The sequence below is a fragment of the Phocoena phocoena genome, chromosome 16 (assembly GCF_963924675.1).
Source record: "Phocoena phocoena chromosome 16, mPhoPho1.1, whole genome shotgun sequence".
Classification (NCBI taxonomy): Eukaryota; Metazoa; Chordata; class Mammalia; order Artiodactyla; family Phocoenidae; genus Phocoena; species Phocoena phocoena.
The window spans coordinates 31,031,396-31,272,042 of NC_089234.1; the positions used below are offsets into that span (position 1 = coordinate 31,031,396).

Consider the following 240,647-nt stretch of genomic DNA (forward strand, 5'->3'; position numbering starts at 1 on the left):
AGTACAGAAGAGGAAATGGGACTATGGTAGTTATGACATAAATGCAACTGGAATCCTGAAGAAGGGATGCTCAACTTCCTGAGGGCATCATGCAAGTTTTCACTAAAGAGGTCATCCATTTAGCCCTGTAAAACGAGTAACAACGTTTGTCCATTCATTTCCTTTCTAGGCAAAGGGAAATCAATCTTAAAAAGAGTGGATATATGTTTATGTATAACTGATTCACTTTGCTGTAAGCAGAAACTAACACAACATTGTAAATCAACTATACTCCAATAAGAAAAAAAAAAGAGCAAAGGCACAGAGGTATAAAAGAACCTGGTATATTTGGGAAATATAGGGCTATATAACCTGAGGTAGAAGAGATCAGTGGGAGGTGAAGCTGAGGAGATAAATTGGGATCCGATTCTGCAGCTGCATGTTAACAGGAGTATACTTTAGGATTTTTTTTTCCTGATTACACATGTAGCACATACGTGCAAATATTTGTATGCATGTGTAATGTTAATGGTTTGAGTCATAATCTTTCAGATTGTTTTCTATGGGTAGACTAATATCATTCAAAATGGAATCATACTGTATATTTTCAAGTGTTTTCACTTAAAATTATCTCTCGGCTATCATTCCATGCCAGTACATACAAGTCTATTTCATTTCTTCTTCTTTTTTAAATTTATTTAATTTTTTGGCTGCGTTGGGTCTTCATTGCTGCGTGCCGGCTTTCTGTAGTTGCGGTGAGCAGGGGCTACTCTTCATTGCGGTGGCTTCTCGTTGCAAAGCACAGGCTCTAGGCGTGCGGGCTTCAGCAGTTGTGGCACAAGGGCTCAGTAGTTGTGGGTCACAGGCACTAGAGCACAGGCTCAGTAGTTGTGGCGCACGGGCTTAGTTACTCTGCGGCATGTGGGATCTTCTCGAACCAGGGCTCGAACCCGTGTCCCCTGCATTGGCAGGCAGATCCTTAACCACTGCACCACCAGGGGCTTCCAGGGAAGCCCCTCTATTTCATTTCTTAAAATGACTGTATGGATGGTAGTCCATGAGTAGTAAGAAAGACTGATTCTGGAACCAGATGCTTGGATCCAGTCCTTCAGCAACCACTTAAATCCCCCATCCCCCCGGGCTTCAGCGATCATTGCTGTAAAATGAACATAACTCACAGTGCCTGTTGCATAAGGATTGAGTCAATACATGTGAAGTACTCAGAATAGTGCCTGGCAGATGAAAATCTTAGCTGTGATTCCTTGATTTATGTAAACAATATTCAAGGAGTGTTTTAAGCAGGAGAGTGATATAATCAGGTTTCTTTTTAGAACACTCACTGGCACCTGTTGGGGAGGATAAACAGGGAGGGAAGATTGGTGATAGGGATCCTGGTAGGAGGCTGCTGTAATACATAGTGAGTGAGGTGTAGAAGATTGGCTATTACTGGCAGAGGAGAGGAAAAATAAATTCTTGATTCATTTCTAAGATAACAAACGCTAGAACTTGTTGCCTGCTGATGGCTGAGAGATGGAGACAATCCGACTCCAGTTCCAGAGTTTTGGCTTAGAGGACTGTGTAGATGGTGGTGCCATATTCATGTATATATTTAACAAATATCTTCTGAGTTTCCACTATGGGCCTGACACAGTTCTAGTATATGTCAGTGAACAGGATCTCTGCTTAGGAGAAAAGCTTAGATTCTAAGAGGTGTTTACATCTGTGCACTGGAGACCCAACAAACAATAAATAAATAAACGAACAAGAATTTCAACAAGATTAAAATAAATATTCAGTAAATATTCACTGACTTTAAGACACTCATCCAACCCGATACCAGTTTAACAATCTCCCTTAATGACGATTACGGAGCTGGTGATTCATTCCCGGCGGGAGCCGAGCTCCTTGTGAGGGCTACTTGACCCGACCCCACCGAGAGGCGGTAGGTCAGACCATTACTCGACTTCCCAGCCGAGGAAAATGAGGCCAGGAAGAGTAAAGTGTTTTGACCTAGGTTGCACAAGTTGAACGGAGGCGGCTTAGGCCCTGCGACGCGGGCCAGGCACGCGCGAGGGGCGCGAGGCCAGGGCCACTGTGCGCACCACCTCTCCCGCGACCCAGGGGCGGCCGGCGGGAGGGCCGGGCCGTCGCACGGTCCTCCGGGGCTGCGGGGGTCGCCCCTCTCGGGCGGGGCGGCCGGCGGCGGTTGCGGCCCCGCATCGCGAGGCACTTCCGGCGTGTGCCGGGGTGGCCGGATGACGTGGCTGAGTCAGAGGAAGAGGCAAGGAGGCGCCGGGGGGCGGGGAAGGCTCCGGAGCGGGCGGTGACGGCGGCGGCGCGGAGGAGCCAAAGGCTGGGCCTGGGCCCCCGTGCGTCTGTCCGTGCCCCGTGGATGCGAATCGGCCGCGGCGGAGGCGGCGGCAGCGGCGGCGGAGGAGGAGTCGGTGGGCCAGCGCCGGGCCGGTGGGAGCGCGGAGGATGAGGCCGCTGCCGGGCGCTCCCGGCGTGGCGGCGGCCGCTGCGCTGTTGCTGCTGCTGCTGCTGCCCCGGGCCCGAGCGGACGAGCACGAGCACACGGTGAGAATTGCTCCCGGCTGGCGCGGCCGCTACCGCCCTCTCCCCCGGCCCACCGCCTCGGCGGGCCCGGCGCGGCCTGGAGGGCCCAGCGGCCCGCCGAGCCCCGCGGCCGCCCGAGGGCGCCTTCCGGTTGGGCCTGGCGGAGCAGGAACCCCGGGAGCGGGGAGGAGCCCTTTCCGTGCGCTCCCGGGACAGGACTCCGCTCCTTAAGTGCCTGGGCCTCCTTCCCCAACCCGGATCTAAATGGTGCCGCACCCCTGGGTCCAGGGGCCCTGGGAGACGGGAAAGAAGCGGGGTCTGAGGGTCGGGGCTCACTTGGCCGCGGGAGTGGGGGCCGCAGGCAGCCAGGCTTGGAGCTGGTGCCCCCCAGGAAAGGGAGCAGCGCCCGGGCTGCTGGGGACTACGACACGGCGGAAGATGTATGCACCACGTATTACCCGTCTTACAGTAACCAGGAAATACCCACCACTTTATGGTGCTCACCGGCCTTTTTCTTCCCCCTCCTGCCCAAACCGGATCATAATCCTGGCGTGGGGACCGCCTTGATAAACTTGGGGTGAAGAGCTCTTTACACGTGTACAGGCACTCAGCCACACGCACCCGCCCTGCGAGGCCTTCCTTGTAACTTTCTCTTCACCCTCTTCTGGCCCCTAGATGAGGCTCCCATTCCGGTGGTCTCTAACTAGGCGGCTTCTGACTGTGAGGGGTCTTGAGTTTCCCAGTCCTCTTGTCTGGCTGGGAACACTCCCTTTTGCATTTGGCCTAAAATTGATTGGCTGTTTATTTAATTGGCATTTTCCACATCAAAGCTTGGATGTTACCGACTCCTCTAGTGACTTTCACTTAGGGATGCAAGTCGGTGGCTTTCTGAAAGGTAGATCTGAGCAGGACAGTAAAGTCATGTAAATTAGAGGGTGCTTGTGAGTAGTTGTGTTTTTAGACCTTAACTAATTAATGATACGATTTTGCATGAGAGGTTGTGTGATACTAAATCTGCAAGTCTCCTGTCATTCCTGACAAGTGAGAAAATGAAGCAACCAGACTTCTTTTCTCTAGTCGGTAGGTTAGCTAACAACAGTTCTAAACTTTTGGCGTTTGTACCTTCAGTCACAGCCAGAAACTTCTTAGCTGTATATTTTTTAAGGGACACAATCCTGAGCTGGTGACATGTTTTTGTGCTGTATTTGTGACTTTTCACCTTAAGATAATTTTGTTCACTGGTTAAACAGTTAAAAACACTTTCTTATTGTTTTTTCCATCAAGTAACTTGTCTCACAGTGTAAGAAGTGTTCATTTCCAATGGGCATTCTTTTAGCCAGTGGTTACTAATATTTTTCCAATTTTTTGAACACTTAAGGAAAGTTGCTGTGTAAAACTCAGAATTGTCTCAAGTATAGTTCCACCATACAGGCATATAAGGTTAAGAGTAGTATTTTACTTTTTTATCTCGTGTTTTATATAAACTGCTGTAATAGGGAAAAGTACGTATTAGTTAAAATTTCACAAATTGGAGGTGAATAAAAAGGTCTTAGATTAATTTACAGATTTAAAATGTAAACGCCAATTTCATTGAAATTTTATTGCCAGGAACATTAAAAAATATTTTTAACATCTTTATGGAGTGTAATTGCTTTACAATGGTGTGTTAGTTTCTGCTTTAACATTTAAATTTTTGAAGCCAGAAATTGAATATGAAATATTGGATAAAAGGTTTTTGAGAGAATATGACACGTATGAGAGAATTGTTGGACAAAAAAATTTAGAATCCATTTTATTTCAGTCATGTTTACATTGAACTGCTCTCACTTGGTTACCTATTATTTTAAAAATTATAGGAAGAATAGCATTAAGATATAACTAAAAAATTTGTCATGCATATATTTTTTGGCTGTTAGCCAAAATATTTTATTTCTTCCAAGTTTCTTGAAACTATTTCTTGAAAACTAGGCATTCACCTCAAGCAGATAATAATACTGAAAAGGCTATGGTCAAGTGAATTTTTTTTCCACCAAGAAGGCAGAAGTAGCTAATGAAGACAGAATGATACTGAAGGAGGAGAAAAATTGTCAAGGGAAAGGTTGCTGAGTAAGTGTTTAATAAATACTTGTAGAATTGGATTATTAATTAAAGAACAATCTTTAGAAGTTAAAGTTTGCCCTTTAGATTAACTTTTTATGAAGACAGTTTCCAGATAGAAATAATAGCTAATAGGGCTTTTGTAGCAATATGTGGTAGGCACCGTTCTAAGTACTTTATATGTATTAACTCATATTTTAAACATACATTGATAATCTTGTGAGTGGTCTTATGTCCTTTGAATGGATGAGGAAATGGATGCCAGAGAAGTTAAGTAACTTGCCTGGGACCACACAACCAGTACAGGTAGAGGTAGGATTTGAACTCAGGCAAACTGAATTATAGTCTTCTACGCTCTCATAGGATATGCTCTACGGCCTTTTATCCTAAAAATAGGATAGTAATACACTTGGCATTAAATTGAATAATTCTCTGTATTGATAGTATTTTTAAGTGCTTAAATGTTTGGGTAAGTTTAGCTCCATAGTGGGTTGTTACTGAAGGTGTGTTTGGGTTAGCATTAAAGAGGGACAGGGCTGCAGTGGGCATGTGACCCTTGCAGTCGCTTAATGTGTGTAAGACATAAAGACTGCTTGGTTAAATGCTCTGCTGTCACCATTTGAAATTCTTAATTTTCTGCATTTTCATTGTGTGCTGGGCCCCACAAATTCTATAGCTGGTCCTAAGAAGGAACAGCTGACTACTTCATGCAGTTCCAGAAAGCCCTTGATTTCTCTTACTTTACCTACTGAATTAGGATTCAGCTGACCATTTGACTCATACGGCATTTTTTATGTGCTTATTTATCCAACGCTCTTAATATTCTCAGAAGAATAATGAGAAGGGAATGTGCTGCTGACTTCTAGAGTATATACACATGTAGAATATATAAAAATGGGTTCCTTTCAGTTTTTAAAAGTTGAATCATATATGAATTACAGAACATACTGGTTTTGGTTTTTTAAAATTAATTAATTAATTTTTGGCTGCGTTGGGTCTTCGTTGCTGCGCACGGGCTTTCTCTGGTTGCGGTGAGCGGGGGCTACTGTTGGTTGTGGTGCGTGGGCTTCTCACTGCGGTGGCTTCTCGTTGCAGAACACAGGCTCTAGGTGCATGGGCTTCAGTAGTTGTGGCACACAGGCTCAGTAGTTGTGGTTCGCAGGCTCAGTAGTTGTGGCACACGGGCTTAGTTTCTCCTCAGTTGTGGGATCTTCCCGGACCAGGGCTTGAACCCGTGTCCCCTGCATTGGCAGGCGGATTCTTAACCACTGTGCCACCAGGGAAGTCCCAAATTTACTGTTTTAAATAAAAAAGAACACTTTCATGAAAGACAAGCTCTTAATAGGTGATTGAAGGATCATAAAAAGAACACTTTAGAGTGAGTGAAAGATGTACAGGGTATGGCTTATGCTTATTTGGTTTTCTGACAGTTGGAGCACTTGGAAACATCTAGAGTTAGATTATCATGTCTCTTAAGATTCCAGAGGACTCCATTAAAAGGATTGCAAATTGAGAATCATAGAATTTTAGAACTGGAAAGACTCGAGACCATTGAATTCAACACACTCATTTTCCTAATGGCCTGAAGAGGCCCAGTGGCTGGCCCAGGGCCACAGAAAGAGTCTGAGCTACCTGATTTCTAGTCGTTTTTTCTACCTGTCTTGAACATATAATTTCCATAGTAATACTATGTAAAAATGTCAGCACCAAAAAAACAGTAAGCAGTGGCACAGGAATCTTAAAAGCATTTTATGGTTTACACTGGAGCCTTGAATTTTTTTTGGCTCTGTTTCCTCAAGGTCACAAAATCAAAATTTTTTTTTCTGCGTCTGTTACATACCAGGCTCTGTGCTTGGCACAGCAACTGGTATTTAATCAGTGCTTGTTGAGTGACTTGAGTCATTAGGAATACCAGGAATAAGAATATGCAGTGTTGGAAGCATGATAACCCTACCGCTTAAAGCAGTGAACAAGTGCAGACGATTGTTCATTTAAGATGCATAGTCTTGGGGATGCCTGTTGTGATTTACCTAGGTTAAAACCCCATTTCTTTGTGGCCCGTTGTATCTCTGGTAGGTAATGTTGAAAGGACCCGATCTGTGCCTAGGATAGCCTACTCTGAACCTTTGCCATAAGCACTATTACACTACTGGCTAAAAAAAAGATGTTTTGTTTGCTTTACTTAGGCAATGAAGCCTTTAGTCTTTGTCTCTGTCAGGAGTATGGCACTAGTAAAACATATGTGAAGATTTATAAAGGGGATAAGCTGTTAGCTACAAGTGAATTTGTGAGTGCTTTTTTTTTTTTTTTTTAATTTATTTTATGTATTTTTACTTTTTTGGTTGCACTGGGTCTTCGTTGCAGCGCACGGGCTTTCTCTAGTTGCAGCAAGCGGGGGCTACTCTTTGTTGCGGTGCGCGGGCTTCTCATTGAGGTGGCTTCTGTTGCGGAGCACGGGCTCTAGGCACGCGGGCTCAGTAGTTGTGGCTCACAGGCTTAATTGCTCTGCGGCATGTGGGATCTTCCCAGACCAGGGCTCGAACCCGTGTCCCCTGCATTGGCAGGCGGATTCTTAACCACTGCGCCACCAGGGAAGCCCTGTGAGTGCTTTAATATGGATCTAGTTTTAGGAAGTGTCATAATTCATTGTCCTATTTTCAGCTGTACTCTATGGTAGACTAAAAGTTTATTTAGGTACAAAGCTATTTTGAGAGGGAGAGAGCAGTTATCTCAAGAGACTATCCAAAAATACACTGATAATTTATATGTATTAGAATTCTCATGTATGTGTTTTAAATAATTAAAAGACATTGAAATTATGATTTCTGAAATATTTTTCTGAACTGGAGTTTGCTTTCTCAGGTATGTATTTTAAAGTAAGCATATATCTTTCCCCTCATCCCATAAAAATGATGGCATTTGGGTGCTTAGTCTGAGCCCTCAGTCCTTTGCCTGTCTACATAAATTCTGATTTCTTTATTGGGATTTTACACGAGAAATTCAGTAACATTATCTCCTGAAGTGTTTCTTCTGAGAAAAAGTAATTCACGATCTCTATCAAGGAGGGAAACTTCCGTACCTACACTTACCCAGCACATAAACAGTATTTAAATGAGAGATCCAACATTGGTGACTTCTTGAGAATGAAGGTCATTCCTTTTGAGATCAGAGGACAAGGAGCTTCTTAGGAAGGTTTTTTTCCTTAGTGCAGATTAAAGGCTCAAATAGAAAAGTTGTTCAGCATTCAGCACTTCCTTAGGTGCTTTGTACAGCTGTATTTTTCCCATACTCCTTCATTTAGTTTTTGCTCTTCAGTTAATGAAGCTGACTAGGGATTAGCAAAAAATGTAGTCCTAAGCTTGTAAATGTGATACTAATTAGTTAGAATGATCTTGGACAAATTATTTAACATCTCTATTTAGTTTGTTTGAATTTGTAAAATGGGGGAAATAATAGGACTTGTCTTACAGAGCTTTGAGAGATTAAATGTTTATATAAAGACCTTAGAACTATGCCCAGCGCATGGTATGTGCTTGTTAAGTTTTGGCTAATAATGATACTATCCCAAAAGACGGTAAACACGTGCATGTTAGTGATTGGTCAGTTAAAGTTTGACCTGAGGATTGGAGAAAGGAGGATTTGGGCAGTTCTGAAGGATAAGTAGAAATTGGCCAGGTGGGTAGGAGGAGGGCATTATAGACTTGGGGGAATGACGTAAGAAACAAGGTGGAGCAGGAAAGGAAAGGAAGACAGTGTTATAAGCCATTTTGGCTGGAGTGGCCAGCTTAGAAGTTGAGTGTAACAGTGAAACTTCTGAGAACTGGAAACGAATGGAACAGTAAAGTGAGGAATGCAGGTAGTCTGAATTGGCCTCCTGTCCTTTGGCTGCTTCCCAGGGAGGCCTCATGGAAGGAGCCACCCCCATGCTCAGGGATCTCCTGATCCACTGCTGTGCCTGTTTGATTTGTTTTCTCCCCTTCTTCTGGTTACACTCTGCAGGTAAGTTATAAAATTCCATCTTTCTCCGTGTCATTGGCAACTCAGAGTCTTTCCGAGGAAAGTATCTAAAAAGAGCTTGCTAGGACGTTGTGGAATGTTTTGAAAGCAAATTAGACTAGCCTTTCAGCCAAGGGTGGAGGGAAGAGCCTTACCTGTTGCTGTCTTCCCACTGAGTTGGGGGAGCCCAGGGACTTTCCTTGGCAGCTTAGGGAAAGGAAAGGCTTTTGTCCTTAAAAAGTTTCTTCCATTTGGTATTTTCTAATTTCACGATATTTTAAGACACGTTTTCTCTCTTGAAAAAGAACTCTTCCCTTGATATTGTCTTGGGAACACTTATTCTCAGGGATAAATAAGAACTATAATGAAAAGTAAACATTTTTTTTTTTTTTTTTGCGGTACGCGGGCCTCTCACTGTTGTGGCCTCTCCTTTGGCGGAGCACAGGTTCTGGACGCGCAGGCTCAGCAGCCATAGCTCACGGGCCCAGCCGCTCCGTGGCATGTGGGATCTTCCCGGACCGGGGCACGAACCCGTGTCCCCTGTATCGGCAGGTGGACTCTCAACCACTGCACCACCAGGGAAGCCCCAAAAGTAAACATTTTAAGTTCATGAAATCTGATTGTGGTCTGCATAAGGAGCAATAGAAAAGAAAAGAAAAACAGTTTTAGCCTTAATATTCACCCTAATCTGTGTGTATTTGTGTATATATATGTTTGTGTCTATGTTACATATATATATATATATTTTTTTTTTTTCTTTCTAATCCCTATTTCAGTCCTCTTCCCAGAAGGAATCCTAGGCTAAAGAATGGTACATACACACACACACACACACACACACACACACAAAAGAATGGTACACATTTTGTTATAGTATAGTTTGCATCATGTTGTCAGATTTTTACTACCCCATCAAGGTTTCATGAATGTTTAAAATGAGTGACTTCAGAGCGTGTAGTTTTACACATACTGTGACCCTTAAATTATTTTAGTCCTGTGTTTCAGTATGTATTAAATAAATGAATGCTCTGTTTTAACAAGTATTTATGTTCAAGTTTTTGTCTGTTTTTAAAGGAATATGAGTATTAGGATTTATAGAGAAAGTGTTTTTGTGTTTATTTTCACGAGTTACATTTATAAAAATTCTGCAGAATAGGTCCTTTCTTTCAGTGTGGTAATCCTAAATGGATGCATTTGGTTACCTCACCTTCCTTATTTCTCTCAAAGGATACTATCTCAGTCAGTGCACATACTTCAAACTTCTTTCACTAAGTTGCTAATAAACTTTCATTTCAGCATTTCTTCAGTGTTTTTTCATCATATTCAGTACTTTTTGTGTACGTGATACTATGCCAAGAGCTTTCTACTCAGTGAACAGGTTTCAATTCTAATACCAGCCCTGTTCAGTGGATAGTGATTGGTTTAGAGAACCGTTTTGAGAATTCTTACGTTATATCCCTATCTATATCTATATATCTATACCTATACCTATGTCTGTGCAGAAAGGAGTACCTTGATTGATTAGTGCAGTGTAACCTTGAACATTGGATGGGAGAGTGGTGGCATATGTATATTTGTCAACCCCCTAAAGTGACAAGAGTAGTTATGAATGGGTATCTATGTATAACATTCAGACCTTTGATTGGTTCCTTCATACATGAAGGTTATCTACGGTTGTTTTTCTGAATTCACTTGAAACAGCTTATGATTTTCTGTATTGTTATTCATCCTGACCCTTCTCTGCCAAAGCAGAATTAATCATTTTTATTGTTGCTACAATAGCCCTTTTTACCTTAATTGTAATACTTATTTCTTCATTGTTAATCATTTACTTGTCTGGCTCCACTATGGATTGTGAACTACTTAAAGGAAAGGACAGTATGTTATTTATCTTTATAACCTTAACACCTAATGCTGTGCATGGTACATGTCTCATGTATTCAAAAAGTCAGGTAGTTTTTTATTTCCTTGATGAGGTACCTGGATAATGTCTTATGAACAATGAGATGTTTATTAGGTTTGAAGGTGAGGTGATTAGATCTAAGTCCTACTATGGTGGTGGTATGAATCAAAAGAGGCAGATGCTTTGGATAAGAGTAGACAAGTCAGTGTTTTTTGGAATGCAGGGGGGCTTGGTGTTTGAGTCGCCATGACTGAGAGGATTGTACCATTAGAAAAACAAAGTTTGGGGGGTTAGGTTTGGGTGGGATGAGTTTGGTTTTGGTGATGCTGGATTTTGATGGAAAATGTTTATTCATTTTATATGGAAGACTGGAGGTAATGTTTGGTAGTTGGGCTTGTTGGATAGGTTCCTCTGTTACGTGCTCGACAGCACCCTATGTTATTATAATTGCTTGTTCAGTGTCCATCTTTCCCTTTAGGCTCTAAGCTCCAGTGTGTCAGGGAATGTGTCTTGTTCAAAGCTGTATCCTCAACAAACACAATTATTGGCGCATGGTAGGCACTCAGTAAATAATTGTTCAATGATTTAATTTCTGCACTGTTAGTTGACTTAAGCTGCAACTGTTAGTTGTCTTTAATTTGTATTGCTAATTAGGAATACTAGTTTTAAAATTACTCAGGTAACTGCTTTTCATAGAATCATTGGAATTTTAGACTTGAAGAGATCTTAGAAATCTTTGGCACTTGCCCCCCGCCGTTGGACCCTGGAAAGGTGACATCACCTACCCAAAGTCATCAGACCACACTGCAGGTTTAGCTACATATAGTATTCACTGATGGGTAAAGCCATAATATTTATTCAAGGAAATTTGCATGCAGTACCTGTCTTTCAGGCTGATGAAGGGAAAGATAGAATGATGACTTGAATGGGCTGTGGAGATTTCATAGTATGGCTTTTTCTTCCGCTTGTTTAGTCATTTCTCTCCTCTCTAGTACTTTGATCAATGGCTGTGGGGAAAAAAGGAGATGAAATTTTATTTGTGCTTGCTGACAGCATTAGGTTTTTGGAGTTTCTAGTGATTAACATGAGGTTCTGGATAAGCTATTGATTTTGTTTCCTCCTTCCTTGTCCACGTTAGCATGGTGAATCATGTTGGTTTTAGGTTCATCGTTATTTGATAGTGTAAATATTAATTATAAACATGTTCTTATAGGTTATTGGGTTTTGTTTAAACAGTATCTTCTGTAAAACAAAGTTTGGAAAACGTGAATCTGCTTGAGACTACAATCAGAGGATATAGTTTTAAAATTCACCGAATTGCTTTTTTTTTTTTTTTTTTTTTTTTTTTTGCGGTATGCAGGCCTCACTGTTGTGGCCTCTCCCGTTGCGGAGCACAGGCTCCGGACGCGCAGGCTCAGCGGCCATGGCTCACGGGCCCAGCCGCTCCGCGGCATGTGGGATCTTCCCGGACCGGGGCACGAACCCGTGTCCCCTGCATCGGCAGGCGGACTCTCAACCACTGCGCCACCAGGGAAGCCCCGAATTTCATTTTTAATATGTAGACATTGACCATCCTTTTGAAACAAGCTTCCAGCATTTTATTTTAGAGCTTCCCAAACTGAGATAGTACATTCCTGTTTAGAACAAATAACAAATATTCCCTTAATTTGAATTAGATTTTTAAAAAACATATTCTTACTTGCTTTGTTTTTGGTTTCAGTATCAAGATAAAGAGGAAGTTGTCTTATGGATGAATACTGTTGGGCCCTACCATAATCGCCAAGAGACATACAAGTACTTTTCACTTCCATTCTGTGTGGGGTCAAAAAAAAGCATCAGTCACTACCATGAAACTCTGGGAGAAGCACTTCAAGGAGTTGAATTGGAATTTAGTGGTCTGGATATTAAATTCAAAGGTACGTAAACCTTAATAGTCCTTATGATAAAAGTTAGATCGTAGACCGGGGTTTCTCAACTTTGGCACTGTTGACATTGGGGCCAGATAATTTTTTTTTTTTGTGGGGGCTGTCCTGTACAGGGTGGGACATTTAGCGGAGTCCCTGGCCCACACCCACTAGATGCCAGTAGCACTCTCCAGTTGTGACAACTGAAAAGTCTGTAAACATTGCTACTTGCCCTTGGTTGAGAACCACTACTCTAGACCCTAAAATTTGTTTTAATCTCTAAGTTAAGTGTATTACATGTAGAAAAGTATATTAGTAACTAACAAAGATTTAATTTGAATATTTATAAAATAATAAAATAAATGATTGTTCATAAAATTACATTTCCTTAACATATTTATTTCTGAAAAGTGTTTTCTAGTAAATCCTTTAAGGATTGGACATAATGTGGTCAGGGAAAGCCTTCATAGATTCCTAATGAGGTAATTTCCAGAGGATTGGGGATGTAATGGGCTATATGGATACTTAAAAATTATGTGTAAAGCCTCAAATTCAAACTTGTACCATTGGCTCAATGTATTTATCAGTGTCGTATTAATTTATCTTCAGTACCTGTTAGATTGTGTGGTTTAAAATTTTAAGTCAAGGACTTGTTAAAATTGGAAAAATATCCTCCTTATCTATTTATTATGCAGGTATCTTCTTTGTTATCAGTTCCTATGAGTGTGTTTAGATTTTTTATTTTTCTCTGTGAAGTTTGTCAGAGTGTGTATTTCCTGCATGGACATTTTTAACCTGGTAAGCAGAAGCTTGAGTAATTGAATTTTTGGAAGATCTTTGATTAGGTGTCCTGATTATTTTTTTTTTTTTTTTTTTTTTTGCGGTACTCGGGCCTCTGTTGTGGCCTTTCCCGTTGCGGAGCACAGGCTCTGGACGCGCAGGCTCAGCGGCCATGGCTCACGGCCCAGCCGCTCCGTGGCATGTGGGATCTTCCCGGACCGGGGCACAAACCTGTGTCCCCTGCATCGGCAGGCGGACTCTCAACCACTGTGCCACCAGGGAAGCCCCAGGTGTCTTGATTTTTGAATAGAGCATGGATCTTATAATCAGAAGCTTTGAATTTCAATTCTATTTCTTTTACTCTATTGATTTTAGTAAAGTTTAGCAAAGTTTAGTAAAGTTTAGTAAAGTTACTCCAATTTTGACTTCATTGTCTACATGTATAAAATGAATAGTAACTGACCTCTGATATTTTTAGGCTTTTGGGAGGAGAATGTGAAATGAGATATTTTAAAGATAATATTTTGAAGATAATGTTTAATTTTGATTTGTTAAATTCTATTCTTGTTTTTAGGATTTTTTTTCTTACTGTTGTTGAAAATATGTATACATATTTACATTTTTTCCCATGTATTACTTCTTGGGGCTTAATTATAAAATTAAGTTGTAAATTTAAACCACAGTGGCATGGCTTATAACTTTATGAATTATTGTAAACATGCCCTGAGGCTTGTTTTAATTTAATGAGGTAGTTTAAATATTTAATTACAGGTAAGGAGAAAAGTTAGACTAGAGTATGTGATCTTTGGGAACCTCAATACTACATTTATTCACATACTCTCTCCTTTTCCATATTTGGTACACATTTCTAGTTTATTAAAAAGGAACCAGAGAGAAAACAGGCAAAAACCCCAAGTCCTACTTTGCTGCTATGGACAGATTTCATCACTTGTTGCAATCCTCACTCTTATTTACTAAAGAAGAGTACTCATTCAGCTGTCTTAACCATTTTTTTATTAGTTTCTTGAGGCTGAGATGGAAAGATTATTTAGATAGAGGGGTATGGTTTTCATGGGCTATAAAAGTGGGATTTATTTTCCTTTCAGACTAAACACCTTTAGATGAAAAGAATCAGAACTGGCCAGATGTTACTCCCTAAGAGTCGGCGGTTCCTTGGAGTCTTGTCAACTCTACACTCCATCATGGATATGCTGCTAAAGAAGCTGCCACGTTAAGTGGTCCAGATGCAATAGTAAATGCTGATTAGATTTCTCTTTCTGTTGTAGACCCTTGATTACCCGGTTTAAAGATAAAGTTGATCGTGGTTTGAAAAGTGTTTTGTGAGGTTTCCTGGTTGTTCTTTATAGTATCATAAAATTTTAAAGGTGGGATGCACCTTAGCGATTGTGTCATCTGATTTCCTGTTAGGGAGGCCGAAAGATGAATTGCCCAAGGCGTACCACAGCGTACTAATGCTGTGTGGAAACTTGAACCCTCTGTCCGTGTGTAAACTGTAGAAATATTTATATTGTTAATCTTTCATCCCTTAAGTATTTGATTTTTAAAGGTTCTTCTGAAGGCATATTCAAGTAAGAAAATAAAATTTTGGAAATATTGTGAAACTAGGAAAAACTATACATATACATACGCACTTAAATATGTGCATACACACAACTTTTTTTTTTTTAACCTAGTAGATTCTGTCAGGCTAAATGGATTAGTGTGGTTTTGTAAAATGAAAGTCATTAAATAGACTATTTTAGGGAGCTAGCAATAGTTTTGAGTCTAATGTAGGATGCCTCAAAAGTTCCCTTTTGAGGTTTTATGCACAACTTTGTTTTTTTCTTCCTAAAAGTTTTTATACTATCGCTAGACAAAATGCTGCATTGAGAACATTTAGACAAAATTAAATGAAAAGGGCAGACTTAAATTGGATATCTTTCAACCAGACCTGAAATCATTACCCTATAATTTTCAAGGGTACCTCCTAGAATATTGCCATTGTGGAGTGGAAAGAACATGTGTTTTAGAGTCAGAGAGACTTGATGCATCTCAGCTCTGCCTCTGCCTACCTATGTAGTCCTGGACAAAGTATTCAGTCTCTTTGATCTCATTGTCCTCATCTATGAAATGAGGGAAATAATATCCACTTGGTAGAATTGTCATGTTTAAATGAGATAGTGCATGTACATCATTTATCAAAGTTCCTGATAGTTTACATTCAAGAAATGGTTATTGTTATGAATACTAATAGCACATGGTATGTGTCTGTGCTTCCAACTTGATTTTGTATTAGCAATTATGAAATGTTAAATTAGTTTATTGAGTGTAGGATTTGATTTATCCTCAAGCTGCTGCACTAGCCTGCTGGGTAATTTAGTTACTTCCACTGGGGCAGGGACAGTTGCATTCTTGTTCACTGTTGCATCCTTAGCTATTAAGACATGGTGAGCTCTTAATAAATTGTCTAGCACCTAGTTTGTGCCTACTTGTTCTTTATTATAATTGGTTCATTATGATCATTAGGTGATCTGGAATAGTAATTCCTAAGCAGGGGAGGTCACCACCCAGACCCTTCCCTCTCATTTGAGAATTCTTGCAGTATAATGAAGGATATTAATTGTTGAAAAGTTGACTTCTAGAGGATTCCTTCCTCCCATTTATTTTATTGATCTTCCCTTGAATTTTCTCTTCCTTGAGTATTCCAACTTAACAGAGGGGTGAAATTATCTTGTTAGTATTTCTTCTACTTCTCTAGAGTGAAATGGTAAGTTGAGAGTACTACAGTTATGTAGATATGCCAAGGGCTGCTTAGAGCCTTATGTATTTCTAGTTCAGTGATTCTCAGTCTAGTCTGTTTTCATCCTCGAAATAAGCTTATGGAGGTGTATTATACCTATTTTTCAGATGAGGAAGTTGGGGCCCAGAGGCTAAGTAACCTTGTCTAAGGATTCACAGATGGAAAGTGGCGGAGTGAGGATTTGAACCCAGGCAGTCTAGCGTTAAGAGTTTGAGCTTTTAACTACTATGCGGTATTTCCCTCCAGATATCTGGCTGGGTAGTTAAGCCTGATTGCCAAAGGGTGGGGAAAGGGCTTGGGAGGTGGTAGTTCTTTTCATTCAGCCCGAATGAAGATTTTTGCTTAAGGTGAACCCCACCCTGTTTCCAGTCCCTGGATTCTACTATTCCTGCTCTTCCTGATTCTGGAGCCTCTCCGCTGAAGTTCTCTAGGGGAAAGTGCCTCTGGTCTGCAGCAGAGAAGTTGAGGAGATTATTCATCTAGCTGTGTGATGGGTGCAGGAGGGGACCTAGGCATCCAACCCCTCCATAAACATATTTTTATACAGTTCCCCTGTGTGTTCAGCCCTACATCTATCTCTCCTCTACCTTTCAACGTCTGTGGTGCCTCCAAGTTCTGAGTGTCTCCTGTGTTTTGTGACAACAATCCTGTTGTCCCTTCTGTTACGGTTTCCTCTGTCTTATTAGTCATTCACCGTCTTCCATTTCCCCAACATTGATTAAAATCTTTTCTCACTGTCTTCTCCTCTTTTTGTCCTTGTGCGCCTACATCCTTTTTATGCCTTTATTGACATTTTAATGGAGTTTCAGGAGGTAAAAGACACTTGTGGTTAATCTGCCTTGTTTAATCGGAAGTCTGGGAACTTGATGCAATATTTTGTCCTATTGGTTTCAACTGAAGTGTTTTAGCTGGACCAAATAATTTGAATCTTGTATTGAATCTTGACTCTAGATATTTTGAATTCTTGGTATTAGCAATTTTTTAAACTGTGCTAACTGCAAATTTGGTAAGCATGCTCTTTTTATAAGTTCTTATTTAAACCATTGCTAACATTGTTCTTTTCAGATTGACATGTCTTTTTTTTGTTTTCTTTTCAGATTGACATCTGTCTTTTGTTATGTGTATATATTTTTTCTGATTTTAACAGTGATATAGGATCAATGTGCAAAATTTAGAAACTACAGAGAAGTGTAAAGAATATAAAAATCACCTGGATATAAATACCAGTAACAGTTTCTTCTTTCTTTCTGACTATCTTTACATTCATCCACATTATTTAAAATGTTTAAATATTGGGTTCATGTTCCATATATGATTTTTAAAAATATATTTAATGAACACTTGTATAGTGTTTATTATGTACCAGATACCATTCTAAGCACTTGCTAGCTCGTTTAATAAGTTATGTATAGATTAGTTTTTACTCTTCTTTTTTTTCCACAACATCTTATCAGCTTGTCCTCATATTGTTAATTACTCTGTTTAAAATATATTTATATAGTATTCTATAAATTGATATTGTAATTTCTCCCCATTTCCCAATGACAAGATATTCATTGTTTTCTTCTTTCTTCCTTTTCTTCCTTGCTTTTGCTTTTTTTTTCTGTTAGAAATAAGAATGCATTTAGCTATACTAGCACATAAGTATTTTAATGCATCTATGAATGTTTCATTAGGTTAAATTGTTAGAAGTAGAATTACTGAATCAAAGGGTATAATCATTTTTGAGGCAGTTCTTGATACGTGTTGCCAAATAGCCATCTAGAAAAAAAATTATGCAGTTTATACTGCCAGCCAGTTTGGTCAGTTAATCAGTATTGGTTTATGTAGATGGTTGATTAATTAATGGTGAATATGCCAGTTTTTCCAGTCCTGTAAAAAGTTCATTCAGCAGTTTTGAGAGCTTACTGTATTCCAGAGCCCTATGGAAGACTCTGGGTATACAGAGTTGAACCAGAAGCTCTAGTGTCAGGGGTCTGTGGACCTCTGGAATTGTACACTTAATTTTGAGTGAGTGTACATTTTGGGAGGGCAAGGGAGATATCACTTCCATTGGATTCTCAAAGGGGTGTGTGACTCAAGAAAACTTAACACTGTGAATGTATTGGCACTTTTCGTCCTTAAAACAACTCTGGGAAGGAGATAGCATAGATGTTATCTGTTTTACAGTTGAGGGACCTGAGGTTCTCAGAGGTTAAGTGACTTGCTTTTATTCACAGAGCTAGTAAGTAGTGGAACCCAGACTAAAACCCAAGTTTCTGCCCATTTCTCTATAGTTTGTCTATGGTGACTTCATGAGAAACTTTGCTAAGTGCTGCTGAATTTGAGGTAGAGTATTTCTGATTTTCCATTTCAGTAATGCTGTTAAAAGAGAAACTAAACAAAGTAAGGCATGATATGTTCTTAGAGAACTCATAAATAATTGTCACATTCTTTTTTCAATGCTTTCACTGTCTATTCAGTTGTTAGTCTGGAGTGTTGTTGAGAATTGATGACAGACTTATTGGCATGTTGTTTCCAGAATCTACCCTTGCTTTCTGTTTGAAAAATCAGTATTGACATTTGCCACTTTATAACTTTGGTTTTCTTCTTTTTTCCCTCATAAAAAGTATTTGCATTGGTAAGATATTAATTGCATCCCCTTCAGGATTCATAGGTGTGTATTTCCTGTGAGAAGGGTATGCCCTATTGTAATTTTAAAGTAGTGATTTGTGGTAATAGATTTTCAGATTGTTTTCCAGTCATGTAGAATGCTGAGTGGTGATTTGGTATACTCAGGCACTTAAATTCGTTATCTTCAAAGCGGCTCCCTCCTGAGAGAAGTGCTTTTTCAGTTGAGCAACCAGGCTCTTTAATTATTTGTGATGTTTGTATTTGCTTACATGCCTGCAAGAGGAATTTCATTAAAATATGACCAACCCAGGCCCTTATTATAGCCTTCCATAATGATGTTTTCTCTTTTACCACAACATTTCTTTTCTAGGTTTTGTATTAGTGAAAGATATTCTTCAAGACTTCTTTGTCAATCTTTCTGAGATACTCAGCTCAAAAATTTCATTTGTTTATATTGGCATTTTGTCCTTACACACAGACACACACACCATTCACACACAGTTGCATGTATATGTGCATACTCTGATGTACTTAGTGACTTCCTTTGCCAAATAAATGGAAAATTATGCTCTTAAAATTTGTTAAAATATTTTATTTGTTTAATGCCTGCTCTGTGCAGCGTACTGAAACAGGCATAGCTGGGGCCAAAAAGGTTATGATCAGTTATAGACATAGCTCTCAAGACCTAATGGTCTTTTTGAGGAGCTAAGATACTGGTGTGAGGTTGTGCACGGTGTAGGCCTAGGTGCCATAGGAGATATGGAGAGAAAGCCGTGGGACTTCAGTGAAGGGGGCAGGCTGTGTGGTGAGAGGAGTGAGGGTTGGGGAATCAGGGATTACTCTGGGGGACAGGGTAAGGCATGGGAAAGATTTTAGGATGGACATGTGAGGTGGGATTTACTGTACAAACAACAAATCCGGCGGCCAAGGGAGCACAAGGTGTGTGGGAACTGCAGGTGGCTGAGTCTGGTTAGAGTATAGGGAGACAGGATGGTGGAGAGTGGGGAAAGAGAGAGTTGAACTAAAGTTCACACTGTAAGGAATCTTTATATACGGGTAAATGTCATATTGCATATCTCAGAACTTCATACAGGAAACTGCTGTATTATTAATGACAGTTATCAGTGAATGTCTGATTGTGACAGCAAGGAATTTGGTGGCTTCGCAGAGGTAGCTGTGGGTCCTCCCACGCCACTGTGGCCATTCGTTGCTGCTCAACCTGGACCTTCCTTTGGTTCTTGCTCTCTCCTGTGTAGCTATAATTTCCTGTTGCCAGTTCTCCTAGCTCCTGCTGTAGGCATCCTTTGTAGTAATCTCTCTCTTAACTCTCCCTGCCTTCTCCTCTGCTCAGCCTCAGTTTTTGCCATTATGAAAACCCTAAATTTCTTGCTGCCTAAAAATGGCCTGGGTAGAAAGAAAATATGTGTGGAAGCCATTGTTGTTGGATACAAAGCAGTTTTCTTCTCCCACTGGGATAGAGAATTTCCCTGTCCCTCTTTCATGGGACTTCAGTGTTTCCTGCCATCTTTGGTTTTGTAGTTTTGGGGTGTCCACTCTGGGCTGAGCAATAATAAGCTATTCTCTCTTGAGAACCGGGGAAACATGGTGGTGGTATCTGGAGTTATACGTCAGATTGTTATTTCTCGTAGAAACAACATTATAGATGGCTATTAATTATAGTTTGGCTGCAGTTTATATTTAAGTTGTTTTAATGAACATTTGGGAAATTAACATTGTTTCTTGGAGGAAGTTGTATTTCATGTTCTAAATAACCAGTATTATAGTACAGGAGGACTTACGCATCTGTGCTTTTTGTTGTTGTTAAGATTGATTTCTCTTTTTTTTTTCCTAGTTGCTTAAGTAACATACAAAAGCAGTTCAGTCCTTTTGATGGACATCTAGAGTGCTTTTCAGATTTTGCTTTGTTTTATTTAGAAACTAATGATCCTAAGCACATTTTTGAAAGGTTTATAAGTTAGAGACCATCTGAATATTATTTTCAGATAGGAGTATTTTTAAAAGCAGTCAAGAGTGGAAATGACTCATCTCCAGGGAACTTTTGGGTAATTTATAAACAGTGATGCCTGCTAGATAGAGGTTTGCCTTTTAATCTTCCGAATTATGAAGAGTCACTGGGATTCCTCATAGAATCTGTGGCCTCAAGTGACTTGCACTTCCAAGAATGTTCAAATGAATATTTATCTCAGAGATCTCATAGCTAGAAATTGTTAGCTCTATTTAAGATCATATTCTTGAGTTTTTGTATAAAGTGAAAACTTTCCTATGTGTTTTAAGCTTTTTCATTTCTGTTTTTAAATCAGTTTATTCATTTTAAAGTTACTTTGTAAATGTTCTGTATAATTTTCTTTATATAAGAGATTCTTTCTTCACTTAGTAAGATAATCTTTGAAAGTAAAGATGATTAAAATTCTTTTATTGTGAGCAATCTTAAACATACACAAAAAAGGAAAGAATTGTATACTGAATCCATATATATATATATATCACCGAGATTCAACTATTATGAGTAGAAATTTTAACTTCAAGAAATGTTGGCTTTTTTGTGTGTTATTCTTCCTGTAACTATTTTGCAGATGAGTGTACTGATTTGCAATTTTTATTTTATGCAGATGATGTGATGCCAGCCACTTACTGTGAAATTGACTTAGATAAAGAAAAGAGAGATGCATTTGTGTATGCTATCAAAAATCACTACTGGTACCAGATGTACATAGATGACTTACCAATATGGGGTAAGTATTGTATGTTATTTTTAAAGTTTGGGGAATATTTGCATAATAAGCAAGATTTATATAATGACTATTCAGGTGATTGTACACTGAATCAATAAATGTGTTTTCACTGTTTTCTACAGAATGATTTTAACATCAATTTTATGGTTTCCTGTTACTTGAAGGGTTTTTGACATTGTCAAACTTTACATGAAAATCCCTGAAAATATAACTTTTACACAGTGTAACTTTTCATATTCAAGAGGTCAAAAGGTGCTTTGAACAATCCGAAATATTCCCCCTCCCTCCATTTTTCTCACATCTTATTTTGACTTATTTTATCAAATAACAATCAAAGGGACTGAATAGGATTTTAAAGTTATATTCTGGCTTTCTCTCATGTGGGACTGTGGTAGTATGGTTTTTAGATATAGTCTCCTGAATGACTTGTTTTGCTAGTTCCTATGTTATTTTCCAAAAGTCTATTATGTTTAAAATTTTAAAAACTTTTTTATGTTTTATTTTTTATGTTTTATGTCCTTGTTCATCTGTGTTAATGGAGAGGAACAATGCAGTAGTTAATACCAACTTATTCATAATCCAAACATTGTTTGTGCTGGGCTTGATTAAATTACTTAATATGCAAAGCAAAGCCAGCTATCACAGCCAGCATGTTTGACCACATTTTTCTCTTAATGGCTTGTTGTTGTTGTTTTTGTTTTTTGGTCTTTGGACACTTGTTCTTATATATAAATAATATATAATTAATATTCTAATTTTTAAAGTTATTAGCAGACTACTGTATTCATGAACAGCAAACTGAAAGACTGAACATATCAGCCCAGAGTTTAATATGGTACTAAGATGGAATTGATAAGAAAGTTAATATCAAGATATAATTGTATGCATCGTCATTACTGTGTTACATGTTAATTAGGTATAAATAGTGAGCGTTTCATGTAAATGACTGTAATTAGTATAACAGACATTTCTGTGATTGGCTCTGAGGGTAGTAGGAAGATATGCTGAATATTCGCTGAAGACTTCTGAGCCTGTAGTTTTAGGAGAACCCACATTAATCTGGGTTTTCTCTTTTTTTGGTGAGAGAGCAGGTCTTTTGCATTGCTTACGGGTTTCATGTCTAGAACCTTAGGTTTTTTCCGTCATTTCTGTGGGCCTCCATAAGCAACATGGCAGCTGTGCTTTCCTGTCTTAACATAAATCTTTTTTAGCTCTGGGTTTCTGCCATGTTTAGGACAGATACTTTTGGATGTCCTAGAATGTCTGAACCATGGGAAAACCTGTCAGAAAAAAATCTTTATCTGGCTTTTCTTGGGATAAAGGTTTCAGAGTCTTTTAAATGTCTTTTAGAGAGAATAGTTTCCTATTTGGTATAATTATGTCTCCACCCTCAGAGTTTTCAGAGTAGATAGGTAAATAAACTTTGGTGAAATTAAAATTAGAAGGATTTTATTATCCCTCTACAACCTCAAACAAAGTGAAACTGTATTCCTTAAACTTGTACGAATTAGAACAACTTTGGTTAATAAGCAAATAATTCTTAATAAGAAATGATCATTTTTTTCCCACTAATGCTTTTCATGAGTTGCACTGACCGTAGAGGGAAGGCCCAAGGAGTAACTTTTAGAGCCTAAGGCGCTAATGAATATATAGGCTTGGGTAGGGAACATTGGATAAATAGCTGACAGTATGAGGGCACAAGAGATAGATCCTCAGGTACTACCTACTCCCTTGTTTAAGTCTTCTCCCAAATTGTGATCAAAATGATCATTTTAACTTTTGCCTCATTACCATTTATTTTCAACCCTCCTTTCATTTTGTTGACTTCCCAGGGATAAGTCCAATGCTTGAGGGATAAAGGGGAGGCGTTCTAAGTTTTGGTACCCACTATACACATATGTGCAGCTTATTAGGAATGGGTTGATCATAGGTTATTAGAGAAAGTCCTGGACTAGACCTCTGGAGGCCTTGGTTTTAATTTTAGTTTGACCACGAAACTGAGAACCTTGCCAGATAGTGATACAGTGCTCCCTGAAATTTTGAGATACTAAGGAATATAAACTACACAGTCATGATTATTACAATGAAGGGGATACTAATGACAGAGCATGAACTTTGAGGATCAAATTAGTGATAGGTTATGCTGAGCTGTGCATCACTTTTTTTACCATGGTGTGAAAATAGTTTTGTGTTTGCCAAGTAGTTAACAAAGAGAAGTCCGGCCGGTACCTTTTCATTGTTCTAACCATGAGGAATAATGGTAGTATTGCTTTTTTATAAAAATGTTTTTTAATGAGCTTTTAGCTTCTAATGTATTTTAAATACTAAGTGATATTACATACCTTGTGTGAAGTGTTATTTCTTTTGAAGGTATTGTTGGTGAAGCAGATGAAAATGGGGAAGATTACTATCTTTGGACCTATAAAAAACTTGAAATAGGTTTTAATGGAAATCGAATTGTTGATGTTAATCTAACTAGTGAAGGAAAAGTGAAACTGGTTCCCAATACTAAAATCCAGATGTCATATTCGGTAAGTATTAAAATAATTGTATACAGGAAGCAGTGTTTGTTACTTAATATCAACAATTAAATATGTTTTACAACTTTAGTAATTGAAATTGTAGCTTGAAATGGGATGCAACAGAATATTATTAATGTGTGTAAGTAAGCCTCCTAAAAGCAGGGAGGTTTACTTCTGGTCTGTAGTATTAGATACCTGTTATGCATTGGCAGGACCTACCATTTGCTTCAGCAAACTTTACCATTATAACTGGGCAGTTAGCTAACCCAGCCATGTGTTTTCATGGTTACTTTTTAGATTACATTACTCCTTGTTTCTCTTTCCTTTTTACTGTTGAAGATTAAGAGATGATGCCATGTTGAAAATTTCTGGATGAGTATAGTTTACCATATTTTGCTTTATCAGGTAGAATAAGATACTCCTGCAGAGTAAGAGCTTGTCAGAGCCCCTTGCAACTGTCAAGTTAATTCTGTTCTGTTAGGATTAAAAGTAGTGGAAAGAAGAGAAATCCGACGTAGGTAGCCTCTCTTTTCAGTAGTTTTTTTCCAGGTAACTGGAATGAATCCATTGCTGGTAGACAGTTTTGAAAGTTTTTCAAGCTTTGGGCATATGTACCTAGGGCAAATAATATTTGCATAACCGTACTTATAAAGAAACATCATTGTAATAAAACTAATGCAATCTAAAGTCAAAGATGTACAGATTCTTATTTTATTTGGTCTATTTAATTGAGTTGTTATCACATTTATGAGGTCAGAGAATGTAAGTCAGCAACAGTTAATAGTCCTTGAAAACTGAAATGATCCCTCTAAGTCATAAGTTTTGTTAATACACAGAGAGGAAGGTTGGCTGGTTTTTTTAATCATGTATTTCAACTTCTCAAATTGGTAGTAACTTTCTACTATTTCTCTAGTATCTTATTCTAAGTGTGTAAATCTTTTCAAATTTTGCTCAGTTTTTTTTATCAGATTATTGTTTACTGGCTTTGATTTTCAAATGAAGAAAATTTTTTTCAGGTAAAATGGAAAAAGTCAGATGTAAAATTTGAAGATCGATTTGACAAATACCTTGATCCATCCTTTTTTCAACACAGGGTAGGTAAATTGTGTATTTTAAGACGTTCAGTATGTGCTTCAATCAGTTAAACAATGAGCATCTGCCACGTATAGGGCACTGTGCTAGGGTTGTGGATCTCAAAGATTTAACGAAGGCTGATTTCAGATGTGAGCTCAGAGTCATAAGAGTGATAGAGAGTTTTAGAGGAGCAGTCAAAAGCTCCGTTCATCATGCCTGGGTTAAACCAATGAAGAGATACACAAGGAAGAATACAGCATATGGGAAGCCGAGATACCACTTTTATTGCTAATGAGGCTAATACTGGAGAATGTGGCTGTAACTCTGGTCAAGTGGGCTTCTTAATATTGAAACTCAGAATTGGAGAAACTTACTACACTCAGACAGTGCTGGACTGTTTCAAGTTTTCCTACCCGGGCGCCTGTGTGTGTAAAAATTACAGTGTGGAGAAACAGAGCAGAATGTATGCATCCTCTAGGGAGGAATGAATACAAGAGTGGAGTGATACCAGGAGTTTCTGCCAGGGGAAATCCTTCCACATACAAAGAAACACCAAGAATGGAAAGATGCCTCCCACCCCCCCCCACCTGCAGGTATACACTGGATCTCAGATCCTTAGTCTAGTGGCATTGCTGCTGGTTTTGTACAGATAGCTTTGGTTATTTTTAGCAAAAAACAGATTTTATTTTGGTGGTTCAACTCCTTCAAGGGTGGACCTGAAAAAACTACAAGGTATAAGGGGATATATCCATTCTTCTGACTTTCTTCCTGACTTGCCTCTTCTATCTTTTGGACTGAAATCCTGAAGTTTATTAGTCACCAATTTTTGAGATGGCTTATAAGTTTTTTTTGTCTCAGAGTTATATCATTGCAGCCAGTTCCCACCTTTAGACTCCACCAGAACCTGTTACTACTTCTAATCTTCCATGGGGTCCTAGGAGAAAAAAATGAAGCTGTTTGAGGTTTAGCCCCTACTGAAAGATTTAGTGCGCTACTCCTGGAGCTATGATTCCCTCCCCCACCCTCCCAGGGCTTTTCCTCAGATTCAGCGCTCAGGCAGTCCTGAACATGGTAGTCCATTTAAAGGTATAGGCACAAATAACTTCAACTTTAAGTAGCATTTGAGAATATGAGGGCTTCCAACTGACATTCCCTACCAGAACACCTAGGTCTACTTGCTTCTAGTCTCATGGGGTAGTGACAACTTGATGGAAAGGCTGCCTTTTGGCATTTTCACTAGTAGGACTGTATACTATATATATATATATATATATATATATATATATATATATATATATATATAATTTTTTTTTCTACCATATATATTTTTAAACCAAATATTAATCGAGCACTGGCTGTGTGTCAGGCAGTGTACTCAGTAAGTAGAATACATTAGAGAATGAATGTCAAAGATCCATGCCCTCTTGGAGCTTACATACTAGTGGGGGAGACATGCAGTAAACATAATAACTAAAATGTATAGTATGTTGAAAAATGTGTACATGGAAAAATAAAAAAGAGCAGTTGGGTAAGAGTGCTGTGGATAGAGCAAGTTGTAGTTTTGAGTATGGAGGACAGCGTAAGCCTCTGAGATGGACTTTTGAGCAGAAGCTTGAAGGAGTTGAAGGAAATAAGGAATGTGGCCATCTGGAGAAAGAGTATTCCAGGCAGAAGGACCACCATGGAAAGGCCTGTTAGGTGGGAACATGCTTGGTGTGCTAGAGGAATAGCAAGGAGGCCCATATGGCTGGAGCAGAGCAAGGGGACGAGAAGTAGGAGATGAAGTCAGAGAGGCAGCAGGAGCCAGATCATCCATGGCTGCTTTAAGGACTTGGAGTGCAAAGGGGGCAGGATAGTGTTTTCAGCAGGGTAATGGCAGATCTGACCTCTTTTTAAAAAGGGTCTTTCAGGTTGTGATGTTGAAAATGGGTGGTGTGGGAAACGGGGAGTAGCAGGGTTACCACTGGAGAGGCTGTCGCATTAATGCAGATAAGAAGTAAATGTGGCTCAGACCAAGGCATAGCAGTGGAGGTGGCGAGAAGATGCCAGATTGTGAACGTATTTTGAAGGTAGAGCCAGCAAGATTTCCTGATGGATAGAAAGATAAAGAAAGTTTGAGAAAGACTCCACATTTTGGCCTGAGCATCTATCAGAGTGGAACTGCTGTCAGTGGGGTGGAAAAGCTGTATTTGGAGAGTTGGAGGGGAAGATCAGAGTTCAGTTTGGGACATGGTGGTTTTGAAGTGTCTGTAAGATATCCAGAGATAATGACCAGCTAGTTGGATATATCAATCTGGAGTTCAAAAGAGAGGCCTACAAATTTTGTAGCCATTGGCATATAAATAGTATTTAAAGCTGCGAGACTGAGTGCAATACCAAGGAAGAGTATGTACGGATAGAAGAGGACTAAGGACTGAGCCCTGGGAGCAGTAGTATAAGTTCAGGGAGAAAAGGAGAAACCAGCTAAGGGCCCTGAGGAGATATTGGTAAGGTATGGGGCGAAAAAAAGATTGTATGGTATCTTGGAAGCCAAGAGAGGAAAGTCTGTCACAGAGGATAGAAAGATTAGTTCTGAATTGCTGCTGATGGGTCAGGTAAGATGGGTACTGAAAGTACCTGTTGATTCATCTGGGGTCATCACTGAACTTGACGAAGAGCAGGTTTGGTGTAGTGGTGGGGCAAAATCTCAACAGAGCTGATCTAAGAGAGAATGGGAGGAGAGGAATTGGAGGCAGCAAGTTTGCTACTAAAGGGAGTGCAGAAATGGTGTAGTAGCCGGTAGGAAAGATGGAATCAGGAACGGGGTGGGGGTTTGTTTTTGGTTTTTTTTTTTTTTTTGAAATGTAAGAAAAATATGTTTGTTATGTTGATGGGGTTCAGTAGAGAGTACAAAACTGATGATTCAGGGGATTGGGGAGAATAACTGAAGCATTTTCCTTGAGTAGGCAGGAGTAGATGGGATCTACTGTGTAAGAGTTGGGATTGTTTCTAATACAGTGGCTACAAACATAGACTTAGGAGCCCCAGCTGGATACAGACTCTGTCTCTGCCATTTACTGTAACTGTGGTCAGATGACTCAGTTGTTTAGCTTCTTTTCAGTAGTGAAGCAGGGGTTATACTTCCTTGCAGAGTTGTGAAATTCCATTTGACAGTGCATATAAAGCACCTGGTTCAGTGTTTCCAGAGCAGGTGCTCAGGATGAGGCAGTCCTGGTGGTATAGTTAGTTAATCTCCAGTGTTTTAACATTTATGACAAACCTGGGGTGCTGCTTTCGGATTAGCAACACTAGGGGTGCTGGAGTCAGCAGTTCGTAGGGTTAGTAACCCCTCTGTGACATCTCATTTCTTTATTGTTTTAAAGAAATATTTCCCTTGGTTAATAACTTCAGAATCATGCAACATTTTATAATTTGGGGGATAAAGGAATATTATAAAATGTCAGGTTAGTACATTAGTACTAACTAATTAGTAGTACATTATAATCGGTATTAGTTTAATGTTTGTATATTAGATTAGAAGATAGAGAGCTTTGCTAGAAAGTTTTGCATTTTGGGGAGTATCTTTCTTATTACTAAGTAGTAACTATATAAACCTTTTTCTCTTCAAAAATTTGATAAATTGACTGAAAAGAGAGAGGAGTTTTATATATATGTGTGTGTATATATATATATATATATGTAAATTTTTTTCTCGTCCTTTTCTGGGTCATTAATTTCCCAGATTAGAAACAAAATCAAACCTTTGGAAAAGCCTATTATTATAGACTGCATTTATAAATCTTAAGTGATACTTTTGTGATAAACTTAAATTTATACAACCCTTTTTGGTAAATATTTCAAAATATAATGCATTCATTATTTCCTTTATAATTTCAATAGGTATTTAATAAATAAATTGTTGAATGAAGGAAGAAATGACCTTATGAAGAGGCAGAGGCAGTTGACTGCCCCTTGTTTTTCAGGGGAAGCCATAGTTTATCAGCTGCCTGAAGCCTCAGGGTGGATAACAGCCAGTACTGCTTTTCACTCTAGTGCACATGCTCAGCATGTTAGCCCAAGTTAAAATCTAATTAAAATCCTAATTGTACAGAACAGTATCTCCTTCATGTTAAATATTCTATGTATCTGTAGAAGTTTAGAGCAGGAGAATATCTGTGAATAATTAAAATATGTGTATGAGAGGTTTTATGGAGGAGAGGGGTTTTGAGTTGGGTTTTAAATTGTAGATAGAATTTACAAAGCTAGATAGAAGTGGGTCCCATGTGAGAAGAAATTCTGAGAAGGATACAGAGGTGGAAGTGAATAAGCTGTACTTTTGGGTCATTGAGGAGCGGTAGGCCTGATTGGAATATAAGATACAGTGGAAAGAAAGGTTGGCTAGTTAAGCTGAGGTGGCCATCTTACAAGGGGTACAGAATATTAAGGAAGATAGTTTAGGTTTGTTATGTGAGAAAATAGGGAATGTCACTGTAAGTTTTAGAAAAGAGAAGTGATACATGAACATGATGTTTCAAAAAGATTTGCTGGATAAGCTTTTGTCAGATAAATTGAAAGGAAGGAGAAAGACCAAACATAAAGGTTGTCAACTAGGAGACCATTAGAGCTATCAGGTATGAGGTGATGGCATGGAAATAGAGAGGAAGGGAAAAATAAATGAAATTGAGAGAGAAGAGAAATTTTGGAACTATCCATAAGGAAATTTTGGGAATTAAAATATAAAGGAATTGTTGGACAGTGCCACAGACAGTTGAAGTCAGCTGTGCTGAATCTGGACATAATTTTGTGACAAATGTGTGGGTAAAATCAAAGTCAAGAGCCTTGGGGGCATTGAGAAACTATGGGGTACCTCAGAATTCTCTGTACCATGGATAGCTGCTTTGGAGAGGAGTGCATAATGGTGGCGGCAGGGTGGAGAGGATGAACTGGAAGCAAGTGAAGCAGGTCATTCAGGAAGGTGGCCTAAGTTCATGGTGGGCAGCTATGATGGTTTAGTCTTATAATTTTTTTTTTTGCGGTACGCGGGCCTCTCACTGTTGTGGCCTCTCTCGTTGCGGAGCACGGGCTCTGGACGCACAGGCTCAGCGGCCATGGCTCGCGGGCCCAGCCACTCCGCGGCATGCGGGATCTTCCCAGACCGGGGCATGAACCCGTGTCCCCTGTATCGGCAGGCGGACTCTCAACCCACTGCGCCACCAGGGAAGCCCTAGTCTTATAATTTTAAAGACGTTTTCAGGTAGTTGCTTAGTTAGAGGGAAGGGAACTAATATTTATTATTTACTGCTCTGTGCCAGACACGGTGCCATACAGTTTATATATGTATTAAACCGTACAAATCACTTATGATATAGTATTATTTCCTTCATTTTTGATGTAGGAAAACTGGGGTCAGGGCCTGTGTTAAAATTCAGACCTGTTTGACTCCAAAACCCATGCTCTTTCTCTCTAATGCTGAATAGCATATTCTGTGCGGCCAAATTGTATTTTATTTGTACAATAAATTTGATTGAGATAATCCGTGTAAACAGCATCATACTTTTAATGCATCTAATAAAGCTTACTGGAAAGAAAGCCAATCCCTTTGATGACTCTTTCCCAGTATATCTTAGTTTTGGATTTTCATGTAAAAGTTTTTAGAAGACTTTTGTGGGGTTTTTTTGCATTAACATCCCATTGTCCTCATGAAACCCATGAATTTTGTAACTGGTATTTCAAGTAAGATTTTATTTTCTGTTATTTTAGATTCACTGGTTTTCAATATTCAACTCCTTCATGATGGTTATCTTCTTGGTGGGCTTAGTTTCAATGATTTTAATGAGAACTTTAAGAAAAGATTATGCCCGGTACAGTAAAGAAGAAGAAATGGACGACATGGTAAGCAAACATTTTACACTGTATTTATAAAATAATTTAGCTTAGTGTTATTGAATATTGGAAGCAAGTCCATAATCCTGAGGTCAGATGAGCTTTAGAATTCAGAATTTTCAGGTTTTAGAAAGGTAGAAAGCTCCCTGAGGGGTCTCTAATTGAATATTTTAATGTTTTTACATGCCCTGATTACATGTCCTATAATCAAATATATTAATGTGTTTTCAGCAAAACATATGACTGTTCACCCTAAGTGGGATAAATAAACAGTATAAATAACCTCTTGTTAGTTCGCTCCAAGATTTGCCACCATATAAGGATATGTCAAACTTGTGAGGCAGACTTTTTATTTTTCAGAGCTTTTGATTTCAGAATTGCAGCTAGGAGGTCGTAGACTTGTATTGGTATCTTTCTAATGCTGTTAAGTATTGCATAAAATTAAGGGAGTAGGTGGAAGGATTGATTTACATTTAGTTTAATAGGTTCAAAGGGGAGGGTTGTTTCTAAATTATTTTTGCTAAATTGTTGAACAGTGTCATAAATGAGCAAAAGTGGTGTTTTTTTGTTTTTAATTTTTTTGGCTGCACTGTGTGGCTTGCAGGATCTTAGTTCTTGACCAGGGATTGAACCCGTGCCCTCAGCAGTGAAAGCTTGGAGTCCTAACCACTGGACTGCCAGGGAATGTTAATGGCTATTCTTTTTTTTTCTAATTGAAGTGTGGTTAATTTACAATGTTGTGTTGGTTTCAAGTGTACAGCAGAGTGATTCAGTTGTTAATGGCTAGTCTGTGTAGATATGCTCCATCATTAAATAAGTTTGGAAAACAGTTAAACAAATTAAAATTTTAATATGCTCATGTGTATTGTGAAGTATCAGAGGGTAGATGAAATATTTGGTGCCTCTCAAACATAGCTGACCAGGACCCCCCCACCCCCAACCAAGGCCAAAAAAACCACAAAGATTATCTTGAGGGACTGATATTTCTTAAGAAACAGTGTTTTGGATATTTGCTTACTTGGGTTGAAAAGGCAAAATTGAATCCTTTTTAAAAAATGCTATAGACAGTTAAATGATATTTAACTATTTGATATATTCCCTGTGTATTTTCTTAGGCTCCAGGCTATATGGGAGATTTCTGCATTGCTAGGGCATCTGGTACTGTTTTTTTTTTTTTTTTTTTTTTTGCGGTATGCGGGCCTCTCACTGCTGTGGCCTCTCCTGCCGCGGAGCACAGGCTCTGGACGCGCAGGCCCAGTGGCAATGGCCCATGGGCTCAGCCGCTCCGCGGCACGCGGGATCCTCCCGGACCAGGGCACGAACCTGCGCCCCCCGCGTTGGCCAGCGGACTCCCAACCACTGTGCCACCAGGGAAGCCCTCTAGTACTGGTTTTAATCTTCTTCAGTTTTGCTCTCCACCTGGCCCCCACTCATATGTGAGCCTTAGTCATGACGTAAAGGTCAAGAGTAGTGTCTGAAAGTAACATTCAGAGAGCCATTGGGCTTTTCTCCCAGTTTGACCATTTCTTTTTGCACCTAGACTTCTTTTTCCATTCTTTGAGATTCTCTGAGTACAACCAGGATCCATCTTCCTGAGCCTCAGTAATATTACAGCACTTTAACATTATAAGTTATTAAGGCAGAAATTATTTTAAATTTGAACAAATGTCTTTTCTTGATATTTTGAAACCCTTTTAATACCTTTAAGTTTGTAGTGAGGGAACTTACGACTGTAATTGTAAATTTTTACCTATTTTATGTATTTTAATTTCATTCTGAATTATTTTCTTTTCTCTCAACATATATATGTATATAGGATAGAGACCTAGGAGATGAGTATGGATGGAAGCAGGTGCATGGAGATGTATTTAGACCATCAAGTCACCCGCTGATATTTTCCTCTCTCATTGGTTCTGGATGTCAGATATTTGCTGTGTCTCTCATTGTTATTATTGTTGCAATGATAGAAGATTTGTATACAGAGTAAGTTCATGTGCTTAACTTTATTACTTTTTTGTTGTTCTTGAATAGTTTTAATAATTGGAACCTTTAAGTCAATCATAATTAAATACTTGCTGATTTCAATTATCTTAGAATTTAAATAGCCTAAATATCATTATTGCAAATAAATAATGAGCAGTATTCTTTAGCTGTAAGTATATTTTTCTGTTATATCCTAAAATTATTAACCTTACTGAACATTTTGGTTGGTTATAAAGGTTATATTCCATTAGAGGTATGAGCAGAATTAGTTACAAATCAGAGTTGTTTGACAAAGTGAATAGGCACTTTTTTGAAATCTAAAGATCCAGTTAGATCTTTATAAGAAACGCACAAGGATTACACATTTACTGAGTTAGTACTTCACATCTGCCTCCAAAACTTGTAGACTCTACAGACAGAAGAAGGCATTGTAAATAACAGTAAAAAGAGTGGTGGAAAAGGCACATGAGTTTAGAAAAATAATCGAATGACTTCTTATCCTATCTTTACATGGTTTTCTGGTACATTTTTTCTTTGAAAACAGAACCAGTTGCAAGAAATTCTTTTTTTTGATAAATTCATTTATTTTTGGATGCGTTGGGTCTTTGTTGCTGCATGCGGCTTTCTCTAGTTGCAGCGAGTGGGGGCTACCCTTCATTGCGGTGCGTGGGCTTCTCACTGCAGTGGCTTCTCTTGTTGCAGAGCATGGACTCTAGGCACGTGGGCTTCAGTAGTTGTGGCAGACGGGCTCAGTAGTTGTGGCTCGCGGGCTCTAGAGTACAGGCTCAGTAGTTGTGGTGCATGGGCTGAATTGCTCCATGACATGTGAGATCTTCCCAGACCAGGGCTCGAACCCGTGCCCCCTGCATTGGCAGGTGGATTCTTAACCACTGCACCACCAGAGAAGTCCTGCAAGAAATTCTTGATGTGAGGCCTTTGGATCATAAGAAAAGGTTGTACATTCACCAAGATCTCAAGTCCCTATTTAGTAGCACTATAACCTTGTGCTCAGGGAACCATGACCTCAGCAAAGCAAACATGCTCTGAGCCTGGGGTATAGACGCCACCCCATTAAGTCCTCAGTCAGAATGACACTTGTCCCCAGTTACATCTCGTACCTCTGTTTCAGTTCATGATGCCTTCTTGCTTAAATATGCTTGGCATTTGGTGGACAAGCAGTAAATTGTTTTGCTGAAAGCATAGCTCTTTAGTTGTATATTAAATATTTAACTATATTAACTTGCTGTTTTTTCCACTGGACAGTAAGCTCCTTGAGAGCAAGGACTGGGTCTTATCTTTGCATTCTGAGAGTACCTCAAGAACTTCGTATATGCAGGGTACTCAATCAGTGCTTGTTGAACTGCAGTGGATGTGTATTAATCAACAAAGTTATTTCTTTGTAGTTTCTGTCATATTTCTTTAATATAACCTTTGTAATTTATTTACCGCATGAACCTTAAAATAATTGGCCAAAACCTAAACTTCAGTGTTCTGGTAGGTAGTTCTTATTTTAGGATATAATATATTTCAAATGAAATCCCAAATTCAAGAAAAGCATTTCAAATCTTTCAAGAAGTCATGCTTTACATTAAATACTGGATTAACTGCATCACTACGGAATTGACACTGACTGTATACTCACAGTCTTTTTTTTTCTTGAATTTTATTTATTTTTTATACAGCACTTTCTTATTAGTTACCCATTTTATACATGTTAGTGTGTATGTATTAATCCCAGTCTCCCAATTCAGCCCACCACCATCACCACCCCCCGCCACTTTCCCCCCTTGGTGTCCAGAAGTTTGTTCTCTACATCTGTGTCTCTATTTCTGCCCTGCAAACTGGTTCATCTGTGCCATTTTTCTAGGTTCCACATATATGTGTTAATATACGATATTTGTTGTTCTCTTTCTGACTTACTTCACTCTGTATGACAGTCTCTAGATCCATCCATGTCTCTACGAATGACCCCATTTTGTTCCTTTTTGTGGCTGAGTAATATTCCATTGTATATATGTACCACATCTTCTTTATCCATTCGTCTGTCAGTGGGCATTTAGGTTGCTTCCATGACCTGGCTATTGTAAATAGTGCTGCAATGAACATTGGGCACAAAAATTCGTTTTGAATTACGGTTTTCTCTGGGTATATGCCCAGTAGTGGGATTGCTGGGTCATATGGTATTTCTATTTTTAGTTTTTTAAGGAGCCACCATACTGTTCTCAATAGTGGCTGTATCAATTTACATTCCCACCAACAGTGCAATAGGGTTCCCTTTTCTCTACACCCCCTCCAGCATTTGTTGTTTGTAGATTTTCTGATGATGCCCATTCTAACTGGTGTGAGGTGATACCTCATTGTAGTTTTGATTTGCATTTCTCTAATGATTAGTGATGTTGAGCAGCTTTTCATGTGCTTCTTGGCCATCTGTATGTCTTCTTTGGAGTAGTCACAGTCTTATAAGTTAGTAGTGGGTAACCTCTCCTAGAATCCAAGTTTTTGCTTTGTTCCTTCTGAAACGTTAGGGTTACAGCGTTGGCAATTCATTTTTTAATTCCAAAGCTGTTCTGCTTATAGACCTTCAGCTTTTAGAAATAAGAAACCGCATCTAATAGATGGTATTAGTAGGCAAGTCATGCATTGTTATTTTAGCCTGTCATTATTATTGATAGTTGTTCTACGTAGAGCTTATTTGAAGTGAACATACTTAATCATTTACATGGTAAGTACTACAGCTGTGAGTATTATTATGATATCAGTATTATTATGATATTATATCAGTATTATTATGATATCAAAATGACTAACATTATTGAGGTTCCGTGTTAGGAGCTTTATGCTCATTAGCTCATTCAATCCTCACGTCAGCCCCGTAAAGGGACTATTTTTATCTGCATCCCACAGATGAGAAGAGTAAAGCTCAGGGACGTTAAGTAATTTGAGTAAGATCACATAGCTATTAGTAAAGGGTGTTAGTAAGCTGGGATTTGAACCTAGGCACTCTTACTCTAGAATGTGTCTCTTAATTTTCTGGACTGTAGAAATGAAGATAGAGATAGTAAAAATACAAAGCGGTGAGAAAATGAAAAACTTGCACATAAAATTTGTAAGACTCACTCCAGAGTAGGAATCTAAAGGATTCTAGAGGATAAAAAGCAGATAATGTAACATGTGAAAATTACTTTGCTCAATGATGGTCATAGCAATCAGGGAAGAAAAAAATATTTAGATAGGTAGAGGATCAACATCAATGCAGGGATGCAGGTTAGTGTGATATTAGCCCTTGAGAAGGCATATGGTGTTTGAGAAGGTATGGGTAAGTCTGGTAGAATGCAGCTGCTGTGCTGAAACTTGCTTTGCAGTGGTGAGATGGCAAGTGTAGGTGAAGCAGCTACTTAGATATCACCCTCTTCCCCTGACCCCCAGTCCTGGAGAGATGAACAAGGAGGACAGTTCCCCACTTCAGCAGATTTTTTCAGTGTAGATGAAAATGGTCTATTTTGGGTGTAAAATACCCACAAAATATTTATGAACAAAGAGGTGCAAGGGTATGTCTGATTTTTAAAACTGTAACTTATATACTCACACTTCCATTTAGTGGAAATGTCTCTGGGGACTACAAACTTAACCTGCTGGTAGTCATTGTGGACTCTCAGTCACATGAGCAGCGTTTTTGAACTCTCTGTCAGTGGTCACACATCCAGTTATAAACAGAATGGATCAATTTGTTAATGATAGTCTGGAAGAAATAAGTTAGTACCTGCAGTGTTTAATTGGATACTTGAAAAAACAAATCTGGTTTTAATTAATTAATTATTTATTTAATTTTTAACATCTTTATTGGAGTATAATTGCTTTACAATGGTGTGTTAGTTTCTGCTTTATAACATAGTGATTCAGCTATACATATACATATGTTCCCATATCTCCTCCCTCTTGCATCTCCTTTCCACCTTCCCTATCCCACCCTTCTAGGTGGTCACAAAGCTCCGAGCTTATCTCCCTGTGCTATGTGGCTGCTTCCCACTATCTATTTTACATTTGGTAGTATATATAAGTCCATGCCACTCTCTCACTTCATCCCAGCTTACCCTTCCCCCTCCGTGTGTCCTCAAGTCCACTCTCTACGTCTGCATCTTTATTCCTGTCCTGCCCCTAGTTTCTTCAGAACCATTTTTTTTTAAGAGTCCATATATATGTGTTAGCATACGGTATTTATTTTTCTTCTTCTATTTACTTCACTCTGTATGACAGTCTCTGGGTCCATCCACCTCACTACAAATAACTCAATTTTGTTTCCTTTCATGGCTGAGTAATATTCCATTGTATATATGTGCCACATCTTCTTTATCCATTCATCTGTCGGTGGACACTTAAGTTGCTTCCATGTCCTGGCTATTGTAAATAGAGCTGCAATGAACATTGTGGTACATGACTCTTTCTGAATTATGGTTTTCTCAGGGTATATGCCCAGTAGTGGGATTGCTGGGTCATATGGTAGTTCTGTTTTTAGTCTTTTAAGGAACCTCCATACTGTTCTCCATAGTGGCTGTATAAATTTACATTCCCACCAACAGTACAGGAGGGTTCCCTTTTCTCCACACCCTCTACAGCATTTATTGTTTGCTGATTTTTTGATGATGGCCATTGTGACTGGTGTAAGGTGATACCTCATTATAGTTTTGATTTACATTTTTCTAATGGTTAGTGATGTTGAGCATTCTTTCATGTGTTTGTTGGCAATCTGTATATTTTCTCTGGAGAAATGTCTGCTTAGGTCTTCTGCCCATTTTTGGATTGGGTGGTTTGTTTTTTTGATACTGAGCTGCTTGTAAATTTTGGAGATTAATCCTTTGTCAGTTGCTTCATTTGCAAATATTTTCTCCATTCTGAGGGTTGTCTTTTCGTCTTGTTTATGATTTCCTTTGCTATGCAAAAGCTTTTAAGTTTCATTAGGTCTCATTTGTTTATTTTTGTTTTTATTTCCATTTCTCTAGGAAGTGGGTCAAAAAGGATCTTGCTGTGATTTATGTCATAGAGTGTTCTGCCGATGTTTTCCTCTAAGAGTTTTATACTCTCTGGCCTTACGTTTAGGTCTTTAATCCATTTTGAGTTTATTTTTGTGTATGGTGTTAGGGAGTGTTCTAATTTCATTCTTTTACATGTAGCTGTCCAGTTTTCCCAGCACCACTTATTGAAGAGGCTGTCTTTTCTCCATTGTATATTCATGTCTCCTTTATCAAAAATAAGGTGACCTTATGGGTGTGAGTTTATCTCTGGGCTTTCTATCCTGTTCCATTGATCTATATTTCTGTTTTGGGTCAGTACCATACTGTCTTGATGACTGTAGCTTTGTAGTATAGTCTGAAGTCCGGGAGCCTGATTCCTCCAGCTCCGTTTTTCTTTGGCTATTCGGGGTTTTTTGTGTTTCCATACAAATTGTGAACTTTTTTGTTCTAGTTCTCTGAAAAATGCCATTGGTAGTTTGATAGAGATTGCATTGAATCTGTAGATTGCTTTGGGTAATATAGTCATTTTCACAATGTTGATTCTTCCAATCCAAGAACATGGTATATCTCTCCATCTATTTGTATCATCTTTAATTTCTTTCACCAGTGTCTAATAGTTTTCTGCATACAGCTCTTTTGTCTCCTTAGGTAGGTTTATTCCTAGGTATTTTATTCTTTTTGTTGCAATGGCAAATGGGAGTGTTTCCTTAATTTCTCTTTGAGAGTTTTCATCCTTATTGTGTAGGAGTGCAGGAGATTTCTGTGTGTTAATTTTGTATCCTGCTTCTTTACCAAATTCATTGATTAGCTCTAGTAGTTTTCTGGTAGCATCTTTAGGATTCTCTATGTATAGTATCATGTCATCTGCAAACGGTGACAACCTTACTTCTTCTTTTCTGATTTGGATTCCTTTTATTTCTTTTTCTTCTCTGATTGCTGTGGCTAAAACTTCCAAAACTATGTTGAATAACAGTGGTGAGAGTGGACAGCCTTGTCTTGTTCCTGATCTTAGAGGAAATGGTTTCAGTTTTTCATCATTGAGAATGATGTTGGCTGTGGGCAAATCTGGTTTTTAAACTGATTGATTTTGAGAGACCCACAGTCTTCTAAACATGGGAATGACAGACTTTTATATTATGCGACACTTGTATTTAGCTATATATTGGTGTAATTAAACATTGCAGTGTTTTAACTTATGTATCTTCTTTAAGAAGTGGAACATAATTGTTTGAATGGAAGAGTGGTACATGTTTCAAGGCTGTATGATTCCTTTGTAAGTGGACAATGGAATGGAATAATAATTATTATCCAGAAGGTGGTTAATTTTTGAAAGTTGTGTATCCTTCCAGTGCACACATTAGTGTGATACTCTTGTAAATTCTATTTAAAATAGTATTCTTTATCTCAGACTGACAAGGTTATATTTTCTGTCTATAGTCTTTTACCTTCCTAGTTGTGGTGAGTTTCAGAAATGATCTTTATTTTTAGTGAGTTAAGTACATTTCTTTATTATGGTAAATGATACTGTCATTTTATCATTTTAATATTTCTGTTTGCAATTAGGCATTTAAAATATTTTGTCCAGTTTTATTTAATAGGAGAGTTGGTCTGAATTGCTTAGATATTATTGGAAGAGGAGGTTAGAAATTGTTGATCTGAGTTAATGTTGATTTGTGGACCTATGGATTTTAAAAAACGTTTTTAACAGTGTAAAGGAAACTAAATAGGAAAAGTCTCAGTATTATACCATTTAAAGTAATAGCAATAATATAGGTTATAGTACTTCCATTTTATTTCTATCAGCAGGCAAGAATCTCCAGCAGTTAAATTATAAAGAGGAATATTCTAATGATTTTTCTTAACAGATGAATATCCTTTTCCATATGATGTGATTGGTTCACAGGGTTGCAAAACAGTTTTAGTGCCAGCTTCTAATATGTTTGCCAAAGAAATGTGAAATATTTGTTTAGAATATTATGAAATTTAACTCCAAATTTAAAAAGAATGAGGATCAGTCTGTTATTATTTAAATGCAATTTTAACTAGAAATTCTTTCACTAGGCGACCTTTTGAGGTCCTTTGTAGTCCAGAAGGATACTTTTGTGTTCCTGCTAAATTTATTTTTGAAATTAAACTAATGTTAATGTGATAGACTATATGATATTTTCTTTAAATCGTTGGTTTTAGTTTATCATATGTGTTGTTTTGCCTTTTTAGGAGGGGGTCAATGCTCAGTACAGCCATATTTGTCTATGCTGCTACATCTCCAGTGAATGGTTATTTTGGAGGAAGTCTGTATGCTAGACAAGGAGGTAATTTATGAGTTACTGCTTTGTATTTTTAATTATAGATGTTAATATTACACTGTGAGGTATATGGAATTTAAAATGTGCAGTACAGCCATTGTAAAGTCCTTTGTTATCCCATTTCACATGATCTCCACCATACCTATTATATGCTCTAATTTGCTTTTATGGAATGCTTGCATTTTATTTCCTAAAATTATGAGTAATGAATAGATTTCTCCATTGTCCACTGTGAATTAGCCCTGAGGAACATGTAGGAGAGAGTGTATTTAAGTTATTGATACTATTTTGCTTTCAGGTGCCTAGTTCCCTAGTAGTGCTCCATGGGATGTTTCCACATAGAATATATAGCTTCATAGCCGAATGTAAAGGCATGTTTCATGGTTTATGGATAAATGTCTGGACAGTGAAGGAGCATAGGAAGGAAATCTGTTTACTTCTGTTGACTCTTAAATACTTATCAAAGGACATGCACAAAGATTTTCTGTCACAGTCTTTTGCTAAGAGAGCTTCATCTTGAATACCCCCTTGCTTCTTTACTATTGTGACCTGGAATTGACGGGGTATACATGGATGATATGAGGACACTGCTCCTTGCTGTTTCTTTCTGTGATGGCATTCAGGGTTTTTAAGTTCCTTTTTTTCCCCTGTAATTGTTTGGAGTCAGAAACGTGCTAAAAGTAGTAGATTAGCATATTTTAGTTTATGAATGACGGGTTGTTGAAAGACATTAAAATTATATTCCTAAGGATAGAGATTTCTTAATGTGATTTTCCCAGCCCATCCTAAGCAGTGTCGTCATTAGGGAATCCTGCCTTCTTTTAGTAGATTAGACATATTGTCTATAGGAGCTCAGAGCATTTAAAATTCCCTCAGGATATCCTGGTTTACCATGGTTTTTTTAAAAAATTGGTCCTACCAGACTTAATGTGGTGTATACCTTCAGCAGATATAGTTCTCTGGATTGCCTGAGGGAGTATCATTGCAGATTCCTGACTATTTTAGTTAGCTGTTCAGTTTCTCTGTTCTACGTCTAGATATGGGAAGTGAGTCTTAGCACACAGGTCTACCATCCTGAGGAAATAAGGATGCCTAAGGTAACTCCTACTTTGAATTTAACCTGAAAACTAGTTAGGCTAAGAATTGTACAGTTTATGACCTCCAAAAAAGTCTCCACAGCAGAAACAGATTACTCAAAACAGGAAATTTATTCATCCTTGGACATAAATTTGCTTTTAGTCCAATTGCAAATTAAGAACACCCAATCAAACTTTACTATACTTATTCTTGAAAGTTGACAGAGTTCAGACCTAAGCCTAGGAGTATCAGATCTTACCAGGAATAATCTAAAGGTTATTTTCTGATTGACAGTGCCCTGAGGAGGTCTGATCATGTCCTGATATTTTGTCTGAGCGATCCCTAAAACCAGGTGAATATAGAGGTCAGCCCAGAGAATCAAGGATTCTTCAGGTTATCTCAGGATCTGGACTACAGTGGAGCTCAAAGACTTCATACTGTCCTCAGTGCACTGGATAGTGCTCCAGACCCAATTTAAAGACCAGAGTCTCCAAGGGTGTTGGGGAACAGTAGGAAGCACAATGCAGATGTCTGGGCCACTGATTGTACCCAGTGGAACGTACGTGGGATTCTTTTTGACTGTTGGAGGGAAAGGGAGAAAGAGAGAGTTGAATATAGCTGAATATAGAATTTATTAACCCGTGTCTGAATCTGAGAAGATAATGGAAAGTGCAGGAAAAGAGAATGCTAGGAAAGAGTTGGAATTTAATAAGAGAAATAATCATTTTAATTAGTTCTTACCCTTTTTGCTTTGTTCAAATGCTGAGTATTAGTTTAGAAAGGAGGGGTTCTTGAAACGTACCTGAGAAAGAAATTAAATAGAGGCAAAAGTTCAGAATCAAGGAGTTTTTCTGCAAGAATGTCAAGATCTGGGGTAGTAATTCTATGAGACAGATGTTTGAAAAGAACTTTATATAGAAGAAAATAAAAGTTAGGGTATTGCTAGTTTTTCCTGTAGCACTTTCTGTTTGGGTCCTGTTGCTTATGGTTGTGGGGCTGAGCTTTAATAGTGATCCCATGTTAAATCTTTACATTACGTTCCTGAGCAGCATGAAGATGTGTCCCGGAGGTGTGCTTGCTCATGCGCTCTGCTGGGCTAGAAAGCTAGCTCCTGTTGTGCTTCTGGTCATTATGAACTTGATTAAAAAATTTTTGATTACATAGTTTAAAAATTCTTTCCTTGGGTTATTTAAATAATAGATTCTCAGTAAATAGAATTTTGGCAATACAAAGAGGTTCAAAGAAATAGTAAAACTTATAAATATTTAGTTCTGATTGCTGAGAGGAAGCTCATGCAACACATTCTATTGATTTTTCCTTTTGAAACATAGAAATGAATTTAAATATATGTTTATAATCATAGAGCTAAGAGTAAATTTAGGGAACGTTCACCCAGGGATTTTTAAACTTTTGTTTGTTTAAAGCAGTGTAACCCTCTTTTCAAATGAGAGCATATATGAAACTACAATGTGTGAAACTGTTGAAAATAAACTTGTTCTGTTGAAGCAGGGCTGGAGGACCTGGGCCCTTCCTTTACTGGTGACTTCATGGGCACCTCTTAGAAGCTCCAGAACTCCAAGTAACACCTAGGTGTTCAAAAACACCTTTATAGGCCAACTTGTAGCCCAGAAAGATTGAGTGGTTTACCAACGTTCACAGCGGTTCAGTGGCAGAATCAGGACAAAACACCAGAATATTTTACCATAGTTCATTGCTCTTTTCCAGTACACCCACATCAAAAGCGTGTTTCCACTAGACATACTTGAATAGTTGGACTGGTCTTTATTAGCTGTTGTTTTGAAACAGCTATTAGGATGTCAAATTTAAGTTCTTTACATTAGAATTTTAGATAATTTGGTACTAAATAACCACCTTTTAAACATTAATATATGTCTGTCTGTCTACCTAGCTCTCTGATTATTATAGTTTCCCTTTTCTTTCAGGAAGGAGATGGATAAAGCAGATGTTCATTGGTGCATTCCTCATCCCAGCTATGGTGTGTGGCACTGCCTTCTTCATCAATTTTATAGCCATTTATTACCATGCTTCGAGAGCCATTCCTTTTGGAACAATGGTGAGTTGCTTGCATCTTACCTTTAAACTGAAAGAGTGTAAGCATTCTCTAATGTGAGGCCTGCTGTCTCTCCAGAGAACCTCTTAACTAGGAGTTCTGCTATTTGCAGCCAGTCCCTACCCAGTCCTGGAAAGTTAGGTAAAGAACATTTTTTCTTGATTCTGTCAACCAATAAAGTGAAAGAACAGCTAGGGATAAACTGGTGAGTATATTTTAGAAGAATGATGACACACAAGCAACATGGGTGTTTTAATGTGGTAGGTGAGTGCAGTGGTAGGAAGTGAAGACTCTCCATAACATTTTTTTTTTTTTTGGTAGTAGTGTACTATTTTTAGAACCTTATGAAAGCATCTGTATTAATATTGATAATATATGTGCTATAGATATTAAAATCCTATCTCATATCTTACCTGTTATCACAGAGTTTGAAATGTTTTAGATTATTTAAATATATTAAAGCTAAAGCACAGAAATACTGGCGCTTTACACAGTTAACTCACAGTCTTCAGATTCTTCCTGTTGTCTTTTTACTAGAAACAACTTTAGGCCTGGAGTAGACTTTAGTCTTAATGTACACTTTGCAAACTTGCGCACATATGTACATATATGTATGCGAGTTGGAAGGTGGTTACTGCTTTTCAGAGAGGCAATTAACTTGGTTAAGGTCATACAGATAGTTAATGGCAGAACTGTAACTGGAACCCATATCTCCATCTGAATTTTAATCGTTTTGGCTTCCTTTCTATCGTATGAGAGTTATTGAATGGTTTCACAGAAATTCCAGATGATTGGTTGTTTTACAGTCCAGGTTTTTCAAAGACACCTTGCATATATATTTTTACTAAGTCTTTAATATTTTTTATTTAGGGATATTTTGCAGATTGCTTCAAAATTGAAAGCTTTTGTTTGTTTTTTGTTTTTGCAAGGCAAAGTAACTGATAAAGGTTAGGAAAGGGTAGAGTAATTAATTACATTCATTAATTAACTGGAAAAGAATTTGCTTCATAGTAGTTCCAGGCCATCAGGAAGTATATAGAGAGATTCAAGTTACTTCTTAAAGATGATCTACTGAATTAATTACTTTCATAATGTTTTAAAAATTAAAATTCTGGTTCTGTTATAATTTTTATCATAAAGTTTTGAATTTGATGTGGTGAAAATTATATGCTTTGTTTCACTAAAATTATAAATTTTACCACTGTGTAAATGGGGTTTTAAATGTTAATATTCACTGTAACTTGCCTTTAGATAATTTAATAATTACTAATTATTCAAATACAATATCATACTCTCTGCTGAGCCAGAGATGGTTTGTAAAATTGATCTTTGGCGTATAAAAGACTGGCTGTTGGTGCTTATCAGCCTCCTACAATGTCATGGTCTTAATTTGCATTCTAATTTATAATGAGGGAGTGCTGAGTGAAGGGCATTCCGCTGCCCTCAAGGTTTAATCAAGTGTGTGGTCTAACATTTTTTGCCTCTTTTTAAGAGTATCATAACTTGTTTAGAACATGAAATTTAGGAATTGTTGTGAATGTTTGACCTAGTTGTCCATTAAGTGTTTTAACTACTTAAACTTATATTTTAAGTTATTTGACTTGTTGACATTATGAAGGAAATGGTTATATATTCTCACAAACTCCATGGTTCTCAACCGTGGGTACACATTAGAGTCACTGGGGAGTTTAAAAAATTCAATGCCCAGGGCTTCATCCTATGCCAATTTATCTGTCCTGCTTTAAACCCAGTCTCTACTATTTACCTGATTCTGGTTCCCAGCATCTGAGGATGGATCTGTCAGCTGAAAAGCTCCCAGACCACATGTGTCTGAGAAGCTGGTTCTCCTACTAAAATAGCCTAGTTTGAAAATCAGAGTCTTCAGATACTCTTATATGCTCTTCCTGAGGCCTTAGCTCATTCTGTCCCCCACTCCTTTGATCTCTTGGACATTGAGCCTTTTCTCTGGTGATCTTAGCTCTGGTTCTGTTTTCTCGGAGATTCCACAATTGAAGGCTTAATCCAGCTGTAGTCATAGTGACTTCAGCCTCTGTCTTGCCCTACAGAGGCACCAGAACAATGGGGATTTTGCCCACTTGGGATCTGGAGTCTTGTCAGAATACTGCTTTTGTCCCCAGGACTAGCCCAAGATAAGATTGAAAATGGATGAAATTTGTCTCTGGACCCCAAATTCTCTGCTCATGTGTACCTGATTATACATAAAAAGCCATTAAATCCATGCCAGATTAAACTTGTTGAATAATAGTCAATCTTAGCAGGTTAATAAAGGTAAAAGAAACATAAGTAGAGGGTGGTGGTAGTAATCTCACCTAATGTCTAGTGTGCCACGCTTAAGGCATGGTTCCTAGAGAGTATTACAAAACAATGTAAGAGGGCATTTAAATGAAATTTGGGGTCGAAGACTGTTCAGAGATGAACATACCTGTTTCTGAAGTTGGTGTGTTCTGGCAGAGGTACTATACAGAGAGTCAGAGAGAGTGTACTTCAAATTAAATTGTATCTGGTAAGGTAAAACCTTTTTCCTTTGGAATTTGTTCAGAAATGATTTAGGTGTTATACCCAGAGTTTTTGGTCCTATGAGAGTTTCTTGGGAATGAGGAAGGGTTTGCCAGGATATTCTGAAAAAAACATTTTAGGCATCAAGTCTTTTGTGGGTTGTAAACCTCAGATTCTTAATTTAATGTTATTGGAGGCTTTCAAAGGACAAAGAACCAAGTTGCAGAGTTTTAAACTCAGAGGCAAGGGAGCATAGAAACTAATAAACTTTCTAATCTAAATATTATTCAGTTCCGAACGCACTGATAAATCCTTGACTTATCATACTTTATGGTTTTGTCTCTTAATGGGTAGAATAGTTGATGGAGAAGTAACAGGGGTCATGAGCCATGTAATATGTGTCATCTTGAGGTTTGTTTTAGCTTGGGAGGGGAATCATCAGAAATAGGCCCGAGGTTTTAGGAAATCAGATTTCACAAATATTTAGAGAAATGCTCTCTCATGACCCAAGTCTTGGGCCATAACTGGGCAAATGGCTTGAGAATTTGAGGTTTTCAAAAATGAAATTCATGGGGACTTCCCTGGTGGTCCAGTGGTTAAGACTGCGCTTCCACTGCATGGGGCGCAGGTTCAACCCCTGATCAGGGAACTACGATCCTGCATGCCGTGTGGCGTAACGCCCCCCCTACAAAAAAAAAGAAATTCATGATATATAATCAGAAATTAACACAATGAGGAAAAAATGGAGACAAAGAGTAATGGATACATGCTATTTTGTGATCTCTCAAAGGTTGTGAGAAGAGTACAGTATTCCTAAGTATGAAAGAATACTAAGGTCTATAAAAATAGTGTTAGAAAACCTCCGTTTCCTAACCTGAACTCTTGACAAGTGCTAAGGCTAACAAAAGGATTTTGTAAAAATATTTTGATAGCAAGACCAAAGGCTCATTACATGGGATCAGTGATGTAACAGAGTAAAAGAAGAATCGCTCTATCTCATTCTTTCTCTTTTTATTTTTCATCAAATAAAATAACCTTCAAACAAGAAAAGACAAGAGGAAATAATCCCTGATAAGAGGGAAGTGAAGCCTTAGATAAGGGGATTGATTGTACAGGAGTACCCAGCTGCCTTAGTAAGTTTAGTTGCTCATATAACTGATCTTTTAGAGATACTGAGAGATCATGATGATAAGTAATGCTTGAATAACTGTGTAAGACAGAGGCAAATTGTTTTTCTAGAAGGAAAATGAAGAAAGTGGATTCTCCCTTACAAAACACAGTGAACTTGATGTTGATGAGGCACAAGATTTTAGAATGTGTTATTAACATTTACTTTTTAAAATGAACATTAGGAGCTGTTATGGATTCATTAAAACAAAAATGCCAGAACAACTTCAGTTCCTCTCTTTGGTAGGTTTTAGCAAGACTAGAAGAACAAAGAGTATAAATAAAGTATTATATCTTGTTGGACAAGATGGAGAAATGTGGGTAGAATAGTACAGTCAGGTAAACATGTAAATAATTATAGAATTAAAGTATTGGTATGATATTACCCATAATATGTCACATACTACCTTTTAGTAGAACATGACAGATATTCTTGACTTTGACCTATTCAAATCATTGTTGATGACATATAAAGGCACAGTGATCTGATGATTAAATTGAACAAGGACATGAGATGGGTGTGGGGCAGGGACTAGTAATATGGAATGATGAAGACAGCATCTAAAATGATCTCAACTGACTGAAGTGATGTGCCATATCTAACAAGATGAGTTATAGTAAGGACGGGTACATTTGCAAATGTAAAGTACATTGTACTTTACAAAACACTTTCACACCCCTTGTCTCACCTGGTTTTCAGAAGAACTCAAAGAGATAGAGATAGTGGTATGCATTATCCCGCTTTTACCAAGCAAAAAACTAGGATTCAGTTTTTCAGTTAAAGTCACATTTTCTTTGTTGTGGTACTGGTGGTGGTGATGATCTGTTTTAGTTTTTTTTTCTTTTTTTCCTTTCTGCCCCGAATTCAGATTTATGCCGAGAGCAGTGAATGAAGAATGTTTTATGCCTTTTTTTGGTCTGTATGTTTTTACAGCTGTATTGAGGTATAATTAACATATGATAAATTGTATCTATTTAAAGTGTGGCAAGCTTTGATATATGTATATATTTGGGAAACAGTCACCACAATTTTAAAAAGTCCAGAAATTTTGTTATATACCTTTGTAATTTATCCCTTTTTCCTCCTCCTTCCTTCCCTCTTTCTTTTTTTAATCTATATATCTATTTATTTATTTATTTATTTTTGGCTGTGTTGGGTCTTCGTTGCTGCGTGTGGGCTTTCTCTGATTGCTGCAAGCAGGGGCTGCTCTTTGTTGCGGTGCGCAGGCTTCTCATTGCGGTGGCTTCTCTTTGTTGCGGAGCACGGGCTCTAGGCGCGTGGACTTTGGTAGTTGTGGCACGTGGGCTCAGTAGTTGTGGCGTGCAGGCTCAGTAGTTGTGGTGCACGGGTGTAGTTGCTCTGTGGCATGTGGGATCTTCCCGGACCAGGGCTTGAACCCGTGTCCCTTGCATTGGCAGGCGGATTCTTAACCACTGTGCCACCAGGGAAGTCCCTCTCTTTCTTTCTTTCCTTTTTCTTTTTTTTACTTTAAAAATTTTCTTTTTCCCTTCCCTTTTTCATTCTCAGGTAACCACCGGTCTGCTCTCTGTCATCTTAGATTAGTTTGCATTACCTAGAATTTCATATAAGTAGACTCACACAGTGTATGATCTTTTTTTGGTCTTTTTTCACTCAGAAAATTATTTTAAAAATCTCTTGATGTTGTTGCATATATTAATAATTTTGTTCCTTTGTATTGCTCAGTAGTATTTTATTGTAAGGGAAGTACCACAGTTTGTTTATCCACTTACCCAGTAATGAACTTTTGAATTGTTTTCAGTTTTTGGCTATTACATACAAATCAAGCTGCTGTGAGTATTCATATGTAAATCTTTGTGTGGACATATTTTTTGATTCTCTTGGATAAATAACTACAGTGGAATGACTGAGTCATATTATAGCTTAACTTTTCAAGAAACTATCAAACTTTCCCAAAGTGGTTTTGCCATTTTACATTCCCACTAGCATTGTATTTATAAGAGTTCCAGTTGCTTCACATTATCTCCAGTACTTGATATGGTCAGTCTTTTTAATTTTAGCCATTATAGTGGAAGTGTAGTGTTGTCTCATTGTGGTTTAAATTTGCATTTCCCTAATGACTAATGTTGAAGATATTTTTGTGTACTTATTTGCCATCCATATATATTCTTTAATGAATGTTTAAATCTTTTGCTTATTTTTTATAGCTTGTCTTGTTGAATGGTAAGAGTTCTTTATATATTGTAGATACTAGTCCTTTGTCTTATATGTAGCTTGCAAGTATATTCTCCCATTTTGTGGCCTGTCTTTTCATTCTCTCAAGAGTATCTTTTTTTTTTTTTTGATGGTTTTGCCCCACATCTGCTTGATATTAATTGGGCAAGTTGGAGACATGCTTTTTTTTTTTTAATTAATTAATTTATTTTTGGCTGCGTTGGGTCTTTGTTGCTGCACGCAGGCTTTCTCTAGTTGTGGCGAGCAGGAGCTAGTCTTCATTGTGGTGTGCAGGCTTCTCATTGCGGTGGCTTCTCTTTGTTGTGGAGCACGGGCTCTAGGTGCGTGGGCTTCAGTAGTTGTGGCACGCAGGCTCAGTAGCTGTGGCTGTTGGGCTCTAGAGCTCAGGCTCAGTAGTTGTGGCGCACAGGCTTAGTTGCTCCATGGCATGTGGGATCTTCCCAGACCAGGGCTCGAACCTGTGTCCCCTGCATTGGTAGGCGGATTCTCAACCACTGCGCCACCAGGGAAATCCAAGGGTATCTTTTGAAGAGCAAAAGTTATTAATTTTGAAGTCCAATTTATTGATTTTTTTCCTTTTATGATTTGTGCTTTTCTGTCCTTTTTAAGAAATCTTTTGCCAAATCAAAGATCAGTAAGTTTTCCTCATATGTTTTCTTCTAGAAATTTTATAGTTTTCGCTCTGAAATATAGGTCTATGATCCATTTGTAGTTAATTTTATATATTGTACGAGTTAAGGGTCAAGGGTTTTGTTTTGTTTTGTTTTGCTTATGGCTCTTCATTTGTTCTAGCACCATTTGTTGAAAAGATTACTCTTTCTCCACTGATTTCCCTTAGCACTTTTATTGATAATCAATTGACCACGTATCTATGTGGATCTATTTCTGAACTTTTTTTTCTGTTGCATTGATTAATTTGTTTTTTTGGGTTTTTTTGATGCCAGTATCACACTGTCTTGATTATTGTAGCTTTACAGTAAGTCTTGAAATCAGTTCTTTTTCAGAGTTGTTTTGGATTTTTTAGGTTCTTTGCATTTGCATGTTAAGTTTAGAATCGGCTTGTCAATTTCTACAAAAAACCCTGAGGTTTTGATTAGGATTGCATTAAAGCTATGGATCAATTTGGGAAGAATTCACATCTTAACATTATATTAAGTCTTTTGATTAATGAACACAGTATATCTCTTGACTTATTTAGGTATCTTTACTTTTTCTTTGTAATGTTTTATAGATTTTAATATTTAGGTTTTGTACAGCTTTTATTGAAATTACCCCTAAGTATTTCATATTTTTTATGCTATTTGTAAATGGTATTTTTTAAATTAAAAATTCTGATGCTTGTTGCTAGTGTATAGAAAAACAGTTGATTTTTGCATGTTGGCTTTGCATCCTGCACCTTTGCTAAACTCACTTATTAGTTCTAATTTCTTTTTTGTAGATTCCTGAAGATTTTTTTTACATAGATTATCATGTTGTCTGAGAATAAAGACAATTTTATTTCTACCTTTCTAATCTGTATGCCTTGTATTTCTTTTTTTTGCCTATTGCACTGGCTAGAACCTCCAGTACAATGTTGAATAGAAGAGGTGAGACCAGACTTCTTCTCTTGTTCCCAATCTTAGGGGGAAAGTATTCAGTCTTGTGCCATCAAGAAATATTGCCTGTAGTTTTTTCATAGATGTCCTTAATCAAGTTGATGAAGTTCCCCTCTATTCCTAGTTTGCTGAGTTTGTTTTATTGTGAAGGGAGGTTGGCTCTTGCAATGATTTTTTCTGCACCTTTTGAGATGATCTATGATTTTCCTCTTTTTAGTCTGATAATATGGTGAACTGCATTGATTGATTATTGAATCTTAAACCAATCTTGCATTCCTTTGACAAACCTCAGTTTGTAATATAGCTGGATTCCATTTGCTAAAATTTGTTGCTTTTTGTTTTGAACCTATATTTATGAGAAATACTGATCTGCAACTTTCCTATAATGTCTTTTTTTATGGTTTTGGTATCAGGATAATGCTAGCATTATAGAATAAGTTTTTAACTTCAACTTGAAGTTGCCCAAGAAACAGAATGGGGAGTTATTAATTAGCATGTTGAAAATAGCTATAAAATAGATAGGCTTCTTATAAGCATTTGTGTTTACGTTGGCAATGTCCTGATTGTTAGGTTGATTATTGTCGACATGCTTAAATTGAAGCTAAATAATTTTTATATAGAAGCAAAGGCATAAAATGTATAAGGTAGAAAAGGAGTCATAAAAATTGCCTACTCTGAGCAAGTGTCAAGGAAATGCGTAAACGTAATGACTGACAAGATGATATATTTTCTGAGAATCACCTTACCCATGAGCAGTTACTGTCTATCATCCTCAGTAAAATTTATATCCTTTAGTATTCCATAATAGCCCATCTCAGGCTGCCTTTTCCCTTTCCATTCCACTCACACCACAGATTTCCTTAGAAGGCCAGTCTGGAAATAAAGATAGAATAATAGTCACATTCTTAGTCTGTGACTGAGGTTGAGAATAGTTGACCAGTTGGTACATCTTTGGCGTGTTAAGCAGTGATAGGCAGTACTTGTTTCTATCTTGTTCTCATTGTAGCTAGGGGAGGCCCTCAACCTGGAGTGAGTCCTTCCTTCCCCCGTCCCTGTTTTCACTTTTCATTGGTCCATGAACAGAGGCTAGGAAGCTCTAGGGGTGGGCCCTGTATTAGTTTGAGTTCCAGGGTTTTCACCAGTGTATTAGACTAATGGTTTTTTAACTCTTAGTTGTTAAATTGCATTTTAAACGAAAGCTTAATGCAGAAGCCCAATAAAGAAAACAGATACAAGCTTGATTCTGTTAGTATAAATTTTGCAAATTCAGTTTTTTTAGCATTCTAAATTTAATGAGAGCAATAAAGTTGCGATGAATGCAGATTTAATACCAAGGGGTACAGGTAACATTCTTCTTCAGTAACCAGTTTGTTTGGTTGAATATCAGTATTGAGAAAAATCCTGACTTCTCGGATAATTTCGTTCCATGTGACTTTTTTTTTTTTTTTTTAATAGCTTGCCTTGCAGTCTCAGTATTTTTCAAGTAAAGTCATCTAGAACTTGGACATAAAGGAGTAGGAAATTGGTTTCACAGTTCAGTCACTAACAGTTTCTAACAAACTGCTCACATTTTTTATCATGTATTAAAAAGTCAGGAAAAGGGGAAAACATTAAATGCTAAACAGTTGATATTGTCTTGATGAGACCGTTTATAGGTTCCTTTGTTGACTGCTGTTATGCTTTGATTAAGCACACAAGGCAAGATATGCCCTCATTTCACCTGCCACTTAATTGCTTGTGACATGCATGTGCTGTAGTGCATTTGCTTGTAAAGCTTTTAGTGAGCAAGTATGTGCAGGCCTGAATTGGGTCGGGGTGGAGGATGGGGAGGGAGAACAAAAGACCAGTGTAGCATTACAAGCCTTCCTAATCAATGACACGTTTACTGTGAGTCCAAATATATACACAGAGATAGCAGGAGAAACTTTATTCTGAGGTTTGCATGAAAATGAGTTGATTGTGGTATCTCCAGCTATTAATATTTGGTATAGAACTAATTTGAGTGTGTATATTTTTATTACACTTAAAAATATTATTTAAAAAAAACTATTTTCAAAAGGATATTCAAATCAAATGCTTGTGGAATTCCTGAAACTCTTCAGCAGGACCTGAGGTTCTGTGGAACAGTTTGAAGACCACTCTGCTAGACCATTGTCATTCCACATAGGAATGTTTTCTCCAGCTTCTCTTCAATCCTTATCTGAAATTAGAATTCTGGTAAATTAAGGGGAAAATACATAGGTCTCTATCACAGTGTGTTAATATTTATGAGTTTTATATGCTTAATGAGAGCAAAATAATAATTTAAAAAGCAATCAACAATGAATAACAAAAATTGAGACAGAATTCACCCCCCAAATATGAGGTATGTATAATTCACAATATATCGTAGTATTTAAAATATCTTTAAAATGTCTGCTTATTTTTATGTTTCACATATTCTTGTTATTTATATGGGCAAAAATTCATATTCTTTAATTATTTATTTATTTATTATTATTATTTTTTTGTGGTACACGGGCCTCTCACTGTTGTGGCCTCTCGCGTTGCGGAGCACAGGCTCTGGACGCACAGGCTCAGCGGCCATGGCTCATGGGCCCAGCCGCTCTGCAGCACACGGGATCCTCCCAGACCGGGGCACGAACCCGTGTCCCCTGCATTGGCAGGCAGACTGTCAACCACTGCGCCACCAGGGAAGCCCAGAAATTCATATTATTAACAGGTCTAAACTGAGACACCAATGATTTGCCTTCCTAAGTCTGAGCTTTAAAATGGAATTTCAGAACTCTCTTAACTCTCATACATTTATACAAGTTTTACCTGAAAGGAAGATGATAATACTCCTTGGCTTGTTTAACACACACAAGCACACATAAGGATATAATGAAGATGCAGAGTTTTCACAATGTTGCTTCAAAATAGATTCTTTCCTTCTCATGTGATCACTGTGAATTTTCTACCCCACACCTCTTCATTTCTCTCAGTCAGTTTCTTCACAGTTTTCATTCAGCTTTTCTCTCACTTTTAATTTTTTTTCCCATCAAGGTACATTTTATTGAGTTTTTTAAAAATTTAATTTAACTTTTTTTATATACAGCATGTTCTTATTAGTCATCAATTTTAAACTCATCAGTTATATACATGTCAATCCCAATCGCCCAGTTCAGCACACCACCATCTCCACCCTCCCTGTGGCTTTCCTCCCTTGGTGTCCATACATTTGTTCTCTACACCTGTGTCTCAACTTCTGCCCTGGAAACCGGTTCATCTATACCATTTTTCTAGGTTCCACATACATGTGTTAATATACGATATTTGTTTTTCTCTTTCTGACTTACTTTGCTCTGTATGACAGTCTCTAGATCCATCCACATCTCCACAAATGACTCAATTTCGTTCCTTTTTAGGGCTGAGTAATATTCCATTGTATATATGTACCACAACAATTTTTTAATTAATTTATTTTATATTTATTTTTGGCCGCATTGGGTCTTTGTTGCTGTGTACGGGCTTTCTCTAGTTGTGGTGAGAGGAGGCTACTCTTTGTTGCAGTGCATGGGCTTCTCATTGTGGTGGCTTCTCTTGTTGTGGAGCACTGGCTCTAGGCACACGGGCTTCAGTAGTTGCAGCACATGGGCTCAGTAGTTGTGGCTCCTGGGCTGTAGAGCGCAGGCTCAGTAGTTGTGGCTCACGGGGTTAGTTGCTCCGCGGCATGTGGGATCTTCCCAGACCAGGGCTCGAACCCGTGTCCCCTGCATTGGCAGGCGGATTCTTAACCACTGCGCCACCAGGGAAGTCCCTGTACCACAACTTCTTTATCCATTTGTCTGTCGATGAGCATTTAGGTTGCTTCCATGACCTGGCTATTGTAAATAGTGCTGCAATGAACATTGGGGTGCATGTGTCTTTTTTGAATTATGGTTTTCTCTGGGTATATGCCCAGTAGTGGGATTGCTGGATCATATGGTAATTCTGTTTCTAGTTTTTTAAGGAACCTTCATACTGTTCTCCATAGTGGCTGTGTCAATTTACATTCCCACCAACAGTGCAAGAGGGTTCCCTTTTCTCCACACCCTCTCCAGCATTTGTGGTTTGTAGATTTTCTGATGATGCCCATTCTAACTGGTGTGAGGTGATACCTCACTGTAGTTTTGATTTGCATTTCTGTAATAATTAGTGATGTTGAGCAGCTTTTCATGTGCTTCTTGGCCATCTGTATGTCTTCTTTGTAGAAATGTCTGTTAAGGTCTTCTGCCCATGTTTGGATTAGGTTGTTTATTTCTTTAATATTGAGCTGCATCTCACTTTTACTTTTGATTTATTAGAACCCCAAAATGTATAATTGAAAGAGATCTTAGAGGTGATTCAGTCCTATTCCAGTTTTAGAAGTTCAGAGTGAAATAATCCTAACCAGATGCTGGCTGGAAAAGAGCTTGAGTGTGTCTCCTTGAGTGTACAGATAAAGAAAAAAAAAAAAATCACAAAAATAAATTTATTTATTTATTAACTAACCACTTTGGTTCTAGAATCTCTGTGTGGTCTTCCTTGTAACTTTAGACTTTGAATTACTAATTGGCAGAAAAATACTCATTATTTTAGTAATACACATATGTACATAAATAGTGATATTCTTCTATTTTTAAGATCCTAAGGCATTGTAGAATAGAAATGAGCAGACAGATTGAGACAGGCAGATCTGAATTGAAATCTTAGTTCGGCCACCTACTAATTGTGTGATCATGGGAAGTTACTTAGCCTCTCTTAAATCTCATTTTCTTCATCTGTAAAGTAGAAAAATAACATGTATAAAGGTCCTTGTGCATATTAGGAGCTCAATGAAGTGTAGGCAAGTAAATAAGTTGGTTATAATGATAAAAGATAAAGGATATGTTAAAAGCATGACAGCTGAAAGTGAAAAGAGAGGAATAAAGGACTGTAGTAGGGACAGTATGGAAGAATAGGAAAAATTGGGAACTACAGTAGGTAGGAAACAGTTCAACTTGTATTTAGTTTTATTCTAAAGCACATTCTTTTCCTATTGCCATTAGTATATATTCTGCACAATTTTAACCCATATTGAACTTAAACATTTTCTCTTGTGATCAAATTGTATTTAAATTTTTAAGTGTCGTTTTTACTTGTTTTTATTAGTGTTATTGTTCTCTGAGTAATCACACATATTTTAATTTAATTTACAGGTGGCCGTTTGTTGCATCTGTTTTTTTGTTATCCTTCCTCTAAATCTTGTTGGTACAATACTTGGCCGAAATCTGTCAGGTCAACCGAACTTTCCGTGTCGTGTCAATGCAGTGCCTCGTCCCATACCAGAGAAAAAATGGTAAAGAGAATGCTAAATTTTATGTGATTGCTTCTCACAATATATAAATTCCTAAGGCTATTATGTATACATAATTTTTAGAATTGGCATGTATTTATAAGTTTAAACTTAAGAATTTGTCTTTTTACTTTTTCCTTCAATTTATATTGCTAGAGGTAGTAATAAATGATATGCTTATTTCACTTTTTTGAATATTGGTGCCATTTACAGAGAAATCAAATGCTTTGGTAAGTACACTAGTGCTAGGGTGGGACCTAAAGCGGCAGCCGTTGTATAACTGCAGTCTATAAACCAGATTTGACCTGCTGCCTGTTTTTATAAATAAAATTTTGTTGGAATATAGCCATGCCTGTTGACATATTGTCTGTCACTGCTTTTACAGGGTGGCATCAAAGTTGAGTAGTTATGACAGAGACCATATCACCTGCAAAACCTGAAATACTTACTATCTGAACCTTTACAGAAAAAGATTGCCAACCCCTGGCTTCTAATTTCACTTTCCTTTCCAGATATTTTATTATTTGAAACAACATTGACTTATAGCCATAGATTTTGTATCAATTGAGAGAGGAATTAGTAGTGAGACCAATTATAACTTATTGACCTATGTTCTTTACCTTCACTTCTGGGATAGTATAGAATCTCTCAAATACATTTTTCACATTTTATGCACAAAATGTATTTTTGAGGATCTCCCATAATTCAAGATTTAATCCTGACAGAGGATGACAGGTATTTCTGTTTAACAGCTAGAGCGATTCTTCTATTGCAATAGTGTAAGCATAGTTTATAGTTCATTTGACCGTTCAGCTTTGAAATAGTGATTCTTGATGGATTTTTAACTTGAGGTGGTTTGTATTTTTTCAACTTTTGGACATAAAATGAGATGTTACTAATATGTTTATATTTCTAATTTTCATAATTCAAATTTGAACAAAATGTGAACTCATTATATGTTTTGCTTTTTAAGATTAGTAAATTGAGGACTTCCCCAGCAGTCCAGTGGTTAAGACTCCACCCTTCCACTGCAAGGGGTGCGGGTCCGATCCCTAGTGAGGGAACTAAGATCCCATGTGCCGCATGGCGCAGCCAAAAATAAATAAATAAAAAATAAAATAAAATAAAATTAGTAAATTGAACGTTTTAGTGCTGATTTATGCTATTCTGCATTCTTTATTTTCCTAATTCTTACTTGCAGACATAAATAGAACAGTCTTACTGTACATTTGTTTTATTCCCCATCTCATAAGAATAGCTATATGGTAGACTCTACATATTCATAATAAGGGATATATATTGAAAAGCCTCCATTCCTAGATATTTTGCTATATTGTAAGTATAACTTATGTTTAAATAATTATATAGTCTTTTGTAGACTTGGAGGTATGTAGACATTTGCAGAAGTGGAGGCTGAATAAAATAGCCCCGTAGTATAAAGGAGAATGATCTGTTCTAGTCCTAGGAATTGTCCATGTTCTTTTTCTCTAGGATTGGTGCTTATGAGAACTTCTGTAGTCTGTTTTTTAAAGTCAGTTTTATCTTCAAATCAAGATTAGACTGTTAAGGCTCATTGATAGCCTAACGTTTGTTCCTTTACCCATTACTGGGGAGGATAAGGTTAAAGGAAAAGCATAGAAATCACAAAAGTTCCTCTGGGTCACTAGGGCTGGTGAAGGAGAGGAAGGAGCAACACGCGACCTTGCTAATAACCATGGGTCACATTTAGGTGTAGGAAGGCTCGCGTGTCTCTTCATTTTCTTTATATAGTTGTATGGGAACCAAAATCTGAATACTAGATCTGGCGGGCATGTCATTTTTAACCTCTGTGGATCTTGGCTTTCTATAAAAGGAGGAAAGAAGACTAGACTTAAAAATTTTTTTTTTCGGCTCTCAAACTCATTTTCTTCTCAGTTTTGTAGTCTGTTCATTTCAGGAATAGTAGTTTACTATCTTTTATGTGCCACATACTGTTCTGGACACTGGGAATACCTAGATGAATAGCTTCTGCATGCCAGGGTTTATAATCTAGTGAGGTATTTAATTAGACAGTACAGTATAGTGTGGTAAGTGCTGCCATGGAGTTACGTTCAAGAGACAGTGGAAGAACCCACCTCTTCTTGGGAGACCCGAGAAAGGCTTTATGGGGCGAACACTTGAGTCAGTGCTCGCAGGAGAGAACCGTGAGACAAGGGAAGGCATTGCAGGTGGAGAATTACCGATTGCAATCAGTAAGTGTTGAGTGAATGAATGAGGTTTGAATTTTATTTTTTATTCATTCTTTAACTCCTTTTATAACTCAGAACCCATAATACCTTAATTGTGTGATTCATAGGAGAACAAGTTACTGAGCCAAGGAAAGCATGAGCAAAGAGATTGGCAAGGCCACAATTTGGGAAACATTATTTCAGATGCAGGGGGTGGTCTCAAGACTTTTCTTTCCCTATGGCTTTCTGTAAGGTAAATGACGAAAATTTTTAGAAGTTACTGAAAAGTATAGAACAAGAGCAAATACTCATAGTTTTTCTTGAGTTCTGCCAGTCGCAAGTATTTGTGTTCCACAAGTTCTTATCTCGGCCTTTAATGCCCAAAAGAATTTTGACTATAACCTATGGCTAATTTGAAGTCCCCTCTCAGTATTGTGCCTCTTTGAATTTTTGGTTTTCTGTTTACTGGTTTGTTTCTATCCTTTAGATTATTTTTAAGTACCAAGCATCTGATTTCTATTATCAGGGTTTATATAATATAATGTGGAAATCATACTAGAAGTTTACTGTTAATTTTAATATTTTCCAGGTTCATGGAGCCTGCCGTTATTGTTTGCCTGGGAGGAATTTTACCTTTTGGCTCAATCTTTATTGAAATGTAAGTTTTTGCAATGTATTTATGTTTTGGGGGATTTCATTATAATAAGAAAATTTAGGAGTTAGGATAGGTGTAGAATCATCAGATGGGCAGGCATCTAACAGAGTTAGTTTGTTAAGTCCATGCTTCTAGAAAGGGGTCTATGTAGTCTGTCAAAAGGTGGTTTTTGGGCTTCCCTGGTGGCGCAGTGGTTGAGAGTCCGCCTGCCGATGCAGGGGACACAGGTTTGTGCCCTGGTCCGGGAAGATCCCACATGCCGCAGAGCGGCTGGGCCTGTGAGCCATGGCCGCTGAGCCTGCGTGTCTGGAGCCTGTGCTCCGCGACGGGAGAGGCCGCAACAGGGAGAGGCCCGCGTACCGCAAAAAAAAAAAAAAAAAAGTGGTTTTCTGCTTTGTTCTCAAATATTCAGGTGAAGCTTATACTGTTTTTGTATTGTGTTCTAGACCTTTCTCACCAAACAGGAGATCTTAGAAATCAAAGCATGCATGCTAGAGAATGCATACATGTCAGGCCAGCCTTTGATCAGCTACATGATATAAGAAATTACTGATTTTTATTTTTAAAATATTTCTAAGGGGCCAGGGAACTAGGTAAACCATTACCTACCAGTTAGTCAAGATCCTGACATCTTTGGATACACATTCATTCCTAGTCTTCTTCCATCAAGGCCCATAGGAGTGCTGGGAATTATGTATGTGTTTTGGGGGGGGAGATATGCCATCTTGTGCCCAGTTACCATGCTTCATATCTGCATCCTTGGTTCCCCACTGCAAAATATAAGCATTTCTTTTCTCAGCCTGTGTTCCAATGTTCCTTGATGGGAGTGCTCTGGCATCTTAGAAGAGACAGTTCTTTGTATGGGACTTTTTCAAGAACTGCAGTCATACACCTCTGGATCCTGCCCATGAAATGCCAGTCATTGTGACTACTCAAAATTTCCTTACACGTTTCCGGACGCCCCAGTGCTGATTCTCTCCTGTACAGTGGATGCCTCCTTAAGAGGTGTGATTGAATCTGACAGTTGGTTAATTGAAAAAGTTGGCTCATGTAAGGGAATTATTAAAAAAAGATACATACATAACATTTTATTTTAACTTAAAACAACTAAAGGTACATCTTTCACTGATTTTTTAAAAAAATATAGAGCCAAGGTCTTGCCTTTGTACCTAGTCGACGTTTCCATCATTTTTACCTTTGAAATTCATAATGCATCTTCTGTATTTTCCAAACTTTTTAAAGTGGAGCAGGAATGTAAAGACCTGTCTGAAGTATCCTAAGTGCAGAATCCTTCTAGATTTGTACATTTGTCCCCCAGTCTTTTATAGTTGTCTCACCCACGCCCAGTTTTATCACTTGTTTTTTAGTGGCTCACCTTATTGAATTTTTCCAAAGTATTCAACATAATTTTCATAGAAATCATAATTCTTTTAGCTATTGTGTTTATTTCTTTATGTGACATTTAAATTGTGTAATTACACAAATAAGGACAACTGACATAGATTTGGGCCACTCCTGGGGGTCACCTGCCAGCTGTGGGTATTAGTCGGCACCTTAGAGGGATTGGAGAGCATGTCACTCTAGCTCATGGTTTAATAAAAACCAGTTCGAGAAATTCTTTTGTACTTTCTGACTTGTGTCCTCACCCTGATTTGACTTGCCACTATTTTTTCCTTCCTACCCTGTCCATACTACCTTGTGGATCACATCTCTTCCTGTTTTCTCGGGTACTCTGTTCCGTTTGGTAGCCACTCTGCTGTATCTTTAACTTCTCTGCTTTGACCACCCTCACACTTGTTCTCCTCTTGGTAGCCACAGTGGTCTTTTTAAGGTATCAGTCTGATCATGTCACTTATTTGCTAAAGACTTCTCATTTTCATTGAGGTAAGGTCCAAACCCCATCACATAGTCAATAAAGACCTTCATAATATAGAATCTGGCCCTGTTCTCTTCTCCAGCCTCATCTCTTATCTCTCACAGTTCATTTGAAGTTCTAGCCATACTGAATTACTTTGAGTCTTTCTAAATACAGTGAATTCCTTTGTGAGCCTTTGCCTTTGCCTTTGCTGTTCCAATGCATGGAATATTCTTCTAGCTCCCCACCCACCATGCCTTATCTGATTCTTCTCACCACCCTTCCCTACCCCCAGAGCCCCACCCAGCCAAGCCAGTAAGTTGCCCCTGTTAGGTGCATTGGAGAAGCACTTGGGTGTCATGATAGCCCCTTTACTAGTTCCCACTGAACTAATCTCCTTCAGAGTAAAGACTTGGTCTTCAATTCTGTTCTCACTGCTTCTCTGATATGTATAGGGCCTCTGTAAATATCTGTTGAAAGAATTGGTGATGAATAAGGTAACTAACAAGCAGAAGGGAACAAGAAAGAGAAAAGAGGCTAAAAAACCCTTTTTGGGGCTTCCCTGGTGGCGCAGTGGTTGAGAGTCCGCCTGCCGATGCAGGGGACACGGGCTCGTGCCCCGGTCCGGGAAGATCGCACATGCCGCGGAGGAGCTGGGCCCGTGAGCTGTGGCCGCTGGGCCTGCGCGTCCAGAGCCTGTGCTCCGCAGCGGGAGAGGCCACAGCAGTGAGAGGCCCGCGGCCTGCAAAAAAAAAAACAAAAAACACGCTTTTTGTTTAACTATGGCTTGTGTAATGGAATTAGAGTAGAGGGTCTTTTTTTGGTATAAAATCTTAATGCCCTTTCTTTTGTGGTACTGTGAAAATGGCATGAAGCTTCCAAAGGCTTTCTTTTCCTAATTATTTTTATTTTCCTAATTTTATACATTATTGCTATATCAAACCTTTTTTAAATTTAATAGGGTGTTTTGTAAAATATAAAATACATTGTTTATAAAGTGTTGTATCTAGAAAAAAATGAAAGAACAAGGAAATTGACTTTATTTAAAAAATAAGAATTTTTAGCTATTTTCATTTCCACAGTATACTCCTTAAGCTTCTAATTTATTTAGTTTGCTTAGAGATGGATACCCTACCCTACTAATGAGTCTGTTCTTGAAAGATTATCTAAGAAAATATTTTTGAGAGAATTTTAAATGACTTAATGAAAAGGGGGTAAGGGAAACTGTTGGAAGTTACTTGAAAGAAAAATATTGAGATTTAAGTGAGAAAAAAGTGAGAACTAAGATGCAAGTGAGATTTAGCAAGAGCAGTGTGAGCTACATGAATAAAGACTAGAAAACTGTGTCTTCGTTGTGTTGTATTTAGGTATTTCATCTTCACATCTTTCTGGGCGTATAAGATCTATTATGTCTATGGCTTCATGATGCTGGTGCTGGTCATCCTGTGCATTGTGACCGTCTGTGTGACCATCGTGTGCACATACTTTCTACTAAATGCAGAGGATTATAGGTGGTGAGTACTTATTTCTGGGAAGAACCTCTGGGGACCATAATATTTTAAAATAAGATTCCATTTGAAGTGTATCAAGTGGAGTAAAAGATCTGTATAGAAATTTTCCTCCTTAAGGTAGTATAGGGATTTTTTTTTCAATTATAAAAATGTTGATGATTTTAGAGGAAAAATATCAGTCAAAAAAAATTTTGTTGGTATTAATGAGGGTCATTAGTTTAAACACTAGGAGACAGGTCTGAAAAAGGAAATGGTTTATTTAGGGTCATTTATAATAGTAAATTTGACAAAATTTAGGATCTCTCCTTCCAATTCTTAGGCTTTCTCCTCGTTGATATATTTAAATGCCATTGTACATTTGTACATGCATTTGTTTTTAAATATACAGAATCTTAAAGGATATTTTTATAAAAGTCTGCTTTAAAATCTTTCAGTGCCATCCATTCAAAAGGGTTACTTTTTTCCTCAGGCAATGGACAAGTTTTCTCTCTGCTGCATCAACTGCAATTTATGTTTACATGTATTCCTTTTACTACTATTTTTTCAAAACAAAGTAAGTGGAGACATTTTTTCATTTTGTGTTTTAGAAGCTAAGTTTGTCATTTAAATACTAGAATTTAGGCCTTATGTCTAAAGTAAAAATGGATATACTATATATAATTTTTTGGTTTTATTTCAGGATGTATGGCTTATTTCAGACATCATTTTACTTTGGATATATGGCGGTATTTAGCACAGCCTTAGGGATAATGTGTGGTAAGTTCTGAACTTCCTGGAACATCATGAGTAAATCTTTGAGTGTTTCTGAATCAGAAAAATGCAGTAATTGGAAATTAAGAAACTACTTTCTGTCGTTTGATCAGGAATACCAAAATAAACTCAAGTATCTGATTTCAGTTCTTTTGACTATTCCTCAAAATCTAATTTATTACCTCATTGATTTCTTTTTTACTTTCCTGTTTTTAGTAATTCTGTATAGCACTATTTTTATTTTCCATACCACAATTAGTTTCTTATTCATGTTGAGAATTGTTGTTTTTGTTTGTTTGTTTAGTTTAGATTCTTTGGAAAAGATTATTATGTAAACAGGTTAAGGTTTGGCTGAATGGTTTTTGTTTGGAAGTTTCTGTTCCACCGTTAGTGGAGGTAGCAGTGTCCAGGAGGCAGCACAGTTGACTGGTTACCAGTACACGCTTGGGTGTCTGTAGACTGGACTTAAGTTCTGGCTGTGCCATCGGTGGTTCTATACCTTGATCCAGTTCCCTAAGCTCTCCAAGCCTCTGTAAGATGAGGATAATACCACTGTTTCATAGGTCTATCACAATCTTCCCTTAGATGGAAGAGGTGATAGTTATCACCAATAATAGAGTCTCTAGTATGTGTGAAATAACTAGAAAACAAAGAAAGAACTTTTGGAAGCAGCATGAAAAATGGAAAAACATGGACTGAAAAGCCAGAGAGACCTGGATTAAATCTCCATGCTGCCACTCACTGTTTTTTGTGGCCATGGGAAGCCGTATCAACCTTTCTAAATCTCATTTTCTAATCTATATAACGGGCATAGCTTTCAGAGTAGTTATTTGTGATAGTGTCATGTGTGTAAAGCACCAAGTGTAATGCAGGTCTGTTATTAGGTGTTAAGAGATAGCCAGTTACATGGGAGACATGGTGGAGAATTTCTGGGAAGAGCTAGACTTTGGGGGACCAATTAGTCCTGGTTGTGAATCGTATTGCCCCTACTTAATAGCCCTGTTACTGTGGCCAAATTATTTAACCTTTCTTTCTCAACATTCTCATTTGCAAAACAGTAGTAATACCTACCTTGCAGGGTTGTGATGAGGAGTCAGTGATTGACTGTGGGTAAACATCAGGTGGATGGCAGATGCTCAGTGAGTGCCGGCTGCTGCTGTTACGGGGTTGAGGAGGGCCAAGCGTCTTGGGCTGTCCTTCTCTTCTGGGGTTGTGTCTTTGTTTCTGTAGATTCTTTGGGTTTCTACACCATGTGTTTTCACCTCAGAGCAATTTCATGACACTGAGTCCTGGCAGAGGTATCTTAAGGGAAAATGTACAAGCAGCTCACTTTTTTTCTGGTTCAGGTTTTTACCCAATAAATGAAGCTAATTCCCTAGTTACCTCATAGGAATGATGTAAGGCTTAATGAATAATCACTCTGGAGACGTTTCCAGATAGTGTATAATTCAGAACTACCCCACACACACACTTTTTTTTTTTTTTTTTGGTAATTCTGCCTTTAGCTATAGGATGGGCAATAGAATAAGGAAAACAGAATTATCTTGTTAAAACCTGGGTCCTGGTATGACATTTGTGGACCTCTTTAGGGTACCAAGGTTGCTTTCTTCTTTCATCAGAGGAATCTGTTCTGCAGAATGGTAGTTGCCAGAGATGAAGGTGGTCAAAAGGTCCAAACTTCCAATTATAAGATGAATAACTTCTGGGGATGTAATGTACAGTAAGGTGATTACATTTAAGAATATTGTGTTTTACATTTGTAAGCTGTTAAGAGAGTGGTCTTAAAAGTTCTTATCACAAGAAAAAAACCTTTGAAACTATGTAAGGTAATGGATGTTAACTAAATTTATTGAGTGATCATTTTGCAATACATACATATATCAAATCATTATGATGTCCACCTTAAACTAATATAATATTACATGATAATTAAAAAAAAGAATCTATACTCAGCCATAAAAAAGAGTGAAATAATGCCTTTTGCAGCAACATGGATGGACCTAGAGATTATCATACAAGGTGAAGTAAGTCAGACAGAGAAAGAAAAATATCATATAATATCACTTACATGTGGAATCTAAAAAATGATACAAATGAACTTATTTACAAAACAGAAACAGACTCACAGATTTAGAAAACAAACTTACGGTTACCAAAGGGGAAAGAGATGGAGGGGAGGGATAAATTAGGAGGTTGGGATTAACATATACACACTACTAGATATAAAATAATCAACAAGGACCCACTGTATATAGCACAGGGAACTCTACTCAATACTCTGTAATAACCTTTATGGGAAAAGAACCTGCAAAAGAATAGATATATGTATAACTAAATCACTTTGCTGTACTACTGAAACTAGCACAACATTGTAAATCAACTATACTCCAATATAAAATAAAAGTTAAAAAAAAAAGAATCTGTTCGTATATACCATGTATGTGACCGCTGTGTACACACATATACAAATGACACTGACTGTAAAGTAGTAAAACTAATTTCACCAGCTATAAGGGAAGACAGTTCTCTATATTATAGTTACACATTTTATTTATAGCCGCTGTGATAACCTTTCCTTGTGATAATTAGTTAACCAAATTTGAGAGAAAGTTGAATAGGAACTGAAAGCTAAGTCTGGATTTGTGTTATATGGGAACATCTTGTGTATCCCTTGGCAATCAAAAGTTTCGTTTAGTATTATTGGCCATCCTTCCTTCAGAATATTGTTCCCCGAACTCCTCGCTATTTAATGAGATCTTTCATTTTTCTTAAATTTTCTAATTTAATTTTATTTTTTTATACAGCAGGTTCTTATTAGTCATCAATTTTATACACATCAGTGTATACATGTCAATATCAATAGCCCAATTCAGCACACTACCATCCCCACCCACCCCGCGCCTTTCCCCCCTTGGTGTCCATACGTTTTTTCTCTACATCTGTGTCTCAACTTTTGCCCTACAAACTGGTTCATCTGTCCCATTTTTCTAGATTCCACCTATGTGCATTAATATATGATATAAGTTTTTCTCTTTCTGACTTACTTCACTCTGTATGACAGTCTCTAGATCCATCCACATCTCCACAAATGACTCAGTTTGGTTCCTTTTTATGGCTGAGTAATACTCCATTGTATATATGTACCACAACCTCTTTATCTATGCGTCTGTCGATGGGCATTTAGGTTGCTTCCATGACCTGGCTATTGTAAATAGTGCTGCAATGAACATTGAGGTGCATGTGACTTTTTGAATTATGGTTTTCTCTGGGTGTATGCCCAGTAGTGGGATTGCTGGATCATATGGTAATTCTATTTTTAGTTTTTTAAGGAACCTCCATACTGTTCTCCATAGTGGCTGTATCAATTTATATTCCCACCACCATTGCAAGAGGGTTCCCTTTTCTCCACACCCTCTCCAGCATTTGTTATTTGTAGATTTTCTGATGAAGCCCATTCTGAGCAGTGTGAGGTGATACCTCATTGTAGTTTTGATTTACATTTCTGTAATAATTAGTGATGTTGAGCAGCTTTTCATGTGCTTCTTGGCCATCTGTATGCCTTCTTTGGAGAAATGTCTATTTCGGTCTTCTGCCCATTTTTGGATTGGGTTGTTGGTTTCCTTAATATTGAGCTAATTGAGCTGTCTATATATATTTTGGAGATTAATCCTTTGTCCGTTGACTCGTTTGCAAATATTTTCTCCCATTCTGAGAGTTCTCTTTTCGTCTTGTTTATGGTTTCCTTTGCTGTACAAAAGCTTTTAAATTTCTTTAGGTCCCATTTGTTTAGTTTTTGTTTTTATTTCCATTACTCTAGGAGGTGAATCAAAAAAGATCTTGCTCTGATTTATGTCAAAGAGTGTTCTTCCTATGTTTTCCTCTAAGAGTTTTATAATGTCCGGTCTTACATTTAGGTCTCGAATCCATTTTGAGTTTATTTTTGTGTATGGTGTTAGGGAGTGTTCTAATTTCATTCTTTTACATGTAGCTGTCCAGTTTTCCCAGCACCACTTATTGAAGAGACTGTCTTTTCTCCATTTATATCCTTGCCTCCTTTATCATAGATTAGTTTACCAGAGGTGCGTGGGTTTATCTCTGGGCTTTCTCCCTTGTTCCATTGATCTGTGTTTCTGTTTTTGTGCCAGTACCATATTGTCTTGATTGCTGTAGCTTTGTAGTATAGTCTGAAGCAGGGAGTCTGATTCCTCCAGCTCTGTTTTTTTCCCCTCAAGACTGCTTTGGCTATTCAGGGTCTTTTGTGTCTCCATACAAATTTCAAGAATTTTTGTTCTAGTTCCGTAAAAAATACCATTGATAATTTGATAGGGATTGCATTGAATCTGTAGATTGCTTTAGGTAGTATAGTCATTTTCACAGTATTGTTTCTTCCAATCCAAGAACATGGTAAGTATGTCTCTCCATCTGTTGGTATCATCTTTAATTTCTTTCATCAGTGTCTTCTAGTTTTCTGCATACAGGTCTTTTGTCTCCCTATGTAGGTTTATTCCTAGGTATTTTATTCTTTTTGTTGCAATGGTAAATGGGAGTGTTTCCTTAATTTCTATTTCACATTTTTCATCACTAGTGTATAGGAATGCAAGAGATTTCTGTGCATTAATTTTGTATCCTGCAACTTTACCAGATTCATTGATTAGCTCTAGTAGTTTTCTGGTAGCATTTTTAGGATTCTCTATGTATAGTATCATGTCATCTGCAGACAGTGACAGTTTTACTTCTTCTTTTCCAATTTGTATTCCTTTTATTTCTTTTTCTTCTCTGATTGCCATGGCTAGGACTTCCAAAACTGTGTTGAATAATAGTGGTGAGAGTGGACTTCCTTGTCTTGTTCCTGATCTTAGAGGAAATGGTTTCAGTTTTTCACCATTGAGAATGATGTTTGCTGTGGGTTTGTTGTATATGGCCTTTATTATGTTGCGGTAGGTTGCCTCTCTGCCCACTTTCTGGAGAGTTTTTATCATAAATGGGTGTTGAATTTTGTCAAAAGCTTTTTCTGCATCTATTGAGATGATCATATGGTTTTTATTCTTCAATTTGTTAATATGGTGTATTACATTGACTGATTTGCATATATTGAAGAATCCTTGCATCCCTGGGATAAATCCCACTTGATCATTGGTGTATAATCCTTTTAATTTGTGGCTGGATTCTGTTTGCTAGTATTTTGTTGAGGATTTTTCCATCTATATTCATCAGTGATATTGGTCTGTAATTTTCTTTTTTTGTAGTATCTTTGTCTGGTTTTGGTATCAGGGTGATGGTGGCCTCATTAGAATGAGTTTGGGAGTGTTCCTTCCTCTACAATTTTTTGGAAGAGTTCGAGAAGGATGGGTGTTAGCTGTTCTCTAAATGTTTGATAGAATTCACCTGTGAAGCCATCTGGTCCTGGACTTTTGTTTGTTGGAAGATTTTTAATCACAGTCTCAATTTCATTACTTGTGATTGGTCTGTTCATATTTTCTATTTCTTCCTGGTTCAGTCTTGGAAGGTTATACCCCTCTAAGAATTTGTCCATTTCTTCCAGGTTGTCCATTTTATTGGCATAGAGTTTGTTGTAGTAGTCTCTTAGGATGCTTTGTATTTCTGCAGTGTCGTAACTTCTTTTTTATTTCTAATTTTACTGATTTGAGTCCTCTCCCTCTTTTTCTTGATGAGTCTGGCTAATGGTTTATCAATTTTGTTTATCTTCTCAAAGAACCAGCCTTCAGTTTTATTGATCTTTGCTATTGTTTTCTTTTTTTCTATTTCATTTATTTCTGCTCTGATCTTTATGATTTCTTTCGTTCTGCTAACTTTGGGTTTTGTTTGTTCTTCTTTCTCTGGTTCCTTTAGGTGTAAGGTTAGATTGTTTATTTGAGATTTTTCTTGTTTCTTGAGGTAGGCTTGTATAGCTATCAACTTCCCTCTTAGAACTGCTTTTGCTGCATCCCATAGGTTTTGGATCATCGTGTTTTCATTGTCATTTGTCTCTAGGTATTTTTTGATTTCCTCTTTGATTTCTTCAGTGATCTCTTGGTTATTTAGTAACGTATTGTTTAGCCTCCATGTGTTTGTGTTTTTCACGTTTTTTTCCCTGTAATTCATTTCTAATCTCATAGAGTTGTGGTCAGAAAAGATGCTTGATATGATTTCAATTTTCTTAAATTTACTGAGGCTTGATTTGTGATCCAAGATGTGATCTGTCCTGGAGAGTGTTCTGTGCGCACTTGAGAAGAAAGTGTAATCTGCTGTTTTTGGATGGAATGTCCTATAAATATCAATTAAATCTATCTGGTCTGTTGTGTCATTTAAAGCTTCTGTTTCCTTATTTATTTTCACTTTGGATGATCTGCCATTGGTGTAAGTGAGGTGTTAAAGTCCCCCAGTATTATTGTGTTAATGTTGATTTCCTCTTTTAGAGCTGTTAGCAGTTGCCGTGTGTATTGAGGTGCTCCTATGTTGGGTGCATATATATTTATAATTGTTATATCTTCTTCTTGGATTGATCCCTTGATCATTATGTAGTGTCCTTCCTTGTCTCTTGTAACACTCTTTATTTTAAAGTCTATTTTATCTCATAAGAATATTGCTACTCCAGCCTTTTTTCATTTCCTTTTGCATGGAATATCTTTTTCCATCCCCTCACTTTCAGTCTGTATGTGTCCCTAGGTCTGAAGTGGGTCTCTTGTAGACAGCATATATATGGGTCTTGTTTATTGGTTTTTTTGTGTGGTACACGGGCCTCTTACTGTTGTGGCCTCTTCTGCTGTGGAGCGCAGGCTCCGGACGCGCAGGCTCATCAGCCATGGCTCACGGGCCCAGCCGCTCCGTGGCATGTGGGATCTTCCCGAACCGGGGCACGAACCCGCGTTCCCTGCATCAGCAGGGAGACTCTCAACCACTGCGCCACCAGGGAAGCCCTGGGTCTTGTTTTTGTATCCATTCAGCAAGCCTGTGTCTTTTGGTTGGAGCATTTAACCCATTCACGTTTAAGGTAATTATCAATATGTATGTTCCTGTGACCATTTTCTTAATTGTTTTGGGTTTGTTTTTTGTAGTTCCTTTTCTTCTCTTGTGTTTCCCACTTAGAGAAGTTCCTTTAGCATTTGTTATAGAGCTGGTTTGGTGGTACTGAATTCTCTTAGCTTTTGCTTGTCTGTAAAACTTTTGATTTCTCCAGCAAATCTGAATGAGATCCTGCCTGGTAGAGTCATCTTGGTTGTAGGTTCTTCCCTTTCATCACTTTAAGTATATCATGCCACTCCCTTCTGGCTTGTAGAGTTTCTGCTGAGAAATCAGCTGTTAACCTTATGGGAGTTCCCTTGTATGTTATTTGTCATTTTTCCCTTGTTGCTTTCAGGAATTTTTCTTTGTCTTTAATTTTTGTCAGTTTGATTACTATGTGTCTTGGCATGTTTCTCCTTGGGTTTATCCTGTATGGGACTCTGCACTTCCTGGACTTGAGTGGCTATTTTCTTTGCCATGTTAGGGAATTTTCAACTATAGTCTCTTCATATATTTTCTCTGGTCCTTTGTCTCTCTCTTCTCCTTCTGGGACCCCTATAATGCGAATGTTGTGTTTAATGTTGTCCCAGAGGTCTCTTAGGCTGTCTTCATTTCTTTTCATCCTTTTTTCTTTATTCTGTTCCACGGCAGTGAATCCCACAATTCTGTGTTCCAGGTCACTTACCCATTCTTCTGCCTCAGTTATTCTGCTCTTGATTCCTTCTAGTGTAGTTTTCGTTTCAGTTATTGTATTGTTCATCTCTGTTTGTTTGTTCTTTAATTCTTCTAGGTCTTTGTTAACATTTCTTGCATCTTCTCGATCTTTGCCTCCATTCTTTTTCCGAGGTCCTAGATCATCTTCACTATCATTATTCTGAATTCTTTTTCTGGAAGGTTGCCTGTCTCTACTTCATTTAGTTGTTTTTCTGGGGTTTTATCTTGTTCCTTCATCTGGTACATAGGCCTCTGCCTTTTCATCTTGTCTGTCTTTCTGTGAATGTGGTTTTTGTTCCACAGGCTGCAGGATTGTAGTTCTTCTTGCTTCTGCTGTCTGCCTTCTGGTGGATGAGGGTATCTTAGAGGTTTGTGTAAGTTTCCTGTTGGGAGGGACTGGTGGTGGGTAGAGCTGACTGTTGCTCTGGTGGGCAGAGCTCAGTAAAACTTTAATCTGCTTGACTGTTGATGGGTGGGGCTGGGTTCCCTCCCTGTTGGTTGTTTGGCCTGAGGCAGCCCAGCACTGGAGCCTACCTGGGCTCTTTGGTGGGGCTAATGACAGACTCTGGGAGGGCTCACGCCAAGGAGCACTTCCCAGAACTTCTGCTGCCAGTGTCCTTTTCCCCACGGTGAGCCACAGCCACCCCCTGCCTCTGCAGGAGACCCTCCAACACTAGCAAGTAGGTCTTGTTCAGTCTCCCCTGGGGTCACTGCTCCTACCCCTGGGTCCCAGTGCACACAGTACTTTGTGTGTGCCCTCCAAGAGTGGAGTCTCTGTTTCCCCCAGTCCTGTTGGAAGTCCTGCTGTCAAATCCCACTAGGCTTCGCAGTCTGATTCTCTAGGAATTCCTCCTCCCGTTGCCGGACCCCCAGGTTGGGAAGCCTGACGTGGGGCTCAGAACCTTCACTCCAGTGGGTGGACTTCTGTGGTATAAGTGTCCTCCAGTCTGTGAGTCACCCACGCAGCAGTTATGGGATTTGATTTTACTGTGATTGTGCCCCTCGTACTGTCTCATTGTGGCTTCTCCTTTGTCTTTGGATGTGGGGTATCTTTTTTGGTGAGTTCCAGTGTCTTCCTGTTGATGATTGTCCAGCAGCTAGTTGTGATTCTGGTGTTCTCACAAGAGGGAGTGAGAGCATGTCCTTCTACTCTGCCATCTTGGTTCCTCCTCTGAAATCTTTCTTGATTATCACCAGCAATCAATGAGCTGTGGAGTCATGGGATTATGCAGAAGGTTACTTTTTTCTTGAATCTTTCTATAATATGATATAAGGAAGACCTGGAGAGGTCTTGACATTTACAAAGAAAATGGAATTAAGTTAGCTAAAGTTTTTGAACGCATTTCCTGTTGAAATTTCATCTTACTGCCTAACAGTCTTGACACATTTACAGTTCCCTGCTGTTCTGGCAATGTCCCAACATTTATTCTTTAAAGGGTTTGTATGCCTTCAGTGTTAATTGGTGTTTTGGGGGGAAGGGGAAACATTTCACAGTGGAAATGATTAAAATGTCGTAATACAAAAGTTATACATACGCATCAGGTTATGTTGCTAAAAATGCTTTTTCAGTCAGTAATTGAAAGAATAATATTATATTTTTTTAATGTAGGAAAAATAAATAATTATAAGGTGGGAAATAATTAGATATTGTTGTAGACTTTATATTTTGAGCATAGCATTTTAGTTTTAAGGAAATTAAGTTTTAAAGTGTATTATTCCCAAGACATTTACTTTTCTAGAGTGCATATTCAATATCTTCCTTTTATAAAGCCATATTTTTATAAGCTTATTCTTGAGATACTCATAAGATTAGGAAAAATGATACTCTAGGTTGACACTGTTTTGCTTTTAAGCGTACCTCTGCTCAAAATGGAACAAGGTTTTGTAAGTCTGGAAAACTGGATTTGGTTATTGGACTAGTGTTGTATTATGCCAGTTAAATTTTTGATTCTACTTAAAATTTTATAGATATTTTTATAAGAATTCAGGTTTATTTTTATAAAATTGAATGGTATTTTCTCTTACCTTGTAAGGACTTGTATATAATTATTTCAAAGTGAATTATCACTATTTTCAAGTGTAGTATAATTATTTCATATTAAAAAATAAATGTCTATTCATTGCAAAAATAGGTTTGCTTTGTTTGGGTGGGTTTTTAAAAATATTTTCAATATTTAATAATGGGGAATTTTCAAATATATACAAAAAGAGGAACAGTAATATATATGTAGTGAGTCGCCATGTACCAACACATCAGTAATTATCAACTGGTAGCCAATCTTGTCTTATTTATAGTCCCACCTTACCACGCTTTTTTTCTGACATGAATCTTGGACCTCATGTTATTTCAGCTGTAAATATTTCAGTGTGTGTGTGTGTATGTGTGTGTGTATAAAATGTGCAATGTTTATATACTACAATTATTATATAACTATAATATGGAAGAATGCAGTTATATAATATATAAAATTATTTCAGTATATATTCAATATATAAGTATAATTTATTAATATGCTCAAATATTCACTTAGTGTTCAAATTTGCCCCACATCCTCATTTCTCTTTTAATACAGTTTGTTTGCATCAAGATCCAGTTTGCTCTCTTTTCCCTTGCAATTATTTAAGAAACTTGGGTTTGGGTTGGTTTGTTTTAATTCCTGTAGAGTTTTTCACACTCGGGATTTTGCTGATTATATCCCTAAGGTGTTATTTAATGCTTCTCTATGTACTTCTTCCCCCCCATATTTTCTGTAAAGTGGTAGTTACAGCTATAGACTTAGTCATACTCAAGAATATTAATACTTGTCCAAGCATACTTAGCAGGTGGTTTGTGAACTTTCATAAGGAGGCCCTTAATGTCTGGTTGTCTCTGTGAGGTTAGCAGCCATTGATAATTATTGCCTAGCTCAAATAAGTCGTTAGTGGTTATAATATTCTCGTTCTGTTGTTCCTTTTATATTTATCAGCTAGGATACTTCTCTAAGGAGAAACTTCCTTTTATCAGCCATTTGGTTCCTTTGAGGTGCAGTTTACATACGTAAAGGCAGAAGAGACTTATTTTTTCCTTGCATACACCAGTTGGGCAAATAAAAGTCAGTTCAAAGGTGGACAATTAGGTGTATGTGTATGTATTGTTAACTCACGGAAGATATACTTTTAGACTTTGAATAATGGGCTTAGATGGTAAATTCCTAAATCCAGTGGAGAATCTTCTCTATGATATGAATGACCAACTGTCTTGTCTTAAAGATCCCTTACTACTTGCTCTAAAGAACTATACAGTTCATTCATTCATTCAACCAATATTTATTGAGTATCTTATCATGTGCCAAGTACTTTTTTAGGCCCAGGAGACAGAAACTTAATTAACAAAACAGACAAAAACACCCGTGTTCTCTGGTGTTTTGGGTCCCATTTGAAGCTAATTATTCAAAAACTTGTGATCTACTTACCTGTCTCTCTTATGCATGCCCTCAAATGCCTGCCTTTCTACCAATCACATAGCCTCTACAATTTAAACATAAAAAAAGAAGCCTCAGGGCTTCCCTGGTGGCGCAGTGGTTGAGAGTCCGCCTGCCGATTCAGGGGACACAGGTTCGTGCCCCGATCCGGGAAGATCCCACATGCCGCAGAGCGGCTGGGCCTGTGAGCCATGGCCACTGGGCCTGCGTTTCCGGAGCCTGTGCTCCGCAACAGGAGAGGCCACAACAGTGAGAGGCCCGCGTACTGCAAGAAAAAAAAAAAGAAGCCTCCTCTCTAGAGCTTCAAATGGCACTTGGTCGTGGTTCTCAGTCCTTCCCTGAGAGAATCCCCAGTCACTTCTTACTGAATTATCCGTAAGGTATCATATGGTTTGGGGAACATGTTAATATTGTTTTAATGACCTAGAATAATCTATGCTTAAATTTAAAAAAAACATGTTTTTTTCATTTAACAAATTTTTGTCATTCTGAAATTATTCTTTATAAGAGATTATTTGAATTCATATAGTTCATAATTTCATGTATTAATTGATATTTAATTATAAAAACATTACATCAGGTCAAACTTGGTGTATTACAGTAACAGGTGATTTGCAGAACAAATGATACTATTTTAATAAGTTCAGAGAGAATACTAACAAAAGATGTTATCTTGGAAAAATAATACCTTTACAGAGCAGAGAGCATTTAGTGTTTGTAAATGATGGATACTGCTGTGTATGTATTTGTTTCAAAACATCTTATTTTATCTTTACAGGAGCAATTGGTTACATGGGAACAAGTGCCTTTGTCCGAAAAATCTATACTAATGTGAAAATTGACTAAAGACCCAAGAAAACCTGGAACTTCGGATCAATTTCTCTTTCACAGGGGTGGAACTTGCACAGCAAAAAAAGCGCAAGAAGAGATTTGGGCTTTAACACTGGGTACTTTGTGGGTCTCTCTTTCGTGGATGGCTTAAAGTAACATCTATTTCCATTGATCCTAGGTTCTTAACTGACTGCTTTCTCCAACTGTTCACAGCAAATGCTTGGATTTTATGCAGTAGGCATTACTACAGTACATGGCTAATCTTCCCAAAAACTAGCTCATTAAAGATGAAATAGACCAGCTCTCTTCAGTGAAGAGGACAAATAGTTTATTTAAAGCATTTGTTCCAATAAAATAAATAGAGGGAAACTTGGATGCTAGAATTATATGAATAGAAATCTTCCTGGCACTAGTGTTTCTATGTTATTGAAAAATGATGTTCCAGAAAGATTAATTTTTTCTCTTATTTTTACTGCCATCGTCAACTTATTGTGGGACATTTTTATATATTGAACCTGGGTTCTTTTTTGACCTGCCTTTTTTTTTTTTCCAATTCAACTGCATCCTTTTTTTTTTTTTTACAGAGAGAATTTAAAAATATTAAATCCTGCGTGTAATATATCTGCTGTCATCTTAGTTGGACCAACTTCCCATTTATTTATCCTAAAACTATCCAATTACATCTTAATTCCATCCAAAGAAGATACAGTCTGAAGATAGAGGTGTACTCTCTACAATGCGATTTACTGTACAGTTAGAAAGCAAAGTATTAAATGGAGGAGATATTTGTTTTTATTAAACATTTTGTGATTTAGATAAACTACATTTTAACTGAATGTCTAAAGTGATTATCTGCCCCCTCCCCCCAAGTTAGTCTTACATCTTTTGGGGGTTTGAATGAAGGTTTTACATAAGAAATTATTAAAAACAAGGGGGGTGGGTAATAAATGTATATAACATTAAATAATGTAACGTAGGTGTAGATTCCCAAATGCATTTGGATGTACAGATTGACTACGGAGTACTTTTTTCTGATATGATTGGTGTAGAAATGTGTGAATTTGGGTGGCTTTTTACATCTTGCCTACCACTGCATGAAACATTGGGGTTTCTTCAAAATGTGTGTGTTCATACTTCTTTTGGGAGGGGGGATTGTTTGTTTTTTTCCTGAGACTCCTACAGGAGCTAAATTTGTAATTTAGAAACATTTAATTTTGTTAATCCTGTCTGGGGCACTTAAGTAACATCTAAAGCGTTACTGCTTTAGAATGTTAAAATAAAACTTCCTGACCAAATTGTTTTGTGAAAATACATGTGTTTGCAATTTGAAGATGTCTTTTTCAAAAGGCAATTACTGAATGCAAATTTTTTACTATACTATAAACCGTGCTTTTCTAATACAGGGGACAATTACTTTAAAATCCCCAAACTTGCGTACATCTAGATTATCCAGTACAGTCACAAAGTGAATGAGAAGCCCTTTGAATGAAATTGTGGCACAAAATCTGTTCAGGTTGGTGTACCATGTAAAGTGGGGTTGGGTAAAAGTGGTTAGCTTACTAGGGGATGAGCAAATAAAGGTTATAGTTTTCTAAGAGAAGTAATTTTAATTTTGAATACATCTTTCTGGAACGATCCATAATGTGAAGTTTTCCTAGAACCATTGAGTTTCTAGTTTAATAGTTTGCTATGCAAATGACCACCTAAAACAATACTGTATATTGGTATTTTTAGAAAGACTCAAAACAGCTGTAATTTAAACCTTAATGTGAAACTCATGCCATTCAGAGTTACGTAAGGTGTTTTCATTACAAAATATGTTTCTATAAATTAAGAGACTGCATCCTATAATGTAGCATGTAAGGACTATAAAGGGTGAAAAATTTGATTTCTTACTACTTAAGTATGGCTGACATGAACAAACAGAAATTTGATCAAAAGCTGTAGGTAAATCCTCTTCTTCAAACCAAAATATTAAGTGTAATCTACTGGTTCCTCCATTTTCTCTTTCTTCTCACACCTTCCTTTAAGATCTTAAAAGGAACTAAAAGTCAGTACTTAATGGTTTATATTATGTAAATTTTAAACTACATGTAAAGTACTTATAAGAACATAGAGTCTGATAGATTGTAAATTGGGTGGCAAGCTTTTGTCTTAATAAAATGAAATTTGTTTCTCATGAATCTTGCAAGTAAGGTGTAGGGGTTTTAAAGAATGAGTGGTTTAGCTGCTTTCAGGTACACCAATTCTTTTACTAAATTGATCTGTATTTAAAGTCCTTTGGAATCTTCACTGAAAAATAATTTTCTAATTTCCACATACATTAAGAGCTCCATTAAAATGAGTATAAGTCACCTTGAAAAGTCCTTTAAAAAATAGGTTTTGGTTTATGGCTTCCTAGAGGGGCTGGGTGTGTGTGTGTCTCTTGAAGAAGATGTAATCCACAAATAGTTTAGCTCCCTAGCTCTCAGTTGTAGAATGGTAAAATATGTTATTTAAGTTAATTAAAGGGTAGGGCTTTTCCACTCCATAAATGCTAGTTGTCTTTCATTTGTTAACATTTGCTCAACTTATCAGCTGATGCTTTGAACACTCTCAGAAACTGGGGATTTGTATCCGTAAGCACGCTTCTCCTGAAATTTAGGTACATTAGTAAGTGACATTGTTAATACATATATCCTAGTACAAGGGTAGGATAAGGTGGAAGTGTAATGGCTGGAAGGGTAGTACAGCATTCTTTAGTATATCATGTTGGGCTCGTAGATTGTGCTGAGTTTGCCCATAAATTGAGCCCCACGCCCTTAGAATTCATTATATTGTGGTGATTTCTGAACCTAGTGAACGGTATGCTTGAGTGTTTTCCGTTGCGAGTGGATGGCCCTCTTTCTAAAGGCGGCTGCTGCAAATTCCAGTTCTTCCAAAAGCCACTTATTCAGGGTTTATCCACAAATTGTATTCATTTCGATAGAGCTTTTGTTTCCTAAATGTTTATTGATCACCTTATGCCAAACGTCTTGCAAATAAATATTATTTTAAGATATCCTGAATTTTTACAAATGTAAAAAAGAAAAAAATGTATTAATGTCATTTGTTCAGGAAAAGCTATATACCGAAGGGCTTCTGTATATGAATTCTGGGAAAGAAAAGCCTATTTGTAATCTATACACTGCAGTTCCATCTGGGTTTTAAGTTTAGATTTCAGCGTGTCTTAGTGCTTCATTTTGTTGATTTATTGGAACACGTAATAAATAGGAGTAGTGACATATGAGAACACAAGTATTCATTAATGTTTTATATCTTCATAAAAATTGCATACTTATGAAGCTATATTTTAGCAATCGAGATGTTAAGGAGATCAGAGAAGTGAAAATTTATAAAGATTGTTTGGAAGTGTGTATAGAAATAGACTAGATTTAGAGGTAGGGTAGTTCAGAAAGTTGACATAGCTGCAGAAATTTTATAAAGTTTAAATTCACTATGAGGAATAACTCTTGTTCTCTCCTATGAGCATTTTCTAAAAGCCATCTAATTTGACATTCTCTTTGGAACTGTAGGCAGAATTGTGCAAAGACAAAAGTAAAGTTTTAAGTTTCACTTAAAGTTATAAGTTCTTGTTTCGCTGTATTAGGAGATGGAAATAAACTGTTGTGAAGAATGTTTACCTTGAAGTACTGGTGAACGAGTCTTGCTAATAATTGACTGATAAAGCAGCATTCTGTGTGTTAACTGTAATTCATCAGTTTAGGTCATTTGAAAGTTATAAACATTACAAGTAAGAGCTTAGGCAGGGAGGAAATAACATGGCATTCTATTTGAAGGACGACAGAGTATCTTTGGAGAAGCAGTCCCATTTGGGATTTTCAACTGTGTCAAACATGAATCTATAAATCCCCACAGAGTACAGACAATCGGTGACAGAGTTGAAAGGAAACAGTTAATGCTCAATGATTACTTCCATTTTTGTACCCACCCGTGATTTGTGTAGGCCATATTCCAACTGGCTTTTTAGTAATAGAAATCCAGCGCAGTATAATGTATCACATTTGAAGTTCTAATCTCGTCTGTTAATCTAACTGAAGTTGGATTTTTAAAAAGTAATAAAAAGTCAAATGTTCTTCCCTTGGATGCTTTATTTCTTTCCTTTTTGAAACAGGTGAACCAAGCATAAGGGATAACCTATTATTATTGGCACGCATATGAAGAGATTTCTAATAGCTTTCCACAATTAAATAAAGCAGGGGTCAGCAAACTTTCTGTAAAGAGCCCGATAGGAAATATTTGAGGCTTTGAGAGTCGTACAGTCTCCGTAACAACTGCTCTACCATTGCAGCACTACAGCCATGGGAGAAAGTACATCAACTAATGAGCATGGCTGTGTTCCAATAAAACAACAAAAACAGCCGGTGGGCCATAGTGGGCTGACCCCTGAAACAAAGGATTTAAAATTTGAGATTTGGTTTTTTCCCCAGCTTTATATTTTGAAGGAAAAAAAAAGTACAGAAAATGGAAAGAATGGCACAATGAACAAGGTTTGTCTTTTTAAGAAATGATTTTTATTATCATTCCTTTGACTTTCTTTATATACAAACTCTGACTCCTGCATTCAAACGCCACTACCCCTATGCCTGTCATTCTTCTGATTGGTAATGCATTGCATTTGTCTAGTACTTATTACTGTTTCACAACAGTTCCACATATGTTTTCTCACAACATCCTGTGAAGCTGATAGGGTAGACAGCTACATTTTATAGGGATAGAGCAACTAAAGAGTTTCTTATTTTTAGCCCAGAAGTAATCAAAATTAGGGTCCTATTGTCTTGACTGGTGTAACTGTAAAATGGGGATGTCACCTCTCCAGCCTATGGAGGAGATAATATTGGAAATATTGTTACAGAGATCATATCAGAAATGAGTGTTCTATACCAACAGAAGGATTATTTTTATTGTACTACATCAAAATTAGTGGTTAGTTTCTCCAGGTCTATTTGTACTTTTTTTTCTTCTTCGGTTTTAACTAGTTACTTAAATTATTGTCAACCTCCTTGGTTCTTTTCTCCCCTTGATTTTATTACCAGACTCAGTTGACACATATTATACTTGGCAATTCCTGTTAGCCAAATAGTTATATTGGTGCAAATTTGAGTTACTTTTGATCTCTTCAGTGAACACTTTTTTGTCTGATTGGAAAACTAGGAGTATAAAGGAATCTGCTATACAACTACCTTCTGGATTTCAAAGTGAGAACTTTTATTAAATAGCTAATCTACAGTTTAACATTAGAAAAGGGGGAGGGAATAAGCTTGCATTGGGACACATGGAGTCAACGGTGGTAATGTAGTCTACAAACGTTTTTAGTTATTTTCAAAGTGTTGCATGCTTAAAGTGATAGGAGTTTCAAATTTTAAAAATGGAGGACATGGTTGCAGGGAGAACTTGATGTCAGTCATTTAAACTGGCCAATGTTGCAGTTCTTAGTGGCTCAATCTAAGCCACTAAGATTATGGGACTTAACCTTGGAGGTCACTGAAGGGAAGAGAGGGTCTAGAGAGTAAGACGTGGAAGGCACTTTCCAAGTTGGAGTTGGTCAGACAGGTCCGCTGCAGGCTAGAGACCCAGAAGGGTAGGATAGACATAAATAGGTAAATGTCATAGGTGTGGTAGCTGCAGTAATGGTGGCATGAAGATGCAGGCTGTGTGGTTATGAAGTTGTCCCCGGCAAAGACATGGAGGTGTGAAGCAGCAAGGCCCTGTTAGGATGACTGCAAGGTGTTTAATGCAACAGGAGTGGAGAGACAGAGGTGGCAAGAGCCAAGGCTGGAATCCAGGTGGAAGGACGGCCTGGTGGTGGATGGAGGACCTGATGTGCCACCCTCACGGGCTTGGGTAGAGGTTTCAGAGAGCCACAGAAGGTTTTCAACAGCTGCTAAAAATTGTAACAGTATTAAATATTTTTAAAACTCAAAGTACCTCTCAGTGGTCAGTTAATGTAAACTAAGAAATGAACCAGCAAATGAGAGTGCCCGCTTTACCCTGGAGGTTCTGCTCCCTGCCTTGGAGAAGGTGCTGTATAGTAACCTGGACAGGCACAAGGAGGAGAAAGTGGCCTCTGTGGAGTAGGTAAGGAGGATAAAACTTGGTAGATGTGGAGGCATTTGAGAGCTGCTGCAAGAGAGCTGCATCACTCAGGGCATAGGGGTAGAGCTGGAACGAGTTGAGTGGAGGACAGACATCTGACTAAAATGGGGGGAAGCTTGTAATGACATTCAGGTTTCCACAGGACCATGAGCTGTGGGGGAGGAAACCCACAAATAATTATGAATGTGATAATGGAACTGAGTTGAGTGGCCTTAGATCACAAAGCCTTTTATTCTAAATCTATCTCTAGTTTTTTCGTGGGATTTAAAAGAATACGTTTTAAAAGTTATTTGAATCCCGATTAAAGTTTAAAATACAAAAATGGTGAGTGAAATCAGAAACCATAGAACTGAGAAAAAAACATTAACCATCCCTTTCAATTGTTCCTAACTTCTGTACTATGACTCAAATAGTTCATTGATTTGTTTGATAGCCTTTAAAATAGCATATAAACAGGGCTTCTGACATAAAACTGCCATTTGCTCATCCCAGAGAATGACTGTCTTCAAAATATTTGGGCGAAGAGTGTTGGTAGAAGCCTGGCAGCTACTCATGAGGTGGGGATTAGAGGCAATGAAAGCTCACAACCTCAGTGTTTGCCCAAGAGGTTGCCTGTAATGTCTATTTTCCAGAGGAATTCCCTGCTAATGAGGAGGCCAGTTGGCTGTTTGCCTAGTGCCATCTGGAGACCTGGAAGTGTCACAGAAGGTTGTTAGGCTTTTGAGCTGTTGACTTTGTGGACTTCTCTACTGACAGGTGGTGACCTTCACTGGGTTGAATGCAGAGACCTATGGCGTTGGGTTTGACTCCTAGTGTTCAGGCAGAAATGACGTTCGACCCCTTCCCACACCTATTTAATGGCCACTTGGCCTTCCCTGCCATTTGGTGACATCCATTCCACCCACACACCCACCCCAGATTACTTCCTCCTGTCTGTCAGTTCTTGCCCAATCTGGCTCCATCCTGTATGTGCCCATTTGATGAAGACTTAGCATGAAGCAGGGTCAACTTGCATTTCTGAGGGCCAAGACAAAATATCCAGTAGCCCCCTTCCAGTGGTTAACTTTTAAGTCTACTGGTTTGAAGGACTTGTTACCCTACTTACTAGATGAGAAGACAGATGATCATAATGCAAGAAATTCGGAATCCTGTGTAAAGCCCAGCTTGGGGCTCCCTGTCAGCTCTTTTGTCACTAGTGGCTGTGAAACCATATAGAAATCTAAAAGGAAAGCTCAGTCCACTTTTTCTGCTTGCAGTTTAAGTGAAAAAAGATTCTACTGGGAGTGATGCTGAAAATCTCTACACATTGGTGTGTTTTACTTCAAGACTGGGGCAATTTTGCTTGCATAGAAAGGTCTTTGAAAAGTCTCTCTGTAATAGTACTTTTTATGTCTGTAAATCGAAATGGCTCAGTTCTGACAATTTTTACATTTAAGGTAAAGTTTACATTTAAGGTACAACGTAGGAGGGGGTTTCAAATAGCTCTTGATTATTCTCTTAAATTATTTGGGCATATGTTTTTAATTGGCACAAAATTAACCAGACTAAAGAAATTGGTCGTTTTTATTCATCAAGTTAATGGTGAGTGGCTTATTTAATAAAACATGTCTGTAGTTTAACACAAATAGCACGTACAGCTGTTTGTCAATCTTTTTGCCTATTTGAAGCATCTTACACTGTTTTACTAAAGGATGGGGTCACAAAGAGGGGAAGTCCATCATTTTAAATCATCCTTCCCTAAGCCACTCAAATCACCAGCCACGCGTTAGGCTAGGTCGGCGCTGCAAGCAAGCGCCCTTCACGGCTGGACAAGGGAAGTTTGAGAAAGCTGAGAGGAGCGTAATCCTTTATCTATATCTATCTATCTATCTATCTATCTATCTATCTATCTATCTATCTATCTATCATCTATCTATTTTCTGCTCCGAAAGCAACCAGAGAGAAGATTCGCTTCATCCTTACAGAGAAACGATTGTCCGAAAAGCACATAGTGATTTGGTATCAGGGATCGCTCGCATCGGGTTCCCGGCCCTGAGCTCAGAGCTCTAACCACTGCTGCCTGCCTTCACCCACGTGTGCATCGGGGAGTTGCAAAGTGAGTTTTCAGAACACAACAAGGCGGGAAGTCCAGCCCTGATCTTCCGGAGCAGCGTTTTGGGGGGCCGGAGGCGCGGTGGCGCCCGGAGAAGGGCTCCCTTGGCTGTGGGGCAGCGCGGCTGGCCCAGGGTCCCTGCCTTCAGCCTGTTCACCTCGCTCCCCTTCCTCCGAAGTTGCGGAGGTGCCGGGAAGAGGAGGGGCCTCGCCTCGGGCGCCCGAGTGATTGGCTGCCCGGGGCCCCTGGCGAGGTCTGTGCGGTCCAGCCCGGGTGGAGAGGGGCGGAGCGGCCACTGCTCCAACCACCGCCGCCACTACCACGGTCGCAGCCGCCTCAGCCTCGGCCGCCGGGCAAGTAACTCCGAGCGGCTGCTGCTGCCTGGGCGCGCCGACGCGGACCGGGACGCCGCGCTCTGCTGGTTCCACACCGGAGCCATGACGGACAGCCGCGCGTAATCGCCTCTCCCGGGTCGCCGCCGAGCCGACCCTGTACACCGTCCCCCGCTAGGGCCCAGATTTCGGTGCTCCCAACTCCCTCGGTCTTCGCAGGCCCCTCGCAATCATGCCCCGGGTGACTGCGCTCGGGGCCCTTGTGCCACTGCTGCTGCCTCTCCTGCTACTGCTGCTGCCGCTGCCCCGCGACGCCTGGGGGCTCGGGGAGCGCTCGGACGCCACCTGGGACTACTCGGTGCTGGAAGGCGAGGAGAGCGCGGAGCAGCAGCTGGAGCATTACCATGACCCGTGCAAAGCCGGTAGGTGCCGCCGCCGCCGCCGCCGGGGATGTCCGGCAGAAGTTTGTCTTTGAAATGCAAATGAGGTGGTGGGCAAGCCAGCTCAGCAGTCTGTGGGGCGGGTCTCCCCTCCCCTCCCCACCCCAACCCCCCACCCCGAGATCCCTCGAGCTCCCCGGGAAAACAATGTCCCAGAGGGGCTGCTTAAATCACACTCCGACTGGAACGTCCCGGCCCCTGGTTTGCGGCGCGCACAGGGTGGCGGCCGCGGGAGCGTTCCCAAAGCGAATGAGGGCGGGTGCCCGAGGCCGAGAGGGCGCCCAAGGACTGGGGCGGGCGCCGGAGTCGCCTGACAGCCAGGTGGTCAACACGGGCCACCGTCGGTCGCGCTGGGCTGGAGCAGAGGAGCGGGAGCCGGGCTGGGCGCGGCGTTCTCAGGCTCACACGGTGTTGCTGGCTCCGATTTCATGGCATTTGTAAGTTTCACGCAAAGTTTCCCAAGATCTTGTGGTTACTCTTGGGAAGAGAGTATAAAAAGCGAAAAGCTTCACAGCAGGCAAAAAGAAAGAGGTAGCCGAGGGGGAATGTGTATGACTCAAGTTGCCGCACACTTCCCTGTAGCCCCCTCAGTGTGGTCGCGCCTGGGGGTCTCCCTGGGCCGGCGGAGATGGACGCCGTCAGGTGCTCTAATCCCGCTAGGAAGCCGCGCCCCGGGACGCGGGGGTCTTTCTGGCGCACCTCGCGGCCCAGGCACTGCAGCTCCCGCTTCCCACTAACCACCAGCTGGCTTTTGTGTCCCAAGGGGAGCAGCTTCCGAGCCGGAATAGTTGAGGCGTCAGCCCCAGAAGGGCCCAAGTGCATGTTCCAAAGAAAGCCGATGGGTCTGGGACAGTTCCCAGCTGGGACAGAGGGATACTCACGCCCCCGAGAGCGGACGGTCTCAGAAGCCCGCCGAGCGGCTCCTGGCCGGTGGCCAGGGGCCGCGGGTCCTGGTGTTTGTCTCTAGGCAGGGTCCGGCCGCTTCACTCGGCAGGCCGCAGAGATGAGCGGACCAAGGGAAGCTCGCAGCCTCCATCTGCAGAAGGGCAGGGTGCTTTTCTTCTGGTTGATGAGGGAAGTGCAGTGCATGAGCCAGTGTGGCCCCGTTCCCTCACTCCCTGGAAAACTCTAGTAGCCTCAGTCTCCTCATCTGAATTGGGGACAGTAATTGTAGGAGGACTCAGATAACCTATGGAGAAATTCTCTGCAAATGGAATAATTGTGATGACACTGTAATTATTTGTGTTGTTACTGCAGCGAGTGTGGTCTAGGCTGGGGGTTGGGCAGGTCAGAACTGGGTGAAGTCTGGGGGAGACCAGGTTACTGGGAGGTCAGAGGACCTAGGAGAGTGTGAGACTTGAGAATCTTGTGAAGGTTGAGGATTATACCAGGTTTGAGGGTCCTGGGCTTATGCTGCAGGAAGATTCCTCCAGTATAGCCATCTATTACTGTACCTTGTGGGGCTTCTGAGTTAGGAAGGAGGGCAGAGTTGATTCCTGGCTAATTTGAGAGAGTATCAGCAGGTAGTATGCCCTGACTAAGGTATCTCAGTTCCTCATGGGACCTCCGTCCTGACCAGGTTGAAGAGTCTCTGGAGCACTGAACCGTGCCCTTGCCTGAAATGAGGGGCACTGGGGCTGCATAACTGGGATGAGGGCGAAGTGATCAGCCATCACCTGCACCTGTCAGGTCCTGGACTTTACTGGATGTGAACTGGGCCTGGGCTGGGGCAGCAATCAGTGTGTTCGGGAATGTATCGAGCACCTCTGGGATGCTGGGTGCTGATCTAGGGCCTGAGAATCCCGGTGAAAGAGGCATAGGTCCGTCTGTGAGGGCTCTCCAGCTCCTGGTCTCAGCCTTGTGGAATAACACTAAAGCAGGTTTGCCTGTTGGGGCCTCATTTTTCTCCAATAATTTTGGAGAAAATGCTAGATAACCAGGGCATGCGTGTTCTGTGACTCTTCACAGACTGGACAGGATGGGCAGAAGGGCCGGAAAGTAGCTGTATGGTTTCAGCCAGCTCCATTCATCCTCCGCAGCCGTCCTCCATATTCCCAACCCCTTGGCCTCTCCTTCATCCATGCTGATGCTAAGAGTGACCAGAAGAGGGCGATGGCAAGGGAGACCTAGGGGAAATGTCACGTCAGTCTACTCATGCTTCTGGAAATTACCTGAGCAAGGGAACTGCCTTCTGGAAGGACAATAAGCAGTTCACCAAGGACTGGAGACTCAGTGTAAGAAAGTGCCTCTCGGCTTGCGGGGAACACTGTCTTTCCTGGTTCCATATTCAAACCAAACCTTAAGGGGCAGCCTTTCCTCCTATCCCAGTCACATGCTGACTCCCTGACTCCTCTAGCCAGAAGTCCTCTGCCTAGGGCCTGCCTCAGGGCTTTGAACCTAAAACACCTCCCACCTGCCCCTTCTTGTGCTGGGGCGGGGGCGGGGTGTGTCTCCATTCTGCTGTGGATGCAGAGTACAGACAGAGTCTGGAGTCTGTTCCTGGCCTCTCAGGAGCTGTGTTCCCTGGCAAGCCCCTCCTCTCCAGCCCTTAATTCCTCATCCATAGAGTGAAACTGTTGGACTAATTAGGGTGGCAAACTGACAGGTCCAGGGAGCTGGCTCCCTTAGTCCACATCCGCCATCTTGCCCTGTGCCCTCTTCACACCTTGTAGGCACTTGAGTTTGTGCCCCTGGCCCCTTCCTTCTCAGTGTTCTATGGTTCTATGACCTTTGCTTCCAGCTCAGGATCTCAGAGGCTGAGCAAACGGGTCAGTGTTCTGTCATTTGCAATTTTACCATTTACACATTTTACTATTTACTCTGTCATTTACAAACTGTGTGTGACCTTGGGCAAGTCACTGAATTTCTCCATGCCTTAGTTTCCTCATTTGTAAATGAGGATGATTCCCAACAGATTAATGTGCTTAGGACAGTACCTGACACATAGTTAGGTACTTTATAAACAGATTTCCTAGAAACTTGTGAAAGAACATCTTCATGCTCACCTTTGAAGTGAGTTTTAAGGTGTAAAATTTAAATTTACTAGCAAACAATCTATTTGATGCTGTAAAAAGGGACCTTTTAAAATCAGATGATTGTGGAGTGGGAGTGGGCCTGGGAAGCCCTCCTGGCCTGGGGCTGGTAAAATGCATGGGACTTCCTGGGTGTGGTCTCTGTCTGGTGGTCCACTGCCCTGCTGTTTGTTTTTCATCTGATACTGTAAGTGAGGTCAAGAGTTCAACTGACAGTAAATCACAAGATGTCCTTCCAACCACCACCACAGCCCTGAGAACAACTTTTGCAAAGCTTCTGAGGGCTTCTCCAGGTTGCTTGCCCTCACCCATAATTCTTTAGCTGCGTTCAGAGCCAGAGGCCTGGATTCTTGTCCTGCCCCTGCCTCTTACTCTTCGTATGGCCTTGAGCAGGTCCTCCACGTCTCCATGCCTCGGTCTCCTCATCTGCAAAATGGGTGTGGGGACAAAACTGCTTGCCTTTTAGGATAGACATAAGGCTAGTTGTAGCTGTACTCCTGAGAGAGCAGAGTCTTAGACAGGACTTGTGTGTAGATAAATCGTTTAGGAGGTGACCCCAAGGAACAGGGTGAGGGAGCAGGGCTAGTATGACACGGAAAGAGGAAATCCAATGAAGGGAGTGGAATTGAGGTAGCTGCTTTAGTTGATGGGGCCATGTCCCCACCCGGCCCTTCCATAAAGCCTCCCGTAATTATGTGCCCAGGGAATAGGAGGCTGGAGCATTTATCCAAAGGCTGCTGTCCTTCATTGTTTGCTCCCTTTTCCAGTTTCTATTCCTGTGTAAAAAACTACCCAAACTCTGTGGTATAGAACAGCCACCATTTTACTATGTTGGTGGGTCTGAAGATCGGGAGTTTGGAAAAGGCACAGCAGAAGTGGTCCTACCTCTGCTCCCCAGTGTCTGAGCCTCTGCCGTGAAGACTTGCAGGCTGGGGGTGACTTGACAATTGGGGGCTGGAATCATCTGGAGGCTCTCTTGTTCTCTCATATGTGGCAGTTGAGGCTGGCTGTTGCCTGGGGCCTCAGTTGGACTGTTAGCCAGAACCTACAGGTAGCCTCTCTGTGTGCCCTCCATGCGGGCTGGTTAGGCTTCCTCACAGCATGGCAGCTAGATTCTAAGTGTACACATCCCAAGGGAACCAGATGGCAGCTGTATTGCCTTTTATGACCTTGCCTCAGAAGCTACGTATCATCACTTCCACCATAGTCACAAGCTCTCCCAGATTCAGGGGAGGGAACATAGCCCATCTCTCCACCAGAGGCATGTCAAAGTCACATTGTTAAAAGAGCATGTGGAATGGGGGCTATTGTTGCAGCCAGTCTGGGAGAATATGACCATTCCTTGAGGCATGAACTTCCCTGCACCTGCGTGGGCAGGCGCCTTGAGCTCTATGGATTCCGAAAAAATTCTCAAGCAGAAAAGTGGGGAGCCATGCAGTGGATGCGTGGAACTGCCCAGAGTTGAGCTGAGGATATGGGACTCAGGTCACCAACATTGTCTACCTGAGGCTCAAACAATATGCAAATAACCTTGTAAATTGTAAAGTGCTCTGTAGCCTTTTGGGTTTATTAAACCCAAGGGAACTGGCTGACAGCAGCTTTACTTTTCAGCTGGTGGCTTGATAAATGCCAGGGCCTTCACATATGATAAACATATATATTCCTTCATCAATAAATACAGTCGGCAGTCCCTGACAGGCTAATGGCTCAGGAGCCAGGGTGAGGGTGCTGGCCTGGGAACTAGCTCTTTCCTCACGAGCAAGTCTGTAGTCCTTCCTCTCACTTTTAGACCTGACTTCTGCCTGGAATTTGGGGCCCCACTCCATCTTGTCATTCTCTCCCAGAGACAGTGACCTTACCAATCAGCTCCTTGTTTGGGGGGTCACCAGAGCCCTCTAGGACAGCACTCTCTGGGCAGCTCCTGCCAGAAGCCCTCACGTTACTGATACGAGGCTGGAATGTCAAACTGTGTGAGGTCAGGAATTGTTGTCTGCTTTGGTCACTGCTGTAAGCCCAGTGCCCAGTGACACGTCATAGGTACTTGTCAATATTTGCTGAATGCGGGAATGATGATTCTGGCCCTGTGTGGGTTGGGTCCATGGCTGAAGGAACCTCCAAGCTCACTGTCAGCCTGGAAGGGAAGCAGAGCCATCCCAGTGGGCAGCAGCCCTCCTGAGAGTGCTCCAGGTGGAGCTGGGGGATGTGGTCCTGGGCAGTGCTCCCCCAGAGTTTCCATCCTTCATGGCAGGGGCAGGTGCCCTGGATTCTTCTGTACAGATGTGAGGCTTCCATGGTACCTCCTGGCAGGCTGTCTCCCTGGCACAGCCTGTCCCCAGAGCAGGTGCAGCTGCCATCTCCCTGGCACCTTGTCTCTCCCCAGCGGCCACACCCAGGTGAGGGCGGCTGGCAGTTTTACAACTTTATTTTTATCCCTACTTGTTATGATGTCCTTGCTGATTCGGGCAGGTGCTGATTTGATGGAGTCAAAATATTTCAGGGCTGTATGGAGATGAAATGTTCATCTTTCCCACTTCTTCAGGCAGGAGGCACATCTAGTCCACCTCTGTCTCCAACTTTTCACCCCTGAAGTGCCTGGGGGCAGGGCACGAGGTGGTGAAGAGCTTGGGCTTTGACACTTGACGGACCTGGATCCAAAATCTGCTGCCCATGCAAGGCTTTGTGACCTTGAGAAAGTTACTTAACCTCTCTGAGCCTCAGTTCCCTCCCTTGAGAAGTACTAATATTCACTTCTCAGGGTCATGGCAAGGGTCAAATGATAGGATGTTTGTCACGTGCTCAGCACATTTTCTGGACGAGGCAAGAGTTCAGTGATGGATATGTACATTACTAGAGCACAGAGCAGCTGCTCACCAGTACTTCTTTAACTCTTGTTGAAATGCTCTAGAGGAATTTGAATTTTTGTGATAAGTGAACAAGTGATTTCATGTAGTGTATTTAGTTAGGGATTCTTAAATTCAGACCTGATAATTATTGGTAAACAGGGTCTCAAAAGTAAGTGAAGGGTGAATTATTTTGGTATGTGAGTTATAGCCCAATAAAGATTAAAAAGGAAAAAGTCAGTGGTGATGAGTAGGGGCCAGGGCAGAGGCTGGGGGAGGAAATGCACCGTCTTGGTTCCTGAGGAACTGTCGGCTGAGAGACACAGGTTGCCTGCACTGAGGGTTCGGCTAACCGAGTAGGCAGAGAACGTGTGGCCATCAGGTGCCCAACAGAGCCCAGAGGTCCCAGCCAGGATCATGACTTATGCTGGGGGGTGCAGGTGGTGCAGCATCTGGGGGAGGGGAGGTCAGAAGGGGAACGCGTCAGCCCATTTTGGGCAAGGATGTTCCAAGAGCTGAATGCTAGTAAGAACACCAGCCCGTTGACCTTCACCCCAGCCCCCGGAGTAGGCAAGCAGCTGGGATGGTTCCCGTTTTGCATCTGGAGACACACCCTCGGGCCTAGACCCTCTGCCAGACATTGGTCCTCTTTTGACTTCTGACGCTATCTCTGTAGGCAGAGCTCTACACTGGAGACAGAAAAGTCTGCAAGTGGGTCCGCAACTCTGATGTCAGTGGAACCCGTTTTTCCATCTTTCTCCTGCCCAACCATGCAGCGGTCAGTGTCTTGCACCCTCTCCTGGCGGTGGTGTGTGTGTGGGGAAGTGCCCTTTACTCCTCCGTCCAGCCCAGTGAGAGGAGAGGAGGAGCCATTACGACAGCCCCTGGTCTGCAGGGCGCCTGCCAGGCCGTGGGTGCTGAAGAGCTAAGTGCCAATCAGACCTCAGCCCTGTCCCTGGGAGCTCCTGGGCGTGGCCTCCTCAGCGGATAGGTGCTCCTGATGGAAGCCGAGTGCAGACAGGCCAGCAGCGCCTCCCGTCAGCTCTGGACCTTCCCTGACCGCTGCTTCTCTCAGGACTCTCCCCGGCCCAGGGGCCATGGTTGTTTGAACGCCTAGGTCCTCGCTGGCCTCTTGGTTCGGTACCCAAACTTTGGAGTCAGACTGACTTGGATTTTCTTTCTCAGCTCTGTCACTTACTGGCCGTGAGACCTTGAGCGAGCCCCGCAGCCTTTAAAGTCTCAGTTTCCTCATGTCCATCATGCAGTCAAGAGATACTCCTAGTTCACAGGCTGTTGTTGAGTGAAAGGCACTTGATAGAAGCACTCAATAAATGTGAAATACTGCTGTCGTTTTGTGGCTTCCGAAGAACCTGTCGCGCGCATTAAATTAAATTACACGAACAGCATCACTTTCCGTTCCTATGAGAGCGCTGAGGAGTGAGCTGACTCTGGAGGTGAATTGCCGGGCTGCAGATCCTAGCTCTGCCACTGAATGGCTGTGAGGCCCTGAGCTAGCTTCTTAAGCTTTCTGGATCTCAGTTTTCTCACCCATAAAATGTGGATACTAGTGTCTTCTGCAGAGGGTGATTATAAAGGTTGGATGAGTTAACATAGACCAAGCACTTAGTGCCTGGAGCACGGTAAACATTCAGTAAATATTGTTGTTTTTATTATTATCATCCCACAGAAATCCAACAAGGTTTCCAAGAGTAGGAAACCAAGTATCTGAACAACTGGAGCAGATGATGATTTCAGAGGTTTATGCTTCCAAGCGATGCTGATGGCAATAGTTCCTCTATATCCAGAGACCTTGCTCTAAAGACAGATCTGCCGTGGCACTCACTGGCTTCTTTGGTGTTAGGCTGGGGGTTCCACGCACTGCAAGCCAACCAGATGTCCAGGCCCCACCCAAGAAGCCAGCCCCTGACTGGAGATGTGTGAACGGTGTTGAGTCTGAGCCTCCATTCAGCCAGTGTTCCTCCCAGCCACTCCTCTTTCCAGCAGCATTCCTCCAGGGTCCAAATAGCCGAGGTACAAGCAGGATTTGGGCCCACGTCGCATTTGACGGCAATGCACATCCTTCTACCATAGATAGTCAGGCAATCCGAATAGAGGCTGTAACTTGATTGGTCCCCAAACCTTTGCCTTGTCACCCTTCACCATGTTTTTCAAGAGGAAGGACAATGATATTAACCTCTCACAGTGGTTACAGCATTGCCTTAGCATTGTTTATAAAGCTCCTTTCCTTCTGTTCTCTCCATTGGTCTCTCAGATAGCCAGGAGGTGATCCGGGCACTCACGGGAGAAGCTCTGAGATCTGGGTGCTTGTCCAGGGGAGAGGCTGGGCTAGGGCCCGCATAGGACACTGAACTTGTAAGCAGTGGGACAAACACCTCAAACCCCTATTCTCCCCTTGAAGCACACCGCCTCTCCAGCCCCAGAACGGCTTCTCCTCTCCTGGATCCCTGATCCCCCAGTCAACAAGCATCTCCCTGCTGCTCAGTCTGAAGGTCATACTTGTACACTTGTTCCACAGAGCACCATAGCCCACCACCTTCTCCCCACTGTTTTCTCTGTCCTTAGCTAGGAACCCAACAAGGATGAGACAGTTCTGGCCTTTAGAGTACTCTTAGTCTCAAAGCATAGGGAAGAATAAATGAATCATACAAGGTGTTGAAATGCAACTTTCTCCCTCTCTGTTCCCCCATCCCTTTCCCACACGGCCCGGGGCAGTGCCTGGGTGTCAGGTCATTTGAGGACGATGGGTCCAGCCACTCTCCCCAGCCCAGAGGGAGAGGGCCTCGATGGCCCATGTTTCCTAAGGAAGCCTTGGGTGAGTGGCAGCCTGGGTAACAGAGCAGAGCGGTGAAACATCCTGTTTAAGAGACTACTTTTGGCATCAGGCAGCCCGTGACTTGATAGCCCGTGCTATTATGATTACGCCTGTTATTGTTCCCCATTTAAGAATTTCCCTGTAAGTGACAATTTCTCAGTGGCCTGTGTCGGCTTATCTCTCCCTCTGCAGAGTTCTCTTGGGATCCCGAGTGTGCAGCAAGTGATAATTTATTGCTCCACAGCTCGCTTGCTCTCATCCATGAAGCAGGGAGCGGATAACAGATAAACCAAATGCATAGAAGCAGGTTTCTCAGGGTATCCTCTTAGCCCGCTCATAATACGGTTCTGCCAGGATGCAAACATAGCAACAGGAACCGAACTTTCCTGCTGATTGGTTACAGACCTATCTGTGATCACACCATCCTCTAACCACTTCTGTCAATTACCAATAAATATTCTCAAGCTCGCCTGCATGGGCACTTGAGTGTTGATGTTCAGCCCCGAGTCTTCACCTGCTCCACCAGCTGGGCCACTTATCTCCCAGCTCATCCTGCAATTTGCACTGAGCCTCCTGCCCTTCCTCCCACCGGGGTTACTGGCCTTGAGTTGATGTGAGTCCTGTGTGAGCCAGTTTCCCACAGGAGCAGGCCACCTTCCGCCCTCTTTTTCCCATCCCTGGGTCAGTTTTCCTTCCCGCTGAGCCGGCACTGGTTCGCCATCCTCTCCCCCTGGGCTCAGATTCGGCTGTGGTTCGCTAAGGTCTGGGCCTCATGGTGGCATGTGCCGGGTGGCACCTTGTCGTGATGCCAGGTGCTTCAGCCAGAAACCCGGTACCATCCTGGATACGGGTCTCTCCCTCCCCTTCTCATGTAGTCCAACCCAAGTCCTGCCGATTCTGTTTCCAAATTTAAGCCCATCCACTTCTCTCCATCTTTGCTGCCACTGTTTGGTCTAAATCCCACCGGCTCCCGCGTAGGCTACTGCGATGGTACCTGAGCCCGTCTCCCTGCTGCCCCCTTGCCTCTCAAAATCTGTTTTCCATGTTGCAGGCAGCATGATCTTTTTGAAATGCACGTTTGATCATGTTTGCAAAATTAGACCCACTTAGGACCCTCAGTTTACATATCCTTTCCCCCCCAGGCCTTCTCAGGCCTGCTCTCAATCAGGTCCCTTCTTTTAAATCTCTCATCACCTTTGTCTCCCTGCATGTTTTACAGTCCGTAACTGGGTATTGGAGTGACTATTTATTTGCTCAATGTCTGTCTCCATATCAGACAATGAACTTCAAGGGGTAGAAATTAGACTCATTTGGTTTCCCAGTCACCAGCACAGTGCCTGGCACATGGTGGGTGCTCAACCAATATTTGCCAAATGAAAAACTGAGCAAATGAGATCATATAGGGATTTGGAAAAGGGATCAATCACTGTAAGACAGTCAAGGAAGGCTTCCTGGTAAGGGGGGTGGTGAGCCCTGAGTTTGGCCTGGAAGGATGGAAAGGATTTGGAGAAACTGGGATGCAGGGGAAGGCATTTCAGGTAGAATAAACATCGTGAGTTAAGGCAAGGCAGCAGGAATGCTTTGGATGTGTCTGGAGCTGTGGGAGTACCTGATTTACTTTGCAGAATAGTAGTGGCAAGATTGAAAAAAGCTTGGAACAGTGAATGTCAAGCTGAGACATTTAAATCATGCCCCTTAAGAAAGGGGGAGCTATTGATGGTTTTTGAGCAGACAGGGAGCTATTGATGGTTTTTGAGCAGACGACCATTATGATGAAGACAAATGATGTTTAGGATCTGTAGAAGCGGGAAATAGGAGGACCACCAGGGGTTCTAGGCTTGGGAGCATGAAGTTCAGACTTGGGCCTCAGGAATGGAAAGGAAGGGAAAATGGGGGAGAGATCATGGCTTTGTGTGTGGGAGAGGCCCCGGGAGAGGTCCCAAGCTGAGCTCTGCCTCGAAGTCTAGTGAAACATAAATGAGTTCATCCAGAGATGCTCAGCAAGCATTGGGGTGCCCTTGAGATGGGCCGGAAAGGGAGATTATTTTTTTTTTAACATAAAGCAGTTTTCTTAATTATACAGCTAATATACATCCACTGGAGAACATTTAGAAAATATAGAGAGCAAGCAAGAGTAAAAATTTCCAGCAATTCCATGGCCGAGGAGTAACCGTTGTTAATACTTTGTTGTATATTCTTCCAAAATTTTTCATGCATGGGTGTAATTTTTAAAAAATGCTATACATATAGTTTTGAACCTGCTTGTATTTCACTTTCACTTAGTACTATGAACCTCCTTCCACGATAATAAAGATGCTTATGTAATACATGTACTTGTATGGCAACAATTTAAGTTGTTCGGTATAGATGTAATTTAATCAGTCCTCTATTGTTGGACATAAAGATTTTTTCCCCCAATCATTTCTTTTGCTATTATAAACAATCATGCTTGAGTCATCCTTATTGCTAGATTTTTGTATATGTTTTAAATTATTTTTTTAGAAAAAAATTCTACCCATAGAATTGCTGGGTCAAAAGTATAGATGCTTTTACGGCTTCTGATTCTTTTTTTCAAATTGCCCTTCAAATTTGTTTTTTACTCCTTTGCACTCTAAGATTAACATTTTTGTATTCTAGTTTTTAAAATCTTTATTGGTTTCATAAGAGAAAAATAATTTACAGTTTCTTTAATTTGCATTTATATTGTAATTGTATTTCTTTTTCAAATAATTTTGAACCTTAAAAAATATATTTTGGGGACTTCCCTGGCGGTCCAGTGGTTAAGACTTCACCTTCCAATGTAGGGGGTGTGGGTTCGATCCCTGGTCTTAGAGCTAAGATCCCACATGCCTCAAGGCCAAAAAACAAAACAGAAAACAGAAGCAATATTGTAACAAATTCAATAAAGACTTTAAAAATGGCCACATAAAACAAAAATCTTTAAATATATTTTGACCATTTGTATTTATTTTGCTGTGTGAATTTCCTATTTATGGGCTTTTTTTCCTTCTTATTTATGGACTTTTTCTTTCTGCTTATGTTCATTTTTTAATTAGGTGGTCATTTTTTAAACATTTTGTAGGAACTGTTAGAGATTAGGACTTCAACCTTTTATCTGACACGTTTGTCACAAATAATTTTTGGAGAGAAGAGTTTTAAAAAGCAGAAAGCTTATCCTGTACCATATCACTCACTTGTTCCATGGAGATAATTGCATGGCTCTATCAGTTAAGATCAGTTTAAATTGCTAGTAATGAACCCATGTTAATTGGCTGTGGCCATCAGGGTCCAGTTGGGAGACTGAAACCACATCAGTAATTTCAGAAATAATTCAAAAATTTAATATAAAGGATTATTAACTAGCAAAAGGAGGTAGAGAGAACTTTAAAGAAAACAGGAATAGTAGATACAGGGAGCAGCTACTAGGGAAGGAATACATTTGGAAGAGGTCACCCCACACACCCCTCCCCGGCTGTAACTTCATAGGAGAGGATGTGGCTGTGACCCACTGACAGTTGGAGAAGTTTGTTGAGATGCTATAGGAAGCGGCTGACAAGTGGGGAATTGCCCACTGGAGTTTGGGCAAAACTCTGAAAGTTGGGTGCCAGTGGGTTTCCCAAACACTGCTGGTGGCTGCACTCTACAGGAGCAAGAAAGATGAGGCCCGGAAGCAGGAAGAGAATTCCCTTCCTCTTGAAGTCCCTCTAGTGCCCTCTACTGACAAAGTCTAATGTGCCAGCTGACAAAGGAGAAATGTTTCCAGGGTCCAGCTGGTGTCACAAAGCATGACAAAGAAGGGTGATAGGCTGATAGAGCTGATGGGCAATATATTGATAGCTGGAACACTGGCCTAAACAAGCCAGAAGTTTCTTTCTTTCTCACATCAAAGTCTGGAGGTCCGCAGTCTATGGCCAGGTCCAGGAAGTCCTCTAGGGTCCAGTCTCCTTCCAGCCTGCCCCTCCACTTTCCCTGGGCTGAGGCCCTTGTCCTCATGGTCCACGATGGTAGCCAGAGCTCAAACCATCACAAACACGGTCTGGACATGGAAGGCATGGAAAAGAAAAAGAACAAAGAATGTGAGAGGTTCCCAGGAGATGCCATCTGCCATCTGCTTTCATCTCGTTGGCTGGAAGTTAATCACATGACCACAGATAGCTACATGGGATTCTGGGAAATATTTCTTCTGGAAAGTCTGGAACTGAACATCATAGTTTCTGTTGTTAGGGAAGAAGGGAGAAAAGGTATTGGTGGACAATAAGTGTGCCACAGTAGACTACTTGCTGGAACTTTATGAAGAAAATTTAGTCAAAGTGATGATAGGCTCATGACCATTATTGAATGTTAACTAGATACACAAGTAAGATTTTAGAGTAAAATCTTTTAGAATGTTAGAGCTGGAAGTTACCCTTGGAATTATTTATACTGTTTTTCATGTTTCCTATGAGAACCCTGAGGGCCTGAAAGGGCAGTAATATGTCCAAGTTCACATGGATAGCTCCCGGCATGCCTGGAGGTGGACCCCCAGGTCTCCTTTACTCTCCACCTAGTGTATCTTTCCACTCTCTGCACTACTTAGGGTCTCCATGGGCCTTTGTCTTCAGAATGAGCCTTGCTTAATTGCACTGGTAACTTAATGCTCCACAAGAGATCATTCCACAGTGGAGGTATTAGAGCTTATGAGATATACCTGGCCTTGGAATCAGGCACATAAGATGCAAAATTAGAGCCTGGGAAGCTTCTGGCTTTTAGAACCTAAACTGCTCCCTTTTCTCCGTTACTGAGTGGAAGCCATGTGAGCTTAGGCTATGGGAACATAGGAGGTGTGAGACAGCAGTAAGTCATATGCTGCTGGAATTAAGCAGTGAAAAGTGTTATCTTAGGCCAAAGTAGCCATTCAGTTTACCAGTCAGAATGCCATCTACCCATTTAGCTATGGAAATAATGGGAGGATTTTCTTAGAACAGCAGTACCAGCCAGGTGCCAGCAGGAACCAGACTTTACCCCAGATGTTTCAAATGAAGAGACCTTCATGAAGGGACTACTTACAGAGACAGGGTTAGGATGCAAAGAAGGGTGTGAGGCACCCAGAGACTAACAAGTCTCCCCTGTGGCTGAAGAAATGGGAAGGGAGCCGTGTTACAGGAGCTGGAGCTGTGCAGGAGGGGAGGTGGCTGAGTCACTTGAAGTATAGTTGATTTTCAGTATTATGTTAGTTTCAGGTGTACAACATAATGATTCAGGGTTTTTTTGCAGGTTATATTCCAGTATAGGTAAGACAGTACATAAGACCATATATAAGACCATGGGTATAATTCCCGATGCTATATAGTATATCCTTGTTGCCTATCTAATATATTTTATATATAGTAGTTTGGATACAGCACCAAAGCAGGGAGAAAGCGGGGAAGAAATGCCTGCAGCTCTCTGCCCTCTTCGCTCTGATCTGCCAGGATCTCCTCCTGGTTGAATGCGAGCAGAAGCCAGAGAGCAGTGAGATGTGGAGGAAGCAGTCCACAGGATCCGCCTTCCTGGGCACAGAGCAGGGCAGAGAGGGTGGAAAGTAAGTATAAAAAGAATAACTTGAATCATAGCTCAGGCCTTGCCGCAGATATTCTTTCGCATGGATGGAACTATTTTAGTATTTTTAAAACATACATTTGTAAATGGCCCATGTGTGGCACCTCCAATGCCACTCCCTCCCCAGGCCAGTGTCAGACATGGGTAATTGATCACAGCTCCTTTTCCTGAGGGTCCAAGAAGTCACCTCACAGCACTTAGAGAAAACATCACCAATTGAGTGGGATGGGCATGTGAGATGAAATATATTTGGAGGTGTAAAACTTACCTGGCCTTGCGAATATGGCCTACCTGCTCACGCTAGTCTGGTAGAGAATCTTTTTTTCTGGGGAATTAGCTGAGCAGGGATTTCTTAAGCCAAGTGAGTCCTGCTTGGAAAGCCAAGCTGTAGCATGGCTCTGAAATGCATTGGTGCAACCTTATTGTACTGTAGATGAAGAGGCGAGACAGGAGGTGATGTCTGCCTTGAGCAAGGTGGCCTCTTGGCTCCTCTGTAAAGTAGGGTGATGCCCGCCAAGGTAGAAGGCAGGACGAGGTGTTCTCTTGAGATGGAATCAGCTTTCAGAGACCAGTTGCTCTTTGGTACCCATCTGTGTGTGGTGCTCTCCTAGGTACTGATTGACCTTAAAAAATTTTTTTTAATTGAAATTTTTTTCAATTTTTCAGTTTAATTTTTCAATACTTCAATTAAAAAAATTTAATTGAAGTATAGTTGATTTACAATATTGTGTTATTTTCAGCACAGTGATTCACAGGTGTTTTTGCAGATTGTATTCATTATAGGTTATTACAAGATAATGGGTATAATTCCCTATTCTATACAGTATAGCCTTGTTGCCTATCTATTTTATATATAGTAGTTTGTATCTTTTAATCCCACACCCCTCCCCCTTCCTCTCCCCTTTGGTAACCACAAGTTTGTTTTCTCTATCTGTAAGTCTGTTTGTACATACATTCGTTTGTACTGTTTTTTAGATTTCACATATTAAATGATATCATATAGTATTTGTCTTTCTCTGACTTATTTCACTAAGCATAATATTCTCTAGGTCTATCCACATTGCTGCTGATGCCAGTGTTTCATTCTTTTTTATGGCCAAGTAATATTATATACATACATCTATATATATATACATCTATATGAATATCTTCTTAATCCTGTCGTCTGTTGGTAGGGACTTGGGTTGCTTCCACATCTTAGCTATTGTAAACAGTGCTGCTACAAACATTGTGCCGCATGTATCTTTTTGAATTAGTGTTTTCATTTCCACCAGAAATAGAATTGCTGGGTCATATGGTAGCTCTATTTTTGGTTTTTTAAGGAACCTCCATACTGTTTTCCATAGTGGCTGCACCAATTTACATTCCCACCAGCAGTATACAAGGGTTCCCTTTTCTCTACATCTTCTCAAACATTTGTTATTTGTAGACTTTTTGATGATAGCCATTCTGACCTATGTGAGGTAATACCTCATTGTGATTTTGATGTGCATTTCTCTGATAATTAGCCATACTGAGCATCTTTTCAGGATTGACTTTTAACATGGAAAGTCCTATGGACTTTCAGGTCCTGCTACTTTTCTGGAGTGCACGCTCAGACCCCTGAGTTCAGACTTTAAGTGGCTTTGAATAGAAAACTCCTAGCTGGAACAAATGGCCAATGGGTTATGGACATTGCCAGCATGGTTTAGGGCATAGATGGCAAGTAGGTCTCAATTCATCTGCCATTCCTATCCATTTGTGCTGGTCCTCTGTAGACTGTGTTGAGATAGATTTGGAGGCTGTGTCCAGGTTCGGTGGACAGGAAGGCTGTGATCAATGAAGGATATTTGCTCTGGGACAGAGGGGCTAAGAGGGGTACATGTTTGTCTCATAGTTGCCATCACTGGTTTCGAGTCAGCAGATGTGGCTTCTAGACGTGATACTTTGAGCAAGTCAATTAACCTTCCTGGACCTTAGTTTCCTTACGTTTAAAGCAAGGACATGGCTTAGGTGACGTTTAAACTCTCTCCATCTTAGAAATGCCATGATTCAAACTAGTTTGGGTTTTTTTTTTTTTAAGTCTTCAGTGTAGAACTTGCAAAAAGTCTGTTTGATCCGATTAAACTATTTCCAGCTCCCCACCCCTCTCTGCCATATGCTTGAGTAACTAAGCCCTCCATGCCCGTGAAGGCCATTTCCCCAGGCTGGAGCAGCAGAAGACCCTGGAGACGGAGGTCTCCCATACTGAACAGATTCTCCTCTTTAATCTCAACCAAAAGATCCAGGAGGCATGATTCACATCTCACCCTGTTTCCTCTCCTCTGTCCTCCTCAAGCGTGCACCTCTCGCCTCCTGCTCTGCAAACACGCCTGAATGCAGAGTCCTGAAATTTAGGTTCGTGGTTTCAAAGTTCATGGTCCTGAGAATAAACAAAAAAACTATTGTGGTTGCATAGCGCTGTGGACCCCATTAACACCGCCCCATGAATATTTATAGCATGGAACTACAAAAGAACATAGAGGCCATATTGTATTTCCTAGAACTTTCTTTCCATGGGGTCCTTTCTCTGTGGGTCACTTTAATGTAAGCTTTGCTTATTTAGTTGCACACTTTAAGCCGATTAACTTTTCACTAAAAAAAAACCCTCCCTGTTTGTTTGTATATACACTCCCTTGACAAAGATTCACAGAAAACTGCTTTAAACCTTTCAAATCCCTCTGCTGGAAACTTGAAGTGAACTAAATGTGTCTCTGGGTAGGATTTCCCTGTAACTCTCCCTGCCTCTGGCCCCTCCCTGTTTCCTGAGAGGAATTCCAATGGTTCGAAGCCTCCAGATTTAGTTCCTCCGGTAATCTCAGCTTCTCTCTAGGTGACCATCTTCTGGAACATTAACAAGGTCCTTCTTGAGCAGCTTGTTATTGGGATGGACAAATGGCAATCCCTGGGTGGATGCCTTACGCTTCTCTAATAGACATTGTATAAACCAATCATTAGAGCTAGAGGGACCTCGAGACATCACCTCCATTGGTCTCCAAACTTCAGTGACCGTGAGTCACCTGTGGGGGTGGGTGGGATATGAACTTAACACGCATATTCCTGGGCCCTGTCCCTGGAGAGTCTGATTCCGTAGATGTGGATGGGGCCTGGGATCTGTGTATCAACACTCCTTAGACACTTCTAACAAAGTGGTCTGTGGCCCCGCCTTGAGAATCCCCGCCTTGAGAATCCCTGAGCTGGTTCAGCTTTCTCAATGTATGGGTGAAAAAAATGACACCAAAGGGAAAGTGGTCCACCCAGTGTCACATGCAGCATCCAAGCGCCCTCTTCCCAGTGTAGACCATGCCTGTGATTCCATACTGCTTTAACTCTGGCCCTTCGTGTCCCAAGTTGCAGCTCTACTGTGGAACATTTATGATTAGGCCCATAAGTGGGAAACTAATTGAAAAATAAACCTGCAAGGCCAGTTTGTACTGTAGAAATGAAAATCAGGGACCGGCCTGGTTGGTGGAGGCGAGGTGAGATGAGGCCAGGTTAGTACCTGCTGGAGGTCACCCCTGCAGGATAAATCCAGGACTCTGCTGGTTTTGGAGTGAGCCCTGGGGTAGGGCAGGGCCTGTGGCTGGGATGGACTGGAAGGCTGCAGGAGGTGAGGGGGGGAGTTATCCTCCAGCCGTGGCAGACTTCCTGGGCCTCCCGCTCTCTGGGTGCCAGGAAGCAGTCTTGGGGAGGGTGTGGCTGGTAACAGAAGGTGACAGTAGAGTTGAAGGGGTCTCCCTCTGACTGGCTGGGCTTCTCCCAGGCTCACAGACTTCCCAGCTCTGCAGGCCCCGAGCCAGGGGCCACTTAAAATCCCCAGAATCCCCCCTCGAGACTCTGGATCTCAGGGGGCGTTGGGGGGAGGGTTGTGAAGGACCCTCTGGCCAACCCCTCCTGTCCTCTGTCCCCTCCAGTCACCCCCACTGGACTGTCTGGTCTTGGACAGGCAAGCAGCTCATCTGGGAACAGAGCTCTTACCCGCTGACCATGAGATCAGGCCCCACCTTGAATCCCAGTTCTAGAAACGGGGTCCTCTGTGAGGCAGTGAACTGGGCTCCAAGTTTAGAGCCAAGAGGTCTGCCCTCAAGCCCCGCCCCCTTCTCACAGTTGTAAGTTAACAGGCTGGTCGTGAACTTCCCTGAGCCTGGCTTTCCCTCATGAAATGGGGCTGACGGTCTTTGCCTTGCCTTCCCCTAGGACTTTGGTGAGGAGCACTCATTCACTCACTGGCTCATTTACGAAAACGGAAGGTCCCAGAACTGAAGGTCCTTGCCAGTCCCTGAGCAGGGTGCTGGGGTGGGGTGGGGTGGGGAAGAATGTGTGCGTGGAGGGGATACAAACTGTGAAGTGCTGCACCTGAGTGAGGGACTCCTTGTGCCCGGCTCCACCTTGGGTGCTCTAATAACCCCGGAATTTTGTTCCCTGTGTCTGAGACTTCCTTTTGCCCCTGCCCAGCCTCTCGGTTCCTGCAGCCTCACCTCCTGCCTCACTATCGTTGACAGTCCACGTGACTGGGTCCCCACTTCAGCCAGGGCTCCTCACCGGGTCCCTTCTGCTCCTGCCTGACAGTGCCTCACTGTTTCTCCCCTCAGGGCCTTTGCACATGCTGTCTCTTTGACCAGCATGCCCTTTTTCTTGTTATCCACTTGCCATACTTCTGCTCACATGTCACCTTCCTACTCAAGTATCACCCCCTCTGCAAGGCCTTCCCTGATCCCACCCCCAAGGCTGAGTTAGTCCCTCTTCCTGTCCACGCTTCCATCCCTGCCTGAGCAGCAGGGGTTACTTCAAGGCAAAGACACATGGCAGTTGGGAGTTAGCACTGAGAGGTGGCCTAGAGCAAGTTGCCTAATCTCTCTGAGCGTCCTTTCCTCATCGGAAAAAAGAGCATAATGATGCTGATTGCACAGAGTTGCTGTCTTGAGGGTTAGGAGAGCATGTGGCTGGTGCTCAAGAAGTATCAGTCCCTTCCTTTTCAGTGCCTTGGTCCTGAGAGAAGAATTAAAACACCAGATTTGGAAGAAACAGAGAGAGCTGTTTCAAGATAAAGGGGGATGTGTTGGAAGGGCGTGAGCTCCCTGTCAATGGAGGGGTGTGAGAAGAGGCCACTCAGGCATCACATGGTGGGTTGGACCCAATGACCAGTAGGGCCCCTTCTAGTCCTAGGAAGATTGCTGAGCATTGCAGCAGTCTCTAAAAGGTGTTCCTTAGGACGGAAGAGTCAGTGAAAAGAAATTCCAGGGCAACCACATTGGCAAATGCTGCATTCTCTTTCTCTTGGAGAGTTGTGATGTTTGTTAGGATTGCAAAGGCTCTGAGAAGTACTGCAGTAAAGAAAAGCAGTTCACTGCCGGGGGCCCGGGTTTGATCCCTGGTCAGGGAACTAAGGTCCCACAAGCTGTGCCAAGTGGCCTCAAAAAGTGAACCTATCTATGAAACAGAAACAGAATCAGGGACATAGAGAATAGACTGGTGGTTGCCAAGGGGGAAAGGAGTGGGAGAGGATTGGATTGGGAGTTTGGGATGAGCAGATGCAAACTGGTATATATAGAATGGATAAACAGCAAGGTCCTACTGTATAGCACAGGGAACTATATTCAATATCCTGTCATAAACCATAATGGAAAAGAATATGAAAAAGAATGTATATATAGCATACTGAGTCACTTTGCTGTACCGCAGTAATTAACGCAACATTGTAATTCAACTATACTTCAATAAAGATAAATGTTTTACAAAAGCTTTATTGCTTTGCCAGGCAAAGGGGGCCACAGGGGGCTCATGCGCTCAAGATTGTGTGTCCCACCCTGGAGGGGGTAGTGAGGAATCTTACAATGTTCAAGGAGCAGGGCGTGATCAGCTTGTGGGCATTCTTCTGATGGGTTGATGGTGAGGTAATTGGGAGTCAGCATCATCAACCTCCTGTTTCCAACGGGTCTGGGGTCTGCGTGCTTGTGGACAGCATACAGTTAACTCCTCCCACCTGGTGGGGGGTTTCAGTATCTGCAAAGCAGCTCAAAGGACACGGCTCAGAATAGTATTTGTAGTCGTTGAGGAAGAACTAAAGGTCCTTGACTTTGTTTAATGGCTAAAGTATTATTATTTTGTCTTACTTGACTGTTTTCCTTTCTTTCTGCATTTTCTCACTTCTCTGATTAAATTTTTCTTTGACTAAAGTTCTTCTACAGAGAAAAGGTGGGTGGAGGACATGGGTGGAGGTCTGTTCTGGGAAGGCCTCATAGGGTCCTGCTCAGTTACAATAGCATTTCTTATTAACTTCTTAGAATGTGAAACTTTGGGAAAAGTTGGCTTGGTGGAGGAGGGCTGTGATTTGGGAATCTGGGAGGCCTTTTTTGATTTAGAACACCCATGAAACCTCATCCTGCCTACACAACCTTGGCCAATTCCTAACTCCTCTCTGGGCCTTCCTTTGAGGTTAATGATATAGAAGGCACTTATCCTGATACCTGGGACAGGGTGCTGTTTGCTTCGGCTCTTTGCTTTGGGCAAGATGCTGTGCTGTGGAGACCCCGAGATGGGAGCTGCAGTGATGGACCTTTCCCTGCAAGGATTAGGTCATCTTTTGCAGCCTCGAGAATCAGGCTTATGGAAGCAGATGGGGAACACGACATAACTTTAGAAACTGAGAGACTTTACAGATATTTATTGTTATTACAGTAGTGTGCTAGAGCTGGCTGTTACCTGCTGTGACAGCCGAGTGTACACATGTTCTCCATCTCCATGTTTTGTGATCTTGAAGTCAGCCTCGGTGGGAGTATTTACACCAGGGAAATGAGCAAACGCTACAAATTAAGGCTCTCTCCTCACCCAGGCAATTGTTAAATATCCGCACATCTTTGATTATATATCATTCGAAAGTATTTCTTTAAAATGTCTCCTTTTATATTTTTTAATTTATTATATAATAGCTTTAAATTTTTATTTGACTACTTTAAAGGTTTCTGTTTTTGATTTCCGAAAAGCAGTTTTCCTATTGTATCTCATAATCTATTCCTGAAATAGTCACTATGCAGAGCTTCATAACAAAACACTGCCACCAGGTGACAACTCCCTGAATTGCAGGCTGGAGGTCCAGTGGGGTCAGCCAAGACTGGAGCAGATGGCATTTCCATTGGTGTGCCTTTTAGATCTTTCCTATGGCCTGTCCATTTAAGGTCTACATTTCTGTGAAGAATTACCCTGCTTGACCTCTTTGTGGCAGCCATGACAGGCATAGAGAGGTGCAGGGGAGCCTGGGACCACGGGGGCATGGTTGCTGGAGGCAAAGCCCCTGGTGCCTTGAGTCAGTGCTTCTCAGACTTCTCTGTGCACACGTCCTGCCTGGGGATCTTGTTAACATGCAGCTTCCGATTCAGCAGCTCTGGGGTGGGCCCTGGGAGTGGGTGTTTCTATCAAGCTTCAAGATGAGGTCAATGCTGCCCATCTAGAGATTACACTTTGAGTAGCCAAGGGTCGGTGGTGGTAGAAGAAGAAAGTTACCCGGGTGATAGGAGTCCTTCCTTCGAGAGTCTTCTCTTAGGAGGCTGACATGTTTTGCCTTTTGGTAACAATTCAGTAGCTCTGTGTTTTGAATGTATAGACTTGGCTCATTAGATCCTAAGTACTGTTCAACCAATACATCAATTTAATTTTTATTTATTTATTTTTTTAGTTAGACTATGGTTTTTTTAATTAATTAATTTTTATTGGAGTATAGCTGATTTACAATGTTGTGTTAGTTTCTACTATACAGCAAAGTGAATCAATTATACATATACATGTATCCACTCTTTAAGATTCTTTTCCTATATAGGCCATTACAGAGTACTGAGTAGAGTTTCCTGTGCTATACAGCAGGTCCTTATTAGTTATCTATTTATATATAGTAGTGTTTATATGTCAATCCCAATCTCCCCGTTTATCCCTCCCCTCCTTACCCCCGGTAGGCATAACGATTTAATTTTTAAATTTGTGGTTTATTTGTGATTTATTTTGGTGTATAGTGTGAGGTTCAAAGCCAACTTGATTTTTCCTCAAAGAGCTAACCCATTGTCTCAACGTAATTCATTGATTAGTCCCCCTCTTTCCACAAATTTTTGAGACCTCTTTTGTCATAAATGAACTTTCTTATATAAACTAGGGATTGCTTCCAGACTATCCCATGTTGCAGGGTTGTTGAAGCTTTATAACATTTTTATTTATTTATTTATTTAATTTTTTATAACATGTTTTGATGTCAGACGAGACCAGCCTTCCTTTGGTACTCTTTTTGGACTGTTATCACCTAATTATGCAGGTGAAGTTTAATATCATTTTGTCAATAATAAAAAAATTGTTGAGGTTTTGATTAAAGTGTATTAAACCTATGCATTAATTTGGAAAGAACATTTCAGAGAAAGACAGAGTACGTCTTTCCTTTCCTGTCACTTTTTATAGCTTTTAGTAGAATTTTACAATGTCAACATAGTACTGCTTTTTGTGTCAAGGTTTTTCCCAGATATTTGATGCTTTTTGCTGCTATTTTAAACAGAATTTATTATTTTATTTTATATTATTTATATTATATTGCTGTACTTTATATAAAATTTTATTTTATATTATTTACATTGTATACTTATAGCACTTAGCCACACGTGGCAGTTTAAATTTAAATTAATTAAAATAAAATACTGAGGAGTATCTGCTCAGCTCTAGCACTTCAGCCTGACATGTGGTCTCTGCTGGTGAAGCCTGTACTCTTGACCCTTTGGCTCTGCCTATAAATCCTCCTCTGTGGCTTTTCACCCTGACCTCAGGGCTCTGCTGGTCCACTGGCCCTCTCGGCACCTCTGCATCCTCCCTAGGCATGTGGGAGCACCCAGAGCCCCAGACACCAGGTGCTGGGGGCTATGCCTTGGGGAGTTGGCTAAGAGCCTTATGTGTCCAGGCTCCCTCCCACCACATGTTCCGCTCCTGTCCTCTGACGTGGAGGGCTTCCTCCTACTCCCCCTTCTGTCTGATGGGGACTCCCCTGTGTCATATCCAGCTCCTTCCCTGAAGTAGCTTTCACCCTTCTTCCCTCACTGGGGCCATAGTGGCAGGATGGGTGCAGGAAACAAGACTCACTCTGTATTGAAAACTCACCAGTTTAATGTTTTCAGACATTCCCGTCATCTCAAAAGGAAGGAGACATGGTTACTTCCCAGGCAGGTGGCTTTGGGGATTGAACTCACATAAATAGAATTAATTTCTATTAATTTTCATTTCCTTTCATTAATTTATCAATAAATATTTCCTGAGCATATTCTCAATGCCAGACATTGTTCTGGGCATTACAGGTATACTGTAGCCCAAAAAGTTGGCAAAAATCTTTGCCTACATTAACAGACCTTCTAGTGGTACCTTGGGTTCTGGTTTTATGGTGGCTTCCCAGCCAGGGCAGTTATTCAACCTGATTTTTGTGCATACTTTTTTCTAGTCTTGAGAGTGGCCTGGTGACTATCTCCCATGGGGTTAAGAGCTAATGGCCTGTCCTCATTTCCTGACGTGGCCTCGGCCTGTTGGACTGAGACACAGTGACCATCCCTACAGGAGAATGTGCACTTCTTTCTATTTCGGGTGTAAATAACCTTTAAAGAAGGGTCTAGAAGCTCTGCTGGGTCTCAGATTCCATCTTAGGGTGGAGAGACTCAGGGCAGAAGACAGTTCTCTGAAGTTTCTGCAAGGCATTCATTCAACAGATACTTCCTGCACCCCGACTGTGCTGAGAATGGACCTATGGGGCAGGCAGACACAGTCCTTGCCTTCATGGAACTGCACAGATAGAAGTTAATTAACTTCGGTTGTGATGAGATCACATAGGAGAAGTTGGAGTAGAATGGCTGTTTTCGAGAGTGTGGCCTCATGACTCAGGACGGCTCAGGAGGGGTAGAATGTCCTGTGACCCTTCTGGAACAACCCTCCAGGACATTCAGGAGAGGCCGGCAAGAACTATCTTGGAAAAAAACAGGAGACAAAGGCTTTCTCTAGCTGAGAGGGGAGGCTGTTTCAGAAATGCACTCTCTCTGTAACTCCATGGATGTAGCCCTCAAAGTCCCTGCAGTGCAGGTGAGGCCCGTCTCTCGGGATGTGAGCCTGGCCGGAGGCTCTGGTGGCATCCATGCCGTCTCTTAGGTTGCAAACAGAGCCCTTCCTGTGTGCTTGGCTCAATAAATGCTTCCTTCCTGCCTTCCTTCCTCAGTCTGCTCTTTATTGTGCCTTTTTCCTGGAAGAGAAGCCATAGAGCCATAGTAGATATTGTGTTGACATGGAGTTGTGACCTCCAGGGAATCTCCCAGAGTGACACCACCTGCCTCCAAGCTGACTCCTGATCATTCTTGAGATCCTTGAAGCAACTATGTTAGGAAGAGCACGTTGTGGTAGGAGTCTGGGGTGGCGACTTCCCACTGTTGCCTCAGGCTTATTTAGAATATCCAAAGCCCCTTTGGTGTTGGGGTTTTCACCCCTGGCTCCCAGTTCTATGTGGACAGATTCTACTCTGCTAGGTTAGACCAGAGCATAATGAGAATTGTCTTGGACTTGAGTCTCGCCTTTGCCAAATTACTTGGTAAGTGATTGTGAACAAGTCACCCAGCCTTTCTGCACAACATGCTCATGTCTATGGAACGGGATAAGGGTAGGACCGGAGATGGCATCCTGATTCTGGACCTCTGTTCTGGGGTGCCAGTTACTCTGGTTTGAAGCCTGATGTTGGGGAGAAGGCTCAGAGAAGTCAAGTGATTTGCTGAAGGTCACGCAGCTATTAAATGGCAATAATGGGATTTGAACCCAGGACCTCTCTGGCTCTAAAGCACATGCGTTTAATCAACCTGCCTCCACAGGTGAACAATACAAAAGTTGCAGGCAGGAAGTGCCTTCAAGAAGAATTCCTTGCATGGGAATCAGCCTGGGGCTACTGCCTCTTGAGGTCAAGAGGATGCCTGAGTGCTGGGCATTGAAGTGTTGGAACGCAGATGGAGACCAAGGTGGGCTGAGCAAGCCCTGGGGGCAGTGCGAGAAGAGTAGAATTCTCAGCAGCCCTCTGACTTAGGAAGCAGTTGCTGAAGAGCAGCCCTATGCTCCCTTGCCCTGACCTCTGTCACACTCTGGTTTGCAAACTGATGTGTGCAGGGACACCAGAGACTTAGCAAGGGGTGCTTCCATATAAGATTCTATATGATTCTATTATAAGATTCTGTTGAAACTACTGGAGGATGCCCTGGTCATGGTGATCCTTACCCCACTTTATAGAAGAGAGCCTCACTTGTCACTCATCCTGAATCCCACTGCATGCATCGGCTGGGGTACAAAAACCTCTGAGCGCTAAAGGGAAAATGAGAACGCTTGGTCACAGAGCAGCCTTCTTTGTGATGAGTCAAGGCATCTAGACCTGGCTTTCTCCTGTCTTTTCCTGTCTGTATGAATTTCTGTTAAGGGGGATGCTTGGTGCTTAGTGGAGTATTTTGAATTCAGAACAACTGAAATAGAGTAAGTTAATGACAGTGATTCTTTTAAGTATAACTGAAATGTTTTCTGGACTTCTGATGTTTCAAGATATGTGGATAAAAACCAAGATGAATAATTCCTTGTTTCCCTTCTGATGCAGCATGTGTTATTCAATAAGGTGGTTAAATCTATTTTACCAAATCACATCATGAAACATTTATTACGGCTACAGTCAGTCCTCATCTTATAAAATGTTTACTATTTTTTTTTACTTCTTATGAACAAAATAAAAAATACATTTAAACTCATGGTGAGAAATCATAAATGTCAGGCTCACAATATACATAAGGATATGTGGTTTTTAAAAATTATTTGGGAATACACGAGCACAAAAGTTTGAGCGCTTCCTTGGCTTGTTGGAGTCTTCCCAGGTCCTGTTAATCTACTCCCTTCTCCATCTGCCCTCTTGCTTCTCTTTCTGCTCTCAGAATGTGAGAAGTGTTCCTGATTACCTGCCGCTGTGAATACCATCATTGACACAGACGTTATTTCTTTGAGGAAGAGATCGCACTGTGTTGTGAACTTGTGCTAAGTCTTCAGGAAGGTGGGAGGGGCTCAGGGCCGGCAGCTGGAAACCATCTTTGGCTGAGCCAGCTTTGTTACACATTTCAACAAGGTGAAAATAAGTGTACATTTCAAAGATTTAAGCAAATTTGAAGTTGTGCAACCATCACCACAATCCAGTTTTAGAACACTTCTACCACCTGGAAAAGTTCCTTCGTGGCCACTTATAGTCAAGTCTCATTCCCACCCCCAGCCATAGGCAGTCACTAACCTTTCTAGCTCTAGAAACTTGCCTTTCTAGACGTTTCATATAAATGGAATCATATAATATGTAGTCTTCTGCATCTTGCTTCTTTCACTTAGCATGATGTTTTTGAGATTCATACATGTTGTAGCGTGTGTCAATAGTTGGCTCTTTTTAATTGCTAGGTGGTTTTCCATCGTATAGAGAGATCACATTTGTTTATCCATTCAACAGTTGATAGACGTTTAGGTTGTGTTCAAGTTTGGGGCAATCATTAATAAGCCTGCTGTTAACATTTGAGTATATGTCTTTGAGTGGACCTATGTTTTCATTTCTTTTGGGAAGATCTCTAGGAGTGGAATTGCTGGGTCTTGTGATAAGTTTAACTTTTTAGGAAAATGCCAAGTAGCTTTCTCTAGGGAGTATACCATTTTACATCCCTACTAGCAACGTATGAGGTTTCCCAATTCTCTACACCATAAGCCCGAGTTTTGATCAGTCTTTGTTACTGAAAGGCCTTCTCAGTTTTTGTTTTACTGTTTAGCGATGAGAATAGGTTGGCTCTTCCATCTCCTCAAGTCCCTGAATTTCTGGACTCTCTCCATTCCTTTTCATTCCCACTATAAACTGCTCAATTCTTTTTTTTTTAAATTCAATTTATTTAAACAACAACAGCAATAAAACAAAAAGAGTTCACCTACTTCTTCCACCTATTTCTCTTCACCTATTTCATATATATATGAAATATCTATATAGATATACACATATTTCACTTAGTATAATGCCCTCAACATTCATCCATGTTGTTGCAAATGGCAGGGTTTTGGGTTTTTTATGGCTGAATAATATGGACACTTTACGTTGTTTCCATATCTTGGCTATTGTAAATAATGCTGCAATGAACATGCGGGTACAGATTTTGCTTCAAATTAGTGTTTTCGTTTTCTTTAGATAAGTACTCAGAAGTGGAACTGCTGGATCACATGATAGTTCTATTTTTCATTTTTTGAGAAACCGCCATTCTGTTTTCCATAGTGGCCGCACCAATTTACATTCCCACCAACAGTGCATAAGGATTTCTTTATCCTCACAACTTTGCCAACACTTGCTTTTCTAGTCGTTTTGATAACAGCCATTCTAACAGGTATGAGACGATATTTCACTGTGGTTTTGCATTTCCCTGATGATTAATGATGTGGAGCCTCTTTTCATGTACCTCTTGGTCATCTGTATGTCTTTGGAAAAAAATGTGTCTTCAGGTCTTCTGCTCATTTTTTAATTGGATTGTTTGTTTTTTGCTATTGAGCTGTATGAATTCTGTATATATTTTGGATATTAACCCTTTATCAGAATATGGTTTGCAAATAATTTCTCCCATTCAGTAGGTTGCCTTTTCATTTTTGTTGATGGTTTCCTCTCAATGCAGAAGACTTTTAGTTTGATATAGTCTCACTTAGTTATTTATTTAAAATTTAATTTTAATTTTATTTATTTATTTTTGGTTGCATTGGGTCTTCGTTGCTGCGCGTGGGCTTTCTCTAGTTGCGGCGAGCGGGGGCTACTCTTCGTTGTGGTGTGCGGGCTTCTCATCAGGGCGGCTTCTCTTGTTGCGGAGCACGGGCTCTAGGCGCATGGGCTTCAGCAGTTGTGGCATGTGGACTCAATAGTTGTGGCTTGCAGTCTCTAGAGGGCAGGCTCAGTAGTTGTGGCACATGGGCTTAGTTGCTCCATGACATGTGGGATCTTCCCAGAGCAGGGCTCGAACCCATGTCCCCTGCATTGGCAGGTGGACTCTCAACCACTGCACCACCAGGGAAGTCCTCGCCTAGTTATTTTTGATTTTGTTGCTTTTGCTTTTCTATGTCATATTCAAAAAAATCATTGTCAAGACTTATGTCAAGGAGCTTACTGCCTGTGTTTTCTTCTAGCAGTTTTATGATTTCAGGTCTTATGTCCAAGTCTTTAATCCATTTTGAGTTAATTTTTGTGTATGGTATAAGATAGTGGTCCAGTTTCTTTCTTTTGTATGTGGCTCCCAATTTTCTCAACGTCATTTAGTGAAGAGACTGTCCTTTCCCCATTGTATATTTTTGGCTTCTCTGTCATAAATTAATTGACCATATAAGCATGGGTTTATTTCTGGGCTCTCTATTTGGTTCCATTGATCAATGTATCTGTTTTTATGCCAATACCATACTGTTTTAATTATTACCACTTTGTAATATAGTTTGAAATCAGGGAGCATGATGCCTCCATGCCCAGTTCTTTTTAAAGCCCTTATCTTTCTTGTAGTATCTTGTCAAACACAGCTAATGGTAACCAAGATGTGCTATTGACATTCTGACTCCCCATCCCTTCACTTAAAGCCATAAGCTCATTTAGTTCATCATCTGCCTTCCAAGTTAATGCAGGCAATAGTTTTACCAAATACTTCATCACTGTGTAATATTGATTGCCTTCTTCCAGCTTTCAGTAATAGTTTCCTTGATACCCACTACCTGGCCCAAAGACAATGGATTTTTGTTACCAAGAAACATACCACTTCTGATAGCAATTTCTGTATTAGTCAGGATAAAGAGGTTGTGCTGCAGTAACAAATAGCCCCAAATCTCAGGTACTTATAAAAATAATGGTTTTTATTTTCCTCATTCATGGTACATATCCGTCCTAATCAGCCATCCCTCTGCTCCATATCATATTTACTCCAGATAGGGTTTTAGAGTCACCCCTATCTAAGCCACTGCTTGTCCTCTGGGAGAGGAAACGAGGACATGGTGAATCATACACTAGCTCTTAAAGCTCCTTCTCACATTTGATTAGCCAGAACAGGTGAAGTGGCCAATCCTGACATCAATGGGGAAGGGAAATAGAATCTTTTCCCAGGGAAGGGAAGCAAATATTATGAACATTAGTATCATTTATTATATTATGCTTTTTAAAAAAATATCCTGAAAACTCTGAAGAAGGGAGAAACAGCTGTCTTTGTGTGGTGGTTTTGCCCACAGCTGCCTGCAGTGACAGTAAGACAGGGTGACCTTTCAAAATACCTTACAGACCTAGGCCTTTGATCTTTATTGTGGTTGTCCCCAGCCCTGTGGCTTTGATGCACAGATTTATTATCTGTTGTTCTTTTTCTACCAGTCCTATCTCTTAGGCTCAGGAAGAAATTTGATTGGATGGACTATCTTTTCTAGAGTTTACTACTCAGTTTCCAATACCCTCTGGGCCACTAGTAAATTCATTCCTTGATCTCCAGCTTAAACTGATCCATTTCTGTTTTTTCTTCCCAGCTGTCTTTTGGGGAGACATTGCCTTAGATGAAGAGGACCTGAAGTTATTTCACATCAACCAAACCCATGACTGGATCAAGCAGTCAGTGGAGGAAACAGGACACAGCACGGGTAAGTACTGCATCCCCTTCACCCCTGCCCTGGAGAGAAGGGTCAGGGACTCCAGCACGGGGTGATGTGGACCACAAGTCATAGGTATTTGACCTGTCAGTCCAGTGCCCACCCGTCAATGGAAAACCAGAGGGGTCACCCCTTGTCTGTTGCAGGCTGTGAAGCTGGAGCCTCCAAGTTTGCTTATCCTTCGAAGAAAATTTTCATTAGCCTCTTTATCCAAAGATTCAACCCTGAGCTCAGAGTTCAGAGCTGAACTCAACATAGGTTCTCAGGACTCTGGCCTCAGGGTCCAGAACTTCCCAAATGGAGAGTATTCCTGGATGGGCTCCATGTAGGGCGTATCTGATGGTGATGCCGATACTCATTAGCGGTGGGAAGATGCTTGCCTGGGGCCGGGGCGGGGTGGTATTGTGCACTTGTTTGGCCTACAAACCAGGTGACAATCCCCTGGGGGCAGGAAACACAGATTGGGTGTCAGACTTTGATTACTCTTCTCCTTTGATTACTTTTCCTCCTTGCCTTCACCTTGGGGTGAATAGTAATGAGTCTGACCTCCTGATTTCTCCTCACCTCCCTGCCCACTGGGCTCAGATGCCTCCCCTCTGTGGAATCTCCATTCTCAGAAGCAGCCCCAGGCACTGAGCTGTGGGAGCTGATAGGCTGTGTGGCTGACTGTGGCTAATTATTCGGTGACCAAGGCTCTTGTGTGCCTGATGCTACACTGTCTCTGCTACCTGCCACCCCTCCACCCACCCTCCCTTCCTTTCTCTCGAGGATTTAAAAAAATTGTGGTAAGAATACTTAACATGAGATCTACTGTCTTAACAAAATTTTAAGTGTACAATACAGTACCATAAACTACAAGCATGATGTGATACAGCAGATCTCCAGAACATTCATCTTGTAAAACTGAAGTTTATACACCGCCCCCCTTTTTTAGTACCTATCATGGATCTAATGCGGTGCTGGTGAGAGAAAGAGGAATAAGATGTGACCTCTGACTTCAAGGAGACCTTTCACGCCAGGCAGACAGGGTGGACAAGCTTGCTAACATCTCCAAAGTTCAGTTTTCCTATCTGTAGAATGGGGATGAAACCAGCACTCACTTCAGCAGGGGTTGGGAGGATCGACTCCAAAAGTGACAGGCTAACCTGGTGCCTAGCACATGGCATGTTCTCAGGCAATAGCAGATGTTATCACTAAGCACCCCAGTCCGGAGGAATAAGACTGAAGTGTAGATAGATAAACTGTAATTCCTCATGACAAGAGCTACAATGAATCAAGAGCAGTGGGAAGAAGATGGGCCAAGAAAGGCATCATGGGAATGGGCACTCTTGCCTTGTGTCTTGAAGGATGAGTAGGAGTTCCTTAGGGAAAGAATCAAGAAAAGATATTTCAGCAGAGGAGAAACTGTGTGCAGAGGCAGGGAGTATGAGAGGGGCTGTCTTAAGTTGAGGAACAGGGGCAAGGTGTGGGTCATTGGAGTGTGGCTCTTGCGGGGGGCTATCGTAGAGAGAAGCACCAGGAGAAGTTCCTGGGGTAGACGATGAGGGTGCCTGTTGGCGGGGTGGGTGAGAAGGTGCCCAGAGTAGGAGGCAACCCCCCTGAGGCCCAGTGCCTGTTGCACTGATGAGCTGGAGCTCTCCCCTGTGGGTGGCAGGGGTCCTGCCCAAGGTTTCTGAGTAAGAACGTGACGTGCTCATCTTTGGCTTGGGGGAGTCTTGGTGCAGTCCCCTCTCCCGCTGCTCTCCACAGCCCACCAGCTGCCCTAAGGTTGCTGGGTTCTGGGCTGGATGCTTGGGCAGCCTCACCATGCTGCTTGCTGGTGGTGATGATGAGAGAGGGGTGGTCAAGGCAACCCCTTTCCCTCTGCTGATGAACCTGGTGGATTCCAAGTACATCCCCAAAGCCCCCCATCCCTGAGTGTCTTGCAAGGCTCCAAGATTCCACCAGAACTAATTCACCAATTCTTCATTTCAGTATTTCCTGGCACAAAAGGCCCTGCGATCTGTATCCACTTGGGAGGGAAAGAGAAGCATATATTGTATTCATGTTTCTGGATGTGGTCCCAATTCATTCATTCATTCACTCACTCACTCACTCACTTTTTCATTGAAACCTCTATTGGGTGTTCACTTTGTGCCAGGTCTTGTGCCAGACCCTGAGATGGTATAGACTGAGATTTCTCTTTTTTTTTTTTTTTTTGCGGTACATGGGCCTCTCCCTGCTGTGGCCTCTCCTGCTGCAGAGCACAGGCTCTGGACACGCAGGCTCAGCAGCCATGGCTCACGGGCCCAGCCGCTCCGCGGCATGTGGGATCTTCCCGGAACGGGACACAAACCCGTGTCCCCTGCATCAGCAGGCGGACTCTCAACCACTGAGCCACCAGGGAAGCACTGAGGTTTCTCTTTTTAAGGACTTACCAGCTATTGGAGGAAATAGTTGCGGAAACCAAAAAGGGTAAAGAGTGAGAGGTGGAGGTGGGGTGTCCCAGGAAGCGCAGTGGGAGTGGAGGGCACTAAGAAGAACTGGGACCATTGCTGTGGGGAGAGCCAGAAAGGCCTCCCAGAGGAGGGGGTCCTGGGGAGGTGGAGGGGTTTCCCAGGCTGGAGAAGAAGGAGTCAGAGGGTAGAGAAGGACATTCCAGACCGAGGGAGTCGTCCTTCTTGGGGTGGGAACTGGGATGGCAGCCTCCACTAAGGAGGTTACATGCTTCCTTCTTGTCCAGTGGTTGGTTCCCTCTTTCTGGGGGGGTGGTAGGGCTGTGCCCAGCGTGGGGGCGCCTCCCACCGCTCATGGGGACATGAGCAGCTACAGGAGCTAGGCCAGGCTCCATACAGGATGTAGGGATGAGGAAGGCAAGAGGGCAAAGGCTGTCACAAGGCCAGGGGTCCTCATCACCAGTGGTCGGGAGGAGGGAGGAACGATTAGGCACGTTTTTGGTGTCTGGCTCTATGATTATCACTTCTTCGGATTTGGGGGACCTCTCGTGGATGTTTTGAAAAGTCCATTTGAATTTTAAATGGGGTTTTGGAATCCAGATTATTTTTCACACCATTATACACACAAGCTTAATTGAGGTCTAACAAAAGGCAGCATCTCTTCATAATTCTGTCACTCCAAGTCATCATACGCTTCCCCCCCCACCCCCCACCCCCTGCCAGATTCTTACCTGGAGGCCTAGAGAAGTTGATCTGATTGTAACTTCGTGTGATTTAATTTGTTTGTTTGTTTGTTTTTGCGGTACACGGGCCTCTCACTGTTGTGGCCTCTCCCGTTGCGGAGCACAGGCTCCGGACGTGCAGGCTCAGCCGCCATGGCTCACAGGCCTAGCCACTCCGCGGCATGTGGGATCCTCCCGGACCGGGGCACGAACCCGTGTCCCCTGCATCGGCAGGCAGACTCTCAACCACTGCGCCACCAGGGAAGCCCTGATTTAATTTTTTAACTTTCCTTTTTGCACTATTACTTTAGTACTTAAAACTAGTGAATCTCACATAGCTCAAACATAGAGTGTGATGTACTTTTACATGTGTTCATGTCCACGTAACCACCACCCAGACCAAGGGATGGAACATTTCCAGAACCCTGGAGACTCCCTCATGCCTCCTTCCAGCCAGTACCCACCCCCCAGCAGCCACTAGTCTGACCTCTCTCCACACAGGTGCATTTTATTTTTAATTTTATTTATTTTTTGGTCATGTTGGGTTTTCGTTCCTGTGCACAGGCTTTCTCTAGTTGCGAGAGCGAGGGCTTCTCTTGTTGTAGAGCATGGAGTCTAGGCACACGGGCTTCAGTAATCGCAGCACGCGGGCTCAGTAGCTGTGGCTCGCGGGCTTAGTTGCTCAGCGGCATGTGGGATCTTCCCAGACCATGGATCGAACCCATGTCCCCTGCATTGGCAGGCAGATTCTTAACCACATCACCACCAGGGAAGTCCCCACAGATGCATTTTACCTGCATGAATGGAACCATGCAGTGTGTGTTTGTGTCTGTCTCCTTTCCCTCAGCTTTGTGGCTGTGAAATTCCCCCATGTTGTTGGGTGGAGCGCTGGTTTGTCCTTTCATCTTTTGCAACGTTCTCCTGAATGAATGTACCCTAGTTTATTCATTCTTCTGTTGACAGCCATTTGGACAGTTGACAGTTTGGGTCTATGATAACTAAAGCTGCTATTGTCTTTCTTGTACATATCCTTCGGCACTCATTTCCAGGAATGGAATTGCTGGGTCACAGGGTATACGTAAGTTATTAGTAGAATCAGTCGGATTTCCCAAGTGGTAGTACCAGTTTACACTCTGTGTGGGTACTTATGGATTTGGAAAGCAGGGCAGGGGGTTGGGGGTGACCACGCAGGATCCAAGGAGGCCTTTGGGTCTTGGTCTCTCTGGCTTGGGGACCCCACTCACACCTCCAGACCTGCACAGCATAGTCAGTTGATGCCCGGACACCATCACGAATGCTCAGGGTTGGTCCTGTCAGCAGTCCTTCTGCTGTCCTTGGGGGACCTGCCATGGCACAGCACGGGGACCCAAGCTTGGCAGATGTGAGTGAGAGACCCCAGAGAGAGTCTGGGCCTTGGCCAGCCACCATGGCAGTTGACTGCCATGGTCAGCCTCATGGTCTAAGAACCTGAGTACCTGTCTTCTTTTTCCTTCTCCCCTGTGAGCTGAGAGGGCAGAGTCCACATATATTTGACTTTGGATCCCACAGAGGTGGCCCGGCACTTCGTATGTAGAAGGCACTGGCCAGCATTGTTGGATAGGGGAGAGGGAAGAGATAGACAGAGACTGGCAGGCCCCGGAGCATCTCCCAGGGGCCTTAGGGTGAAGAGCTCCCACAGGGCTTTGCTCCCAGGAGGGCAGTTAAAGCGCTGGCCACCGTCACAGGCTTTGGTCTCAGACTGTCTGGGCTTGAATCCTCGAGCTGGGCCTCAGTTTCTTCATCTGTCAAATGGGAATAGTAATAATCCTTACCTCAGAGTGATGTTGTGAGGAGAAAAGGAAAGAATACGTGGAAAGTGCTGAGTGCAGTGCCTGGCATATAAGAAATGTGCAGTAAATATCAACTCTGCCTTCTCTTCCTTATTATTATTAGTAGTAGTCTTTGCAGAAAGAACACTGACGACCTGGGAGGGTTTAAGTCTAAAGTGGAGAATGGGAGAAATTTGCTACGTGCTGGAGGGAACTTTCGGGGCTTGGGCAAGAGGCCTTTGAAACATGTACCTTTCTGGTGTTTCCTCCTTCCCAAGCTTGAGATATGTATTTTTTTTTCCCACTATGTTTTTATGGCAAGGTGATTCTTACCCTGATCAATTTTCTCTGAGGGCCAATAGTACTTTGCATCTATCTAAAATAGTTATTTTATTTTCAGAATGGGAATATTTTAAATTATTTTTGCTGATTAAACTAACACTGCTAGTTGTTAAAAAAAAAAAAGTCCAATAGCTCAAAATTGTAGAAAGTGAAAATCCCCTTTTATCCCAGCCCTGGGGGTCCCCATCATGATGTGTTTGCTGGATTCCTTCCAGCCTTACTGTGCTCAGGCCATGTGCAGATATTTTTTAAACATAAAAGGAATTTTTCTTAACACCCTGTTGTGTAACCTGTGTCTTTAACACCACACCATGGACATATTTCACGTGGTACTTTGAGGTCTATCACATTTAATATGCAACTCTGCCACCATTTATCGAATGAATCCATACAGATGGACATGATGGTTGTTTCCCTTCTTTTCTGTAGTGTTTTTTTCTATTAGAAATGTTGATGCTGTGAACAACACTGTGCTATTGTTCTTTAAACATTTGCTTTGATTAAAAAAAAAATTTAAAAGGAACCACACCTTTATCTGCTCTTTCTACTTCCACATGTGTGAAAGGATGTGTTCTTAGATATCGGTTATTTCATTTCCAAGCTTTGGTAATTGCCCCTGGTTTTTTGGGCGGTGGCGTGGGAAGAGGGCTTAATCCCTGGAGGTGGATGGGATGCAGTGCAGCCCCAGATGCCTCCTTTCCCTGGTTTATCCTGTGAACTTGAAGCTGCTTTCCTGGTTGCAGAATGAAACGATGTCATTGCCTTAGAAGTGATCTAGTCTCCCTCGTTTCATAGATGTGCCCAATGTCCCACATTCAGTCAGTGGAAGAACCAGAACGAGAACCCAGGTTTCCCATCTCCTAGGCTGTGTCCTCCATTGTACCAACCCATCTGCCATGTTGCCAGGTGGAAGGAATGGAAAACAACAGAGGTGCATGCAGTCATTCCTTTGCCAGCCCTGGGAAAGTAGCTGGAGTCTTTCTGGACCAGGAAGCGAGCAAAGACCTTGTGCCCGGGTTGGTATGAGAGCCCACTCAGGGTGCTGTGCTGGCCACAGAAAAAAAGCCTCTGAGAGCTCTCGGGCCCCCAGTAGGGAGCATCCTCGCTGTTCACTTAGGACCCCGGGCTCGTGGTGATTACTTCTGATCAGTCTCCTTGCCTCCAGTCTCTGCTTCCGCATCCTGCTTCCAGGTGATCTTCCTGGACCTGACCTTGCAACCACTGTATTGGGTTGAATAGTGTCCCCCCCAAATTTATGTCTACTTGAACCCCAGAATGTGACCTCATTTAGAAATAGAGTCTTTGCACATCTAATTAGTTAAGGATCTTGAGATCAGCCTGGATTTAGGGGTGCCCTAAATCCAATGACCGGAGTCCTTATAAGAAGAGGAGAGGACTCAGAGAGACACACAGCGGAAGGCCACATGAAAGAGAGAGGCAGAGACTGGAATGATGCAGCTATAAGCCAGGGGGCACCAAGGATTGCCGGGAGCTGCCACAGACTAGGAAGAGGCAAGGAAGGATTCTTGCAGAGCCTGCAGAGGGAGCACGGCCCTGCCAACACCTTGATTTCAGACTTCTAGCCTTCAGAACTGTGAGAGAATAGATTTCTGTTTTTAAGCCTCCAACTCTGTGGTAACTTGTTACGGCAGCCCTAGATAACTGATACCACTGTGTTTTCTAAAACCCTTCCATGGCTGCCTATCACTTATCAGAAACATTCCTTATCTGGCCCCCAAGGCCCTCCACGCTTTATCCACAACTTACATATCCGGCTCCCTTCCCGCCCTTCAGCCTCCTGCCAAAAGCAGTGACGTCGTGTCTACAGGCCCCGAGTGTCCTTCCTTCCAGCCTTCTGTTCCAGCTCTGCCCTCTGCTCCAAGTCCCCATTCTACAGAAAAAGAACTGAAGGTCCACGGACAGCCTAAGACTCACCCAGGGCCCTACATGTGGTGGGATTCATGATACCTCTTTAGTCAGCACAGCTGCCAGCTTGGGAGTCCACCTGGGTTGACAGCGCTGTTAAAATTAACCTTGTTTTGTGCCTCAGATGGAGAGAGCGCTATTTCCCCCCCATTTTCAGACAGTCCCGTTCCCCTGCCGTGAGAGCCTCCAGAGGAAGTGGCAGCAGCCTTTTGGATGTGCTTGGGGGCAAGGAGGCAAGAGCGCATTCTTCAGGGAGAGAAGGTCCTTCTGTGTGCATTTTATTTGCAGTGAGAAGAATGGGAGTTCTGGGCAGGCATGGGCCGAGCTGTTCTATGAATGGGGCCCTTGAATTAACATTGCCGAGTTTCCTAAAGCTGCTAATCGGATTAGCTGTGTAGTGAAGGAAGTACTTAGCTGGACACACACACAGATACACGAGCAGGCACACACACACTCTCCCATCCTCCTGCATCCTCTTCAATGTGGTGGTGCAGAACCTGACACCCCCATATCTGAGTTCTGGGACACCTCACCCCCTAACCGCACAAGGTGTGGAGGAAAGCCCCGTGTGGTTGATGTTTGGGGACTTTTTGGTTGTTTATTTCTTCCCTAAAGAGTCCTGGAAGCAAAGTTGAACATTCTCATCTTTGCAAATGTCTGGAAACTTGGAGAGGAAACCTCATCTTGCACTTATCTCCCTCCGGGTAATGGATCTGATTTCTTGCTCTTTGTAATGAAGACTCTGGAAGGGGAAATGGCTTTCATTACTTATTGGCTCTGATGGAAGCTGATGTTTCCCGTCTTGTCTATTCTGAGCCACTGGGCCGTGTCCACCTCTATTTAAGAAACCAACCTTAGTCTAAACTCCTGCCATCTGTGTAGGGCATCCACATAAGCCTAAGAGTTTGTGCATTTGAGTTCAAAATAATAAATTAGCAGGAGAGAGTTGAAGACGTTCGTTTGGCTAACCTGCCTCCTCTCCCTGGGCCTCATCACTCAGAGATGGACCCCACAGAGTCTTCAACTCCTTGAGTTCCTTTTCCTATGCTGTCTGTGACTTGGAGGGGCACATGCTACCGTCACCTGGTCTCAGTGTCCCCTCTGAAGAGAGGGTCTCCTGAAACCATATCCATATCCAAAGGAATGACTACATGCACCTGGATTTGAACGCTGGTGTTTCAGGCTGGAGAAAAGAGGGGACGCAACGGCCATTGGGCATCGAGGGACTAAATTTAGGCACAAAAGGCTAAAACGCACCCGTGCGAGACCCTCATGTACTACACGGGTTTCTGGGTCCTGCCTTCCAAGGTTTGAGGGCCCAAAAGGGACCCAACATCTCTGTCCCCAACATGTTTTTAGCTTTGAGGCCCTTGAGAGAACTCATGAGTGGGGCTGCTTTGAGCAGCCCGATCGACAGGCTGCGGTGTTTCTGGCTCTGCTCCCATGGAGACGTTCCCCAGGCTTTGTAGACATGGCTTCGTCTTTTCATTAATTTTCTTTATTGGTGGTGGGAGTGCTGCTGACTGACCAGTGTCCAGGAAAGAAGTGGGGGCAGTGGTGGCTCCCTGTGACATCTGTAGAAAGGACAGTGTCCTGAGATTACGGATGAATGCCAGGTTAGACTTGCTGAGACAATTAGTTGGGTTCAAGGCTGTCTTCTCTCACATCATGGAACACTGTCTCGGTGAGATCTGGTGGCCTCTGCTGCTGGGGCCACTGGATTAGAGGGACAAGAAGCTGTCAGGGGGCACTCTTACTCGTCCTTTCCACTGTCTCCTCAAGAGCTTTGGAATGAGGTTTTGGGGACTTCTTTTCTCTACGTGTATTGTACTTGACATTTTGTGGTTCCCACACCCTCTGAGAGTCTGATGAATACTTTCAGCACTTCTCCGAGAAAAAGGTACACACACAATTTTGTTTGCAATTTCAAGAATTTTACTCCGTGGATCCCAAGTTATGCACCTCAAGTCCACAGCCCCCTTTTTCTGTCTGTTTCCACTCTGTTGGAGGTGTTCTCACGTGGACATCCTGGATCCTAGAGTTGCAGTGTAGAAAGGCATGGGTACTGGAGTCAGGCAGGCCTCCCTGGCTCTGTACTGACTAACTGCAGGAGTAAGGGAGCCTTATTCCTTATTTGGAGAATGGGATTGGAGAGGGAATTGGGCAAGTGTAGGAGGTAAAGCACTCATCCCAGAGTCTGACACCTCGTAGGTGCTCAAGAAATAGTAGCCGCATGGCTGCCTGTGTGCTGGATCCTGCCTTCTCTCCTCCCTGGCCCACCTCTGTGTCTCAGACTCCACACTTCCTAGATGCCTTGGAAGTCTTCTCCTTTGCAGTACCCTGCCTGCACCCCGCTGGGGTCTCTGGAGCTGGACCTGCACCAATGTGACCTGACCAGATCCTTGGATTTAGATTCCACCAGCACATGGGGAATCTCTATCAATCCCCAACATAAAGCCTTTCCTAGTCCTCCTGAGTCAAACTCTAGGTCATGAAGTTGGCCAGAGATCTGAGAATTGATTAGATGCTGGTTCTTCATTGATAGCAACAACAAAAAGAATAATAATAACTACAGTTTGTTGTGTGCTAATTTTGTCTTAAATGATCTCATTAATCTTTTTTTTTAGATTTATTTATTTATTTTTGGCTGTGTTGGGTCTTCGTTGCTACGCGCGGTGTTTCTCTAGTTGTGGTGAGCAGGGGCTACTCTTAGTTGTGGTGCGTGGGCTTCTCATTGCGGTGGCTTCTCTTGTTGCAGAACACGGGCTCTAGGTGCGCGGGCTTCAGTGGTGTGGCACACAAACTCAGTAGTTGTGGCTCGCGGGCTGTAGAGTGCAGGCTCAGTAGTTGTGGCGCATGGGCTTAGTTGCTCCGGCATGTGGGATCTTCCAGGACCGGGGATCGAACCTGTGTACCCTGCATTGGCAGGTGGATTCTTAACCACTGTGCCACCAGGGAAGTCTGATCTCCTTTATCTTCAAGCAACAGCTCTATGTGGCAGGTACTGTTGATACCTACAGGTGTGTTCAGAGAGGTAAGTAACCTTTCTTTGATCACACAACTAATTATTGGCAGAGCCAAGATTAGGACTTAACTCTGTCTAATGTCAAAGGCTGCTTTTAGCCTCTTCACTCCATTGCTTCTGGAAATAGATGCTGGCATCACCACTAACCCTGTTGTCTTGAGCTGTGAAGACTTAGTCCCCCCACGACTACCTTTGAGAGGTGTTGATAGAAGACATGGGCAAGTTCTACTCACCTGGGGCTGCACTTCATCCTGCCTTCTGCCATCTCAGGTTGCCATTCAGTATGTGCCTTGCTGCATCCACCAGACTGTCAACAGCTGTGACTTGTCTTTGTTTGGTCTTGGCCCTCCCTCTTTAGTTCCAGCATCAGCCTGGGCACAGCGACACCACCAGAGAAACCCTTGTGAGTTGAGGATGGAGTCTCAGGAGTGCATGATGTCCTCCTTGCCCCTCTGCTCCCCTGTTTGTTTGAATGTGTGATGCTTAGAGTGGGAGACTGCAATGGAAGAAAGGCTTATGCTCAGGGGTGATGCACTTGGGCTGGGCAAGCCCAGATCACCTTGCAGGGAATGTCTGAAAAGGGCATTCTTTGGCCACATGGTCAATAGCTTGTCTTTACTGAGCCCTTCGGACAGAACCCCAGGTGTGGTCGTTAGGTCTTTTCCAAGCCAGAGAGGGGGTGCTGGCCTTCCTGCTCACTCCTCCAGGGCTCTGCTCAGCCCTTTTCTTCACAGACCTGCACCCACTCCCCCCGCCCCACCGTTGACGGCTCCATTTCACCCCTGCCCCTCCTGTGGCAGTTCACCTTGGCTCCCATGGTCTAGAACTTCATCTTTATGGCTACACTGCTCCTCTGGCATGACCTACACTCCCCTTGTGTCAGTTCTGCTGACCCTCTCACACCACCTTCTTGATTACTGTCCTTTTCCCTCTCTCTCCTGCCTCTCCCTCTTTCCTTCCTTCAAGGAACAGATGCTAATTGGGTACCTCTTCTGTGCTCAGCACCAAGGATACAGCCGTACCCACTTTTTTCTTCTGCCATTAAGGAGATGGAGTTTTTGTTTGTTTGTTTTGCAGTATGCGGGCCTCTCACTGTTGGGGCTTCTCCCGTTGCGGAGCACAGGCTCCGGACGTGCAGGCTCAGTGGCCATGGCTCACGGGCCCAGCCGCTCCGCGTCATGTGGGATCTTCCCGGACCGGGGCACGAACCCGCGTCCCCTGCATCGGCAGGCGGACACTCAACCGCTGCACCACCAGGGAACCCCGGTGGTGCTTTGGCAGTACTGGAGGAATGGGGCAGGCTGTGATAGGGGAGGACCTGTGACCCCGCTGGTGTGGAGCCCCACCGACCTCCCAGAGGAGATATGGTCCAGTGGGCAGAACTCACACCTGGAGAGAAAGCCCCAGGTAACAGTTGTCATCCAGGCAGAAGTTGGTGTTGGGTGTCCAGTTTGGGACACAGGGCCTGATGGGAGGCAGGAATGTTTGTGTGAGGCCAGAGACCCAGGCAAATAACATCAGAGAGGCCTTTAATAGAACTCACAGAGAGTTCCAGTGCTGTGCTGGGAGCTCAGAAGAACAAGGCAAGGACCCCTGATTCTTCCGTGAAGTGAGTATTAAGGAGGACAAGAAGTCAGAGGCTTGGCCTGAGAGAACAAGATGGGGACAAAGGTCTGAAATTAAGCAGAATCCCTCAGATCAAAATCGGAGCCAAAGATGATGTGCTGCTGTGACCCTCGAGTGTTGAGCCCCAAATCCTTAAATCCCCCCACCCGAGGACAGGGCTGGCTGTGCGTGCAGACAGCAGTCAGCAGCTGGAGAAGAGGAGGGCTGGGGTACAGGAACCGGGTGACGGCTGACAGTTATTCCGCTCATAAAATTTTCAGTTTAGTAAGATGATTTGAGATGATAAAGAGGCATCTGATAAAGTGCACATCTGCTCTTCGGGAAGGAAGAAAGAATGCAACATAAGGATTCTATCATCTGGTTCCCTGGGACCTCATTCAGAGGCTGATTACACCTTGGATCGAAGCCAGAATTCACTGTGAACTTGAAGCGTTGGGAAAAGTAAATTCACCTTTAGGTTGATTTTTTATTATGACTGCATTTGTCAGAATTTGGAGAAACTGGGCTGGGAGTCCATTTGGAGTCACAACAGGGTGCAGAGCCAGGTGGGGGAGGGGCAGTGACCACCCTTGGCCATCCATCCAGGGAGCCGTTATTCCAGCCACCCCTGCCCCCCGCCCCTGCCAATGGGCCTGAGTCAAAACTGGAAGATTAGCTTGAGAAACCCGGACCAATAAGAGTTTAGCGCCTGACATTCTAGGCAAGGTTCTTTTGGTTTTGAGATACAGACTCGTACTCAAGATAGGTCGATAAAAGAGTTTATTTAAGAATATATTCTCATGGCCATCCAAGGACAGAAGCAGAAGAACTGGCCTGTTGGGGACTTGACTAGAGACTGAAGAGAAAAGAACAAGGCTGGCTTCTTCTCTCAGGGGCCACAGAGAATCTCTTTTTTGCTTTTTCTCTTCTTCTTGCACCTGACCCATCATGGCCACCATGTGTGAGTCGTATCATGATCCCTCTTCTTGAGTGTTCCCCACTGAAAGCTTGTGGTACCCGCCTACATAAGGGTACCGAAGAAGCCCTAAGAGTGGAAGAAATTGCGAAGGGAAGGAGTATATAAAGTGAGCTGATCAGTGCCCCAGGGAGGCAGGAGGAAGAAAGGAACTGATAATGGTCTGTGTCTGTGGCTTGAGAGAGGAATGAAGGATGGGGCAGCCTCTGGTCAGTGGAGAGGATGGGTGAGTGAACTGACCTCCCACATGTGGAGATGTGGAAGTAGCTCCCTTTGGAGTTAACCTAGTCTTGAGGTCAAGCCTGGTAACCTCACACCCACTTTGCCATTTATATTATTTTCATGGGAAAATACTTCATGAGTTCCCATTAGCCATCTTAATCCCTGGAATTTGGGAACACAGCCTCATGAGAGCTGGGGATGTTTCAGGTGAGGATCTAAGCTTCGCCTCTCAGTTTTGGCCAACAGAAAGATTGTGCCTCGCTCCCTGAGCATCACTCTTTGCTTCTTCTTAATTTGATTCTATTTTCATGCTCTGTTAACTGTGTATGTTTTTGTTTGTGTTTACTAAATGGAATTCTATGTTTTCTGTTCTTAATTTAAATAGTAGGTGATCTCTAAAGCAGAATGAAATGAAATAAACCATACTTTGTCTTTTTATTTGTGCAACCCTCCAATTGATTGTTCTATCATCAGTGGCCTCAATATAAACATAATTCCCCACCCTGACCTAAGAGCACCCTGTGTTGAATCCTTTTTGACAAAATAAAGGATTGTTTATCCAAAAAGTAATCACCCCCTAAAATTTTTTAATATAGCATGTTTAGTTTTCGTGCAAATTTGCGCTTGTTTTTCTTGGCCTCTTTTGGATGTGTGCATTTTGTTACAGCTGGAAACTGACCTTTGTTTCAAATGCATTTACTACTCAAGTATTTTCTTATTGGGCATGATAATGAACTAAATTGTTTTCTAACAAAACCAGGGCTACAACTTTTCAGTTACCCGCTGTACGGCATGTCAATTCACCTCATGAGAACTCCTTATCTGTAGAATGGAGGGTTGGACTTTAAGCTTTCTGAGGGCCAAGAATGAGTCTCTCAGTTCTTTTGCCAAAGATAATCCAGGAATGTATGGGGAGTCAATGCATGGTGTCTGCTGTGTGCACAGCTGATCAGATACCTGCAGTGTCTTCAGCCCTCCCTTCATGTGATGCCTTGTGGAACTTTAGAACAGTCTGCTCAAATTGTATCTAATACTAGACCTTCTAGAGACCTTCCAGTGGGCTTCCACAGGTGTTAGCAGCAATGTGGCTGTGGCCTCCCTTTGTCCCATCTTCGAAAACAACAACAAACAATGGGCTGGAGAGAGGAGGTTGAGAAAGGTCAGACTGCCCCCTGCCCCAGAGCCGCGTGAAAGATGTAGACACTGGACCAGTGTCACACCGGTCACACCGGTGACCAGGGGGCTGGACTGGGAGAGCTGGAGACGCAGTTCAAGGGGTGGCTCTGCGGTGTGAGTTTGGGATGAGACTCCCCGCGTCATGCTAACCTGTGGCTGAAGTGCTGGATGGCCCGGACAGAGTCACATTTCTTCTGGGGCCATTTACACTGAGGTCTGTGGGTCATTATTTCTGTGGTTTCCAAAGAGATCCAGAGAGAGAGGGTGGTGAAGGTGGTGGGGGTGCCAGTGGAATCTCATTCTGCATTCTGGTCATCTTATTTCTCTTAGTGTCCTTTAATAAGACTGCCCATAAACAGTGAGAGAAAAGCCCCAGCTGACCTGGGTGCTGAGCCTTTGAACTTTATCCAGCCCCCATCCTGCTCCTGCTGCTACTGGCTTCTGCTTCCCAGGTTCTCCATGACCCTCCTGCATCCCTGGACCTTACTGCCATTGCCAGAGGAAGGCCTGTCTTCCCTGACATGGGCGCCCCCTAGAGGCACGACTTTCCCATTCACGCTGCAGCCCAGAGGTCCTAAGCGGCCAGTCCACCACACAGTCTGCAGATGTTTTGTAGTGCTTAATATTTTTAAAAATTTACTGCCAAAATTTAAGAATCAAATTTCTCATAAAAATCCAGAACTCTGGCTTCTCTTGAAAAGTTGGAATATCTGGCCACACGGGTCCAGCAATCCCACATGGCAACAATCAGTGGAGTTGCATAACGATGGGTTGGACTCTGGAGGAGCAGGTGCTCTGTGGTTTGCCAGAGACCCCATTACTCCCTATTCATCTTTCACACTGACCTCTTTCACGCTGATGTACTCCTTGCCTGGGCCCCCAACTCTAGGCATTTGAGTTGGCACATTGGGCCGGTGGGGAAGGGACAACATCCTTGGGCCCTAATGCAGGCCCCATGACACCGGCCAGGGCTGCTTCTCTTTTCTGCATCCAGAGAGGAGTCCCTAGGCTTTAACTGTTGCCCAGTAGTCTGGAAGACGATCCTTCTGGAGCCTTTTTTCTGCTTTTCTTTGAACTTTCAATCTCTGGCCCTCCCCACCCCCACCCTCCAACCCCTCCCCACGCCCCACCCTCTAACCCTTCCCCACCCCACCCTCTAACCCCTCCCCACCCCCACCCTCCAACCCCTCCCCACCCCTGCAACACAGCATGCCATGTCCCAGGTTCTGGCTGGCACTGGGGTGACATACAGAACAGGCCAACAGGACAGTGTCTTGCAGCGGGTGGTTTATGGCCCAGCACATGTATTGGCATCAAAACAGGTTCTTTCTGCCCCAGTGAATCAGAGGGATGGGACCATTAATAGGTATTAGCCTTTCTGAAATAAAAGGATCATTCCACCTCACTGACATATGCCACCACCCAGAAAAACACTAGTTACCCGAACCTCTGTTCACTTAGATTATCTCTTAAAGGTGAAGCCATTTATCTGTACTTCTCCTTGAACTGAGATGACTTCTGTCCCAAAAGGTCAAAGACAGGCCATGGAGCTCCATGGTCCTCTTTCTGCTTCTCTCCTCCAGTTCCCTGCAGAGGGCTTGGTCTGGTCTTCCTTTCTTTGATTCCTGAATTCCTTGCTACTCTTTCTGTGACCCAGTTCATGGGTCCTTTGAGACATCTGTAAATCTTTATCGGTCATTTGGTCATCTGTGCAAAGGCCATGTGATAAAATCCTTTTAAGATGTTCTATGAGGACAAACTTGTGTCTCTTCTGAAAGACTTTTTACCAGGTAGTGAGAAAGTCTTAACCCTTAGTTGTAGGTTAACTTCCTACAAACTTCCTTGCCTGGGGTTTTCCATTCCTTCTCTGCTCCTGTCAGACACCAAGGGACAGGGTGATGAGACACAGAGCAAGGGCCGGGGGTTAGAGCCTCCCAGCTCTGCTACATACCAGCTGGTGACCACAGATCAAGTGCTTTAACCTCTTTGAGCCTCAGTCTCCTCATCTGTAAAATGGGAGTAACAATAATACCTCACCCCACACAGGTACAGTGAGAATACACACAACTGAGATAATATATGCAAGCATCAGTCAATCCTATTCAGTCCAATTCAAATAGACATATTTGTTAAGCCTCTGCTATGACACCACACAATGGAAATAGGATGTTATCTCCGTCCTCAAGGGGTTAAGTGCCTTGTAGGGACAATAGACTTGGTCTGCAAATAATTATACTCCAGGCATGGTATGATCAGGGCTGGGAGCTCCTTGAGAGGAGAGGCTGTGTCTGATCTGTTTTTCTATCCCTGGAACCTGGTACAGTGCCTGGCACAGAGAGGTGCCCCGAGGAAGCATGTTGAATGAGGGAATGAATGAACGGGTGAATGAGTAAAGGGCCACAAGGGAGATGTAGGTGAAACAGAGGCAAGGGATGGCTTCATGGAAGAGGCTGTGAAGGATTTTGATTAGGATTGAGGTGGGGAGGGCATTGCAGGTGGAAGGCAGAGCCTGAACACAGTCATGGGAGTGGGAGCTTGGCAGGGTTGACGGGTGGGTGAGAAGGTGGGACTTGGGGGAGAAGAGAAGCTGGAAAGGAGTGTTGGGATCAGACTCCTGTGGGACTTGGCTGAGGACTTGGACTCTCCTCCATGGGCCCTCCCCTACCCCGCCTCAGTGCCCGGAAAGTCTTCGTGCACCCACTTCTGCCCTTCCCTCAAACTCAGCCAGCCCCTCTCGGGGAAGCCTCTGAATGCCCGATGTCTTCCTATTTCTCCCAGACTGGACTGTGAGCTCTGTGAATTATCATTTATCTGTGCCCTCCCAGTGCCTAGTCCTGTGAGAGGCACATTGTAGATGCTCACCAAATTTGCTGAATAAATAATTCTTCACAAAATGAAAATTCCACTTCCACCTGACTCAGCATCATCGTTACCATTAATCTCTTTACTTTGCTACTTTAATAGTTGGAAAATGGTACCTTATTTTTGCTTCTGTTTTCATTTCTCAAGGGTAAACAACTTCTATATATTTACCTACTAATTACATTTTTCTTCTATGACATGTTCACCAATTTCCTTTATCCAATGCATATTAGACATAAAGATTTTCTCATTGATTTGCATGAGCTATTTATATAATATGGATAGTAACCATTTGTTATCTTCAATGCAGATATTTTCACTTGTATGGGTGTTTTGTTTTCATTTTAGGGGATTAGTCTTTCTGATATACAAAAGTTTTAAAGTTTAGAAGTTAAATATATCAAGTCAGATTATCTTTTTCTTATACTTCTAAACGTATAAAATTATTCCTACTATAGCTCTGGGAAATAACATATTTTTCCAAAGTTTTTCTATGGTTTGTTTGTTTATACTTAATTCTTTCAATCCATTTGGGTTTTATTTGGAGGCACCCCTCCCCCCAAGTTCTGAATAATAATCTCAACGCCATCTAATTCATCTTTTTTCCCTGTGTCTCCTTTACCACATAGTGTGTGTTTTTATATGTAGTGTTAGCATTTATGTCCCATTCATCTGTGTGTCTTTTCATGTTAATTTCTTTATATGTTTTAATATTTGATGGCCATCCTTCCTCAAGGTCCTTGCTTTTCACTTTTAGAATTTTTAAAAAATTTTATTGGAGAATAGTTGACTTACAATGTTGTGTTAGTTTCAGGTGTACAGCAAAGTGCTTCAGTTATAGATATACATATACCCACTCTTTTTTAGATTCTTTTCCCATATAGGCCATTACAGAGTACTGAGTAGAGTTCCCTGTGCTGTACAGCAGGTCCCCATTGGTCATCTATCTTATATATAGTAATGTGCATGTGTTCATCCCAAGCTCCTGATTTATCTCCCCCCAACCCTACAATGTTTCCCCTTTGGTAACCATAAGTTTGCTTTCGATATCTATAAGTCTGCTTCTGTTCTGTTAAGTTCATTTGTATCTTTCTTTTTAAATTAGATTCCACATATGAGTGATATCATATGATATTTGTCTTTCTCTGTCTGACTTACCTCACTTAGTATGATAATCTCTAAGTCCATCCATGTTGCTGCAAATGGCATTATTTCATTCTTTCTGATGGCCGAATAACATTCAATTGTATATATGCACCACATCTTCTTTATCCGTTCCTTTGTCGATGGGCATTTAGGTTGCTTCCACGTCTTGGCTACTGTAAATAGTGCTGCAATGAAGATTGGGGTGCGTGTGTCCTTTCGGATTATGATTTTCTCCAGATATATGTCCAGGAGTGGGATTGATGGATCATATGGTAGCTGTACTTTAAGTTTTTAAAGGAACCTCCATACTGTTCTCCATAGTGGCTGTACCAATTTGTATTCCCACCAACAGTGCAGGAGAGTTCCCTTTTCTCCACACCCTCTCCAGCATTTATTGTTTGTAGACTTTTAATGATGGCCATTCTGACCGGTGCAAGGTGATGCCTCATTGTAGTTTTGATTTGATAATTAGTGATCTTGAGCATTATGTGCTTTTTGGCCATCTGTAAGTCTTCTTTGGAGAGCTACCTATTTAGATCTTCTGCCCATTTTCTGATTGGGTTTTTGTTTTTTTGACTAGAGCTACATGGGCTGTTTCTATATTTCGGAGATTAATCCCTTGTCGGGATTACCATCTAATTCATATTCTTTCCCCATGTCTCCTTTATCACATAGTGTGTGTTTTTACATGTAGTGTTAACGTGTGTATCCCATTCACCTGTGTGTCTTTTCATGTTAATTTCTTTATACGTTTTAATATTTGGTGGCCATCCTTCCTCATGGTCCTTGCTTTTCATTTTTAGAAATTTCTTGAATAGTCGTCTCACTTGTTTATTCTTCTACATGAATTTGAGGATCACTTCTCCACAAAAATCTAGGAAGATCCCAACAAAATCCTCTTGAATTTGGATCATGATTGCATTAAACTTATAACTTCATTTGGAGAAATGGACACATTTGTAGCATTTACCCAATTCATCCAGGAACATGGAATGTTTTTTCTTCACTTACTACTACTTTTATAAACTGCAGTACAAATGTATAATTCTCCTCTTGCAGTTATCCACACTTCCTGTTAAAGTTATCCCAAGTCTCTTATGTTGACTATTCTGAACGGGCCCTCTGAAATTTTCTCTTCTTTTGGCATATTTCAGTGTGAGGGATGGGCAAGGGGATGCCTTTATCACATCTAAGAGCTGAGAAGGGAGTTCCCTCCATCTCTCTTCTCATATCCAGCTGGGTACCGAGTTATGTTCATCCCATCACCTAAATAGCCCTCCCAAGTAAACTCTCGCCATCCTTACAGTCCTATCACTCTCCAGGATGCCATCACTTCTTGACTGGAGACAGGCATTAATGTCCGCTGTAGCCTTACATCCTGCAGCCTCCCTTTCCCCAGTCACCCCTCCCACCGGCAGCCACCTCCTGTGTGTTGGGTACTGTCCCAGGCCAGGGGGTACATCAGGGGAGAAGATGGAGCTAGCTTTTTAGAGGGTGTCAGGGAGGCAGGCAATAAACATGTAAGCAAATAAATGAGATCGTTGCTGGTAATGCTCAGTGATCCCCGAAGGAAATAAATGGGGACTGAGAAGATTCTTCTAGAATCTTCCTCTTATGCATTCAGCTTGGTGGTCCAAATTTTGGCCTTCAGCGTCTCAGGGGAGAATTTAATCGGTGTCCCACCGTGCTCCTGGGTCCCTGTGCTCCCTTCCTGCCTCACCATCAGCCGTGAGCACTGTGTCTGAATTTCTCCCCCACTGCCTCTCTACTGCCCCACCGCTTCTTCACCCAGCCACTCCCTGCTTTAGAAGCACCCCCTTGCCCCAGAAGCTTCTGGAAATCCGTGTGAAAGAGGCCCCAACTAATCCCTCCAGGGCCTCTGAAGACCAGCAATTCCCCTCTACAGCTTTGGGAACCAAAAAGGACCAAACCCCATGGGAAGTTCAGGTGACAGTTGTTGTCTGAGGGAAAGAGCAGCTACTCCTTTCTCATCTGTCTCCTCCTCCCTCTCTCTCCTTCCTTCTTCTAAATGACACTGGGATGTGCTCTTAGACCCTACTAAAATTTTCGGCAAGGGGTAGGGCAGAGAAAAGCTGTCATTCTGTCAGGACACTCCATTCTGTCCTGAATGGGGGAGGCTGGGTTTCGCAGGCTGGAGTCTGAAGACAGATACCAGGTTGGTATAGCTGTGCTCCTGGCCAGAGCTTAAACTTTAGTATGGTCATCAAGATACCACAGGCTGGGCTTCCCTGGTGGCGCAGTGGTTGAGAGTCCGCCTGCCAATGCAGGGGACACGGGTTCGTGCCCCGGTCCGGGAAGATCCTACAGGCTGCAGAGTGGCTGGGCCCGTGGGCCGTGGCTGCTGAGCCTGCGCGTCTGGAGCCTGTGCTCGTAATGGGAGAGGCCACAGCAGTGAGAGGCCCACGTACCGCAAAAAAAAAAAAAAAAAGAGAATAATCATCAGTAAGGCTATGGGGTCCCTACAAGGTGCCAGACATTGTATTATGTGTTGCTCACACCTAAAAAGTTAGATCCCATGGTGTCCTTTTTTATGGATGAGGAAACTGAGGCTCTAAGAATTTAAGTATCATGCCAAAGATCACTCAGGTCAAAAAAGCTGTGCTACCAAGCTGGGCTAGTCTTTTCTCTTCTATGGTCTATCCTGCCTGACTCCCTCCCATCTCTACTTATTGAAACCCTTCTTGTCCTTCAATGCCACCTCCAGGAAGCCCTCCTAAACTTCCAGGTTGAGAGTGGGATTTCCTTCACCAGGTTGCTCTCACTGTTCTCTCTGCCTCATGGCTCCTGTGGATGGGGTGGTGTCTGATTCATAGCACATTGTGGAACTGGCTTGATTCAAGGCAGGTGGTGAGCCCTGGCTAGAGGTGGATACCTTAGATGGCTCTGAGGGAATCCAGTGGTCCTGAGCTCAGCCAAAAGTGAAGGGGCCCTCTTTTGTGCCTGGAGGGGACCACTTCCTATTCCTGAGGAACAACCTGCTCAGTCTTCAAGGACATCTGGTATGATTCCTGATTTGGGGCTGGAGAGCTCTGACTGTCAGTGTGTCTGGGGCAGCCGCCAGGGAGTGGAGAGTGGTTTGCAGGACAACTTCCCTGGGAGCTCAGGTTCCCATTCATCATCCGTCTTCTCCTGCTCTTCCTCAGGGGTCTTGCTCCAGTCTCCTGTGCACTTCCCACCTCGGAATACAAACACGGGTCACTGAGCCTTCAGAACCATGCCTGAGATGTAGAGAGATCTCCCTGGGAACATGACCCTTTATCATCTAGCTCAGGGGTCCCCAACCCCTGGGGCCGTGGACTGCTACCGGTCCACAGCCTGTTTGGAACCGGGCCGCACAGCCGGAGGTGAGCGGTAGGCCAGTGAACGAAGCTTCATCTGCTGCCCCCCATCACTCGCGTTGCTGCCTGAGCCATCTGCGCCCCCCATTCCGTGGAAAAATTGTCTTCCATGAAACCGGTCCCTGGTGCCAAAAAGATTGGGGACCACTGACCCAACTTACTCTAGAGAATGAGGAGCTGGGATTTTCCCAGGCTTATATATTGGGACATTTACTGTCTATTATTAAGGTTGGAATCCCTAACCCTGTATTATAAAGACCATCAGTAGAATCAGATGGGCCTGGGATTATATCTGGGTCTTGCTTCTTACTAGCTGTGTGACTGTGGGTGAGTTATTTAAAGTTTTCTAAGCCTCAGTTCTTTCTTTTGTAAGTAAAGCCAGTAATAGTCCCTACCTCACAGGACTGTGCTGAGAATTAAATGAGAAAATACACGTAAGGCAGCAAGCACAGTCCTTGGCACACAAGACCCAGTAAACATTATTGGGTCTCTCAGCAAAGCTCTAGCCTGTAATTTGGGACCCACTACTCAGTGAATGACTCTTAACTATCTTGGCCAAGCCACTCCACTCTCCCAGGGATAACAGGATGACTACACACAACCTAGTCACCTGAGTCTTTTCTTAACATATATCTTTGGTTAATTTTTTAGTTATTTGATGTCTCAAATTGTTACGGAGCAAGTTTTAAAAAAATAACATGCTCGGGTACAGTGGATGTCTTATTGTCACTGCTTGCCAATGAGTATTAATGGATCCTCAGCCTAAACTTGGTTTCGTTAAGTGCACTTTAAGGAGAACTTAACTTTTTACTTCACTTGCGGTGTTTCTGGTATAAAATGTCTTGTCTCTGTGGCTTATTGTTTCAACCCATTCTGCTCTTTCAGCCTTCAGAACAGTTGTAGAGCCAATAGTAATAATAGCTAACTCAATGAGTGCTGACTGTGAGCCAGGCATTTTTCTATGTCTTGAATGTATCATCTCTCTTAATCTTCATAACAGCCCTAAGAGGTGAATACTCTCATCCTTATTTTATGGATGAAGAGACTGAAACATAGAGAGGTTAAGTGACTTAAGATCACACAGCTAGTAAGTGACATAGTAAAGGTTTAACCTTGGACAGTCTGACTCCAGAGCTGGCACTCTAGGTCCATCTTTCAAACCACCTGACTTGCTAGAACTTTAAGTCTCTAGAGATCAAGCAGGGGGTAGGCTGTTCCATTCGTGGTCCCTGACAAACCTCACCTGGCACAGTCATTCCTCGTGACTCTGGGCTTGGTTGTGTGACTTGCTTTGGCCAGTAAGACATTAGAAAGCATGATGGAAGCAGAAGCTGACGAACACTTGCACAGTGGGGCTCATCCTTTTGGAATGCTGCCCTCCACATGAGCCATCTCAGCCATCCCTCGGCCATTTCAAGTCAACCCAGCTCAGGTCCCAGAGCAGAGAAAAGTCAGCCCCATTTGTTCCTTGCCCCAGCTCCTGGCCTTCAGAATCAGAAGCAGGCATAAAATGGTGGTTATTTTAAGCCACTCTGTTTAGAGGGATAGTTTGTTATACAGCAATAAATGATGGAAATGGCCAAGAAGCCAAGGCCAGTCTGGGTGTGAAAGACGTGGACCAAGTGTGCAAGAAGACCTAGAGTCCAGGGCCCAGGAGAGCTCTGAAGGTTTGAAGCCAGGTGAGCAGCAAGTCCTTCAAGAGCATCCCTGAGCAGAAGGTCTGGTGTAGCTCAACCAACAGTCAGGGAGTAGGAAAGATGCAGACCAAGTGTGCAAGAAGACCTAGAGTCCAGGGCCCAGGAGAGCTCTGAAGGTTTGAAGCCAGGTGAGCAGCAAGTCCTTCAAGAGCATCCCTGAGCAGAAGGTCTGGTGTAGCTCAACCAACAGTCAGGGACTAGGAAAGATGCAGACACAGGCATTCAGGATAGGTAGAGGGTCCAACACCAAGCAAGATGGACATCTGGCTGGAGGCTCTGGAAAGAGAGAGCTCAAATTTGCATGATTAAGAAGCCTCCCATGAGCTTCTGCCTGGGGTCGGAGCAAATTCCAAGGCCTCATCAGCCAGTGCTAGGACACAGGTGGGAGCCAGTTAACTGACTGGGGAAGAGCGCACTGGATCTCCCAAGAGCCCATCCGACACTGTCTTAAAGAAGTTTCCAACAAGCCCTTTCCCGTTCTCACCAATGAGCTTAGCTTTCCTTTCTTCCATCTTGCCAAGGTGTGGACTCATTATTTTTTCTTTCCATGGTGAGAGCAGAAAAGTAGAAAAAAAGATTGGACCACAACCTTTCCATCTGCATAAACACGAGTATGTTTCTTTCCCATCGGAAAAGGGTTTCCCGGCAACGGTGTGTGTGTGTATGTGTATGTGTGTACAGACATACACTACAAAGTGCAGAGCACATGTTCTTAGGCAAAGTGTATGATGTAATATAGTTCTTCTTTATTTTTAATTCCTGATTATAAAAGTGATATGTTGAATAAAATTTAGAAATTACAAAAAGTATATAAAAAAGTAACACTCACCCAAAAATCACCCATCAGGGATCATCACAGTAGACATTGTGCGTATTTCCTTCCAGTATTTTTTCCATAATTTTTCGTATATGCTTTTTAAAAAGTAAAAGATGGAATCATACTGGGTACTACTTCCTAACCTCTTTTTGGACTTATAATATGAACATTTTTCCCGTTTAGCAAACTTCCTTCTAAAACAGTTTAAAATGTTACGTTAAGTTCCCTTATATCATAATTCCTTTATTGGGGGTGTGTGGTTGTTACAGTCTGTCTTTCAAATGTTGAGAATGAACATCCTTTGTTTTCATTGTCAATCGGTTCCTTAGTACCGATATTTAGAAGTCATATTATTGGGTCGAAGTCCTATTATTGCTTGTTTTAAAAGACCTTGATACATCTTGCTAAATTATCTCATAACATGTTACCAATGTATATTCCTCCTTCAACAGCAGTGTATAAGAATTTCTGTTGTATTATACACTTGCCAATATTGAATCATTTCATTAACAAAGACTGGCAGTGATCTTTTAACGCATTTTCTCTTTCCCTTCTGTAATATTTGAAATTTCGCACAGATATAACTTTACCTGGCGCCGAATTGCTTAGGATTACACGCTGATTACCGCAGTGGTTGCCTAGTTCATTCCTAAATCGACCTGTCAAAGGGGCTTTGCCTCGGTTTCGTTTTTCCTAATGAATAATGAAAAGCTCTGCTGTGTGTGTCTCGCCAGTAGTTTTCTGACAGAGGTGTGCAGATGTGTCGTCCATCGGCCTTGCTTGGGTTGCTTGTTCAGACCACACCTGTGCAGGTGTGAGGTAGAGGGCAGGGGTTAGGAGCATGGATTCTGGAGTCAGAAGGGGCTGCCTGGAAAGGCAAATTCAGTCTCTTACCAGCTGGGTGACCTTGGGCAACTTATTCATGAACCTCAGTCTTCCCTTCTGTAGAAGAGGAATGACGTTACTTATTCACAGGATTGCTGCGCGTATTACATAGGACCAAAGGGCATGGCAAGTTGACTGTAAGGGTAAGACTCAAAGGCCCTGCACAAGCTGGCCCTGCCTCCCTCAGGTATTAGCCTTAGTTTTAGCTCCATTGGACTCTTATTTTCCTCCCTCTGGACTTTTTTTTACTTGCTGGTGTTTTGTTTTGTTTTGTTTTCTGCTAGAACACTCTCCCCAGATGGGTGTCCCCCTCTCATCATTTAGAGCTCAGCTCAAATGTCACCAACTCAGACTTTCCCTGGGCTCCCATCCCCCATTGCTCTTTCATAAAACTCGTTTCAGTTTCTTGAAAGTGCTTAATCCCTCCATAGAATGATCTCTTTTTGTTTGTTTGTTTGTTTTGTCCTGTTTTGTTTTTGGCCGCACCGTGTGGCTTACGGGATCTTATTTCCCCAACCAGGGATCGAACCCAGGCCCATGGCAGTGAAAGCGTGGAGTCCTAACCACTGGACCACCAGGGAAGTCCCAGGAGCTCATTGTTTAGTGTTGATTTTCTTCCCTCCACTAGCACCATGAAGGCACCATGAAGATAGACCCTGCCTGTCTCCGCCTTCAGGAACCCAGCACCGTGCTGCCCAAAGCAGACACTCAATCAGTATTTATTGAATGAATGGACTGGCAATAAATCTCTCTTGTGCTAGAGATTATTTTTTAATTTTTCTTAGAGTAAAGCAAAGCAGTTTTGTGCTAGATTTACCTCTGATGGGACGGAGCTGTAAATACAGGTATTAAAAAGTCAGTAAATGTGAGAGCTGAGAGTGTCCTGGCAAGGTTACTTGTGTTATCTTAAAGGCTTTGACACTAGACTGACCTCTCCACCCAATGGCTGTGTGTCCACAGTGATATCTTAAGTGCTCTAAGCCTCAGTTACACTGTGTGTAAAATGGCACTGATACCCACCTCAGAGGATTAGTTTGAGGATTAAATACAGGATAACATATGTGAGTACCTGCAAATAATCAGCATTTAAAAATGGCAGTTATTTTTGCGTTTAAGAAAACCAAGAGCCAGGCTTCCCTGGTGGCGCAGTGGTTAAGAATCCGCCTGCCAATGCAGGGGACACGGGTTCAAGCCCTCGTCCAGAAAGATTCCACATGCCATGGAGCAACTAAGCCCGTGCGCCACAACTACTGAGCCTGCGCTCTAGAGCCCGCGAGCCACAACTACTGAGCCTGTGTGCCACAACTACTGAAGCCCACGCACCTAGAGCCCGTGCTCCGCAACAAGAGAAGCCACCGCAATGAGAGAGCGCCCGTGCACGGCAACAAAGAACCGATGCAGCTAAAAATAAATACATAAATAAATAAATTTAAAAAAAAAGAAAACTGAGGGCCAAGTAACGTTAGGCTCTAAGAATGAGACAGAAGGAATAATTACTATAAGGTTTTGTTTATCAATTATCATATTCATGAATATTAATTCATAGTCACTATGAATTATCATATATTCAAATGAACAATATTGATCCAAGGCTGTCTTTTCGGGCTTTGGAAAAGCCCATCCCTTTCTACCTAGACGTCTTTGGATGTATATAGTTAATATTTCATTAATTATGTAGAGGGGCGTTGTGTGTACATCAATGTCTCATATGATGCATATAATTAAGCCACTTTTTGTTGGGAGCGGAAGAAAATTGGGCTTTCCCAAAGAAAAGCAGCTTGCTCCCAAAGTTGCTAACAGATTGCTTCTTAATTGAACTTGGGAGGTGAATTATATGGTGAATTAGAAAAAAGAACAACTCTGAATTTAGTGAATTGTTCCATAAAGGAAACTGTGGGATTGAATTGCAAATGCTGGATAGAAACATTTCAGCCTGGCCCCATGCATCACGGGCTGCTGACCTCTGCATGAACAGGCCTGGAGCTCTCTTTTCAAGGCCTGGATGGCATTCTTTCCCAGAGACCAGCTGTAAGCCTGGGTTTCTTATGCAAAGGAGACGTTTGAATAAGCCCCTGTGACTAATGAAATCTACAGGGTCTTTGCATAGCCTCTCACTGAAGAGGTAATTAACCAAAGATCAAATATGGGCATATATATGTATTTTTTCAAATATTTTTTGTCTTGCAGTTACACCCAAGGAAAAAGATATCCCTACACCCTGAATACTCCCTGCCCCCATTGCCCCCAATCTTTGTCTGCATCAGACTATATTTCTCTCTTCCTTGTTCTGTGTGCTTATGGCTGCAGTTATAGCCACAGTCACACCTGTCTTATTTGCTTGCTTTTACTGAAATGGAGCAACACATTCCATTGATTTAGATGTGAGAAATGACTTTTCTTAGTACTTGATGTCTGTCTTCAGCTCCACATCTTCCATTCCTGGTGAGCTGGGGAGGAAGGAGGTTAGTTTTAAGAAAACATCGTGAGTTGAGGCTACCTCTTACAGGGTTCTCTAAGTAGAGAATCTCAAGTTCGGCTGCACCTTAGAATCACCTGGGGAGCTTTTTGAAATCCCAAGGCCCAGGCCAATCAAATAAGAACCTCCGGGAGTGGGATGCAGGCCTCAGTACTTTTCTAAAAAGCTTCTCAAGATGATCCCGAAGTGCAGCGAACGTTGAAAGCCATTGTTCCAAGAATATCTACTTCCCTCCCTCCATAAGCTGAAAAAGACAAACTTCTCTGTCAGTGATGATGAGTTAGAAATGAGTGGGTTTTCTCTGTAAGCACTGTCTACCTGACTCATCCATCTACCTATCCATCCGTTCATCCATCAATCACATATTTTATTGTCTGCTATGTGCCAGGCGCATGTGCTGAGTGTTTACTGTTGGACAAGACAAGGTCCCTTTCTTCAGGATGCTAAAAACTAACCTAGGGGATCAGCTGAGTAGACAGGAGATCCCAATTACTTGCGGCAAGGGATGTGAAAAGGCCCAGGGTGCTGGTAACACAGAGGAGGGGGCTTCTAGCCCAAGAGGAGCAATGGGGCTTCCCAGAGGAAGTGGTGTTCAAGCTGAGCCTTGCAGGTCCAGTAGGATTTGGCCAGATGAAGAGGTGGGTGTGGCAGAGGAAGGCGCATCAACAAGAGGAGAATGGAAATCCAAGAGGACCGTGAGGAGCTTAGGTGGCTGAGCACAGAGTGGGAGTGGGGGAGTAGCAGGAAGCCCTGAGGTACCGGCTGGAGGAGGCCAGCAGGGCCATATCACAGGGGTGGGCCTCATGGGTCATGTTAGGGCTTAGAATTCATCCCGAGGGCAGTGGGAAACCTTGGGAGTGTTTTCATCAGGGGATTGGCCAAATTACATTCACTCCAGGTAGATCCCAGGCTCGACTGTACTAGAAGCATGCGATTTGCTGCCCTTTGGAGAAATGACAAGAGCTGCCAGTCTCTTGCTGGTAAGGGTGACAGAGAAGGGATGTGTGTTCTTAATTGCTGTGACCCCAGTCTCATCAGTGACTTTCCCTTGGGGATAGGCAGCCACCCCGCCCCCCCAGACATCCCACTTGTTCTCCTGTTCTTTCTGGGTCTGAGGCTGAGGGAAGGAGCACAGATCTGGGGAGGTCCGCCAGGACCCACCTTCAGCTTCTCCATTACTAACCATCTCTGTACCTTCAGGACAGGCAAGTCACTTCACCTCTTGGAACCTTGTTTCCACATCTGTGAGATGAGGATGTTTGTGGCTCTTTTATCACTGAGTCTTCACGAGGCTAGAATTACAGAACTCTGCATTTAGCACTGTTCCTAGCACATGGTCAGCACCGTAATTGGCACATAGTAAACACTGATTCTTTCCCCACCTCCATCTGCTAGGGGGCCCCTGGTCTCCCCCCAGCTCCAGAGCTTTGCTCCCATTGTAACCCCAAGGGCCAGGGGGCCAAGGGAATCAGAAGTCCTCATCCCCCCACCTCCTCTGCCTGCTGCAAAGCTGAATATCAATCTCTCCCAGCCATCGCTCCCTCAACCACAGCCTCCAGCTAACCTTGAACCAGGCTGTGCTCAGGTACCCTTACAGGTCTTTTTTTTTTTTTTTTTTTTTGTAGGAGCCAAGCAGGTCTAAACTTTCCAACCCTCCATGATGGGCTGGTGCTTTGCAGAACCTCCTTTCAAATCCCAGCTCCTGTGTTCCCCTCCTGTTCGCTACTAATAACCCTGATCATATTCAGAGCCAGTGGAGTCACAAAACCCTTTCATGTCCTCTGGCTCCCGTCTAGATCTCTCAGAATAAAAGCCAAAATCCTGAAAATGGCCTGCAAGTTCCCCCAGGAGCTGACCCCCCCAGACCCTCCACTGCTCACTGACCTCATCACCTATTATTCTTTCCCTGGCTCATTCCATTCCAGTCATACCCACCTCCCTACTGTCAAGCACATTCCCACCCCAGGGCCTTTGCACCTGCTGTCCCCGCAGTTGGAATGCTCTTCCCCAGATATCTGCAGACCCTCTCCCTCACTTTCTTCAGACTTCTGCTTTTCTGCCTTGTATGAAATGGCAATCCTTCACCCCTAGCATTCACTGTTCCCCTCACCCTTATATTTTCTTCATAGCGCTTGTCAACAGCCGACTTATATATTTAGTCACCTGTTTGTTTACCATTTTCTCCTCTACCCTCCACCAGAATATAATTTCCATGAGGTCAGGGTAGAGTTCGTTCAGTGTCATATCCTGAGCAGCAGAAACAGCATCTGGCATGCAGCAGGTGTCGGATGAACATTTGTTGAATGAGCAAATGCCTAAACAAACCATTACCTCATTCGGAACTTGGAACAGCCCATTTGACAGATGAAAAGTACTAACACCCAAGGTCTCATCCTCCGTTACACAGGGAGTGAAGACTAAGCTAGTCCAGGAGCCTTGGCCTCAGGCTCTCCTTCAGTCTGCACAGGGCACATTCCTCTGCTGGCCAGTGATTTTCATACCATCAGGATTTCCCCTGACCTTTAGCCCGAGAGGAAATGATATCGCAACTGGAAGAATACCCAGAGGGCTGGGAGCTGGCAGCGAACGCCCCGGCAGCTGCAGGGAGTGTGTTAGTGGATTCTGACTTGGCCAGAAAGGCAGCGGACGAGCAGGATGAAGGCATGTAAAAATATCTGCGCGCGCCTGGTCCACCGCCAGTGTCAGTCACCAGAGGGAGAGAAGTGGTCTGCATGTCAGGAGTTGGGATGCAGGACCACAGGGCTGTCCTCTGTGGTTGTCAGGGGCCAGGGCATTGGGACCCTTCCTTGAGCAGCTCTGGAAGCCTGTGACCTATGGAGCACAGGAAATATCATCGGGCTTCTGACCAGGAGACTGTCCTGAGCCCTCAGCTTCCCTTACGGGCTGGCAACCCTGGGCTGATCATTTTGTATCTCAGTTTTCTCCTCTGTAAAATGGGGTTACACTTCTGCTACAGAGTGTTTTCATCAAGGTCCAAGGGGAGATGGGGAAACTGCTTTTGTAAGCTGCAGATTTCTAAACAAATGCAAGAAATATTTTGCACAAGTAGATTGTCCTGTAGGTGCTTTGGTGTGGTTTCACATGTATGATAGTCTCTCCTGGACACAGGCTTTGTCCTCACATCTGCTCCCTGGTGTCCCAACCCACCCAGCTGCTCAACTGCCAAATGTAGGCATCATTCGGGACCCCTCTCAGTCCCTCATATCTAAGCCATCAGCCTCTCCTGTTGCTGTGCCTCCAACTATATTCTTAATATCCCTGAGGAACCAGCCTCCCTCTCTCCACCACGGTCAGCCCCTCCACATGGCAAGCTCATTTCCGATCCAGATTCTTTCCTGATCCTCCTTCAGCTGGGACCCGCTGGCCCGGATCTCTGTGTGGCTGGCTCCTTCTTGTCTTCCAAGTCTCAACCCAAATGTCACCTCCCTAAAGGGCCTTCTCTGACCGCTTTCTAAGCAGCTGCTCCAGGACACGTTACCACATACTGCATTTGATCTTCAGAGCATTTTCTGAACCTGCAATCATCTTATTCCTTTATTTTCTTACCTACCATTTACTGTCCAACCGCCCATTTGGAACTTAGGCACTGTCTGTCCTGTTCACTGCTGAATCCCTGCTGCCCTGGACTGTACCTGGTTCACAGTAGGTCTAATAATAGATGGTGACAGACCATCTTCCTGGTGGGGACAGATGTGAACCTGGTTTCTAGATGACGATACTAGCAAACGAGTACGTGCATCACTGCCCTTGACTGAGGCAGTGTCGGCAGAGTCTGATTTATAAAGTAAGCAGAGCAATTTCTAAAAGGAGACTCACACCCCAAAGAGGAAGCCAAGATGCCAGTATAAGCCAAGGCAGCAGCAACTGTCACATCACATATTTAGGAGTGGCACTGGTGACGTCTCCCTGCATCCCGTGCGGGGAACTCCAGAACCAGAGAGTGTCCGGTTTGCGTTGGGCTTTCTCAGGGAGTTGGGGGTTAGGAAGCTGACTTTGGGATTCGCCTGTTAACTTTATATGTTTCACTCCAAGTGCCCTTGAACTGATAGAGGAGAGGCTACATTTATAATTTCTGAACTATGTTCATGGTTATAAGAAAGCAAGTTCTTTTTGGCCTGAGCATCGAGTAGGGGCCCAGTCATCCTTTGTTAAACAGATCTTTACTGACCCACTGGCGATTCTGAGCATCCCCCAGGTGACCAGGTTTGTTCCCTCATCTCATGGTGCTGGTGCAAAGAAGGCTGGTGCGTCCTCACGTTTCTTTTCTTCTTTGTTCCTTTAGGTGGGCTTGGAGAGCAGCCATCTGAGAGCTGGTCGAATGCTACAGCCACGAATACCAGCAGTGAGGAAGCTAGAGAGGGTAATGTGAGGCCCCACCAGGCCTTGGGGTACTCTTTGCTTTTCAGTTGTTGTAAATTTCACATAACCTAGAATTTACCATTTTAACCATTTTAATGTGTGCCATTTCGGGGCATTAAGCACATATACAATGCTGTACCACCATCACCACTGTCTAGTTCCAGTCGCACCCATTTCCCTCCCCCATCCCTGATCCTGGCTTTGGGAACCTCTTATTGTACCTTTTACTTTCAATCTTAGTCAACTAGAAGCAGTGAAGTCTGTAAATGAGGGGGCAGTGAGGCCTTTTGTTGAGTGGGGTGGGCCGTCTGCCAGAGAAAGGTATAAGGGTGGTATTTGGTTGCTCGGGGACTGGATGGCCTCCAGTTAGACTCTGGGCGTGACTTTTCTCTCTAGCCCTTGGCTGGCGAGCTGAAGGCCCTGAGGATGGAGAGGAGGGATGACGAGGCTTTGGGAACTAGGGGTCTGACAGAATGAGTGGGCCTGGGAAGCAAGAAAGGGAACTAAAGCTGGGGTGGGGACTGGGAGGCAGGTGTAGACTAGAGACCCCGTGGACAGTTGCGGGGGGGGCTGTCTGTGGCAGGGGCCTGCCTGGAGGTACCACCTCTGCCTGTCTGCACACCAGCGCCCAGACGCGCGTGCGCTCTCAGAGATTCTAGCCTGGAGATTATGGGAGGCGCCCCACTGGAAGCATCTCGGTTTTAGAGAAGGTTTTCCTGTTCAGAAGCTGTGCTGGAGGAGAAGGGCTGCTGGGCTTCTGTCTGGCCTGCATCCTGCAGAAATCAGGGCTTGTTGCCGACAAGGGCATTCCTTCTATTGATACATAAAATTAACACAGAGCAAAATGAATCATTTTTAAATGCCAGAATCCTGTGTTTCAGGGATGCTTCTGTAGAGGTGAAGTACAAACCATTATTCACTTCATTTTATGTTCTTTCTTTAATGTTATTTTATATTTTACACACACAATATATATATAACTTCACAGTAATGTACAAATATGATGATATCATCATATACTTTTCTTAGTGTTGTGTTTTTTTTTTTCCCCTTTAATTTGGCTACACTTCTTTTTTCCACATGTTACCCCTCTACTCTTCCCCAGGTAATGCATGCTAATAACTTTGTTTTCACCCTTTCGTATTTTTCTCCATGCACATATATTCACATATACACTGATGCAGAGATGTATACATATGCATATATAAACATACATATAAACACATAAACATATATACAAATATGTTTTGTCCTTTTTTTTAAAAAGGGATCATATTTGATACGTGTTTTTTATGCATTATGCTTTTCTCACTCATCAGTACCTCATGGAAAACCCCTCCAAGACACTTGTATAACTTCAATTTATTCTTTTGAATAGTTGCAAAATATTCCTGGTATGAATGGACCATAATTTATTCAATCCTTCTTTTATCAGTTAATAGTAACTTCAAGTTTTTGCCATCATAAACAATGTTGCAGTAAAATACCCGAATATAGATCCTTACACACTTAGTATGTTTTAAATAGATGTTGCTAAAATGCATTTCAAAAGGTGTAAGTGTGCTCCTTTCACCATGTCCTCCCTGGCACTAGGTATTATCAGTGTTTTTAATAATGGAAACGATAGCTTATTATTAGTTAATTTGTGTTTCTCTGACTCCTGGTGACTTTCAGCGTCTTTTCCTACCTTTGTCAGTGATCTGGGGGTGCACTTCTGTGACTCGCTTCTTCCTGTCCTTGGCCCATTTTCCTGTTGGTTTGCTGATCCCCTCTTGGCAGTCTGATCTCCTTTAGAGAGAGGCAGACTCTTCCACTCACAATCCCCACCACCACCATTTGACAAACGTGCATCTGATTTTAAGTCACACCAAGTATTGCTGGGACCGTGCGCAGGGCCCCTTTAAAATCTGTATTTTTCTGCTTTGCTTTCTCAAAGGTATTTTGACTTAGGCGTTTTCAGGCTCCCAGTCACCTGGTAAAATCCGTGTCACTGCATTTTGGCCGCAGATGACCAGCACTTAGTGGTGAAAATGGACACAGGGTGTAAGGATGAAACCAGAAGGATTTGCCATTACCCTTCAGTGATGTAGACGCCACACCTAATTTTTCCTTCACGATTTAAGGGATTTTTTATGGTGTGAAAACCACCCCCAAACTTAGTGACTTCAAACTGTGATCTGTTTGTCTCATGATTCTGTGCATTGACTGGGCTTTCGGGGGTGGTTCTTTGGCTGACGTCAGCTGGGGTCACTCACTTGATTACATTCATCTAGCAGCTGGGCTGGGCCGAGAGGACCAAAAAAAGCTTTAGTCACATGTTTGGTGCCTCACTGTGCCTCCACATGCTGTCTTTCCACATGGACCTTCACCATTTAGTTGTCTAAGGATTTTTTATAGCATGGTGGCTGGCTTGCCAGAGAGAGGAGACAGAAGCCACCAGTCCACTTAAGGCATGGACTCTGAATGCTACTTCTGCCGCATTCTATTGGTCAAAACAAGCCAAAGGGCCAGCTCAGCTTCAAGGAAAAGAAAATAGATTCCACCCCTTAATGTGAGAAGTGGCATGAACTTACAGGGATGAGAGCTGTGGCCATATTTGGAGACCATCTACTGCCTTCCCTCCCTGCATCTTTCCTGCTCACCAGCAATAGCCATCGTCAGAATTTTTAATATTAAGATTTACTGTTCTTTTGGGTGTCATATGACCCAACCAAATAAACTTGAACAGTCAGACACACTTGGGTTTGCATCCCAGCAAGCCACTTAGTAGTCACAACCTTGGATAAGTTATCCAGCTCTTCATCTAAGGTTTGGAGAGAATTAGAAACAATATTTATGCAAAGCGCATTGCCATGTGTCTGGAACTTAAAAGGTACCCAATGAGTGTAGCTCTTCCCCTTCTCTCTCTCCACCTTCACCTCCAAGAATTAGATTATCCAGCACGGAAAGTGCATCGTCCACCTCTGGACTGGGATTTCACAGCTGTTTAACAGCTGCACAGAAACACCATTACGGAAGACAGGAAGGAATAACGCTCCCGCAGCCCATTACAATTCTGCCTCTGGTTGGGTTGTACACGGTGCTCACACTGTGACGAGAGATCTTCTTGGGTGTCTTAAGGAGGATGATGACAGCACTGCCCCACCCATGCCGCACACCCCTGCAGCTGGCTACATCCATAGTCTGCAGCCTCTCAAATGATCCTGGTGTGTTTCAAGAGGATAATGTCAAGGTTAGGCCAGTCCCTTCACTCTGTATTACAGCAGCAGACGAGCAGGTCTTTAAGCATCCAGGGTGAGCCTGAGGAGGAAGGAGACCCCCAAGGTGAGGTGAAGGCCATCCCTTCTAGCTTGTTCCCCCAGCCTTCCCATCTGTCCCTCCAGGACACTGTCAGGTGCCAGCCTGGGTGCCTCTTGTTTTTGTTTGAATTAAAGATAAGGCAAGGGCTTCCCTGGTGGCGCAGTGGTTGAGAGTCCGCCTGCCGATGCAGGGGACACAGGTTCGTGCCCCGGTCCGGGAAGATCCCACATGCCGCAGACTGGCTGGGCCCGTGAGCCATGGCCGCTGAGTCTGCGTGTCCGGAGCCTGTGCTCCGCAACGGGAGAGGCCACAACAGTGAGAGGCCCACATACCGCAAAAAAAAAAAAAAAAAAAAAAAAAAAAAAAAAAAAAAAAAAGATAAGGCAAGTTGTGCCAATCTCAGATTCCCCTTTAATTACAACCCACCCCGCTTCCACCACCCCCAGAAAAAGGGACCGCCTAAGCAGGAGAAAGGATCTGAGGGAAGCCCCTGGTCGGCTGGCTGCAGGACCAGGTGTATTTCCTGGCATTATGTTGCCCCCCTCAGCCCTGATGGCGGGGATTTGTGCTTCCAGCTTTGGGGAGGTCTGGGGGGCTTGGGGAATTGCTCACTCGGCACCCCTTGGCAGACTGGTCTGAGGAGCCTTCCTACCCTGGAGATGAGAGCTCAGCATGCATTTTGGGGCCGATAATGGGATTAATGAAATGGAGTTTGTAACTGTTCCTCAAATGAAGCTGCGACTGTTTTGGTAGAGCCTGATTTCCAGAACCATATTCATAAAAGAGAATGGACCTTTCACTTTCTGTAGCAGTCCCTAAGGGCTCTGTGCTGCAGCAAATAATAATGGAATCAGGTTGCACCAGAGAGCAGGGATCCCTCAAACTTGGGCACAGAGCCTCACCTGAACCCCTGAATGTCACTTATGTCAGCATATCTGGGTGTAACCATTGAACCTGACTTTAGGCATTCTTTCTAGCCTGTCCCCAAATGCAGATGTCATGGTGATAACTGCAGCTCTCGTGGAGCCCTAACACAGCAGACGTTTGATGTTCATTGCCTGGTTCCATGCCCATGACACCACCATGCAGCAGGAAGGAGATCTCAGGGGACAGTGGCTCGTCTAGAGCCACACAGGTAGTGAATGGCAGCATTTACCTTGAGCCTAAGTCCCCCTGACCCTGAATCTCTTGCTCTTAATCTTTGGGCTACATCACTGGTTCTCAAACTTCCTTATGCATCCGAATCACCTGGGGAGCCTGAAAAAGCACAGATGCCTTGACAGTCCTCTAGGCCAATTGAGTCCCAATCTCAGGGCAGGGGGGCGGACACCAGAATTTTTTAAAAGCTTCCTGATTGAATCCAATGTGCAGCCAGGTTTGGGAACCATCGTGCAGAATAATCCACAGTCTCCCCCTTTACTGAGCCTTTCAAGATCGCCACAGGCAAGGTGCGAATTTGCCCATCACCCGTAGGGTGAGGGTTATGCAGATGGCTGGACTAGTCAGGGTGTTTACTTCCAGTGTAGGAGGGACTGGTTGACTAATCGAAAATCCGCAGTTCCTTGCTTGAGGAGGCTGTGCCGTTTATAATACGGCTGTGCCTTCAGCTGGAAACGGAACATCAAATAGCTATGGCAGATTTTCAGAGAGGATAGGGTACACTCCCAGAGCCAGAGAATTTAAATGGACTTTATCCCCCAGCCCACCCCGCCCCCAGCATGTTAAATCCCTTCAGACACCCCTGAAGGGAGTCCTCCTCTGCATTTGCTCCTCTTCAGATGCAGGCCTCTTGGACCATAATAAATAATTACATCCTTCTATTTGGACTCCAATTCCAGATAGTAGTAATCCAAGAAAATCCAATAATGACAGTTGCATTAAGATCCTTCTTCCAGGCTAAGCAGAACATCTGTTTAGACATGTTTTTAATCGGCAAATGCTTCCTGTGTTGCGTCCTCAGCAAATTAAATTTCTCACTGGACCGAGGGGGAAGCTGTCATTCAATAACCCATCTCTGGAAATTACACCCCAGTCTCTCTCCAGGTGCACTTAAGATTTTCCCATGCTGACTCGGCTGCACCAGGCCCTAACATTACTGGGTCACATGTATATATAGCACAGCTTCTCTGAGAAACATTGGATTTCTTAGTGTTAGTCCCTCAGATAGAGAAGTATTGATATTTTTGCCCATTCTCCAAAGGAGAGTTGGCGGCGGAGGAAAATTAAGAGACTTGTTGAAAACCGTATGGGAAATAACAAACTTCCACTTGCTACATCACTGCCTGTGATTACTTAAGACAGGATACTCAGGATTTAAACATTAAGGACTTCAGGGCTGCCAACATTTTGGAGAGGTTTCTGCCGCAGAATTGTTTGGACTGTTGGGTTGTTTATTTTTAGAATAACTCATCCATTCTTTAACTAATTGATTCAAAATCCAAGAGCACCGAATGCTTACCACCAGCCAGACACTGTGCTGGGTATGAATAGAGTGGTGAATGAGCCAACCACAGTCCCTGCCCCCATGGAGCTTCCAGTCTACTGGGGCAACTCACATTTGAAATCTGGATGCAATTTGTAGTCCTGGGCTGGGAGAGCAAGTTAGAATATCTGTAGAGACCAAGCAGGTAATGTCAATGGGTGAAATGCCTGGATGGGACCCTGAGGAGTGGGAGGTAGATTCTAGCAACCAGGAAAACGTGTACCCTGACTGTAGAGAGCAGGTGCTACTTAACTGCTATGGGTTGTAAATGATGGAAGATGGGCCCACTGTTGCCAGATCTTTCCATTTTTAAAGAAAAACTAGAAAATCTGGATTTTTATGTGAAATTCCTTGATTTTTAAAAGTTGGCTTCTCAAATGAGAAGCCAACTTTGTTTTTAAACAAAACAAAACAAAAACCCAAAGTGTAGGCCAAAAGCATCCAGGCCAAACAAAACACATCTGTGGGTTGGGTTTATCCCAAGAGCTGCATGTGTGTGACTTTTGATCTAGAAATTCTAGCAGTAAAACAATTATGTTCAAGCTTAAAAATGTGTTATATGCCAACTTTCTTGTTCTGGCAACTGAACTGGCAGGGACCCCTTTTACAAACATAGAACTACTGGAAAAAAATATAACCTTCCTCTTACTCCAAATTAAAAATACAGAGTCAAGCTCAAAGAAAAGATAGGGAAATTGTCATTATCAGAAAAGAACAGGGAACATAAACCCATGAAACTAAGCTTCAGATGGTGGCAAAACTGTGCAGAGGGCACTGAGACTGGGCCAGGATTTGGGGTACTGAGGGCTGGTGGTTTTTTTATGCCCATGTAACAGCTATATAGGTTCAGGATTTGTGGCCTTGGTCCCATGTGAGACAGGAAGTGGAGACTGAGATCTTGCATAAAATGAATCCTTCAAAGGGCTTCCTAATCATTAAAAAAGAAAGAAAGAAAGAAAAAGAGAGAGAGAGAGAGAAAGAAAGAAAAAAAAAGAAAGAAAGAAAAGAAAAGACTAGAAAAACTCTGTCCGGTGGCTGAAAGAAGGGGCAAGAAATCTTGCTATCTTTCCTAGGTTCTAAGTGGGGGTAAAAGCATATCTTCTATGAGAAACTGAATCCCAAAGCCTGTTCCTGAGACAGGTATAAGTTTTCAAATTTCATTTCCTATGTATGGAAACCATAAACTTAGAAATTAACATAAAAATTGATCTAGGAACCATAGAATCCCAAGAGCCCTGAAAAAATGAAAATCAGGGTCACATTCATTGCTGAGGGCATATGAGACTCTTGCAGAAATGAATAACCCTCCCCCACAAAATGAACTTTAACTAAAAACATTAGAAACACAAAAAGTTAATCCATGAAGGATAATCAACAGAGACAATAACTTGGAGAATTAGTACCCCAAGATGCAGAAATAATAGAACAATCTGTGTGAGATTAAATAGGTATACATAAAATGACTAAAGAGCCAATGGGAGAATTTGAAACTATTGTGTGGGAAAAAACAGATCAATTTAGAAGCCACTAAATAGGGCTTTTGGTAATGATAACTGTATTTATTGAAACTGGAATGGGATAAATAGTATATTGAACACAACTGAAGAGAGAATTATTGAAATATAAAATAGATCTGAGGGGGAGGAGCTTCAAGATGGCAGAAGAGTAAGACATGGAGATCACCTTCCTCCCCACAAATACATCAGAAATACACCTACATGTGGAACAACTCCTGCAGAACACCTACTGAATGCTGCAGAGGACCTCAGACCTCCCAAAAGGCAATAAACTCCCCACGTACCTGGGTAGGGCAAAAGAAAAAAAGAAAAAAGAGATACAAAAGAATAGGAATGGGACCTGCACCAGTGGGAGGGAGCTGTGAAGGAGGAAAGGTTTCCACACACTAGGAAGCCCCTTCATGGGCAGAGACTGCGGGTGGCGGAGAGGGGAAGCTCTGGAGCCATGGAGGACAGCGCAGCCACAGGGGTGCGGAGGGCAAAGTGGAGAGATTTCCACACAGAGGATTGGTGCGGACCAGCACTCACCAGCCCGAGAGGCTTGTCTGCTCACCTTCCGGGGCGGGGGTTGGGGGGGCTGGGAGCTGAGGCTTGGGCTTCGGAGGTAATCACAGATTGCCAACAAACACATGAAAGGATGCTCAACATCACTAGTCATTAGAGAAATGCAAATCAAAACTACAATGAGGTATCACCTCACACCAGTCACAATGGCCATCATCAAAAAATCTACAAACAATAAATGCTGGAGAGGGTGTGGAGAAAAGGGAATGCTTTTGCATTGTTGGTGGGAATGTAAATTGATACAGCCACTATGGAGAACAGTATGGAGGTTCCTTAAAAAAGTAAAAATAGAAGTACCATATGACCCAGCAATCCCACTACTGGGCATATACCCTGAGAAAACCATAATTCAAAAAGACATGTACCACGATGTTCATTGCAGCACGATTTATAATAGCCAGGACATGGAAGAAACCTAAGTTGACCATCGACTGATGAATGGATAAAGAAGATGTGGCACATACATACAATGGAATATTACTAAGCCATAAAAAATGAAATTGACTTATTTGTAGTGAGGTGGATGGACCTAGAGTCTGTCATATAGAGTGAAGTAAGTCAGAAAGACAGAAACAAATACCATGTGCTAACACATATATATGGAAACTAAAAAAAAGAAAAAATGGTTCTGAAGAACCTAGGGACAGGACAGGAATAAAGATGCAGATGTAGAGAATGGACTTAAGGACACGGGGAAGGGGGAAGGGTAAGCTGGGACGAAGTGAGAGAGTGGCATGGACATATATACACTACCAAATGTAAAATCGATAGCTAATGGGAAGCTGCCACATAGCACAGGGAGATCAGCTCAGTACTTCGTGACCACCGAGAGGGGTGGGATAGGGAGGGTGGGAGGGAGACGCAGAGGGAGGAGATATGGGGATATGTGTATATGTATGGCTGATTCACTTTGTTATAAAGCAGAAACTAACACACCATTTTAGAGCAATTGTACTCCAATAAAGATGTTAAAAAAACAAACAAACAGAAAACCAAAGTAGTTCTAGAAGTTGTAGACACTGTAATAAGGCAAGAAAAAGAAATTAAAGGCATACAAATTGGAAAGGAAGAAATAAAACTGTTCTGATTTCCAAATGACATGTTTGTCTATGTAGAAGATCTCAAGGAATCTACCACAAACAAACAACTCCTAGAACTAATTAGTGAGTTTAAGAAGATGGCAGAATACAAGACCAAAACACAGAAAAATGCTTATATTTCTAATAATTAATGTGCAGAAACCAAAATTAAAAACACAATACCGTTTATAATCACTCAACAAAAATGAAATACTTATACACTTTAAAAAACATGTATAATATTTGTGTACTGAAAATTACACAATGCTGGTGAAAGAAATAAAGACCTACATAAATGGAGAGAAATACCATGTCCATGGATTGGAAGGAAGACTCAATATAATAAAGATGCCATTTCTCTCCAAATTGATCTGTAGTTTTAATGTAGTTCCCATTAAAATCTCAACATTTTTTTTTGTAGACATAGATAAGCTTACCCTAAAATTTATATGGAAAGACACAAAATTCATATGGAAACATAGCTAAAACAATGGAAAAGAAGTCTAAAATGAGAGTAATCACTCTGCCTGATATTAAGGCTTACTACAGGCCTTCCTCAGTATCCCTGGGGGATTGGTTTCAGGACCCTTCATGGATACCAAAATCTGTGGATGCTTAAGCACCTTATATAAAATGGCATAGTATTTACATATAAACTATGCACATCCTCCCATATACTTCAAATCATCTCCAGATTACTTTTAATACCTAATGCATTGTAAATACTACATATTTGCTGGTGCATGGCAAATTCAAGTTTTGCTTTTTGGAACTCTCTGGAATTAAAAATATACTTTTGATCCACAGTTGGTTGAATCTCCAATGTTAAACCCAGGGGTATGGAGGACTGACTGTATATAATTACAGTAATAAGACAGTGTTATATTACCAGAGAGATAAACACATTGATCAATGGAACATACTAGAGAACCCAGAAATAAACCCTATTACTATATGACCCAGCATATTGGGTATTTATCTCAGAGAAATAAAAATCTTCACAAAAACACCTGTTCATGAATATTCATAACAGGTTTGTTTGTAAGAGCTGGAAACAACCCAGATGTCCTTCAACAGGTAAATGGTTAAACAAACTGTGTATTACTCAACAATAAAAGGAACCTATTGATACATGCAACAACTTGGATGAATCTCCAGGGAATTGCACTGAGTGAGAAAAGCCAATTCCCAAAGGTTATACATTGTAGGATTCCATTTAAATAATATTCTTCAAAGGAAAACATTTTTGCAATGGAGAACAGATTAGTGGTTGAGAGTATAGGGATGGGTTGGGAGGGAGGGGAAGGGAGGTGGATGTGATTTTAAAATGACAATATGAGGGATCCTTATGGTGATGGAACTATTCAGTATCTTGAATGTGGTGGTAGGTACACAAACCTATACATGTTATAAAACCGTGTAGAACTAGACACACACACACACACACACACACAAGTATACGTAATGGTGGGGAAATCTGAATGAGATCAGTAGATGTCCATATCCCAGTTGTAATACTGTATTATAGTTTCATGAAATATTTCTATTGGGGGAAACAGAGTAAAGGGTATACAAAGTCTCTCAGTATTATTTCTTGCAACTTCATGTAGATCTACAATTATTTCAAAAATTTTTCAATTTACAAAAACTATTTCATATACAGTAAAAAAGTAATATTGAACCTCAACATTATGACCATTGCAAAACTTGTTTTATTGTTTCTTGTGGGAAATGTATTGCTCACAGAATAACACCTATTGAATGACTCATTTAAAACAAAACATAATTACACAAAAAGATTGAAAATATGTAGATGCAGAAAAGTTATATGAGGCAAATACTAATCAAAATAAAACTGGCATAGCAATATTAATATCAGTCAAAATAATCTTCATTATGGATGAACATTATTATAGATAAAGAAGGTATTTAATGATGAAAGAAGCAATTTAGCTGGAACATTTAACAATCCTTAACTTGTCTTATTTAACCAGCATAGCCTTGAACAATATGAAGGAAAAATTAAAAATAAAGGAGAAGATGACAGTTCACAGGCTTAGTTCTCAAGGTTGTTTAGAACACTTTTCTCGGTAGCAGAGACACTAAGGAGCCAAAAACATTTGTAAGTAGAATATTTGAACAACATATGTAGCACCCTTCAACCATCAATTTTGGAAACTGACGCACATTATTTCAAGGTTATAAGGAATATTTATAAAAACGATCACGTAGTGGGCTACAAAGCAAGGCTCAAAACAACAAAGAATTGATACCTTGGAGCATGGGCCACCATCCATGGCCAGAAGGCCAAATCCAGCCTGCCATCTGTTTTTGCAAATAAAATGTTATTGGAACACAGCCATACCCATTCATTTACACAGTGTCTACGGGTGCTTTCACACTATAATAGCAGAGTTGGGTGGTTGCAATAGTGAATATATTAACCACAAAACTTAAAATATTTACTATCTGGCTTTTTACAGAAAACGTTTGCTGACCTGTGCCTTGGAGAATAGGTCCTTGGAACACAAAGCAATGTTAGACATCAATAACACACACAGAGAGACAAATGTTTAGAAATTAAAAATCACACCTCTAAATAATCCAAGGATCAAAGAACAAATTCCAAATGGAACTTACAGAATATATCAAAGTCTAACATTGAAATGTACATGTCAAAAGATGGGATGCAGGCAAAGAGGAACTCAGAGAAATTTTAGTATTAAAATGGTAATATTAGAATGTAAGAAAGATTGAAAATTAATGTGCCAAACATTCAACTCAAGAAGCTAGAAAAGGATGGCCGATTGATTTGTTACAAAGGTGCCAAGACAATTCCATGGGGGAAAAACTAGTCTTTTCATCAAACGATGCTAGTACAACTGGATATTGCATAAAAAAGAATGAAATTAGACCCCTACCTCACACAATATACAAAAATTAACTCAAAATGATTGAAGAGCTAAATACAAGAGCAAAAAGTATAGAACTAAACATAGATATAAATCATTATGAGTTTGGATTAAGCTGTACATCTACACCTCAGAAATATTGTAGGTTCGGTTCCAGACTACCGCAATAAAATGAATATGGCAATAAAGTGAGTTGCACAAATTTTTTGGTTTCTCATTGCATATAAAAGTTATGTTTACAATATATGGTAGTTTATTAAGTGTGCAAAAGCATTATGTCTGAAAAAATAATGTACATACCTTAATTTAAAAATACTGCTAAAAAATGTTAACCATCACCTGACAATTCAGGGTTGCCAAAAACCTTCAATTTGTAAAAAACACACAATAAAGTGAAGCACAATTAAACAAGGTATGCCTGTAATTTATTATATATGATACAAAAAGGCAACAAGAAAATGCATAGATTAGACTTCATCAAAATTAAAAACTTTTGTGCTTCAAAGGACAGTATCATAAAAATGAAAAGACCATCTATAGAATCGAAGAAAATATTTGCAGATCATATATCTGATAAGGGTCTGGTATCCAGAATATATAAAGAATAATTATAACAACAATAAAAAACAACACAATTAAGAAATGGACAAAAGATTTGAATAGACATTTCTCCAAAGAAGATATACGAATGACTAGTAAGCACACGAAGAGACATTCAACACCATTAGTCATTAGGGAAATGTAAATCAGAACCACAATGAGATGCCACCCGCTTCACACCCATTAGGATGGCTATAATCAAAAAGATTGATGATAACAAGTGTTGACGAGGATGTGGAGACACTGGAACCCTGATGCTTTGCTGGTGGGAATGTAAAATGATGCAGCTCCTTTGGAAAATAGTCTGATAGTCCTCTAAAAGGTTAAACATAGAATTACTATATACCCCAACAATTCCACTCTTTGGCAAATACCCAAGAGAACTGAAAATATATGTCCACACAAAGTAAATGGCATCATGACTCTCTTGCAGACGGCAAGGAGAATGCTATGCTTCCACAGAGCCCTGGGACCTTGCATGCTGGAGCTGAGACCTTCTCTCCCCGGGTCCGAAGAGCTACAACCTCAAGGACAGAGAGGATATGGCCGGGAGGGGTCATCCCCTATGTCATTGGAGGGAACTTCACCGGTCAGTAGCTCCAAATGAGGCCTGGTTTGGGGCTGGGTGATTTGTCTTCCTAGGTGGGCAAAGTCCTCCCAGGAAGGACTTAGGTGAGATGGAACAGACGCCGGAGCCATAGCAGTCCCCCTGCTGAAGCTCCCTCTTCCTCACAGGGTCTAGTGCTGTCGACCTGAGGAAACTGCAGTCTCTGTTGGTGCTATGTCCTCAAAAGTGGTCACCTGGTCCCTGAGGCTTCATGCAGGGGGTGACCCTGGTGGAGTCCCCGCCCTCCTTCCTGACAGCATCCATGCCCTTGGTTCCGTTGCACTCCCATGGCATTAACCCAGGGCCACCAGTGCCATATCCTTAATTAGGTGCTGGTGATAAAAATATGACTAAGATGTCATCCTGCTCTCAAGGGGCCCTCAGCCCTAATAAGAGAGAGAGAGATGTGTTCCTAAAGAATTAAAATGTGGGAATTGTCATCAGCTACTAACTTTTGCTCCTTGGTGTCTTAACCATGTTCTTTCAGACCTGGTGTGCTTTTCTGGCCAGAGATTTATATAATCTTCTTCCAAATTAACTAATTTTATATAGAGAACTTTGTTTACACAGAGATATTTGTTATTAGTAGGATTGCCATTTTGGTGAGTAATTGCTCTATAAACAATTTTAACTAAAAGTGTCAAGACGTCACTTGACACTTGGATGGCTAAGTTACTCTTTCTTCTATATGTATGTTTTGGGGGGACATTATGACACCACACCTGCATCTTCTACACTATGATGGGAGCCTCCCAATGGTTCGTTGGTTTGTTTTTTGCAACAAAGTGTTTCTAGAATTCAGACCCAATCCCCAACCATCCTGTGTACTTCCCAAACAACTATTTTTCTAGATCCTTCTCATTGCTTCTAGCAAAATCAAAATACAGTAGTAGTATTTATTTCAGATTGATAGATTTTGAAAAGAATACTTATTGACTAGATGAAACTATCAGCCTAGAGTTTACAGCTACTTTATTCTTGCTCCCAATTTACTTATTGCTTTTCCAATTTCTAATCAGGGAAATATGAAGAAAGGTTCAGAGGAAGTATGAAATTCATCTGTTTTCAAAGGACTTGCAGAAAATTAGGCTCAAGGATCCCCCAGCAAGACAAAGTGAGAGAGTGGCATGGACATATATACACTACCAAATGTAAAATAGATAGCTAGTGGGAAGCAGCCTCGTAGCACAGGGAGGTCAGCTCGGTGCTTTGTGTCCACCTAGAGGGGTGGGATAGGGAGGGTAGGAGGGAGACATAAGAGGGAGGAGATATGGGGATATATGTATATGTATAGCTGATTCACTTTGTTATACAGCAGCAACTAACACACCATTGTAAAGCAATATACTCCAATAAAGATGTTTAAAAAAGAATGATACAACAGGATTATTATATTTGACAAAAAAGGAACCCCCAGCAAACACTGAACCCCAATGCAAAAGTAGCATGAATGTACATGCAAATAGAATTTATAGAGCATATGGGAATACCGTCCTATAGGTATAAAATAGAATGAAGGGGTGGAATGCAGTGCTGGTGATTTACTTCAAGAGCCTAAAATTGCCAAATTGAATAACCTGAGTAACATTTTTTAAAATTTAGAAAAGTACTTTCAATACAAAGGAAAAGTTGGGAAGCTGGGGACATTTTGAAAAATCTATTTTTACCCTCTCCCCCAATTCACAAACTCCTACTCTCAACGTTTTGGTAATTCAGGAAAGTTATATTGTATTCTTAGCTAGGGAAATCCTTAGTCCTAGTTCATATTTATTCTGGGTCACCCAAATGAGCTTTTTTTGATCATTAGAACATGCTTTGTTGTCAGCCAGCATCTAAGGAAGGTATGGACCTGTCATTTCAGGAAGCCAGAGAGCCATTTTTAAGCAGGCCATGAGACACTGGGAAAAGCACACCTGTGTGACCTTCATAGAGAGGACGGATGAAGAAAGCTTTATTGTGTTCAGTTACAGAACCTGTGGGTAAGTGAAAGCAAGTTCACCTCAGTGGAATCTGAGGCAGACAAGTCAGATGGCTCATGAGTCTTGAATTTTCTCTCTAAAACAAAGTGTTTCCAATATGCTGTAATATATAGAAGCCCAGCATTTGTCAGAAACTCTTCTTGCCCTCAATGAACTCACAATCCAGGGACAAAGTAGGTAGGTCAAGAGGAAGACTCCAGAATGACAAGGTGTCTGTATCTCCTGTCATGGGAGCAGTTGAAGGAATTGGGAGTGTTTCATACAAAGTGGTTCTGAACCACCTTGGGGCCAGTGATTCCACTGAGAATCTGATGAAGCTATGGGCTCCCTCATTATGGATGTACATATATGCAAAATTCTTCATGTAATTTTGTGGGCTCCATGGGCTTACAGACTTCCTCCAGAAAACATAACAAATAATAAGATGACTGGATTATGACTATCTGTTATGCCAATAAATGTAAGTGTGATATACTCTCCTATTGAAAGGAAAAGTTTCCCATATTAGTTCAAAAACTTAAACCCAACTACATGCTGTATACATGAGATGACTACTGAAGAACATGATCCAGAAAGGTTTAAAAGTAAAAGGTAAGAAGGCATACAGGCAAATACCAACAAAAATAAAGCTGGGGTCACAATTCTAGTTGTAGACAGGCTTTTTTGTTGTTGTTGTTTTTTAAGTCAGAAAGTACTAAAAAAAAAAATGGTGAGACACTTTATAATGAGAAAGAATTCAAACTACGGTGAGAATATAACAGTCATAAATCTTTATGCACCAAATAGCATAGCATTAAGAGTCATAAAACAAGCCCCAGGGGTTTCAAGGGTAAACTGAGAGAAACACCAGCAGCAGAGGACTTTATTTCATGTCTGTGAACCCAAGTAGATCAATGTCAAGTTGACCGAAAAATAAGTAGAGATTTGTAGAGGACTGGAAGAATATAATCAGTAGAGTTGATCCTATGGATCAGATTCTATAACCTGACAACACATGTTTTAAATGCCTACTGAATGTTTATAGACATTGCCCATCTGTTAAGTATTAAGAACACCTCAGTGGGCTTCCCTGGTGGCGCGGTGGTTGAGAGTCCGCCTGCCGATGCAGGGGACACGGGTTCGTGCCCTGGTCTGGGAAGATCCCACATGCTGTGGAACGGCTGGGCCTGTGAGCCATGGCCGCTGAGCCTGCGCGTCCGGAGCCTCTGCTCTGCACCGGGAGAGGTCACAACGCTGAGAGGCCCGCGTACCGAAAAAAAAAAAAAAAAAAAAAGAAAAGAACACCTCAATGAATTCTAAAAGGCAGAGATAACATTAAAATATTCTCTGATTGCAAAGCAGTGAAACTGGACATAACATAATAACAACCAAAGATAGAATAAATACGCCTGCATTACCTGGTAAGTTAAAAGTTCCCTTTTTTACAACTCTTAGGTCATAAAGAAATCTGGATTAAAATGATAAGAAGTCTAGATAATGAAAGCCCTACAATTCAAAATTGAAGAGATCTGGGTAAAGCTATGTCCATAAGAAAATCCACAGCCTCAGATATCCACATCACTAAGAATGACAATGAAATATTCAATTCAAAGACATAAGCAAATAAATACATAAAACCTACCACCACGACAAAACAAACCTAATGAGAGCAGAAGAAAATGGACAAGGTAACACATTATAGGACTGATAAATTGAAGAGTAAATTCTTTGAATAAACAAACAAACAACTGTAGACAAACTACTTACTCGTTAGTCTAAGACAAAAAAGTGACAATACAGAAATATACAAAATCAGACATGCAAAAGGGGGAAATAACCACAGATTCAGCAGAATCATAAAAGAGTACTTTATAAAACTCTAAGGCAAGAAATGTGGAAATCTGGATAATGTGAATGACTTCAAGGTAAATATAAAGGGCTGGCACAGGCCAGTAACTGAAAGAAATCAGAAAATTGACAGAAAAACTTTCTCCCCCACGCCTCCAATCTAGAGTTTCACAGATGAATTCTTTCAAAACTTCAAGGAACAGATTATTCTGGTACTATTTAAGTTTTTTAGAGCATAAAAGAACACTTTCTTCCAATTTACTTTTAATGAAGTATCATGGCATTGCTACCCCCTAATGAAAAAGATGGCACCAAGGAAGAAAATTATAGACTCATCTAACTTATGAACAGCCATGAAAAATAGAATAGAAGAGTAGGCTGCCAAGAAGGTTTATCTAAGGAATACAAGACTAGCTCAACATTAGGAAATCTGTTTGCATTATTCAACATATTGATAGATCAAAGGAGATAAGCCATATTCATGTCTCAATAGATGTGAAAAAGGCATCTGCACATTTCGACATGCCTTTGTTGTTTTAAAAAAGTAGTCAAGGTAGTACAAGAAGAGATGTCAAGGATAGATCCTTGGCTTACACACACACACACACACACACACACACACATATATCCCCAAAGCACATTTCATGTTTATCAGAGATAATTCTAGAAGCATTTCTGTTAGTCAGGAACAAGTCAAAGATGTTCATGATCACCACAATTATTTAACATTTTTTTCTGGAAATAATAGCTAATGTAATTTGACAAGAGAAAGAGATAAACACAATGAATATTGGCAGGAACAAGCCAGTGTTTGTATTGTTTGAAGTTAACGTAATGTGTGCCTAAAAAACTCAGAAAATCAATTGAAGAACTATCAGAAACAAAAGGAGACCCTATTAAAGTGACTGATTACAAAATTAATAAACAGAAAATTAATTACTTTTCCTTTAATGAAATAATTTGATATACTTTCATAATGGAGAAAATAACAACTTTACTAGAAACATAGTAGATAATACATTTAAGAATGAACTTAACAAAAATGCAAGCATATGCCAGACTTATAGGAAGAAAATGCCAAACTCTAAAGAAACTTAGAAGAAAAAATGAAAAGGCACACCATTTCCTGATATGGAAATGCCCAACATAGTAAAGATGTCAGGACTTCCTAAAATAACCTATAAATTCATGCCATTCTGATTTGTATGTATATGTGGGTATGTGTATACATGTATTTTAAGAACTTGAACAAATGGTATTAGAATTTTTCATGTAGAAATAACAGAGAGAGAGAGAGAGCGAAACCAAACAATAGTGACAGGGACAGAGATAGGGGAGTGTTTGGTGTTCTATCCCAACATATAGGATATTAAAATGCAAATGAAGATAATAACAATTAAAACCATTTGGAACTCAATAAAAATAGATAATATGGAACAAAAGAGTTTAAAATGAATATGTTTATACACAAATTTAGGTAGCATTTTAAATGAGTGAGAGAAAGATGGATTAGTCAGTTGGGATATTTGAACATTGGGATAATTAAATAGCTCATTGTGAAAAAAATAAAGCTGGAATCCTACCTCACTTCTTTTTTTAAAAATATTTATTTTTTAATTTATTTATTTTTGGCTGCGTTTGGTCTTCGTTGCTGCACACAGGCTTTCTCTAGTTGCGGCAAGCAGGGGCTACTCTTCGTGTGGTGCACGGGCTTCTCATTGCAGTGGCTTCTCTTGTTGTGGAGCATGGGCTCTAGGTGTGCAGGCTTCAGTAGTTGTGGCACGCAGGCTCAGTAGCTGTGGCTCGAGGTCTCTAGAGCACAGGCTCAGTAGTTGTGGCGCACAGGCTTAGTTGCTCCGTGGCATGTGGGATCTTCCTGGACCAAGGCTCGAACCCGTGTCCCCTGCGTTGGCAGGCAGACTCTTAACCACTGCGCCACCAGGGAAGCCCTACCTCACTTCTTATACCAAAAATTATTCTAGCTGGATCAAAGATATAAACATTTTGAAAAGAAAAAGAAACAAAAATTTGAAAAGTATTAGAAGGAAGCAAGAGTGTATTTTACTTATAATCTTGGAATGCAGATGGCCTTTCTAAACAGAACATAAGAACATAAAGAAATTACATTAAAATTTTATATGACAAAAACAACACAAAAAACAAAGTTAAATAAGAAATAACTAAGCAAGAAAAATATTTGTAACACGTCTGATAGTCAAAGACTTGATCCCATAATGTACAAAGCATTCTTACAAATCAGTAATAAAAAGATGAACAACCGCCCCAAAATTGGGGGAAGATGTGATCTCACAGTTCACAAGAAAAAAATATAAATGTCACATAAAACATGAAAAACTATCCAACTTCAGTACAGTGAAATACCACTTTTCACCTATCAAATTGACAAAGATAGTTTGGCAAAACCAGTGCTGTCCCAGTTGTGGGGAAACAGGGCTTTTTAATATACTTTTAGTGGGCATATAAAGAGACACAACATTTTGGGATTGCAGTTTGATAGTATCTATCAAAATATCAAATGCACATACTCTTTCTTCTATTAATTCCACTGCTAGGAATTTACCCTACCACAAAGGAGAGAGACCCTAATGGTTTCTTTGTTTTGCATTTTGTTGTTTGTTTGCTTTGTCTCCCTCTCCCCTGAGGCTTTGTTTAAATAGCAAAAACTGGAGTCAGCCTAAATGTACATTAATAGGAGACTGATTAAATAAATTTTAATACTATGTTGCTTTGAAAAAAATTAGATAAGTCTACATGTGCTGTTATAAGAAGATCTATAAATTATGGAGGAAAAAAGGCAAGATGAAGGACAATGTACATGGTGTATTTTGTAATTAAAAGAATATATGTACATAGATGTATTACATATTTTGGAATAGCATTTAAGAAACTGTTAACAGTGGTTATCTTCGGAGCCTTAATACTTAAATCTTTTGTAACATGGGCGTGTATTTTTTAAACGTTTTGTAGAAGTTATTTGAGTGGTGGGATTATGGGCCATTTTAATTTATTTTTTATACTTTTCTATATTAGGAATAATGAATATATATTTAAAAAAATAACTGTGCCCAGAAGGGGAGTCATCTCTAAGGCTTCTCTGGTAATAGTATCAAGACTCATGCTTTACAGAAACCATTGTCTCCTCCTTGTCATCAGAGATGGTCCAGCGGAGATTCGGGGGTGGGGGAAGTTAGTTGCTTTTTTCCTTGAAGAGAGGCCATATCTTTCTTCAGATTCTCAAGGGAATCCATGACCACCATAAAGGTCAAGAACCATTTTGGGAGGGAATTTCTGCGTTGAGAGGGAAGTTAGACAATGAGATCATTTTCAGCTCTCAAAGTCTGTGTTTCTTTTAGACACACACACACACACACACACACACACACACCCCCAAGGGAGGGGTGTTAGACTCTTGCTATTCCCTGATCTGCTGACCTGGGTATTTCTGCAACTGTCCAGCTGTTGTTCCTATGTTGGGCGCCGAGGTGGAGGCCCACAGGCCATATCCATTGGGAAAAACTGTGACAAGTTTGGGATTGTGGCGCATGAGCTGGGCCACGTGGTCGGGTTCTGGCATGAACACACCCGGCCAGACAGAGACCAGCACGTCACCATCATCAGAGAGAACATCCAGCCAGGTAAGGAGTCTGTATGGAGCCTGGAAGACACCGGTCAGGCAGGTGGCATCCATGGGGTCAGGAAGGAGTAAAGGGGGGGGGGCGGGGAGCAGACAACACTCGTTTATAAGTATGGAGGCCTTTGTCACCAGCACTGTCCATCGGTGGCCCTTCCTGGGAGGTCATCTGCCAGAGCTTATAGGAGAGAGCAGAAGTGAAATAGCTTTCCACGTTGTAAAGGAATCCAATTCCATTTCCTAACAGGAACAGAATCTACCAGAACACTGTTGCAGCATCAAACCTGATAAGCCAGAAAAAGAGTTCTCCCGGTTGCTTTTCTAAGTCTCATTTTTGCTGGTGTAGGCAACATATTTTTGAAACTGAAATATAATTAAGATACAGTACACATAAAAAGAGTATTCCTGCCTATCCCAAGGCAGATAGTGTCTAGGTTTCTTAAAAATACCTCCTCCTGTGAAACAGTTTTATACATAAATTCATACTGAACATGAAAGTAGCTGGTTGAATAATATAGTTGCCTTAAAAATGCTTTTCAGAGCCTGAATTGTGAATGTGGGGTTGAAGTTAACTCGGATTTGTTTTCTTTTGTTCTGTCAATAGCAAGATTAGAGATTTAAAAACAATTTTTTTTTTGAGCAATCAGACTGATAATTAACCTGTCTACTAACTGAGTTTAGGAGTTTTGTTTTTGTTTTTTGCGGTACGCGGACCTCTCACCGCTGTGGCCTCTCCCGTTGCGGAGCACAGGCTCCGGACGCACAGGCTCAGCGGCCATGGCTCACGGGTCCAGCCGCTCCGCGGCATGTGGGATCTTCCCAGACCGGGGCACGAACCCGCGTCCCCTGCATCGGCAGGTGGACTCTCAACCACTGCGCCACCAGGGAAGCCCGAGATTAGGAGTTTTGAGTGGCATTTTGGGAGGGATGTTGTGTGGTGGGGTGCGACCACATAGTGCTGTTCTGTTTCAAATTTCCAATCTGTTAAAAACAACAAGAACCACCACCAAACCTGTCATTTGTCTGATTGGGCTAACAGAGCTCTCGGAAGTTGCTATGGGCCCTCCTTCTCCCTCCTGTGCCTCCTTTCAGGTGCCTGCCTTGGTTTTCAAAGGCCTTAACAGAGTGTTATGTCACAGGTCAGGAGTATAATTTCTTAAAAATGGAAGCTGGGGAAGTGAGCTCTCTGGGAGAGATGTACGACTTTGACAGCATCATGCACTACGCCCGGAACACCTTCTCCAGGTCGGAATCTATGGTTATGCCTCGTCTGTGTTGTAATGTGCCTGCCGCAGGCTTGGGTCGGATTCCCGGATGTCTGCAGAGAGCGGGTCTCTGCATGTCCCTAGCACAGTTGGCGTGTCTGTCCTTGAAATACAGTGGCCTCTGGGCTGCAGTGAAATATAATCGAATCAGGTTCCTGCTAATAAGATTGAATCCCATTGTGAAGCTGGTGTTTCATCATGCCCTCGTCACAAACAGCAAACTAGAAAAGGGAAATTATCAAGAGGTTAGCCGGGATAATAACTTAGAGGCTCTGTATAAAATTTCCAGTGGGGGGGTGGGTATCTTCTAAAGTATGTCCTTGATGTAAGCATGGTGACACTAACCAGTTCTCCTAGAGGCAGTGTGGTTTGTTGGAACCTAGACTGTGTCAGAGCTGGGAGGGTGGTAAATCATGGGTTCATTTTAGAAGAAAATGAGGCTCCGGCCAGCTGGTGGGCACGCAGGTAGCTGGGATTAGAGTGAGAACAAAACTCCAGGTCTCCTGCCTGCTGGCTGTGCATGATGGTAGCTGTTTTCCTCAAGCGTGGTCACACCAGTTATGTACAGCTGGCGTCAGCAGGATCTGTTTTGATGAGTTCGTGCTGTGCTGGACCCAGTGTTAAGTATTTTCTGTATTGCCCTTGCTTCTAGATCATATAAGTGTTTTGTATATAGAAGTTTTCCCCCGCTAGTCCCAGTTTTGTAGGTCTTTCCACTCTTGACTTAAAGGATACACAGTGCGAGTATTCTCTCTTGGCATTTTTCCCCCAGTCTCTTCTTAAAACCAGCTTGTTTGCTCTTTATTTATTTAATCATTAAAAAAGATTTGAGGTGATTCCCGATATATACAAGAAGAAAAACTAGGTGAGAAAACTTGGGGGTAGGGGAGGGAAATATAAGGGTAGATGGCTAAGTTGAAGCCTAGCATCAATTTGGTATTCAGAATATATGCCCTAAAGTCATGTACCCTTTGTTGGGGTTGGCAGAAAACCCTGCCCTGTGCTTCCTAGCAAGTCATAGCAAAGAGGGAAACAATCCATTTCATGAGTCTCTGTGTCCATGAAGATCAAAGGGAACCATTAGGTCAGGAGACATAGTGCTCTTGAGAGTGGAAGGAAGACTATTTACGCAGGCTGATTGGCTCTTGGGTACGGCTGCTGAAAGCACCCTGTTGATGAGGTCGTAGAACCGTGGGAGACATCCTCCAACCCTCAGCATCCCACGTTCCACGGGGGCACTGTGCTCTGGCCACACAGCTCAGTTAGTTAGCATGGCCATCCTGCACCCAGGCAGGGGCTCTCCAGAACTCTAATGGGAGGAGTTTGGCCAAAGTCGGCATCTTTAAACACCTGGCATGGGAGTGACCTACCCTGTTTTCTTTACTCTTCTCCTCGCTCTTTATCAGAAGACACAGAAGGCAATGTGATGTGGTGACGAGACCACTGAACTGAGAGTCAAAGGCTGGATTCTAGCCCTCGTTCTCTCCCGTGTACCTTGCTGCTGAAGGAGGTCCAGACAGTAATTAGGGGCAGCTGTGGGTAGGGTCAAATCGCCACCTCCCTGGGCCTCAGTTCCCTCATGAGAGAGTTGGACCAGATGTTCCCTGAGCCCCTTCCAGCTCGAACATTTCAGGTTGTAATTTCTTAACGAGAATGGGTGAGGGATTGACAGATATGATCACACTCATTGCCGTATTGGAAATCCGAGGCTTCCTCTTCCACGCTGGGAAACTGAGACTTTGAGGGACCTACCCTGGGGGTGTGAGAGTCAGGGTAAGTGGCCCCTCTGCAGATGTCAGAGGTGGGATGCTTGGGTGTGGAGGTGGGACTGATTCAGGTTTGGGAAATGGTTTAGGGAATAGCCAGCTCACGTCGCATCGGCCCCAGGGGTTGCAGGCGGCTAAGTAGAGCCAAAGTATTGATTTTTTCAGGGAATCAAGGTCAAGTTGGTCTAGGTGAGAAGCTTGCACCTTGGGTCTTGTTTTTATAGCTGTCTAAACTCTTCATATTGCTTTATACCTTATCTATCAATTATTCTTATAAATTTATTTATTAATATGTATCTGTTGCATTCTCCTCTCCCTCACTGGACTGAGATCTTTGAGGACAGAGACTATCTCATTCTCTTCTAATCCCCAGCACCCAACCCAGCGCCTGGCACAGAGTAGCTGTTCAATAAATATTTGTCAAATGAATAAATTAATGAATGAGTCGAAGGAGACAGGAGATCCGCAGTGCTGGGGACTAGGTGAGGGAAGGAATGTCCATCATCTCATTGCAGTGCTTTCCACATGCAGTTACAGTGGTCACTTCATTAAGAAGAATCTACACGTTTCTATTATGTAGGAAATTTTGGATAAATTACTACAAATGGGATGTAGAAACTGCATTGCCTTCTCCATGCCTGCGACGTGCCAGTAACTGTGCAAAGCTCTGAAGCCAGAGGCCAAGGCAAGAGTGCAGACAGACTATCTTCTGGCACCAGCATTTCTTTTCTTGTCTTTCAAGAAAAAAAATTCTTTTTTTTTTTTTCTGATTTCTCACCCGTAATGCCATCCCTTTTGCCCCTCAGGAGATAACCGTTTTAACACCGTTGTCAGCGTGAAGGATTTTATCAGCACAGAGCAATGGAAACCCATGGACCAAACCCATGAAATAACAGTTCCCCATCAGAAGTCCACCTAGAAGGGAGATTGGCAAGGGAGCAGCACGTGTGTGTGATGGGTGGCTAGTTAGGAGAGGAGCAGCTCCCCTGAAGGTGTCAAAGGGCGGCAGAAGTCCCCTTCTGCTCACATGATGTTATCTATTGTTGTACAACAATCTACCCCCAAACTTAACAGCTCATAAAAACTTATTTTTTATGACATTGTGGGTCATTCTGATTCATTCTTCTCTGGTCTTGCCTGGGATTGCTCCCACAGCAATACTCATTAAGACTCTTAAGACCTAGGCTTTAGGATGTGCGTGATATCACCTCTGTCACATTCTGTTGGCCAGAGCAAGGCTCAGGACCAGCCCAGATTCAAGTGATGAAGAAAGAGATTCTACCTCTTAATGGGAGGAGTTGCAACTTCGTGTTGCAGAGGGATACGGATGTTAGGAGGCACAGACTTGTTATTTTAACAATCCACCTCAGCTACCTTCACACCCCTGCCCCAGAGTTGAGAATGATTTTGGCAAATCTATTTTGTAGCATTGTCCCCTATGCCAATTTTCTGCATGGATTTTCAGAAAACGACTTTGTTCATTGGGGGCATTTATCAATGGAGTCTTTAACTGGGTGCTTTTTGTAAGATTTTCCCTCTCCCTAGTTCCATGTCATTACTCTTGGTCACATATCCCCTGGAGCTAGCCTGCACATTGTCTTTGATTCTGTAAAAGAGTAGAAAATGGCCTATAGGACATTTGCTCATCTCAGAGGCAAATGCTATTCCTGCTGACGGGAAACCCAATCTTCGTGTGTCTTTACGATTGTCCTTCCAACTTTATTCCCTCTAGTTTATTGCAGTCCCTCCCTCCTCCCCATGGTTGGACCCGGGCTGTGGGGAGTGATGTCTTTGGAGGTTTTGTTGGGCAAGGGTCCAGGAGATTAGGAAACAGTTCTCTGGTACAGGGGCTTCTTTGTTTGGAGAACTCAGAGCTGACAGTTTTATTCCCTAAGGGCATCTGCCAAACCCTTTCTTAGTTTAGCAGAATGTCAATGCTAAGAGTGTCCTACATAAAAGGGGGGGATGTAATTGCAGCGGTTTATATAGGGATGTCTCTTGTAGTAAACATCTTCCACAGCCCACCGCTGTGCTGGCAGCTCAGGGACGTGCAAGGGAGGGAGTCTCAGCTCGCAGAGCTGTCTGAGTGTGAGCCCAGGTTGTTCCTCCTGCTTTGGTTTCAGAGGTTTCCAAGCTTCCTAACTCTACCACGTACCTAACAGACATTAAGACCTGTTTCTTGGGTGGTGGGAAACACTAGCTGGAGGGAGGTAGATGCTAGGAGGCAGGTTCCAGGCCTGCCTGCGTCCAGTTCACGGCTGGCTCCCCATCACTAGCTTTGTACTCGGGTGAGTCCCTTAGGCTCCGCAGGCTTGGTTTTCTCACCTGTAGAGAGGACCCCTAATAAATGGCACCTGCTTCCTAGGGTGTTTATGGGGATTAAATGAGATGGTGCATTTAAAGGGTCCAGGCCGGGCCTGGCACATAGGAAGGTCTTGTGAACGCACAGCGGGTGTGAGCACACACTCTCCACACAGCAGGCTGCTGCCTGAGTTGCCTACACTGTGTGGGCTTCCACGTGGTCATTTAGCCTGAGTTGCCAAGAGATTGTACTGAGCCTTGCATTTCATGCAGCAAAATGTCTTTCTCCAGGAGGATCAAGAAAACGATTACAAGTGAACACATTTTATGTTAGGGCAGAAGTACCCATTTTTAAGATTCCTATGTGATTGAGTTTAGAATTTTATGTAGAGTTATCACTTGTGGTTTCAAACTTGATGAGGTCACTGAGGGAGACCGAAGATTCCACAGAAGTTTCTCTGAAGGACCCAGAGATGAGGCGATGGGAATTAGAGAGAGACAGGCCAGGTGGTTAAATGCTGGGGAGAGCGGTGCTGAAGAGGACATCGGCAGGCAATCTAGGCTCTGGTGTGCTAATATAGGAAAGAAATGAGCTTGAAATCTGATTTAGGGGAAATGTATCTACACAAACAAAAAGGAGGAACTAGGGATAATATATATTTTCCAAAGTAGTGCAGAATTTAGGGAAAAGGAAATGTTTGAGAGAGAAAGAGAAGAAAAAGGAAAGAGCAGCTAATAACTAGGTAACAAGCATTTTTGCATTTCCTTTTGAGTATAAATAATTATTTTGCAAAATCTTTTGATGCCAGTGTCCTATCTTGGCTGCGTAAATTAATTCAAGAAGCATTTTTTGAGTTGGCTACGCTTTGGTCCCTGAGGGCACAGAGATGGAGGACCCAGCCTCTCTGCTGAAGAAACTTATTGTTTAGCAGAAAAGACAATCATCATCACCCCCAAAAAGACAATACAGTATGATAAGAAGAATCATATCGTATTAGGCGAATAAGGCCCAGAGGAAGGAGTGGTTCACTCAGGATGGGAGGGATAGAAAGGGCTTGGGAAGACTTTTAAGAGGGAAAGCCATCTGATGGTGTTTTGGAGAATGAACAGGAGTTTGGTAGTGGTCAAGAAGATGGGGGATGGGCAGCCTTGGCAGAGGACAGCTTGTTTAAGGGCATTTTTGGGGCTGGCAGGAGTACTAGCTTGCTTATGATAACGAGTGAGGTGGAGGTGTCAGGAGAGAAAGGCAGAAGCCAGCGAGCCACAGGCCTGGAGATCCAGGTGGTGATTGGAAGTCGGCGAAGGCCCGTAAGCAGAGCGGGTACATGCCTGTCCTTACATTTCAGGATGATCACGTTGCAGCATGGTGGAGGGTAGAGCAGAGGTGGCAGAGTCTACAGGGGGGAGGCCAGAGAGTTCAGGAAGGAGATGCTGATTGCTAAACCAGTGGTCTGGAATGAGGAGGAAGGCATAGATTCAAGGGATGTATAGAGGGTGCCATGGACAGGCCCTGGTTCCCAGTTTTGACAAGGCAGTGTGAGGAAGAAGACAGAGCCGAGGGCACCTTCAGATTCAGTCTCAGGAGACAGGTTCGTGGAAGGAGCAGGAGGACGGAATGCATTAGGTTTTGAATGAGTTGCATATAAGAGCTCCATAGGACAGCGCAGTGGAGGGGTCACCAGACTTCTGTCTTAGCAGATGGTTCTAGAGCTGGAATCAGAGAATCAGCTGTCAGCCTGTAAGTGTCAGTTAAAACCCAGGGAAGCAAGTGGAGCAAGAGAGAGGAGAGAGGAGAGAAGAGGGGGAGGGCGGAACCCTAGGGATAGCACTCCTGGGAAGCAGAAGAAGGAGAGATCCTAACTTACGGTCAGAGAGAGCAGTGCCTGGGAACCAGGGAAAAGAGAGTCCAAGAGAGGAGGGGCCAGCAAAGGGGCGGTGCTGCCGAGAGGGCAGGTGAGCATTGGCAAGGGGCCATCTGACTTGTCAGTTGGTCGGGGACTGGGGACCATTGCTGGCGTGGTCAGATCGCAGTTGGATTGTGGAGTGAAGGAGAGGTAGGCAGCCAGAGAATGGAGACAACTCTTTCCAGAAACTTGGTTAAGAAGGGACAGAAAGGAATAGGGTGGTGACTGGAGAAGGTGTCCTTTCAAGGGAAGGCCCTACCCTCCAGGAGAGGTCCCAGGTTGGGGGTCTGCAAGCAGAGTGGGAAGATCAGGCAGGGGGTAAACCACACCCACCAAATGGAGGCGTGAATAGAGCCAGTACCCAGCCAGGCATCCTGGTGGACATTCATCTGCTTTGCCCCTTTTAGGTTTCACTCCCACTGGGGCAGAATGAGATGTGAAAGTTAGAAGGGGCTGCCATGACCATCTAGGCCAATCTCTTACTGTTCAGAGGGGTGAACTGAGGCTCAGGGAGGGAAGGGACTTGTCCGAGGCAAGTGAGGCCTTACAGGTGGCAGTGAGGCCTTACACAGAAATCTCTAGGCCAGAGCTCTCTTGACTACCTCCTGTTCTTTGCATTCATCCCGTTTTCCATCTGATTATCCCTCTTGCCAGCTAAGGCCCCCAAACTCTGAACTGCTTTATTCACCAACTCATCAACGAGCGCTTGCTGACCAGCCCCTGAGAACCTCACGCTGTACTGGTTCCCAAGCTTTCTCTGGAGCCTCTCCAAGACTTACCCATGTTGGGAGCTGCCCGTCGCACAACTCCAGAGGGCGCCACTCACACAGTTGTCTCTCTGAATGGTGCTCCTTGCAGCTGTGCAGTGGGGGGCCCTGGGGCCTGGACCTGTCAGGGCCTTTGTGGAGATGCTCGGTACACTTCAGTAAGGAAGCCCTCAGGGCCACTGGGCTAGGGCATAGTTTTAAACTTGGCAGAGTCGTTTTCCCATTGGAAAGGGAGCCGGCAGCTGAAGAAATGGAATGCTAACATGCCAGCACAAGGGGAGGCAACGTCATGAGTCATGTCAGCCTGGGGCGAGCAGGCCAGGGGGTAGGAATGTTCTTGGGGTTATGGGCAAAGAAATGAGGACTCTAAATCCCCACGCGGACAACCTGACAGCCTTGACTTTTCGTTCTCCTTTCTCGCTCTCTCCTTTCTTCCTGTAGAGGAGTTTTCTTAGACACCATCCTCCCCCGTCGAGACGACAATGGCATCAGGCCAACCATTGGCCAGCGTGTGCGGCTCAGTCAGGGAGACATAGCTCAAGCCAGGAAGCTGTACAAATGCCCAGGTAACTGTGAATCGCAGGGGTTCCAGGGCCTCCATAGCACCATGGAGACAACTCAACTCAACCACCACAGGCAAACATCCCTGGTGCTGGGAAGACTCCTTGGGGGACAAGAAAAGTCTCCCCCTTGGCAGTCGTCATTCCTGGTGTGCTGAGGTGCTGGACAGTGCAGAAAGCCCAGCGGTGGAGGGACTGCAGGTGGTGAAGCAAACAATAGGTCTTAGAGCCCACAGCTTAACTTGTGGGAAGCTTTGGAATTCTCCGGCAAAGCCCTGACGTTCAGAAGAGGAAGAGGCGTAGTGGTGCAGTAGTGAACGGCAGTCCAATGCGGTGTGCCTCCCATAGGGGTAAAAGCACTCTCCTTTCTATGGGAGTAGGGGCTGTGGGTTTGGTAAAACAAGAACCCCAGGTTTTGCAGAAAGGCAAAGAGTGAAGGAGAATGCTTTTGAAAGGGTAGAAGCCAGCTTCCCAAACACTGGAAGGCAGAGGGCATCTCAGTGCTGTAAATGAGATCATTTCTATGGTCTTGGGCTCTCCTAGCCATCCAGGGTGCTAGTCAGTGACCAGCATTCTGCCACTGGAGACGGGATGGTACACTGGATCCAAGCAGATGTCTGCTTCTCTGCCAGTTCAAAACCCCCGCCCCTTGACTTTGCCCTCTTTGCTTCCATCTCGTTGGCTTCAGCATTGTCACCCCCGCCCCCCTTGCCTCCCAGTGGGGAGCTCACGTTGGCCCCTTTAAGCTGCTGGGCTTCAGTGTAAAGCGCTCCTTTACAGCAGCCAAGTTTTTACCAGTGATGGGTGAGAAGGCGATTTGGTGGTCTGGGGGGGAAGAAAGAAATTCCATTACCAAAAGGTCCAGCAACCTTTTCCAAACTCCCAGACCAAACACGTGGTTCGATCATGGGACAGAATATTTGGAATAGGGACCATCTTAGAAAATTGGACTCTCGGCCTTCTTTCAAACGACACTGCTGGCAGCACACGCTCACTCACAAAGCGACAACCATACTCGACCCCTAAAGGACCGCAGTGCTGGCACTGCTTCCCTCCAGGCCACCGTTCTGGGAGACCCCCCGATGATCTGTGCCCTGCACCTGCACAGAAAAGGTCTCTGGCTTCCCCAGCTTGTGTGCAAAGGACGGGGTGCTCAAAGGACCGTGTGGGACTGCTCCATCATGACACTCTGGGAAATAAGCCCATCCAGCTATTAGTCATCTGGGGGCATGTTAGGGCTGAAATACAGGATGCACATATCATATAGCCTTGCTGAATGGAAAGAGGAACCTTATCGCGTTCCCTGGGAAATGCCATAGTATTTATTCAGTTATAATGTATATGCTTCTTACTTCCCAAAAGGATTGGAAGCAGCTGGTAAATACCATGGAGCCATACAGTAATGTATATGTTCTTGCAGAACGTTGATGATTATTCTAAAATAATTTCCATGGAACCCTTGGGGGTGTTCACTGCTGGGCATAATCCTCACGATGCCTGGCAGTTGTTCGGTAACATGATATTGAAGCCCCAATATCCAGGATTTCCTGAGGCCGATATGGGCCATTCTCCAGCTCTTCCTTCCTGCAGCTCCAAAAACTGCATCTTCAAATAGTTTCAAGTAGTAACTGAAAGCAAAGGTGGTTGCCGCACAGAGGCTGAATTGCACGTAGGAAAAGAAGTGTAAGGAAGTGTGTTTCCCACACTTCGGAGGTGGCCCCACGAAAGGAGGGTCACTCAGCAAACCAATGTACCTGTCTTTGGGGCCTGAATCCCTAGAGAGGATACAAAAGCTGCAGCTTCCAAGCTTACGCATAGAGATACCTTTTCTTTTGAGGACAAATTAGGGGAAGTATTTTTCACATACATGGGACTAGGTTCTAGACTCCAGGCAACCCTCCAACATTCAAGGGCAGAATAGCCTACTCTAGAATATTCCAGCTTCCTGTGCTTCTGGTCATTTTCCTCTGTTTTCTTGACTATTCCGTAGCTCTTTCAGAGGTGGGTAGCAGAAAAAGAAGAGACAAGATTCCAACTAACAGCTGAAATAAATTTCAAAGCATTTTCTTTTTGCTCCATGTGCTTGCACGTTTGTATTCTCTCTGCCACAGATATTATTCGCAGTAATTATAACGGCCGCTATGTAGGGGGAACTCACAGTGTGCTGAGCACTGCACGGAGCCATTTCATGTAATGCAGATGGTTTCTTTAACCCTCTAGGTAGGTCCCACCCATTTCACAGAAAAGAAAACTGAGGCCCAGCAAGGCTGGGATATTTGCCCACCACCAAACAGCTGGCTAGAGAGCTGAGATTCAAACCTCTAGGTTGTACTCAATCCTGAGAGGCTCAGAAGAAACCCCTGGGGTGTTACTTTTTGGCCCCCAGGCCCGATTTTTGCTTTTATTGACACGTATTTGCTTTTATTTTATTGACATTTTGCCAGAAAAATGTCAATCTGCCTGACATGCTTTTTGCCAAGGCGTTCTGAGAGCTTTGGCTGGTAAAGGGGTGAATTTGCCCAGCAGCCCTGTCCAGGGGGCTGCGTGGGCGGGGAGTGTGTGCACATGCCTGGATCACACGTGTTGTTTTGCTTGTGCAGCATGTGGGGAGACCCTGCAGGACACGACGGGAAACTTTTCCGCACCCGGTTTCCCGAATGGCTACCCTTCTTATTCCCACTGTGTCTGGAGGATATCGGTCACTCCAGGGGAAAAGGTAGGTATGAAACCACCTCAGGAAATGACAGCGCATTCTTCGAGTTGGGTGAGGCATGAGGAACTAGTATTTTTATTAATAGTAATAATAATAGCTGTTACGTTATGAGCACCTACTATGTGCCAGTCACCTGGCGAGTTTGCTTAACGTTCATGATTTCTGGACTTTCCCACCAGCCTCCCCCATACAAATGGAGGCGTATGTACTAAATGTCTACAGGGGTTATAAATCAAGCTCACAGTATGTAAAACAAAGTAGGTGCCACCCTCCTCCCTTGATAAATACACCATCAGGATGCCCTGGAAGGCGAGGATCCAATTTAGAATTTCTTGACACCTCGGAGCGCTGTTCTGGAAGATGGCACTACAGGGAGAGCTAGCCCCCAACCACGGCTGGCCCCTCTTCCTCTTCCCTGCCCCAGCTCCATCTAGGAGCACCCAGGGCAACCCGCAGCCCACAATCCCAAGCACCCTCCGCTCCTACCTTGCAAACAGATGTTTCTTGACTCCCTCTCCAGTGGAGGTGGACTGGCCAGGTGTGCTGTCCACCCTCGGGAGGATGGATCCAGGGCAGAGGTCCTTGTACACCTGGAAGTGACCTCAGGGCTATTTGGGCAGGGAATTCCAAGGTCCTGGGCTCCTGAGGTACAGTCTAGGAGCTGGGAAAACCCTGTATAGGCAATGCCTTTGGTTCTGAAGATTCCATGACCCTCTAAACTTGAGCCCAGCTCAGGGGTCTCTTTTGCCCTGGTCCAGGGGTGGTATATTCTTAACCTTTCTGCAGGGTTCATCTCCTTATATCCATTATTTGAACAAGGAATCCGAGGCCCAGACATTTTTTAAATTGCCCACATTCAGAGGAAGATATAGAACTGGGAACTGGGGCTTCTGCGCCTCGAAGCTTGTATTTTTCCCTACACTTCACTACAAACCCAAGGGTTCTTCGTGTTGTCTCAACCTAGATGCAGCTACCTTTGCATCTCTGCCCCTCGGGTCTGTCTCCCTGCAGTCATACCTGTCGTGGCTTGTCTCACAGGATCATGACTGCTGGCTATTTGGCCGTCCCCTTTCTAGACCCTAAGCTCACTGAGTACAGACATGGTTCACCTCAGCACCCAACACAACCCCTGGCACAGAGTCATACAATAAGTATTATTTGTTGAATGGATGTGTAGATGGATGAGCGGCTGAATGGGCGTGCAGTGGGAGGTGTTGGATTTTCAGGTGCCTGTAGCCAATCTTCAGATATTCCTAATTCATCACTATAAAAATAATGTCCACTTAAATGTTGAGTTAAATATACTGTGATAACTAGAGAGAAACAATGGCTTAGACCACTGTGAGCATTTTCTGCAGGCTGGGCGCTATTCTCAGCATATCGGTGCGGAGTCTCTCATTTAATCTTCACAACAGCTTCATGTGATTGGCGCTATTACCACATCACTTTGCAGTTAAGGAAATGGACTCGCTTAAGGCTACTCAGTTTGTTGTATTGGGATTTGACCCCAGGCAATTTGACTCTGAGAGCCTGAATGCTTAACTATCATCCTAAATTATTCCACAAAGGGGACAGGCTGATAGACACTTGAACATGCATTCATGCACACAGACTCACATGCATACATACACACACACACGCACACACACAACAGCCACACGCACACATCCTTCCTCTGGCTCTAAGCATTTATGACTGTGTGGTTGTCATCGTGAGCCTGAGAAACTTCAGACCCGTCTGCCTTGGGCAGATGAGGTCCCTGTGCCTGCAGGAGGCATCCATGGGAGGGAAGAAGGAGGAGGGGGAGGAAGGGATCTGGCGATCCCTAAATTGTTGAATTGCCCTGAATAGCAGGGGCTCTGTGATCTGTTTGAACTGCATGAGATTCACCAAGCCTTAATTATTATTGCTGACTGGGGGCAGGGAGAATATATCATTGAAATTCCAGCACCAATTATTTCAACTTCTGCTTCACCCACGCAGCCTTCCCCAGAGCTGCTGGTCATCAGCAAACTTGACTGATTTGAGTTTCCCCTCTTGTTCATCACCTCTTCCCCTATGGTCTTTATGGTTCACTAACATACTTAAATAATGAGCCTGAGTAATTATCCGTTCATTCAGATCCTGAACGTGTTACCAAAGAAGTTGTAATAACATTTCCTTTCTGAAATTTTAAAAAGCAAAGGCTAAAGAATTATATTGCAACCAGGTAGCAAGGGTTACCGAGCCCTTCCACCCGAATTCTAGCACTGTAGGAGAGACGAAAGTAATCTAAGTACAACCCCTGTCTTCAAGAGACTTAGAGTTTAGTTGGGGTCCTCCCTTCACCCCTAGGGAGTCTCATTTAATTGAAGGGGGGGCATTTGCTTGGCACTGGTATCTTTTTAACTTCTGAGGTGATTCTAATCCACAAGCAGGTTGAAAGAAAAGTGACATCACACACACACACACACACACACACACACACACACACACACACACACACACACTACAACACAGCAGGTAAGCTGGCCAGTTATTTTCTGGTACTGACTTCATCCCCTAGGAGATCACAGGGCTTTGTGGAAGACGGTGCTCCTTGTCCTGAGACCTGAACAAGGGAGCTGGTGGACACATTCAAGATGGGCAGCCTGTGTGACGAGCACTTTGTGTGTCCAGTTCATGGTGCATGAGGTGTACGTTCAGTGTGACTTGATGTTTTAAATCGCCATTCATCAAGTGTCTGTTATGTGCCAGGCGTAGCACTACACACGCCAGGTACAGTTTCTCGTGCAGTCCCCTCAACAGCCCAATGGTGTGCATGTTTCTTTCCAGACAAGGAAGCTAAAGGCCCAAGAGGACAAGTATTTTCCCAAGAGTCCAGAGCCAGGAAGGGTAGAGCTGGGAGGAAATCTAGATCTGCCTGCTTCTAAAATGCCTGCTCTAGAGTCACTCTAAGATAGGGAGGGAGGAGTTTCAAAGAGGGACAGATCATGTCCATCTGGGAAATCAGGGAAGGACTCAAGGGGGAGGGAGGGGCCCCCTATCCAGGCATGGGAGGGTCTCATTAGCATGGATATATCAGGGTGCACCGGAAATAAGGTCACATGGGATGGGTGCTGGAGGCTCTGGAAAGTAATCAGAGCTTAATTTATGAGATGGGGGCATAGGGAGCTGCTGAAGTTTTCTGAGCACAGGAGGGATCCGGTAAACATGAGCTGTAAGTGCAAGATTGATCCAGGAGACCTAGTGTGCAGAATGGACGGGGGCACAGCAGGGAGGGGTTCTGGAATCATCTCAGCAGGAACAACGCAGGCAGGGCTGTTGAAGGGGCAGCGAGACTGACCTGGAGCAGGAACTCAGACATCTCAAAGGAAGAAAGTCCATCAGCCCTGGGATAAACAATAGAGGACAAGGAGAGCTAACCCCAAGGTACAGCACCTCAGTGATGGGGACGAGGGTGTCACCTACAGACAGGGAAGCTGGGAGGACAGTGCTTTCTTTTGAGGTGTCCTTACAGTTAATGGGGAGCGGGGAGGACGGGAGCCAGCCAAGGGGAGAGAACAGTGGACAGAGTGTGGTGGAAACCAGAGAGGAGAGGTTCAAAGCAGAGGGGCCAGAGAACAAGGACAAAGAACTAAGTCCTTTCGATGTGGCCGGGAGGGCACTGCAAACTTTGACCCGCAGCCCTCCAGCCTAAGGGGTTTACTTAGAGACAGTGGGACCCAGGGCTGTAAGAATAGAAAAGAAAGTGGCCAGCGGAGGGAGGAGAGTGAAGACACTAGAAAAAGATGAACTGCCCGATAGCAAGGTTCCCGCGACCCCCACCCCCCCCCCCCCCCCGAGTGGGAAAAGCCGTAGATAGGGTCAGAGGTGCAGGAGCTGGGGCAGGGCGCTTCAGGGGACTCTGGAGAGCGAAAGGGCTGAGAGATGGCGGGCAAGGTACACGCACCTTGCACGCCGAGGACGGGCAGGGAGCCCACTTGGGAGCTGCAGCCAGACAATCCCGGGCACGTTGCATGGCGGGGCTTGAAGGGGGTGAAGGGAGAGGGCAAACCTGACCTCGGTCTGGGCCGTCTGAGTTGGAAGGGGTGCAAGTCTGTAGGGCCCCCCCTCCCCCTCCGCTGCTTGTGGGCAGGGGCACCACTGAATGGCCTCAAGTGTGTCCAGAGGGACTGGAAACCTTCCTTCCCAGTCCCTCGGAACCCCCCTCCCCAGCCTTCACTCCTCCTCACCTCTTCTGCCCCCTCGTCCCAGACACGCGCACGATGACCCTGCTGGATACACGGCGCGGCTCCCCAGACATCTCCTTGCTCTGCTCGTGTCAGTCCCTTGCATCAAAAATTCTGTCTGGCCCTCCTTCTCTGGCCCCTGGACCCCTATTCTCCTTAGGTTAAATGCCACCTCCTCCGAGAAGCCTTCTCCAGATTTTCCTGGGCAGAATCTAGTTCTCCTTCCTTGGGGCTCCAGAATGCCTTTCTGTCCATAGCTTTCTTCTCAGCATTTATTCCATAGTGTCCTAATTGGCTTGGCACATCTGCCCTTCCCTCATTCTCTGAGATCCTTAAAGGCAAGTACTCTGTCTTACCGATCTTTCTGTCTTGACTGGCCAACACAGACTGGCACACAGTAGGTCAACTAACAATGGTGGAATGAATGAATAAATGAATGAACGGACTAACTGTGGGAAGGCTGTTAGACACACCACACCTCAGAAGAGTGAGGTCATGGCCAGGGGAACACTGATCACAGAGGTGCTCGGATGCACTCGGGTTCACCCCAAACCCTTTGGAATGATTGATGATGTTTTAAGATCTTTTCGTATCTCTAAACTCCATTGACCTCTTACCTCCTTCCAAATCCCCAGTCTCAGCGCATCCCGACCAGTCTTTTTAATGCATCTTGCTTTCTATAAACCACCAAGTGACTTCAAAAGCCCAAGTTATTCCCCAGACAGAACCAAAGAACCCATCTCCTCTGTTTATTCCCCATCCTGTTTAAGGTTTATTATTGAATGTCATGAGGTTTCCTGTGAATGTGCTTTCGAGAGGACACTCCTACTGTGGTCTGAGAGCTGTGTATGCTAAAGGGTAACGTGAGAACACCGCTATGCCAGACGTATCTTCAAAACTCCTCAGGCTTGGCTGCCAAAACTCACTTTACGGTAACTCTTTGCAGATCGTCTTAAACTTCACATCCATGGATTTGTTTAAAAGCCGCCTGTGCTGGTACGACTACGTGGAGGTCCGGGATGGTTATTGGAGAAAAGCCCCCCTGTTGGGTGAGTTGACTTCAGAAAGCCTTAAGAGAGGAGTGCTCAGATGCTGTCTGTGATGCTGTTAATATCTGGAAGGGTCCATCCCGCCAGTCACAGGAAGCTCTCACGGGTCGGTGTCATTGTAAAACTCTGAACACTCCATTTGGCCGCACATGTTAAAAGCTTTTAAAACTGCGAATACTCTTTGGCCCAGCCGTTCCACTTCTTAGAATTTATCCTAGGGAACTAATTAAGGAAGTGTGCAAAGCTCTCGCTACAGGGATGTTCAGTGAAGCAGGACACATTGAAAACAATTTAAATATTCAACAGTAGGGTGTAGATGAATAAATTATAATACATCTTTTCAATGAAAAACTATCCAACCATTAAAAATAAAGTTGGAGGGAGCTATTTATTGATACAGAAAGGTGTTCATTGTACATTGCTACACAAAAGGTGTTGCAAAATAGGATATGCAACATGTAGGATTCCGTTTTAACAAAAATACACTTGTATATCGATGCAGGCGTTGCAAAACCAGATGCCTTCGGGTATAAGGTGTAAATGAGTGAGATGGGGCTGGTATAATAAAGTAAGAAGTGACAGGGAGTGTGGCAAACTGATCAGTAAATATCCCGACTCAAATTACCCAAAACAAAATTACTGAAAACATTGTGCAGGCTGGATTTGACTGGGAGAAACCATTTTGTGGTCTACAATATAAATATTAAGTAAAACAAGACATATAAATAAATAACACACAGTGGTTATTTCAGGATGATGGAGTATTTTTAAAAATTTATTCTGTTGTTGTTGTTCTTGGTTTAGCTATATTTTCTAATTTCTCTATGATGAGCATGTATTCTTTTGGGGAGGTGAACAGTGCTTGAACTCATCCATGAAAAGGCAGGTGGGCCTTTGAGTGAGAGAAGGTAGGCAGGTGGCATAAAGAGAAAAGTCAGTTCACTCAGGGTTGGTCACCAGAGACAGATCTCTCAGGGTGACCAGGGAAGATTACCGTCATATAGAGGACCAGTGGCATCAGTGTTAGGACGACGGACATGGGGACTCGTTTGGCCCAGAAATGTCCACCATGGTGGAGCCAGAATGAGAAGCAGAGTCGCAAGGGGCCAGCTGGGAGGGTGTCCGCTGAGAGTGGGTTGTCCTCATTTTAATTTTTAGAGTGCTATTTGGGGTGGGCTTCTGAGTTGGACCAGCGTAAGTTCGCAGTGCAGACTTCGTCCCTGGCATGTCTTCACGTAGGCAGAAAAGCCATACTTGCTATGCTTCGAATGACCGGCCTGAGTGTGAGCTGCTATTAGGACAACTGACCAAAGATGGAGGCCGGAGAGAAGGGAGAGAGCTAAGGTGGGGAGTTTCACTGCCAGACTGAGCCCAGCTTCGTTTCAGATTCTGGGGTAGATCGGAAGAGACAGGGACAGAGGGTCTGGCTGGACCCAGCGGGGCCTGGCAGGTACTAAGCTTCTGTATGGACAAAGGGTCTCAGCCAGATCAGCTACCACTGGGAAAGGCACACAAGCCCACTCAGTCCAGAGGGCCATGAGTTTAAATTCCTAAAGGTACAAATAGATAGGAATTTGTAAAGAAGTTTTGATGAGCGCCCTTGCACTCTGAGAAAGGAAGCACAGGGTGGGGGGCAACCTCATGGTTTGGTTTGTATACTTCTGGATTATTTGGCTCTTTTACAAGAATGCATTCAGATATTATTTTATAATTAATAAAAGAAACTGTTTGGGAGGAGTTTCATGATAACATGGAATCTCGGGGACCTTAGAGTCACTTAATCCCATACCTTCATGAGAAAACTACACTCTCCAAGTGCAAACCAACTCGCTAAGGCCACACAGCCTGCTGGTGGCTGAGATCAGGTCAGAACTTAGGTGTCCAGCTGATGGGGCAAGGGGACTGCGGAATCTAGAAGGGGCTCCCCATAGGACTGCCATGATTCGTTGTTTATCTGAAATTCAAATTTAACTGGGCTTCCTGTATTTTTGTTTGCTAAATCTGGCAACCCTATACCCCCCAGGGAATGTGATAGACTTTAAAAAGCTCAGGAGGGGGAAGCTCTCTGTTCCTAAAGTTCCATGGAGAGGGCCAAGGCACGCTCCTGAAAATGGGCACAGGCAGAGGGATTTCCAGCTGTTCCTTGAACCTGAAACAAGAATTTTCTCACTACAGATCCTGGGAACTCTGATTACACGTTCATTGATTAGATGGAGCTTTTGCTGTTCGTCATTATCAATGATGGTTTTTTGTTTGGGTTTTTTTTTTGTTTTGCTTATATTTTACACACTTTTGCAGTGAGTGTGTGTATATGTACGTGAGAGTGTGTGGATGTGAGAGAGAGAGTGTGTGTGCGTGCGCGCGCGCCGAGTGTGCTGTAGCCAAGGCATGGCCCAGCGCCTGTAACCGTCATTCTTCAATTGCAGGAGTTCTCCTTTGCCAACTATTTGGCCTGCTCTGATGTTTCCAAATGCAGTTGTTAGTGAACTTTTGTGTTTGGAACAAGTGCATTGTGTGGGCCGAGCTGGTCCCTGGGAGGGGTCAGTGCCATGAAATCTGCCGGGAGGAGGCAGGTCAATGCCCCTTTGGCAGGAGAGAGAGCGGATTAGGGCGGATTGTGAAAGTATGCATCTTGCTCTGAAAAACTGTGCATCGCATATTTTCCCAGGGCAGTGTGTGAAAATCCAGGCATAATGGACGCATAACTTTTTATGAATGAACCCTTTATGACTCCCCATGGAGTCCACTTGTAGTGTCCTCATCTGCATTTCCTCTTCTTGATATCCTTATTAAACTCCTCCTCCAAAGGCAGGAACCGGATTTCAGTTTAGGAATCTGACACCTTTTCTCTAGTCCATTTTCTCTCCAGCCTGCTAGTCTCCTTGGGAGAAGGGTGTTTGGGGCCCAGCTTTTCACATAGTGATTAAAGGGAAATGTAAGTAGATTGAGAACATTTCACGGCTGCTTAAAGATAGCAGATTGTTTTTTTCAGTTTCGGGGGTCACTGAGGAGATTGCACCTAAAGAGGGGAGGAAGGTGGCTGCATACAGAACGCATCCAGTAATCTGAAACACTGGCCTGTTAATTGGATTCCCCTCCCTTATTTCTGCTAGAGGAATTACTCTAACAATGCACTCTTGTAGGCAGAACGGTCCTCGGGCATTCTGTCCCACCACAACGCACACAAAAGCTTTTCTTCCGCCTTCCCTGAAGTGGGGAGGGAAGTTCAGAAAGGCCAGGCTGGCCAATCAGTGTCGCGTGGCTCCTCTACTAAGGGCTCTCTGGGCAGGGGCGGCCCCCCAAGTGAGCAGAACCGATGGCATGAATCAAACTGGCCAGCCTGGTATTGACACAAGTTTGCTTTATGGTTTTGAGTCTTTGATCTTCATTCCTATGTGTCTGTTTCCAAATTGGGAAATGGGAATAGTGGTTATATTCCAGACAGCAGATTTGATGTCTGCTGATCCAAAAAAGGTGCAGTGTTCAGAACTGCACCTCAAACAGAGGAGTTCCTTTGGATGGTGGTGGCGGTGATGGTGATGATGATGAAGAGCGTGAGACTGATGATGAAGGTCAAGATCTCAGGCTGCCAAGGTTCAAATCCTGCTGCCACTTACAATCCTGAGTGTAACTAACTCAGCTCAGATTCTCCAAAGCTCAGTTTTTTCAGAAATGAGATTAATAATAGCACCTATTTCAGAAGGTAGTAGGGAGGCAAACAGAAAATCCATGTAAAGTGTGTAGGACAGCGTCTGGCATAGTCTGGTTCAATTCCAAAGGGAGCTTTTGTCAGAACCATTACAGTGAAGGTGAGAATCTGGAGACATCAGTCCAGGGACAATGTAGACGGTTCTACTTAAGAATTACAAGGTGATCTGGGGAGACGTTGCTTAGACATAATTTGTAATTTATTCTACCAAGTCTAGCTCTGCCAAGGCAGTAAAACACACCTGAGCCAGTAATTCCTGTCTCTTCCGGGGTACGGAGCAGAGGTGGGTGGTCCTGTGGCCCTGGGGTGCGTGGTTTCTTAGGCAGCAAGGTGGTGGAAGTCCCTCTCTCTTTTGAAAACTTCCCCAGCGGCTGTGACAGCTGGGGTTTTAAAAGGAGAAATTTGGACTTGAAACTCGGTTTGGCTAAGAGAGTTCCTTTTGTGAACCGGCATTGCCTCACTGCTGTTCAGCGGCTCCATCTTCTCACTCGTGAGCAATACTTCCCCAGGCTTACATGCTGTTTTCCAAGAACTAATTGATACTAATTGGCCATGCCCGAGGAACCGTTATTGGAAGTGTATAGACTTCTGATGGATTTTTCCTTGCCCAATTCTCAACAGCAGTTTTAGCTCATCTCCCTTAATATTAAGCTCCCCAAATCCGAAAGGCTACAGGCAGCCAGAATCAGAAGGAAATGGAAGATTAGCAACCTCTACCCCTGTGTCTCCCCAAAGAATGTCGACCACAGTTGGCCCCTAGGAAGTGTCTGTAGTGGCATTTATTACTCCCCCAGTCTCATCCCCCCGTCCCAGTTCTCAGAAGGGCAGAGCAGGGGAGCAGCGTTACAGCTTCAAGCGGTCGATCCAGTGGCTAACACAGTGCTGGCCGTAAGAGGATACCCACTAAACATCTGTCAAATGGACTTGAAAACATTTTTTGGAGATAAAATTCATGCACCATAATACATCTCATCATTAGCGCATGTAAGTCAGTGGTTTCAGTGTGCTCACAGAGCTGTACAGCCACCACAGTCTGAGAGCGTCTTTGTCATCCCCCAGAGAAAGCCCATACCCATTAACCGTCACTCCCCCAACCCCCGTGTTGAATGGATTCTTGAGTGACTCACACAGTCAGCGCTTGGTGGAGCCACGGACGCTTTCCGTTCCGAGAGACCTTGGCTGGTCTGTGTTGTGAGCTGATGGAGTATGACTCAGTCCATCTCCCACCCCACCCCCGTTCTTGCCCTGGCTGCCATCCTTATGTGGCATTGGAAATTATATGGCCAAGGATGACCATGCCCTGGGAAGGCCTGGCCTTCCCCCTTTTCCTCCATAAAGGGTCCAAATTTCACACAATGTACTCACGTGTTTAAGAAATACACATTTATTTGTATGTTCACTACCACAAGTTCAGTAGCAATTATGAGCCCCTTTCCATCAGGTAGTGGGAACCTAATTACAGTCAATTTGTGTTTTTTCCCGCAGGGTGCCAGTGGGGGGCACACTTTGTGCCAGGGCATGGTGTCTGGCACATTGCCATCCCAACTGGCATTGCTGGGATGTCCTCATCCCCCTCTTGTCTCCAGTCCTCTGTCCACCTAAGTGGCTGTGGTGCCTCCTCCTTGGCTCAGCCCTAGGCCAGTTCAGATTGGTACCAAGTCCACATCTCCCTAGAAGACGTTCTATGGGAGACGTGCTATGGCTCCCCAGGCCCTCTGGGCTATGGGAAAGTCGTTTCCATCCCCTCCCAGGAGTCCTGTTGCTGCCATCGTGTCCTGCTTTCCCTGAAGAACTCTGCATGCCAGTCTCCTGGCCTAATGTCTTACGAAAACACACAGACACTCCTGTTCTGACCCCAGATGGGACATGGGGAATCCAGGGTCTTGTTGCCCCTCCAGGCTGTGCCAGGGACTGCCCTGGGGGCACAGCTTTCTGCTTCTCCCAGCTCCTTAAACCTCCTTGGGGTCTCTATCAACCTTCTCCACCCAGGGCACAGGGTCCTTTCAGAGGTTCCATGGTGCCCTCTCCAATCCTCTCTCCCTCTAGGAGAGGATTGCTCCTCCATCCTAGGAATCTTTCTAAGACTACAAGGCAGGGGAAATGTGCTCTTATTCACTGTGTATTTTCCCAAATCTTTGGTATTGTGGCCAGACTTGTGGAATTCAAAAGCCAAGAACTGATTTTGTCATATGTGTCCTCTGGCAACCCTTCCCCGAGACAAGGAAGGCATAAGGCATGCCCCCCACATAGAAGGGTATGTAATAGAAATACCAGGGAGGACACTCATCACTCGCTCAGACTACCATCCCACCACTGGCCTTGCTGGGACGTCCTCATCCCCCTCAGCACCTCAACAAGACCCACTGGTAGGGGAGGGGGTGCCTGGGCCACACTCAGGGTATTTGATTGATTGGCATCTGAGACTCTCCTGAAGGAGGCATACAGGCCTGTGACTGTTTCCATCCCAGCTTTTAATCCTGTATGTGCTACAGGATGAGTTGCCCAGCGAGGACTGCTCACCTTGAACCGCATTTGAAGCAACACTGCTCTCCCTCTGCCTGCACTGAGTCCCTCCGTCCTGTCTGCCAGCAGCCTGACCGTTCTTTTCCGCTTCCCAGGTAGGTTTTGTGGCGACAAAGTCCCGGAGCCGCTCATCTCCACAGACAGCCGGCTCTGGGTGGAATTCCGAAGCAGCAGCAACATCCTGGGCAAGGGCTTCTTCGCGGTGTATGAAGGTTTGTTCATGACGAGGGGAGCCGCCGGCGTGGTTCCTGATGTGCCTCAGTCCTTCACATGCAGCCGGTGTCCCTTCCCACCCTTGCATGTGTGGCAGCTGCCTGAGCCCTGAGGGTGGGGCAGCACCGTCCCCTTCTCCCACCTTATGGAAGCTGAGAGGCTAGCTGGGCTCCCTTCAGGACAGGCGCCATCTACCTGTCACCACCCAGCGGGGATGGTGTTGTGTTGGGGGTTATGGAACACTTTGGAAATGAAAGCAGCCTCTGAATAGCTGTGTGAGTCTGAGCAAAGAATCCAAACCGCTCCGAGTTACATTTGTGAAAAGAGGGCTTTGGACAATGTCAAGGAATTTCCAGCTACATTTCTTGGAAGGGCCTCTGAGGCCATCATGGTGGTTGAGTTGAGGGAACCAATAGGTCTGGGCTCTAGGCAGCTGCCACCAGGGCAATACTGCTTCTGTTTGTTCCATATATTGGGTTTCTCTGGCTAGTTACCCCTGTGCCCGCCCTCCACCCAAAGGAAAACACTAAATAGTTATTAAGGCCCCTTAGGGACTTAAATTGTAATTTTGGAGAGGCCAAAGCTTTGTTTTTATAAAGGAAATAGCGTGTGTGTGCGTGTGTACACATCACTCTGTACCAGAGACCTCCACCCTCTGCATCGGAATCACTGGGGAATCTCAAACCCCCGGTGATCACCCAGGCACAATTGATCAGAACTTCTTGGGATGTGGCCCTGGCTCCCATAGTTTGAAAAATCTCCCAGGTGATTTTGATGCACAGCAAAGGTAGAGAACCACTGCTCTATACAGTTATTTTCTTTATATGAGAAAAATTCAGAGTTGCAAACACATGAGATCATGCCTTTCTGGAGGCACAGTCTTGGTTGAATGGAAATGAAAATGTTGGCAAGTGGAGCCACCTAGTGGTGTACTTCCTTAGTAAGGGTCTGACCAGGGACCCCCCCTTTCCTCCTGGCTCTTTTTCTAAAGCTACCTGTGGGGGAGACATTAACAAAGATGCCGGTCAGATTCAATCTCCAAACTACCCGGATGACTACAGACCTTCCAAGGAATGTGTTTGGAGGATTACGGTTTCGGAGGGATTTCACGTGGGGCTCACCTTCCAAGCTTTTGAGGTAAGTACTGCTGATCTTAGACATTGTGCTCTATAAAGATACGTTTCCATTTTTTTGGTTGAAAACAGGAACCTAAGAGGCCATTTCAAGTCCATGATGCATTTTGCCAGGACATCTGGTTATCAGAGCCTCTGCAGGCTTTGAAATCACATCTGCCTCCTTGCTGAAGGCTGCTGGAGAGGGTGGGGGAGTAATTGAAGCAGAAGTCGTCTAGAATGGGATCCCAGGGCGTTTTGTTGAATCTTTCTTCCCTGTTTATCATGACTTAATCTCTTTGCAGCTTGATTCATCCTCGACTTGCACAAGTAGGAGACAGCTTGGAAAAGCCCAGGACACGTTTGGGTCCTTTTGTCTCTTGGTTAGATTTTCAAGAGTGATATTTAGGTTCCTTTCTTAAATTGAAAACCTTAAGGCCAAGCTGCTGTCTTTCACGTCGTCTCCGTTTCTCCGTTTAGATCGAAAGACACGACAGCTGTGCATACGACTACCTGGAAATCCGCGACGGCCCTGCGGAAGAGAGCGCCCTGATTGGCCACTTCTGTGGCTTTGAGAAGCCAGAGGATGTAAAGTCCAGCTCCAACAGAATGTGGATGAAGTTTGTGTCTGATGGCTCTATCAATAAAGCAGGCTTTGCAGCCAATTTTTTCAAGGGTATGAATTAGCAGTTGTTTCCATTTTAGTCACAGGATGAAGTACTGCCCCCCTGGCCTAAGAATCACAAAACCCATAGGGAACCTTAGCACCAAACAAGGCTTCCTGCAGTGAGGAGGCAGCAAGCCGGTTCAGAGCTGTGCGTAGATCCCCAGCGGAGTTCACGACTGACTGGGGAACAGGCTCAGCCTTGGCTTCTTTCTCTGTGGTAGAAAGTTGTGCCGCTGCACTTGGAAATTAGGTTTATGAGTTTCCAAGGTCAACTTCATGAACCTTAGTGAAACTGAGCATTGATAACAATACATATTTGTGTAGTCACTATCATTAATTGAGCACCTACTGTGTGCCAGGAACGGTGCAAGGTACTTGACTTACACTATGTCATTTAATTCCCAAAATAAACCTCTGAGTTGGGTTTAGATCATGCTTGATCAGGGTTGAGAAGGGCTGCTCAGGGTCACTCAGTTAAGTGGCAGATCAAGAATCTAAACACCGTCGGACTCCTAAGCTCAAACTCTTTCTAGAACATTGCCTTGCATGCCCTGATGTGGGCCAGAGAGGCAGCCCAGTTCTTCAGCTCCTGAAGCATCAGCTCCCAGTCTGCAAGCCTACCCTCAAGTGGGCAGAGCTGGGCAGGGGGCAGGGGGAGACTGAGATGGTGTGGCGCTCACAGGAAACAAACCTCGGTGCCACCTTAGGGACTGACTGCTCTGTAAGATCTTGGTAAAATCAGATGCAGAATGGCACGGGAAGACCAGCATTCCTGGCCCCAGCAGAGTGAGCTTCCTAAGACTTTTTTTTTTTTTTAACATCTTTATTGGAGTATAATTGCTTTACAATGGTGTGTTAGTTTCTGCTTTATAACAAAGTGAATCAGTTATACATATACACATGTTCCCATATCTCTTCCCTCTTGCATCTCCCTCCCTCCCACCCTCCCTATCCCACCCCTCTAGGTGGTCACAAAGCACCGAGCTGATCTCCCTGTGCCATGCGGCTGCTTCCCACTAGCTATCTATTTTACGTTTGGTAGTGCATATATGTCCATGCCACTCTCTCACTTTGTCCCAGCTTACCCTTCCCCCTCCCCATATCCTCAAGTCCATTCTCTAGTAGGTCTGTGTCTTTATTCCCGTCTTACCCCTAGGTTCTTCATGACCTTTTTTTTCCCCTTAGATTCCATATATGTGTTAGCATATGGTATTTGTTTTTCTCTTTCTGACTTACTTCACTCTGTATGACAGACTCTAGGTCCATCCTTAGACTCTTTTGAATAGATAGGTTTTCCTTCTCTGCTCTCAGAGCCCTGGAATTCCTCAGACCACATGCTAAGAGGAAATATCGGCTATTCCCCAATGCATTGTGACTGGGCGCCCACCATCACACCAGCAGCCACTGAATGGAGATATCCAATCTGCAACTGGTGGTCCCCAATCAGTGACCCCTTCCTCCCTCCTCTCCCAGGGCTCCTGGTTGTGCTAACCCAGAATTCCTGGTCCCTTCCTTCCTCTGTCTCCCCATCTGCCCCCTCTTTATCCCCTTCTCCCAGGTTTTAGGTGAGCAGATGGTGTCAGAAGAACCCACTTCAAGCTGTGTGACCCCGAGCAAGCATCCCTTTGTCCTTACTGAAGCCCCTGTTTTCCTCTCTGTAAAACAAGGAGAAGGAAATCTGCCCATTTTACCCAGCCAGCTGTGAAGCCCCAATGAAATGATGGCTGTGGAGACACTTCATAAGCTGAAAAGTACCACACAAGTGTGTGGGATTTTTTTTTTTTTTTTTCTGCTTTGAGCCATCTGGGGACAGCAAACCCAAACAGAAACAGAGCAGAATCCTAATGCTCTGAATAATTGGAGACAAAGTTTAATTCTTTCCCAAAAGCAAAAACAAACAAAAAACCAAAAACCCAAGCCACATCAAGTGTATTTCAAACGCAGTTCGCCTAGTGGTTGTGGTGGGAAGAAGGACATGGGAGTCTTAGTAGAGATGCCTTAGTAGAAGTAGAGATGCACAGCCCTCGCCTCACCCTAGCCCAGACTGCACCTGCTGGGTGTCTCTCAGCCTGGGGAGACCCCCGTCTGACTTAGCGGCCGCGCTGGTTGGGTCGCCTACAGCAAGTTTATAAAACCTCTCTGAGCCCCAATCTCTCTACCTGTAGAAACAATGCTGCCAGGTTATTGCAGAGTTATTGTCAGGAGAAAATGAAATAGCATTACGTGAACACACATGGTGTCATGTTTAGTCCCATTAATTTTTTTTGCTAAGGAAGGGATCTCTGAAGTGGTTATTTTTCTCTCTGGGAAAAAATGATGCGACAACTTCTTCTTGCAGTTGCCGTGTGTCACTTTCTTATCGCTGCTGTAACCAGTGACCACAAATATGGTGGCTTAAAACAACACAAACTTATCATCTTACAGTTCTCGAGGTCAGATTCCCTTGCCTTTTCCAGCTTGTAGGGGAGGCGCCTGCACTTCTTGGCTGGTGGTGCCCTTTGGTCTTCAAGCAGCAAGGACAGCTGAGACCTTCTCGGGCTGCATCCCAGACCTCTGCCTCCATCATCACGTTTCCTTTTCTGACCCTGACTCTCCTCCTCCCACTTTCAGTTGTAAGGACCCTTGTGGTTACAGTGGGCCCACCCAGACGATCCAGGATAATCTTCCATTTCAAGAACCTGAAATCACATCTAATCACATCTGCAAAGTTCTTTTTGCCATGTAAGGGTAAGGTAACATCCCCAGGTTCCAGGACTATGATGTGGACGACTTTGGGAGACCTCATTTTACTTACCACATCACAAATAATCGTGAGGTTTTATTCTAATTCTGTTTATCCTAATTCTCCTGTCCTTCTCCTTCCCTGACTTCCACCCCCAGATCCGTAAATTAGGTGTTGGGGCTTCTTTCCAGTAAGAGAACTGGTAACCAGTTGGCACTGGCCCACCCACATCTCATTCCTGGTTCTGCTGACTATCAGCATTGCAATCTTTGAGAGGACCAGCTAAAACTGGAGGTTAGGGTTCCCAGATTGAACAAATTTTTAAAAACCGTTTGCCCAGTTAAATTCAAAGTTCAGACAAAGAATGATCTTTTAGTATATGTACGTCCCAAATATCACATACTGTACTAAGAAATAATTGCTCATCTGAAATTCAACTTTAATGGAGCCTTCTGCTTTTTTTGTGGCAACCCTACTGGAGATGCCAGTCAGTGCAGTGGAGAGGGATGTTTCTATCTGTGATGCTAAACCGGTTTGTAAGGGACTGAGTCTAGAACCTTGGCCTGCTCTGAGCAGCCATGATAACTAGCTCCGTTTTAGTGGTTAGAAAATGCCATCTTCTCCCTCTTCTACCTTTAACATTTATTCAGCAGTCACCAAACTGTCTCAGGGGCTGTGGGACAGAGGAGAACATGGTCCTCGTCTTTAAGAGCTCAAGGTGACAAAGGAGACCTGTGAGCCAGTGGGCAGTGATAGTGAAGTGTTGACATCGGAGGAGGGTCTCACTCAGCATGGGGGTGGGGTCAGCACCCAGCCTAGATATTCAAGGACATGTCAGTTGGCAAACAGCTTTTTAGATGCCTGTAAAGGTGTTAATTGAAGCCCATCTACACTAACTTAGTGCACAGGCCCAGCTTGACATCTTTTTTATGTTAAGAAGGACTGTAGAGGGCTTCCCTGATGGTGCAGTGGTTGAGAGGCCGCCTGCCGATGCAGGGGACACGGGTTTGTGCCCCAGTCCGGGAGGATCCCGCATGCCGCGGAGCGGCTGGGCCCGTGAGCCATGGCCGCTGGGCCTGCGCATCCGGAGCCTGTGCTCCGCGGCAGGAGAGGCCACAGCAGTGAGAGGCCCGGGTACCGCAAAAAAAAAAAACCCCGAAAAACAAAGGACTGTAGAGAACCACATTTAGAAGAGAAGAACTATACAGCATTGACCTTGACCCTGAATCTTAAAAGAGGAGTCAGGTCTGGTGGAAGCCTCTTTGGGACCTATTAAAGGAGAAAGAAAAGACATCTATCGAGTATGCCAGAGGCTGTACCAGCTACCTCACTTTGTCTTCAGGACAGCCCCTTGCTTGGCATCATTACCCCCATTTTAAAATTGAGGAAACTGAAGTTCTAAGGTGGCCGAGCTAGAAGTAGGCCTTGCACGTGTAGGACTTCACAGCTCATTCTCTTTCCTCTGCAGAGACCTGAAAGCCACAGGAAAGTAAAGTGAAGGGATTTGAATTTTTGATTTGATTCTGACATCCGTCACCCTTCCGCCATGGGAGTATAGGGAGAAGGGCCCTGGATTCAGCCTCTGCTGTTCAGGGTCTAGCCCTGCCCACACACTTCTTACCAGCTTACTGCTCTCAGGCAGGTCAGTTTTCCTTTCTGAGACTTGATCCTACCTGCTTTGTCCTCCTCTGTATTCACAGTGCCAGACCCACAGGGGGCTCAATAAATACTTACAGGGAAGTGGATGAATGAATAAGGCTCAGATTCTCATTTGTGGATTGGGCTTCTTGCTCCCTGCTCTGCCTACCTTTCAGGGTTCCCACGCGGATGAATGAGGCCAGAGACCACAGTGCAGAGCAGCGCCGTCCAACAGAAATAGGAGGCAAGTCACAAATGCAAGCCATGAATGTAACTTTCAACTTTCCAGCAGCCACCTTACAAAAAAAAGCAGAGAAAGAAAGAGGCAAAATTAGTTTTAATACTATATTTTATTTAATCCAATATATCAAAAATACTATCATTTTAATATGTAACCAATGTACACAATATTAATGAGAGATTTTATGGCTTTTTTTTTTCCACACTAAGTCTTGGAAATCCAATGTGTTTTACGCTCACAGCACATCTGAATTTAGAATAGCTGCATTTCAAGTGTTCAGTAGTCACATGGGATCTAGCACAGGTTAGCACAGGTCTAGAGCCCCAACACAGCCAGCTCTTTGTCAGCCTTTTTCCAGCAAGGCTGTCAGTAGGATGTCCTGTGAGCACACAGGGGCCAATGCGTGTGTCAGGACTTCTCCAGTGAAAGAAAGTGGAAGAGTAACTACAAAGACCACGCAGAAGAGTTGGACCAGCCAAAGAAGCTCTTGCCTTGGTGCCAGTTGGCAGGAGTCTCTGCCCAGGGCCCAGCTGGCACGTGGCTCTGTCCAGGGTGCCAGTTGGCCTCTGCATCCCTCTCCTGGTGCCAGATGGAAGTCCCTCTCAGAGCCTGCTGCCCGGGCAGCAGGCGAGGCACCTCACATCTCTGCTTACTTGGGGAGATGGCGAGTGCATTTTCAGGTTGGCAGGGCCATTTTGCTGCCACACTCCCCACATAAATGGGAGGGTTTCCCACCTTGATCCCCATGCTCCACAGTCCCGGTACTGATGGCCCACCATGGGATCTGTGATGTGGGGGACTGGATCCCTTCAAGGTACTTCAAAAGCTTAGGGATGTGCCTTGCCTTCCCTTTCCTTAACTCTCTCTGAAACAATGTTTGGGATCCTACCTGAGTCATCTCATTATCTAACCTCAGAATGGTTCCTTCTTTCACTGGTACTACTTGGGGAAGGCCAAAAAAAGCCAGAGTCAGCAAAGCTGGTCCCTGATTCAGCTTCTTCTCCCACCCCCATGCTCTCCCAGATTTTTCTGGGTTGCTTGGCCTTGGCCACTGTAGCCCAGAGCAAGCATGAGCCTGTGGGCTTGAAGCAGATGATACTTCATTCTAGTGTGGAGGTGATTCAGAGGACACCCAGGCTCCCCCTGAGAGCAGGGGCCCTGGTTCACTTCCACACCATACACCCGAGCTGGAGCAGGGGTGGAAATGGCCAAACATCCCACTTCTCTTTCCGGAGAAATCTCAGGTGTAAACTATACCTTTTACCCATCTTCCTGGGCCAAACACCCTACCCTTCTAGTCTGTGGAGGAAATATACTCCCTTTGCTTTAGGTGCAAATCCAATCCACCAGCCTCTCCCCCTCCACATGGCTAAGATGGTGCCAGGAGACTTATCAGTGGTCCTCCTTTTCTTGCCTATGACAATCGTGTGTCCTGCCCATCGCATCTTCTGGCATCAGTCTCCTCTCCCCCAACCACCCAGCTCGGCCCTTTGTTTAACTTGCTCTATGTTGATGGGCTCTTTCCATGGTTCCTTTCCACCCTCCCGCCAGTTTCTTGGCTCTGCTGTGCTGCCTTCCTGCCCATCTAGTCTTCCTTCATTGGCCCATCCTTGATGCTTTTTCCTTCTTTCTGTTCCTGCCTTGTCTCTCTCTCCCCTCCCCAGGCCTACTCTACTCTTCCCTGATTCAGGGATGCCAGGTAACCTTATCCTTTTCACTACTCCCATCATTGTGTCTCTCCATCCACTGGAATTTCAAAAGCAGCCCTGCTCTTTCCTAGAGCAATAGCTAATGTGTACTGAGTGTCTATATGCTGGGTACTTCACAGGCATCATTTTCAATCACCACAACCCTAAAAGCAGATACTATTCTCATCTTAAAAGTGGAGGAAGGTTCAGAAAGGTCAAATCATCCAGTTTACTGAAGGAAGATCCCCTGGTGAATCCAACCCAGGTCTGTCTGGCTCACTCTAAAGACTGGACTTTTTCTATTCCTCATTGTTATTGATTCTCCTCCTTTTATACTTTTTAGCAAATGTCAGAGAAAGTACTTTGCCTACTGTAAAGTAGTAAATAATTGCAGGATTGTTACTACTTTAGCAAACTTCATACTTATACTTGTTTGAAGCTAAGGACAACTTCAACCCCTTGTCTAGAGCATGTCTCCTAAACCCAGTCTCCCCTACTGACCAACTTAGTTAAGCTTTTGTTGAGCCCAAGAACACATCACTCTTAGAGTCACCTAAGTTTACTCCTCACTATATGAAATGATGGGATATTTACAAACTATCCTGCACCCAGTGACGAGCCACCAGGTTGATGAGTATTTTGTGCATCGTGGATCAGGGAGATTGGAAGGAAATGTGTTTGAGTTGGAGTTTATTTGAGTTGGCAATTTTACGGCATTGAAATTGATCGTCTTTGGTATGATAGCGTTGAGATTTTCTAAGATCACAAATACTGCTGACGGAACCCTGCGGAGAATGAAGTTATACCAGGCCCGGTCTCCTCTCAAAGGAGCCCTGCTTCTGGCTAACAAGTTAGTCTTGTGTGTTGTCAAGATCCCACTCGCAGCTGTGGCTGCTGCTGGTTTCTGAGACGTGGACAGGGGACTCCTTGGAAGGTGGTCACCAGGAGTCACTCTTTTTCTTAGAGGGAATCCCGGGATGTGGAAAGCGACGGGGAACAGACCCGGCAGCTTTGTGATGACTTAACCATGGTCACCTTCCTCCCCAACAGAGGTGGATGAGTGTTCCTGGCCAGATCACGGCGGGTGTGAGCAGCGCTGCGTGAACACTCTGGGCAGCTACAAGTGTGTGTGTGATCCTGGCTATGAGCTGGCCTCTGACAAGAAGGCGTGTGAAGGTTGGTGTTGGACCTGCCAAGCTGGAGTGAGAAGGGATGGGGGACAAGTCTTAGGAGAAGGGGGGCAGATGAAGTTGGGGCAGCTGGTTGGCTGTGAAGTAACAATGGACAGCTGTGGGGATGACCCACCTCCTTCCTGGAGGGAAAAACAACTCGATGAAGCCACAAACGTGAGATGACTTTATCGGACTCCACCCCAGCAACTGTGCAGGTGGAACCATGGTTCATCTTCTTCTGTGACTGTGTGAAATGCGTATGATTATTAAGGTAGCAAATAAAAGCAAAGAATAAGTATGAGCACTTTGGTGTGACTCAACGAATAGTGCATTTCATTCATTCCATTCCTACCTGGCTGGTGGTGTTTTCCTTGCCCACCTGAATGACTGCTTGTTCATGGAAGCCAGGGACATTGCATAGCTTGGTGCAAACATTTCTAAATCTTGAAACTCTGGGCAGCTACAAGTGTGTGTGTGATCCTTGGTCCAAGTCATGTGAAGTCCCCAGCTATGCCACTGAGTGAGAGGTAAGCACAAACGCATCGTCTTTTTTAAAAAAGCTGTAAAGACTTGTCCTCCACTCCATCCCTCCAAATCCTCCGTTGAAACAGACTAGAAGAAAGGAGGCTGAATTAATCAGTTCAGATGGTCTATTTGTTGTTGTTATTAAAGAACAGCAGGGCTTGTTGCTGCTTGGGGGAAATTGCAGTCACTTGGAAATAAAACCAGATGAATCTTGCTTTTTTTCCCCCCCATGCAGTGGCCTGTGGCGGTTTCATTACCAAGCTGAATGGAACCATCACCAGTCCTGGGTGGCCAAAGGAGTATCCTACAAACAAAAACTGTGTCTGGCAAGTGGTGGCCCCCGCTCAGTACCGGATCTCCCTTCAGTTTGAAGTGTTTGAACTGGAAGGCAATGATGTATGTTTCTGCACTCCAATTGACTGGGGATCGTGTTGGGATGTGGCTCAGGGCTGAAAACTGGCGAGGGGCTCAGCAGGCGGGGAGGTGGCCTCCTAGGGTCGTGGGGTTGTAGCTGGGCGGAATCTGGGGGGTGTTTGGTGAGGCAGTTTCAGCGGCACACCCTCTGCAGATGGAGGGCTTTGGTCCTCTCGTCACTGATAAATCCGAGGAGAATCAGGACAAGAGAGGAGGAGGCGGGTCTTGGGGGCGGGGGCTGCGAGGTGGTCAGGACAGGTACATCCCCTGGGGTAGGAATCTGGGGCTTGGCGTCCAGCTGGGAGGAATGGAGGCGGTGAGATGCAGCTGGCGACCAGGGTGGCATAAACACCCTATTCCCTCCCTTGGGCGGTGGTCACGGGATAATCAAGGCATCCAGCCGAGGCTCAGGCAGAGCCCTACAGCTGGACAGCTAGTCAGGAATGCCCCCTGTCTGCACCTTGGGCTGGAGGGATCCCAGTAAGAGTCGAGAGGACCCTCCCACTGGGCCTGAAAGAGCTCGACTGCCCAGCTGGCAGGGTGCAGCTCTCAGGAAGGCAGCCCTGCCATGCGCCAGGGTCTGCGGCGGGACTTGAGGGCACCGGGCGGCTCCCCATGGCTCCCCCTTGCAGGTGTGTAAGTACGACTTCGTGGAGGTGCGCAGCGGCCTGTCCCCTGACGCCAGGCTGCACGGCAAGTTCTGTGGCTCTGAGACGCCCGAAGTCATCACCTCGCAGAGTAACAACATGCGCGTGGAGTTCAAGTCCGACAACACGGTCTCCAAACGCGGCTTCAGGGCTCACTTCTTCTCAGGTGTGCAGGTTTGGGGGCAAGACCACAGGCTGAGGGCAACACGGCTTTGCGGGCTTCCAGCCTCGGGGCACCCTCCCGCCCCTCTCTGCCCGCTGCCCCGGCCCTCACAGTGTCTCTGCCTCGGTCCTGGTTTTATAGCGTGGTGGCTGTGTTATTGCAGGGCTACCAAAACAAGTGACCACAAACCAGGTGGCTCAAAACAACAAAAAATGTTGTCTCTCACAGCTCTGGAGGCCAGAGGTCTGGAACCGAGGTGTGGGCAGGGCTGTACTCTCCCAGAGGGCTTGGGGAGGAGCCTTCCTTGCCTCTTTCTAGCCCGTGGTTCCAGCGCTGAAGTGTTGGGTGGTCTTCATCTCTTTATTTTTTACGGGCTCTTAAAGGATTCTTAGTTGTCCTCATAGAACCAGAGGGCAAAACTAAAGCACCAAGTGTTCAGTGACACATTACCCGCAGTGGGCAGAGGGTACAGAGAGGAGGGAGATGTCCCTGACCCTTGAAGTTATCCTGGTGGGAGGGCCGGGGATGGAGGTTGGTCCTCGGTTAACAGGGAAGGAAGCTGGCTTAGGAGAGGGCTGCATACTGTGCCGGCTTGAGCTACAAGATCCGTAACGACAACAACAGCTAACATCTGAGTCCATCCATAGTAATAAATAAAAACTAACACTGACTCAGGGCTGGACGCTGTTCTGAGTGCTTTCCCTGTACTAATTCGTTTCCTCCTCTCAACAATCCTGTGAGGTAAGGACACCATAAGTGACTCCACTTTACAGGTAAGGCAACTGAGGTACAGAAGTCAAGGGCTCCCCAAGGTCACAACAGCTGGAAGTGGAGGAGCAGGGCTGGCACTGGGCCGCCTGGCCCGAGGCTCGCACGCTTATCTGCTCCACAGGCAGGAGGAGGTGTGGGGCCGTGGAGTGACAGCCCAGGCCTCTGGTCACACAGACTGCTTGCTCACTGAGTAACCTTGGGCACGTTAACGTTCTCAGCCTCAGTTTTCCTACCTGTAAAATGGGGGCATAGGCACCTCCCTCCTAAGGTTGTGTACGAATCAACTTAGATAATACAGAGGGTATAATAGAGTGATTAGTGTCCATCACAGGGTAAATACTCAGTGCACGGTGGTTATTTTTATGATTGTTAATATTATTATTAATACTACTAGCCCATCCTTTAAGGAGCTCCTTGGTTTGGGTGGGGAGCAGGAGGGGAGAACCTATATATACATTAAAGTGCTTTAGGAGCATGGGGAACTCAACATGTACCAGGGCCAGGTAGTCTCCAAGGAATGCTGCCCCACCCTCGGCCCTGTGGAAGGATAATCAGAGTTGGGACAATCAGGGAGCCTCCCTGGTGGAAACTCCTTTTGAGCTGGGGTCTGGGCTGTGAGGGACGTTCCCAAGTTGGTGGTTCCTCTTAGGAGAGTCCGTTGATCTCCGCAGACAAGGACGAGTGCGCCAAGGACAACGGCGGGTGCCAGCACGAATGTGTCAACACCTTCGGCAGCTACCTGTGCAGGTGCAGGAATGGCTACCGGCTCCATGAGAACCGGCAGGACTGCAAAGAGGGTGAGGCTGGAGCGTGGCCGGGGTGGAGGGCGCAGGGAGGCTCACCTTGGCTGCCCAAGTGTGCTCATGCGTAAGAGTGAGAGCGAGGGGCGCTTCTTCCAGGCCTAGCAAGCCCCGAACTGAGGCTCAGCTTCTGCCTTCCCTCCTCCCATCTTCCTGCTCAAGAGTGATTTTCGCCAGGGCAGTCACTCCTTCAGGAAGCTTGTAGGGGCCCTTGAGTGCTCTCCTACAGTTACTATTGCAAAGTGGTTAAACACCAGGCTCCAGAATCAGACCACCTAGGTTTAAATCTTGGCTCTGCTACTTACTAGCTGTGCGACCTTGGGAGACTTAGTTAACCTCTCTGAGCTTCAGTGTCCTCTTCTGTTTCAAACGGACTAAACATACCTCCTTCTTAAAGTTTTTGTGAGGGTTAAATGACAGCATGCTTAGAAAGTATTTCAGACAGACTGACACATATTAAGCGCTTGAAATGTTGATAGATATCAGCCATCTATGTCATAATCATATTTACCGTTTGCAGGTCTAATAGTAAAATAGAATTTGGGGAAGACTTTGCTCCCTGCTCCATTCACTACTGGGAGTCCAGACGGCTTTTAGTGTCCAGTCACTCTGGGAAAGGCCTTCCCATGTTCTTACCCCATCCTGCAAAGGGAGTTTGAGCATCTCGATGAACACACAGGCCTCCAGGCCTTGTCCCCACCACAGAGCCCCGCGTGCACATCAGGGTGAGGAAAGATGTGAAGACCTCATACCCCTGTTCTGGGATAAACATTTCAGAATTAGGAGATACTGGCTGGGGCGCCACAGAGACTGGTCAGGGCCTCCCTGGAAGGTTAAAGAATGAGCTTAGACATCTTCAGAAGCCCACCCTCGAGCCCAGCGCTGTGACCTGGACACAGGAGGTCACAGGTTGGGTTGAGAGGTGGATTGGAAGAACTTGGAAGGAACTGTCATTCTGGAACTTAAAAAAAACTTTATTTAGCCCCTGTGGCGTGGATTGGGGGGTGTGGCAGGAGGGATATAACTCCGCTAAGGTCCCATCAGGTGAACTGTGTGTGTTCCCCCAGGGTGGCAGGGAGTGTGGCAGCGAACATCCCTCGTCTGAGCTGCTGCCCCTGTTGGCGCCCGTTCTCTGTGGGGCTGCGGAGCAGAGGCAGCAATGAGGGGGAACCTCCGTGCAGCCGCCCCTCCGTTTTACCCACCCTCACCCTCCAGCTGCCTCAGCCTGAAGCCACAGGGCAGAGACAGCAGTGGTACCTCCTCAGCGCCCTCTATTTCCTAATGAGCAAGAGCAAAGGCAGGCCTGGCTCTACCCCCCCCCCCCCCCCCCCACCGACCAACAGGCCACTTGCCATCTCTCAGCTTATTTTCTCAATTAGAAGGTGGGAAGGATTAAATGAAAGGATGCAATCAAAGGGCTTAGTGCAGTGCTCGACACAGATAGAGACAAATTCTAGCTATTGGCCAAAACGCTACTTACTAAGCAAGTCGTGGGACCACTCTTTGCAAATAGCATGGTTACCAGGCCAACATCTGTAGCCTCCATTTGAAATTGCTTTGGAAACTAAAAGAAGGCATAGTGATGGAGATCTTTGTTAGCACTTACTGAGCATTTCACACGCATTATCTCATTTAATCCATGCATCCCCACTACAATGTTGGCACCCCTTTTACCAATAAGGACACCAAGGCTCAGAGTCCCAGAGCTTGTAGGTGGTGGCACCAGGACTTGAACCGAGGCCCATCTGACCCCAGGGCCTGTGGTCTCAACCACTAACTCTACCATATTTCCAGTGACGATCACAATGAGAATAGCAGTAGTTAGAAAGGTGACCTGGCTCCAGGAAGGCAGCAAAGCCAAATAAATCAGCAGATCTCTGAGCTGGGGGACCCTTTATTGAGGCCAAACCCTGCCCTCACATATTATGACCATGTGACAAGAGGTCAGGGAAGAGACCCACAAATGAATTACCTCTCTCTCTCTTCTGTGTCCCCCCCTGTCCCCCCCAGCTGGCTGTGTGCACAAGATCAGCAGTGCAGAGGGGACCCTGGTGAGCCCCAACTGGCCTGACAAATACCCGAGCCGGAGGGAGTGTACCTGGAACATCTCTTCAACCGCGGGCCACAGGGTGAAACTTGTGAGTTATTTTCAAAGTTGATGGACAACACGGACTTCGGTATCAGGCTGACACGGGTCTGAGTCTCTGCTTGGCCTCTTCCCAGCTCTGAAACTTGGGGAGGTTACTCAACATTTCCAGGACTCAGTTTTGTTATCTGGAATATGGGGCTGCTAATGAAACCTACCTCTCCGGGCTGCTGTGCAGATTAAGAGAGGAGGCACCTGAAGCCCTCCGCCCAGGGTGGTGGGTGAGAAAAGCTCTGTAAATAGCACCTGTTCACAGTGGTGTCAGTATGACCTGGCACCCATCACACAGATTTCAAGCGCTGTTTGAGATTCAATAGTTTGCAGTTACAATATTTTACAAAAAAACAAAACATTCTCAAGGTTAAAAAAAAAAATGTAGTCAGTCGGAGGGTTGAAAAGTGGAAATCAAGTTTCCAGATCCTCATGCTCACTCTAGGAATGACTTCTCTGAACATTTTCTTGTGAATTCTTCCAGAAATTTCTGTGTGTGTACGCACAGGAACAAATACGTATCCTTTTTCTTGCTCACGTTTCTCAAATGGGTTCTATTATTCATAGTCTCCTACAGCTTACATTTTTTCCAGTTAACAATAGGAGGTTAAGTTATGTATGCTAATTCTCTCTTGAATTAAAAATATCTATCTTCCAAGCCTTTCTTTAAAGTCCCATCCACGCATATGATTGTGGTGGTCTGCGCACCATGCTCGGTTATTTCAAAAGAGAAATGAGTTTTTCCTACAAGTCTTGTTTCTCAGCCACCAGGGACTCCCAAGATCGTGGAGTGTAAAACAAACCCTCTTGCCTTCCGGAGAAGTTGTTGTATTCCAGCAGACAAACAGTTTTTAAATGGGTCATTCTAACTCTGGAGATAGCTAAGCTCTTCAGAATGTACGTGGATGTCCCCCTGCATTATGGACCAATAATGCAGGGAGAAGGGGAGAGAACAAAGGAGCAGGTGATGATAAATAGATGATCACCCAGGGACTTGCGTGGGTCTTTACTGGCGAGAGCGGTGAGGAGGACAGGTGGATGAATGGGCGCCCAGGCTGGGCACGGGTACAGGCCTGGGGCATCGAGGGGTGAAGGCAGGGTCCCTGACCACAGGTGCCCACGTGGGCACCTCATATGCATGGCTGTCCGCGTAGGAAATGCTTTCGGCTGCTTTCCTGGGTCAGTCAGAACAGCCCTGAATCTGGGCGAGGGTGAATTAAAGCAAGTGCGTTAGAGAAAGGCTGCCGTCTGCCGGAAGACGATCGCCATGGCAACACAGATCTCTGAAGACAGCGTGGGGAATGGCGCGCCCTGGGGTTGGGAACGCACAATTTGCACGACTGGTAGCGGCGCTTCCCTGGAAGGGCCACAAGGTTTTAGTAACTGCCCCAAACGTCTTTTCCTGTTCTCTACAGTACTGAGGAAATAAAGCAACCGATCACAGTGGCCAGAGTGAACCCAGATCTCCAATTGATCTGAGGCACATACATATGCGCTAGTTCTTAAATACTTCCTTGGGAAGTGGATGGTGGGTATACTGATCACGCTCTACCTTTTTGCTACCAGAGTGCGGGCTGAATACTTACCAGGAAGCTAGTGTTTGACTGCACAGGGATAGCCACAGGGTGTCCTATGGACTTTTGGGGAGCGCCCCGTCTCCCTGGCCCACCGTCACCCTCCCATTGCATTGCTCACCCTGGTCCCACCAGCACCCCCTTCCTACTCCTGGCCACCATCCCTACCCCAACTCTCCGGCCCCACCTCCCTTCCTATAAGTGTGAAGAGCTTTGCCCATTTCAAAGCTCAAACACAAGATGTGTGTGTCATTCTTACAAAAGCCAATGGCCTCTCTATTTCTCCCTCTCTACCTCCATCTCTGCTCTGTCACCCCAGGCCCCTTCTTGTGAATTGCGATCCCTTCCAACCCCCAGCTAATGTTCTCTCTCCCTCTCTGTCATTTGGTCCAAGTCTTCAGTTAAACTCTCCCCTCTCACCTTGTCCCATCCCCCTCGTAGCCATGGGCAGGCCATCGGCCAGTCCCGGCGCCTGAGAGGCCCTACATTTGGGGCTGCAGAGCCTGGTTTACAGCCTGGAATTATGGGATTGCCCTGGCCTGCTTCAGGGGACGGTCTTGCGGGGACAGAGAGGAGGGAGGCAGTATAGCCTGGTGATGGTTAGGAGTGTGGCCTGGAGTCAGGCTGGCTGGGGGTCCAGTTCAGCTCCATCCTTCTCTAGCTGTTTGAATGTGGGCAAGCCACTTAACTTTCCTAAGACCCAGTTTCCCCTTCTGCACACTGGGGATAATAGTAGCTCTTCCCTTACAGTATTATCAGAATTGAGTGAGAAAATGCAGGGCTCTGCATGGAAAAATATATTCAACTCTGGCCAGCCACTCTCAGGACAATGACGTGGAGTAGCGCACACTTCATGAAGCCTCATTCACACGGTGCAGTGCAGAGGTTAAGCGCAAGGGCTCCTTGACCTCCTGGTCATGGCCCAACTCTGCCAGTGGGTGACCTTGGGCAAGTTATCCGACAGCCCCGTGCCTCAGTTTCCTCATCTGTAAGGCGGAGGTTCTCATGGTGGACACCTCATAGGGTCGTGAGGATGACTACTTACAAAGCATTTAAAACAGTCCCTGGCTCAGAGTGAACACCTTGGTCCCTGCTGCTCTCATCGTTGAGGGAGAAGCTACAGGATGTGCCAGAGGAGCACAGACACCAACAAGCACTGAAACGCTCTGACCCCGGCCATCTTATCCGCAAAGTGGTCGTGGTAGCAATAGCTCATAGGGTTGTTCTGGGGACAAAGAGAGGGGCCAGCTGGAGACCTGCTCAACAGATGTGGCCACCATCACCACGGGCTCCGTGCCGCCTGCACAGCTGGCTGGGCAGATGCGTGTCCTCGTGCCCCTTCCTCTCCCACCGCGGGAGAGATGGGCCCGCCCCGTCTGAAGTGACCTTGCCTCACTTTCTGCTCTTCCATCCCTAGACGTTTAACGAGTTTGAGATCGAGCAGCACCAGGAATGTGCCTATGACCACCTGGAGCTGCATGATGGGCCCGACAGCCTGGCCCCGGTCCTCGGCCGTTTCTGCGGCAGCAAGAAGCCAGACCCCGTGGTGGCTTCGGGCAGCAGCCTGTTTCTCCGCTTTTATTCAGACGCCTCGGTGCAGAGGAGAGGATTCCAAGCCATGCACAGCACAGGTGCGTGGGCTGGGAGCCCGGCCTTCAGCTGATCCCCACGTGGACTGCAGATAGATGGGTGATCAAGGCAGGGGAAGGACCACCTTTAATTCTGACTATGGGGGATGAGCAGTATATGACAACATGTCCCTTTTAAAATGAAACATGGGCAACCATAGGTGTAGGGTTGTTTTCTTTTAGTGTCCTTCATTGACGACCTTTGAAAGGGACAACCCTTTGTCGGCGCTACGTTCCTTTCCTCCCTTTCTTTCTTCCTCCCACCGCCCCCCACCCCGCCTTTAAAATTTTACTTGTAATTTTGCTGGTCTGTGAAACCCTGAGTCCGGGTGCTGAGTGGTGGAGAGTAGCCCTTTGTACCCTCCAAGGACCAGTTCCAGAAAATGCAAAGTGTTTTTGTTCCCCATTATTTTTCCTCACTTGAAATAAATAACTTTATTCAGCCCTTTGGAGGAAAATGTTTATGCATATAACTTACATTATTTACTGTGGTAAACGGAAGAAAGTCAGTAAGAGCACTGGCTCTGCTCTTTAGCCATTTAAAGGATACAACTGGGACTAGAACCCTTGGAGCAACTTTGACTCTCTGATCCTGGCCCTCTGGCAAAGCGCTGACCGTGCAGCCCCTGCAGGGTCTGAGATCACGATGACGATCCCTGTGAGGTTTTCTGATCCCTTTAACAGCCCCTCCTCCCAATTTGTTCCCAGGACCAGAAAACATGAATCAGGTGAGACGAAATGACAGCCAGCACCTTCTCCGTCTGGCTGGCCCTCGCCTGGGAGAAAACTCCCCACCGTTCATGGCTGCGTTGTCACTTCCCCGGTGGAGTTTAAAAGCCACTAACTAGTGACTTCACCCTCTTGTCCCTGCGGACTGAGTGTGGGAGCTCAGGGTAGGTCAGGGTCCTTCAGGCAATGGGGGCACACTCAGGTAGAATCGTTAATTGAGGAGAGTTTAATAAGGGACTGTTTACAGAGGGGTGGGCAGGGTGTGAGGACACCATGGGGGCAGTGCAGCAACCAGGGCTAGGGTGCAAGGCTGTTACTACCCCTGGCCTGGATACCAGATGAGGGAACGGTTCCTGGAGCCTAGAGATAGAGGGGAGCAAACAGAGGGCCCCCCAACAGGAGCGAGGACCAGGCAAGGAGGGGGCCTGGGACTAATGACCTGACCTCTCTCCTCCCTCCTGTGATCTGCTGGTGTTCCCTGTGGCTGGATCATGAAGGCAAAGGGCTCATCCATGTAGACCCAGAGGTCTGCCTCCAGGGGCCCAGAGCAGGTGGGGAAGAATGGAGAGGGGATCTGGCAGGATGGATGGAAGGCATCCTGCCCTGCTAAGTGCCCATTTCCTTGCCAGCCACGTCTCAAGAATTTGAAATTTCCCAAAGACAGCTCAGACCTGGAAGAAATTCTAAGCTAGACCACACATGGGATTAAGAGTTGGCAGTCGGACAGGACTGGGGCCAGGCTGGACATGGAGCTCCAGCTGGGCTGGGGAATGTTACCAGATAGTGTGGAAGCCACGCCAGCGGGAGGAGGCATGGAACACATTGAGGACCTGCTGTGGAGGAATTTGCCTTCAGAATTTCTGTTGCTTTCTAATTTCCCATCCCTCTCATTTACACATTTTTATTATGTGGTCTCTAGCAGCCTAGACACATGGTAGGATGGGACTCAGGCCAACCAGAGTTACTGTCCCAGTGAAAAAACGCAGAAGCCAAGGCTACAGAATACAAGTCCAAAGTACAAGGCGCAGCTCGCCTGTAACACTCACGGGGTTTCAAAGCTGGCCTATAGTTAGGCTCTCAAATGCAGGCTCCAGCCAGGTCTATTCTGAGGTTTCAGGTTTGAGCGCTCACCAGCAGTTTTGATGTGCTTTTGGTGCCCTCTGCTGGCAAAATAACGAATTACAGTAAGTCGGCCGGGCAAGTGTGAGCCCTTTTCAGACGCGTCTAACGCTTCCACGCAGTAAAGTGGTAATGATCTATCACATCCCAGCGACCAGGCGGGCAAATCATCCATTGGCCCCAGGTCTCCATAACTGGAGAGAGGAAAAGGCTTTTGTCAGTATCATGCCCCGGTATTCCCCGAGGCCTCCTTATGGCCCAATCTGGGAACGTAGGACCTTGGTTTTTACGTAAGGGTCAATTTGGACTCCCCAGTGAGCCCTGAAACTCCTGGATCTCTTTTACTCCTCTGTAAAATGGGCTGATGAAACTTTCCCGACCCTTCGCACAGGGCACACACGAGGCTTTGTGGAGAAAACTGGCCTGTACGGAGGGTGTGAAGAGAAACTGGGGGCCGGGAAGAGGGGATGCAGAGCGTGCGCTCTCTGTGCGGAGGGGGCATCGCGCTTCTCTCTCCGCTCTAGAGTGCGGGGGCAGGCTGAAGGCCGAAGTGCAGACCAAAGAGCTCTATTCCCATGCCCAGTTTGGGGACAACAATTACCCGAGCCAGGCCCGCTGCGACTGGGTGATCGCGGCGGAGGACGGCTACGGCGTGGAGTTGATATTCCGGACCTTTGAGGTCGAGGAGGAGGCCGACTGTGGCTACGACTACATGGAAGCGTACGACGGCTACGACAGCACGGCGCCCAGGCTCGGCCGCTTCTGCGGCTCCGGGGTGAGTCCCGGGGATGCGGGAGAGGCGGGCCGCGGAGCTGTTGGGTCAGACACACGTGCGTCAGGGTCCCTGCTGCTTATAACACCAGCCAGGAGGCCCGCTCTGCTGGAGCAGAGAGGGAAACTGGAGGGTAGTCGCAGAGGAGGTTGGGAGGTACCGGGGACCTAATACCGAGGTCAGCTAGGTAAGAGCAAATCCTTTTTAGGACTGCCTAGTTTTGCAAAGGGTTTGTCTCTCCCCGCCCCCCTACCGCCCCCCCCACCCAGTTTTCTTTAGCCTTCAGGCTTTAAAATGTTTTTTTATTATACTTTTGCATATTCCACATATTCACAATTCTCTCTCCCAATAAAACCAAATGCCTGTGAAAATTATGAATCACTCTTTTACTGCAAACATATTAGTTATGCTCAAGGTCATGATCATTTTTCTCATTATCACCTCTTTCCTGGGCCACCTCCTCAGGACAGGGCAGGCCTGTTTTGATCACTATTTCCCCAGCACCTGAAATAGGGCCTGGCATGTAGTTGGTGCTCAGTGAAAGTGTGTGGACCAGGAGTTCAGTGTCCTGGGCCCTCTCTGGCTGTACCATGCTGGGCACTGTCCACCTCCAGGGCTGATCGCTCAAGCTTCTTTGCAACTGGCTGGACTTACATTAAATCATTTTGGAGTCCTTAGTGCTTGTGCTAAACAGAACCTCAAACTGGCATTTGCATGAGTCTTTGACTAATTTCCCTTCATCTTCTCTCACCCTCCAAAGAAGAAAGGATGCCGAAGTGTGACTTAGCTGATGCAGTACCTTTGAGAGCTAAAGTCTTTCAAACTGTGGGGTCCACATGCAGAGGAAAACCTTGGAGGGTCCTGAGCAGTGAAATGTACGGGAAGCCCAGTTTGGTTCCGTTAGAATCTGTCAGACAGCAGCCTCAGAACCTGGCTCCCCTTCATCCACCACCTGGCAAAACCTTTCTGACAAATGTAGTGGCTCCATCCCATGTTTTGTCCTTGGACAGGACATAGACCTCAACAATGGTCTTTGTCTTAGGTCTCCTGGAAGACACATCACAGTGGTGACCCTAGAGCTGGGTGATTCATGGTATACAGTTTACAGTGAGAAAAACCTGAGCTTGCAGTCTATCTAGTTGTGTGAACCTGAGTCTCATCTCAGTCTCTTCAAGTATAGAATAGAGATAGAACCTGCCTTACAAAGTTGTTGTAAAGTTTACATGAGATGAGATCGGAAAGTGCTTAGAGAGGTGCACTTAATTAATCTATGCACTTAATAAATAACAGATTCTATATGAGCCATGCATTTCAGATTGTCTTTGGAAAAGCAGGGCTGGGGCAGGGAGCGGGGGTGCTCTCTGGAGCAGAATTTGAAAAGCTTTCCTTTGAAAAAGAGCTTGTTTTGTTGCCCTTCAGAGCCTCTGGTACCAGGGATGCCTCGCGGCATCATCGGCCATCCTACGTCTTTGTGTAAAGTTCTGTCTCATTCTCCTTATTTTAAACTCCAACCACAGCCAACTGGCTTAAAGTCCCTCTGGTTCTCCTTTCTCCTCCCCTCAGCCATTGGAAGAAATCTACTCTGCAGGGGATTCTCTGATGATTCGATTCCACACAGATGACACCATCAACAAGAAGGGCTTTCAGGCCCAGTACACGAGCACCAAGTTCCAGGATGCCCTGCACATGAAGAAATAAGGTTGTTCTTGGAAAACAGGAAATGAGAATGTTTTTGTTATAACAATGGCACCTTGTGAATTTCCTTAAAGCAGTGTGCAGTATTATTCTGGAACAAAAACTCAAAATCTAGCCTTGGAGGTGTGTGTATCTGAGGAAGTTCAGCCAAAACAAGGAGAGAAGATGTTCCTTTGATTCCAGCTGCAATGTTACCAATCATGGAGTTTTAAAGATTCAGATTTGACGTCCCTGACTATTCAAGCTATGCCTGTTCACTCTCCTTGTCCCTTGCTCCTATGAGGCAAAAGCCCACTCTTGGGTGGGTCCTTCCTCTATTTCTGGACGTGCTTCCATAGGTGTCAGGCAGTGTGACCGTGTCCTGGAGACACGGGTCATCTTCTGTCTACACCGCGCAATGAGGATAAAAGCCTGGCCATAGTGCATGTGTTCCTCACAGCTTTGGCAGGAGACTTTTGCTATGTCTCTGCCAGAGACACGTCACCCATGAAACCTGAGAATATGGGCGTCAGGATTAAAAAAGGCATCACAGTAAGCAGTGCACGGAGGGAGCTGGTGTGTGAGGATCCCTGTCACGTAGCAAGGAGACCTCCAGCCTTTCCTCTGCATCATCGGCTCTCCCTGCCCACGTTGGGCTCCCCCATCCCTAACTGCATTAAAGGACTAAGGCATCTGCTGTAACTTCAGCAGAACATTTGCTGGTGAGAGTCCCTAATCCGCCAAGAAGAAGACATCCTGACTTGTCCTCCTGCCCTCGCTGACTTGGAGAAGATTCCTCCTGGCCTTGGGATTCCATGGGCTGAGAACATCTATTCTTCCAGCTTTGGAGGCACTTGCTGTGGTTGACCTTGACTCTTGACAACCAACTCAAACTGCATTTGCAAGACGTGCAAAGACATCTTATGAGGGACCATTCAGGTCCCTCGTGGGGTTAACGTCATTGAAAACTGGTTAATTATAAGTTATGTAAGAATCAACACCTTGTGGAACAAGTCTGCTGTGACTGACTTCCTGAAACCGGTCGGGTTCAAGAGTGCATGGGTGACGTTGCTCAGACTAGCACTCAGTCACCAACCTGCAATCAGAATTCACCACACTTGGCACTTGTCCTAGAGAAGTGTAGAGGATGTTGTTTACATAACTTTGAAACCTCCAGGCGTACTTTGAACAGTGAGGTAGTTTTGAATGGCATTTCATTAAGGCATCTATGGGCATTATGAGCTAAAAGCTGTGGTATGTTAGCTTTAAAAGAGTATTTATGTTGGAATAATTTTTAAATAATGTTTACATGACCGTAGGTCCCGTGTGGTTGGTATCGAACATGGGACAGCGCACGAGAGGGTTTTTGGTGAGAGCCGAGATCACTCCCAAGCACCAGACTTCCTTTGGGATGAATCAACCTCATTTGAAACAAAGTATTTGTAAAAGATTAAAGGTGGTATTTTTTAAAGATCAGAATATACTCCCAGAGGACTATGTCTAATTAAAATGATTGCTGGGAGTTAAAAAAAAAAAAAAGATGAAAAAAGAAGAGCACAAAGAAAGGTAGAAGAAATGCATGGGACTATTTTTTCCTTAAAACAGCAAAAAACAAAGTATTATTAATAATAATATATGTCTGTATATATGTATGAATGTAAAGGATCAACTGTCAGAGCCTTAATCAATGCAGTGTGATAAATACTGACCCACTGATTTGACCGAGTAGGCCCTTCTGGACTTGTGCTGTGTTTTATGGGTCTTCATTCACCAAGTTCTCTCTTGGCCTTTCTTGGCCCCGAATGGAGGTCCAGCCTACATTCTTATATTGTGATCTATCACAGCCCCTGTTTCCGAGGGATCTTTGATTCAGCACATAGAGCAGCTTGTCACTGGTTCAGGCCTTACCCACCTCATAGGGTGGACTCCATTTCTCTGATTTTTGTGTTTTGGTGGCTTTTATTTTGCCCCATCTGATCTTCAGAGTTGAAACTGAAATCAGGATGCATAAGGTGACTGGTAAGGGTCTCTCTCCAAGAACATGAAAATTCTGTAGTTTCAGCCCTTAGAAGTCTGAATAAGATTAATGAATTCCCTGGAAGAGTGAGAGGGAGTCAGAAACAGAGTCAGCTCTGCCTCAGTATTTGCCACCCTCATGAACCAATGGTACTTATTTTTCTCTCTCTAGTATGAGTATTTTCAAAAACACAACTTCAACAATTATCAAGCTGTGGCCAATTTGAAACAATGGGACTCTTATGAAAACCTTTATTTAGGCCTTCTGTGAGTGACGTATTCCCAGAAAAGACAAGCTCTGATTCAGCTGGGGCTGGCCAGACCACTGCCCTTGGAAACTCAGAATCACAGGACGCACGCAGAGTGCAGGTTCTGCAACGAACGCACAGCTGGCTTCACGAGAGAAAGTCCACTCAGCAGAAAGACCCAGGCCCCTGCCTTGGCGCTTCCAAATGCCCAGTGACCTTCCTGCACATATCCCAGGGGACATTACCCCTGCCTGCTTTGTCCTTGGGGCTGTCACAGAGCTCCAAGAAGACTGGCTTCAGTTCGGAGAATTATCTTGATGACCCGATGAAATATTTGGGGTCTGGGTCTTCAGCCTGGTCCAATTCTATTGTAATCTGGTCTAGTAGACGCTAGAACCTGGATCCCAGGGCAGGGTAAGGATCTGGAATTAACTTCAGCTTGTGGAATTTCTCCAAACAGAAAATGAGGCTGTGCATCGATCCACTGTTATTTTCCGCTAAAGTTAAGTTTCCTGTTACTCATGAAATGCTCAGCCTGGTTAAATCATTTGTAAAATCTTGTTAACTAGCAAGTCACACTGGGGTTTGCCATTGATCTGGTCTATTTGATAAATCTCAGATAATTCGTGGTATTGTTATTGTCCAGTGTGTCAACAAGTGTTCCTTTGGCTTCAGCAGATGTTTTTCAAGTTTCCTTTGTAGACTGAACTTCTGAAAAATAATCCCAAATGCCTAGAAGGATTCTTTATAAAGAAAAAAGAAAAAGAAAAACCGTTTAGAGCATTATCTATAAATATATTGTATTTTTTATTTTGTGTAATTGTACATTTCATGAAATGTTGTCAGTTTCCAAGGGAAAGGGGAGAGGAGCTAACATATGTCTAGAAAGAAATGTTTCATTAAAGAATGAGGATTTATTGATGTGTCCTGGGTTTGTATCATAAGTTCAGACAAGATCTTCATGATCGTTTTCTCCAATACCACGAGAACTTGGGGAGGAGATTAAAAAAAAGGGGACCCTCTCTCTGGCTTTCTACTCTCTGGTGAGTACCCAGTGCCTGGCTCCAGAACAGAGCTCGTTGTTGGACCCAGAAAGTCATGAGCAAAGCTAAAGAGGGCTTCAAAGTTGCCCCCTTTCTTGGACCCAAACAGTCTGGAAATCTGACAACACGAACGTTGTAGCGATGGTTGCAGCTGTAACAGTGCTAGATGTGGTAGACATCTTCCGTTTGTCCCTCAGCAATTTTCTCCACCTGGTTTTGAGCCTGAGGACCACATGTGATGTCTAAAACTGAAGGTCATGGCTCCCATAAGGGGGCTTTCTCTCTGGACTCTGGCAGCCACTCCTTTCATTTGTCCCTTCAGACCTGGGGGGGGAAAATGACACTCTGCCCGTCTAACCCTCATGCTGCATTATTCCCCAAGGGGAACCTTTATAAATAGTCCTTTTAATAAGCCCCCTTAAATATAGCTAGTTGAGTATATCACTCATTTCCTGTGGGGGCCCTGGCTGATACAGGGTCCATTTCTAACACAAGGACAGAGACGCCGTCTGATCAAGGACGGTCTTTTGAGGTTGACCAGATGAAGAGACTTTAGGGTGTGTTTGGAGTCAAATCAGGGAAGGGTAATATGGCACCATGTTTTTAAAAACATTCAGTCTTAATGCAAAACTAACACATGCAACTGTTTTGTGCTATACGTGTGTAGAGTGTCAAGGTTTTATGACTTTTCTGCCCTTTTGCAGTCACCAGTACCTAAAGGATGAGCCCCAGTGGTGCAGGGGTATGAATGCTTTATGTATCAGTCAGGATAAGGTAGCTTATGCCACAACAACAGCAAAAAACCCTCACCTGTCAGGGTCTTTACAGGAGAAAGACTTATCTCTTGTTCATACTACGTGTTCATCTCTGGTGTTTGGAAGCCCTTCCACACCATCCTCAGTCAGGACTAGGCTGATGGAGCAGCTGCTACCTGGAGCCTTGCTGATTTCTGTGGCAGAGGGAAAGAGTGTGACAAATCATACACTGCCTCTCATGACTGCCTAGGCGTGACACATCACTTCTACTCACATGGCATTGGCCAAAACAACTCGTAACTCACGTTAAGAATGAAATGAACTAGAACTATCTGGTGGATCCCACTAATGGTTCTCACATGTGACATTCATAGGTCAGGACATGACCAGAGTCCTTCTGTTTGTTTTCACATTTTAGCTCATCACGACTTCCCTACTGACATTTTAGATAAAGATATTTTAAAACCAGAATAAGACCACCTATTATTTGGAATGGACCAGCTTTTTAAACTGACCAGTTGTCGCCTGGCAAACTATCAGTGTGATCGGGCTTGTACAGGTTTAAATACAAATGATTAGAGAATCGCAGGGTTGGCAGCTCTAACCTCTCACCCGCTAAGGGCATCTCTTCTACAGTTTCTAAGGTGATAATTCTCAGATCCGATACCTTCCAGAGGAAGTGAGCCGATAACCTCACTTCGCCCATAACCTCTTCTTTGGGTGATGATGCCAAGTTCCCTTTGCAGAACCAACTCGTCTCACGTTGGAGGGACCCACGTTGGGCAGACTGTCAGCCAGGCCTAGGTCCTGCTTGGGCACATGACCCAAACCAGACTGTTACCAAGCAGGGCCCTTGGACTCTTTGATCAATAGAAATTGATAGGAGGCCAGATGAGAAATTCAGGCAAGGCCTTACTGGGACTCCTGCTGCAGCGCCAGGGAGCGAAAACATGTAACAGGTTCTCTCGCTCACTCCCTGAGGGGGGCAAGCTCGCCCCTTATATGAGGTGAGGGTCAGGCCAGAAGGGTGACTTAGGTGGTCTGCCCACCCCGCTGGGGGTGCCACGTGCAGGGTGTGTGCACAGTACCCTGCTTCTGCTCGGACATCTCAGACGTGGCAGCTGGGTTTTTTGGTCTCTTTGTATCTTTTATAGTTTCTTTGAATTTTGTTGCTTGAGGAGAGTTTTGTCCAGGTGCAAGCACGGCAGCAAAGGGCCCCAGGTCCCAGATCCCAGTCTGTCTCAAGACCAATCAGATCGTCTTCCTGGAACTGGAGTCCTGGTCAAGGGGCAAAAGGGCCAAGCTACTTCGGAGCTGGTTTTCCCTGGGAGGACATCCTGAGAGGACTGTCCAGGAGTCCTTACTGCTGAAGCCTCAGGAGCAACCCAGAGCTGGGGTCCCTGCCCTCTCTTCTTTCTGTGAGCTCCCCTACACTCAACCAACCAATTCCCCTTCTTCTTAAATTAGAAAGAGTCTGTTTTGATGCTTATGACCAGAGAACCATGACTGACCCAGACTCTTAGGCCAGAGCACCCTCTGACTGGAGGTCTTAGCAATTCTTCTAAAGAAGTAACGTGTCCGTCAGAGGGAGAGTTGGTGATCAGTGGATGCATAGTAAACAAAAAGAGTCCAAAAGGACCTTGCTGGTCTTGCCCATCCACAGACAGCCTAGTCAGAGGGAACAGGGGCCATCAACTCGAGTTCCTTGGTCCAGCTCTCTGGCCCAGGTGTGAGTCTATGCCCACCAAGCAAAGTTAGAAGCATAATTTGTACCAGTTGTGCTGATTTCAATAGTCCCGTCATTGTAAACTGTATTTTCTCCACTTGATAGATTCAGGCGGAGGCTGGAAGAAGTTACTTCACTTGCCTAAGACCTCACACGGTCCAGAAGGGCGGCCAAGGCTTTCCACACAGGCCTCTCTGAACTGTGCTGTCTCCCCACCGTCCAGGCACCTGTGGATTCAGTTGAGCCGTCACTGTGGCGTCTTGGGGACTGGAAGCCCCATGAGGCAGAGGCCACATAGGTCTTATTCAGCACAGCATCCCAGTGCCTGGATCCCCACACCCCGTTTTCCAGTATCACCTGCCTAGGCAGATGGTGCCTCCACACCTGTTAGTCAAGCCCCAAACCCAGGAGTCGGCTTCATTCTGATCTTCCCCTCCCCTTCTCTCTCCTCCCCTGCCCCACATTTCTTCCATCGTCAAGTCTCACTGCCTTTATCCCCACAATAAGCCACAAACCCATTGACTCCTCTCCATCTCCACTGTCCTCATCCCAGGGCAGCCAGCCTCACCACTCACCTGGGCTCTGCTAACCAGTCTCCAGGTTAACACTTGTGTCCCCTATAAACCAGGCTCCCCAGAGGAGCCGGGTAATATTGTCAACATCAGTTAGGTCATCCCCTCTCCCTCCCAAAAGCCCTGAAAGTGTTCCCATTGCTCTACGATGGAAATCTTACCGTGCCCTGCCTGCTCACATCACGGGCCCTTAGCTCACTCTGTCTTTAACCTCTTCCAGGTCCCTCCCTGCAGGTACACTGGCCTCCCTCTGGTCCCAGCACACGAAGCCTGCTTCATCCCCGGGACTTTGCATTTCCTGTTCCCTCCACCTGGGACCCTCCTCTCATCTTTCACGTGCATCTTAAATGTCAGCTCTCAGAGACGTCTAAAGCAACTGCCTCCTGGTCACCCCAGTCACTCTTCCCTGACACCCCGCTTGCTCCTCCACAGTGGTTTTTGCTGTTTAGTTCAGATTGTTGTCCATCTGCCTCGCTGGAACATACATTCCCTAAGAGTTCGGGCCTCATTTGTCTTTATCACCAAGCCCAGGACAGTGCTCAGAATAATAGGTGACATAGAGAAGTTGTCAAAAAGATTTGTTTAGTAAATGAATGAATGCACTCATTGAAATGACCAAATGATTGGTTTTAATTGTTTTGTGGACATGAGACTCCAACTCCTTCATTGTTTTAAAGAGGCAAACTCCTAACAAAGAACTCGTAAGAATTATAAGGTAGCCCACCTTCATGGCTTCCTCCAGCTCTGCGAGACTCCCCATCAAAATGTGAGAACAGAAAGGGGGTGAAGCTAACTCACCGCCATGCGTCTCATTGCCTGCGGCATGTGCTCACTGAGGCAGCTACAGCCTCCGACACAGAGCGGGCTCCAGCCCCCATCTCCCAGGCCCCTACATCGATGCTGGTGATGTGTTGACTCCATCATTGCTGGGACGGGGATCACGCCACGGCCTAGCAGCTGGAGGTGGAGTGGCCCGCCTCACTCAGCCTGTGTAACCCATTGTTTCTAAAGGGATGTTGGTGCAGGAGTCGCCAGGCTCTCAGGCCAGCTCTGGGTTCTTTGCTGAGATGGAGGTGTAACCAAGGAAGGGGCTTGAAAAGTAAAAAGGACAGAAAATGAAGACGACGAAGGTAGATGACCTGGCCCTTACACAGTGGCCCTGAAGCAGAAGACCATCTTCCCCAAGGGGTGGGCCAAGGACTGGGCTCCTCCCCTGACCATAAATGGCTTGGCCAGAGCTCTGTGGGAGCCACCTCTTCTCCTGTCACCCTTGCTCTCCCAGCTGGATGTTCCTACAAATGCAAGACACAAGCCAATAACACCAGCAAGAAAGGAGTTTGCTGAGGGCAGTGTTTGGAGAAAGCTCTCGGGAGGCTGTCGGAAATGGTGAGTGCTGGTTAGCGTCTTTCCTCTGCCTAACCTTCATTTCTCTCTATAAAAAACAATCCCCAGACTTTTAGATTTCACATCTCCTAATTCAAATATAACTGTACCCTTGGGGCAAGAAGTTAAGGAGCTTGGCTTTTAATTCTTTTCCAATGTACAATCATTTAAAAACATTCTATCTAGTATTTGATGATTCCATCTTATATTTTAATATTAAGGTTTTGTTTTTAAAACCCCACATACAAGGGTGCAAAGTAAATGTTTCGGCTAATTTCAGTTCCCAGTTGAAGCAATGGGTCCGACCCATGCCTTTATCCTTATTTGTTCAGTCTGCTGTCTGCTGGGTGATCAGCAACAGGCAGAGTCGTAAGTTGCGTCGGGAACCCTCCACCTTCCTTATTGACTTGATACACATTTGCTTATGACTCAGTCGAATGAAGCTTGGTAAGTTAGAAGAGGCTTCTGTGATTCCTTTTTAAAGAGATTATTAAAAGGAGTTGACATCTAGGAGTAAAGTCTGTTAGAAGCATGCACACGGGAACAGATGTAGGATGGGAGGGCTGAGTGACAGGAGGACTGGAGGGCTGCAGGCCCAGGTTAGAGGGCTGACCTCTCCCACCTCTGGGCCTCAGGGGGTGGGGAGGGGCCCTGCCTGCTGACACCACATTGGAAGAGCTCTCCTGATCCAGAACCCGCATTTCTATCTACTAGGAGCTGGGGGAGTAGCCAGACTAGAGACTTAGGGGTCAGAATTCAACAGTCAGGACCCAGTTCCTGGGGAAAGGGCGGTTCAGGGAGGGTTCAGAAGGTTAGGAAGAAGGCTGTCCTCTAAAGAAGACGCCCTCTGCATTCTTGTTTCTTGAAAATCTTTTTTTTTCCCCAATAAATTTATTTTATTTTATTTATTTATTTTTGGTTGTATTGGGTCTTTGTTGTTGCATGTGGGCTTCCTCTAGTTGTGGTGAGCGGGGGCTACTCTTCATTGCGGTGCACGGGCTTCTCATTGTGGTGGCTTCTCTTGTTGCAGAGCATGGGATCTAGGCACGCCGGCTCAGTAGTTGTGGCCCGCGGGGTCTAGAGCGCGGGCTCAGTAGTTGTGGCGCATGGGCTTTGTTGCTCCGCGGCATGTGGGCTCTTCCCGGACCAGGGCTCGAACCCATGTCCCCTGCATTGGCAGGCAGATTCTTAATCACTGCACCACCAGGGAAGCCCTCTTGAAAGTCTTTTAACAAGAAGTTAAAACTTAAAAAAAGAACAAAAAGGAGTTGAATTCAGGCTTTGGAGTTGGGAAGATCTGTGATCTAGCCTCTCCCACTTACCACTTGGGGACCTTGAGAAAACTGTCCTGGTTTCGGTCACCTCACCCACGATGTAGAGATGAGAGTGCCCCCCTTGTGGGGAGGGTATGAGTGCAGCGTGTGACCACTCACTCATAACAGTGAGTGGTGGTTATCCCATCCCCCCTCCTTCCCATCACAAACAGCAGACTCATAATGAGTGACACTCAGCCACTGAGATCCTGATGTACCTTCAGAACCATTATGTAGATATCACCTAGTGCTTAGACTAACAATGAGTGCCTTGTACCAAATCCCGGTACTTTGAATATTGCTAATCCATGTAGACAATTCCATGCAACAAGATCTTCTCAGGGGCTTCTCTGTGCCTCGCTCTGTGCTGACTAGGCCATGAAGAATATGACACCACGTGCTCTTCCACCTGGAGTATTTCACAGTTTCGAAAGAGCTGCCACAGACATTATTTCCTTTGGGCTTAGTTAATAGATCCCTGGAAAAACAGTGCCTGGTAGAATAGATTTGTTGTGAGGAAATGGAGACCAGAGAGTTTGATTCACTTTCCCCAGGCCACACAGCTACTTAGTGGCTGAGTCTGGACTCAAATCCAGATCAGGGGGCTCCAAGCCCAGGGTTGCCTTGCCCCACCCAGCTGCCTCTCTAAAGGACACTGCGTGAGATTCTTCTCCACCCACATTTACGTGATGTTTTTCTTTCCATGAGAGCGCTGTAGGGTGCTTCTACAAAATATAAATGTCTTTCTGAAATTAGCCAAAACCTTCGTCATCCAAATGTTGATAAACAGCACGTGCAATGGCCCACTTGTTGCTGCTCCTCCCTTCTGCTGTCCCCCCAAAGGAAGCTTTGTCCGGGGCCTGCTGACATCAGTACCCGGTGCTCACTGATGAGATAAGGCTCTGGGCAGCTGTGTTTGATGCAGAGACCATCCAGTGTCCTCTGCAGGCTCAGTTGGCATTACCATGAAAGGTAGTGGTTAGGTCCCTTGAGCAGGAAGACCCTGACCTGAGGTGGCCCAGATGTCCCTCTTGTCCTAATACTGTCCTGGAAGAGGAGGTGCAGAATAATTGGGGGCTCCAATTATTCTGCAGAAACTCTAGAAGTCCTGAGGAAGCCTGTAATGTAGTAGAAAGAGGCTGTCACCAAAAGACCCAGTCATGTGAATTTGGGCAACTTGTTCAAATTCTTCACTGATTTTCTTCTCTATAAAGTGAGGGCCCCCTGTTGCTAAGAGACAGAGAAGTGAAGAGTCTTCACTGAAGTGTGCTGGCTGGCTGGGGACATCCTAATTGAAAGACATAATCTCTGGAGCAGGGGGTAGGGGGAACGATACCTTGTAGGTGCTTGGAACATTTTTAGTTCACAAAGGAATTCCTCATTCATTAACCTCTCTGAATTCCAACCTTCCAGAAAGCTGGCTAAAACAGGTGTCTCATCAATTTTGCATATATTGGGACTATTGCCTGTATTGCCTCTAGAACCATCTTCCAGGTTGGATTTGAGTCACATGGACCAATCCCACTTGGCCTGTTTTAAAAGATAAGCTCCACCTGTTCTCACTTATCCGTGAGGTAATTTCTGAGGAGTCCTGGGCCTCAGCTTCCTCTTCTGTAAAATGAGAGTTCTGCCCTCTTGCACTGTTGGTGGGAATGTAAATTGATACAACCACTATGGAAAGCAGTATGGAGATTCCTTAAAAAACTAAAAATAGAACTGCCATATGACCCAGCAATCCCACTACTGGGCATATACCCTGAGAAAACCATAATTCCAAAAGGGACATGTACCACAATGTTCACTGCAGCTCTATTTACAATAGCCAGGACATGGAACCAACCTAAATGTCCATCGACAGATGAATGGATAAAGAAGATGTGACACATATATACAATGGAATCTTACTCAGCCATAAAAAGGAATGAAATTGAATTATTTGTAGTGAGGTGGATGGGCGTAGAGACTGTCATACAGAGTGAACTAAGTCAGAAAGAGAAAAATACCGTACGCTAACACATATATATGGAATCTAGAAAAATGGTACTGATGAACCTAGTGGCAGGGCAGGAATAAAGACACAGATGTAGAGAACAGACTTGAGGACACGAGGGGGGAGGGGAGGCTGGGATGTAGTGAGAGAGTAGCATGGACATATATACACTACCAAATGAAAAATGGATGGCTAGTGGGAAGCAGCCGCATAGCACAGGGAGATCAGCTCTGTGCTTTGTGACCACCTAGAGGGGTGGGGTAGGGAGGGTGGGAGGGAGACGCAAGAGGCAGGAGGATATGGGGATATATGGATACGTATAGCCGATTCACTTTGTTGTACAGCAGTAACTAACACAACGTTGTAAAGCAGTTATACTCTGATAAAGATGTATTAAAAAAATGAGAGTTCTGAGGTAGATGCTCCTGAAGGCACCTCAGGTCTGAAATGTTAGGATTCTCTTGGATTCTCTAATCCTTCCCAATCTTCCCATTGTCGGCTACCATTTAATTTTAAAACTTAGCAAACACATTGCTTCTAGAATGACAGAACCAGGTCTTGGGAAGCTTCAGGAAGATCAGGAGCTGGAGTTTAAGCCAAGCTGTGGGGAACCAGGGAGGCTGGGGCTGAATGAGAGCCCAGCCAGGAGGCAGGAATCAGGGCTGGTGGACACGAGCGGGGGGCGGGGCAGGGGTCCGGAAAGTAGAAACATGACTTCGGCTCCCTGAACAAGGGGCAGAGAGCGTCGCCAGCTGAGTTGGAGCAAAGTCCACCCATTTTTCACATCCAGGCAGAGAAGGGACTGGGTAAAGAGCAGCCTGGAAAAACTGGCATCAAAGAGCCCAAACTGGAGTGACAGGACATGGGGACAGGGAGGAGGAAGGAGCCACTGGAGGCCCTGGGCAGGGTCTGAGCTGGGTAGGTGGGCACGTGGGCAGGCTAACATGTCGGTGCCCCATCGAGCCAACAATCTTTAAATATTGATGCCATATTTGGGGGAGAGGTAAGGCTGGTTGCTGAGTGAGGGGAGGGCACAGAGGGTTAGCATCTCCTCTGTCGTTCTGACCAGCTCAGCTCCAGCCTGGAACCCCTGCCTCAGACTCTGCAAAAACAGAATCTTGTCTTCCTCAGCTTCTCCTCCTGGGAGGGGGTTGAAGGAGCAGGTGGGTTTTTTTTTTGTTGTTTTTTTTTTTGCGGTACGCGGGCCTCTTACCGTTGTGGCCTCTCCCATTGTGGAGCACAGGCTCCGGACGCGCAGGCTCAGTGGCCATGGCTCACGGGCCCAGCCTCTCCGCGGCATGTGGGATCTTCCCGGACCGGGGCACGAACCTGCATCCCTTGCATCGGCAGGCGGACTCTCAACCACTGCACCACCAGGGAAGCCCGGAGCAGGTGTTCTCGTTGGACCCCAAGAAGAAAGCGCCATCACTTTACACAGTTTCCTCCCTGAAAGGAGTTCCAGGGGAAAAAGCAATTTTTAGCACTCTGCTGAATTTCTAGTGATGTTTCTGCTGCCCTTTTGGGTCAGGACTGCTCAGGCAATAGCTTCACTGGCTGGTCCCTTAATCTGGCCCTGGCTGAGGACCTGGAAAAGGAGAGAGGCCAAGACTGCCTTGATGCTGAGGGAGGAACTCATGACCTCAGGCTCCGCTGCTCCCCTGCCGTCTTTTGGGGCCAAGACTGGGAGGGGAGGCTGGGACTGACTGAGCCCATGGGTCAGTAAATTCTCCCGGAATCCGCCAGGGCCAGTGACATTTGGTGGAGGGGTGAGGAGTCTGGCTGACCATTCCTGGGAGCTTTAATGTTTCCTTCTCTCTTCCAGAGTTTTTCACTGAACTTCACACTCCCGGCCAACACAGTGAGTACAGCGGTCCCCGTTCACCAGGCAGGTCAGCAGAGATCAATGCAGAGTTGACACTGGGCCTCCAGGATGCCAAAGCTCACGTGAAGCAACAAGTTACACGGGTTCCAAAGGCATTACAAAGAGCTGGGGGTGCTGAAAGAAATGTTTTCGATTATAAAAATTATAAATACACATTTTGAAAAGGAAAATAGCAAAAAACCAAAACAGCTAAATTGCCATCAGCAGAAAACACTGGGGACACTAATTCCAGTCCTGTCTGACTCTACATAAATTTTGACTTTTGTTGCATTTGTACCATGGTCTTCTTATTCTACCCATAACTTTATATGATGTTTTCCGTCCACCTTTATAACCGTACTGAGGGTGGTCACGTGATATTTCTTCAAGTGAGTTATTTAAGTGATTAATCACTCTTAGGAATGATTTTGTGATAAACGTAGGTATAGATAAATCCTTGTCAGCACGTAAGCTGATTCCCTTAGAATGTAGCCTAGAAGGGGAATTATTGGGTCAAGAAGAATGAATGTTTTATGGCTCTGTGACATTTAGTTGCAAGTCCACATGGAGATTTGCAGTTGATGATGGTGGACCGTTTCAATCCAGAATTGGTCCTCCATCTTCTGTTCTTGTGCTGTGTAGAGATAACACGCCAGGATTGTTTTCTGAGCGGAAGTGCTGCTGTGATGGAGCCAGGTGTTTTCCTGGCCCAGTTTTTCAGTGGTTTCGGCTGTGCCAAAGTTTTCTGAAAAGTCATACGGTTATTCAAAGAGAATAAACTGAATCATCAGGAAAGAGGACGCTTAAGCCCGTGCTCGTGTTTACTGTACCGTGGGGGCGTCATTCTGGAGAGCAGCAGAAAGGTAGAACCTCGAGACTCACTGCCGGCCTTCTGCGGCCACTGGCGGCCCTGACATCTGTCCGTGACTCCCTGGCACCTGCTCTACCCTCCCGGGGCGGCCCTGCCTTCGGACCCTCCCTGACTTACTCTGCTCCCTGCTTCTGCCTCTGCCTGTTGTCTGCAGACAAATTCCCCTGTCCCTCTCCTTACCTGTCAAAACCTTTTAATATGGCCACTGCTGGCACTTCCCCCCGGCTGCTCGAAGCCAGCAGGTCCATAGCGACCCCGGGTTCTGTCTTATCCTGGCTTGGCCCAGCCTACGAAGGTAACTCAGAGAAGCAAGAAGCCGTTGCTTGGGGCGGTGAGGGTGGATGGGTCGAGAGGCAGGCCCTTACACTGTTAGTCATCACTTTGGGAGCATCTCAGGTTCACAGCACATTTCTCTGAGAGCTGTCCCTCCTCCCTTTGAACCTATGTAGGACAACAGCCACCCCAGCCTGCCTGGAACTGTCTGGTTTTAGCACTGAATGCGCTACCACTTAGGCAATTTCTGTGGAAAACCAGGACGGCTGGCCACCCTACCTGGCAGTTATATTTCTACCATAGAACCCTTCCGTTTTGGTGCAGCTGGATGACTGGGAACACCAGAGCCCTGGAAGGTAGGGAAAGGTGGATACTCAGCTCATGGGAGCTTTTCTGCAGGGAGCTGGGGACAGGGCCACATATGCAAGTCCGCCCCTACTGGGCCATACTGAACTGTCAAGTATAAAAACTGGGTTGGGATGCTGCATTTGGTCATGGAAGGCAGAGTAGTCCAACGGTTAAGAACTTGGACCCTGGAGCCAGACCACTCGGCATCTGCCACTTAGGGCTATGTGACCTTGCACAAGTTACTTGACTTCTCTGTGCCTCACTCTTCTCTTCTGTAAAATGGGGATCGTTATAGTCCTGCTTCACTGGCTATGGTGAAGAATAAATGAGTTGATACAGGAAAAGTACTTGAACAGCCTGGCACATAGTAAGTTCTCCATAAGCATTAGCTGGTATGATTAGCAGGTGTCCATGAGGGCAGAAAAATCCATCTGGAGAGAGAAAGAAGGAAGCAAACAGGCAGAGAAAAGTACAGGTGAAAGGCCATTCTACCCTGGAGTGATGGAGAGATCCCAGGAGGGATGGCTTTGGTTCTGACAAGTTCCCGGTCCCCAGCTTCAGTCCCTAGAGAGGCCAGATTCCCACTGCCCATGGGCTCCATGAGGTACCCCTGAATCCTTAGAGGTAACTCATTTTGGGGGGCCAAAGCCAGCCCAAGTGAATTTCTGTAACCTGAAGACAAAATATCTTACCCAAAACGATATGCAACTCTTGGCATCACCCTGAGAAATAGAACCCTTAAGGTAAATGCAGCTTTAAGGTGGGGGTAGGGTGAGATTGCACTTCGGTAAAACTGTAGCTATTTATTTTTTTAAATTTTATTTATCCATTTATTTATTTCTTAACATCTTTATTGGCGTATAATTCCTTTACAATGGTGTGTTAGTTTCTGCTGTACCACAAAGTGAATCAGTTATACATATACATATATCCCCATATCTCCTCCCTCTTGCGTCTCCCTCCCTCCCACCATCCCTATCCCACCCCTCTAGGTGGTGACAAAGCACCGAGCTGATCTCCCTGTGCTATGCGGCTGCTTCCCACTAGCTATCTCTTTACATTTGGTAGTGTATATATGCCCATGCCACTCTCTCACTTCGTCCCAGCTTACCCTTCCCCCTCCCCATGTCCTCAAGTCCATTCTCTGTGTCTGCGTCTTTATTCCTGTCCTGCCCCTAGATTCTTCAGAACCATTTTTTTTTTTAGATTCTGTATATATGCGTTAGCATACGGTATTTGTTTTCTTCTTTCTGACTTACTTCACTCTGTATGACAGACTCTAGGTTCATCCACCTCACTACAAATAGCTCAATTTCGTTTCTCTTTATGGCTGAGTAATATTCCATTGTATATATGAGCCACATCTTCTTTATCCATTCATCTGTCGATGGACACTTAGGTTGCTTCCATGTCCTGGCTATTGTAAATAGAGCTGCAATGAACATTGTGGTACATGACTCTTTTTGAATTATGGTTTTCTCAGGGTATATGCCCAGCAGTGGGATTGCTGGGTCATATGGTAGTTCTATATATATATATTTTTGTGGTACGCGGGCCTCTCACTGCCGCGGCCTCTCCCGTCACGGAGCACAGGCTCCGGAGGCGCAGGCCCAGCGGCCACGGCTCACGGGCCCAGCTGCTCCGCGGCATGTGGGATCTTCCCGCACCGGGGCACGAACCCATGTCCCCCACATCAGCAGGCAGACTCCCAACCACTGCGCCACCAGGGAAGCCCCAGTAGTTCTATTTTTAAAAACTGTAGCCATGTAAGTACCAAGTGTCAATACCTGGTTAGCAAATCTCTCCTTTGATGGGAGCTCTCTGGGAAAGAGGCTTAGGCTTGGAATGCAAACATCCACATTTGGGTTAGATTTATGGTTACCTATGAAACCTGGGAGAAGACCTATAACTTCTCTGAGATCTGGATCTTTTTTTTTTTTTTGGTAAAATAGAGACAATAACTGTCAGAAGTCCAAGCCCCTGGGATTCCAGTGTACTCACTGAGGTTGATGAGAATATTCAATATATAACAGGTCTGGCCAGAGCTTTGACAAGTTTAAAGGAATGACAATAGCTTATACTCCTGGCGCTCATTTGATCCTTTTACCAATCCTAGAGGTAGGTACTCACAGCCCTATTGTATAGATGAAGAAATGAGGCTCGTTAGCTTGTGAGTGGAGAAATCGCCATTTCATTCCAGCTAGCGTGAGCCTAGGACTCGTGCTCTTAATCCCACACGGCATCACCTAGCGTAACTTACATGGGTCAGTTGCTAATGTGGAACTCTGTGCCATGAGATTTATTGATCCAGATAAGACTCTCATCTGATATATCTCATAAATGGGTAAAATCCAGTGCCCCTCCTTGAGTGGAGATGTGAAATGGGAACATGTGCTGTACTCATTCAATGTAGAATTATCCCAGGAGCATGGATAATCCACAACTTCAGGTACCTGCCCAAGCCATTCGCTTCATTGCAGTTTGGAAACAGGTAAGGCCTCCTTAAAGAGCCTGGCTTCCACTGGTATTGAACTTTTTTCCCTTCTAGCAACGGGGACAAGTAGGCCCAAAGTGTGCTGGGAAGGGTGTGGGGACTTGGGACAGGAGAAAACCTTTTTGAGTTCTGAAACCTGTTATGGCAAATCCACCGGGTGAATAATGAAGACCTCACCTGAATTTCTGATTTCTCTCTCCTTGTAACCCAATTTTATTCCTTCTTACCTGAGAAGCAATCAAAGAGGGTTGTGTTCGGCAGTTGTTTTTAATAAAAAGTTTAGCAAAGGTATATACTTCAGGCATTACAGCTTAGCCTTGGACAGACTGTGTTGTGTGACGTGCATTCTATAGATTTTGTTTTCTTAAGACGTATATTCTTTTTCCACCCAGACTTCCTCCCCAGCTGTTACCAGTGGGAAAGGAGCAGTAAGTATATCACTTAACTTATGGAGCCTTAGTTTGGTCATTTAGAAAATGGGGATAATGCTGTACCCATCTCATGCATTCGTTTTGAGGATTAAAGTTTGATATGTGAACTGTCACCAAACACAGAATCTTCCTCAACTATTATTCTTATGACCAACTCAGTTCAAAAGTGAAGGAGAACACGCAAAATCACAGGTGATTCCCAAAGTGTTGAACAAAAGAAGCTAGACACAAGAGACTACATACTTTCTACGTGCATCTAGATGACACTGAAAAACAGACAAGACTAACCTATGGTGATGGATTTCAGGATAGAGGTTACACATGCAGTGACTGGAACGGAGCCCGAGGGGCTTCTGGGGGGCTGGTAATGTTCTGTTTCTTCATCTGGGTGCTGGTTACATGGGTGGGTTCATCACGTGAAAAGTCATCAAGCTGTATTTATATTGTGTATACTTTTATACACATGTATAATGTGTATACTTTTATGTATCATGTCATTCTTTAATAAAATCACCCCCCAAAAAATGAAGAAGAATCCAGTATTATACGACATTGCATGTGTGTAGAGATTCTGAACACTATCTTTGGTATTTTCAAATAATCTGCAAATCTGAAAACCTATGGGGCTACAAGCGTGGCTATTTCCACTCAGATCAAAGCAAAATGGGAGTCTGAAAAACAATTGGCTCATGCATTTAATGTAAATAAATTTAAAAATTCATATCAAAATGGTGTGGGATACACTAAAACCTTTTACTTTTTGCCAGACTAATAGATAAGAATGGTATCTAATTGTTGCTTTGAACTGTATTTCAGCTCTTCCTGTGTTGATGCAACATTTGTATTTCTGTTCCTAGGAATGGCCTGTTCATATATTTGTCCAATTTTCTACTGAATTATCACCCTTTTCCAATTGATTTAAACTATGTACATTAACTCCTATGAAAATGAGCCGTTTGTCATGTACGTTGCAAACAATTTTTCACTGTTATTTCATTACCCTTTTGATTTTGTGTACGAAACTTAGGGTCCATGTAGGGTTTTGTTTTACTTTTAATCAATCAAACTCTTCCTTTTTTTCTGGGAGAACCTGACTGTTTTCTCTGTGCAGGACTGTGGACCTTCTCTTGGGTTAGCAGCTGGCATCCCGTCCCTGGTGGCCACGGCCCTGCTGGTGGCCTTACTATTTACTCTGATTCACCAAAGAAGAAGCAGCAGTGAGTCCACCGAGGTGATTAGCAGCTTCTTTGGGTCTGACGTGTTGGCAAGAATCGGTATTTGATGAACTGGCTTTGGGCTGAGGGTGTCAGGACCCACGTCTGTTTTCTGAGGACGAGGTGGTGGATGTTTCTGTGCCTCAGTTTCTGTCTCAGACTCATGACATTATCCTCCAGGCAGAGCTGATTTGTCACACAACCCTTGTGTCACTTGAGGATGGTATCTGGGATGGCAAAAAGTAGCAGCGGAGAGGGACGTTTGTTGCTACGGCAAACACGTCAGTACAGTGGGTGTGTTCTCTAACCTTGAGAAACAAGGCCACAAGCTTCACAAAGAGGATGGAGGTGATCTTAGGAAGGATGGGAGACAAACAGACCCTGAGGCATCTATCGCAGGGATACGTCCAGGAGTATGTGACTCTGTTTATCTTTGTCTTTTTCCCACTTCTGAACACACATCAGTCACAAGGGAATCTCCCGACCCCACCCCATGCAAATACCAGATTGCTCTGGAGACCAGGCTCAGAATTCAAGGGCCACCCTGACCCACATCCAGCCAGGGTCCATGGTTGTGATACAACTGTGTAGTGTAGACTCTGGGCTCTAATTCCATCCTTATTTATGAACATTCCTGATAGCTCTCACAGTGGTAGGCGTTAATGGGGAGTAATAAACGTAGGTTCTAACCCTGGCTCTGCCACTGTACAATTTATATGATCCTGGACAAGTGACTTAACATTTTCTGTTTCTTGGTTAGTTCAACTCTAAAATAAGAGTCATAAAAACTACCCACCTCAGGAATTCCCTGGCGGTCCAGTGGTAAGGACTCCGTGGTCTCAGCGGCCAAGGGCCAGGGTTTAATCCCTCCTTGCCCTTGTGGAGAACTAAGATCCCACAAGTTGTGCAGTGCGGCCAAAAAGAAAAAAATATATACCCACCTTATTTATTTAATTAAAAAAATTTTTTTTGAATTTTGGCTGTGTTGGGTCTTCACTGTGGCACGCGGGCTTTCTCTAGTTGCGGCGAACGGGGGATACTCTTCACTGTGGTGCGCAGGCTTCTCACTGCGGTGGCTTCCCTTGTTGCAAAGCACAGGCTCTAGGTGCGCGGGCTTCAGTTGTTGCAGCACGCCAGCTCAGTAGTTGTGGCTCACGGGCTCTAGAGCGCAGGCTCAGTAGTTTTGGTGCACGGGCTTAGTTGCTTCGCAGGCATGTGGGATCTTCCTGGACCAGGGCTCGAACCCATGTCCCCTGCATTGGCAGGCGGATTCTTAACCACTGCGCCACCAGGGAAGTCCCTACCCAACTTATTTTAAGAGGTAAGCGGAGGTGTAAGGATGGAATGAGATCATGGGTATAAAGATGCGTTGACAAGCTGTAAACTTTAAATATATTAAGAAATATTGTGGTTGTTGGTGGTATTATTTAAGTAATGGTTCCTCAGTCTTTCAGGGCACTTTAAAATCATCTTGGAGGCTATGAAAATACCAACCACCAAAACCAATTAAATCAGAATCTCTGAATGTTAGAGCTGTGGCATTGGTACCAAAAATATCTCAACATTTTATGATGGATCACGTTAAGCAGATACTAAAGTAGAGAGAATAGTGTAATGAATCTAGTTATTAACAACGGCCAATCTTGTTCCATCTCCGCTTCCACCCACTTTTCCACACTGTCAACCTGGATTATTTTTGAAGTAATTCACAGTGGTATCTCTTGTTTATGTTTTTTCTGGGAGGGGGGAGTTATTATCTGTTTGTTTATTTTGTTTTATTTTTAAAGCTCTCTGTGTGCAGCCAGGTTTAAGAACCACTGATTTTAATCATGGTCATGGGCAAATGCTGTAACCTTTCATTTCTTCTTCTTCTCTATTTTGTTTTATTTTTTAAAACAACTTAGGAAAGTGAGAGGCCTTGTGAAATTTCAGAAATCTATGACAGTCCCAGGATAGCTGAGGTAAGAACTCTTGGTTATAATCATTATACATCATTCACATGGCAAACAAGCTAAGGGTCTTAAAGCCTCTGGTGTACAGGAGAAGTGCAGGGTAAGCACAAAGGAGGTTCTCATTATATTTTTACTGGCTGGACAGGAATTCAAGATTTATTTAATATTAGAAAATTAATTTAATATCACTTATTTCACTGGTACAAGAGAAAAATCATGTGATCATTTCCATAGAAGAGAATTCAAAAATATTTTACAGCCATTTGTGATGTGAACTCCAAGCAAACCAAAAATTTAAAAGGCACTTCCTTAACTTGAAACAAGGCATCTTTAAAAAAAAAAATTACAGCAAATATCATACCTAAAGGTAAAATGTTAATGATTCTTTTTCAGATCAGAAACAAAACAAGGATGCTCGTTGTTACCAGTTCTATTTGATATTATACTTTAGGTCCTAGTCAACGCAGCAGGATGAGAAAAAGAGGTAGAAATTAACTCAGTGCAGGAGAATCTTTTCACAATGTATATGTATGTCAAATAATCACACTATTCTCTTTGAATATCTTACAATTTTATGTGTCAATTATACCTCAATAAAGATTTAAAAAAAAGAAAAAGAAGCAGAAAGCATAAGACTGGAAAAGAAGAAACAAAAATGTCATTATTGGGCTTCCCTGGTGGCGCAGTGGTTGAGAGTCTGCCTGCCGATGCAGGGGACACAGGTTCGTGCCCTGGTTCGGGAGGATCCCACATGCCGCGGAGCGGCTGGGCCCGTGGGCCATGGCCGCTGAGCCTGCGCGTCCGGAGCCTGTGCTCCGCAATGGGAGAGGCCACAGCAGGGAGAGGCCCGCATACCGCAAAAAAAAAAAAAAAAAGTCATTATTTACAGATGATATGATTATCTACATAGAAAAGCCAAATTATCTACAGATAAATTAATAGAACTAACAAGATATTTTAACAAGTTTACTGGATATAAAATCAATATTAAAAAGTAATTCACATTGCTAAAAATCAATAACAATTAATGAGAAAAAGTAATTTTTAAAAAATACCATTTTGTAGTGGTAATAAAAATAACACAGAATGATGAGGAATAAATCTAACAAAAACATGTAATCCCTTTATGGAGAATAATAAAACTTCAGTAAAAGATATTAAGTAAGACCTAAATAATGGGAGTTGGTATTCAATGCTCCTGGATAAGAAGACTCAATGGTATACGGATATCAGACAACTTCAAATTGATCTGTATAATAAGTGTAATTCCAATATAAACCTCAGCAAATATTTTTCATGGAAAAATATTTTTTCATGGAACTCAGTAAGGTGCTTCTAAAATCTATACAGAAGAAGACAGAAAAAAATGTTAAGTACCAGCAGACAGGTAGAACAAATAGAAAACAAATAGGAAGATGGTAGATTAAAACCCAACCATATCAATGATCACACTGATGGTGTCCAATGTCTTGAAAACTATCTGTTCCAAACATTTTGTCTGATGGTTGGTTGTTTCAGGTGGAAGGGTAAATCTGGCTTCTGTTACTCCAACTTGACCAGAAGCAAAAGTCTTTGATGTGTTTTTTTTAAACCTGTTTGTTTTCTCAAGAATCCTAGGAGGTTACCCACACAGGAGAAGAATATCACAGGAGCAGAGGAAGCCCACATATATGTGCAGACTGTTTCAGGAAGTGAGGAGCCCATTCGTGACGCTTACCGTCCTGCTGTCGAAGTGCAGAGGAGGGCGTTGTGGTGGCTTATTCCCAGACTGAGCCTGGAGTGAGGCAGCACAGCCAAGGGGCAGATCTGGAGCTGGAACAGAGCTAAGCACACAGGGATTTGTGCTCGGAGGGAGGAGAGACGCCACGCTGCTTCTTAACCAATCCAAATTTCATTTGCAGATCCGGAAAACTTTGGGGTTGACTTTACTCTTTAAGGGACAGATCTGGTAAGGTTCATTCCAACGCTCAGACCTTGTGGTTTAATAAGCAGTGAAGTCATTGTGCCTCAAAAGGAGCCCTTGGGTCCTGCTCTTGACCCCGGTGGGGATTTGCTTTTCTTTGTGATTTGGGGAAGGGGGTTTGATTTCTCGGTGACTTGCCCCCTCATCGTTTTTCGTATCCATTTTCTCAAAAAAGCCGTCAGACCTGGCTTCCATGGGCAGGTTGGCCAAGGCTAGCATGGCGGAAGTTGGGATATAAATGAAACGTACAGGGGATGTGTGAGGAGAAGCAGTTCCTTATTTCTGAACGACTCAGGGTAGAAACCATGTGGAGCCACATGTTCCCCGACCACAGGGGCAGCCCACTGCTGCATCATTCATCACTTGTGATCAGAGGGTATCTAAGGAAGGCAGTTCTGTAATGGGCTCTGTGTCTGTGTGTGGGTGCGTGCGCACGGAGGGTAAATAGGGAGAAGGGAAAGCAGAGGTTGTTTCAAAAGATTATTAGAAATGAGGGCTATACCCATTTTGCGGGAGTGGAGAGAAAGGCCCAAGTCCTTGGACCATCACGGGGAAAAACTCATTCGCAGGAAGAAAGATCAAGAGGACTCTGAGTGGATGAACACAGGACCAAAGGGATGGGCCAAGTAGCAATGTGACTGTCGTCTGAGGGGAGCCCATGGACAGTGTCACCATCGCTTCTGTGAGGAGGCTTACAGGAGTCCTGGTTCCCCTATGCAGGTCCATTGCTTGTGAGCACGCCGGTCTCCTGGTGGGAGAACCTGGGTCCAGGGCATCTTGGGGTCCACCCACCAGCTCCATGGGCCTCCTTGAAATGCTGTGGAAACATTCCTTTCACATACGGGGTGCCTGATTGCTCAGAAACACACCTCCTCTTCTTCAAATAACCAAGGACAGGTTATACACATCCAATCACTGCCACACACTGCCACGTGCTCTTCAAAGCTCTTTGTGAAATTCAGTTTTGTACCAAGTACACTGAGTCTAGTCACGTTAACAAGCAGATTTGTCCGTTTTTAAGCAGACGTGCCCAGGGATCCAGGTGCTTATACTTCTCTTACACGTTGGGAAGGACCTTGGATTTGCTGAGAACATGACTGTGGCCTTAGCCTTGACACTCAAAGGTCTGAGCTCTGGAGCATATCATGGGCCTTAGCTCTCTGTGTACAAAATGGAGATAGCCGTTTTCTTCCTCCTACCCTTAGGGGTGTTGTGAGGCTGAAGAAGGCAAGTGAATGAGCCTTGTAGTCTGTAGAGTGAGACTTGTATTTTGGATCATTTATTTTAATTCTACTTGCAATCCATTACTTAGTATCTTTATTTTAAATGGTTTCTACTAAATTCGCTAGGTTCAGTATTTCTGTCATCTTTTTTTCTGCTCTGATGCACAAGAACTCATTTTAGAATAAAGTGAAAAGCAAAATGGTCATTCTTGTGGACCTTCAACACGTCTATGGTGTTTCTTCGCCTATTTTGAAGTATATGACATTGACCCTGGGGCTGGAATCAAGGGTATCCCAGGGGTATTCCTGGTGCTGACACTTTCTTGGCTGGGCTTGTGATGCAGATGTTCAGTCCTTCACAGAGGGCAGCCCACCTTGTAAGGGAAATGCTGAGACCAGAAGTCAGAAGCTCCAGCCCCCCAACCTAGGGTCGGTGCTAGCGTTGGGATGACCTTGGGCCAGTCACATTCTAGAAAATGCAAACTAATCAATTGGGACAGAAAGCATATCCGCAGTTGCCCGGGGATGGTGAGGTGAGGAAGGGTGGGAGGGAGAGATTACAAAGGGCCACAAAGAAATTTTGGGGGGTAAGGATATGTTCTCTATCGTGATTGTTGTGATAGCTTCGTGGGTGTATTACACATCAACACTTATCAAACTGTACACTTTAAACATATAATCTATTGAAAGTCAATTCTACCTCAATTAAGCTTTTTTTTTTGTTTTGTTTAACGCATTCAAGCCACACAGAGTCAAAATCTCTCCTTCTTTGTTCAGCATTTTGCCAGGAGAACAAGAGGACATGGGAATGTGATTGGTGTCCTAGAAAGACAAATGCAGTCTTTCTCTGGAGAAGTTAGAAATAGACAAAAATAGATTCATGTACTCAGTGCCTAAAATGCAGAATGAAATCTGCTCTCAAGGGCTTTCGGTGTCAGCCTGACCTGAAGACCTGAAAAGCTCCCAACACCACATGTACTGCAGAAGAATTTTACCCTGAAGAATGATGGGCGAGTTACCCAAACTAGAGGCAGAATTAGGACTCCTTTAAACCTAGTTTAGGAAGATGTGAATTCCGTGAAGTTGTATGCAAATTTTATATGCATAATTATTATTCAGGCGCCAGATTCCATGATTCCCTTCAGATTCTCAAAGGGATCTACAACACCCTCCCAACAGTTAAACAGTGGTAATTACAGTTGAAGGTTAGTGACAAAGATGTCAAATTCAACCTTTCTTAAGCGACTTGTCGCCACACCTTTAATACAAACTGATTTGAAATTAGTAATGGTTGTGCCTTGTTAGTTTAATAATTATATTTCTATAGAGAAAGGAAAATGGAGGGAAAAAATTAACCTTTCCTATATAGATGCCTGTTTTCATGAAGGTCATGGAGATTATTTGCTAGGAATACTTGGTAAGAATTATAGGTAAGGAGGCTGAGTGTGAGTTTTGCTGTATTTCATACTCGATGCATCATGTTGGAAAATCATTCAGCCTCCAAAGGAGATCCTGTCCCCCATCATCATCATCATCAATTTTGTAGCAAGAAGGTAGAGATGGTGAAGGTGAATAATCTCACTCTTTCTGCCTCCTGCCCCAGGGTTAAGGAAGGCTAAAACACTGGACACACTTTCGGACTTGTTTCTTGTGAAAATATTATCCCCTACAGAACAGGGACATGTGGGATGCAAAACAGATTGCAGGCCACAGTGCCATTCGAATCCAAGTACACCACAGTGAGGGTCATGAAGAGTCTCCCTTGTTTCCAGCTTCAGCAAAGGAGCTGGATTTCTTTAAAACAGTATATTCTTGTCCTTGGATTTACAGTGCCAGCCAGTATGAGAGGACTGATTTGTCTTCTTAAGTCGTATGCCTGCCTTTCTGGGAAGCAGTCCCCAGGTGCCTGAACGATGCCCAGATTATATGAAAAAGACTAATCCCTGTAACATTTATAGCACTTTTTAGTTTTCAAAGCACTTTTCATTCATTATTTTGTTTGATTTTTACACTGAACCCAGGAGGTAATGCCATGTGGGTGTTACTTATGTCCATTTTACAGATGAGAAAACTGGGGCTCTACAAAGGTAATTTTATTGGTCCTGGACATTGTAAAACAAATTGCTTTTGAGGGATGATTTAAGTTTGCAGAAAGAGTAAAGGATAATGAGTTTAACTGATAATAGAGGTGGGTTTCTGTACTGCTCTGGGTCCTTTGATATACATGTTGGAGGGAAGGGTTTGAAATACTTACAGTGGTGTGAACTAATTGATAAAAAGTGCATTCAAAACAGATAAAGTTGACTCCCACTATAGCTCCCATCTGTCCATAAGAGATAAAGGTCGGTGAGTACCTGTAAGTCCCCGTAAAGTAGCCCTTGATTTCCAAGAAACTCCAGAGTCATGGGACAGGATCTTTGCCTCCTGTCACCCTCAGCCTGGTGCCTAGAGAGTTTCAGGCGGTGTAGCTGGTGCTGGTCAGGTCAAGACAGGTTCTAGTCTGGGGGTCCAAGAGCCAGGACAGTAGTCCTAATCTTCACCACCTCCTGTTCTGGCTTCAGAGGGTTGGTACTTACTGGTGTAAAGTACTGCAAGTGAGGCACTGGCAGTGTGCTTAAGTGTTACTTCCCCCAAGGAAAGTAACTTGTTCTTTGGTCCTTCACAATACAAAGGATCCCAGATCAAGCACTTTACAGTGTTAGCTCAGCTAATCCTCCAGCAGATGCAAAGGGAGAAACCATTATCATCTTGATTTCACAAAAGTGGAAATCGAGGCTCAGAAAGGTTAGGTAACTTGTCCAAGGTCACACAGCTAGTAATGAGGGGAGCCCGGCCTGTGTGCATATTTTCTGCCGAATCAACAGAGACTCTGGCATGAACTGTGTGACTCTGGCAAGGCCAGGGCCTCTCTCCAGACCTTTGTTCGTCACCTGCACAACAAGAGGGGTGGACTAGGATGTCTCCAAGTTCCTGTTCAATATTCTTGGCCGCCTTTGATCTGCTATTATGTTGTACTTGCCGCCGAAGGTTCTTTTGTTTGCCACCAGAGGGCGCTCTGCTCCCAAAGCAGGAGGCACTGGGGAACGCTGAGTTCCAATTAATAGTCGCCACCTTAATTGATAAAATTCTGGCCAAGAACAAAAATTCGTGTGCAGCTTTAGCAGAGGGAATTTGTGGAATTCCTAACAAGGCTTTCCAAATAAGAAAATTACCTCAAGAACCCCTGTTAGAATCTTTGCTGTTCTCATGGGGAAACTCCTCCATCACGTACCTCCTAGGGCTTTTGTGTGGTGGGGATCTTGAGAGAATCAGCGCTGGGCAGTTGGTGAGTGAAGGTAAGCAGGCCACCTGCACGTTTCCCAAACATCAGCCCCCTGTGCTCCTCTACCTTCCCTCCCGATTCTTGCCATGTCCCCATCCCGCTGGTAATATTTACTAAATGTTTTCCCTTACGTTGATTCATTTTTCTCACTTAAATAAGTGTACTCAGAAGGGAAGCTTTGTGCTTCCCTGGTGGCGCAGTGATTGAGAGTCCGCCTGCTGATGCAGAGTACGTGGGTTCGTGACCCGGTCCGCGAGGATCCCGCAAGCCGCGGAGCGGCTGGGCCCGTGAGCCATGGCCACTGAGCCTGCGCATCCGGAGCCTGTGCTCCGCAACGGGAGAGGCCACAACAGTGACAGGCCCGCATACCGCAAAAAAAAAAAAAAAAGGGAAGCTTTTTATCAGTATTATAAATGGAAAAGCATTATTTTTGTAACATGTACGAAAATAAACACCTTTGTAGAATATAACCTCCATGCTTAGAATCAGAGAGTTTTGTTCTGTTCCAGGCCCAATGCCTAGAAAAATGAGTTACTTAGTAGGCACTCAATGAATATTTTTTATTATATCAGTACAAAGATATTCATCTACATACTACCTAAATAATCTTGAATATCAAACTCGGGAAACACTGGGGCAGTGGAAGGTACTAGGAGAAAACTTGGTGGATTTGGGGATTTGAGGCTTGTGAACATGACCTGCCATGTGATGTCAGACCATGAGGCATTTCTCAGTGGGAGTAGCTGCTGTCCACTCCCCACCTCCCCATTTCCCCAGCTCACCTTAGCCAGCAACTCCAGATGTGACACGTGTACATATACCTGAAGCCCTGTCCAGCGTATAACTGTTTTCAGCCTGAACTGTCTTTTGGTTCCAGGATAGGCAAAAAGTCTTCATCTGCCACTTCACATCCACTAGAATGGCTCTCATTAAAAACAAGCAAAACAAAATAACAACAAAAAAACAGAAAAAAAAAAAAGAAAGAAAATAACAAATCTTGACAAGGACGTAGAGAAACTAGAACCCTTGTGTACTGTTGGCAGGAATGCAAAATGGTACAGTCGCTATGGAAAACAGTACAGTGGTCCCTCCAAAAAATTATAGAATTACCACGTGATCCAGCAATTCTTCTCCTAGGTTTATATTCAAAAGAACTGAAAGGAAGGACTTAAACAGATATTGTATAGCAATGCTCATACTGGCTCTATTCACAATAGCCAAAAGGTGGAAGCAACCCAAATGTCCATCAACTGATGAATGGATAAATAAAATGTGGTATATTAGATGTACAATGGAATATTATTCAGCCTTCTAAAGGGACAATATTATTCAGCCTTCTAAAGGGACAAATGCCACAACATAGATGAACCTTGAAAACATTATGCTAAGCAAAACAAGCCCAAAACAAAAGCATAAGTATTGTATGATTCCACTTAACATGAGGTACCTGGAATAGGCAAATTCATAGAGACAGAAAGTAGACCTGAGGTTACCAGGGATGGGGGGGAGGGGAGTGTGGCATTATTGTTTAATGAGCACAGAGTTTCTGTTTGGGATGATGAGACAGTTCAGGAAATGGATAGTGACGGTGGTTGCACAACTTTGTGAAAGTAATTAATGCCACTGAATTTTACACTTAAAAGTGGTTAAAATGGTGAAATTTATGATACATATATTTTGCCATCAAAAAAGAAAAAAAGCTTTCACCTGATAAATTGGAAAAGCCTTTCTTGGAAAAGTCACTTGTGTTGAGAAGGTTCTGGGTCCAGCGGATTGATTATCAATGTCTACAGGGTAGGAGGAGTGGTGGCATTCCTGTCGCACATCTGTGTTCCCTGCGGGCTAACTTCTATAAATCGACTCTCAAATGGGGAAAGTAGCTCTTGCGTCATTGTTGTAACTTGGAAGTGTTCTTTTGACCATTCGGACTCCTGAACTCCACAGGTGAGAGGATGAGCCCAAACACCGACACCAAAGGGAGCTGCTCAGACCCTGAACGGAGCAGCAGTGACTGATG

General features: G+C 43.6%; 3 protein-coding genes across 3 annotated transcripts; all 3 read left to right on the top strand.

Moving 5' to 3' along the window:
- The first annotated feature begins 2,310 nt into the window (after positions 1-2,310).
- Positions 2,311-76,395, top strand: TM9SF3 (transmembrane 9 superfamily member 3). The gene is made up of 15 exons (XM_065894190.1): positions 2,311-2,556; positions 12,252-12,447; positions 21,259-21,381; positions 23,752-23,912; positions 24,920-24,997; positions 30,717-30,848; positions 32,656-32,822; positions 40,049-40,143; positions 43,158-43,288; positions 55,978-56,117; positions 58,911-58,979; positions 62,199-62,345; positions 62,812-62,895; positions 63,022-63,098; positions 75,048-76,395. Exons 1-15 carry the CDS (start codon positions 2,458-2,460, stop codon positions 75,113-75,115), a joined length of 1,767 nt encoding a protein of 588 aa, XP_065750262.1. The 5' UTR covers positions 2,311-2,457; the 3' UTR covers positions 75,116-76,395.
- A 7,496-nt stretch (positions 76,396-83,891) lies between these two features.
- On the top strand, positions 83,892-211,656 carry TLL2 (tolloid like 2). The gene is made up of 21 exons (XM_065894008.1): positions 83,892-84,081; positions 113,961-114,071; positions 145,863-145,940; positions 158,827-158,982; positions 160,862-160,979; positions 166,284-166,462; positions 167,598-167,703; positions 174,903-175,027; positions 177,622-177,737; positions 182,892-182,994; positions 189,322-189,438; positions 190,431-190,576; positions 191,032-191,227; positions 198,558-198,683; positions 199,440-199,600; positions 200,251-200,431; positions 201,871-201,996; positions 204,010-204,137; positions 207,128-207,341; positions 209,711-209,961; positions 211,522-211,656. The coding sequence occupies exons 1-21, from the start codon at positions 83,892-83,894 to the stop codon at positions 211,654-211,656; spliced, it is 3,063 nt and encodes a 1,020-aa protein (XP_065750080.1).
- An 11,966-nt stretch (positions 211,657-223,622) lies between these two features.
- Positions 223,623-233,905, top strand: OPALIN (oligodendrocytic myelin paranodal and inner loop protein). The gene is made up of 6 exons (XM_065893897.1): positions 223,623-223,628; positions 224,501-224,536; positions 228,918-228,953; positions 230,068-230,187; positions 232,075-232,131; positions 233,732-233,905. The coding sequence occupies exons 1-6, from the start codon at positions 223,623-223,625 to the stop codon at positions 233,903-233,905; spliced, it is 429 nt and encodes a 142-aa protein (XP_065749969.1).
- Positions 233,906-240,647: the final 6,742 nt, after the last annotated feature.

What these genes read in the sequence shown, in the direction of transcription:
- TM9SF3 (XM_065894190.1), top strand. Translation starts at nt 2,458, where the DNA reads ATGAGGCCGCTGCCGGGCGCTCCCGGCGTGGCGGCGGCCGCTGCGCTG. An exon ending in AGATGACTTACCAATATGGG is followed by an intron (nt 21,382 to 23,751) that starts GTAAGTATTGTA and finishes TTTCTTTTGAAG; the next exon opens with GTATTGTTGGTGAAGCAGAT. An exon ending in CCCATACCAGAGAAAAAATG is followed by an intron (nt 56,118 to 58,910) that starts GTAAAGAGAATG and finishes AATATTTTCCAG; the next exon opens with GTTCATGGAGCCTGCCGTTA.
- TLL2 (XM_065894008.1), top strand. Translation starts at nt 83,892, where the DNA reads ATGCCCCGGGTGACTGCGCTCGGGGCCCTTGTGCCACTGCTGCTGCCT. An exon ending in GCCCGGAACACCTTCTCCAG is followed by an intron (nt 167,704 to 174,902) that starts GTCGGAATCTAT and finishes TTCTTCCTGTAG; the next exon opens with AGGAGTTTTCTTAGACACCA. An exon ending in CGGGCCACAGGGTGAAACTT is followed by an intron (nt 204,138 to 207,127) that starts GTGAGTTATTTT and finishes TTCCATCCCTAG; the next exon opens with ACGTTTAACGAGTTTGAGAT.
- OPALIN (XM_065893897.1), top strand. An exon ending in TCACACTCCCGGCCAACACA is followed by an intron (nt 224,537 to 228,917) that starts GTGAGTACAGCG and finishes TTTTCCACCCAG; the next exon opens with ACTTCCTCCCCAGCTGTTAC. An exon ending in ACAGTCCCAGGATAGCTGAG is followed by an intron (nt 232,132 to 233,731) that starts GTAAGAACTCTT and finishes TGTTTTCTCAAG; the next exon opens with AATCCTAGGAGGTTACCCAC.